Here is a 267,347-nt window from a genome sequence, read left to right on the forward strand (position 1 = left end):
TGTCAGGCGAGGTGAAAGGATGTGTTTTCCTTGTTCATTTGAAGTGCTTAATTTTATTTGACCGATGCCTCATCATGTTACACCCTCTCTCTATAATACAACTCTTTAAGAGCATTCAGGTGCATGATGGTCCACAATCATTGGGACTGCCATTGGAGTGTGTGCAGTTGCACTTCTGGTCAAGCAACAGTGAGCAAGAAACAAAAAAAAAAAAAAAATGAAACAATATTTACTTTTATTTAATACTTTTGTCTCTCTCCTTTCAAACATCAATTCCTCTAAAATATGCATTGCAATATTAAAGTTATAATCAAAAAAGTGGTTAGTCTAATGAAAAATAAAGAAAAGTTTAGAGCTAAATAACCATGTGCACTCTAAAAAAATGCTGGGTTAAAAACAACCCAAGTTGGGTTGAAAATGGACAAACCCAGCAATTGGGTTGTTTTAACCCAGTGGTTGGGTTAAATGTTTGCCCAACGTGCTGGGCAGTTTTATTTAACTCAACTGTTGTATACAAATTACTGTATTGCTTGCTTAAAATGAACCCAAAATATGCTGGAAAGAAATTAACATTTATTAATATGTTTAATAAATGAGCATTTATTAATAAGATAATGAATAATAAACAATAAACATTTATTAAATTGCTTATTAATAAATGTTCGCCTCTAGTAATTATGTGTCTGATTTTTAATTTCTCACCTATTTTGGATTCATTTTAATCCAGCCATATAGTCATTTTTAATCAGTAGTTGGCTTAAATAAAACTACCCAGCAGGTTGGACAAACATTTAACCCAACCACTGGGTTAAAACAACCCAATTGCTGGGTCTGTCCATTTTCAACCCAACTTGGGTTGTTTTTAACCAACATTTTTTATTAGAGTGTGCATATTTAAATGTCTTCAACGAAGCAACAATTTTAAAAATGACATTATCTCAAAAAAATGATCCCATAATCAACACATAATGAATAAAAATGTAATATCTTTGAATATATTTACAATATAATGACACTTTAGTCAACTTATGTATTGAACCTCTCAAAATGTTTACATACTCTTTACATTTAATGTGTCCTAAGTTCTCAATAATACACCAGTTTAAGAGCGTTCAGGTGCACGCGGTCCACAAGTATTATAAACCAAGGACTGTATGGAAACAAAGGACCAATAGTGTAGCTAAGTACTAAGAAATAGAAAGTTATGACTAAAAACTGTTTATCGAGACTTGTTACAGCACTGTGTCTGTGGTTTCTAGATACTTGTTCGAGCTTGTCTTTTACGATACGGTATTTTCATTCCCACGCGTTAATAAGTTTGTATGTATGCACCATAATGATGGACGTAGGTGGCTGACATCGTCCAAAGTGGTGGGCGCCTGCCAGGAACCAGAGAGACGGGACTTCCCAAGCCTTGATTCCTAGCACCCACCCACCCACCCGACTCAACCACCTACAAACACACACATGAAAACAGCCTGCTATTACATCCACCACAATGGTTTGGGATTTGGCGTGTTCCAACCTAAACAGCCGTTCTGACTCTCTCCACACATAGTTCAGGTCATCGAGTCGCTCGCACAGTTCTATATCTCACGGGTGTGTGACCTTGTTGTCATTTTCATCTATTTATTCTTGCCGTTCATTGAATATTTTAATGTGTTTTCTTGTATTTTTGTGTTCAGTACGCCCTCTGTCACGTTGTGACCTCGTGATGCTCTTCACCCTCTTTGGTTTGACCACAGGAAGTGAAACAGCCCCTTGACACCACCCTGACCCATCCAACTATTCATATTCTTTCTGCTTCCCATAGGTAAGAGGAAACTCATAGGAATTTTTTGTTTTGTTTTAAAGTTGCAGAATATATTTTTTAATTTAACAAATAAAAGTGAATGGTTCCTAATAGTAGTAAATATTCTTTAAGTCCTGCCAAAATCTTATATACAGGTAAAAATTAAAAAAATTATAATTAATCGCATCCAACATAATAAAGTTTGTATATATATTAATTTACATTTATTTATTTAAATTGAACTGTGTGCAAAAGTTTGAGGTCAATAAGATTTTATTTTTTAAAGAAATAAATTTAGCTTTTATTTAGCAAGGACACATTAAGTTGATCATAAAAGACATTTCTAATGTTACAAAGGATTTATATTTAAAATATGAGGACATAAATTACATTTTTAAATATATTAACATAAACAGGTATTTTAATTTGTAATAATATTTCACAATATTACTGTTTTTACTGTATTTTTATTTTTAAATATAATAATATATAATATATATATAGGCCTATAATTTAATTTTTTTATTTACTTTTTTTTTTTTTTACTGTATTGGACCCATGTTGATCAAAATAGACTTCTTTCAAAAACATTACAAATCTTACTGACCCCAAATGTTTGAATAGTATTTATACTTCCAACAACTATTTTTTTCCTGTCCAAAATATAACATCACTATCAGAGTGTCATTAGCCACAAGTAAACATGAGAACACGTTTTCAATTACACGGAAAAACCTCCCGAGCTACTTATGATGAGAGCATTCATGTCTTTGGTTTGTGGTCCATTGGGAAAATTCATCCTGCTGCTGGGAAAAGTGGAAAATATGTGTATGAGTAATCAAGAGTAACGTAATTTCATCCAATGCAAAATATATATATATATATATATATACTCTAACAGCTCTAAATAAATAGAATTCACTTAAATCTCAAAATATACATATAAAAAAACGCAAATTAATATATAAATTCAACTGCAACAGTGCATTCTTGCAATATATATATATCTTTTCACTAAACTGGCTCATATGCATGCATGCAAATAGTCAGGTTCAAAGCATGTGTTGCATTAAATGAAGGATTTTATTGTTTAAACCTGGAAATAAGCAAAGAGATTTAAGACAAAGAAAAGCTTGTCAGCAGCAGAAGGAATATGAAAGAATCCACACTATTTGTTCCAAAAGTTTTTTTTTTTTTGCAGTGCTGCCATATTTTGGGTTCCCCAAAGAACCTTTCAGTCAACAGCTCTTAAAATAACCTATTTTCTTCTTCTTCTTTTCATTTTAATAATCTAAAGACCTTCTCCCTCTATAAAGAACCTTTTGTGTAATAGAAAAAGATTCCATGGATGTTAAAGATTCTTCATGGAACCATCAATGCCAATAAAGAACCTTTATTTTCAAGAGTGTAGGTCAGTTATGCACACCAAAATGAGCAAATTTATGACATTCACCACGTGAACTGTGTACAAAAGGTCAGATTTCAACGCTTTCACTGAAGAACGAGATGCATTTGCGAACCCCACTGTATACGCTGTATTGTGCAACAGAGGAGGCCGGGTGAATTAAAGAATACAACGATCGTGTAAGCAGCTCTCCTCCACCCCCGTCTCATGCCAGAAACCACAACAGTTAGCATGAGCACCTAGACAAGCCTTTATCAGCACTCAGCAGAGCTTCCGCCACCCAACATCCCCTTTCCCCCTGTCTCCTCTCCTTCTGCAACCACAACTCTCACCACACCCATGCCCTCACTGGGAACCGGGTGGGATACAGAGCCACATCCATGACAGACACTCATCACAGGTCAGAAGGATGATGATGATGATGATCATCTTATACGGTGCCTTCTTAAATGGTGTGACAAAGATGAGCGGCCACATGCTCTGCCGTGACCGCACAGATAAAGATCTTATTGTGAAAGACGTTTGATTATCTGAGAGTTTTATCTCAAGCACTATTGAGACACAGTTACAATGCGCAATGTGCAGGTTCCTCATTTGGAGTTCATCAGGTGTAACGATTGTTTGGTGACAAATATTCTTCTAAACTAAATTCTAAGAAGATCACCTCTATTGCAAATATTTCCACTGTACATTTGAATAGATGAACCATAAAAGCAGTGCCATTTGAGGAGTCAAAGACTCTGTGTAGGGATACTCATAATACATAACTAGTAATGATTTAGAAATTAGTTTATAATAATCAACTGCTGAACATTGTAGGCCTTATGAATGTATGAATTACAACAAGTACAACAAGCTCAAAATGGCTGCAACTATAAACACACAGATGTACTATAAACACACCCACTTTAAATACTTTACATACAGCAATGCATAAAAAATAAAAATGTAAAATATGAAAACATTAATTATTGTTCTGGGAACAGCACTGTGGAGCTATGATCAAAAATCGAATAAGGTTTTAAAAGTGTAAAAAAAAACATAATGGAGATGTAATTCATTTTGAAGTTTTATTAAGTGTTAACAATGAGATTATGTGGATTTTATAATCAATTAACACTGATCTTGTCATTTTTTACCAGATGGACAAAATTTGTCACCAAAAAAGTCATTCAGTTTAACCAAAATTTCAGTTTCAAACAATGCTAACAGGCTGATATCTAGCTAGTAAAAGGACAATCACACATTTTATATTTAGTACAAGTTTTTAAAATATTACAACATTTTCCATGTTTTATAGCGGTTGTACCGAATGACGATGATGTTTCGGGACATGCATATGAGGAAGTGAAAACATGAATTTTTCAAATAGTTAAAAGAGAATTAGTTACTTTGCTCCATGATCATGTGGTCTTTTGCAGGTGTCTGAATGATGCCACATCCTGTCACATGATATTGACCACATGACTCGATCCAAAATGGTCCCTTTATATTGGTTACTCCGAATGACATCAATGAAATTCATTGTTCCGGACATTCTTTCTCATAACAAATCAACGACTTCTACACATAATTTTAATACCATTTTGCAATCTGTTGATATATGATGATATAAAATCATGCCAGAATAAAAAATATATACATTTATTACATTTTAATATATTTTAATCACAAATGAAATGGCTGTACTGGCCTTTGGACGGTTAAACCGAATGACCTTTTGACACTTCAAAATCTTTAAAATACCTTTATATGTAGCAAAATATCACGTCATTGACCCATTTATATATTAAAAACAGTACTATTGCAAAATACTATTACAATTTAAAATAGTTTCTCTATGGTAATATATTTGAAAATGTAATTTATTCCTGTGATCAAAGCTGAATTTTCAGCATCATTACTCCAGTGTCACATGATCCTTCAGAAATCATTCTAATATGATGATTTGGTGCTCAAGAAACATTTTTTATTATTATCAATGTTGAAAACAGTCATGCTGCTTAATCTAATTTTTATTTTGTGGAAACCGTAATACTTTTTTTCCTTTGGTGAATAAAGAATTGTCTTCACTTGTCTTTACTGTTACTTTGGACCAATTTAATGCACCCTTGCTGAATAAAAGTATTAATTTCTTTCAAAAATAAATAAATAAATATACTGACCCCAAGCTTTTGAATGACTGTATATTAAACATGACAAATAAGGAACATAATAATACAAAGTATATTGATAAAAACTGAAAAAGTAATTCTTGTGAACAGCTATGACTCTCATACTCTGGGTGACATTAAAACAATACCTAAAAAAAAATTACACCAAGGAAACACATACTGTATCCTCTCTGATATAACAAAGGGTAATTTCGAAATGTTCTTCGTGGTAAAATTGTGAAAACCCAGTGTTTCATTGCGAAACTCGCTGGTGAGCCACCTTACTAAAAAAGCATATAAAGAACATCTTTATTCAGAATAGAAACTACCTTTTTTCCTTTGTGCTTCAAGACTCATTTTAGAGGCGAAATTAAATGTAGCCAACATGCTCAGAATATTCTCGTGAGTTTTACTTACAAGTCATCCCACCACTGATCTCTACATTAAACCGTTTTCTAACTCTTGAGAACAAAACTAGTGACCTCTGATGTCAGCGTAGTCACTGTAGTAAAAAGCCGTGAGCCGTACGCAGGGAAATCCCCTGTTAGGATTAGTTTTCACAGTGGTGCTTCCCAGAAAAAGTGACCAGTGTAATTATGATCCCCAGTTGCAGGAGGATCTCTTAAATTATCGCTGAAAAAACAGGACAGGCTGGAAGCATATGCAATTTTGAGGAGGACTTGTGTCATTGAGGCCAGTGTGTCATTCACGGAGGGCAAACAGATTCCAAACCCAATCAGTTCAGAATCAGGATCCGAATCACTCATTATCTTTGACTAAGCGTCTGTTCATGAGAGACAGAGGTTTACTTCAGGTTAGAACTACTGCTTAGCTTTTTTCCACCGCTGAAGGCATGAAGTCATTATACCTAGGTAGTGTGAATCACCTCTAGTAATATTCCTTTGAAACACTATGTAAATAGAAGTGAGTTCTGTTTTGAAATTCTAAAATAAAAATATTTTTTGAGGTTGTTACTGTATATTATTCCAAAACACTCACACACATACACTACTTAACAGAACACATAATGAAGTATACGAAAAGTTTGTAACATACACATGGGAATTTTACTTCAATTTATAGATCTACCAATTGTTTTTTTTTTTTTTTGTTTGTTTGTTTTCGATATCTATACCTTTTTATCAGCCTAATAAGTAGCTATTAATTAGTTAATTCAGTTGGTAAATTGGCCAAAAATGTAGGTAGAAAATTTTCAATTCAGACAAAATTGGATCTCAGGAACAGAGTCGATTGTACAGGAAAAACACTAAAATGAATGACGCTTAAATGAGTTCCTGGGTTGCCGAGAGAGTTTTCTGTGATCATGATTTGTCCCCAGCTAACATATATAAAAATATGTTCTAAGACCGTTTTGCTAACATTCCCTGTTGCTAACATTCTGACTGTTCTTGGAACGCTCAAAATGCCCAGTTTTTAAAAACGTTTCGTTATGCGAATGTTAAAGGTGCAAGTGATCCTGGGTGGAGTAACTTCCTGTTGACGTTCGAAGCATTGGCAAACAAAACAGAGGCTAGCTAGACCCTCCCTCCTTCTCCTCCTCCCCCTCCCCTCCATGCTTCCTGAAACAGTCATGAACGCGCATTTAAAATCATTCTTGTCGGTTATTGGCTGGAGCATGTTTATTATGTTTCTTGGTCCAGGCTGCACCAGTTTGTTTTTGTTGCCGTTTTCAGAACTTGTGGCGACTACAGAGACCGTGTTTTTTTACAGTGTGTTCAGGGGACAGGCAGCTAGCAGATAGTGAGGAGATGTTTGCTGTATGTGACAAAAAATGTTTTGGCCAAAAAACGTGTGACATCACTTAGAGCACCTTTAAGGAAATATTCCATTAAATCATTTTATTTTTCAAACATAATGGGAATGTTAGGCCCCGTTTACACTAGTGCCATTTTGGTTTAAAATGACGTTTTAAAATGAAAACGATGTTCGTCTACACTGGCGTTTCAGAAACAATCTCCATCTACACTTGGATGAAAACGCATGTCACATGACCGTTCATGCACACTTGGCATGTGTGTACAAGTGTAAACAATTGCCTTTTGCATGTTGGCAGCTGCAGTAATAAAAAAAATGCAGTTTAACTGCACAATGGCTGCTAAAAATGACAACAAAGCCAGCAAGGATTTCAGTTCAGTCTCCATGTTATTGTTTACACTGTGGTCAAGGATATACAGAGCGAACATGGGCAGCCACGCCATCATTTTCAAAAGTCTCTGTTTTGGTCCATTTATACTGAAACACAACACCAGCGTTTTCAAACTAAAACGGGGTCTGCAGCGTTTTTGAAAGTCTCAGTTTTCGAGGTTTGAAAACACTGGCGTAGTGTAAACAAAAAATGTATGCGTTTTAAAACGAAAACGCACTAGTGTAAACGTGGCCTAAAATGCTTTAGTTGGATGTGTTTCCAACATTTTTACTTGTTTTAGGCCCTGTTTACACTAGTGCGTTTTCGTTTTAAAACGCATAATTTTTGGTATGGTTACGGCTGTCGTTTACACAACACCAGCGTTTTCAAACCTCGAAATGGAGACTTTCGAAAATGCGGATCGTTTTCATTTTACACCATTTTAAAACAAAAATGCACTACTGTAAACGGGGCTATAGAAGAAAAAAATGCTCCATGAACGATGTATAAATAACGTTTTTGCGCTAATGTTTTGAGAACATTATTAAAGACCAGCCAACTTAACATGCTACTAACATGGAAGAACATTTGTTGAGAACTTTGAAAGAACCTTGACAGAATGTTAAAGAATGTAACATATAGTTACATTTAAAGGGTTAGTTCACCCAAAAATGAAAATTCTGTCATTAATCACCCTCATATCATTCCACACCGGTAAGACCTTCGTTCATCTTCAGAACACAAATTAAGATATGTTTGATAAAATCTGATGGCTTAGTGAAGCCTGCATTGACAGCAAGATAATTAACACTTTCAGATGCCCAGACAGCTACTAAAGACATATTTAAAACAGTTCATGTGACTACAGTGCACCTTAATGTCAAAAAACTAAATAATGACTTTATTCAACAATATCTAGTGATTAGTGATTTCAAAACACTGCTTCATGAAGCTTCGAAGCTTTACGAATCTTTTATTTCAAATCAGTGGTTTGGAGCGCTTATCAAACTGCCAAAGTCACGCCCCCCCAGTGGTGAACCATTGAAATTTCTAAACACTTATGACACAACAAAGCCTCGTTTACTGAATCATGTGACTTTGGCAGTTTGATACATATGATGCTTGTTCGAAATGCATCGGCGCTGCGCAGACTGATCGGAGTATGACATCAAAGTACCGCGAGAGCGTTTGGAGAGCATACGACTCATTATGCTTTTGAATCGCTCTCGCGGTACTTTGATGTCATACTCCGGTCAGTCTGCGCAGTGCCGATGCATCTCGAACAAGCCTGACGGTTTGATTCACGCTCTGAACCACTGATTCAAAACAAAAGATTCGTAAAGCTTTGAAGCTTCATGAAGCAGTGTTTTGAAATCGCCCATCACTAGATATTGTTGAATAAAGTCGTTATTTTATTTTTTGGTGCACAAAAAGTATTCTCGTCGATTTATAATGTTAAGGTTGAACTAATGTAGTCACATGAACTGTTTTTACTACCTTTCTGGGCATTAAAAGTGTTAATTATCTTGCTGGCAATGCAGGCCTCACTGAGCCATCAGATTTCATCAAAAATATCCTAATTTGGTGTTCAGAAGATGAACGAAGGTCTTGCAGGAATGATGTGGGTGCATAATAAATGACAAAATTTTCCCTTTTGGGTGAACTAACACTTTAACTAAATTGGCTAGTATATTTTTAACTAGTTTATTTTTATATTTACTTTAGCCTGTACTAGCCTATATGTCACATTGCATGTTTTTACCCCAAACCTGCCATTGTTTAATAAATAAAAGCTGTTATGGTTCACCAAACTGTGACACATAGGCTAAAGTTAAACTATCTAGCATCAACATCAATATTGCTTCAATAAAAAGCTTTTAATAGATATAGATATTTCAGATTGCGTATATATATATATATATATATATATATATATATATATATATATATATATATATATATATATATATATATATATATATATATATATATATAATTTCATGGTATTTGTGAGAAACATTTGGCACCATAGCTGTAGGATACACATTTTACACAACTGGAAGCTTTCGATTTATGTGCTTCTATTCTATCCTCTTGTACACATTGTACACTACTATTACTACTACTAATAATAACTGCGTTGTGTATATAAGTCAATTCAAAACATTCTTATTTATTTATTTCCCACAGTATTTTTCCGCAATTATCAATGACCTTACAAAGTACTTCCGCTTAGTTTTGCCCTTTTACCTCATGTCGTAAGCGGAAGTACACATACGCAGGAATTCAATACACGGAGCTGGAGTGAGTAACTTCTGCACAGTACAAGATGGATACGCTAATACTGGTAATATGATTTTATCTCTGTATCCCCATATTTGTTATTAAAGTGTAAAACATCAGCTAGCAGTTAAATCTGTTCTGTTTCCTGTTCAAATAGCCCTCCCGCTACATCCGCTAAACAATGAATCAATCAGACGTGTTTAACAACAACAACAACAACAACAACAACGTGTATATGATATGTATTGTATTTAAAGGTTATAATAGATTATAGGGAAAAATATATTATAATATTGACTTTACAAGCTCAGCAGTTGCTGATGGGCATCTTGAGCTACAGTTACAAGTCTGCGTAACCTTTGCCCTGATCAGCTGATGAATGTGACTGTATTTCATTGGTCATGTTTGTGTCTGTGCTGTGACAGGAGCCCTCTCTCTACACTGTAAAAGCTGTTCTGATCATGGACAATGACGGAGAGAGACTTTATGCCAAGGTGAGATTACCAGATGAACATCTGGATCATGAATAAATATTGCATGAGCTTTTTGTTTGCATAAGGTGTATGGAAGAGTGTTTATTAGCAATATATTTGACTTCTATTTCAGTAATATAGAAGTGGCTCTGTATTATAAGCTTCATATATTAGTTTGACTGTGTTTGTTTCAGTATTATGATGACACATACCCCACAGTGAAAGAGCAGAAAGCCTTTGAGAAGAACATCTTCAACAAGACACACAGGACAGACAGTGAGTGATTATGTTACTGTCAGTCTTGTGTTCGCCAACATAAAGTCATATTTTGAAATCATTCTTCCTCTCTTCGACACAGGTGAAATAGCATTGCTGGAGGGTCTAACGGTTGTGTATAAGAGCAATATTGATTTGTATTTCTATGTAATCGGCAGCTCCCATGAAAATGAGGTAATGCTTTATACTTCATCCAGTATTGTCTCTTTCCATCATAACCGTGTGAATCTCATAATTGTCTTTGTTCACACAGCTCATGCTTATGTCAGTGTTGAATTGCCTCTTTGATTCCTTGAGCCAAATGTTGAGGTAATGTAGAAAAGATTTTCTCATTGTGAGTTATATGGTCTCTGTCAGTAACCCCCCAACCAAAACAATAAAAACTGTTTGACTTCTTCGTCTTATTAGGAAAAATGTAGAAAAGAGAGCCCTGCTTGAAAATATGGAGGGTCTTTTCCTGGCCGTTGATGAGATTGTTGATGGAGGGTAAGGCGTAATTAATGTATTCAAACTTATTCAATTAAAAGAAAAAAGGAGGAAACCAGAAGGAAACAATTTTGTTCCATAGAGATCTTGCTGGACGTACACTACTATTCAAAAGTTTGGGGTCGGTAAGATTTTTTAATGTTTTTGAAATGCCAACACTGCATTTATTTGATGAAGAATAAAGTAAAAACAGTAAAATTGTAAATTAGAGTTTAAACATATATTTTAAAATGTGATGGCAAAACTGAATTTTCAGCATCATTACTCTTCAATGTTACATGATCCATCAGAAAATTAGTAATTTGCTGCTCAAGAAACATTTCTTATGACCAATAGCTATGTTTCCATCTAAAGTTGCAAATTTAACTTATGCGCAAAATTGTAATATCACATAAAACATTCACCGTTTCCATCCTATTGTTGTTCAAGAGAACAAAATCATCACTTCCTGGGAAATTGGCACAAAGTATCTGTACTAGAAATGGAAGTTGCTGCGATCGGGGAAGCAGCTGTAGCTCTTTTTTCGTACATCATAAATGACTTGTGTCTCATAGTGCGCAGACGAAATGTAAAAAACGCCGCCATGTTATCTTGCGTACGGATGCTTGGTGTTTGTGAATGCAATTGTGTGAGACGCTTCTTGGAGGGAATTATACCAAATCATTTTGAGAGACTTTAGCGCAGGCATTTTTATCAAACCAACATTGAGATGTTGTGCAATGAAATTGGTCCACTGGTTAGTCCAGTTATCCATTCACATCCACTGTTGAGGCAAAGTTATGTGAGGTTTTTTTGTGCGCATTGAGGGATATACGGTAAACTTGTTTCCATCGTAGTTTATGCGCATGTCTTCATATCTGATTAAAAAAATGTGGTTACACTTTAGTTTAGGGTCCAATTCTCACTATTAACTAGTTGCTTATTAGCATGCATATAACTATGATATTGGCTGTTTATTAGTACTTATTAAGCACATATGAATGCCTTATTCTGCATGACCATATTCTATATCCTTAATCTACCCAATACCTAAACTTAACAACTCTACCTTACTAACTATTATTTAAGCAGTAATTAGGAGTTTATTAAGGCAAAAGCCATAGTTAATAGTCAGAATTGGACCCTAATCTAAAGTGTGACCAAAAATGTATCCCCTCAATTGAGTGCATGTTATTTATGTGCGTTTTTAGAATTTATGCCCATCTTGGCATTTCCATCCAACGCTTTTTTTATGCGATATCCCAAAATGCGCAAAAAAAAAAAAAAAAAAATAGATGGCTGGAAACATAGCTAATGTTGAAAGTATTTGTGCTGCATAACAGTTTTATGGAAACCATGATCATTTTTTTCAAGATTCTTTGATGGATAGAAAGTTGAATAGAGCAGCATTTATTTAAAATAATAATAAAAAACTTCTGTAACATTATACATCACTTTTGATCAATTTGATGCATCCTTTCTGAATAAAGGTATTAAGTTCTTTGAAAAAAATCTTCTTGACCCCAAACCTCTGAATGTGTACGTTATATATTTTACATTCATGTATTTGTCAGATGCTCTTATCTAAAGAAGTTTAATCAGCATGTGTATTCTCTGGGAGTCAAACCTACTGTGCTCTACTAGTTGACCTTCAGAATTTTATATGGATTGTATTATAGTATTTTTATTTTTTATTACAATTAATATTTTAAAGGGTTAGTTCACCCAAAAATGAAATTTCTGTCATTAATTGTTCACCCTCATGTCGTTCTACACCTGTAAGACCTTCATTCATCTTCGGAACACAAATTAAGATATTTTTGATGAAATCTGAGAAGTATATGACTCGTCCATAGATATATAATCAACACTTTCAAGGTCTAGAAAGTTAGTAAAGACATTGTTAAAACAGTCGACGTGACTACAGTGGTTCAACCTTAATGGTATGAAGCGACGAGAATACTTTTTGTGGGCAAAAACTAATTAATGACAGAATTTTCATTTTTGGGTGAACTAACCCTTTAAGTAGGGTGAATTCAGGTTAATTGGCCACTTTTTTTCCCATTGAGAAAGTGTCCCAATCAACCTGAATACACCCTATTATACTAAATTTTTTTGTGCATTTTTCATTCATTTATATAATCATATTTATACTGCATTTAAAAAGATAATTGGGCATCAGCAGGCCCACACAGAATCAACAGCTAAAGAATTCCACAGACATGCAAATCATTCATAAAATACTATAAATCAACATCTCCTTTCATCATTTATTGGATATTCTAGCTGTTTTGATTATATTATGCTTTCAGCTAACAATAAGACTGTTGTACTCCTTTCAGCTCTGTTTAACACTTTTATCATGTATAAATATGCCAATCCTGCAGCTCAAACAGTAGAACATGGTGCAAATCCCAGATTTTAGGCAAGTTTCCCAGGGGATGCATGAACTAATGAAATGGATACCTTGAATGCAATGCAATGAAAGAACAAATGCATTACCAAAAAAATAATTGCAGAAACAGTCTATAGATTCCTTTTGGGTCTAGACATCGGCCACTGAAAACTCCTCTGTGACCACTAGCGCTCATGCGGGCGACATAAGATTGATTCTGGCGAGTGTTGTTTCCTGATCCTGTCCACATCCTTTCCTGTTTTCTCTATATTCTCTAAAAAGGAGGCATGCATTTTGGAAAACATTCGGAATAGTCTAAAAATCACATTGTTTTGTTTGCAGCACTGATCAGTCATTGTGTGTTTTGCAGTGTGATCCTGGAGAGTGACCCACAGCAGGTGGTTCACCGTGTTGCTTTGAGGGTAACTACTTCTTGCTCTCCTCTATTGACTCCCATTACACTGTTGTGAATGTTAATCTGATTAGTATTTGTTGCCTCTGCTTCATCTCGTGCTCTGACGCCAGTGATGAGCATTATGGTACTGCTAGGCAGCTATTAAGTTTGATTTCCAATAATCTTGCATGTACGAGACAGGAAGCAAGCACGCCAGCAGTCCTAAAGTCATCAGCATCTCCCTCTCTCATCTCATTCCAGGGTGATGACGTGCCTCTGACAGAACAGACAGTCACTCAGGTGAGAGAAGGTGTCCTTCAGCAGCACCTGTCGCGATCACAGCTCTTATGTTTACTGGCGGCTCTGCGATTTACCCATGATTCATTTAAAAAATGAGTCCGTGGTGGTCTGGTTTCACAGCTCCCACATTAAGAACGTTCCCCCGCGCCGCCGCTAACCTGGGTTCCCGCGTGTGTCTGCCGCATGTAAACATGATGGCTAATTATTGGCGGCTGTCTGCCAGAGATGGCTCCCCGTGGCTGCCGTAGTCGTGAGTGCGGACTGATTAATGTTCTCATTTAAGAGGCCCTGCGACAGGCTGCCTGTATCCCTTTCGTGTCCGTGATTAATGGCTGTCTCCTCGTCTTCCCTGCTATACGGTTATGCTTTGCCTTGCCTCGTGCAAATTAAGATGATGAATTAATTCCTGGATGTTTTGCTGCGCCTGCATTACTCGATTACAGGTTACCCCTCAATGTTCGCACCTTTAGATATAAAAGTTTAGCTTTTTCACTTCTGCAGTTTTTCATTTTAGATACACTACCGTTCAAAAGTTTGGGGTCAGTAAGATTTTGTTTTTCGAAAGAAAGAATTAAGGATTTTGTTCAGCAAGGATGCATTACATTTATCAAAAGTGACAGTGAAGATATTTATTCTAATAAATGCTGTTCTTTTGAACTTTATATTCATCTAAAAATCCTGAAAAAAAAGTATCATGGTTTCCACACACATATTAAGCAGCACAACAGTTTTCAACATTAAGAAATGTTTCTTGAGCAGCAAATCATCATATTAGAATGATTTCTGAAGGATCATGTGACACTGGAGTAATGATGCTGAAAATTCAGCTTTGATCACAGGAATAAATTACATTTAACAATATATATTAAAATGCAATAATATTTCACAATGTTACTGTTTTAGTATTTTTAATCAAATAAATGCAGCCTTGGTGAGCAATTTCTTATTGTCCTCAAACTTTTGAATTTTTTTTTTTTGTTTTAGGATTTTGAAAAAATAAATGAGAAATTTTATAATTTAGGCTTTTGGACCTCATTGTATCTTAAAGAGGAGGTGCTAATATTTTGCCTTGAATTCTTCTAAGTATTGAAAACCATAAAGCATTGCCCTCCGCCCTGATGGATGTGTGTATCTTAAGAAAAATGATGGCATTAATGAGTCAAGAACACAAACACGTTAAAATTCAATTACCTTTTGTAGCTTTGGAGACAAGTGAGGTTTTTTGGGAGTGGTTTGGCCTATCTGTCCTCACTGAGTGATTGGATTTACTGAAGAGGAACACAAAACATTTCAAATAAATGATTCCGAAGATGGTAATTCATTCTAATTAAATGTGACTAATTATTTTGCATTGCCTAATTTAAAACATCAGGTTATAATAAATTGGCAGAACCCCTTTCATATATTCTTTCCTAAGATCCTATTGACACCTCAAATTAATTATAACAACCATTATAAATGGATTTAAATGAGCACCAAGTAATGTTTCTTCCATTTAAAGTTTGACATCTAAAAAAACTTCTCACTTTAATTCACTTTATCTTGGTAACCCTTATATTATCAGATTGATTGTGGATTACATTTATTATATTATATTAAATTAATACATTTTATTTTTTATAATAATTTTAGCACTTTTCATTTAATAATAATTGGTGAATGTAAAAATGTTCACTATTGGTGAATTTAAAAAAAATGTGTATATAATAATATAATATAATATATATATATATATATATATAATATATATATATATATACACACACAATTTGGTTTGACTGTGTGTGTATTTGACACCTTGAACATTTCATTCATTAATATAGTTTATTCACTATAGTTATAAAAAAAAAAAAAAAAAAAAAAAAAACAAAAAAATTTATAATTTTTGGTTTGTCTGTGCACATATATATATATATATATATATATATATACATATATATATATATATATATATATATATATATATATATATATATATATATATAAATTTTAAAAAATATGATGCTAATATTGTACATAATATTGTAAGTAAATGTCTTGGTTCTAACTTTATTGGATGTTTTTGTTATTTCTAGGTGCTACAGTCAGCTAAGGAACAGATCAAATGGTCTCTACTCCGATAGGACACTTTTGGTCCCGTTCCTGAACTGAGATGAGGGGAATGAATGAGACTCGACCACTTTTCATCACTACTTTCCTATCTGCCCTTTTCCTCGAGTGTTTTCTTGATTGTTAAAGTGCACATCCACTGAAAACGACTTCTAGTATTTCTATCTCTCTAATAGAAGACCAAGAACATGACTGTTTCAAAAGAATATTGTCTTGGCTAGACTTTCTTTTTAGGGAAAAGTACCGGGGCATGTTTTTTTATCCCATTCCAGTAAGCGCTTGAATATATGACTGGTTTTGTGAATGATATCACTGTTGTACTGTGAGATTTTCATTACGATTCATCTACATTCCAGTGGTTGATCTTGTTCTCTGTTCTTCCCTCTGACCTGTGTTTTGATTGAAGTAAAGAAACCGTTTAATCCTAGTTCTTCTGCAGTGTGTGTTTTCCTCTTTTTGGGTACTATTGGGTTTGCAGGGGCGGTTGTGACTTTTTCCCTTGCCAATATGTTGAGGTCACTTTGTTTACTGTGTTGTGAGTTTTAAGTCAATCATCACTTACTACTGCTCATACGTAGGATTAGGGACTCTTTCGATGAGCTAGTATTTATGTTACCTCCCTAGCAACCAAATAGAAATGTTTAAAATAGCATTTGAGTTGCTAAGCAGATTTATAAAATATTAGGTACTGTTAGCGCTTAGAGAACATTAAAGATGCTCCAATATTTATGAGATAACAACATTTATGAAATCTTGTGAATACAAAACTATTGAAAATTACACCTAGTTTAGATCTCTTTTTAAAATTGTGTGTATATGTATGTATATATATATATATATATGATAGATAAAATATAATATAAATTCCAATTGAATTGCCTCTCCCTCACTACTCTATCAAGGACTCAAAGTCAATGCAAGAGCGCCCTCTCCTGGTTGTAAATGAGAAACAATCCTAAGGCTGAACTGCACTTAACATTTACTACAGTTTTTAACTTTGTTTTTTGTTGCTCTTTTATGCTTGCTAGGCAGTACATCATGCATGTAAAATTACAAGTGTTTTAATGCATCCACAATACAATACATCAATTTTTTCTTTGTCTAAATTTATGGTCGATTTTGAATTGGTTGTAAATTACATGCAGCAAATGGCACAATTTTAAGAGGTCCTAAAACAGGCTGTTATTTAAAAGCCCCAAATAGCTGTTTTGGCCACAAGCCCTCTCACACTGCATCAGGAAAGTGTTTGTTCCACTAAATATTTTGGCGTTAAACTGGTTGTTGCTAAAAACTGTGCTGTGTGTGTGTGCAGGGCGGGGCAGGTGGGGGGTTGAGGTTCAGGTAAATCCTACGTTATGGGGACAAAATGTCCTCACAAAGATGGCAAATATCTGGAATCCTTGACCTTGGGACATTTTTAGGTCTCCATGAGAAAGTTTCCTGTGAGGGTTGTGTTTAGGGGTGGGGGATAGATAGAATATACAGTTTGTACAACATAAAAATCATTACATCTAAGGAATGTCACCATAAAGCATGAAAACCCAATGTGTGTGTGGTCTGGCATATGTGGTTTATGAGGACACAAATATGTATAATGACATGGTTATTACAATGTAAATGTCTTAAAAACATACTAAACTGTGATTGTTTGAAATTCAAAAAATGCTTTTCTGTGATGGGTGGGTTAGTGTACAGGAGGATGAAATATACAGTTTGCATGGTATAATAACTCTGTGTGTGTGTGTGTGTGTGTGTGTGTAGCAAAATGCTGCAAGGAGGTTTGACAGCTTTGCATGCCTGCTTTTTCTCTGGTGGATTCCTCCCGTCTCTCATTTTAATGCAAATGAAAGGTTCCCCCTGGAGAAACGGTTGTAAAAATAGTAGTATATCATGTACATGCCTCAGAATCATACCTAGGACACAGTTATCGCACTGGGGGTGGAGACCAGACATGTGCAACCTCAGGGGTCACAGTGACCAATGCTTTGAAAGAGTTCACTAAGATTTTATCAGGGTTCATGCAAAGAGCCGATGCTACGGCTGTGTCTGAAACAGAAGGGGAGCTGCCCACAGTCAATGACTTATAAAGCATATTTGTATTTTGTTCCAGTCACTGTATTCGGCAAACATAATGTGACTCGTCTAATGATCTACAGCAAATTAAAGAGAGCTTTAGACATAACCAAGCAAATATTTTCAATGAATGACTTCTTTCTGCTCCATCAGACACCATTTTTATTCTTTCCAACAACCACTGAACCATCTAGAGCAAATTTAATATTACAAAATAAATATTTAATGACTTCAATGCCTGTTTCCCTGTAGAAATGGAATCATAAGTTGGAAGAAGACATAAGTAATGAATGACTTCTTTAAACCAGTGTTATTTTTATAGTATCATTGGTATACTAATTTTGTTAATATTTTGAATTAAATCATTTTGAAAGTTTTTGTGATTTTGTTGTGTTTGTCCTTTATATTAGTTTTCATTTTTAATGTCTGTATCGTTTTTATTACGTTTTAGATTTTATTTAGATTTGTTTTTTAGTACTTCAACGTAAAATAAACGAAAATGAGAAATAATTTTTTGGCTACTAGCTGAAGTAAAATAAGTTTAAGTTTTTTATATTTTATTTTGTTTCAGTTAATGTTTATTTTATTTCAAATAGTGAAAATGTTTTTTTTTTTTTATGGTTTTAGATTTAGTTAACAATAATAACCCTGCTTTAAACTTCATTACACACCAAATAAAATTTTTTCCACCAACCAACAAACCACATGCACAGGTTTATGGGATATGATGAACAAATTCGAATGAGGTTTATGATTATCAAGTAAATACTTAAGTAATATTTTACTATATAAATGGCAAAAAAAAAAAAAAAAAATCAATGAATGAGTGCATAAATTTACTCTCAAGCACCATATCATACTTTAGTTTCTAAATCAGATCTAAATTAACACTTTTTTTAATCAGAATTTTGTTTTTTGGAAAGTTATATTATTTTAATTTTTTTTTATTGTATGTCTATTCCTCACACCCTCCTTTCCATTCACAAAAAATTAAATATGGCTCCTATCCTGACTATCATCCATTCTCCTGATTTGTACCGCAGAAGCTGTAATGGAAACCGATCTTCAGCGGCTTTGACCGCAGGTTACAAAAGTTCACCGCCATGTGGGATATGCAGTAGTAATGAAAGACAGGTTTAGGACAGGGCTTGTTTAGGCCAGTTTGGGTCTATAACACACAGCTGCAGACGGAGAACTTCCTTGGCATTGGTTCAGCACACCTCCACAACCTTCTATTCCTCTCGATCTTCCTCTTTAATAATGCATTGGCATCCATATGAAAGTAGTTGGGAAAGTTTCCTTTGTCTCGGCTGATGTCCTAAAGCGTGCTGTTTTGAGGAATGAAACACGACGTTGGCCCCTGAGCACTCCACCCTCCCAGAGGGAGTTCCCTAACCCCGTCTCCCAGAGCCGCGCGAGCGGTGGCGTCTTATCTCCAAAGCATGAGAGCCTTCAGCTCGAAATTTATTTGACCAATTGAGCTAAGTAGCTCTTTCATTATGAGGTCATTCATTATGATTCATTAGTGGATGGGTAAGAGTCACAGATAAAACCTCAAGACGTCTCGCTCATCTGTGTGTTATGAAGTGTACAACATGCTCCCACTGAATAAAGCAAAGTGCTGTGGGACTGTGGAACAAGGCTTTTTTTTTTTTTTCAAGATATTATCATCTGTAATAAAGGAAAAAGGGGAAAGGCTAATCAAAACGCCTGAGAGGATGTACAAGGTATTTGTGTTAATAGTAATTTAACTTTTAAAGGTAAAGTGTGCCTTTTTTGAGGTAAATATGCAGAGACAACTATAAGAAAGCCATTGTTGATTCTCCTGAAAAGAGGAAATGCTGCAACTCTGTGGTGCTATAAAAACATTCCTCTGTTTGTTTGAGTTGAAGAATGTCTGTTAGCATTCCCATGCATTTCAACGGCAGTTGCAATTCAGTTTTGCAGATAAGTTCAATAATAAATACATTTAAAACAATTCTTGCTAAAGGTGTGTTTACAAAGAAACTTTTTTCAGTCTTTTCATAGATCACACATACTGAAAAAGACAATGTGTATCTTTAACAACACATCATATGAAAAACTAGTCAGTAACTACACTGATTTAAGTCTCACAGTTAGTTAGCTGCGTGTGTTTGGTTCACAAAAAATATCCGGCTCATAAAGAGTCATTGGTTCTGAAATTTGCGCTATACGTTTCTGAATCATTAAAGCAAACGGCTCATAAGAATCATTCATTTGGGAATCGGAATGGATGCATTGTACGTTTTTGATTCACAAAAAGCCCAGCATACTCATTCTTTCGGGACTCGGACTACACTGGTTGCACTGTATGTTTTTGATTCATTAAAAGAACCGGCTCTAAAGAGTCAATTGACCAGCAATCAGACTACATTGGTCGTTCTGTATGTTTTTGATTCACTAAATAGAATCGGGACATAAGATTCATTCGTTCAGGAGTCGGACCACATTGGTTGTGATGCTGAATGGGTAGTAAATTAAACTACGTCAGTGTTTTTCTATGTACCAGATATGTTCGGTTCTTGAACGAATCGTTCTTTTGAGCCGGTTGAAACCAGTTCATAGGAAGTAACCAGTTGTGCCGGTTCACTAATCGAACTGAATTGAACTTTAGTTATGGGTTGATGACGCAAGACACACACAAGCCGAAGTAGCTCGTCCAACTCAAAAAGAACCGATTGAGCCATTTCAACCAACTGTCGAAGTTTGCCGAGTATTACCGAGGAGTCTGACGAGTGACGATACCGAATATGTGTGTTGTGGTTGCGAATCTTATCAAAGATGTAGGCTAATCAATATAAGTCAGTTGTGACGACATAAAGGATCCACGATCCAGTGAAACTATGACCACAAACCATTAAGTGAATGAAAGGCAATATTCAGCATTAGGCAATTTCAATTTGCATTGACACAAATGATTTTATTTAAACGTTTCATTGATATAACATGACATTGAGTTGTTAGAAAAGAAATGCATAGTGACATCATAGCATTATGAACCTATGAATCGGCTTTTTGAACCGGTTCATTGAGCGGAACTGTCCGAAAAGAACCGGTTCGTAGAAATGAATCGGACTTTGCATCACTAGTACCGGTATCTGCAGACAATTAAAGCATGAGAACCGCTGATGGAGCCACCCCTACAGAGGCCCTTAAGGGACATGTTGAAGAAAGAAATATGAGATGGGATGAAAAAATTATTTGGCAATACTTTTGCGTTCCCCTGAGAAACTTCACGTTTGCACACAAAATGTTTGCATTCCCCCGAGAAACTTTGCGTTCACTTGCAAAGAACACAAAAGTTTTGCGAGCGAAAGCAAAGTTTCTCGGGGGAATGCAAAATGTTTGCGAGAGAATGCAAAAGCATTGCCAAATAATTTTTCCTTACATCACATATTTTTTTTCCACTACCATGTCCCCTTAAGAGTTTCATACGCCCCCTTTTTCAGAGGCGTTGGCTCCGGAAGTATTTTTTCCATTCATTTCTCTAAAAAAGTCTTTGTTAAAGCGTTATAAGCCATGAACTAAGCCAATCAGCTACAAGGTGAATCATAACATTACAAACTTTGATTTGAAGCAAAAAAGTATTTGAAAATCAGACAAAAATATAAAAGGTACAAGACTGTGTACTCAATCCCATGAAGCATTGCAAACAGCATAATTGAGTTAAAAATGATGGAGAAGTATAAAACTACTCATTTAAAAATGTTAATTATATATAGGCCTATAAAAACAATATATTTAAGTTTATTGCAAAATATGCATATATATACAAATATGTAAGTATTTTGAGAGGCTGATTCAATTGTATCATTTGCAGTGCTTCATGAGAGGGGGCGGAGCTAAAGAGCTTTTTTGGCACGATGACTCTCTAATTGGTAGAATTTTCTGCACAGCATCATGGGTAATGTAAAACAAATTCTGTTGTGAAACATGATTATTTTCAAAATTATTTGAAATAATGCTGGCTGACGGCTTCAGCAGAAGCAAATACCATCGATAAACAACCTCGTAGCTCACAGTAGGTCTGTCTTTAAAGGTTTACAAGTTATCGTTAAAAATCAATTCCCCTATGGAGAAAATGGAGTTTTTATTTCCAGGACACGATTGTTTCACTCTGTTTATGTGTAAAAAATACACAGCAATGTTTCAATGGCTGTCAATGAAGCACATTTTTTTGTTTATTTACCAGCATTAGGCAAGCAAACCAGACAAAACTTGAACACCTAAGCCACACTTAAAAATACATTGATGCCTTTGCATTAAATAACAGAATATTAAATCAAGTGGCATTTAAAACAAAAAAAAGCAAATATAGCAAAGATAAAGCACTTTTCAATGATAAAAATAAAAAAGTCTGTGAACTGTAAAATATAAACTAAATGAACACTGTAAAAAAAAAAACAAAAAAAAAACAGATAATGTACTGACGGAAAATTACCAGGACATTATCCAGTAATTTTACAGACATTTCCATTAACCCTAAAACACAACGCAATGAAGTTCAAAATTCAAAATACAGGTAAAACACCTGTAAAAAATCAAATTCGGAAAATTCTGTCAAATTAATACAGTAAATTGTGCCCTATGTTTACGTATTTATTTTTTAGAGTTTAATTTAAATAACTACACATCCATCACATTAACCCTGCTAGCACATGTGTTTGAACAGGGAAACTGACCACATCCACTAAAACATTACTTTTCATTAGTTTGCTACTTTTCTATGACATTCAGGCCATTTGAAATTCAGACATACAATTGAGTCTGTTTTAAGTTTCAAAAGTGTCCAAATACTCTTTGAGGCCACTGATTATCTGGGCAACGAGAGACCTGTTTGAAAAAGTCACGTACCTTGACCTTAATCTAATAAACCTGAAAAAGTGTATTGCCCTCAGGAACAATATGTTCCACTGAATGGTCGTGTTTATGACCTGAAGCAATCACTATATTGATGCATCTGATTTGAATAGCATGTTCTTAACCTTTTATGTAGTATGAGAGGAATGGGGCGGTATCAAGGTTACGGATACATGTATGTATCTGTATAGATAGCAAAAGGGCAGGTGTTGAGATCAGCCTTCTGTATGACTCCAGAAGGGCAGAAATGAGGTTATATTTGACCCCCATTTTTCGTCTACAGCCCGCTAACATAGCTGATGCTCCTGCGGCCTTTCATCTGGATATTTCAGCAGCGCTTACGGGCATGCAGCCGATGAATGCCTTTCATCGACTAATTACAGTGGCACGGCTGTAAAAAGGCAAAAAGGTAATTTATATTAATTATAGAGGAATGAGTATAATAGACTGAAACAGCGCGGCTTGACACGCTGTACAAAACACGCAGTAAAATTGTCAGAGGCGTGTGGACTAGAGGCCTGTAATTGATAGATGCTGCTTGTGTGTGTGTGTGTGTGTGTGTGTGTAGTGGTGAATGTGTGCAGCAGTCAATAAATTATCATCTTCTGCAAGCTTACAGTCTGTATGTCACCAAATGAGTATTCCAGACTCACATGCACACATCGACTGCCCTTTTTCACAAAAATCTGCACACTTATTGCAATCAGAGACATTTTCTATTCTCAGGTGAGGGGGAGGGTGACACAGAAGCGTCAGTGTTTCATATTAATCATGCATGCAGCTCAGGGCGAAGCTGAGCAAACAGCGCGCCTGCGATAAATGTGGGTAAATTACGGCATGCTCTCGGAACAGGCAAATTTGGACAGGCCAAATTCATCAAAAGACCATAGAAAATGACTCAGAATAGAGGAAGGGTAACACATGAATGGATTTGGTCACCGTCAGGCCGAGATAAGAGCACTGCTCGCCATCACCGCGGTCCCCAGGTTCGAGTGGTCACTGAGGGAAACGCCTCTGTAAGGCCTGATGTGTTTTATGGCGCCTCTCACCCTCACTGGGCCTGTTTATGGATTCCCGTCGAATAGAAAATCATTTCACCTTGGAGGCAGAGGCGGCCAAAATCAACAGCAATGCCACAGCTTTTGCTGATCCAGTAGTATTTCAACATGCTATTCTATCCGGTGTAAAAATAACATCTTCTTTGCAGTATTTTACTTCGGTTATTTGTCTCTTGAAATCATCAGAAGCATTCGATAGCTTGTTTTTAATCACGTAGTTTTTAAAAAACAAATTAATAAATTATATTAATTTATAAAAAAAAAAATTTAAATTCTTAAAAAATAAGAATGGATGAGATGGACAAAATTCAGTACTGTGCTGGTTTAGAAACAGAAAATCACAACAGATGCTGACACTGTTTTCACGGTAACCAGATCAACATTGTGAACGAAATTCTACAAAACTGAAGTGAAAACACCAAATTATTATGCAATGGGATAAAATATCTTCTCTTCTCTGCAAATGATACCATGAAGAATGTGAATATTTAACCAAGTCAAAACAATTAATTTCAGTATCAACAAATGCAAAATGCTATTAAAGGGTTAGTTCACCCAAAAATGAAAAATCTGTCATTAATTACTCACCCTCATGCCGTTCCACACCCGTAAGACCTTCATTCATCTTTGGAACACAAATTAAGATATTTGTGATAAAATCCAATGGCTCAGTGAGACCTCCAATGACAGCAAGATGATTAACACTTTCAGAAAGCTACTAAAACATATTAAAAACATTTCATGTGACTACAGTGGTCCAACCTATAATTTTGTGCACCAAAAAAACAAAATAATGACTTTATTCAACAATATCTAATGATGGGCGATTTCAAAACACTGCTTCATGAAGCTTTGAAGCTTTACGAATCTTTTGTTTCGAATCAGTGGTTCAGAGCGTGTATCGAACTGCCAAAGTCACCCCCCCCAGTAGTGAACCACTGAAATTTCGAAACACTTATGACGTAACGAAGCATCATTTACTGAAATCACGTGACTTTGTCAGTTTGATACGTGCTCCGAACCACTGATTCAAAACAAAAGATTCGTAAAGCTTCATGAAGCAGTGTTGTGAAATCGCCCATCATTAGATATTGTGGAATAAAGTCGGTATTTTGTTTTTTTGGTGCACTAAAAGTATTCTCGTCGCGTCATCACATTAAGGTTGAACCACTGTAGTCACATGAACTGTTTTAAATACGTCTTTAGTAGCTTTCTGGGCATCTGAAAGTGTTAATTATCTTGCTGTCAATGCAGGCCTCACTGAGTCATTGGATTTCATCAAAAATATCTTAATTTGTGTTCTGAAGGTGAATGAAGGTCTTACAGGTGTGGAATGACATGAGGGTGAGTAATTAATGACAGAATTTTCATTTTAGGTGAACTAACCCTTTAAAGGTGACAAAAAACGGTAAACAATAAAAGCTCCTTGTGGTTTCTCGATTTGAGCAACCATAAATGACACAAAACATAGGTATTTTGAGTTTCTGATAGCGATTCCCATATAAAAAAAAAATCACTTCCTGCCCTCCAACTGCATTTCGCGCCACAGCAATGACGCCATGCGCAAACTACAAATTTTCATTTTGCAGGTCTACAATCTGCACAGATAAATCTGATATAATGATCCCAGCTTCTTAGTTAGCTCCCATATAAGTATCGCATTAAATTCATAATCGCACAATATTTATTCAAGAGCACATTAAGCGTTTCAAACGTGCCATTCAGAAAGCCTAAGATGTTATTCCTCTGGCTGGATCGGCGGGTAAGAGTACACCTTATTTTCATATCACATGACGGAGAGTTTAAAAACACATAAATTCAAGGAAGGCACGCTACATTTATCAGCCAGGCAGTTGGATATGTCCACAAGCCTGTTTAGACATTTCTATTTTCGATTCGCCTGCGCCATTAGTCACCGAATTTGGCCGTGGTCCGCCGATGAAAACGGGGGCCGTCGATCTGAGCTGGAGATGTTTGCGGAGTATAAGCTGCAGCCTGTTGACATTTTAAGAGAGGAGGCCCTTCTTTCCCTTCCCCGTGATTTAGAACGAGACCCAAATCCCCGAAGAGTCCGTCCCGCTGCGTTACATCTGCACACGCAACGCATTCGCACACAAACAGGCTCTTTTAGCCGTGCACATCTGGTCTGCACCCCTGCAGCAACGTGAAAAGGCCCACAGGTCATTGTTTCACACTCTCCCGACATGTTTCAGTCTCCGTTTTTATGTCATATCATATAAAGAAGTGTTTGAGGTTTGCGTTTGACAAGCTATCACGCATTTCAAATGGGCCGAATGTGTATAATGAGTGTCGTGAACTGAAATAATCGTGACAGAGTCGGTGATTAAGATAGTGATGTAATTGTAGAGTGAGACGAGGCCGTATTTCACTTTTGTTGTAGACACTCAATGTCACACAGCAGTGGTAGCAATTAAGCTTTATGACGTTTTTCTTTCGGATGCGTGTTCGCTCACTCATGTGGTCGTGTTTGGTCTTGTTCCACTCGAGTTTCACGGCTTAGCGCTTGCAAAACACTTTGATTTTCGGCCATTATGGGTTTCAGAAATGAATCTTTGGGTAACCAAAGTAAGATTTTTGCACGCTTTAGCTCTAAGTGCTCAGCTTTTCCCCTCCCTCCTTCCATCTTTCCATCTCTCTCTCTCTCTTTCTCTCATATATACTTTCATTCCTCCTCACCCTAGTGGATTCCCCATCTGCACCACAGCGCCCGTTAACAGACGCTCGCTTGACAGATTTACCGCCGCCGTCCCACCATTGGCTGCCAGCATGACAGAGTTGATTTAATGCTCGTTTCTGATTGGCCCAGGAACGACAAGCAAATTTATGGCCGTGCTGTGATTCGACGCTGGCTGTCTTTGATGTGAGTTACCGCTCTGTTGCTTATGGGACACAGAAACGGTGTCAGGTTTCAATCGTAAAACCCTCTCCCCAAGGGAAGGAGCAGGGAGTGCTCGACATTCCTGACGTCATGAAAGCAAGAGGAGGAGGAGAGAAAGAGAGGGAATGATTTGTAGCTGCAGTCATTTCACTCACACAGGCCTGCTGCAGTTTCTTTGTGGAATGCGTTCACATCCAACTCTCCAACTCCAAAATAATATCCTGTTTCAACACCCGACGCTCAAAGAAAACAATCTAATATGCGACGCAAAAATGTGGACGATCCGACCAGCCGATTCATCTCAATCAACGCACATCAGCAGAGTAAACACGACTGTCATCGCCGTATCCCATTACCGGGGTTGATGTTTGCTTATGATAAATTTGTGGCCTGCCACTGTCTGATAACCACCACATATAGCTAGTGTTATAATTCCCATGGTTAAATCCTCAGAGTGATTTGCTGATTAATGAGGGATTTAGACAAAAGTTGCATTCTCATTTTCCCCCAATTTGCATGAATTAAAGGGTTAGTTCACCCAAAAATGAAAATTCTGTTGTTAATTAGTCACCCTCATGTCGTTCCACACCCGTAAGAGCTTCATTCATCTTTGGAACACAAATTAAGATATTTTTGATAAAATCCGATGGCTTAGTGAGGCCTGCATTGCTTGCAAGATATTTAACACTGTCAGATGTCCAAAAAGCTACTAAAGATTTAAAAGTCATGTGACTACAGTGGTTCAACCTTAATGTTATGAAGCGACAAGAATACTTTTTGTGCGCCAAAAAAACAAAATAATGACTTTATTCAACAATATCTAGTGAGGGGCGATTTCAAAACACTGCTTCACGAAGCTTCGAAGCTTTATGAATCTTTCGTTTCAAATCAGTGGTTCGGAGTGGGAAAGTCACGTGATTTCAGTAAACGAGGCTTTGTTATGTCATAAGTGTTTCGAAATTTTAATAGTTCATGTGACTTTGGCAGTTCGAAATAGCTCCGAACCACTGATTCAAAACAAAAGATTCGTAAAGCTTCATGAAGCAGTGAAATCGCCCATCACTAGATATTGTGGAATAAAGTCATTATTTTGCTTTTTTGGCGCACAAAAAGTATTCTCGTCGCTTCATAACATTAAGGTTGAACCACTGTAGTCACATGAACTGTTTTAAATATGTCTTTAGTAGCTTTCTAGGTACTGAAAAAGGAAATTATCTTGCTGGCAATGCAGGCCTCACTGAACCATCGGATTTGATCAAAAATATCTTAATTTGTGTTCTGAAGATGAACGAAGGTCTTATGGGTGTGGAACGACATGAGGGTAATTAATGACAGAATTTTCATTTTTAGGTGAACGAACCCTTTATCTATAATGACAGAACTTGATTTTGGACATTATAGTGTTTAAAGTGATAGTTGACCCAACAGTGAACATTTAGTCATTATTTTCTTTATTCTGTGGAACACAAAAGAAGATATTTTTTAAAAATGTCAGTGTTTTATAGTCTATATGGAAGTCATGTTGTTTCGGACCCCATTGACTTTCAATGGATGGGCAAAAATCTCGATCACCCCCAGGTGGTTGGTCCCAGTATAGGTCATAAACCCCTCCCTCTCCATGTAATGTAATGGGACGTGAGACAAATTAAACATTTAAATTACATTTCAAATAATTTTTTTCCAAAAATGGTTTCTTTTCTGTGTTCCTTTTTTTTTTTTTTTTTTTTTTTTAAATAAGTTATTTGATGCTATAAAATGGGGTGTGATGTCTTGATTGACAGCTGTGATTGACAGCTTCTCTGAGTGAAGTAGTCACTGAGGCACCAATGGACTTTTTTGGGGATTTTCGGGAGGAGATTGGAGGTCTAACTTCTGCATTTCCATAACTGTGTATTTATTTCAAACCACAGTAAACTGTACTAAATAATTCTGCAAGTGTGGGTGGGACCTTGATAGGCCGTGGCTCCACTTCATGCTCACTACTGCGCAGATTCAGGTCCCGAATCATCCATATTTCTTTTACACTCTATGGTGGTTACTAGGTAATTTTCCTACTGTTTTATCTTTCACCAGGCAAAAATGAGTGGTTTGGGCCATTAGAAACATGATTTGAGGTAACACAAATAATGCCTTCCTGTAGCTCAAACATAGAGCATGGCGTTAGCAATGCCAAGGTCATGGGTTCAATTCCCAGGAAACGCCTGAGATCCTGAAAGAAGCTTAACTTACCTTGGATAAAAGTGTCTGCCAAATGCATAAATGTAAAATTGCACTGAAGTACAATATGCAAGTATGAGTATGGTGATGCTTGCTTTATCAAACACCAATAATGCAATTATACAGTGTAATACTATGCTATGCTGAAACAACACTGCAGAAAAAAGCAGTACACACTACACAGTATACGTGTTTAAATTGGCTTTTGCATTGCAACATATTGCTTCCATGCAGAAAGATTCTTTTACAACTGACACTGGCAATGAAAGACCTCTCAACATGTTTCAACTTCCTCTGCCTCCTCTGAAACAACATTCACAGTGATACCAGATAATTCACTCAAGTGCATCATAAAAAGTGAACATGTGCATTTGACAGCAGGGATAGTTCACTGGTTCTGTTTTCTTTTTCTTTTCAGATTCATGCAATGGAAGTCAATGGACACCAATGTTGTTTGGACCCTATGCAATGTTCTTCAAAATGTCTTATTTTGTGTTCCACATACAGGTCATACAGGTTTGGAGCAGCATAAAGCCTGAGTAAATGATGACAGAATTTTCATTTTAGGGTGAACTCTTCTTTTAAAATGTGATTTCTTTCTCATCTAACACTGACTTTGTTAGTGATTTCTAATGTTTATCATATTTTTGCAATGAATAACATGTGTCCTTTAAATTAGTTTTATTGCAATTATTAACCGCATGCAAAATACTTTACGATTACATTCGAGCCGATTGGAATTTCAGCCTTTTGTACTTCAGCTTATAATTTCATAAAACAGTGTGCAGAAAGTATATTTCTTCTGATATAATTGTTAAAAACCATGAGAAAGGATCGGGTGTCACTTCCTAAAGACAAATGGCAGCATGCAATTAGCTCAGTGTCACATAAATCTTCACTCGATCTCTTTATCTGTGTGCGCGTCTACGTGTGTGTATTTGTGCGAGGGCGTGTCGTCTTGTGATTGCCTCGCCCGCGAACCCGTATTCCTTTGAAAGATGAGAACATATAGTGTTATCCCTTAAAATTTCCCTGAAATTATCAAAAGCTTCTCTTTGGCCATTTATTTCCCTGTACACCTAGATATTTGCATCGCATGACCGTGCGGGTTTAGCCTTAAGACATCATAAGGATGTCTTCTCGTATCAGAAACACTTTTTAACCATAGTTCCCTCCTGCAGCCCCTGAGATTAGCAAGGATGTATATGACTCATATCTCTTCAAAGCACTTGAAACTGTCTGGTATAAATCAATGAATCATAAAGCTGATCAATAGCAGCGCACTGCCAAAGTCACTTTGGCCTACTGTCTATCTGTACTCTCATCTCCCTAAACGCTTTCCCCTCATCCATCTATCCCCTTTATCTGTGCATCAGTCGCACGGCTAATGCCGAGGAGATCAGCGTTGGCGTGCGTGAACCTCCTGTAACAGCCGTGACCCATGAAAATTTCTAAGGGTAAATAGCAAGGCCGGTGCTGTCTGTCAAAAGCTCAAGGATTCATAAGACGTGCACCTCCACCTCACCTCTCGCCTCACCTTGTCTGTTCAGGTGGAAAATTGCAGTGGGACGAAATGAAGGAGCACAAAGGCCTTCCCATGCTCGCATGTAATTGCATAACATCTAAAGAGACGCATTAGGGCTTTTTAACATGCACGCCTGCATGCGAGTCGCAGTGTGAGCTCGTCAGGTCTCTGCTGGAGGCATATTGCATACTTGCGCACTACGCGTTATGTTTCTCTCTGAGCAAACAGGACTCATAAACATCTCAGTGGCGGAAACAATGACACAAGCTGTTTATGGAAGGTCAGGGAGGTGCGAATGTTCAAACCTTTATTAGTTTAATCAATTTTTCTATAGAGTCCATAAAAAAAAAATCACAACTGGGAGAAGAAATCACACCCATGCAAAAATAAAAATTGGAATCAGCAGTCAATAGGGCAAACGTTTAACATCATTTAATCCTCATGAAAATGGCAAAGTATTGCCTTGATCTAAAAAAACAGCTTCTTCTGCCAAGTTTATTATTCAATATCGAAGCAAAACTGCTAAAGCTCATAAAGACACTTGATCTACTGCAAAAGATCATGGTGATAAGTTAAAGAATTCCCATTAAGCACAACTTCACGCAGGGAAAAAGTAGCCGTCTAAGATATATCATGTTCAGAGAGGCCAGTTATGTATTAATCTAATATTTGGAGAAAACATATAGCAGCTTTAGCAGTAGTCTTGTAGGATCTTGGCCACATAAAGTGCACCGAAACACTAAATAACACAGCTAATAAACTCAAACTCGATGTCTACACTCTTAAAAATAAAGGTTCCAAAAGGAGGTTTTCACAGCAATGTCATAGAACTTTTTTAGGTTCCCCAAAGAACTTTTAAGTGAACAATTCTTAAAAAGTCTTTTTTTTCTTAGTGTAAAGAACATTAATAATCTGAAGAACGTTTTTTCCACTCTAAAGAACCTTTTGAGCAATGGAAAGGTCCATGGATGTTAAATGTTTCTCATGGAACCATTGATTCCAATAAATAACTTTTTTCCACACCAAAGCACCTTTTGAGCAATGGAAGGTTGCATGGATGTTAAATGTTTCTCATGGAACCATTAATTCCAATAAAGAACCTTTATTTTAAAGAGTGTATGCTTTGTAGTTGAAGTTTAAGTTTAAGTTCTCATAACCTGCATTGAGGCCTCTGAAAGGTTCCAGTGACCTAGACCATATCATGTACAGACCCTTGACTCAAAGAAGGCCACCACTGCCCAAGTCAAGCCCATTGGGCTTTTACAGGGAGGCCCAAAGCAGCGATGGTGGGACCCAACAAGCTACAGATTGATGGGGTGGCGCGGGGCCACTGTATGTTAATGTATCTGTCGAGGCGAAATGTGCTTCAGCGTGAGAGTGATTTTAACGCTCTCGGCAGGACGCCGAGGCATTCGTCCTGTCATCAGGAATGTGGATGACTCTCGAGCGAGATAAATCTTGACAATGAGGCGCTGGTCAACTGAGCCGGTCCCGGCACTTTGGGTTTCCCTCGTAAAACAGAGTTTAAGGGGTTTGACAAAGGAATCTTCAAACATAACAGCAAGGGCGAGAGGAAATCAAAGCAGATTTGTGGTGCTGCAATTGCTTTTTTGCTGTTGTTTTTAAATATGTAAAATTGAATTGTTTTAATTAGCTTCATGGATATGATGATCATGCATTTTCATAATAAGCATTGTATGTTGTCACAATCAATTATTTAGTTAGTTATTAGGAAAAAAAATATTATTTTCAAATTAGCATTTCATTGCAAAATACCATGCAACAAGATATTAGATAATCATGTGTATCATTAAAAATACAAATACCGCTCAAAAGTCAGCTCACCAAGGCTGCATTTGATCATAAATACTGTAAACTGTAATATTGTGATTTATTATTACATTTTAAAATAACATTTTACATATATAATTTATTCCTGTGATCAAAGCTGAATTTTCAGCATCATTACTCCAGTCTTCAGTGTCACATGATCCTTCAGAAATCATTCTAATATGCTGATTTGGAATAATTTCTTATGATTAATATTGTTGAAAACAGTTGTGCTGGTTAATATTTTTGTGGAAACTGTGATACATTTCTTACAGGATTCTTTTAATAGAAAGAACAGCATTTATTTAAAAAATCTTTTGTAACATATGTCACTTTGGATCAATTTAACGCATCCTTACTGAATAAATAAAATTCTAAAATATTTTTTTAGTGTATGCAAACTGTGGTGTGACCTGGTTAAAACATAGTGCCAATAGGTTGCCCTCATGGCAGCTTTTTATTAATTAAAGCTGGGTTAATCAAATGCTGATCCTGATGTTGATACAGCAGAAAACAATGTGATTCTTTACCTTCATTAAACCCAACAGCAGTAGGAGAATAACGTGAGGGTGTCATTTATCATTTCCTGTTTGCTGTGTGTGAGGGCTGCAAGAGTGCTGAAAGGAAACTAATTGTGCCATTGCACATAAAAGCGAAATTTTCACATGAATATGCATGAATTATTTGGACAGAAAAGTAGGTCAAAGAATGTGTTCTGAATTCCCCGGTTTGCCATCAGCAGTGACAGTGATTCTTTTGAGAACACATGGCAAAAAAAAAAAAAAAAAAAGCAGCTGGTTAATTAATCTTCATCAGCTCCAAGGCCATATTTTGTTCACTCACTTGTATCTTCTGTTTAAAAAAACTACTAAATCTGCAATATATATATATATATAAATGTTATAATTTCTACAAGCCATAAGATCACAAGCATTCAATCAACCTTGGTTAAAAGCATGCATAAATGTAAAGGGCTTTATTGTTTTTGCACTCCTTCAGTATACAAATCTTCACTAGAACCTAGAAACCTCTGTCATGAGGGCCATGATTGTGAGTCGAAAAATGTGTGACTTCATATAAAATATTAAGTAAATTAATAATTTTATTAATTAACACATTTAATTAAATTGACAATAAAACCTTTATAATGTTACAAAATATTTATTTGTCAAACAAATGCTGTTCTTTTGAACTTTCTAATCAAAGAATTCTGAAACAAAGTTTCACGACTTCCACAGAAAGACTGAAGACTGGAGTAATGATGCTGAAAATTCAGCTTTGCATCACAGGAATAAATTACATTTTAAAATACATTATATATATATATATATATATATATATATATATATATATATATATATATATATATATATATATATATATATATATTATATATATATAAAATATCCAAATATTCCATATTGGAGTAATTTGGTTATTTGGGTGAATGAAAAACCCATATTGATCATCCATTACCTAAAAACTGGAAAGAAACCCTATGGCATTTATGGCCTTACACACTCAGATCCTGAAACATCTTAAAGGAAGAATGATAATAGTTCACTTCTAGGACCGTTTAAACCTACAAACTTACGGTTAACAACCCATATGTTTAACCACAACGCTACGCCACACCTAAAGAAGGAGCAACACTTTAATATTTCACTTCCATCATTTTGGGGCCACTGTATTAATCCGTACCTCATGTATAGCTCTATCTGGGAAGACTGAAATTTTAATGAAGATGACTACCTAGCTGACGGGCACTGCACACCTCTGCTTGGTTAAATATCATAGTTAATTAACATGTAAAGGCACGCTGTCAGCAGAATGACAGATGGCTGTAGTGGCGTAAGAGAAGGTTGATTAATCTATGAATTAAACTTTAAATAGTGCTGTACACACCATTTGATGTGAAATAGGCCCTACGTTATGGATTCTGAGGAGAGTTGCATGTGAAATAAGGTCATTTGGACTTATTTAAATAATAATGTGTGGCTGGTAGTTGCACATGCAACATCTGTGTGCTGCAAAGCCATTTTAGGACCTTCAACAACGTTTTGAGGGTCTGTTCGAATTGTATGAATGTAGCATGGCCATGTCTAAGATTCGCTTCTCGTCCGCCTTGGCTTTGAGAGCGAGTGTGTTAAGTGCTCTCAGCCCACGGGTGTTATAAATCAGGATCAGCAGTCAGGCTAGAGAGAACAGGGCTATGGCCTCTCTGAAGCAACACAAAGCCAGACTCTTTGTCTAACTCTGTCTCCTTTGCTGGCAGTGTGGCTTGAGCTGCCTTGAACGTTTCACTCCATTACATTTCTGCTGGAAATATCGGTTCGTTTTGCCAGCATTAAGCTATTTTTTCCAATACAAGTGATTCCATTTATTAATAACATTTCCATACTGCAAAGAAAGTTGCTTCTATAGTGGGTTAGTAAATACGTACACATTATAAAGTCATATTTCATAGAGTTAGTGTCTGCAATCGAAATACAGCTAAACAAGTACAACACTAGTTGTGACAATAGTAATATACATGCCAAGGAACACAGCGCCCTCTACGGGATCATATGGAAACAGCTGTGTAATTTAAACAGCGTGTAGTAGACAATATATGTTCATGGAGGCACATGTAATGTAGATAGTGAATGATGACAGCGGAAATAAAATCCCCAAAAACTTTGCTAAATCATTTTAAGGACTTTTAAAGGATAAATCTGTTTTATATGCCTTAAGTTGGCACACATTGAAAGTTGGTGGATTACACCACCTGCTGGTAAGCATGTACACTAGCTTTCAATTGCTTGTGGATAGAAAGATTTTTTTTTTTTAATATATCCTTTTATTCAGCAAGGATGCGTTAAATTGATCAAAAGAGGCAGTAGAGACATTTATGAATGTCACTAAAGAATTCTATTTTAAACAAATGCCACATTGGAACTTTATATACATCAAAGAATCCTGAAAAAAAGAACACTGATAATAGATTCCTGAAGGATCATGTGACACTTAAGACTTAAGACTTTGCCATCACAGGAATAAATTACTTTAAATTAAATAAATTAAATATATTACTATAAATTAAATTTTAAAATGCAGGTTACTGTTTCTGTAACTTTAACATTCTAGTAACTACTATTAACTTAGAAACTCTCATTAACGAATTAGTAAGTAATAGTGCCCAGTTGAATATGGTAGTTCACTATTAGCTAATCAATCAAGAACTACTACAGGTTCATAATTAATGTGAATGATGCATAAAGTCAAGATTATGGTAACCCACTAGTAATGACTCAAATCCTTCAGAAGAAATTACTAATGTGAGGTTGTGAAACTTTTGAGGTTTTCTAAGGTTTTGGATAGTAAAGACTCAAAGGAACTTCTGATTATAAGTGAAGATCATGGTAACCCACTAGTGTTGACTCAAGTGTTACCAAATTCGTCGGAAGGAATTACTATCCAAAATCTTACAAAAACCTCAAAAGCTTACAACGATTTCAGTCAATACTAAGGAGTTATCATGCTTTTCACTTTAGAATACTGATATTAGTTCCTTCTGAAGAATGTAGTAACACTTGAGTCATTACTATCCAATACTTTACAAAAACCTCAAAAGCCTACAATGATTTCAGTCATTATTAGAGAGTTATCATATTTTTCACTTTACTGATCCAAATAATTGCTTATGAATGATTTGATAATACTTGTGTCATTACTAGTGGGTTGATCTTTACTTTAGAATTAACTATACATCCTTCATGTTAATTATGAACCTGTATACAGTAGTTCTTAGTAGTTCTCTAGGAGGTATGAAAAAAAAATAGTTATTGATTAGCTAATAGTGAACTACAACATTCAACTGAGCGCTATTAATTATGAATTTGTTAATCAGAGTTTCTTGTTAGTTAAAGTGTTAGTTCACCCAAAAATGAAAATTCTGGCATTAATTACTCACCCTCATGTTGTTCCACACCTGTAAGTCTTTCATTCATCTTCAGAACACACATTAAGATATTTTTGATGAAATCTGAGAGGTTTATGACTCATCCACAGACAGCACTTTTAAGGTCCAGAAAGGAACTAAAGACATTGTTAAAACAGTCAACGTGACTGCAGTGGTTCAACCTGTGAAGCGACGAGAATACTTTTTGTGCGCAAAAACAAAACAAAAATAACTACTTTATTCTAAAATATTTTTTTTCTTCCCTGTCAGTCTGTGACGCAGTTGTCGCTGTGAATACATTGCACTGAACACCGACTCATTATTGGCCGGCTCCTGCGTCAGCATCACACACATGCGTCGTGCTGCTCACGTGAACAGCATCGGCCAATACTGAGCTGGGGTTCGGACGTAAACACGGAAGCTCTGCAATGCGTTCACTATGGCAACTGCGTATGACAACATTTTTGTTTTGTTTTTGCGCACAACTTGCAGTTACTATCTGTGATGTCTTATTTAAATCAAAAGTCACGGAAAACAGTCTTTGTGCTGACCATGCTCCACCAGCTCATAAAAAAACAACAACAACAGTCCAAACAGATACAAATAAGCTTGTGTGGAGTAAAACAGATGCTGCATTTTTTTTAAGAAAAGAAAATTTATTGTCAGTTTTAGAGCTTAACTCACTAAAAGGTGTCTAACAGGATAAGAATAAACTTTGTGTTTGAGATTGGTAAAAAATACCAAACAAATGAATCAAAATGATGTTCTTACAAAAACAAGTGTTTTTCATTCTTTTAAACAATCACAATACAAGAACCTTTTACGGTGTGCACTTAATGAAAGGATCATGCAAATGTACAGGTAAAAAAATACAGTGAAACTGCTGTCTAATACTACTACGGTTTCTAATTAAATTATTTAAAATGCTGAAAAAATATATTAACTCAAGCTCAACTGCGTCAGAAGTCCGTGTTCAGGGCCGAGATTGACGTAATATGAAACGCATAACGAGACCTCTGCGAAAAACTAGCGGTTTTTATATAAACATCTGTCTCTCTATGAACTATACAACCTGTTAAAAAGGTTCTTTGTTATTCTTGGCTCGGCTTAGTCAATCCAGTGACTTCAGAAGAGAAACTGAGATGCTAGCAGACTTACCGCATGAGTCACATCGTACTGTGACAAAATCTGTCATTCATTCTCTAATACCCAAAGAAAAGTCAGTGTTCATGTTGACCGAAAGGCCAACTTCAAACGCTTGACACCATAATGTAGCCCACAAAAAACGAGCTCTCCTGTGGATGCAGGATGGATGATGCTCCAGATGTTTCTGCTAAAACCGTAAAAAGCCTGTGTGAAACGGTCACGAGCCGTTATCACAGTATTTAAAGTGAACAGGAAATGATTAATTGATGTGCACACTGAGAAAACGTATCTTATCAGAATGTGTCTACGGTCACTACGGCTAACTTCTCTGATTGAAAAAGCCACGTGCTATGGCTCAAGTTGCTCACGGGTTAATACTGTAACACTGGGAATCCCAACAATCTACAGTCCTCCGAGGGAACTACAAAAGGAAGTGATTCTAAACTACCAGAAGTCATTATTGCCTGGACTGAATGCACAACTAACCCGCCTGCTGATCATAGTACCATCTAAAATACAAAATATGCTATTTCCCAGAGTCTAACCAGTATTAAAGAGTCCACTGGGGTTGAGCCGCTTGGATCAGAGCTGGACGCATTATAGTCTTTAAACAGTTTACAGGTTCAAACCCCGTTCAGGTCGTGCTGGCCGCAGCGAGTCCATTGTGTTTGCTGGAAAGAGGTTTGTACGAGCGATCGGAAGGCTGTCACACTGCCAGCCTGCTGTTGTTTGTCTGCAGTGGGCTCCAGGACGCCGTGTGCTGGGAGGGGTCCTGAGAATATGGCCGTCCCTCACAGCACGGCTGGTTCTCCTCTTTAGGGATGCCCACGGCACACAAACGTCGATGCCGTAGTAACCGGTCGGTTCTGGAAAAGTTCTGTGTGATAGAAGGGGTTCGGAGTTAGTCCCATACACAGGCGGTTTAAAATGAACTGATTCTTTTGGACATCGTTTTAATGAACTGATTCACTGATTCTCCTGCATGCCATTTAGAGTGTTCTTTTGTTGTAAATACTGTAATTATTTGGTTCCTTACGTCTGTAATCACTGTTTTCAATTATGTGAATTACTTTTATTTAATATAAATGCACACTACTGTTCAAAAGTTTGGGGTCAGTAATATTTTTTAATGTTTATGTTTATTAATACTTATGCTTAGCAAAGCCCAATTTATTTGATCAAATACAGTAAAAAAAGAGTGATATTGTAAAAATTTTGTTACTATATTTTTAAATGTAATTTATTCCTGTGATCAAAGCTGAATTTTCAGCATCATGACTCCAGTCTTCAGTGTCACATGATCCTTCAAAATCATTCTAATATGCTGATTTGCAGCTTAAGAAACATTTATTATTATTATCAATGTTGAAAAGTTGCTGCTTATTATTTTTGTGGACACCGTGACACATTTTTTCATATCAAAAAATAAAACCATCTCGAGATTAAAGTTGTTACATTTTGAGAAAAAAGTTTAAATAAAATGTTGAGAATAAACTCTTTAAATTACGAGAAAAAACTCGTTAAATTTCAAGAAAAAAGTCGAGATAAAATTTTGAGAATAAAATAATTAAATTACGAGAAAAGTCGTTAAATTACAAGAACAAATTTGTAAAATTATGGGAAAAATGTCGTTAAATATCGAGAAAAAAGTCGAGATAAAATGTTGAGAATAAACTCGTTAAATTACGAGAAAAATTCATAAAATTTCGAGAAAAAAAGTCGAGATAAAATGTTGACAATAAACTCATTAAATTACGAGTAAAATCGTTAAATTACAAGAACAAATTTGTTAAATTATGAGAAAAATGTTGATAAATTTCGAAAAAAAAGTTGAGATAAAATGTTGAGAATAAACTAATTAAATTATGACTTTATTCTCAACATTTTATTTCGACTTTTTTCTCAAAATTTAACAACTTTAATCTCGAGATGGTTTTAATTTTTTATTATTGCTTGGCCCTAATCCTCTTCGGTATTTTCAGGATTCTTTGATGAATAGATAGTTCAAAAGAACAGAATTTATTTGAAATAGAAATCTTTAGTAACATCATAAATGTATTTACTGTCAATTTTGGTAAATTGAATGCATCCTTATTGAAAGAAAGTATTAAATTTCTTATTGATCCCAAACTTATGAACAATAGTGTATGTGTCCAGTTTTGAGACATAACTTTTGCCAGATAAATTGTCTTATCAGCTTGAAAAAAACATTGTGTCAAATGTCGAGTTGTTTATGGCTGCAAAAGAACATTTGGGTGTCAGAAAATGACAGTTCTGCAGTAGCTTCTATGGAAGCCCCAGATTTCAAGTTTATATCTCACAATTCTGACTTTTTTTCTTGTGATTCCGAGTTTAAATCTCACAATTCTGAGAAGAAAAGTCAGAATTGGGAGATCAGTTCTTCATAGCCAAGTCTTATTATTGTCTTTTTTCCTCAGAATTGTGTTTATGTCCCAAAAATGACTTTTTTTTAAATCAGAATTGTGATATAAACTTGCAAGAAAAAGAAAATATTGCAAGAAAAAGGTCAGATTTGTGAGATAAAAATGTTATAGGTACATCATGTCCCCTATGAACTGCATATGTGAATATTATGTAGATCTATTGTTTACATCAAATTCGTACTTTAATAGTAGACCGATCATCGCAGGTTTCATCAGTCAGCCTGTCCGTTTAATGGTTTGCAACCATAAACGTCTGTATAATCTTAAACTTAACCTTTATTCTGAAACAGTACAAATGAATAAATAAAAATAACTTTCACAGTTCATTCATAATTGGGCTGAATAAACCAGGCATAGTCGCTAATAAAAGTTCATGCATTAAGATAGCTTTGCTAATAATCTGCTGTCACAATGACAGCAGCCGTAAGATAAGGGCAAAATTAACAAGAAATGTCAATATGAAATCAAAACTGACAATATTTACTTAGTTCATGTTTCTGATCTTATTGTGCACAATTTATCCAGTGCACGTCATTCCAAATAAAAATGTATTATATCATGCTTTAAACAACTTTTCCTTTTTAAGTTAGCACTTTTCAAATCAATTCCTGATGTATAAAAATACGTTTTTGCTCCTTGAAAATAAATTTAAAAAATATGTCAAATTACGAATGTAAAATGTGTTGTGAATGTCATTTGCTGCAGCCTGCATTACACTAGGCTCCCATTATGAATCCAGGCGCTGTACTACTATCATAAAGACACACATTTATGCATGTAATAAGCAAATAGCAAGCTCTCTGTGAATACAACTGCCTTTGTTTGTCATGTCTCACCTGTTGGCAGCGGTCACACTGATAAGGCTTCTCACCGCTGTGAACACGCTTATGTCTCTCCAGGTGGTAGCGCTGAATAAACCTCATGTCACACATATCACAGCCGAATGGCTTTTCCCCTAGAACACACACAGATGTGCACACATTAACTGTGCATCTCTTTATATGAAATGTTAGACGATGTGAGAGCGGAAAGGCTCATGGCGTACCCGTATGGGTGAGAATGTGCCGTTTGAGATGGTAACTACTGCGGAAAGCACTGTAGCAGTGCTCACATATGAAATTCTTCTGCACTTGAGAGCTGAGCGAGTTATCGTCATTAACCTCAGGAATCTCCACCTTCACGTCACATACAGAAGAAAGAGCATTCAGTCAGGATACGAATAAAAGCGGAAGTGTGTAAATGTGATAAACAGGCAAACTCGCAGGGCAATACTGCAAACAGACTAAACGCATGCCTGGGGCTTTTCTCTCATTTTGGTGGGAAGTCCAGACTTCCTGTTCTTCTTCTTTGGCTGCACGTTCTGTCTGGCCTGCATGTTTTTTTCATCCAGGAGCCTGGATGAGTGAAACTCTCCGTCCTTGCGGATGAGCTGCCCAAAAACAGAGAATATACGTCAGCGGTTTGTAAAGTATGAAGCTATTCGATGTTAACATTCACAATCGCCGATATGTGTTCATTTTTAATGTTATCGTTATCGGCCAGATAAGACAATTTGGTCAATATATTAAAGTCGATAAATAATGGATTATTTCCTTCAGCTGAGAGGCTTCAGATGCGCACTGTCCGCCATTATGATTCTGAATTGCTTGAAATATGATTGAAATCACTTTTAAAAAGGAAAATACAGCTCAAAGTACAGCTCAAGTCTGTCATATAGGCTACATAATATTATGATGAAAACATTATAACTGTGTACTTGGGATAAGGATTTATTATCGGCCAACATATCGGATATTGGCTTCCAAATATAAAGAATTATCAGTTATCGGTAACAAAATGCAAAAAAAATTGTACTTTTGTAACATTAAAAGTGTCTTCACTGTCACTTTTGATCAATTTAATGCATCCTCACTGAATAAAAGTATTTAAAAGTAAAAAAAAATAAAAATCTTAATGTTGCGATTCTGAACCTTTTGTACAGTAGTGTACATTTATGCATTTGGCAAATGCTTTTATCCAAAGTAATTCTCTGGGAATTGAGACCATGACCTTTCAACATTTAAATGAATAGTTCACCAAAAAATTAAAAACCCATTCCAAACTCATATGACTTTCTTTAACAGTGTTATCCATGTCTTTTTCTCTTACAAGTGGTGGGCAGTTGACTCCTGAGGGCAGCACCATGTGTCCGTGTTGGCTGTGGGAGTCCTGGTTGTGGTTCTGGCTGTGATTGTGGCTGTGATTGTTTTCTCTCTGTCCCTGGCCCAGATGAGAGCCCATCTTCTTATGGCTGGACATGGAGCCGGCCTGCATGAGTGCCATGCTGGACAGCACCGCTTCACAGCCCAGCAACCCAGCCTGTGTAGAAACACAACCACAAACACACACGTCTTTTAAAAATATTTCTCAAAGTCAATAACCTGATGGGTTGAAATCTGGCACAAATGTGACCCAGTTTAAGACATAATTAACATTTTTCAGTCAAGAAACGTCAAATTAATTCCGAGGCCACAGTGCAATTGTCAAATAAAAAACATTCTCAGTGCTGTTCTTTTTAATATAATTTACATTATTCACAAAGGTGATTCTCATTATTGTAATACATTAACTTTTCAGTGTACTCTCATAAAAAAAAAAACTAATAATGTAAAAAATATATATTAAAATAATACAATGATGTATAAATACATTTCACTGAAGAAATGTGCTTAATTGTCATGAAAATGATTTTAAAAAATCTTAAATGGTCCTAAAAAAGGCTTAATTTTCCTCGTGCAAAATATAATTTTGGGGAGAAACATAACCCAGACACGTCCTTGAAAGTTTTTGTGAGATCAACCCCATTACTCCTAAACACTCTGTGTGTCGCAGACGTCAGACTGTGAAAGTGAATCACAAAATGTTAAAACACAGAAAAGTCAAGCAAAGGAAAATGAAGGCCTTCTTTTTCACACAAATGTGGACAAATGCAGAAAATGTAAATGAAGAAGAGAAAAAACACTGACCCACTTCATGTGATCTCGCACTGAGCTGTTGGAAAGGTGTGACATCGCTGTGGTGAGAGTGTGTGTGTGTGTGTTGGGGTACAGAGAGCTTCGCTCTGGGCAGGGAGAATGTTTAGAGACCACACAAGCCCCAATCATCAGGGGCCCAAGCCTAGAAACAGAAGGGGGGATATAAAGCCATGGTAATATCCATCTCTGTCTATGATGTTGCCACACATCCAGCCCGCCACTAACAGAAGTTGTCAACCGTGGACAAATCACGGCTTTTATTCCCTAAAATCAGACATTTTCCATGTCTGCATTGCCAAGCTTTTGTTTATGTAGGCTTATAGGGCTGTGTTTTTAAAGCCATAAGAGTTTGGCCACATTTCCAGGCGTCAAGAGTCCCTAAATGACATCTGGAAACAAACCAGTTTAAAACTGAAACCGAGTGGAGTGGATTCTCATTGGGTCTGCCAAACTGAAATGGTAGGAATACATCCGTGCATCTATGCCCTGTTGATTTTGGATTTGCTTGGTCGGATTCTGGGATTCATTGGAATTAAAAACAGATTTATTTCAACTACCCTCTTCCCTTCCACTGCTTCTTCCCGTGCATTAGTCTGACTACCTCTCCCTCAAAGATCCAGATGAACATAATCATAAATGAATGAACAAAATGAGGCATGGAAGCCATGCACTGGACAAACACAGTAATTGCACTAAACAAAATAAACGTAGTATGATTGCAATAAATCATAAGACATATAGATCAAGGTGAGTGAGTGAATATTGTATATTGTGATGTCCAATGGCATTATTTGGCTCGTGAGTGGATTCAGCAACCAAAAGGGTCCTGGAAATTAAATTAATTTTAGGAGAAAGAAAATAAAATTGCATCAGTCTTATCACAAGGCAAAATCTAAAGCAAACCAAGCCAAAGAAAACTTTACAAGAACATCTCAAGTGCATCTATGTGTGATACACAGCATCATAACTCATTTAGCCTGTAATTATAGGTTATAAAACAAACCGCCTTGCAGTTTGGTGTGTTTATTATAAACCATAATATATGCATGCATATTAAAGCTAACCCATTCAGACCCAGTGAGTATTAGGTTATTACACTTTTGTTTTCATTTGGTGCCATCTTGGTCAATATATTAATGTCAAGGCACAAGATGTGTCATAATTACCCATGTTCAATATAAAAGAAAACTATTAAGTTTTTTGCCTGTAACCAAAACAGAAGACTGGCCTTGTTAGAAACAAGTCAAAGTTGTGATTTGGCAACATTGCAGGTCTGAACCACAAAGACTTTTAATGTGTTTACAAACATATTAATTTACCTGTAGCCATTTCTACAGTACCCAACAGTGAAATTCATAATCAATAATATAGGTTTAGCTACTGTTTGATTAAAATTTAATATTATGTATATATTTCTCTGTAACACTTTAAGGTTTAATTTGTTAACAAAGGCATAGTTCACTCAAAAATGAAAATTCTGCAACTTGTTCCAAAACTGTATGAATTTATTTCTTCTCCAAAAACACAAGAGAAGATATTTTGAGGAATATGGGTATCCAAACAGGTGATGGCCCTCATTGACTTTCATATGGGGAAAAAAACTATTGGAAGTCAATGGGCCCTTCAGCTGTTTGGTTACTGACATCCTTCAAAATATCTTCTTTTGTGTTCAGAAGAAAAAAAATAATTCATACAGTTTTGGAACAACTTGTGGATGAGTAAATGATGACAAAATGTTCATATTTCCTTTATCTATCCCTTTAACAGCATTATAAACTAACTATGAAAATACTTCTAAAGCATTTATTAACCTTACAATACATGATTAAAACCTGTCTGTTAATATTATTTAAAAGATTTGAGCTAACATGGACTAACAATGAACCGCTGTATTTTTATTAACTAACATTAACAAAGATTAATAAATACTGTAAAAACATATTACTCACTGTTAATGTAACTTAATGCATTAGCTAAAGGGACCTTTTTGCCAAAAATGTTACCCATTTCTCTTTAGAAAACATTTGATTTAAAACTTGAAAGTACAATAATTTAGCATTAACTTTATTAATTTTTTCAAATCTATTTAAAGTGTAACTTATCAAACCATGTGTACAGTTAACCATTGCCCATTGTATATGGACACCAGAAATAACTATTAAGAATCATATATAATAACGTATAATCCTATAAGTCATAACATGTCTGAATTTAGAGTATAAATAATGCATTGTTATATATTCTTCTGTCTGTGGAACAGAATTCAGGTCTGAACGGGTTAAAGGCAACAAAGGGCGTGAATTCAGATCCTCATAATCTCAATATCCGAGTGCAATTCCTTCTTCTTCTTCTTCAGTCTGAACTGTAAACACATTATCACTGATGTGAACTCCTCCATTCATCCTACAGCACAACAGGGCGTGAGTTCACCGTCTATTTAACTTCACATTTCAGAGCAATTTAGTCTTTTCTTAAATGCTGTTATAGGATTAATAAACGCAGGACCGCAGCCTGCACGTGTTTGTTTTACCTTACTCTTCTTCTTTTACAGTAGCCCAATATTTTCTTGTCGGACAATTTTTTCAGTTTACAAACACAGGAAACGTTACCGGAAGTGCTCTCTAGGGAGAGCGTCTGTCACGTGATCACCACACAGGCAAGCTACTTCCGGTGTAAATAAAGTCCACGAGTGTTATGAAGGGATTTGTTTTATTAATATGTAAAATGGTGAGCTTTTTGCGCAATTACACTTTGAAAACGGGAAAATATATTTTATATTCTTTATAACACAAAGGTTTTTGTGACAAATATCGGTGTTTTAATTTACAAATCTCTAAACAAAGCAAAATAAAACTAAAGGAAAATATTCAGCTGACCTATAAATGACATATATACCCATATATTGTGTTAAACAAAACGGCAGTCACTAATTATTTAACAAATTCTCAATTTAACAAAGTCATTATATCATAAAATATCCTTATTAAATTATTGGCACCAAAAAAATCAAATACATTTGCTAAAATAAAAATCTTTTGCATACCTAAATGTAAAGCGCACATAGATATCACTGAAATGAGTGTCATAACAGATCACACCTGTCTCTGGGACAGCCCTAGGCTCTGAAAAGAGGATCGGCCCATGCTTTAGCCAATCAGAAATGCTTTCTGCCAGTCAATCATTTTATCCATTCAGGTTTACAGACTCAGTTTCTGCAGTGGTTCTCAATCCTGATCCTTGAGGCCCCTGTGCTGCACATTTTGGATGTTTTCCTTATTTATTATACATTATATATTATACATATATCTGTTTTATATATAGTCAGCTCATTAGTGGAGACCCTAAGACCTGAATTAGGTGTCAAATTATATAAATACTTACACTGCCAATCAAAAGTTTAAAATAATTAAGATTTTTTTTCATGCTTTTGAAAGATGTGCTTTATGTATGCATCAGGGCTGAATTTATTTGTCCAAAAATACAGTAATATTGTGAAATATTATTACAATTTAAAATAACTATTTTCTACTTTAATATACTTTAAAAATGTAATTTGTTCCTGTAATGGCAAAGCTGAATTTTCAGCATCATTACTCCAGTCTTCAGTGTCACATGATCCTTCAGAAATCATTTCTAATATGCTGATTTGCTGCTTAAGAAACATTTATTATTAATATCAATGTTGAAAACAGTTGTGCTGCTTCATATTTTTGTGGAAACCATAATACATTTTCTTTTTTAGGATTCTTTGATGAATAGAAAGTTCAAAAGAACAGCATTTATTTGAAATAGAAATATTTGTAACATTATAAATGTCACTTTTGATCAATTCAATAAATTTTTTTAATGGAAATGTATGACATTTCACAAAAATATTAAGAAGTAAAAGCTGTTTCAGCATTGATGATATGATATTCTTGAGCAGCAAATCAGCATACTACAATGATTTCTGAAGGATCATGTGACAATGAAGACTGGATGCTGAACAATCAAATAAGTTCTATTTTAAAATATATATTAAAATAAGGGGGAAAAAAGTCATTTTAAATTGTAATAATATTTCACAATATTACTGTTTTTACTTTATTTTGATCAAATATATGGAGCCATGGTGAGCATAACGACTTCTTTAGAAAACATTAAAAATCGTAATTATTCCAAACTTAGTGTAGCGTTACACGGTAGTGTACTTGGGCCAGAATCTATGAGATTCATTCACTCTATGACCTCTGTAGATGCAACTTGTTTTTGCATGTTTTTTCAATGAAGTCAGTATTGTGTACTATTCATAAGTCAAAATGAGTTTTAGCAACCTTTAGATAATCACAAATTTAAAAGTGTCGGGATGAGAGGGGATAATGTGACATTGGTTGAACATTGATATTCCAACTAATTACAGGTCCTTCCCTAGTTTCTCCATCTCATCCAGGAAGAAATCCATGTCCTTGGTGGTCAGCTGAGGTGAAACAACAACCATACGGAAGAAGTTGACGTGTTCGTCCATGGGCTGGTATCCCACCATCATTGTTCCACGCTTCATCATTCTCTCTTTGATGACTGGCGCCACCTGATGGTGTACATTGAAAATGACATGCAATAATTCAATGTACTATAATGAAATTCTCTGCTACATCTACGTTTAACTGTAGCTGACCTTTGATAGTCTTTCCTGGTAGTCCGCACTGTTTTCCTTCCCTCTCAGACTGGGTGGAATGAACCAAAAGCAAACGTTCACAAAATTCCCCTATTGGAAAACACACACCATATAGAAATATATAAACATGTATTATATTTAATAAACATAAGCATGCTGTTTTAGGTTTGTATGCAGTGCAACACTGTACCTTACAGACCAGCTGGAAATTATCCCTTTTCTCCATTTCTTCAACTAAATACCTGGTGCCAAAAGTTTGGGGTCAGTTAGTTGTTGTTTTTTTAAGAAATTAATGCTTTTATTCAAATTAAATTTTTGAAAAAGTGACAGTAAATACATTTATAGTGTTACAAAAGTTTCTAATTTAAATAAATGCTGTTCTTTTGAACTTTATATTCATCAAATAATACTGAAAATAAATTGTTTTCAGAAAACAACTGTTTTCAACATTGATAATAAGAAATGTTTCTTGAGCAGCAGATCATGTGACACTGAAGACTGTAGTAATGATGCTGATTTCAGCTTTGATCACAGGAATAAATTAAATTATAACAAAATCCATAAAAAAAAAATCATACCAACCCTAACCTTTGTTAACCCTCTGGTATTGTTCATTTGGGGGTCACACTTGTGTTGTACATGGTCAAAAGTGACCGAACACCTGAAATGTAACTTTTTACATTTTCAGTAAAATCAATATAATATATTTTTGTTCAATTTTATATATTTTTTTTGTTTGTTTTGAGAGAGAGAGAATTTCATGGTACTAATTAATTAATTTTTCCCATTTCATTTTTTTATTACTTTTTAATGAAAGCTGTATTTAATGTTAAAATAGTTTTTCATGTTTAAAATCCAATTTTTAAAGGCAGATTAGTACCATGTGGTGGGAGTAAAAAATACAGGAATGCTTTATCAGAGCTTTATCAACCTTTTTTCAACCTATTATTTGAGATATCTGGCTCAATTTGGCCATATTGTTACAGCCACACCAGTTCAGTTGTGTGTGTGTGAATGTGTGCAAGTAAGTGTTTGTTTGAATGGGTGTCTGTTTTGTACTCCCGATGTTTTAGAGTGTAACATTTGCAAAAACTTGCTTTGTGTTACAGTCACACCAGTTCATATATGTCTGTCTGTGGGTGGAGTGTCTATTTTGCCCTCTTGATATTTTAGAGCATCACCCCTTCATTGCTGTCCACTTACTTCTGGATCGTGGCTGATTTGTAGATTGAACACAAAAAATTCTCAGTATTTTCGTATTTTTGCCTATTTCCTACGGAAGAGGATTAGGGCCAAGCAATAATAAAAAAATAAAACCATCTCGAGATTAAAGTTGTTAAATTTCGAGAAAAAACTCGTTAAATTTCGAGAAAAAAGTCTAAATAAAATGTTAAGAATAAACTCATTAAATTACGAGAAAAAAATCGTTAAATTTCAAGAAAAAAGTCGAGATAAAATTGAGAATAAACTTGTTAAATTTCGAGAAAAAAGTCAAAAATAAAATTGAGAATAAACTCATTAAATTACAAGAATAAAGTCGTTAAATTATGAGAACAAATTCGTAATTTAACGAATTTGTTCTCGTAATTTAATGAGTTTATTCTCAACATTTTATCTCGACTTTTTTTCTCGAAATTTAACGACTGTTCTCATAATTTAACGAGTTTATTCTCAACATTTTATCTCGACTTTTTTTCCTCGAAATTTAACGACTTTTCTCATAATTTAACGAGTTTATTCTCAACATTTTATCTCGACTTTTTTTCTCGAAATTTAACGACTTTTTCTCATAATTTAATGAGCTTATTCTCAACATTTTATCTCGACTTTTTTTCTCGAAATTTAACGACTTTTTCTCATAATTTAATGAGCTTATTCTCAACATTTTATCTCGACTTTTTTTTTTCGAAATCTACTTTTTCACATAATTTAATGAGTTTATTCTCAACATTTTATCTCGACATTTTTTCTCGAAATTTAACTACATTTTTCTCATAATTTAACGAATTTGTTCTCGTAATTTTATCTTGACTTTTTTCTTGAAATTTAACAACTTTTTTCTCGTAATTTAACGAGTTTATTCTCAACATTTTATCTCGACTTTTTTTCTAGAAATCGACTTTTTTCTCATAATTTAATGAGTTTATTCTCAACATTTTATCTCAACTTTTTTTCTCGAAATTTAACGACTTTTTTCTCATAATTTAATGAGCTTATTCTCAACATTTTATCTCGACTTTTTTTCTCGAAATCAACTTTTTTCTCACAATTTAATGAGTTTATTCTCAACATTTTATCTCGACATTTTTTCTCGAAATTTAACTACATTTTTCTCATAATTTAACGAATTTGTTCTCGTAATTTTATCTTGACTTTTTTCTTGAAATTTAACTCTTTTTTTTCTCGTAATTTAACAAGTTTATTCTCAACATTTTATCTTGACTTTTTTCTCGAAATTTAACACGTTTTTTCTCGAAATTTAACAACTTTAATCTCAAGATGGTTTTATTTTTTTATTATTGCTTGGCCCTAATCCTCTTCCGTAATTTCCCATTCATATCCTATGGTGGTCATTTTTGACTGCGAACAAGACAAGTGTGGCTATTTTTTAATGACCATTTAGCTTTTTCGAATCAAGTCCACAATTGCTTTAAAAGTCACAGAGTTTCGTACCATTGCAATGAAGTAGCAATTTTTAAAATTTCCAAACTTTTCTTTCTAAAATGACCGAGCAACACCAGATGGTTAATAATATATTACAATGCATTTAATAAGTCAATAGTGTCTCACATGCAACGTTAAAAAGATTGATTGATATATTATATATTATTCAACAACAACATCTAAAAGATGCACCAAATACCTCGCGAGGGCAAAGGCGTTATCCACGCGCTCTGAAAGACCATGAGTTCCTATTGCCTTCCACATCAACCAGAGCTTCAAGCAATCCACCTTACGGCCACACTGGATGGATTTGTCTCCAGTGTCTAGACTTGTATCGTAGAACTTGTCTTGCTGGAACAAGTAGGTTGCTTTTGCACTATGACAGTGCATTAGCAAATTCTACAGGTTGAGGCACAGTGGATAAAATTAGTGCACTTTTAAATATGCATTTGTGGGCAAGTCAATATGCTACTTTCATTTGATTTGACTAATACGCAAAAACATCACATGACTTGACTTGCTCAGAAGTAAAAAAAGATACATTGCACAAGCTTTCATACCGTGGTATCTCTGAACAAAATCACAGAGCACTGCAGGCCCGCTAGAAGCATTTTGTGAGGGTTCCAAGTCACAGAGTTTGCTCTGAGTATTAAAAAAAGAGAAATATTAAATGATACAGTCAGGCTATTTCTCTATTCAAAGCACATTTTATCCAGGGCTCATTCAGAGTGCGCAAACCTTTCTATTCCTGCAACCAGATGTCTGTGTTTTTTGGAAAACAGCACGCTTCCTCCCCAAGCAGCCTGTAAAGGAAAGAGTTCCAGATTGTAACAGTTAGGAAAGGGGGAAATTCTATGTGAATATTTTAAGTACAAACAACTGGGCGCTTTTAAAGTGGGGGCCACAAGCATACAGAGGTGTTGCACAATGATGTTACATAAGGTAACCATGCTGCACTTACATCAACGTGCATCCACATGCCATTTCTTTCACTTATGTCAGCTATGCGGTTCAGAGGATCAAAGGCACCCTGCACTGTGGTACCAGCTGTGGCATTAACGAAAAATGGGACAGCATCCTGAAAAAGACACACCAGTCAAACACCATTAATCTTCGACTCTCGGATATTTAAAGGGATAGTTCAAGCAAAAATTGTAAAAAATTCTGTCAGCATTTACTCACCCTCATGTCATTCCAAACCTGTATGACTTTTTATCTTTCACAGAACATAAAAAGAGATGTTTTGCATAATGTTCACGCTGCTCTTGTCAAGAAAAGCAGACATAAATTTCGAGATCTTCCTCAAATGTCTTCCCTTTATGGTCACAGTCTGCTTTCACTTTATGCAGAAGAACAGCTTGGACGTTCAGCAAAACACGGAAGGAAGAAAGTCATACGTGTTTGGAATGAAATAATAAATCATTACAGAGTTTTCATTTTAAAGTGAACTATGTTCTCACTTATACACAACACTTTAATTTATCATATCAATTCATTTTAATATTATATACACTACAGTTTAAATGTTTGAGGTCAGTAACATTTTTTAAAAGAAATTAATACTTTTATTTTCAACATTGGTAATAATAAGAAATGCACCAAATCAGCATATTAGAATGATTTCTTAAGGATCATGTGACACTGAAGACTGAAGTAATGCTGAAAATTCAGCTTTAATCACAGGAATTTATTACATTTTAAAATATAATAAAACAGGAAGCGATTCTTTTAAATTGTAATAATATTTTATAATATTACTGTATTTTTTTAATCATATAAATGCAGCCTTGGTGAGCATAATAGACTTCTTACTGATCCCAAACATTTGAACGGTTCTGTATATTATATTTTACCATACAATTTAAATATTTACTTGTGATTTTGCCTGCACAATTTTAGCCTCCAGGTCCTCTGGTATCATGCTGCCACTGTGGCGGAACAAAAAAACATTTTTAGCAATTTAAAGTGAACCACTGGTTTTCCAAAATATGCCAGAGATAAGAATCTGTACCTCTCATCCACTTGTACAATGAAAACATTTTCTGTTCCAATACCAAGAAAAGCAACTGCTTTTTTCATTGAGTAATGACTCTAAAAGAAAATAAAAAAAATTAATGCTACAATTTTGACACAATACTACATCATATGACCTATTAAATCTAAGATTAGAATCAGTAATTCTTGTCTTTGTACCTGTTGTGATGTAAATATAGCCATCCGTGGTGTGGCCCACAAGCCTTGTGTCTTCACTTGAGGGAAGGCCCAGTACCGTGCAACGTTCATGGCGTACATGTTGGACATGGAACCTCCGGGACAAAATATCCCATCTCCATCTGACCAGCCAATCAGAGAGCGGAGCTTAGAGAGCACTTCCTCTTCCATCAGGACAAACACTGGAGCCACTTCATAGGTGTATCTGTAACAACTTCACACTGAGTATGTTGTGTATTTATCAGTCATGATATGCACATGCATTTGTATCAGTATTATTTTAGTATCATTAATATACTATTATAGTATTTAGTAAGAATTTAATTTAGTTTTTATTTTTATATTGTTTTGTTTTACTACAGTTTTACAGAAAATCATGATGTTAATGTTTATAATATATTCATGCCTTATAGTCTCATTTAGCAGAGTATGAAAAATATTGTCTATTTAGATCTTCTTCAGTTTTATTTCAGTTTTTCTTTCATTTTAGTACTTCAACTTAAACTAAATGAAAATTAGAAATGTTGACCTGGCATTTTTATTTGGCATTTTTGCCTCAACATTTTTATATTTTATTTTATTTCAGGTAACAATAATTTCTCTCATGACAACTCTGGGAGTGTTTGGCATGGTTATGGATATGACAATGTTGATATGTTTGGTCTTGGCGGAATAGATCTGCTACGCTTGCTGCTGCTGTTATTGCTGTTGCTATCTTGAAGGACAAAACGTGCAAGTAGCATAAACTTTTGATGATCACAGAGCTTATTTTTGGGTTTATTGAGTTTTTGTCGAGGGAACTAGTATGATGTCAACTTCCGTGTAAACTTCTAATCACTTTAAAGTTTTGCTTTACCCCGAGAAACTGCTGCTATTGCTGCTGCTGTTGGTTACTGCTGCTGCTCTTGTTATTACTGTTGCTGTTATTGCTGCTGCTGTTATTGCTGCTGCTGCTGTTGCTGTTATTGCTGTTACTGCTGTTGGTTATTGCGGCTTCTTTTGGTTATTGCTGCTGCTGTTGCTGTTGTTATTGTTGCTGCTGTTATTGCTGTTGCTGCTATTAATGCTGTTGGTTATTGCTGCTGCTGTTGCTGCTGTTATTGCTGCTGCTGCTGTTATTGCTGCATCTGTTGGTTATTTCAGCTGCTGCTGCTGCTGCTGCTCTTATTGCTGCTGGTTGGTTATTTCTGCTGCTGCTGTTATTGCTGCTGTTGGTTATTTCTGCTGCTGCTGCTGCTGGTTATTTCTGCTGCTGCTGCTGGTTATTTCTGCTGCTGCTGTTATTGCTGCTGTTGGTTATTTCTGCTGCTGCTGCTGTTGGTTATTTCTGCTGCTGCTGCTGGTTATTTCTGCTGCTGCTGTTATTGCTGCTGTTGGTTATTTCTGCTGCTGCTGCTGTTGGTTATTTCTGCTGCTGCTGCTGGTTATTTCTGCTGCTGCTGCTGTTGGTTATTTCTGCTGCTGCTGCTGGTTATTTCTGCTGCTGCTGTTATTGCTGCTGCTGGTTATTTCTGCTGCTGCTGCTGGTTATTTCTGCTGCTGCTGCTGTTGTTTTTTTCTGCTGCTGCTGCCGTTATTGCTGCTGCCATTGGTTATTTCTGCTGCTGCTGCTGCTGTTATTGCTGCTGCTGTTGGTTATTTCTGCTGCTGCTGTTATCGCTGCTGTTGGTTATTGCTGCTGCTGGTTATTGCTGCTGCTGCTGCTGTTGGTTATTTCTGCTGCTGCTGTTATTGCTGCTGCTGTTGGTTATTTCTGCTGTTGCTGTTATTGCTGCTGCTGTTGGTTATTTCTGCTGTTGCTGTTATTGCTGCTGCTGTTGGTTATTGCTGCTGCTGGTTATTTCTGCTGCTGCTGTTATTGCTGTTGCCGTTATTGCTGCTGCCATTGGTTATTTCTGCTGCTGCTGCTGCTGCTGTTATTGCTTCTGCTGTTGGTTATTTCTGCTGCTGCTGCTATCGCTGCTGTTGGTTATTGCTGCTGCTGTTATTGCTGTTGCTGCTGGTTATTTTTGCTGCTGCTGCTGTTGGTTATTTCTGCTGCTGCTGTTATTGCTGCTGCTGCTGTTATTGCTGCTGCTGTTGGTTATTTCTGCTGTTGCTGTTATTGCTGCTGCTGTTGGTTATTGCTGCTGCTGCTGTTGGTTATTTCTGCTGCTGCTGTTATTGCTGTTGCTGTTATTTCTGCTGCTGCTGTTATTGCTGCTGTTGGTTATTGCTGCTGCTGCTGGTTATTTCTGCTGCTGTTATTGCTGTTGCTGTTATTGCTGCTGCTGTTGGTTATTTCTGCTGCTGCTGTTATTGCTGCTGCTGTTGGTTATTGCTGCTGCTGCTGTTGGTTATTTCTGCTGCTGCTGTTATTGCTGTTGCTGTTATTGCTGCTGCTGTTGGTTATTTCTGCTGCTGCTGTTATTGCTGCTGTTGGTTATTGCTGCTGCTGTTGGTTATTTCTGCTGCTGTTATTGCTGCTGTTGGTTATTGCTGCTGCTGCTGGTTATTTCTGCTGCTGTTATTGCTGTTGCTGTTATTGCTGCTGCTGTTGGTTATTTCTGCTGCTGCTTTTATTGCTGCTGCTGTTGGTTATTTCTGCTGTTGCTGTTATTGCTGTTGCTGTTATTGCTGCTGCTGCTGTTATTGCTGCTGCTGTTGGTTATTTCTGCTGCTGCTGTTATTGCTGCTGCTGTTGCTGTTATTGCTGCTGCTATTGGTTATTTCTGCTGCTGCTGCGGTTATTGATGCTGCTGTTGGTTATTTCTGCTGCTGCTGTTATTGCTGCTGCTGTTGCTGTTATTGCTGCTGCTATTGGTTATTTCTGCAGCTGCTGCGGTTATTGCTGCTGCTGTTGGTTATTTCTGCTGCTGCTGTTATTGCTGTTGCTGTTATTGCTGCTGCTATTAGTTATTTCTGCTGCTGCTGCGGTTATTGCTGCTGCTGCTGTTGGTTATTTCTGCTGCTGCTGCTGTTGCTGTTATTGCTGCTGCTGCTGGTTATTTCTGCTGCTATTGCTGTTGGTTATTTCTGCTGTTGCTGTTGTTTTTTTCTGCTGCTGCTGCTGCTGTCGCTGTTATTGCTGCTGCTGCTGGTTATTTCTGCTGCTGCTGCTGTTGGTTATTTCTGCTGCTGCTGTTATTGCTGCTGCTGTTGGTTATTTCTGCTGCTGCTGCTGGTTATTTCTGCTGCTGCTGTTATTGCTGCTGCTGTTGCTGTTATTGCTGCTGCTGTTGCTGTTATTGCTGCTGCTATTGGTTATTTCTGCTGCTGCTGCGGTTATTGATGCTGCTGTTGGTTATTTCTGCTGCTGCTGTTATTGCTGCTGCTGTTGCTGTTATTGCTGCTGCTATTGGTTATTTCTGCAGCTGCTGCGGTTATTGCTGCTGCTGTTGGTTATTTCTGCTGCTGCTGTTATTGCTGTTGCTGTTATTGCTGCTGCTATTAGTTATTTCTGCTGCTGCTGCGGTTATTGCTGCTGCTGCTGTTGGTTATTTCTGCTGCTGCTGCTGTTGCTGTTATTGCTGCTGCTGCTGGTTATTTCTGCTGCTATTGCTGTTGGTTATTTCTGCTGTTGCTGCTGCTGGTTATTTCTGCTGGTGGTTATTTCTGCTGCTGCTGTTATTGCTGTTGCTGTTATTGCTGCTGCTATTGGTTATTTCTGCTGCTGCTGCAGTTATTAATGCTGCTGTTGGTTATTTCTGCTGCTGCTGTTATTGCTGCTGCTGTAGCTGTTATTGCTGCTGCTATTGGTTATTTCTGCTGCTGATGCAGTTATTAATGCTGCTGTTGGTTATTTCTGCTGCTGCTGTTATTGCTGCTGCTGTTGGTTATTTCTGCTGCTGCTGCAGTTATTAATGCTGCTGTTGGTTATTTCTGCTGCTGCTGTTATTGCTGCTGCTGTAGCTGTTATTGCTGCTGCTATTGGTTATTTCTGCTGCTGCTGCAGTTATTAATGCTGCTGTTGGTTATTTCTGCTGCTGCTGTTATTGCTGCTGCTGTTGCTGTTATTGCTGCTGCTGTTGGTTATTTCTGCTGCTGTTGCTGTTAATGCTGCTGTTGCTGTTAATGCTGCTGTTGGTGGTTATTTCTGCTGCTGCTGTTGGTTATTTCTGCTGCTGCTGTTGGTTATTTCTGCTGCTGCTGTTATTGCTGTTGCTGTTATTGCTGCTGCTATTGGTTATTTCTGCTGCTGCTGCAGTTATTAATGCTGCTGTTGGTTATTTCTGCTGCTGCTGTTATTGCTGCTGCTGTTGCTGTTATTGCTGCTGCTGTTGGTTATTTCTGCTGCTGTTGCTGTTAATGCTGCTGTTGGTGGTTATTTCTGCTGCTGCTGTTGGTTATTTCTGCTGCTGCTGTTATTGCTGCTGCTATTGGTTATTTCTGCTGCTATTGGTTATTTCTGCTGCTGTTGGTTATTTCTGCTGCTGTTGCTGTTATTGCTGCTGCTGCTGGTTATTTCTGCTGCTGCTGCTGTTGGTTATTTCTGCTGCTGCTGTTATTGCTGTTGCTGTTATTGCTGCTGCTGCTGGTTATTTCTGCTGCTGCTGCTGTTGGTTATTTCTGCTGCTGCTGTTGGTTATTTCTGCTGCTGCTGTTATTGCTGCTGCTGTTGGTTATTTCTGCTGCTGCTGTTATTGCTGCTGCTGTTACTATTGGATTTTGCTGCTGCTGTTGGTTATTTCTGCTTCTGCTGCTATTGCTGCTGCGGCAGAGCAAGTACGGGACTTGCTACTGGAAATACATACACGACACGCTGCTGTGAGCAAGTAAGACATGCTGCTGCTGGGTTTTTGGTTGAATGCCTGAAATATGGTCTGTGGTGGACACAAGCTCAAGACACTTTCACATTTTATTCATTTTATGGGACTACAGAGGCTGTCAGGGACATTAAACCTCATCATGCTGAACAGGTAAGCTCAGTCTGCTTCAACTTCGTTGTGCTTATAATCATACGATAACAAACTATGAAAGAGTTTAGTGGTGGTGATGTTGAAGTCGTGCGACTGTGGTGTAGTTCGTTTATAGCCCACTTTTAACTTTTTACTTCTGGTGATTATATTTAGGCTTAAAATTTATAAAAGTTGTGTTTTATTTTTGAAAATTATCTTGATGGACAAAACGTGCAAGTAGCATAAACTTTTGATGATCAAAGAGCTTATTTTTGCAAAAATTCTATTGTGTTTTTGTCGAGGGAACTAGTATGATGCTAACTCACGTGTAAACTTCTAATCACTTTAAAGTTTTGCTTTACCCCGAGAAACTTTGCGTTCCCTTGCAAAACTTTTAAGTTCACTTTTAAGTTTCTCGCAAAGTTTCTCAGGGGAACGCAAAACATTTGCAAAGAAAGCAAAAGCATTGACATATAATTTATTCATCACCATATTCTCTCTTTTGTCTCTTTAATTTTTTCCATAGCTGTGTATATATATATACACACACACACATATAGTTTTAGTTAATGAGAACAACACTGCTTGTATTATCTCAAAATTCCAGACCCTAATTTCATCAATCTCTAATCACGTTTTAGATTAATCTATATGTGGCTCCATGCTGTTGTCAAATTGTGTCATCTGATAACTTCAAGTGCTCTGATAAGTTACTTATTACTATGACAACAGGGTTTAATGGAACACTTCAGCAACAGTGTAACAGTTTACTCAAAGTTTAACACTGATGCACTCCTCAGTTAATAAAACACCATATAGACTCTTTTATAACTCTCTAACATACAATGGCACTTTCACTTTAACATATGAACACGAACACGTACTGGCTGGTGTTGAGGGTTTCAGTGAGGAGCCGTCCTGTCAATGCATGGTAGTCCACCCCAGCAAATAGCTGATTGAAGAACCGAGGATGACCTGTGAACAGGAAAAGGCTTTTGGACCAGGATTTAACCACATATTCAAGATTTATGAGGAACAAATGTAATCATTTCAGAATAAACCACTGAGAAACCCATGTAGGACGACCACTAATATGAATACATAGGGGGAATGCGGCCCCAACATATGCAACTTACAAGTTTTAACGCTGTATCTCGCCACATCTCGGACCCTCTGCAATAACTGCTCGTGAGGTTCTCCATGTTCTCGGAGTTCGAGGTCCAGAAGAGCACTCAGTTGATCTGGATCTTTCCACTCACACACCTGTGGATAAAGGGATAGTTCACCCAAAAATGAAAATTCTGTCATTTTCTCACCCTCAAATTGTTCCAAACCTGTGTGAATTTGTTTCTTCTGCTGAACACAAAAGATGATATTTTGAAGAATGATGGTAACCAAACATGGGCTCCATTGATGTCCATAGTATATATATATATACATTATTATTCTATGGAAGTCAGTGGGGTCCCATCAACTCTTTGGTTACTGACATTCTACAAAATATCTTCTTCTGTGTTTAGCATTCATACAGGTTTGGAAGTGACAACTTGAGTAAATGATGACAGAATTTTCACCATCCCTTTAAGACTATTAATATCTCAGAAGATACAAGATAAGATAGGAACATTCAGAAGTTCTTAAATGAGATGATAAATACTTAAAAGACACAACCTTCTCCTTCAAGTCAGTTCCTTTGTGAAGTATCTCCTCCATAATCACTTTGAAAGCCTCAGTAAGGAACAGCTTCCCTTCCGACTCGTACCTGTCTGAATCTTCCAGGTGGACATGGCCATTCATATATTCTGTGATATATATATGGGGTAGTTACATCCATCACAAAAAATGCTTTAATAAAATAGCAGCAAAAAAAAAAAAACAGTGTTCAAAAAATAATTACATTAATTAATAATAATCATCATAAGAAACAATTCTTACACCTCAGGATAGGATGAAAAAACAGTTAGTTTTGCTTTTTTACTTTCAGTCTTTGGGTGTTTTGCCGACCCTTCTAAACATATTTAAGTATATTATACATCTATTTCATGTAATTTCTGTGATGTAATGAATCTAATGTATTTTGAATTTAGTTTTTTTGAGGCACAGCAATTTCACAATTAAAGCAAATATGTTTTTTGTAAAGCAAAAGCAAATAATTTTTGTAAAGCAATATTCTTCTATAAAAAGTGGCAAAATATGTTTAAATACTATGAAAAATATTTTATAGAATTGTTTTTAAAAAAGGTTCTTCATATAATTGTATTACATTTTATTATATTTTATATTTTTTTATGTTATATCATATTATTATTTTTTCATATTATATTTTGTCATTTTTATACAAGGAAATTGCCTTTTTAAAAATGTTTTTGTAGTATTTTAACTTTTTGTCACTGTTAATTGAAGAACATTGCTTGTTTTTCATAGTATTTAAACATAGTATGCTCATTTTTATAGAAGAAAATTGCTTTTTTTTTTAAATGAACCATTGCAGCTGGTTTGTTACTGCTCTAACTAGTGTGTTTGAGGTCTACCAGAACTAACAAACCAGCTCGCACAGCTGGTGTTCCAGCTGATCCATCATGTAGACCAGATTGAACCAGCCTGTGTCCATAATTAGTCTAGCTTACATGGTCTAAACAGTGAAACAGGATGATGAACTCTATCAGCCGACGTGCGCATCATCCAATCAGAACTCAGAGTCAGTTTTACATTAAGGGTGCGTTCACACTTGTCATGTTTGGTTCGATTAAAACGAACCCTGGTGCGACTGCTCGGATAGTGCAGTTCATTTGAACATGTGTGAACGCTGCCATCCGAACCCTGGTGCGCACCAAACAAGCGGACCGAGACCGCTGAAAAGAGGGGTCTCGGTCCGCTTCCAAACGAACTCTGGTGCGGTTCGATTGATATATGAACGCAACACGGACCAAAGACATGTAACCGAACCAAAACAGGAAGACGAGACCCTAAAAAGGACAGAATCCTCACGCATGTCGGTTTTTCTTGTCATAGTCGCGAGTTTGCCCATCACAGGCATCAGACGCGCGTCTCCATGCAGCAGATCATTTGTGTCTGTGACGGATTCCCGCCGGTGTTTTGACTACTTTACACATTTTATAAGCTCTTCACGAGTTCCCAGCTGGCCAAAATACCATCACATGCAGGCTACGCACACACAACGAGCGCATTTACCTCAGAAAACAGCATTGTTTTGGATGTTCGGTAAGTTCCGTCTGAAAATAGGCGATACGTCATAAAATCCGACCAATCACGTTGTGAATGTATCCCTATGCCTGAAGGTTCGGTATCTTTTGGTTCGGTGATAAAATTGCCAATGTGAACGCTAACCGGACCAGGACTAAATGTTTTTTTTTTCTTCTTTGGTCCGGACCAAATGGACCAAACGAACCGAACTACAAGTGTGAACGCACCCTTAAGTGTTATAAATTCCACTGCAGCAATCGCGATATTTTATGAAGAAAACGTCATCAAAGACCGAATTCTTTTTTCTTTTCTTTTTGGAAATATGACACCAAAGAGCAAAATGGCTGTCAGAAAGATTGAAAGACAGAAAGATTTAACTGTAATATGCATCTTAAACTTAGTCAAGAATTAAACTAGCAGAATAAAATATGTTTGCAGCCTTTTCATGTTTAGCAAGTTTTTTAGTATCCAAATGTGGTCGATGAAAGACCTCAGAGGGGCGTCACGTTATTCATGCAACTTATAAATAACTTTCTATAGAATCCATCGACTGCTCACTATACACGACAAATTTCCACACGCAGTTCCATATAGGCTAGTTTTCCTTTCCTTTTTTCCCTTCCTTTCCTAGTTTTACTTTTTTCCTGCTTCTAATTATGGTGAAACAGTTCTCGTACAGTTACAGTAACAGTATATTACATCATCAGACTGAAACGCAAAACTAAAAAATGAGCACATGTAAGAGAAACTTTATGCATGCATCCAAAACAGAACAATCAAACTTCTCACCTTTTGATGAACTCATTGTGATGTTTAACGTCCTTTCTTCACTCAGCACCTGAAATTCTACTGTATCTGATGTCGTAAGGATGCCTCGAGACCCTCAGTGCTTTAATGCAGATCCAGCCTTCATATACGTGGATGCATACGCCCGATTCGTCATTCAGGTGACATCCTATAATTGGATTAGAGTGATATGGGTGTCAACAAAAAAAATCAATCTTTAACTTAAAAAAAAAAAAAGCTTTCTAAAGGCTATCAATTGCATGCAATTAAGAATATATTTCAGTAACATAATTACAGTTTTATTTCTTAAAATGCCGAACATATCTCCAGTATTCTTACCTTCTGCAAAACCATTGGATGGTTTTATTGGCAGGGTCCTGCATCTTTTTTGATAAGGGGGGCCAGATATATTTACTGTGTTAAAACTGTGACTCGCACACATAAAAATTAACAATACAACAAATTTGCATGTTATATAATGACACACACATTCATTTAGGTAAATGCATGCTGCAAAACGGGTACAATGTTCAACATCTTCCAAACTCCGAGTGTTGTTCTAAGTTCACATTAGACTGAGTTTGCTGATGAAAGAAAGATATATCCCTTCATGTATGTTTGTCAGATTGCACAATGATCCCCCACACACTCACTCACAAGAGTGGAATGAAGTGTCACAGGGTTCAAAAAAAAAAAAAAGCATTCTGTTATCGTATAGAAAAAGTGTTTCCTATGGAAAAAGGAAACTTGTAAATATTTGTATGCACATTTCATATTAAGGCATTTTGGTGTCTTCAATTAAATACTCATTTTGAAAAAATAAAAAGGAATTGGAAATTCAATTAATTTTAAAAGCTGATATCAGTCTCATGATAAAGTTTTCAATTTCATTACAATTCCATGTAGTTTTTAATGTTTTGTCTGTATATATAAAAAAAAAAACCTACATATAGTTTGGGTAAGTAAAACCTGTATGAAACATCAAAGCTGAATCAAAATGAAATTAAAGAGGTAAATGCTATACAAAGATTACGAGGAACAGATGAGATAGAAATTTTCCATTCTACAAACATCAAAAAAAAAATATACTCTTCAGGAGTCAGATTTTATAGCCTATAAAACAATAAACAAGATACTGTAAATCTGACAAATATCTAAATTACACAATAAAACAGGCAGTAAAACAACAAAAAATAACCTCAAACTCTTTCATCATGATGAATCATTTAGTTCTCTTTATTTATATTTACTTTACTTTTTTTTTTCCCCTTAAACATAACCCAACACCAGAAGCATGATAATTTATTTAAAAAATGGGAATGAGATTTAGGACAAAAATATAAAATAACAATCACAGGAACCAATTAATGCAAGCATGATATTCACTTTGAAATGAATGTTCCCACATTAGGGTGCAATCTATCAAATCAAAAAGATTTAACAATCCCAAAAGCAAAAGATTCCATGAAGTCTGTAAGGACTAGATGCTGTTTAATGACTGGCCTGTGCAATGGAATTGTACAAAGCTCCACCTCCAATCCTATCGCCTGCTTGGCATGTAAAACAAGGGTGAACAAGGGTGAAACACCAGGGTGAAAATTCATCAGGGTGAAACAACGTGATACTTGCCGAGAGAGCGAAGGTCGCCGTTATGTTGCCAGATAGCGGCCTCTATTGGAACATAAATCTTTGTAAATTTCCATCATAAACACGAGTCTTGCTTATCTGTTCATGGAATCGGTTCAAGTTTTAAGACTTAGATAAAAGCTTTCACATTCATTTACTTAAAAAGGGAAATGCATTATTCTGTAGAATGTATTGAAATGGAATGCTACGGCTCAGCTGATGTGGTTATATTTCAGAAAGCATACACACACACACACACACACACACACACACACACACACACACACACACAGTGAAGTGCAATTTAAAGACTAGGAATGGAACTTGATCTCATGAAAATAAGCTTAACAGAAAAACAATTAAGTAATAATGCCATAAAAAAACAACAATAAAACAAACAAAACTCTCTAACAGTTAATTCAGTCCTGCCCCTTTAAAAAAATAATTTATGCATTACATTCTTTTTTAAAAAATGTAAGCATATTTTCAAGAGTTTTAGAAAAATATTTGAAATACCCGCATTTAGCTTGTTGCGTTTAAACGTTTCCGTATTATTTCAAGCTTTTAGCTCACTTTATACATGGCCTTTTCTAATCAAACAAACACAAAATGAGAAGTAAACATTTTTCCAATTTAACTGAATGGCAGTTATTGCTCCCTCTAGTGGTATGCCTGCATGTTTTACACATGCAAAGTGCTACATAAATACAGTCCTCTCTGTCGGCTCAGTTGTTTTCCATCAGGAAGTTGATATTGTGGGGGTCTACGTCATAGTCTTCTTGGGTTAGGAGGGAATAGAGTCGAGTTGCTGTGGCTTGGTCCCTCTCACGGATGCTCCATTTTCGCAGCATGGCGAAAACCCGCTCTTTGTGTAGTTTGTTATCCTCCTCTATCTGCTGAAGGGTGGTGGTGTTCATACCTAGTGCCATTATTCCCACCTGCCTCCAGTTGTTCCCAATGCAGCCAGCCACCTTCATCATCTCCCTCTCACTCACCATCCTGGAGTCTGAGAAAAAGTTACATAATGAAGTAAGTGCAAACATGAAGCTATTACACAAGATGCAAAGCAGAGGTGTGAATGTGACTCACTCATTATAGACAGCTGCTCCTGCAGAACGTCGTTTTCCGACACCTCCTGCCTTCGTTTGGCTGTCGTCTCTGATAAACCAACATCAATTTCAAATTACAAATAGATTATGCATGTACTAGAAAGTTTGAAGGCTATATATATATATATATATATATAGCAAAGAAAAGCCTTAAGGCTCGTTCACACCAAGAACAATAACTATGTGATAACTATATTAGCATCCACAAAACAATCTGTTTATTCCAAGTGCACACTGCAGTTTTGTCATCTGCCACTTTAAATGCTCGAGCTCTTTAAAGCAGGATGGATTCTGATTGGCTGTCAGTGTTTTCATCAGCTGGAGAAAATCATTCTGAAAGTGATTCACACAATATAATTTCTCGGTGACATTACCGTTATAGTTGTGATGTGGACTTACTCTGCTATTCTTTTACATCTATAATGATAGCCTAGTGGTTAGTGCGCCGACATATGGCGCAAATACGTTCACGGCGACCTCTCTCCGCCCAATGCTTTCCTGTCTGCTCTCTACTGCCCTCTCCAAATAAAGGCACAAAAAGTGTAAATATAAATAAATAAGCTATATCTTTATTGTTATATAGTTATCGTCCTTGGTGTGAATGGGACTTATTATTGTGACATTATTTTCAAGACAATTAAGCTAATTTTATCCCCCAGTTTTCAATTTATGTTATGTAAAGTTTAATTCTCATTATTGTAACATCTATAAAAAAAAATATATTATCTTACTCTTCAAGTATTTATACATTACGGTGGCATTTATTTAAATTTATTGGATTTTAATTTTCAAAATTCATTGCAAGACAGTATTTTATCTATAATACAGTAAAAATGACTATTACAATGAGAAACAACATTAAAAATGAAAAAGAAAATAACCTGAACATTGATTGTTTTCCTCTCTCTATTTATTTATTTATTTATAGTATAGTAAATACTATATTGTTTTTGAACCATACTATAGTAAAATACTTTAATTTGTTGTAGAAATTCTATAGTTGCTGTGGTAATATAACAGCTATGGTAATATAAACAAATTACTTTATCTAATACTGTACTAAGTTTTCTACAACTATAGGATATATTATACTACAATACACTACAGTTTACTGTAGTAAAAACTACATTTTAAAATTACAGTTTATCAGTTCACTATAGTTAATAATACCACAGTATGCTGTAGCATTCATTAACAAAGTGTTGTAAATATTATAATATATACACAGTATACTACAATTTATTATAGTATGGTTCAAAAACACTTTACTATAGTATTTTTTCATGTGGGTACATTTTTGTTATAATGTAAGTTTGCATTTTTAAAAAAAGTGTATTTAGTTACAAATGATCTTCTGCTGAAATTCTAAATAAAACATTTAAAAACTAAAATGACCTGACACATTACAATAATGAAAATTCTATGCATAAAAGTATTAATGTCAAAATTCTAGGGGTCTTCGTAGTAGACGGTTTATAAGATCATACCTGTATTTTTTGTTGTCTTGCGTTTGTTGATTTGCAGTTTTTGAAGGAATTGCAGTTTAGGAAATGTCTCTTGCATGTCTTGTGTTTTCAGCAATTTGAGGAAACCCAGAGCATGCTTGTTGTCTTTGTGAATCACATAATCCAAGATGTCCCGTACCTGCTTTGAACGCGTGTTAATGTCTTTGATGTTGTTGTACTCATTATTGGACAGTATGCCACGGGCATGGCAATGCTGAAGCAGGAACTCTGCATCTCCCATCAGGGCCTCCAGTAGCTCTGGCTTGTGTTTCTGAATGAGCTTGGTGCCATCTACTGGTCCATCCATTGCCTCTTGTGCTTGGTCAGTGATGTGAGAACCTTGATTTGACACTGGTTTTGAAAACGACGATTAAGGCTGTGACAAAATCAGAAGAAATACAAAAAGTTAAAAATGTTTGGGAAACTGAAAGAATGGAGCAAATGATTCTTCTGTAATCCATCTTAAATGTTTTCAATCAAGAATTTAACATTTTTGTTATTATAAAAATGAGTAACCACAACACTGTTACTACAACAAATTGTTTCATATCCTTTTTCCAACTGGTTTATCAATATTCTGTAAGAAATGCAAATAAATGAAAAAAAAGATTTTTTTTGTTTTTTCTTTGAACAACTAATTTATGATATCTGTTCCAGTGTTGGGTAGGGCTGGGACAATACATTGATGCATTGCGAATCGAGAAATTACTTTTTTTGATATTTTCTGTATATACCGTGATTCTCTCTCGAATCGATACTGAGGTTAGTTTTTAACAGCAGATGGCACTACGTGCTTTAGAAACAGCTGTATTCTGCTTCCTTCCAAGTCCTTATTCACACCACTTGAACCTTCTTTAAAACAATCATTCATATAGTTCGAAAAGGTTGAAGCGAATTACAAGTGTGTTTTCAGTGGGCTGTTTACATTAATCTCACATCATAAAAGCATTCTGAGGTGTAAATACATTCTCAGACCAAGCCGAATGCACAAGAGCTCTTCTTCATGAACATTTGAGTGCAGTTAAAAAATAGCCAAGAGCACCATCTACTGTTAAAAACTAAGCTCAGAATCAATTTGCGATGTATTTGGAAAATATCAGAAACGATCCACGAATTGCAATGCATCGAAATACTGTCCCAGCCTTAGCACTCGGGAAAGTTACTTTTAAAAGTAATGCGTTACAATATTGTGTTATGTTTTGGGGGCCTGAGAAAACAAACTTTTGAAAACGTGTTTCAAAGTGCAAGTGTTTGAAAATGATACTGTTTTTGTCTCTGTCTAAACTACAAAAATGTGAATTTGTGAAAGCTGTGACGTCATGCGCATGTGTATTATGTGTTCAGTTTATAGGCGCGTAGTGTTTCTTTACAAAGTGACATCGCCAACTACTGGCCTGGAAGCAGAATACAGCGTTTTTAGTCGTTTTTGCGGATCCATGTAAACGAGGATCATTTTGACAACACTATCCTCTGTATGCAAAAAACTCAAAGGAGAACGTTTCCATTTTTAGTACATTGTTGTCATGTAAACGTACCCTTATTGCGTTACTTTGTTACTTTTTATGGAAGGTAATGCATTACGTTACTTTTGCGTTACTTTTTATCACCTGGGCTGGGCTTGTTTGTCTTTTAAGGAAAAAAAGTTATATTTTTGGCAAATGTAAAGGCTCTTTCTCACCATAAGTGAAATGAATAAGCCTCAGGCTGAAGGAAATGCAAATTCACACCTGTACAGTAGAGGGCGCAACTCAAACAAACCGTTCAGCCGTGCTGCCATTCTGGATCGCAGAAGAATAGGACAGGAGAAGAAAGTTTAACACTCTTACTTTAGCAATAAAAACAAAGAAAATGAAACACAATGTGATACGATATGACCTCAAATCAAATTCTCACTTAATTGAACATTTTACCTCGATTACAATTAATGAATTTTTAAAAAAAAAAAAAAAAAAGTGAAGTGATCTCACACCAGGGCTCTGTGTGTGTTGTTGTCTCTGTGTTTGAGTTCGCCTCCATGTTGCTTCCATGCCGCTGACTGGACGAGGTGGAGTCACGTGACTACACATGCGGTAGTATGTTTATAAAGGGAAGGTATTAAAAGGATTAAAAACCAAAATATCCGACATGGGAAAATGATCTTGGTTAGAGGTTCTGAATTTTGGTTTTGATTACTTTTCGATTAATCGTCCAGCCCTAATCTAAAGTAATTTTTAATTATTAGAATGGTTGAATTGTATCATTGAAGGTTAGCAGCTTTGATAAGTAAAAGCATGATCACATTAAGATCACATTTAGTAATCTGATTCCATAACTTTTAATGCACCACCCCCCAACACTGATTTGTTTGATATATTTATTTATTCTCCATGGTTCTTAGCCCATTTTTACCTATATATGAAGCACTGACAATTTCTAAACTAAAGGGCTTGACTTATCCAGATAGGATATTTGAATATTTTACACTATTTTACTGATCCTCTTGGGAAAAAATAAGGCATTACACTAATAGACATATCAAAAATTAGAATAACTAATAATAAAATACATAACAATAATATGTGATGTTATAATATGTAAGAAAATACTAGTATTGGGGCAAGCAGCTGCCATATAAAAACAGATCAACAGATGACCTCAAATGAAGCTGTAGCTGAAGGAAGTGTGTGTTGTCTCCATGATGAGTCACTCACATTGACATGTTGTTTTTAAAAACAGCACACTCTCTATCACTTCCAGATTATCAAATACATATAGCGGTTAGGTTTAAATGTTAATGCACATGCTCATTACACACATGCTGCATGTTTCTTTTATTGTTGGTGTATAATTGTGAATGGCGCATCTCTCTTTGCATTATCTGTAGGGGACTTCCAGTTTAGTGCCCCACTACCAGAGCGGCGTCATCTTTGTTTACTTTCAACAAACGACTATGGCGCACATTTTATTAAATTAGTAGAGCTTTTGTTTGCTCAGGAATGATAGAATACTCTCTGCCTCGTTTAATTTTAGTGCATATCGATTACAAACAAATTGCAATCACTCGCATCATTAGAGAGACAAGAAGGCGCGCGAAACAGAAAAGAACAAAGAGAAAGACTCATTTCATCAAATGATGCAGCACGCGCGTTCATTTCCGATCTACTTCCGTTTAAAGATAATATTGTGTTATTGTTACGGATACAAATTTGCGCGCGCTCACGTTGTTTTCGGTTTATCTTTTATTGTAGCATTATAGAAACTGAAAGTTTGAAATTCAGCGGGGTTTTTTCATCTACACAGATACCGAAAGCACCGAAAGCAGGTTCTCTACACACTGAATTAAATAACATTTCATTAAGCAAGAAATTCAGTTTTGTTTACCTCAGTTTGACGGAGGAAAACCTCTGATGCCTCATCCACACTGCATCCGCATGTAATATGATATTGATACAAAACAACTTCTGCAGAGGCCGCCTTGTGGACATGGTGTGTTATTAATTTACCTACAACTAACACTTTCACTATTAACAACTCCTTTCCAAATGCCCCTTCTTTTTTATTCTAATTAATTAAATTCTACAGATTTGACATACTGACCTTAAAACTTCCCTGAACTTGTGATTCATCTACTCTAAAATGAGTCATGAATGGGAGTGTGATGAAACATCTGCAATTCTATTCTAGCCTAAGGGAAGTGATCACTGTAAACTGCTGAGACAGAAATAATGAACTGGTAAACTACGAAGAATTTTGTTGTGCACTGGTGGCCAACGAGTTTGAAGTTCAAGAAAGTGCATCCATCCATTATAAATGTACATGACTCAGGGGGAAGTGTTGCCAAGTCTGTGGTTTTCCCGCGGAATTGGGCAACTTTTGCACTGTTGACGTGGATTGTTTTTCGAGGGTTAGTTCACCCAAAAATGAAAATTCTGTCATTTATTACTCAACCTCAAGTTGTTCCACACCCGTAAGACCTTTGTTCATCTTCGGAACACAAATCAAGATATTTTTGTTGAAATCCGATGGATCAGTGAGGCCTGCATAGCCAGAAATGACATGTCCTCTCTCACGATCCATTAAAGCAGAACTAATTAACTTTTTTTCCTTCATAAATAGTTTTATAAGTCTTTACAATGCTTAATTGACTTGTAGTGTTGTGTTTGAGGTGTGCACTAGCCCCCTCTGGCACGTCTATGCCAGAATACAGCACTTGCAAGTTGAGCTGCGCCGACCCGAAACAATCTCGCCTCATGTTCACATTCACGCTAGGGCTGGGCGATATATCGAATGCTTTTGTCACGCGGATTTCGTCAGTAAAGCCGGTTCCCTGATTGCCGCTAAATCTCCATCACCTGCTTTCAAATGGAGCGGCATTTAATAGACAGAGCCGTAGTTCACTGATAAGCCACACAATATCGCGTTCAATAGCGATATGAATCGCCGTCGATATTGAACGCGATATTGCGTGGCTTATCAGTGAACTACGGCTCTGTCTATTAAATGTCTATACGAAATGCGCGTGACAAAAGCATTCGATATATCGCCCAGCCCTAATTCACGCGAGAGTGACAAAATGCTTTATGGTAATTCAAAAACAATATATATATTATGACTTTATGGCCAATTTCAAAACATTGCTTCATGAAGCTTTGGAGCATAAATGAATCAGCGTGTCAAATCAGTGGTTCGGAGCACCAAAGTCTTGTGATTTCAGAAGTTTGGTGGTTTGTGTCGAATCATGATTTGGATTGCGTGTCAAACCGCCAAACTGCTGAAATCACGTGACTTTGGTGCTCCGAACCACTGATTTGACACGCTGATTCATTTATGCTCCGAAGCTTCATGAAGCAGTGTTTTTAAATCGGCCATCACTATAAAAGTCATTATTTCATTTTTTTTGACACAGCAAAAATATTCTTGTCGCTTTATAATATTAATATTGAACCACTGTACTCACATGAACTGATTTAAATATGTTTTTGGTACATTAATTGATCTTGAGAGAGGAAATGTCATTGCTCCCTATGGAGGCCTCACTGAGCCATCGGATTTCAACAAAAATATCTTAATTTGCGTTCCGAAGATTAACAAAGTTAACGGGTGTGGAATGGCATGAGGGTGAGTAATAAATGACAGAATTTTTCATTTTTTGGGTGAACTAACCCTTTCATGTCCGCGGGTTGAATCGACCCCAAATAATGTGATATTTAGCCCATGAAATTCGAATATTACCAGGGGAGCCCTGCCAAAAACACAGATTTTACCCCTTGGAACAAGATTTTTACTGTGGAACCCCCTGTGAAAACCTGGCAACCCTGTCTGGGGGGTTAATAAATGCCTTCTAAAATGAAGCGGTCCATTTGTGTAAGAAAAATATCCATATTTAACAAGAAAATATCTAGCTTCCGCCAGACTGCCTTCCGTATTCAACTTATGAAGAAAGTGTAACTGACGTCACACGTTGAATATGGAAGGCGTAGGATGTAACGTAAGCATTTTGAACTGCCAGAGGTACTACACTTTCTTCGTAACTTGAATACGGAAGCCGGTCTGGCGGAATTAAGCTAGATATTTTACTTCATAACTTGTTAAATATGGATATTTTTCTTACACAAATGCATCACATCACTTCAGAAGGCCTTTATTAACCCCCCAGAGTTGTGTGGAGTACGTTTATGATGGATGTATGCACTTTCTTAAGCTTCAAACTCGTTGGTCCCGTTCACTGCCATTATAAAGCTTGGATGCGTCAGGATATTTATTAATATAACTCCGATTGTGTTCATCACAAAGAAGAAAGTCATATACACCTAGGATGGCTTGAGGGTGAGTAAAGCTTGGGCTAATTTTCATTTTAAAGTGAACTAATCCTTTGACTAATGTTAACAAAGATTAGCAAAAACAGTAACAAATGTATTGATCATGGTTAGTTAATGTTATCACATTAACTAATTTTAACAAATGAACCTTATTGTAAAGTGCTACTACATTACACACACACACACACACACACACACATATATATATATATGTTCAAATAATATTTAGTAATGTGCTGGAAGGCGTAATCTAACACTGTGGAATGTTGTGCCTATTCTCAAGCAAGACTTCCATGTGACTGGGATTAATGAAACTGATCCAGAGAGCATTGAAGACTCCTGGAGAGGCTCCTCTGTGAGACACCACTGCTTTGTTCCCACGGCTTTTGGTACATTATTAGAGATATTAATCTAATGAGAAGAAAAAAATAAATTAAATTAAATTAAAAATGTGAATTACTAAAAAAAAAAATGTTGCACGCAATTTACAGTCTTTATTGTCCTAATGGATTTTTCTTTTCTTTTGATTTTGGGGTGAAATATGAGCTGGACATGGAGGCGGGGACTTTTGCTCACTTCCAAGAATCCTGTGGGATTCCCAGACTGAGTAGAAGCCTTGTTGACTCACATTGTCTGTTCAAGTGAGAGTCTGATGATGAATTGCTGAGTCCTGGAGTGGGAGGGGCATTACCTGCTAGGTGCAAAGCAGCTCTCCTCCCATTGGCTGAGAGGAGTCAGTATATTTCCTCCCTCACAAACAATGTGAGAGAGTGAGCAGAGTGTTCAGAGCATTGAGAGGACTGAGAGGCTAACAAGAAAACTCTTTAGCACATCCACTGAAAGATTCAGAGAGAAGGCTTGATAGACTGCAAACTTAAGAGTATGTATGTTTTGATTGTGTTTCATGTGCCTTTGTTTTTACTGATATCTTCATAGGAGACACAAGCTTGTTTTGCATTTTGAAGGCATGCTCTATGGTTTTGTTTGATTGAGTTTTTTCAATGGTCTAACCAGCCATATGTTTCTGGGTTTGATTTCTCTAACTTGCTAAGTACATTTGAAAGGGGTAGCTTTCTTTTGACTTAAAATGAAAGTTTCTCATTCTGTATTACACCAAGATAATGATTTTAGAAAGTGTTTTTTTTTGTGTGTGTGTGTTACAAAAAGTTTGAGAGCTTTAATATGTAGCAGAATGCCGAATATGTTGATTTGAGAGTAAAATGCTATAGTGAAAAGTGTTTCGACTAGGTAGAAATTGCTTTTTTTTGAGTTCAGGATAACTTCTGGGAATGAATTGGAGACTTGTCTAAGCATGCTGAAGTGTTGATGTGAACTGAGTGTGATGTTTCTGCTTCATTGACCCTCTGAATGTTCTCCTGTCATTTAAACTGAAGTACGTAGCATGTGTTGAATGGTTGAGTGTCTCCTTGAAGCAAATCAGTAATTGCGGAAAGCCCTCAGCTTTAATTTGTTGACTTGTAGGAAGTCCTGATTTATGAGAGAGTTTCATCTGCTGAGTCGCATCCTAATGTCTCAATACAACAGCCTCTTGAGATCTCTCAGATTAACAAAGCTTAATAAATCTCACTTTGACATGATTAAGACTATTTAAGAGATCACAGGCTAGTTTTAAGGCATTCATAGTTCTGTTTATGGTTTTGTGTAACTGTAAAGCATGATGCATGAGTAATCTGAGGTAATGTTGACTCAGTTGCTGTGTCAGCAGCTTCAATGATATGGACACTGATGTTTCAGCTGATGCTTTTCCCTTGCATCACCCTAAACAAATCCTTCCGCTCGGCTGTAAAGGATTGGCGAACATGCTTGAATGGATAAAATGCTGGTTAAAGGGTTAGTTCACCCAACCCTTTAATTGGAAGCAGTTTTATTACTGAAATCTAATCAGAACATTTCTGTCCATTGTATTAAAGAAAGACATGGGTAAGGAGAGGTTTGTGGTTGCCAACAGATTAGCCATTTCCTGTGAAATTTGTGAGAACCTTTAACAGGCGTGAGATCATGTGAGATAAGAATATTGCTCCACGGTTTCCTGCCATATCAGACATAAGTCACAGCATGTCTGAATGATCAGGTGAGCTGCTACAGGTGTTGTGCACTGGCGCCGAATGACTCATTGCAAGAGTAATATGGGAAAAAGTCGTTTCTTCCTCTTTCTGATGTTCCACAGGTGTTTTGGGGATTTCATGAATTGTGCAATCACATGGTTGCTTCAGTATTATTGAATGATTGTTAAATATTTGGCGCAATCCATTGTTTTACAGGTCTGGTTCAATGTTTATAGGAATAAACATTAAGTTAACATTTTCCATTTTTTCCAGTGGGTTTCACTGGATCTTGTAAAGGTTGAAAAGGTAGAGCAAGTTGTTTTGTCTTCATTTTCATATTTTAAATCCCTCTGGCCTAACAGAAATCCTACTGAAGACATCAAGATACCAAGATGGCAGTCAGTTCGTTTCATCGTGGGCAATGGGCTTCACAGTCCTTGCGAGTTACGGCGAAGGAGCTCTCCATTGTTGGCGTGCGAGGCAAAAACACAGCAATTGCCGAGCGATTTTCCAAGTAAGCAAATGACAAGATTTGCATAACTAAAATTGATCTCGCTTGCCATTTAATCTCATTTGCTTTCACTTTAGCACTTTTAGTGCTCTTTAGACAGTGCTTCACAAGCTTTTTTTTTTACAAGTCACCTCTGTTTTAAAAGCTGCCATTTTGTTCTAAATTGGTTTATGATGTTCAAACCTTTGCTCAAACATTATTGGGAGGTTTTCTCTTTCTCTTCAATCTTTTGTTCACCATGAAAGTAGTGTTAAATCTTTAAATGATGCCATCAACAGCCAGACACCGAGGTACAGTGGGGTCCAAAAGGCCACTAATAAAAATATATAATTTTTAATGCAATTTAAGTACAAATTATATTATCAGCAACTTTACTGCATTTAAAAAGTGACTTTTTCATTTCTGGTTTTAAAAATGTCAGAATCCTAAAACTTTCCAAATGCAAATTCCATATTGAATTCTTTCAGACATTGAAGCGCACTGTACATGTTTGATTTACAGCTGAACGTCTGCTGCCCGACTCATTATAAGCATCTTTATTGGCTCTCAGTCAGTGTGTTTCCTGTGCAAAGGAATTTCTCCAAGCATCTGGAGTTTTTCCAGTGCATCTCCTGTCAAATTTCCTGATGTCTTTTCCAGCATTCTGCCTCTAGCTTCCTCTCTACACGTACATCAATGACTTCCACATCCTCAAAACTGTAGATTTGCCATCTGAACTATAGTGAGCATCAAAAAGGAAGGATTAAATAGTTTATAATCTGATTGCTGACTTGTGATAGGTGTGGGAAAATGGCTGTTTTAAACGGTTTAACTGTTGTATTTGTTCAGACATGCAGGACTATGACTATCTTCATAGTCTTTTATCTCAGTTTCATTCCAACTAACCTACATTCAGAGCCATGAATTGGTATGCCATGGATTTCCTTGGAAAATCAGATTGAACTTCCTGTTTTAAAGGGTTGGGAATTTTTTTAAAGTCCCCCAACAGATGGTTAGTGTATCTGAAAGCCCTTCAGGCTAGCTTTCAACTTTCCTTTTTAACATGTCTTAAAAATAAAACTAGAAGCAAAATCAAGACCGTCCAGTTCAGTTGTTTGCACTGCTACATATGACCACTAGAGGCCGCCAATGATCAAAAGTGATGGTTTAGTTTTTAGGCCGATAAAAGGAGATTCAGCCTTTAAACTAGGAACAGACTAGCATAAGCCAAGCAATAAAAACACCATCTGTTGATTGGCCAGATTTGTAATATAGTGTTTTAAATACACAGAAAATAGATACTCTTCATCAGTTTGAGGACTAGAAAACAGTTGAGTGAACAACTTTTGCGCTTTATTTCCTCTCAGGTACCTGAAAGCAGCAGAAGAAACGAGTTCAGACAAGAAAAAAGTGAGTTTTCACCATCTAGTTACTCATTCCATTGCTATAATGACTCATCACTTCTGTCTATCTGTCTATCTATCTATCTATCTATCTATCTATCTAGTGCTACTGCTGCTGTTTAGACACATGCATTCAGTGTCCAGTCATCTTAATCCCTATTTAGAAGTCTTAATCTGCAGGTAATTCCCATGCGCTTTACATAACTGGTCCAGTCAATCTGCCCTCCTGAATGATAGAGTGTGTAAGGAAACTTCAGCAATCTGTTAGTTTGTCAGGGTGAAGGAGTTGCAGAAATGACGATGTACAGGATGAAACTCCTGTGGATGTAGGTATGAGCTATCTGACTGTATTTGAAAGAGACTGCAGCTGGTTCACGTCATGTATAGTTTTTGCATTGAAGCTTTTGTTAAAATTGTTCAAAGAAAGGTTTTGATTTCTGCTCCATTGTGAGGGCCTTGTGTTAAGTTTTGGCAGACAGTTCAGAGTGTTTGTGTCAGGCCTCATACACTTAGTAGTTGGCTCCAGAAGACATCTTAACATCAACCAGAAGTATCTGAGCTGTTGTTGCATGCATTAAAGGGTCAAAACTAGGGTCAAGCATGCTTTAGTTGCTTTTGTATGTGAACACACAAGAGAAATCTAGATTATATTTAGTGTTTGTTGACAGATTTTTGACGAAATGGATTTATATTCAAAATTCTAGCTCATCGTTGTTGTTTTTCTAGAATTGAAAATTCCTATAGTTTTGTATTTTGTGTTGACATTTATGTATGAACTGCAAAATACAAATCGACTAACATAATACGATGACAATTGTCGTAAATGTCTCTATTGAATATAATAGTGTACAAAATGTCATTTTGTGGCAATATGACACATAGCACTATATTTATACAAAATCAATAAATAAAAAAAATTAAGGAAAATCAAATACTCATTTCCAGTCAGTAGTATTCTGAAATGAAGCTATTCATGACTTGTTTTGAAGTTATTTATGCCCGTGTTCATAAACTAATTTTATAGTCTGCTTTTGTCTGTTTATATTTCATTGACAATTAACTTAAATTTTAAAACTTTTAAATTTTTTGGTCATTAAATCTTAAATGTTAATTGTTTCACACAACCTGGACATGTGAGTAAGCATGTAATGTCTTTCACAAACTTTCATTTTCCCGGTTTCCTGTCTCTACTTCCCCTTTTCATGTTCTTCCTGGTTTGTCTGTCCTGTTGTAAGGGGGTTGGCCTAGTTCCCTCATGCAGATAGTTTCAAAAGACTAGCATCTGGTGCTGCATTTTTTTTCCCCCCTCATTTCCACCAGCACAGACTGACGGAGCCACTCCTTCCATTCGCCAGGTTTCTGAAGCTTTTTTTGTCAACCTTTTCTAACAAACAACTACTAATCCAACTATATTGACAATATATTCAATCATTTAATTCTGTTTACTGCTTTTCCTTGTGTAAAGGCTTATCAGTGAGTAAATGTACTTTTAATTAGAATTTTAATCAGAATTTCAGTTTAAAGCTTATTCAGAACTCAATGCAATAGCTAAATCTCTATATCTTGTTTTAGTTTATTAATGTTTTAACTTCAATTTAGATGATCGGAATAGATCAATACAGTTAGAGTCCACTATCTGGACTGTCTTGTCTCAAGATTAGAGTGTAAAAGGTGAGCAACCCAAGGAGTGAACATTCTCTTTGTTCTGATACAGTCTCCGGAGAAGTCGACTCCTTCCCTGCGCAACAACAATCTGAGTGTCCTAAAGCAGCTCTGGGAACAACCAGCCGAAACATCTCCAGAACCCAAAGCGCACTCAAGACAGAGGGAGAACCATCAGCAGCAGTCTTTAGATCCCAGTGTTGACACTCCACTGGAATCAACAGACATCCAGCTGTTGAGCGACAGCGACCAGCCAATGGAGAAGTGGACGCAAAGAGATGTGGAGACCCCCGGGGCTCTGCCCATCGAAAAGCCCACTGTGCCTCTCAACAGCCTGAAGATGATGTTTGAGAAAGGAGAGACCATTCACAACAACGTAAGTACAACGAATTATCTAAACAGGTACATATTATCTTAATAAGGTTCTTGTCAGTTTAGTAGATAACACCTTTTTGGTAGGTATGAAGAATTTAAATTCTGTGTGCAATTGTAAAAAGGCCGTATATTTTACATTTTTGCATAATTGTTCCTACTTTTCATCAGTTTTTTTCCACTATCAAAACAGTTTTTCATGATCATTTTCACCTCTGACCCTCAGAATTAAAAACCTGTTCTGCCTACTGTCGTTTTAGAACTTCAATATGTAAATGATCTCTGTTATGGTTGGCTAACCTTTGCAAACACTGAGGTATTGATATGTAAATTAGGGTGGTCCTATGTTAATGAACTGGTTTTGTACACACACTACGGTCACTTTTATTAAGCAGGGACGCGTTAAATCAATCGAAAGTGACAGTAAAGACATTTATAATGTTAAAGATTTATATTTCAAATAATGCTGTTCGAGGAATTCTAAAAAAAATAAGCAGCACAACTGTTCTCAACATTGATAATGTTTCTTGAGCAGCAAATCAGCATATTAGAATGATTTCTGAAGATCATGTGACACTGAAGACTGGAGTAATGATGCTGAAAATTCAGCTTTGCATCACAGGAATAAATTACATTTTAAAATGTATTAAAATAGAAAGCAGTTATTTAAAATTGTAATAATATTTCACAATATTACTGTTTTTACTGTATTTTTTTTATTTAATAAATGCAGTTTTGGTGAGCAGAAACATCTTTCAAAAAATGTTAAAAATCTTAAACTTCTGAACAGTACAAACTAAGCATTCCTCCCCAGTCCACCTAGAATATTTATGAATGTGAGCTAAGCAAAATCAGGCCATTTTTGCTTAGTTCACATTCATGAATATTGTAGATGTACTAGGGAGGATGATTTGCACTGTGAGGGTTGTAGTTTGTACATATTAGATCAATCTTTTAGTATAAAACAAAATGGAAGTTCTGTTTTCCATGTATATGTCCCCTTAAAGTATAGTATGTATGTAAGAGTTTGATTGATTGCTGTCATCTGTCTGTTCTGCTTGCTGGATATCTGCTTGTATTCAAAACGTTCAAAAGACTGGTCATGCTGTGAGTCACATGGTCTGTGACTCATCCTGAAGACACCAGTCAGTGTGCTCTAGGTTCTCTCTAGGTTTCAGTAGGTTCACTGCTCTGCCAAACAGCTTGCAGGTCAACTATTGTCAGTTTGTGGTCTCTAATTTTGTATAAAATGTTACTTTGAGTTAGTGCTTTGTTTAAACGGCTATCCCTGAGAATTTAACATTGACATGCAAGTTGTACTCTTACAGTACTTGTGAGTGATTAGACTTCTTTAAAAAGCTTCTTTTGAAACCAGATCCATTGTACTCCACTGATTTGAATCTCTGATCTATTGTTCTCTGCTAGTCTGTGCTGTTAAAGATGAAATGAACATTCTTGTGGTGTCTTTTTAGTCACGCCTCGTCTTCATCTGACATTTTGTTTCTTTAATCAAATTTTTTTGTGTTTAAAATAAACCGGGACTTCACCGTACACAATGGTGTCCCTTGTTTGTTTCGCCGACTGCAAAGCGAATCGTGTCCAACATTTTATCTGGAAAAAAGTAAGCTAAAGGAGTGTGGGTGGAGGAGAGGGAAAGACTGAAACTGAATGCATTTTACTGTTAACACCACATTGCCAGTGGTTCAAAGCGTCCCAGCATGCAATGAACATTGTTTTGATCCACACCATAGTTATGCTTCTTCCAAAGGCGAACCTCATTATTGCTTATACTAGGGTTTAGGTGCTTTTCCATAATGCAAAGCCTTATACTTTCAGCTTCTGTGAATCAATGATTCTGTGAATCGTTTAGTCCGAAAAGCCAGTTTATGGAAAAGAAATGACTCAAAAGAACACTGTTCACTGACTCAGTGATCTGGCAGCAGTTCTCAAATTAATTGACTTAATTTTTTTCCACCCTCACGCAAAGCCACAAAGTTTTATTTTTGGGTTAAACCCGAACTCCGCCTCTCAAAAGACATTTTCATCATTCGACAGGGATGAGGTTGCTTTCATTGAGAGACTTTGCTGTTCTCACTGGGGGGTTGATGTCATGAGATAAACGTCCACATGATCGCTGCAGGGTTCGAGCTCTCTGCTCTCATCAAAGCCAAACTTTCTCTCCTTTAACCTGAGGGATGGTCATGAGGGAGAGAGACTGACTGAAATTAAGTGAATTCATCATCCACCTCCTCCAGCATTTTTAAAAAAATCTCCTGCAGAGATTTGTTTTATGAATGTCACTGGATATTGAATTTGGGGTGCTTGGAGAGTTGAACTGACTAATGAACAGCTAATAAAGAGAACTTTTAGATATGATTGGACGTGAGATGTGCAGTGTCTGTAGGGTGGACACGTTGTTTAGAAACTAGACTTTTGCCATATGTCATTAGTTGTTGAAAGAAGTTGCAGTATGAATAATCAGATATTATAATATTGTCTGTTTTATACATTTATTAGCATGTTTGTGTCATAATAGTAATAATAATAATCCTACTAATTAATTATCAAAGGGTTAGTGCACCCACAAAATGAAATGTCATTAATTTACTCACCCTCATGTCGTTCCACACCCGTAAGACCTTCGTACATCTTCAGAACACAAATAAAGATATTTTTGATGAAATCCGTGTTTTTTTTATTTTTTGTTTTTTTATCCTCAATTGAAAGCAATGAAATTGCCACATTCAATGTCCAGAAAAGTAGTAAAAATAAAACATTTTGCGCACAAAAAGTATTCTTTTTGTGCTTCATAACATTAAGGTTGAACCACTGTAGTCACATGGACTATTTTAACAAAGTTTTTACTATTTTTCTGGACATTGAATATAGTAATTTCATTGCTTTCAATGCAGGATAAAAAAACCTCTCAGATTTCATCAAAAATATCTTAATTTGTGTTCTGAAGATGAACGATGGTCTTACGGGTGTGGAACGACATGAGGGTGAGTAATTAATGACAGAATTTTCATTTTTTGGTGCACTAACCCTTTTAATAATAATAATTTTTTTATAATTGCCACATAATTTCAAGGATAAAATAAAATGAAAGCAACTGTCACATGGTCTGAAATCATAGTCATTAAATTGGCACCTCTGAGTCCAGACCTTAAAATTAATTCAAAGTCTTTGGGATGTGCTGGAGTAGACTTTACAGAGTGCTCGACTGTTGCATTGTCAATACTTATAAAAGATCTTTACCAAAAATTGATGCACCTCTTGATGGAAATAAATGTTGTGATGTCTTTGACAATGCAAGAGTCGAGCACTCTGTAAAGTCTACTCCAGCACATCCCAAAGACTTAATTAATTTTAAGGTCTGGACTCAGAGGTGCCAATTCATGTGTGAATATGATTCTTGCTCCCTCCCAACACTCCCCTCTTGTACACTTTGAGCCTGATGATTCTTGACATTGTCATCCTGGAATATGGCCATGATGTGTCTTCCTACATACAATAAAAAGCTACACACTCCATCAATTAGGGTTAGAAGAACTGTTCCCAAACATATAACATGCTAGAAACATAATAATCACAGCAATAATGATCCAGTCATAGACTCTTAAGTATTTGCCTATTTAAATCCAAATAGTGAAAATTTATTTTATTTTTTTTGGCAGGGTGGTGCAGATGTAATAAATATAGTATATTTCATTTTTTTGGTCACAGATTTTATTCTCCGATAACATAAGGACGCTCCTCATTTTTGGCAGGCCGTGGCTCAGATGTTCCTATCTTTTGTGTGTTTTGGATTAATAAAGGGTCTTTTGTCTGGGCTGATGCCCCCTGTGGCTGTTCTGCCTTTGCCTTTTGTACTGTGTTTATTTCCCGCTCCCCTGGTGTCAGCACACCAGCCTGGAGACGCAGCACTGATGCCTGGCCGGCTGGATCCCCTTACAGCCCTGCTGATGGCTAATCCACGATTTGGGGGTGGGCCGGTTTCAGCCCCCTCGTTGGATTTAGAGGTTCAGCCAGCTGCCTACCCCACCCCACCCTCTCGGCCCTCCCCCTCTCCATCTCTCCCGCTGCTGCCAGCAAAACACTGGCATGCTCACCGTCTCTAATCTGCTCTCAGAGCACTGCCGGGCTTTTAGTCAGACAGACTCAGTTCTGTAAATCTCCAGGAATCACTGCGGACCGCCCGTTGTTGTCTGTCTGATTTTAAATAGGTAAGACATGCAGCTTTCAGATCGATACTGATATTGTTACATGTGGAAACTCTCTGTTCGGTGGGATGATGTCAGTTTTAGTTCCTGTCGTGCTGCTTTCCTGAGAACAATGACAATGGATACATCAGACTTTTTGGAGGATGTGTTTGTGCTGGGATTGATTGGAGTGTTGTTAGGCACTTCTTGAAAAGTAAATGTTTTGTGTTTGTAATGTCTTTGTCTAATTGTCTGTCATTTTCTGAAACAAAAGCTGAGAAGTACTACCACTACAAAAAATGCTGCAAAGCGAGTAGAAACGGATGCCGAACTTTATATATAGACCAATATGTTTCCAGTTAATCATCTTACGTAAAAGTTTATCGTCCAAACATTTGTGACAAAAGTGACGTTAAAAATGGTGCAACAGCACCAAATTGCTGGGTTAATGTCAGTTTAGTAACAGTGATGTTGTCCACTGGTTTGTTCTGGTCTCCATGAGTCTCAGTCAACCGGGTGTAGAATTGCATGCTGTGTGTGCTGGAGTTGTTGTGGCAGTAAAGCCAGACGCTGGTGTCTGTCCATGGCTCTCTTAGAGCTCATTAGAGGATTATTGATGCCAGTGGAGGAGACATGTTTAAACACTGCTGTCATGGCTTTAAATGTCTCTTATCACCTTACTAATTAGTGCTGTTTGCTAAAGTAAGCATCATTATTATTTAGCTCATACTTAGGGTTAGGGGATTTGAACAAACCCCTTACCCAGAGTATTAACCTTTGGAGCGTAACTCATCCCGCACAGAATAAGGCTTAAGAAGATATGTTTTTTGTATGGCGGCCAATAAAATAATGAAAAGTCCCATTGACTTTTATTGAAGGAGGGACTCATAGAGTTGAGTGTGTTTCTAGAAACCACCTAGCAACACCTTAGCAGCCACTTAGTGACATCCTAGCAATCATCTGGAAGACCCTAGCAACCATAGCAACATGCTAAAAATCACTTGGAACACCTTAACAACCACATGTTAAGAAATGCCTTATAGCAACTATCCAGAACACCCTGGTAGCCACTTAGACCACATCCACACGAAGCCAGAGCTTTCCCTATTCAATCTTTTCTAAAAAAAAAAAAAAAAAATTCTGTAAACATGGCGTCTTAAGAAATATCTGCGTACACACGAAACCGACTCAAAACCATGTAGTATACATGCCAGACCAGTATGTGGCACTGTAATTTTGCCACAGAGACTAAAAACAGAGAAGACGACTTCGATCATGCACATAAACTTTGCGCGTAGTTTGTTGTCTATGTTGTTGTCTATGTTGTTGTTGTTGTTGTTGTTGTCTTGTTGTTGTTGTTGTTGTTGTGACACAGCAGTGTCTGACTAGGGTCGAGACGTTTCACAAAATGTACGGATTGGCTGTACACACGAAAATGCAAGGGTGTCGTTTTCAGATTTATCCACTCTGGGACCCGGTTTAAAAAAAAATGGGGGTTTCAGGCTCCCAAAATGCAGGATCCGTCTGGATAAAATGCCAATACAATAAATGTTTTTTTAAATGTATACAGCTAATAATGCTTAGTGAAGTGCTAAAAACCACTCAGAACACTGTCACGGCTGCATACCATGGCAATCACCCAGAATACACTAGCAACAGTCTAGCAATGCCTTAGCAACTATCCAGAATGCCATAGCTGCCACTTGGAGGCGCCCTAGTCGCCATCAGAAAGAACCTAGCAACTGCATAGCAACATGCTACTATTTAGAACACTTAAGCAACTGCATAGCAACACCATGGAAACCACACAAAATACACTAGCAACAATCTAGCAACGCCTTAGCAACTACTCACAATGCCCTAGCAATCATGACTTTTGTAAATGACATTTGTTTATATACGTTGAAGATGGGTGCATGAGCCAGTTTGCTATGAATCATAATTTTAAATATTTATTAAACTTTACATTTTAACAAAAAAATCCATTATTAGACTTTACAGTATAGAGAAACAGGAAATGGGATCAGATCTGCATTGGCTCCGACTTTAAAGTCTAAATGAGATCAAAGTTAAGTTCCTCATTGAATATCCTGTTTCATTCGGAAATGCATCACAATAAAGTAGTTAGAAATGTGGCAAGTGGCAGTTCACATTAACATTAAGGTCTTTTTAATGCTCTCTTTGTCTTTGTTCTGTTCATTAACACACGTTTCTTTGTCTGTTTAGGTGTCCAGAGAATCTGGGAAAACAGAAGACAGTGGATCTGAGAATATGGAACCAGGAGATAGAGGTACAGAATCAAACACAACATTAAACGTCTGATAGCTCGTACAATATGTTTTCTGTTACATGATCTCACATCTTGAACTTCCTGTTTCCTTTTTGCAACGCTGTAAGAATCAGCTTTCTGGAAAGTGCTGATGGCAGTTCTGTGGAAATTCCTGTTTCCCATTCCCACTTTAACCTTGTGGCTCTCATTTTCTCTGGCATATCGGAGACCTCACTGACTGTTTTTCTTCCTTAATTCACAGAAAGTCTTGACTCTGGAGTCAAAATGATGGAATCAACCCCTCTCAGGGACAGAATGGCCATGTACCAGGCAGCTGTGACTAAGCACGATTTCCCTTCCTCCCCCACTGTGAGTGCAACCCCCACCCCTTTCACAATAAATCTCTCCCTCAATTAGTCACTTCTTATGATTTCATCAGATGCAATAAGTCTGCTGTCTGCTGACATGAAACTCTTTGTATCTTGTTTAAATGCAAAGTTCGCCCAAAACATGAAAGGGATGTCATTTACTCGCTCTGGTTTAGTTCCAAACCAATATGACTTTCTTTGTTCAGTGGAAAACAATTTCCTATGCTTTTTCATGCTATTAAAATGAACAGGGACTGAAGCTTTTCACACAAATCGTATAGACTACTTTTAAGTCGCTAAAAATCTCAGCTCAAAAAGAACTAGGGATTTTTACAGTGTCGTAGTGTTGTCCAATTTGTGAATGGAAAAAAATTCAACTTAAAAGAATGAATCAAATAATCTTCACAAAACCCATCTGAATAATTTATTAATGAATAGGACAGATCTGGGGAGAATTATCATAGAGAATAATGATGTAAAGTTCGGGCCGTTTTTCCATATACATCTGTCATATGACTTGAAATATAATCGTATGGACCATTTCATGATATTTTAATAATACTTTCTCATACTTTCTGAAGTTTGAGGTCCCCCATTAATTAAAGAAGTTTTTCTTTTTAGTTTGGAATGACTTCAGGGTGTGTAAATTGAGACAGAATGTTCATTCTTGGGTGAACTGTTCCTTTAAGGGAGCACATGCTCACTGATAACCTTTTCCCTTTTTGTGTTCCTGGTTCTGGTAGAGTGAACCAACAGACAATGAAGTCCGCAGTCACAGTGGGAAGCAGAAGGAAAATGTGCCACCAGTGTGCGCTGATGTGGTAAGAACTCTTGGCAACCTGAAATCCTGTGAATGAATTAATCCTATTTGCATTTTAAAGTGCCCCTGTTATGTTTTTATATAATATAATATAATATAATATAATATAATATAATATAATATAATATAATATAATATAATATAATATAATATAATATAATATAATATAATTAATATAATATAATAGTCACTCCCGGATAACCGTAAATGGGCATAGAGGTGGGACTGAAGTGCCTGGTTGCTGAAACCACGCCCGCCTCGCTCGACATGATCAAGTTAGTTCAGGCTAAGGAGCTAATGCCATATGCTACTTCACAGACTACTTTACATGCAAACAATACAACTTAAATTACTACAGTGTCCAAAAGGTCATACTAAATGTATTTTAGGTTAAAAAAGGTGGACATCACAGTCCTCATTCTGTCTATTCTTGAGTAATTACAGGCCTATTTCTTACACATTTAAAAAAAAAAAAAAGCACAAACATGACAGAGATGCCAAGTTCAGTGGCTGGAATTAGCTGAGGTGACGTGACTGCTAACAGACAGCAGACAAACGGCGTCACTCAAGTAGCCACGCCTTTACAGCAGAAAAAAAAAGTTGTCTTAAAGTTCTGCATAATTAAAGTTGGGCATTTTAACATGGGGGCTCTATGGGATTGACTCCCTTTTGAGCCTGTTTCTAACGGCTAGTTGATAAATTGCAGTTTGTCACTTCCATGTTGGATTAAAGAGAGAGACCTGAAGGTTGCCGCTTGGGTAAAACAAACACCATTATTACTATACGTGTCACTGTATCAAGTGCTGATGAAGATCTGGAGCTGAAATTCAGAGATGGTAATGGATATTTAATTTCCGACGCACTCTGTAATTGGTAGACCAATCACAACAATTAGGAATGTTTAAAAAAGCATGAAAGGCGGTTTTTTTTTTTTTTTTTTTTCACTGTAGTAAATGTTTCTGGCATTTGCCTCATTACTTCTCTTTGTATCTGCAGGGCTCTGAACCCAACACTATGAAAAGTCCCACTGCAGACAGGAATGGTGAGTTTCTGATTGTGATCTCTCAAAACCATATTAATAACATACAAATCATGAGTGAAAATGTTCTACTTTTATTATTTGAACCTATTAATCTAGGTTCAACTCTGTTTTCAGTATTTTGACACAGTTAGAGCTGATCATTCTCTATTATATGAGTCATCTTGCATGATCATGCTTTATTATACAAGTCTTTTGTCATGCACATCCTGTTAGTAACTTTGTATCTCAGCGCCCTCTAGAGGTTATTTTGTTGCAGTTTCAAAAATCACTATTCTCTCCATTTACAGGCTCTGTTATAAGTCCTGAACAAAACCAGTCTAAAGCTGTTAGGGTGAGTATTCAGTTAATAAATAAAAAAAATATTTTTATTTAAAATATAGTTTTATCTGTTAGCATTTTGTGTAGTGTCATTGAAAAATACAGACATGGCTTGTCACTTTGGCTGAAATATTTGTACATTTGTGCACTTGTAGAAGTTCCGTTTGCCTGTCCGTGAAACCTGTGTGATGTGCCTTAAGACTGTGTACCCCCTAGAGAAACTTGTAGCGAATCAGCAGATTTACCACAACACCTGCTTCCGCTGTGCCTACTGCAACACTAAACTCAGGTGAGGGCTAGAGACCATGCTCTGATCCAGCTGCCACTTGATGTGGACTAGCAGTAGTACACAAGACTGTTGGGTCTCCCATATGCCAATTTTATTATGCTCATGGGTAGGGCTGCACGATTAATCGCATGCTATTCTCACGCGCATTTCGTCAGTAAAGCCGGTTCCCTGATTACCGCTAAATCACAATCACCTGCTTTCAAATGGAGCGCCATTTAATAGACTGAGCCGTAGATCACTGAAAAGCCACGCAATATCGCGTTCATTATCGCAGGCGATTCATCTGCGATATGAACGCGATATTGCGTGGCTTTTCAGTGATCTACGGCTCAGTCTATTAAATGCCGCTTCATTTGAAAGCAGGTGATTGTGATTTAGCGGTAATCAGGGAACCGGCTTTACTGACGAAATGCGCGTGAGAATAGCATGCGATTAATCGTGCAGCCCTACTCATGGGTGTCCCCTATTTGCTTGCCCAACATCCAGTGTTAATGTTTTACTGTTTTTTGTTTTTCATAGTTTTGTCGATTGGCAAAAGTATCTTTTAAATTTAGTCAGTTTTGTCATTGTAATTTATTTTAGTCATTTTTTACTTATGTGGTCCTTAAGATAAGGGAAAATGAGGCAGTAGTACAGTGAAAGTATTTAAAGTAATTTCAGGATGTTTTCTATAATTTTTAAATGATCAGAATACATCTATGACAAAGGGTTCTAAAAATATGGCTTCTTGTAAAAAATAAAATAAATAAATAAAAAAAATAATAAAAAATAAAATAAAAAGTGTTCCTCTGGCTCAGTTTACCCCAGGTTAGGGGTAAGTTGATCCGAGTCAGTAGGTGGGTGTAAACTGACCATCTAACTGAATCTAAATCAAACCCATGTGAAATTTTGAAGATAATGTATATGATAATAATGTATTTTAAAAACTAATTTAATAATCAAATTTCCTTTTACAAATATATTTTAAAGCTAACTAAAACAACATAAAACCAACCAAATGAAGTTGAAATTTCAATATATTTAATTGTTTGCATTTCTGAAACAATACGTTGAACACAAAAGTTGTAACCTTCCCATTAACAGACTAAACATTTAGTTTTTATTTAATTTTACTCCACAAACTCTCTAAGAATGAATAAATGTCACTGAAACTAATAAACATTTTAGTCAGATTCTTGACATGGTAGTTTTTCTGCAATGTCGACCAAGTTAGGCCACTAGAGACTACAGGTGGAAAGATATATTTAATTAAACATCCTCTGGTTCGTATCAGAGAAGGATTGGTGTACTTGTCTTGTACACTATTCCTATCAAATAAACTCGAAAATATAGAAAAAACTAAACCAGTTGCGTAATATTGAAATGACACCAGTTTATACTTAAGATTTAACTTAAATTCAATGCCTTATGGTGGGGTAAGTTAAAACGCTGGCTCAAGTTACCCCACAGCATTTGGCTCACTTTGCCCCATAGCTGCCATTTTAGGAAAAGCTAGCTAGCTTACCAATTCAGGCTAATATTTAGCTAAATGACTTGCATGGTTTTATACATTGCTAAATCACCAATATGCATCATAAATAGTTTTAGACCTGGACAAATTTGCTTTGATGAAACAGCCATTACATCTGTTATGTTAAAATTTTACTTCGACAAGCCAAAAACAGTTTTTAAAGTAAATAAGCGATACAGGGAGTGGGTCAACTTACCCACTGGCTCATCATACCCCACTCTCCCCTATAAATATAAATATATGATACACACACTGTCCTCCAAAAGTTTGGAAACACCCCTGGCAAAGTGGTTTTGGATGATATCAGCATAAATCCTTATCATTTTTTGGTGCAAATACATTACAGTAACTTGACATTATCATTGAAGACCAGCAATAATAATTTTCATTTTGATTACATAATAATGGCAATATATACATGTCAAAGTCAGACATGCCCCTTTGCCAGCTATGATGACTGCTTACTGGTTTAAACTTGGCCCAGGTTTGTAAAAGATTTTTGGGGTCAGCACACCTTAATAGCTTCAACAATTGATTGCCAATTACGTTTAGAATACAATGAACCAATCAGAACCCAGTTTAGGTCAGATAGCTGCTAATGGTGGATATTTCGATTAATCGAAAATGTAAGTTTTTTTTCTATGTATAAACTGTTTATATGTTTATATTATAAAATACGTTTTCGTAGTTTGTGTTGTCCCTTATCAGTGCAAAATTATCACAAATTAAAAAAGATTCATGCCAATATTGTCCCAAACCCCACTTTTCTAGGGTGTTTCCGAACTTTGAGGGTAGTGTATATATTAGTGTTTTACCGGTGTTTGTTCACCGCTTTAAGTTATTTTTAATAGGCTAAATTATTTGAAGCAATCATAATGGTTACGTTTATAAAATACGGTTATCGGTTATGTATTTTAGTGCTATACATTGACATGCAGTTATTGACACAATTATTTACGAAAGAGACAACCGTATTCTGTAACCAAACTCACAGCCGTAAATTTTCAGGACTCACTACCTCATTTTTGGCGAACTACTGCTGTGTGAACAAACGTAATGGACAACTAGTTCTGTGACTAGAGAGAGTCACGTCTAGTAGCCATTTGTATTTCATGTGTGATTGCGGTAACTTACAGAGATGGAGATATGAGCTATTAATCATTTGAAGGCTTCATATCCAGTCATTGTCGTCGTCCACAGAGATTAGCCAGCTAGCAAAGCGCTTCACTTTTACCACAAACTGTTCCCGCCAGTTTTGTTGTCTACGCGCGACTCAAACGCTCGCTTTCCACTCAGGAAAAGAAAACTCAAACGGTTCATTTAATTTTGACAGAGGAATTCGCGCCTATACTGAACTCGTGACGAGTTAGCTGTAATAAGGCTATTCAATGCTACAGACATCAGAATCTTTAGATATTTACTTCATTAGTCACAACCGTTAAAACAACTAGTTGTCTTGATCACAGGTGATATTCACGGTTAGCGCGAGAAGGGTTCACAACTTGACGTCGGATACTCGTGCATACAGTAGAAGCTCAAATACTGTATTGAAGTTGTAATGAACATGACAGTTTGAGATTCACAACTGTTATTAAAATATATGATTTTTAACCCTAAACACTTTGTAAATTTAGCATTTAGGTTTTTTCCCTTCTAAATAAATGTTGGAAATTTCAGTGAATATCTCGCAGTATTTTTTTCTTGTCATATTTTGGTCAAAAGAATATAGTGCTGCAGGGATGATGTATTTTTGTAGGCTAACCCAGAAGTTAGCATGACCCTGGTTCCCTAGGATTTTCTATGGGCTTTTGGATTATTGGAGAAAATATGCTCTGTGACCAACAAAACTATGATTCTTACTAGTTGACACAACTTTTTTTTTTAAAAACCTGAAGCCAAAATAGAATCACCAGAAATAAAAAGCTAAACGTAGGCTATGCTATAAATGAACATACATGACTTCAGCCTCACAAACATTCAGAGTTCTGACAACTCTTTCAGTCTTTATGTAAAAAACATATTCCCTGTTTGAGTTAAAATAGTTTGCAAGGATGTGATTATAGACACAATGAGGCTGTAAAAGCAGACTAGTCAGTAGAGCGTTTACCTGTTCAGTGCAATGATGTTTAATGTCCCTATAACCTCTGTAGTCCTATTTAGCCAGTTGTTATCAGCCACATTTTTTAAGACTAGCTTAAAAAAAAATCACAAGAGGGGTATACTTGTATTTTATGTCATAGAATAAAAGTGAAAATATCTTGAACTTGTGGCATTTAACCAAATCCCATTGACTTCAGGACAATGGAACTGGAAGTGCTAAAACACATTTCCAGGTTTTGGCATACAATCATCCCTGCAGCACTAAAATGGTTTAATTTAGGACATTTACGGCATTTAGGACAGGACCTATACAAGTATTTAACTGTTCAGTTTGGTTTGTTTCTAATCTCTCCTTCTGTTTGCCGCCCTCTTTTGGACAGTCTGGTGAACTACGCTTCTTTGCACAACAACGTCTACTGCAAGCCACACTTCTGCCAGCTGTTTAAAGCCAAGGGCAACTATGACGAGGGTTTCGGCCACCGACCCCATAAGGAGCTTTGGGAGACTCGAGGAGAAGGAGCTGAGGAGCAAGTGAAGCTGTCACCTCATGAAACCACCTCCAGCCCAACAGTAGAGGAGTCTCCACTGGTAAAGGTTAACGTGCTTGCGGCCACTTTAGAGACCCGAACCCAGGCCGCCTCTGAGAGGGTGGAGAAGCCACTGGAGATGGGACGACTCAAGATATCCTGGCCTCCACAGTCAGAGGGGGATGAAGGTGCAACCCATGTGTGTGCAGCTACTGATGGCAGTGGCATCAAACCCATCCGCCCGAAATGGCCTCCAGAGGGCGACTCTGTATCAGGCAACCCAGACCAATCTGATCTTCCAAAGATTCGCAGGAGCGTCTCCCTCAAGGAGAGAAGCAAACCATTTTCCATCTTCAGCTCTGCCCCAGTCACTCAGCCCAACAAGAGATGCCAAAGATCTCCTTCAAATGAAAAGCCAGACTCAGAGGAGGAAATGTCACCCGTCTCTTCCACCACGGACACGCTGATCTCTTCCGAGGACATGACTGAAAACAACCAATCAGAAGAGGAGGAACAGGATGAAACCAAGGAGGAAGACAATGAGGAAAGGATGGAACAGGAGGAGAAAGTGGAAGCACAGGAAGAGGAACTTTCCTCTCTGAAATGCAGCTCACCGGATAACAGTCCTCCATTGTCGCCCGAGAGTGAGTCTGGGCTGGATCCAGAGGAGAACCAGGCCTCACAAGATGTGGGCTTCTGGGATGGAGAGGAAGCTGAGGAAGATAGAGCTGATGTCTCCGTGGAGGACCTCATTAAGAGGAACCGTCATTACGACAATGACGATGAGGACGAGGACGATGTGGTCTGAGTGATAGATTAGATGTCCGTGGACTTTCATTTCTCAGAAGCACCAGCGTATTTTCATGTAGTCTCCGTTGTAGGTCTCGGTCTGTCTTTTGTGCAATTTTTTCATGTCTTCAGCTTTTACATGTGCCTATAAATGTAACTAAAAACCAAGTAGTTGTCAGGAAGGTTTCTCTAGTCTAGACAATACACTAGACCTCTTACAGTCTCTTCAAGCCTAGTTTTATGAAATTTTAATTTGTTTGGTACTTTTTCTATATTTTCTATATTAAGATTAGATTAGAATATTTTATTCTGCTGCTGTTCAATTAAACTGTATGCATTTCCAAACAACTGAAAAGAAAAAACGTTTTTGATATTGTTTTAAGAGTTTAAATTTGATTAGGCCAATCTTCGTATGTTTAGTTCAAGCACACATCTTTTGTTTTCACACAAGTGGTCTATCACTACTGTAATGCACTTGAATGTACTTTATATGTCAAAACACGCCCCAGCTGTACCACATTTGATTAGATTGACTACCTTTTCAATGTTTTATTTCAAAATTGTATTTAACTATTTTAAATGTCACTTTTTTTATCATGGGACCAAATATCCTGTAATACTTTTTGTTTCAAATAAATATACTACTACAAAATCTTGAGCAAGAGAGCTTTGTTTTTCTTAGTGACCCAATCCAATATTTTTCCCAGCAAAGTGAGCATATGTATTTTACTCCCTGGATAGTCTAATTAAACAATGCCTTAAAAAATGATAAAGTTATAAAGATTTATTTTTGGTCACAGTTGTAACTAGGAAAACTACAGTAAAAGTCAGTCATAAAGTAAGACTCATAAAATTGCATTCATACATAGCATGATGGTAAAAGTGTGTGTATATATACACTCCAATCAGTCATAACATCATGACCACCTTCCTAATATTGTGTTGGTCCCCCTTTTGCTGCCAAAACAGCCCTGACCCGTCGAGGCATGGACTCCTCTAGACCCCTGAAGGTGTGCTGTGGTATCTGACACCAAGATGTTAGCAGCAGATCCTTTAAGTCCTGTAAGTTATGAGGTGGAGCCTCCATGGATCGGACTTGTTTGTTCAACACATCCCACAGATGCTCCATTGGATTGAGATCTGGGGAATTTGGAGGCCAAGTCAACACCTCAAACCATTCCTGAACCATTTTTGCTTTGTGGCAGGAGCATTATCCTGCTGGCCAAAGCCACAAGGGAATACAGTTTCCATGAAAGGGTGTACATGGTCTGCAACAACGCCTAGGTAGGTGGTACGTTTCAAAGTAACATCCACATGGATGGCAGGACCCAAGGTTTCCCAGCAGAACACTGCCCAAAACATCACACTGCCTCCGCCGGCTTGCCTTCTTCCCATAATGCATCCCCAGGTAAGTGACACACACGCACCTGGCCATCCACGTGATGTAAAAGAAAAACGTGATTCTCCGTCTCCAGTCAGTGGTCATAATGTTATGCCTGATTGGTAGATTTTATATATATGTCTCTATTTTTATTTATAATTGACATTTCTGTGTACATTCAAATGGGCTCATTTATTTAAAATGTTGTGTTTGTATGAAAATGAATTTGACTGCAACCTGAGTCCAGTTTGTGTGGAAATAACTATTTCTTTATTATATACACATTAGCAAAAGAGTGCATGCTACAACTAGAGCAACATATCAACATCTTTAACACAAGTCTCCGTTTAGTAAGACTGTGAACCCAGAACGATTATTACCCATTTATGCGCCAAGCAACCACATTCCAGTCAAGGAATTCAGATGATCTTGGAGAGGACAAGCGCTTGGCTTTTTGAATAAGCTTAACCGATAGAGGTATTTGGTTTTGGCTTCCCTGTGCTGTCAATTTATGTCTGGAACACAAGCAATTCTTTATGTTAAATGATATGATCTGGAATATTCATTTCACCACCAAATGGAAGAGCTTTAGTTGATTGATTTCCATTCCTCTCTTTAGAGTGACAATTTTTCTAATCAACCTCATGATTCACACTGAATATTTAAAATAAAAATGAAAAAGTAGCAGAATCTTTGATAAACATGCAGGGTGTTATAAACCATGGATAAACTTTTAAATTAATAAATCAAAGCTCCTTTTTTCAATGATGAATGTCCTTTGAAAGTCCATGTGTCAAATATGACTATGGCTATATTCAGAATAGCATACTACTCTTCCTATTTCTGCAGTATATTGTATACTGTGCATAGCATTAACATTTATGCATAGAATACTCCTAAAAATGGCAAAATGTGCACACTGCACTGGGTACTGTGTCCCACAATGCAATGCACTCATCATGACCTTCCATTTCCAGCAGCCAATGAACACCAAATCACTTATTTATAGACAGAGCAATAAGCAAACAATGTCCTGACATTGGGCTAGTATACTGTAGGATGCAACTTAAGAAACCGAAGCACCTAAATTAGGGCAATACAGAGAAAAGTTTAATATCACTGAAAGATTCCATTTATATAAAACGAAGGAAAAACCATACTGAAAAGGGACAAAATTAGATATTAAATTTGGCAAAGTATGTAATATGAAAGCGTTTTGTTCCATAAGTGATATGTAACAGAACAGAAGAGGAAGTGCATTATTGCAACAGCGAGGTGTGCAAAATGGCATCAGTTCAGAAGTCTGGAGGTAAGCATCATGGCCACTCACCAATTGGACTATCAGCTTAAGTTGAGGCATCTCTAAAGTGCTTGTGGCATTTGTGAACCGGTCGAGTTCACATTACAGTGGACAATGCCTGAATAAACAGCTCCATGTTTTTAGACTTGACTCCAAAGTGACGTCTGCCCTGAAATATTTGATAAAACGTCCACGAACTGAAGTAAAATTCTACATTTACAGAATGAAGGCTAAATGAACTTAAACTGGTTTGTAATGATGCATTCATAGACATACATAAACATGAAGTGGCCGATTCAGTGTTGTTTTCCAGTCTAGTTCTCTCTGGTCTGGAGCTGCTGAATGGCGTTTCCTGATGACAGTGAAAGATATACAACGAGAGACAACACAACTCGCCTTCACTGACATCGCAATTAGCAATTACTTCATGCCATTTACTGGCAAGCACATTCCCCTCAACCGCTCATTTTCAGACAGAAATAATAGCGAAAAATGGCACTTGATTAAATATGACATTCAGAATGAATCACAATAAGAAAAACGACCATAATATGCTATCATCACCTTCACAAGTCATGTGTGAGAGGGAGTGCTTGAGGAAACCTGAAGTTAATTTGAACAATAACATAATATTAATATTATTATTAATAATTATCAACACCCTCATACCGTATCTTTAACTTTCTCTAGGGTGTTTATTAATATTCATGATTGATTTAGCTAAATAAATGTTTGTATAGCAGCCAATACATAAATTTACATATATACATGTACATTAAAAAATATATAATTCAATATATTTTAATAAACTAAATGCATCTTCGTACAATATTATTTCGGTGACCATTTAAACAGTTCTTTTGAGGCCGGATATTAAACATTTCCATGCCATGAATCCCTCTTTGTGGATTCACAGTAAACCATTTTAAGCTGAGGTGAAAGCTGTGGATATGTTCTACCGTGAGACATGCACTGGAGTGAATGTGTTAAACTTTTTTTGAAGTGCTTTCTGACATAAAAAAAATAACAGCGTAAGTTTTTAGCTCTTTTCCATCCTTTTGTGGGCGAGTCTGGCTGACAGCAGTGCGAAGGTCCTCGTTTATTATCCGCTGAGTGGATGGAGGTCCACCTTCACCTTTTCCCCGCTGCTGAGCATCCCGATAGTGGGGTAGAACCCTCCGGCCGGGACCACCACCTCCCTTCTCCCGATAATCTTGCCGTTCCGGGTGAAGAACACCTAGATGAGCACAGAGGGGCGACAGTGAGTCAGCATTTCCACAGCTGGAGAGGGAAGACAGTGAGTCAGCATTTCCATAGTAACAGGGTATCCGACAGTCCTGGTACACACTAATGCCAAAACTCTGGCTACTTCAGGACAAGTGATCAGCACAAGAAAACACTTTGCAAACATCTGTTTTTTGAGCACCGAGGGTATTCTGTGTTCCAATAAGCCCTTCCAGGCAAGTGGCTGAAAAATCTGTAAGCAAACTCATCTGAACTACATCTGGGATATCCTGTACCCTCAAAAGACAGCTCTTATGAGAGAGTTTGACAGTGAGCTGGTGTGTTGAATCAAGCACCTTAACTCTCACCCAGTGGGAAAAAAATCAGAAACTGGGTGATTACAGAGTCAAAAACAGAGTCAAATATTTGGCACAGTGCAGTCTTGATAGTATAACATCCCACTGGGAGACCTTAATGCATTAATCTTCTGTGAAGTTAAAACACTTCACTTGAATGAATGTTATATTACCTCCAATCGGTTTTAAAAAATAATGGCTATTCATTTGTTTAGCAGTCCAAACTTAGACTTTGAGCTCTTCGGTAATAAATAACAATTTGGGTTTGTGGCTCAGGTCATTCAATTAGGAGACAAGAAATGCAAAGTGGCATTTCGCCACTATACAGAGAATAAGTTGCAATTATTTTGCTAGTCCTGAAACGGGAAATGTTACATTAACCTGTTAACTGCTGACGCCTTTCTGTGTTTTTATGTGGTCTCAAAAATGTTCCATAAATCTCGGAATTTTTATTCATTCTGACAATATGACAACAAGCTGCAACATGTTTTCTTTCAAATGAGTCTACAATGTTTGAATTTCAAAGGCTTCATGAATTCTAATTTGGATATGGGTTCCAAATGGGGACACAAGTTAACAGGTTAAGGTATTAGTTGTGTTGTTAAAGCTTATTTATAATACTCTTGAACTTGACAATATTTTCTCTCTCCTGGTTATTTCTTTGGTAGTGTCAAAGAACCCAGAGAAAGCCAGAGTCTTAATTGTTATAATTGTTGTATGCAATGGTGTAATTCATTGGCTAAAACAGCCCAGCACGAGCTGCAGAGTCACACAGAGTTCACTGATCACATGACGGGAGTAAAGGCAAGATGACTGACAAGACCATGCCGGAGGATTCGTTGCTCAACACAGCCTAAGCATCAGACAAATTTCTTATCTTGTAGAATGCGATCTTAGCATCACCGCTCCCTATACACAGAGTACATGCGATCGCAAATTCGAAAGCAAAACTAAAATGTGTGCGCTCATTCAAAAGTGATTTCAATACCCCCCATTTTGAGAGCATCTCCCTGATGGGCGCAAATTAGGCTACATACAATATCTTCTAATATCAAACCTATCTTAGCCTGGGCTGTGTAGTTGTAACTATCTCTTAGCTCTGTATCTGTGTGTGTATGTATATATATAAAACTGATAATAACTGAGCACCAAATCAGAATATAAGAATAATATAAATATTATATATATATATATATATATATATATAATAAAACCACTCACCATAACCTTCCGGCCCTCATGTTCTTGTTCTGGGTCATCTCCCTCTTCCTCATCTTCATCATTCAAATACAGTAAGTTTTCGACACGTCCCTGCTTTTGTCGTACATCAGCAGCATCCCAGTCATCAATTTCATCTAACAGAGAAACCCGTTGAGCTGGAGTGATTAAAAACTTGGACTACAGTCCTGACAAGCATGCTAAATGGATCAAAGTATTCATTGGCAGTAAAATGGGAAGTTTCTTCTCATCTCGTTTAATGAGCACAACATTCGTGTTCTCACCTTCATAGTCCAGCACGTAGTCACGAGGAAACATAATTCCGCAGCCCATGATGTCCCCTTCGAAACAGCGAGGGCCAAACTGGTCACCTACTCCACTTCCATGGAAAATCTTCCCATCATCTATGGAGCAGATAAAATGGACAGTTCAAATGCAGCTCCTTTCATTAGTAAACCATGACCTTACATCAAATCTGATGTGCAAATCAACTCTAAATATCCTGGGCATTAACACTATAAATATTTGGAGAAAAAAAACTCTAAAGTAAAGAAACTGGACTATATATTTATATTACATTGTGCATATTTATTATTTTTTTTTAAAGAAAGAAATACCTGTATTCAGCAAAGATGTATTAAATTGATCGAAAGAGACAGACATCTATAATGTTACAAAATATTTTGTAAATATTAAACATCATTCTTCTTTTGAACTTTTTATTCAAAGAATCCTGAAAAAATGTATCACCGTTTCCACAAAAAAACTACACAGCACAACTGTTTTTAACATTAATAATAAGCTTATTAGAATGATTTCTGAAGGATCATGTGACTCTGAAGACTGGAGTAATGATGCTGAAAATTTAGCTTTGCCTCACAGGAATAAATTATGTTATAAAATATCTTATTATACAAAGCATTTATTTGAAATTCTAAGTTTAAGAGACTAAATCTTACCAACCTCAAACTTTTGAAAGGCAGTACGAACGGTAATATGCATATTTATATATACATATAAATATATATCTTTTCGGACCATTAAATCAACAAATCCCTATTTGTGCCCTATTAATTTGAGTGCCACCTCCACCTGAAATATCATCTGCTGGTGTCGCTGTTGGACAGTATCACTGTAGGTTAAAATGAGTTCTTTACTCTGTGCTTGAGCTCATATTTCATAATATTTGTTTATGTATCTCATCTGATTATCTTTTTAAAGCCTGCTTTTTGGGTGACCCATTTATAGTCAATGATGGAGGTAAAAACTCATCATCTGAATTAATTGTAGGACATAAAGAAGCAATGCTAAAGTTAGTGCTTCGCATCAGAGCACTGTCAAGACCTGACGTGAACCTGAATAAGCAAGCACTAATGCAGCATTCCTCACACATTTGCTCTTAATGATCCAGAGAAGTCTTATACTCTTCATCCAGAAACTGACAGGATGAAAGGAGATGTGCTTTCATGCCTCTGTACATTTCTTTCTACCAAGTCGAAGTTCTCCTTATATAAGAAGATAACAAAACAAAGAGACAACAACAATCAAGAGCAAGTGAAAGAAAAACACGGAAAGGTAGCCTGCAGACAAAAAACCTTATTGCAGTGTGTGGCTGGTAAATATTTGTCGAGTTGTCATGGGACCCGTTCCCAGCTCAGGATACTGTTTAAACAATCCCTATCTGAACACGCGGAGGGAGATGAAGACACTGTATCATTATGATTCCCATGTGGGCCTCCGTCCCAACACCACACTCTGCAAACACCACGACCACTGTGGGAGAGGAAGGCAACTAAAAATAGATGGGGGCTTGGGCACGCGCTCTCACCAAGCCTGCTAGAGAGCTTTCAGGCCCTCTGGCACCCGAGCTGGCAGGAAACGCTACACCGGAGCGCAGAGAGGGCTTTCCTCGAATGTCAGAGCTGTTCTCTGGAAAAGACTGGGAACGTAGACTTGCTTCCGCAAACAAGAAGGCCGCTTTATGAGCCTGGGGGCTAAGAAAGGAAAAACTATTTGCTTGTTCATGTCGTCAACATTTTAAAGTAGCCTAAACAGGGAAGGGTCACGTACCCCTATTGCATTACCAAACCTGTACTGAACAAACCTGAAAATAGTGATTTGCGTAAAGCAACTGTGCCAACTATTCTGACCCACTTGGCACAGTCAGCAGATGAATTAAAACCGGAACGGGGATCATATACGGCATACAATCGGTGTTTCAAACTCTAAAAAAAACAACAAAAAAACGTATCACATGACTTCCAACTTCATTTCCCATCAAAATGAGATACAAATAGCCCCTCTGTCCTTGGCTATGATGCGCAGTGAGGACACTGACCCTCAGAGCGACAAATCATGGCCGTAACGTGTCTCTACGTGATGACTAACAGGATTATGAGTCATAGATGTGGGCCTCTTATAGATCAGGGCAGGACAATGAGTCATGCCCCCTAATCTGACCCGCTTCTGTGGCAATGCCAGACCTCCATCAGCGGGTGCCGCAATGAGGCGCAGAAAAGATATGCCCCATAAATGCAGCTCCGCAAAAGCTGACAAGAGAGCTTGACAAACTACATCACCCTGATGCGAGCGATGATATGGCTGAATTCTTCACAGTCGAGAAGAACACAAGGCCTGGGTGAATTCACTAGCAAATAAACAAACTTCCATCACTTCTAGGGAGGCACTGATATGAAAATTTGCATCGATACAATAGATAGATAGAGAATACTAAATACTGCTTAAAAAAAATAGTATTTTATATATATATATATATATATATATATATACACACATACACACACACACACACAGTCAAACCACAATTTATTAAGCAGAGACCTTGAACATTTCATTCATTAATATAGTTTATTCAGTATAGTAAAAAAAAAAAAGGTAATAAAATATGACAAGATCTCAGAGTTAAACTGTCAGAAAAAAATAATCTTAATTATGTCAGATAACACTTAAGCAAAGGTCAAAGTGTCTGAATAATTATTGGTTTTTAGAGAATTTTAAAGAAAACGTTTTGGGTATAATATGTTATTTTGCTATCGTCACTTACATAAATTAACTAATAAATTACTTACATAAATGAAAATATCAAAAATTAAAAAAAACAAAATTTCTGAGCATTTTTTGGTTTGACTGTAATATATATATATATATATATATATATATATATATATATATATATACAGATATACACACACACACACACACATACATATACATATATATATATAATGTATATATGTGTGTATGTATATATATATATATATATATATATATATATATATATATATATATATGATAGATAGATAGATAGATAGAGGAGAGATAGAGAGAGGGGGAGAGAGTTATTTTGATATAAAATATTTATCTATAACAAACATATATATTTATATTTTACGATATATGAATTCATAATAAATTAATACTTATTTTTTAAAATTCAATACAAATTTGTCTAAAAAAAAAAAAAAAAAATCACATACCTATAAATGTATGCACATGTGCTTTTTATATTTAGGGTACAACGGGGCTAAAGGCGTACCGGGGTAAAAGACGTATTTGATTTAATTCTCCTCTAAACCACTAGATGGCACAAAAACTTGACGCAGCACTTTTCTAAACATCCACTTTTCAAGATGCATGTGGAAATTTGCCTGATCCTTAATGCGATCGCAGGCAGCAGCAGAAAGCTGATTCTGTGCTAATTTAAATGTAATACTTCATGTTTTTTTTTAAACGTTTTAGATTTAAGTAGCAAATGACTGAGTACTAGGAAACCAGATATTTATTTTGAAATTTGCTAAATATTATATTTAGCAATGGTTTTAAATTATTAAAACTATTAAATATCAAGTGAGCATTAGATTATGTGCCCCGAAGCCTAATTCTGAATTCGGAAAGGTACAGAAAATGAATGACACATTCTATGAAGCCCCTAATGCAACCGTCTCCATTGACTCTATTGCGTGAGGCTATCATTTCTGACCTATTACAAAAAACAGAACAATGTCTAAAAGCTGCTATGTGACAAGGTGTACACCAAACAAGCTAAAAAACCCAGAAGTTTTTATAAGCTGTTGACCCAAAAAACGAACGTTTAGAACTAAAAAGTCAGAAATGACAAGGAGGCAGCCTCACGCAATACAAAGTCAATGGAGACGGTTGGATTGTTCCCCCCCAACTTAGTATATTAAGCGGTATGTTGATGTCAAATTTATGTTCGCTTTGAGTCGTGAAGTACTTTACGCCAGACCGCCTTCTGTATTCAAGTTATGAATAAAATGTAAACTGGCATCACTTTCTTCATACGCTGAATATGGAAGGCGGTCTAGTGGAAGCTAGATATTTCACCTCATAACTTGTTAAATATTGATATTTTTTTTTTTTTTTTACACAAACACATCAATTCACATCAGAAGGCCTTTATTAACCCCCTGAAGCCGTGTGGAGTACATGTTTATAATGGATGGATGCAGTTTCTTCAGCTCATTCTCGTGACTCTCGTTCACTGCAATTATAAAGCTTGGATGTGTCAGGATATTTATTAATATTTCTCCGATTATGTTCATCAGAAAGAAGAAAGTCATATACACCTAGGATGGCTTTAGGGTGAGTAAAGCTTGGGTTAAAATCGGAAAATCCATCAGAAGTATCATGGAAAACAGATCTATCCATGTCCAGTCTATCAAATAAGATTAATAAGTGCATTTTTATAGCATCTCTATTGTTAAAGCTAGAACCAAAATAACCCACTAAAGTTAGTAACGTTGCCACATTAGTCAACATCCATATATATCAAAAAATCAGAACCGTCACTGTTTATCTGGCTTACATGCAAAATCCCTCACCCTTAAACAATAGGCTCTGAGCCACCAAAGATGCACAGTTTCACTCAGGATGATACTCAGTGACTAATCTGTTATGTGAAGTGGTATGAAGGCATGAAGGGGTTGAGTATAAAGATTGCCATCTTTACATTGAGCAGCAATCTTATCCGATATCAACTTCCTTTGAGCTGCTTTGAAAGATGGGACCTGTGGAGTGAGATAGGGCTATTTATCCTCCTGCCATTTTCAAGAGGATTGGCTTCTAATCAACACACTGATCTCATCTCTACAATCCTCTTATCATCATCCAGGACCTCCACACACTGTAGAGATGGTGCCCATAGATGTGTAGGCTTGAAAAGAGAAGAGGAGCCAAATAATAAAGCTTAAAAAAAAGTCACCACCTGCAGGAATTCTGGGTAATCCATGCATGACCTGTGATAGGAATACAACCAGAGATGACAAAACGGAGAAAACAAAACAAACTTTATGTAAACAGGATCTGAATGTGTGGAGTCATGTGTATAAAAAGAACTATGTTGGGAAAAGAGTGAGTACTTCTACATTACATTAAAGTTTAATTTCAGATTTTGGAATAAAAGGGATATACATTTTCTTTATATGTCCTACAATTGGCCTGGGCTTATGATGCGTTCAAGTCATGACAGATAGATTGTATTTACAGGAACATTCTTTAAATGGCAAAATGGGCTTTCAATAAAACTTGGCTGCCTATGTAGTATAAAGGTGAAGATATTTTTTAAATCAGTGTTATCTGACTAGATAAAACAGAGAAAAAAGGCTGTCTTCCCCTTCGCCAAACTTCAACACTCATAATGCACTGGTCAGAGTCAAATACCACCTTGCTTTAGTAGGAAATACTTCATAACAAACTTTGTCATAATGTCAAATTGTATTGTTCACGGGTGCAAGAATTGAAAGAGCAAACGTTTAGTCAGTGAAGGATCCAGAACATTATAGACAGTGGCAAAAAGCTGCGAAGAATCGTAAATATGGAGAGATCATCGATATGAAAAATCTGAAAAAACTGTGTTTTTTGTCAACATTTCATCCTGGATGACTATGAACAGTGTTTTAGGCCAAATGCAGGTGAAAAAAAAACTGAAAGAAACTGCCATTTCCCCATCTTCCCCAATAGATGCAGCTAAATTAGCTAAGTTGCAAGTAAAAATGTGATAGTACTGTACAATTATGACAGAATATGTAATGATTAAATTTACCTTCATAAATTGAATAAAAACATTAAAAATATTATTGCTGATTTTTTTGTAAAAAAGGTACATCACCATCTTACTCCAAGGTATCGCAATTACGACTTCCCTAACCCTAACTTATAAATACGAAATTTCAAGGAGGTCTTGAACACACCAATAGTGCATATGTGGCGAAAGAGGTGACAAACTGTGCATTCAATCCTTCAAACTATTTGATTACGCACTGTGTTATGTATATTTAGACAGATGAAGACTAGACTGACTAGGTAAAAAATTAATTTAGCTCGAAAATAACTTTACATATGAACATACTGACTGCTGTAATGACAAGACTGAACTTAACAACTCACCTGCGTGATATGCAACAGAACCTCGACTCCAGCCTGGATGCCTGTTCTTTGGGTAATCCTGACGAAAGAGAGGAAGAATAAGACACATATTCTAATAATTAGACAACAGTCTGGTTTTATAGATTCCAATGACGGATTTACTGCAAACACAAACTTGTGACGCTTTCACTTTCCACAATCTCACTCAACACTTTCATATTAATGTGGTGGAGAAAGGATTGAGATCTATAGCCAGAAAACAATTACAGCATCACAGCTCATTGTTTTAGGTTTAAGAGTTGCTGTCAAATAACAGCAAAGGTTATGTTTTTTTTATATACAGATACACCTTGCCAGCAAAAACACGAGGAGCAGCCAATATTTTGATAAGATCTGAGAAGGAATTAACATGGAAAGATATTTTTGTATTTCTCTGTTTTCATTTGAAGAGACTATTAAAGTCTATTTACATCAAAAATTGTAGCAACAATTCATTATATCCCTTATAATACATATATGATACATTCATAATACACCTTATAATCTTTAAAAGTTTTAAATTGTTAGTCACCATGAAATTTAAATTGACAATTTTTTTTATGTAATATCGCAGTATTTATTATAAATGATTTATCTTTTTTTTCTAATTCATGTGCCCTCTTTAATCAAACTGTTTACTGGTGCGAGGGCATGACAGCCTGTCACTCACATGAGATGACTGATGAGATGGTAAATCACAACCATCCAACCATCAATTCCCAAAGGACAAAATCAAGCCCTGCCCTACATTTTTTTCTTGTTCAAGAAGCCGTTTCACTGGGATATACCTCACAATAGGGAAGAAAATAAACTTTCATTTCATGCTGACTGGTATCATCAATAAATATTTTACAGAATTATTCCACCTATGCTAATTTTAATTCATGTTTAATCATAATAAATTGAAATTAATTTATATAACTTAAAAGACTAAAAATGCTAGTTCATACCTAATACATTAAGTAATGTTAATGAATTGAACCTTATATATGCTGTATAACCTGTTATAAAATCAAAACATCACTTCTTAACTGAATTCAGAGTAAATATTATGTACAATAAAATATTAGATAGATAATTAATTAATTGTTAAATTAAATCAAAAACCCATATGCACAATTCAAAAGTCAGATTTGAACTGTGCAGATTGTTTTTGATTTGCTGCATTTATTTATGATTTAGTGCCCAAAAAACATTTCTCATTATAAATCTTGAAAACAGTTGGGCTGCTTAATATTTTTGTGGGAATATGATCGATTTTTTTCAGCATTAGAACATTCAAAAGAACACCGTTTATTTGAAATATTTTGTAACATTATAAATGTCTTTACTGTGTTGGCATTTCTGTAATCTGGTCTAGGGGATTACATGGGGATCTGTTTTGGTTAAGGCTGATAGAGGGTTGTGTTATGGTTCAAGTCGAGATCTTTTAATCTGTTTATCTAATAAGGAAGAGGAGGAAACATAGACCGGGGGACTTAAAACTGATTTTTTCACGATACAAGCTCGGACCTAAAACGGACAGATGATTTAAGCGCGAGCCACAATATCCCGTTCTAAGAAAGTAAGATGACACTTTAACATCCCTTAGTCCGTTTTCCACCCCGCTAGAATTGTGAAGCGCTACATCGGCTCCAGCGCAATGAAGTTGTGCAACAGAGTGCGCGGGGATGATGATGATACCTTAGGTGAATCTGACAAACAGCTCGAAACATGTAGAGACAATGGAGTGGCGCTCTCTGGAACAACACATGAGAAAGTACACTGTTTGCAAACATTACTTAATTTCGAATGAGTTTACATCTGCGCCCTGACAAGGTGAAAAATGATAGCGCATTCCATGTATTCGTACGATTACATCTGTGCTCTATATCATGTACCATGTATAAACATACAAGCAAACAGACACTTCAAACATGCCACGCAAAGCACACAAGCCATCAATCACCCCGCTCGCCACAGCGACCCACATAACAGTTTTTTCAATCTGTCAAATGAAATTATATACCACATACTCCTGTTTGAGAAGAGGAGCTGTTCATGCATATAGCGTTCTGGCCCCCTGAGGAGACTGCAAAATCCATTAGAGAGAAGCATCGAGCTTCCAAGAAACACAAACAGTAGCATATGTGTCCGTGGCAGAGCCCTATCAGATCCACCCGGGGCTTTTATGTGCGATACTCGAGCTGCCTGCATTTCCACACTGTGGCAAAGACAACAAGTAGCAGAGAGGCTGCCGGTGGAGGCAGATGCACATCTGCACATGACATACAGCGCAGAGATTAGGCCAAGAGGGTACCTGCCCCCAACAACCACAATACGGGTGCTGGGAATGGCATTTGTGCAAGCTCCTGTCATCACGAAACAATGAACTATGAGCACTTTTAGAAAACTCTTAAAACACTTTTAATTTGACCTCTGTCAGTGTATGTGGGTCATTGACGAATAAGGTTTTTAAAAGAGATTATGTGGTTTTATAATCATTTAACACTGCTTTTGTCATTTTTTACAAGATGGACAAAATTTGTCACCAAAAAAAGTTCGGTTTTACCGAATTACACTTTTGGTTATACCAAATGACGATATTTTCAAACAATGCCAACAGGCTGATATTTAGCTAGCTGAAAAAATAAAATAAATATTAATAATAATAATAATAATAATAATTGCTAGCTAGCTGGCAAAAGGAAAAAAAAAAAAAAAATTTAAGATTTATTTTTGCCGTTTTTGACTATTATGATAGGACAGTGATCAGACAGGAAGCGAAGTGGGGGAGAGAGAGGGGGACTGGATCGGGAAGGACCACGAGCCGGGACTCGAACTCAGGTCGCCCGAAGCGCATTAGCACTACATGTCGGCGCGCTGCCCATGAGTCCCTTGCCGCTGACAACATTTCATATTTAGTACAAGTTTTTTAAATATTACAATATTTTCCATGTATTATAGCGGTTGTACTGAATGACTTGATGTTTCGGGAAATGCGTATGAGCAAGTCAAAACATGAATTTTTCGAATAGTTAAAGCCAAGTTTACACTACAGGACTTTAAACATCGGCAGATCACTGTGCTGTTCAGACAACATGTAGTCTTGAAGTCGTTGTGGTGTTCACACTATGTGACACTACATAAATGATCTGCAACAGGAGGTTACACACTACACGAGCTGACGACAACGACTTTATTTGAAAATGGATGTTGGGAGGAAATTAGATTACATTTTGAATTAAATTTAATTAAAATTAAATAGTGAGGTGTCGGTGATGCCTTTTTGAGTAGTTCACACATAAAGATTGGCAAGCGCCGATCACCCACTGATTTTCCCCCGATCACAGTCCGACCTGTCGGCGAGCTCCTTAACTTGCAAATCGGGCTTAAAATCCTGTACTGTAAACTTGGCATAAGAGAGAGTTATTTACTTTGCTTCACAACCATGTGATGTAGGTGTCTGATTGATCCTGTCACATGATATTCACCGCATGACTCTATCCAAAATGGTCCCTTTATATTGGTTACTTTGAATGACATCAATGAAATTCATTGTTCTTGACATTTTTTCTCATAACAAAGCAACAACTTCTACACATAATTTTAATACCATTTTGCACTATGTTGATATATGATGTTCTAAAATCATGCCAGAGTAAAAATATATACATTTATTACATTTTAAGATATTTTAATCACAAATGAAATGGCTGTATTGGCCTTTGGACGGTTAAACCGAATGACCTTTCAAAATCTTTAAAATACCTTTATATGTTGGAAAATATAATTAAAACCTTTCAGATTTAATAAAAGTGATCTAGTTGTACGACCTTACATACTTTGGATGTCATATCTTTGTTTTTATTATTATTAAGGCCTTTGGACAATGTTATATATATAAGACAATATTAGCTCATATAATGTTATATATAAGACAATATTATATGATATTATCTATAAGACAATGTCTTATAGATAATAGTAATAGATAATAGTAATTATTATTAAATCATAATAATACTACTACTAACAACAACATACAACGAGCTGTGGATTAATGAGCTGCTGGGTTCATTAATATTAATCACGTTGTCAGTTTGCTGAAATCAAAACAGGGATGGTAATAGATGAGTGCCAGCCAATGAGATTGCCGTTTACACATTAGTTCCGCCCACTATGGGAGAAACCGGCATATCTTTATTTTGCTCTTAAAAGCTGAAACAAAAATGTTTTGGTCCCGAGACTTCCACAGACGATATATATATATTTATATATATATTTTAATATTTAGACCACTTATATTATTGATTGTTACAGGATGTGAAGAGAGCTTCAACCAGTGTTTTCAACAAAAAGTGTTTATGAAAAAATTGCCTACCCTACCTTTAATAATGTATTTAAGTGCTTTGAAGTTGAAGAAACACCCAAACATACAGTAAAATGGAGCACTTGAATAGGTCAGATGGATTGGTGACAGACTATTGTGTTTCTTGCTGAACACTTCGAGAGTTGATCTCCACTTGTGAATGTTTCCAAAATAAACGAGGACACCAGGGTCAGGAACACACACTCCCTCGATCGCTCCATGGGAAGTGCTAGAGAGCTAGCTGAAACCGAAGCCCGCGGAGCCGGATGAGAGCAGAGGAAAGGGTTGGTGCGAGAAGGGAAGGTCAGGAGGTGATAAGGGTCGGACGCTGGCCGCTGAGGCTCCGGTACGCACCTCCGCCCCTTGTTAGAACCCAGAAAATCTTTGTCTTGCATCCTAGCAACCCAGTGTATATTCCGGATGCATGCGCACGAGCTCGTACGGCCAGCTCCAGTCCCCGTTCACAGGGGGTGAAAGTTCACTGATTGCAGATAAGAGCTTGGCTCTTCCTCTCCACATCCGCCATCATACTCAGACCGAGACTGGGACTATCCGAGAGCAGACTAGCTTATAATTCGGCCCATCTGGTGTTCCCACCGCAGTCGAGATCCTGTCATTACTAAGAATGATTGCCATTTCGTGGTTGTTCCTCAAACGGCAGAGGTGACACGCGCACTTGATGTTCTGACAATTAACAACCACATTGTGTGTAAACGTCTCTCCATACACAGGATGCAGCGAACAGGGTACACGTCCAATGAGAGTAAACAGTAATTAGGCAGCTATGCTTTACCTGATATTTGATATGTAATGAAAAACAGATGCAACGTTCCAGAAAAAGTCAAAAGTAGAAAAAAACAAAAATTTCTCTCTGTTTCTCTGAGCAACCAATAGCCTTGCACGACTCGACACGACAGACTTGTTTACTGTCTGAGGTTCCCAACCTGAGACTAATTACTCTCCACTTTCCTCGTACAGAACATCAGGAAGAGAGAGGAACACAGTGGTCACGTTCCTGTCCCAAACCCTGCATGATGACTACACCTTGCCATCATTTACTCACCCTCATGAACAAGGGTTTTTAACTATTAAAACGTTTCACACAAATAAAATATAAATATTAGATGAAAAACTTTAACAGGAAATAAAAACTAAAACTGAAATACAAATAATTTAAACCTAAATAATGATATAAAAAAAACTAATAAAAATTACAAAAGCAAATAAAATCCCCCAAAAAACTTCTAAAATTTAAAACTAAAAATATGAAAATAAAAGCTATAATAGTAAATAAATAATCCTAAAATAATACTCTCATGAAACCTGTATGAATATCTTTCCTTAATGGAACACAAAAGGAGAACTTTAGCACAAAGTTCATGCCAGAGGGGAGGATTTTTAGTAAATAATGACTTGTGATAATGACTAGTAAATTTAGAATTCTAAAATTGTTCCTAGTTCCAGCAGTGCGAACACATCAAAAATTAAGTTCCGTATCGATTATAAAGTATTGCTAATGACCTATAAGGCTCTAAATGGTTTAGCTCCTGTGTACTTAACTGATCTTCTATCACCCTACAATCCTTCACGCTCTTTAAGATCACAAAACTCTGGACTTCTGGTTGTACCTAGGATAGTTAAGTCCACTAAAGGAGGGAGAGCGTTTTCACATTTGACTCCGAAAATCTGGAACAGCCTTCCTAATAATGTTTGGGGCTCAGACTCGCTCACCCAGTTAATGCTAACAGTGTTTGTAAATTAACTGCACAAATTATTACATTATTTGCTAACTGCATTCTTCTAATATTGTAATTTTGACATGCATTCTCTGTAAAGCTGCTTTGAAACGATATGTATTGTGAAAAGCGCTATATATATATAAATGTGAATTGAATTGAATTGAATTGAAAAAGCAGGTACTTCCGCCAATAGTTACAGGAACTATGAAAATTATACTCTGTTGCAAAAGCCCCTCATATGACAGAAGAAACAAAGTCATATGGGAAAAACTAGAGGATGAGTAAAATGATGACAGATGAATGAGCTATTCATTTGAGCTTGACAGTAAGGTGATTCTCTCAAACCGCTGTTCTATTTGCATACTTCGCCTCAGGGCATGTTATAATGTCAAATTGTAACTGTTATGAGATCACAGTGTTGTGGAGCCGCATTTGCAATCTTGGTGTATATCCAGAGTTTACTGTACACATCCCTTCTTGTTCAGGCCAAAACAATTGGGAATTTGATCAAGACTATACCATTGCCAAAAATACAAAAAAAAAAAAAAAAAAAAAAAAAAAAAATTAAAGCATTTACCGTGCTTCAAACGCTTAAGGCCTTTAAGCACATAAAAAGGTATTATATTTTATTTAGCAAGCATGTAAACACTTAGATCATAGATGGAAAAGACCATTTACAGCCAATAGAGGCAATTAAGTAAGGAAAAATATGGTTTTTAAAGGTTTTTTGACAGTTACAGCGCCACCTATTGCCTGATCTCCACCAAATTTTTTGGGTGTCCTCAGAGTGTGCCCATACAAATGTGTGTTAATTTTGGTGAAAATATCTCATTTCGTTTTGAAGTTATAGATACTTATATATATGAGAGCATTAAAAATTACCCAAGAACGTCTTTGATTGGATTTTTTTGCCACTTCCTAACAAAATTTAGACATTTGGGCTTAACCTTTCAGTTAATCAACTTAGGTTCCGTGTTTCCTACACTGGTTTTGTCTCGATCGGACTAACGGTTTCGAAGATATTCGCAAAAGTTTTTTTTAAGCGCTAAATCACAACGTTGCACAAACCATAAGCCGAAACCTGGCAAGTCTGGTATCGTTGGACTAGGCAAGGTTTCAGGAGTCTAAGCATGTGATTCCCGTGAAAATAAGTTGACCACACCCAAAGTTGTACACATTTTCTTCCAAAACCATTAAAAACATATGTTTTTTAACATTTTTTAATAATTATAGCGCCACCTATGGTCGGACCTCCATAAAAATTGGCATGCTTCTTTAGAGTCATATGCTGCATGTGCTCACCTTTTTTTGTGAAGTTTGTGAGTATTCCTTTAGGCTTTTGGGTATATTTAGCCACGCCCACTTATTAATGACCCTGTTATAGCGACCCAAAGGGTAAATTTCATTATTGATCTAGATAGTCCAGAGAATTGTCCTGCACTGGTTTTGTTCCGATCAGGCGAAAAACCAAGGACTAGTTCACAAAAGTAGGTTTTTCACATATTTGCAAATAATTAATGAACGATTTGATTGACAGCATTTGTTCTTTAGGCAAAGTTCTTCAGAATGAGGAGATCTATCAAATGATATGCATATTGTGTGGATCTGTGAAACACCATGTGATTACTGAGGTGTAAAACTCGTTAGCGCCAACTAGTGGCCGATTTCTTTCAAAATTCTTAAAGACCTCTAGGACCATGAGTTGAACATGCCCACTGAGTTTCGTTCCATTCGGCCTCCGTTAACCTTGTCTAATAGGTTCTCAAATTTCATTGGCCAATGGCGGTTGGTTGGCCCAATTTTTTTTAGCGTGACCAAAGATTGAGCCCCTACACACGTGTACCGAGTTTGGTTAAAATATCCCATTTCGTTAACGAGTTATAGCCATTTTAGTAAAGTGGCTCCACCCATTTGAAACGTTTTGTGGCCCCATAGCTACAGTGAAACGAAATTTCAACTTTTTTTGATAACTTTTGATATTCAGACTCCAGAGAATCTTTCTGCATTGGTTTGGTTCAGATCGGGCAAAAAGCTTAGGACAAGGTCCTTTTGGATAAAATTCAAAATGTCGGCCTTGGCCTTACGGTTTGGGCTGCCCGATCAGTTTTAAGGCATAAGACAAATAATAAAAATCCTTACAATTACAATAGGGTTTCAGCACTACGTGCTTAAACTCCTAAAAAAACAAAAAAAAACAACAACAACTAAATGGCATTTGCAATACACAATGAAATGTGAAAAGTAATACTGAGTATTCAGGAGAATATAACAAAGCATGGGAAGTCTTGTGCATGTGTGCATGCATTTCCCTACATTAAATCGAATTAGCGTACACTTTTAACCCTTTAAGACCTGAAGGCTTTTTTAGAGTTTTTTTTTTTCTGGGCGACATACACAAAAGACTCATAACTCCAAAACTGTAGCAAGGAGAGTCAAAAGATAGGTATCACTTGATAGAACACTTTTTTAAATATTTAGAAAATATAAAATTACATTACATTTGGACATTTTCATGCTCAGAAACTGCTGATAAAAGACTAAAAAATATAAATAATTTTTTTTTATATATAATTTTTCTTTTTTTTTATTTGACATGGAATAACTCAGAAAGGCAATAAGATCTGAGAAAAATTCTTTTTTGGTGAGCTGCATCTGGTTCAAATTGTGGTGATAGCATAAAGTATAGTTGAAAAAGTGTTATTCATTTTTCCACAGCCAGATGGAGCCAATGGGCGGTAAACTCCGGTTTAGAGGCACTTCTCGGGAGTTTTTCAAAATGGTCAGATGCAATAAAAAGATGAGATTCTAAGCTTTAAGATGATACCTATTTTGTGTTATTCCACGTTGGAAAACGAACATGGATGGGTCCAGGAACATTGGATACACACTGCATCCCAAAAAGATGAGAGATATGTTTTTAGCTAAGTATGTTAAATGACTCCGTAAATAATATCTTGTGATCAATGTGATTAATAGTGAGAATCTGCTTTAAATGATGTGATGTATATCTATGATCTGTGCATTTTTCATGAAGTTATGAGCAAGTGAAATCTACATATTTGTATTCAGTTTGCGACTGTGCTGTTTTTGTTGTAAACGCATATTACTCAGACTCATTAGAGGGTGAAAACAACGCAACAGAAGCATGTTGGAGGCTTGATCTGAATGTGTAAAGTCTCTGGTTTTGTATGCAAAAAGAATTTTTGTGCTACCTATACGGGTTGAGTTTTTATCGGCTCTTAAAGAGAGCAAATGGGAGCGCAGACGCTCCATCCGGTCTTAAAGGGTTATTCACAAGTAACTTTTAAATGAGGAATAATAACACTATTGACTTACTCTTCTTGCCAGGCCCAGGGCGATGTAGCACTTCTCTCCAGAATCCACAATCTCCACTTCAAAGTAGTGACTTCGTGTTGTGAGGGGCTGCCGGGCCTGGGCCAGACCCACGTCCATGATGCTCTTCCCTTTCCCAACATATTCCAGAAGCTGTGGTAGAACACATCATAGACTTAATTTAGATACATTAAAGAGTAGTAGACATCATTACAAATGTTGTAATCTCAAGATTTCAACTTTTTGCTCATGTAGAAGTAAACAGGATCTTGTCAGGTGGATTATCTGGAGAGTTTAAGGGTAACTTGGCATAAACCAGACATACCTTCAAAAATAGTTAGCCTGGCTGTGTAGGTTTGGGAAATGAGATATGGTGTAGTGCAAACACACCTGGCTCAACAGGCTTTCATGGAAAGGAAGACCTTGGTTTTTGCCAAGTTATCTTCAAACTGGTTTCAAGTTTTATGTTCAGATAAACTACCATTCAAAAGTTTGAGGTCATTCAAGTTCTTTGCACATGGAGTCCGAAATTTTCGTATGCATTTTTTCGTATTCATCATCCAATGTGTATTAATCCATTGCGAAAAAATTTGTAAAACAATTCAAAATGGAGTCTTCAAGCAGTGAGGATGATTTTGTTGTCCTCTCTCTTCTTAAAAAGAGAAAAAAAAAAGAGGAAATATTGGGTCCATCCAATCCTGAGATTGCATAGAGAGGAGGGAGAGTTCCACCTCCTTTTTAAAGAGCTGTGGGATTATCCTGAGCGATTCAAAGTTTACTTCAGGATGTCAGTTTGATGCTTTGTTAGCGAAACTGGAATTACTTATTAAAAAGAGGACCACCAATATATATGTATTTCACACTTTTTTGTCATACAGTGCTTTGTGCTGCGAGACAAAATGGTTCAACTTGTCAGACGCCATTCTGGATTTTGGCGTTTGCTTGTATGGTGGCTCTGAATTGTCAAAAGACCTCTCAAAACGCTTGCTACTGATGCAAAAAATGCAGAAAATGTAACCTGTTCTGAATTTTTTTATGACGGACGAAAGTTTCGGAGGCAGTCAGTAAACGTGACTGACAAAATATGAGGTCGTATTTATTTTTTAATGTGTGAAAATTTGGGACTCAGTGTGCAAAGACCTTAAGATTTTAGAAATTAATACATTTAGCAAGGATGAATTAAATTGATTAAAAGTGACTGTAAATATGTTTACATTATTAAAAAAGACTTCTATTAAATAAAAATGCTGTTCTTTTGAACTTTCAATTTAATCAAAGAATCCTGAAAAAAATGATCATGGTTTCCACAAAAATATTAACTGTTTTCAACATTGATAATAAGTTTCTTGAGCACTGGAGAAATGATGCTGAAAATTCAGCTTTGCCACCAGAGGAAAAAATTACATTTTAAAATGAAATTTTAAAACATTATTTTAAATTGTAATAATATTTCACAATATTACCATTTTACTGTATTTGTAATCAAATAAATTGTGAGAATAATTTCTTTAAAAAATAATAATAATAATTAAAAAGTCTAACCGAACAAACTTTTGAACAGTAGTGTATATAAAGAAAAAATAAACCCTGAGTGATGTTTTGAGCTCACGCTACTTAGTGAAGAATATTTAGAAGAATAATCTACAAGAAATCAGATCAAGTATGGGCAAACTCAAACACACAGGAGTGATGACACATTCTGACTGATTTTTTCCATCAGGTGTGTTAGCATAGAAAGATGTAATAAGATTATTAGAGAAGACAAAAAGGTTGACATGTATTAAATAAGTTAATGGAATGGCGAGGGTGGGGCAAGGTCTTTCAGTTACAGACATGTGAGTGGTATCAACAGCCCTACCTACGAAAAGAAAAAAAAAAAATCACCAATGGAATGATTTTGATGTGGCAAGAGGTCAAATTTCATATACGTGATATTATGACAATATGAAATACAAATGGAAAACATTTAATCATTTGTATGCATGAAGGTCTTTTAAACTGTTATGACTGGATGTGGCAGATTAAGAGGTTTAATTACATTTTAATGTGGTGAAACTATTGTTCATGAAAGTGTGAGCTATCTCCTATAGACCATCTCAACCTAGCCTAGCCTAAAGGTGATGATACACATGGCAACTTTTTGAGCAATATTGCTGGGCAATGTTGCCGTCAACGGGCAACCTGATGAGACACAGGGCAACTAATTAGGGCAACAGACAGTTCAGAGGGGAGCAAATCTATTGCCAACCCAATAAATACCTTACTATAAACACTTATAGGCACTTTATTTCAACTTTTCAAATATTTTCTATATTTTTATTAAAAATAAATGCCGGTGAGAGGCCGCCATCTTGTTTGAATTTTTTCTGAAATCTCCGAACCTGTCACGTGATCGGCTGCTAACATTCTGATTGGAGGATCTCAAAAAATTGCCCACGACTGATCTAACGTATCCAGATATAAATTTGTTGCTCATTCTCAATGGGAAAGTGCCAAAGCAACGTTGCTCAGCTACATTGCCCGGCAACAATGCTCAAAAAGTTGCCCCGTGTATCATCACCTTAACACTTGCTCAAACATTCAATTGAAAGGCAAAATCTTCAACACTTCAGGTTAAACCTTGAGAGCTGTATACTAGATGGTATTTTTGGCATCATATGTCTGTTCAAATGATCCAAGAGACAAAAATGTTGCCAAACCTAACAAATCGCCTACCCATATGGCTTCTTGGACATCATATGCATTTTTGGAACATTCAATTTAAAGCCCAAAACTAATTATATTAACTTTTGGGTGTTCGATTTAAACTTTTAACAGCTCATATTACAACATAAACAGTCATTCTGGGCATGAAATAATTGTTTTAATGGTCAAAAGGGACACTTCAAATTAAAACCTAGTGAGCTGCCTACTTGGACATCAATAAACTTCAGATTAAAACCTACACAAAATTTTGGCCATCATATGCACAAGTGTTCAATTTAAACTTTGACAACTCGGGTTACAACCTAAACATTTTTTGAGATGATATGAGTGCTCAAACTTCTAAAGTTCAAATTAGAAGCTAGTGAGCCGACTATCTAGAGAGCATTTTTGGGCATCATGTGCACATTCAAAGGTTTAATTTAAATTTTAACTTCAGATTAAAACCTAGACAACATTTTTGCCCATCATATTACTTCTGAACAATCAAAACAGACAAAAACTTAAACCTAATAAGTTGCCAACCTAAACACCACTTTTGGGAATCACATGCCTATGATGCCTAAAAATGCTACGGTCTTCCTCTCATGTTCTGTTCCACAGCTCTGTGAGCACAGCTTCTAAACTCACAACACAGCATCATGATTACTTTCAGATTGCAACTGGTTGTCATTAATTACTCTGAAATTTCCGTTTGCAACGACAGAATCAGCATTTTATTGGTGCAATGGAAAGATTTCTCTGATGCCATCTACAACAACCTTTGGTATCCTTGTTTATGCCAGTAAATAACTGCAGGTCAGACGGAGACTCTGACAAAGGGCCCTCGTGCAGCCACATGCTGGTTATGACCACACGTTTTGAATGTGCATGTAAAAGACAAATGCAGCTATTAAACGGAGAGTAACAGATTGCTGTCAGTTGTCAAGAATATCCCAAACTGACATCAAAAACACTGATGAACTACAGAAAATAAGACGCACAATCCTGCAAACAATTAGGCATCACTTTGATCAAAGCAAACTAAACTGATCAGTGTTTAATATGGAAGAATGTGTGTTTCTCAAACAAAAGAAATCTCCTGATGCTCACTGGAGAATGCACCCACCGAAGGGCAGATATCTAGGGCTGCCCTCGACTAAAGATTCTTCTAGTTAACTAGTAGTCGTTTATTTAAGCAATTAGTTGACTAATCACACGTGTATATTTACAAGCAATATAATGAGCCTTTAATTTCCTATATATAATACAAGGCCTAATCAACGCTCAAGCGCACACATAAAGCTACCGGCAAAAGTAATGATTATGAATATGTCGAGAAAAACATCAAGGAGACTGTATAAACATTTTAATAATTTATTACTTTACTTTTTCTGTGTTTTCGGCTGCTGAGATCAAGTCGACGATGCTGACTCGTAATCTCCTCAATAGTGGACCCGCCTATATCCATGTTTCATACGGATTACATAATCTGAGAATATTTGTTTTCCACTTGAGTTGGTTGACAATTGCTTGACATTTTAAGCTTCCTGCAGATACAAACACTTGGATATGCGCCTAATAATAGTGCAAATTTATTTAGGTTAACGTTAGTGTGAGCAGCCATGTAAAAAGTTGCAACTACTTACATGTTTCAAATGATATGCCATATTTGAGGTCACTGGATGACAGGTGAACATTTGGATTTCCTGCCCGACATACTGTAATTAGGACCCAACATTAAAGGGTTTGTTCACCCAAAAATGAAAATTGTCATTAATTACTCACCCTCATGTCGTTCCACACCCGTAAGACCTTCGTTCATCTTCAGAACACAAATTTAAGATTTTTTTGATCAAATCCAATGGCTCAGTGAGGCCTCCATTGCCAGCAAACAATTAACACGTTCAATACCCAGAAAACTACTAAAGACATATTAAAAACAGTTCATGTGACTACAGTGGTTCAACCTTAATGTTATGAAGCGATGAGAATATTTTGTGCGACAAAAAAAAAAAAAAAAAAAAAAACAGCGACTTTATTCAACAATATCTAGTGATGGGCGATTTCAAAACACTGCTTCATGAAGCTTCGAAGCTTTACAAATTTTTTGTTTCGAATCAGTGGATCGGAGCATGTATCAAACTGCCAAAGTCACGTGATTTCGGTAAATGAGGCTTTATGTCATGTCATAAGTGTTTCGAAATTTCAATTTCGAACCACTGATTCGAAACAAAAGATTCGTAAAGCTTCGAAGCTTCATGAAGCAGTGTGTTGAAATCACCCTTCATTATATATTGTTGAATAAAGTCATTATTTTGTTTTATTTTGGCACACAAAAAGTATTCTCGTTGCTTTGTAACATTAAGGTTGAACCACTGTAGTCACATGAACTGTTTTAAATATGTCTTTAGTAGCTTTCTAGGCATTGAAAGTGTTAATCATCTTACTGGCAATGGAGGCCTCACTGAGCCATCGCATTTTATGAAAAATATCTTAATTTGTGTTCCTAAGATGAATGAAGGACTTATGGGTGTGGAACGGGTGTGCCTCATACGTCCTGAAAAGTGAAGCTGCGGGCTCTTTGATCGCCCCTGGTGGTTGGATGCAGTACAGGTCACATAAAACATAAAAATAAATTATGCTTCAAATAAAGTTTTCCGAAAGATGGTTTTGTTCATTTGAGGTAGTTGTTATCATGCTGATATATATTCAATTGTTTGTTTTTGTGATAAGTTCGATTTTAGCTAGCTGGCGTGCCGTCATGATTCACAGTTGATTGACAGCTTGTCTGAGGACTGTCGGGGCTTCGAGAGGAGATTGAAGATGTATAACTATTAATTTTCGATTTCTGTGTTATTTCACATCGACAAAAGAAGTTGTTCAGCAGTAAACTGTACGGATCACTGAGCTTTTCTCTGTAATGTTAAGATAACACACCTAATGTTAACCATGTCGGGAAAAAGCAGATGATCGTTATCTGGCAGTTACTAATTATTTTTAAGGGTATAAAATAGTAATTAGCAGGATAAAACTAATGATAGCCTACTCTAATTACAGCAATCGATCTCCTGTATCGTTAATTTAACTTTATTTAAAATGGCAAGACCGTTTCTGACATTTTAGAGTTGTTTCTAGTGGCATATTATATTGAGTTTATCTACTGAATTTGCTGTTTCAAAAATATTATTGCTCTAAAAAACAGAATAGCCTATTATTTTATAGGTAGAATTTTAATTTGTGTATAACTTATACAGCCTATTTAAAATACATCAATGATGACGCAGTTGTCTGGACGGAAGTTTGATACCGCGACTCCGCCTCCGGGCTCCACTGACGATTCCTTCTGTGCATGCCCAGGCTCCAAACTTTTTTTTTTTACGTTTTTGCGTAACGTGTCAGCGCCCATCATCGTCCGTTTTGGATTCAGTTCAGTTCAGTTTTCATTTTTGGGTAAACTAATGCCTGGCTCACACTACAGGAGTTTTAAAATCCTGTCCAATTGTAAAATCTGGTTGCAGCACACACTTCAGGAGAATCTTTGCAGATTTTCTTCCCTCAAATCTTAAACATGCTCACACTACAAGATTTGAAATTCGCGGAGCATCACACACTACAAAATGTTATTAAGATTATCTGCCAGAGGAAGCGCGTCACGTGATCTACGCAGCAGCTCAAAAGCGGATGTAAACAAAATGGATACGGAAACACGGAAACTTGCTGTAGCAATAATAATCGTTTGTTGTGAGAAAACACAAAAGCGGAAAAATAAACGAGTGTGGATGAAAAAATTGTTGAGGAGACGGGCTCAACATGGATTGTCAGTTCTTCAGCGAGAAATGGAGGTAAAATTGACCTTTTATTACTATCGTAGTGTGCTAGAATGTTTTCCGTTATAATATTGCCTGCCTACTGTAGTACAAAAGCGCTAGTGTCACCTTTTACATTGTAGATGCCTTGATCTTGGTTTCGCGGTCGCCATTTCGAAATGTCTGTCACTTCCGTTGCGTCGTATACTTGTTTCCTATTGGCTATTATGACAGTACTGATGTTATTACGATCTTGCTCATCCCGATAAATATCAAACATGTTTGATATGATCGGGGTGAGCCCGATTTGTGTGAGGTCAGATCGGGAGGTGCAAGATTTTATCTGTGAACGTCTCACATTACCAGATAATCTGCGCCGAACATCGGAACCGATCGAGGTCGTGGACAAGACTTTTTCTCAGATTCTCGGGAGGGGAAAATCGGGCATAAATCGGCCTCAAACTCCTGTAGTGTGAGCCAGGCATAACCCTTTAACAATCTGTCCTCAGGTTCTTACGTTTTTTTTTTTTTTCTGCGACTAACCAACTAATACAATTTTTGGTCGACAAAGCTTCTTCTAGTCAACTAACAATTGGTCGAATATTCCCTACTGAAATCCATTAATCAGTATTAATTGTGTGTTGCTTTTTATAGACGTAAAGTGACCTTCACTCGACTCTTCTTTTCAACATCAACTCTTTCAAGTTTTCATGCCAGGACATTTGCCTGTTCATTTGAGGATGGAGGCAAAATTGCACCTAGTCACACATTCCTGCCTCGTTGATGCTGAGTAATGGGGAGGTTGTCTACCTTTATACCACTCCTAACGACTCTCAACAGCTCCCAGCATGCTTGAATGACAGCGCTGACAGATCCAACATGCTCTTGAACATCACCATCCCCAGACCTGCGTGGGGGCGGCAGCTTGTTTTGTTGACCCGCTCCCCCGGCAACAGGTGCAACATTGCGAGCAAGCACCACAACTTCCTGTCACGGTGCAGAGAATGTGGAAAAGGCGGAGGACACAAAGAGGGAGACGCCCACAATTGGAGCCACTGAGATGTTTGTCTCGTTCGTCACTTGTCTTCAGCCTTTAAAATAGGATCTATGTTTTGACAGCCTCAGATGATGTCGTTGCAAGTTGTCTGTCGGCTAGCAGTTACTAGCAGTCAGTCTAAACACAATTTATCCTTAATCCATCTTTTTCTTCAGAGTGTTAAGATGAACTTGGCATTCAGCTGCTTGTCTAATTGACACAACAATATATTAAAAACCTAAACATGCAGACTTTGTTTTATGGAGTGCTGGGAATTCCTGTCACTTTTCAAGACGGTCCTAAAAAAGCAAAACAAAATGATTTCAAATGATCTATGATAGAAAAGTACTTTTTTATGTTTACAGCATGTTATGTTTATGTTTACAGTATCCCAATACAATTCTTAAATGTTTTTAGGACAAGATGTGGCAGGAATATCCCCATCCATTATTATTATTATTATTTTTTAAGCGTAAAGGGGTCTTGAGATAAAGAATCAAAATTTCCTTTAGATTTTACTAGTACTATCCACCTTTTTCCCTACAGCCCATTACGCTTTGCATTAATTATGGGTGTTAAACTGTAAACAATCAGTGAAATTTTCGCTCTATGAACGCTCTTTTTTTAAAAACTGGGCATAATGAGATGACATAATTCTATTCATCATTCAACTATCGAACATTAAAAGAAAATTTAAAGGCACAATATGTACGATTTTTGAATGAAATCTAATATAGGTTATATATTTGGTTTACTTGTGTACTTACATTATCCCAAATGTTTCCAAGAATGTTTAAATCCAGAGAAATAAGCAATTTATCCTGGTCGCCTATCAATGACATCATACCCTTGTTTTGTTTTTTTATTAGATCAAATAACCATGATCAGACGGTCATTTAATTATCGCGAAAGGCCTAGTTAATAAATCTTTAATGCATTAGCTCATCCATAAATATGATTTCTGCCCAAGTCCGGTCAGATTCTTTTCTACCGGCTGTGATTCCGCAAAATCAAGGCATCATAAAGCTACGCCTTTGTTTTGAATAAGCAACCTCTAGTGGCGAAAATTACATATTGTGCCTTTAAAAGTTTAAAAGCCTCAACAAAGTACATTCAACAGACCATGAATAATGTAACCCCAAAAGCACAATACTTTCCGCAGCAAAAAACTAGAGATTCTTCATGCATTCCAGTGAATTATTAATGGGATATATCATAAATTAAATCGAGAGAACAGACCACAAATGCAGAGGTGTCATCTATTTTTCATACTGTTATAGCAGAATACAAAGAAAAAAAGAAGAAAATAATCAAGAGGAAAAGACCTCTTGCCATAGATATTCTTGTGATACCATGTCACATAAAATATCAATCAGATAACGAATAATGCAAGCTTATAGTTTGAAATGATTTGTTTCAATCTTTTTGAATAGAAGTTACCCAAACCAGAAGTGTCGCCCATAATTCAAAAGCTCGTCAGGAAAAAGGTGGATAGAAACACCGTAATGGTGCAGTCAAATTTACTGTTGTTCTGCAAAATTTCACAGGGTGAAATCCAGTCATGTCAATAAGAATCAACACAATTGTAAATTTCTTGTGAGGGCAAAATATTTCCTCATGCAGATTTCACATTGTGTTCAACAGAAAGCTGCTTGGTTTGAAAGTGACCTCTGTGTCAACACTATTGGCAATGGACCTTTTTGCCCACAAAACTTGGTCTAAATGTGACCGCACCTTTATTTTCACATTTACATTTACATTTACATTTATGCATTTGGCAGACGCTTTTATCCAAAGCGACTTACATTGCATTATACTATACATTTGTATCCGAGTATGTGCAATCCCTGGGATCGAACCCATGACCTTGGCATTGCTAGTGCCATGCTCTAACCACTGAGCTACAGGAGATTTTCAAAACTCAAAACTATATAAGGCTATAAGAACAAGCTGTTCTCTTCCACACATTATGACTGAACACATCAGCACATAATTGCTTCCATAGAAACACATCAATGTCTACTTTCACATCATCATCTCCATGATCTGCTCACTGGTGCCCAGCAGGCCAAATAATAAAGGAGCAGCAGAACAGCCACTGTTCATACACACAAAAAGGTCTAATTAGAAGTGGTTCAGATAGGACAAATTCATTCATCTGTCTATGCCTTGCTTTCAAGTTAAAAGAAGTTCAGCATGTCACTTCCACTCTGCTGTGTCTAGCTGTGAGAAAGCAAAAACATGTCAGTCTGAACTGTTTTTAATTGTTTTCCTATGTAAATATGCACTTGACGGATGTCTTTGACCATTACAGTGGGCCTCGCTAGCACGTTTTTAAAGATGAGTTAAAAAGATTAAGACAATTGTGCCACTCATGGCTGTGGAAACCAGCATTAGGAAAAAGAATCTTTAAGGGATACCAAAAAATCATCATCATTTGCTCCACCAAACTTGCATGACTTTCTTTCTTCCATGGAACAAAAAAGAAAAAAAGTCAAAATGTTTTGTTTTTTTTGTCTACAATGAAAGTGAATTGAGTTCAGTGTTGTTTGGACTCTTCAAAATATATTTTATCATGTTCTGAAGAAGTAAGATATTCAGGTTTAGAATGAGGGTGAGAAAATTATGAAATTTTGGGTAAATTTATTTGACATTTCAGCTGAGATTATTTGTGAATCAGTGTAGGTATTGCAAAGAAGCTGTTACTGAAAGATTAAAATCTCTTCTTTAACCGGCAACAAATACTTTAGATATAACAGTGCACTCATATTATGTACGAATGGGGAAAAAGTGCAACGTACAATATGGCAAAGTAAGTCCCACCTTCTAAATAAAAGCTTTTAGATTTCAGGATTAACCCCAATCAAGTAGATAGGACTTGGTCTTGGATGCCAGAAATAGCTACCCGGAGGCGTTGCAAATATGGCTGCTGAGTGAACAGACTTTCCTTCAAAAGGGACTTTACCAGCAAGCCAAGCCATAAGTAATGTAAAGCATCTGCTGATGGTTATTTAATATTTATGGCTTAGGGTGCAGTATAAGCTACCTGGGCTAGAGTAAACAGCTAGATACAGATTTATAAACCTTTCACCGTTAGTCTAGATAATTTTCACTGTTGTCAGCATTCATACTTGTTTCCTATGCAAAGATATTAGCCAGTCATAACAGTGGGTGTTTGAGCAGCAACAAAACCACACATTTATATCAATATAGATGGAGACAGAGTGAAAAATATATTAATTACCAGCGTTGAGGTTAAAGCTTTAAAAGTAATGAGAGTTATGTAATTAGATAACTTTTTTTCATGTAACAAGCAATGCATTACTTTTAAAATTACAACAAAATATCGGTTACTTTTTTAAATAAGTACAAGTTACTTTTACAACTCTCCTGTCCCCAGGTTCAGAGAAATCGGGAGTAAGTGTAGAGGTGTTGTGTGTGTGCTGTGTAAAGTAAACTTGATGGTTATTGTAGTTCGAAAGTAAATGTGATAATGCTTTTAATCAGCATGATTCAGTATTCCTCAAAATGAATAAAAAAAGTGAAACTCATATTACGTAACCAAAACCAAGCCCCATGCATTTCTTCAAAATAAAACTACAAGTGTTTAGATGGAAATCTCAACGGTGGCCTGGTCTGTGGAGTCTTTCACCACCTTTTAATAGATCCAACTATCACTACCAGTTATTGCAGCAGGGAATATGTTGCCCAACCATAATCATTCACTCATGCCAAAGGACTGCTGCAACTGATGCTGTTGGACATAGTGTGATAAAAGACATTTACATACTTGGATGGCTCTGCACGACCCCCCCCACCCGCCAACAAAAAAAAGAGTGGCTGTTGCGTTGAAGAATATCAACCACAACATTTTTCGGTTTCCTTTTGATTAGTTAATGCTGACATGACGGAGGGGTTAAAAATAAATTGCTACATAGTTGACCTTTCTGTCAATACCTAAAAACTGCAATGGCATGTTATTCACTGTTAAACAGATGGTTAGAAACAGTCAACTAAAGACTAAAAACTAAACAGGGGTCATCGATGAGGAAAACTTTTCTTAATGACATTTTAGTTGGTCAAACTTTATTTTAAGATTATATTAGTAAACATGAAAGAACAATGAACAGTGCTTATGAACCATTTATTAATTTTTATTGTCTGTCACTAATGATTATTTTGATAATCGAGTAATCGGTCGATTATTTTGACGATTAATCGAGTAATCAGTTTTTTGGGGGGTGGTAATAAAGACCTAAAGCAAACAATAGCCTTTAAAATTACTTTAAAAAACATATAATAACAATGAGGCAATAATAATTGGTTCAAATAATCATTTGATTTTATTGAACATTACTAAAATACATCATGTAATATACATAATATTAACAATATCTCCATTATGTATTATAACAAATGCCTGCAGAAGGCACTAACAGCATGGTAATTATATTGTCACACTATACGATCAAATCCTTGTTTAATACTGGCTAAACAACATTTCATTCAATTGTCCACTTAATATTTAATATTGGGCCACTTCTTTCCAATAGAAATGCTACAGCCACTGCAATTTCTTGAACAAGAATATGTGGACATGAAAACATGCAAATTCTAAGCGAGAGTTTAAACTATTTAGAAACATGATGATGTATTGTTCTGTGTTGGCATAGTTTATAAATGATTTACCTTACACATCTGATGAATTGGGGCATGTTGCATATGCAGATGAACGTTATAAGCAACCCAAACTCACAGCATATACACAGACTGAGTTTGAGACGCGCTCCACGCATGTAAATGATCACAGTGCAACACGAAACTCTGTGACTTTATATGCTTTACCAAATGCATGTTATTGGAAACTTAAACAAACCCAATACTATAGAGACTGAGTGTGTGAATGGAGCCTCTCTGAGACGCATGTAACCTGCACTCATGTAATTCATTCAAGTGCATACATAGGCTATTGAACATGCAGCGCATATTTGTTTAATTTAAAGGATTAGTTTACTTTCAAATGAAAATTAGCCCAAGCTTTACTCACCCTCAAGCCATCCTAGGTGTATAAGACCCTAGGCATTGCGTCAGTTACACTTTTTCCGTAAGTTGAATAGGGAAGGTGCAGGACATAGCGTAAGGGGTTTTTTTAACTGCAAGAGTTTTACAATTTCTTCGTACGTTGAATACGGAAGGCGGTCTCGTGGAAGCTAGATATTTTACTTCATAACTTGTTAAATATGGATATTTTTTTTTTTTACACAAACACAAACACATCGCTTCACTTCAGAAGGCCTTTACTAACCCCCGGAGCCATGTGTAGTACACATTTATGATGGATGGATGTGAATGGAAGAACTTTAGTTCATACTCGTGAACCATTCATTGCCATTATAAAGCTTGGATGCATCAGGATATTTATTAGTATTTCTCAGATTGTGTTCATCAGAAAGAAGAAAGTCATATACACTTAGGATGGCTTGAGGGCGAGTAAAGCTTGGGCTAATTTTCATTTGAAAGTGAACTAATCCTTTAATAGCAGCATTTGTGAATTCAAAATAGCACTACGATATATTATGATTTTTAAATGGTTTTAATATAATGTGCAGCCTTTGAAAACGGTCTAATAATGCGGTTCATGGATTCTTGTCCATGAAATGCGCCACTTCCGGTATTTTGCAGGGTAATCGAAACTTGCAATCAAGGATTTTTTTAAAAACCGAGTACTCGAAATTAATCGAAGAATCATGACAGCCTTAAAATATTTATTGCTCATTGTTAGTTCATGTTGGTATGAGAATCGGACCTTGTTGTAAAGTTAAGTTAGTAACAAAATAACCCTGAAAGCAGTCATAGCATATTAGCAGTCATAAATATATCCTTTCCCAAAAATCTGCCGCAATGAGGATCACTGTTGTGTTTCCAACAATGTCTGGAATTTATTTTCGCAACTTTCATGTGATTTCACAACAGAATGGTGCTGAGAACTTCGGGTTAACCCAGGGTTAAATGCCTTGCTCAAAAACACAATGGTGATGGATCTTTTGGGTATTGAACCAGAAGTCTGGTTACTAGCACCGAATGCTAAACATTTCTGAAGTTGGTTACAACTGCCAACAGCAGCAGGCTAACAGTTAAATTTCCACCTGCTAAGCTTCAAGAACAATCAGAACCAAATCAAGGGTCTCTATAAAGTTTGAACTTTAAGCTGCAGACTTGACCTGCATGCAAAACACAGCACCAGGGATAACAGTGCAGCTTGACACCTCACTCCACAAACTTCACTTCAACTGACACAAATCAAGCAGAATGTGTATATGCTGAAGTCTACTCCAGCTCTTATCTACTCCAAAATATCCAAAACTGTTATGCTTCAATAACATGACATCAATAAAATGACAACAATGGAACCATTAATTGTGTTTCTTTGGCTCAAATCATGCTAGAACTTTTTTTGATGCCATATTGAGCAGGAGGCCTTTTCCTTTTTGCCTTGCATGTAATTTGACAGCCATATCTTGTGTTTTTATCAAAAAGGATGCAAACCCAACGGAAATTACATGTTAAAGCAGGTTAACAGCCTCTCCCTGCTACAGATAAGTCATCATTTCCTTTTTTCTCACACTCCAAAGTTCCGTTTGACGGGTGAAGTGATGTTCCAGTGTTCTCATACACTGGATTTCAATTGAAACTGTTCTGTTGTGGGAAAAAGATGAACTCAGGCTAATCAAAAAGACCGTCCATTGATATGGACACTCAAGGTTCATCAGATGAACTCCAAACCGAATGGAAATACAGAAAACTGTATCCAACTGTGCTGTAGGGATGTTATTCCAAAAAAAAAAAAAAAGGAGAACAAGAACAGATGTCCCTGATAGCTTATTCAAGATGAAACTATGAAACACGTCTGACAGTGGTTAGTGTTACAGTAATACAGTTAAACCGGCCATAACGATAATGAATGATGAATTCCCGTCCAGACTTAATTGTAAGAGTGTGGCTCCAATAGCCTAACCAGAATTAAACAGGCCACAGTCGCATCTACAGCGCCAGAAGGCTTGAGGACCGTCATTCATGCTCTTGTGTACAACATTAAGATTAAATCATTTCTCTGACTGGGACGGGAGAATGTACAGTAATGGGCCGAACCCTTTGAGTCACCCCTTCAGTTTCAAACACTCAGCAACATTGTCAGGCCTGATGAAACCACAAACACTCTGAGCTGAAGTGTTTTAAAAAAAACCCTGTTTCTCATAGACAAAGGGCCAAAGAGGCTATGACCATAAATCTTTGCTCTGAAGCTAGCATTTTCAGACGTTATCACTCCCAACCAGCTCATAAGCGTGCGTGTGAGTCAGTGTATGTGCATGCATGAGCATAAAACAGAATGTAAGGCCGTGGAAGTGTGTGTGTGTGTGTGTGTAGCATTGATGTGGATGTGGATGTGTGTGTGTATGCCGGGTAAAGCGAGCAGCAGTCCAGGTTGCTGTCTGGCGGCCACAGAGCCGTAGGGAGATTAGTTGGTGGGCAGAGGCTCTGCTGTAGTAAAAGCTAAACTGATCTCTGCCATGCGTTCGCATAGAACCGCACGTACACAGCGGCACCAGCCAAACGCCTCCTCATAACACAAACACACATACAAAGGCAGAGGTGACCTATGTGTGACAATTCATTGCTCAATGTGAGATTGCATGTTGTAGATGTCAGCTACATATATCAGGGCTAATCTAAAGATTTATGGGTCTAAGTAAATCATACTAATCCACCATATTTGATTGCAATTATCTCTTTCTGATGATGTGATTGTTTTCATGTATTAATTTTAACCAGAAACAGCGGCAGACATAGTACTGTTTAAAGTTGCCAGATCCAGTAAAACTAATGCTAAATTTAACCCAGAATTTCCAGAATAACCCAGAAAGACCACTTAAATGAGCTGGGAATGGGCTAATTAGTGGCTTTACACAGGCTAACTGGAAATGAAGGAGTCAGCAAGTCTTCAGTTTCCCCAGAGTTCATCTGTGAAAGGGATCTTCCACTAAAAACAATAATCTCATCTGGACAGCAGTGATCTGCGTGATATCCCGGATAGTGCAAAGAAAAAAAAAGTTTTTGAAAGAATTGCACACAAAGCCTGCATTTATTTGATCAAAAATAGTAAACTTTCAGCATCATTACTCCAGTCTTCAGTGTCAAGTGATCCTTCAGAAACCATTTGCAATACACTGACTTTCTGCTCAAGAAAACTTTCTTATTATTATCAATGTCTGAAAACAGTTGTGCTGCTTAAAGGTGCCCTAGAACTTATTTTTAAAAGATGTAATATAAGTCTAAGGTGTCCCCTGAATGTTTTTGTGAAGTTTCAGCTCAAAATACCCCATAGATTTTTTTTAATTCATTTTTTTAACTGCCTATTTTGGGGCGTCATTAAATATGCACCGATATATAGGTTGCGGCCCCTTTAATTCTCGTACTCCCCCTCCCCCGGAGCTCGCGCTTGCCTTGAACAGCATAAACACAGTTTACACAGCTAATATAACCCTCAAAATGGATCTTTACAAGATGTTCGTCATGCATGCTGCATGCATACATCGGATCATGTGAGTATAGTATTTATTTGGATGTTTACATTTGATTCTGAATGAGTTTGAGGCTATGCTGCGTGGCTAAAGATAACATTACACACTGTCAGAGAGATTTATAAAGAATGAAGTTGTGTTTATGAATTATACAGACTGCAAATGTTTAAAAATGAAAATAGTGACGGCTCTCTTGTCTCCGTGAATACAGTAATAAACGATGGTAACTTTAACCACATATAACAGTACATTAGCAACATGCTAACGAAACATTTAGAAAGACAATTTACAAATATCACAAAAAATATCATGTTGTCATGGATCATGTCAGTTATTATTGCTCCATCTGCCATTTTTCGCTATTGTTCTTGCTTGCTTACCTAGTCTGATGATTCAGCTGTGCAGATCCAGACGTCCTGCCCTTGTCTAATGTCTCGATCATGGGCTGGCATATGCAAATATTGGGGGCGTACATATTAATGATCCCGACAGTTACGTAACAGTCTGTGTTATGTTGAGATTCGCTTGTTCTACTGAGGTCTTTTAAACAAATAAGATTTATATAAGAAGGAGGAAACAATGGAGTTTGAGACTCACTGTATGTCTTTTCCATGTACTGAACTCTTGTTATTCAACTATGCCAATATTAATTCAATATTTAATTCTAGGGCACCTTTAATATTTCTGTGGAAACTGTGATATATTTTTTCAGCATTTTTTGATGACATGAATTTTGAGAACAGCCGCATCTCAGGGGGTAAGTGCATTGCATTAAGTTTATCAGCTTACAGGTTATAAAGTTTACTGTTGCTATGCAGGTGCTCAGGAGAATGATGATCTGTTTTAAGTGTTGTATTAAATACATCTCTCACGCAATCTATTATAACAGTGAATCACATCAAAATATTTCCCTGTTATCACATGCATGAAGACGGATGACAAACCGTGTAGTCAATAAAAAAATAAATAAAAATCAGGGAGTGTTTGTGATTGCTATGATGGCGGTTAGCAGCGTGTAAGAATGTGATACTTTCTTATCTAAACGGAGATGACTCTGTGATCGCAATGAATGTAAACATGTACAGAAGTAGAACTGCTGTACAGGGCAAATTAGTGCTACTGTTATCAGATCTGCCAGCACTTCTGCAAGAGCAAGGAACATTTAGGGATAATTCCCCATAAATGAAAACTCTGTCATCATTTACTCATCCCTGTGTTATTCCAAACCTGTATGGCTTTCTTCTTCTTTTTTTAAGAGATGTCCTAAAATGCTAATTTCCAGTTTTCCATGTCGCAATTACCAATAGGACCAATAGGGTTTGGTGCCATTGACGTCAATCCCAGGATGACACACCAAGTTTAAATGAGCAATAGTGCTAATGTCTCCTTTTGTATTCCAAAGAGATGAAATGATGACAGAGCTTCCATCATTGGGTGATTTTTTTCCTTTACCTGCCCCACGTTGTTTAAAGGGTTAGTTCACTTAAAAATGAAATTTGTCATTAATTACTCACCCTCATGTCGTTCCACACCCATAAGACCTTCGTTCATCTTCAGAACACAAATTAAGATATTTTTGATCAAATCTGTTTGCTCAGTGAAGTTAATTTAGACTTTCAATGCCCAGAAAGCTACTAAAGACATATTTAAAACAGTTCATGTGACTACAGTGGTTCAACCTTAATGTTATGAGGTGACGAGAATATTTTTTGTGGGCCAAAAAAAAACGAAATAACGACTTTATTCAACAATATCTAGTGATGGGTGATTTCAGAACACTGCTTCATGAAGCTTCGAAGCTTTACAAATCTTTTGTTTCTAATCAGTGGTTCGGAGCGTGTATCAAACTGCCATAGTCATGTGATTTCAGTAAACAATGTTTCGTTATATCATTAGTGTTTCGAAATTTCAATGGTTCACGTGACTTTGGCAATTTGATACAAGCTCCAAACCACTGATTCAAAACAAAAGATTCGTAAAGCTTGGAAGTGCATGAGGGTGAGTAATTAATGACAGAAAAACACTTTAAGGTTTGTCCCCGTTATAAATTCACTGCATGGTTCTATGGTGACATCGCGTAAAAAGTGGCATAAAACTCTGCTGGCACTGTTTGATAAATAAACAAAGATGACAAATATACTGATGTTGATATCTATATTGATACTGTAATACACTTGTTTTTCCAAATGCTTATTGAAAGACAGACATTTCCATTTCATTTTACCACAGAATGAAAATGTGTTCCTACTAGAAACTGTCACCGAAAGACAAGAGCTGCTCCATATATGGAGGGAACGACTAGAGGAGTTCTGAAAGCCGCAGACAGTATGTTGGGTCTTTCGGAGACAGACCACAAAATGGACTCTTGTGACAGACTGCTATACAACACTGTAAGCCTTGGTTTACATTAGATCGTGCCTGAAGACTAGGAGATAAGCATCGACAAAAGCTGCCTGACGAACCACAGCTATCAAACCTGCTAACAAATTATTTTATTATTAGCATACCGCTGACGGCAACGAGTGCTTTGCACAGAATCCATCTTGTAGAGAGATCGCCAACTTTCAAAGGAACGTACCTGATGGTGACTAATGTAGAGACTAAACCATGGGCCATTCGCACTTGGTTCCATCTTGTCAAAACATGCCCTTATCAGCAGACTTTATAAGTCTTGGGACACCTTCTCGCCAGGCCAACAGGACTCACAGAGAAGGCACACAGCTGAGAAAACCTTCAACCACATTTTAAAAAGGCAAAAAGATTCCTTGGCACCCCGTAAGTCCTCTTATTGAGTTTTTACAAGCTGGTCTAGTGCCAGTTCTGGCCTGCGCTGCCCAGTTCATGCCATGAGCCCAGTAAAGCATAACGACAGTGCGGCACTTTACGCTGTATGCTTTCATGACCTCAGTATAGCATTAATAGACCACAGAAGGTCCAGGGCATCAGATGGGAAGGTGAGCATGATGGGCGCACATTCTTTTCCCAGAAGAACATCTGTACCCTGCACTTTTTGGTCTTTTGGATCTGGAGTCTCACTCTGTTGGGAGGACTTTGCTCCATAACCAACCCAAACACAAGACTGCTTGTTCTTTTCAACTTTATATAAACACTACTCTGAGGAATTATGTGTGAAAAAACATTGCCTCCAGCAAGCAATTTCCTCCACTCAGTCACAACGACACACGCGCTTGGGTTCAGCAGGCTCCTCTATCACTGCGTTCCTCTGGGGTTTTTTTCCTTAAGAATGATAATGTCAACTTGGTAAATGGTTGATTGGATGTAAAGTAATGTGTGGTTTTTGGATTCACATCATTCATGTCATAATTTATTGGGGCAGTTAAAGCAGCTCTTAGTCTGGGACTAGGCCTTGTCTGTGAAACCAGGGGTAAAAATCTTCCTGACCATAAACTTTTTAGAAGAATCTGAACGAAAATAGCAGGACTTGATTTTACAAGTAAAAGCAAATGTGGGTGGTAATCAGAATTCTACAGTAATGGCTATCATCCTCTCTTACCAGGAAAACAGGTCACGGTGCTCTGGTTGACTGCATTGCCATGAAAATATGCGGTGGAGTGCAATGCCATGTATTGCCGCCAAGAAATAAGCTATTCTGGGACATTTTATTAGGAACAGTGAATATAGTGCAATACCATGATATTGTAAATGTGACTGGTACTTCCCTGTGCAAAACTTGCCTCCACAAGTCTCTAGATATGGCTCATGTTCCTCTTTCAGTGCAAATCCATGAGCCAGTTATATCATCCACCAGGCAGAAACTGTACATTCAACTGCTTAGAAACTAGCCACAAAATGTCATCATTCATGTCCATGCACATGGTGCAGCATTAGTTCCACATCAAGGTTGAGGTTTGAGGCCCGTTACAATCCCTAACCCTAAATATGCCAACAGGAATAGTGATTCTTGCCTTAGCAAGCACCACTAATTCATAACACATATGACTTCCCATTAAAACAAGTAAAATATTTGGTTTACTTCAGAGTCTTTCATCATGTCAACTCGTCACATTTTCCAAGGGCCTGTCGATTAAAAAAATTATCCTGAAACTAATTGGCTTCACATTTGGTCTGGTTTTCGATAGCATCCCCCCCACACTCACCGTGCCACTGACTCTGACATCATACAGGCGTGCCCATTCGTCCTCATGGCTGTCCACCATCATGACGCTGTCCTCCTCCTCTGAACCCCATTCCGCCTGCAGGTCCAACCGTACCTCCTCGCCGAGGGAGTGCATGCCAATGGCAGGGAAAAGCCCATCTGGAACCACCGGCACTACCACTGACCCCACCTTCCATTCACACATACACATAAAGAGAGCTCTGTTAAAGCATTCCATAAAGTTAACCACTATTTTACAGCACATTATAACTGAGAATAAAGACTGCTCTTTGAAATGATGTCTGTATCACTCCTGGTCCTACTATCTGGCCTGCAGGAAAACCAGTCATCAGAAACAACCCTCAATTAGAAGACTAGACTTTTGTGTGTTCAAAGACTTTATCTCGACAGATTCTTGTAAACACTATAATGGAGTAATAAACAAAACCATTACACACAATGGTCCATAGAATTCATACTTTGATGTACATGTTATGTGATTAGCTAAAGAATGCTTAAATATATGGTGTCTGATTATTTTTACATAGCTCTGTCAAAGTTTACACTTGCAACTAATTAAATGTTTAACACTGTTAATGCATTTATTCAATTTGTCATAATAATAGTTTATGATATATAGCTTATACAAATACACACATACATATACACATGTATATGGTGATACGTCAGTATGATTTTTTAAATGTATTTATTTGATCAAAAATACAGTAAAAACAGTAATTTTGTGAAATATTATTAGAATTTAGAATAACTGTTTTCTAAAATATTACAAGATGAAATTTATTCTTGTGATGGCATGAGTGTTCAGCATCATTACTCCAGTCTTCAGTGTCACATGATCTTTCAGCAGTCATTCTAATATGCTGATTTGCTGCTCAAGAAACATTTCTTATTAGTTTTATTTTTTTGCCCTCACAGCACCTTTGAGCTTTTCTTTCTTTTCTTGTGCATTATTCAGGTTCGGTTGAGCTTCTGTTTATTTTAGCTGATCAATGTTTTATCCAAGTAAAAGCCTAAATTAAATCTGTTCATCGTATAAAGCGATCAAGTCTCTCCAGAAAATTTGGACTAAACCGCTCGATTCATATGGATTAGTTTTCCGATCTTTTTATGAACTTTTTGAAGCATCAAAGTGGAAGTTGCAAAGGCAGTCTATGGAACAAAATCTGACAGCATTCTGTCATCAAAAAGATCTTCATTTGTGTTCCAAAGACGAGTGAAAGTCTTGCAGGTTTGGAACGAGTTATTAATGACAGAATTTTCATTTTTGGGTGAACTAGCCCTTTAAGACCAAATGCACTGTTTTCTTTCGCAAATGTTTACCAATTCTGTTTACGTGAATACTCGCCAACATGTGCATTTTACATTATTTTGTGTGTATTTGAACATTTAAGCGCAATAAGCCAAACTGTTTGAGAGCTCAGCTTTATGCATGCTTGCGAAACCTGTGGGAATTAGTAAAATTATGAGCAATATCCACAAACCTGTGTCGAAATTTATGCCCTGTAATACCAACGCTATTCAACTTGAGCGAATGAAACGAGTGAGTGAGAGGAGGCGAGTGTGTGTGCCAAATTGCTGTAGAGAGGAGAACGAGAAAGCGCAGCTAGTATCGGTGTATTGAACCTGCTGGAAATGAGTATGGGAACAGTTTTGAATGTTTCAGCATCGATATGTAGCGAAAAATCTATATTTTTGAAAACACTACTGTGCTGTGACTTTAATACTCACCTCCTTGCCATTCTTTGTGAAGAACACAGTGACGAGTCCGGCATCGAATGAGTCTGCATAGATACCGCAACCGATACGGTCACCCCGGTTACATTTAGGACCAAACTGCTGACCGACAGAGTTGCCATTGTACAGCCTGTGAAAAGGAGAGATACAGTCATCAATGACTTATAACTGGAAAGGTTCATGGAAAGAGGAAGAGATCTTTAATCAAAAATTCCACAAGGTAACCATCAAAACAAAGTTTACAAACTAACGAAGAACAATTGAATAAATAATAAATACTGAAATCAAATAAAATATAAATTAAATATAACAAAAGAAGTATTTAAACCCCCCAAAAATTGGGTTTTGGGTTTAGACAATAAACAGCAAAAGTAGGTATTTTATAAATAAATAAAAAGTAAGTGACAATTCTCAAAAGTGAACTTACTTCCCATCATCAGCATGGTAAGCAATTGAGTTCGGAAGCCAGCCGGGCTGATGGTCAAGTTTGTAATAGTGAGGAACCAGCCCGACAGCAATTGTCCCTCTCACTCCAGTATCCATAATGGTGACCTTGAAATATCATAAAAATCATTAAAAACGCATGAGCGTCAATAAATGTGCAGCACAGCTGAGCAATTCTGTTTTTTTATGACAGTTTATTTTTAAATGACTAAAGGGCAAAAGATGTCTTTCAGGGACTTCTAAGCAAATGCCAATGGTTATGTGCGTCACGAGCGGCACTGATTCCAAAATAACAGAAGGTGTAGGAATCAAGAGTTAACAAGGAGCGTTTGGCTGAGTCACAGGATGGAAATGTCAGGTAACCTGCTATTAAGAATTTTAACGTCTCGGCTACTACTTATCTCTCCCTTGTATGCAAAGCATCTCAGAACAACTTCCACACCCTCTCCTCAACTACCTCCTCAAAGCTAGTAAATTTCCAACATGCAACTTTGTAACCCAAAGCCCATTTGTTAGTTTTCTCATGCTCATTAATCAAGTTCTCAGACAGACAGAACGATTAGTTTAATTGAAAATTCAACATAGGATGCTGATTTTGAGGGACTATCATGCAAAAAAGATGGATTACACATGACTCAACTGTTGTAGCCGTACCCTTGGAAGGGGCAAGCTTAGACAAATTTATCCAGTTATTGCTCCACAAACTAAACTTAACTCTGCGCTCTCATCCAAAACCACAAACGGACTTAGAAAGGGACCCCACCACTTCCCAGAGTTTTAAGTCCAAGTTTCCTAATCTTCCTTGTCGTTTCTTTCGAGGATTTGCTTTCCAAGCTTTATAACGCTACCGTAAATCCTGATAGCCTATATAAGAATGCTTGAGGTTGGTTCCAAGCCCTTTCTGCTGTAAATTCAATGCACAATGATTAATTTAAGGGCACTCAATTATATTACCGCAACTTCAACAAAGAACCGTGCCATGAACCTTGTGGCTAGAAAATTCCACATTGAAGCTCCAGGCAAAATAATCAATTATATTAATAGAGATATTTCCACTTGACTAAGGACAAAATTGATTTGCACATGCACACGTGAGCACCCTGAGAAAACAGAGAAGAGGTTAATCACTGTATGGCACTTCAATGTTGAAACAGGCAGTGAAGGTGCAGCAACACAGTCCAATTGTGATGGAGTGTTGGCTTCCTTGCCCACAGGGGCTAAAATGAAACCCCTGTGAAAGCGTAATGAGGAAACATGAGGACAATGCTGACGCATATCCCGACTGGCAGATGACCTTTATGGAGAAGAAGAAAAAAGTTCCCAGACTTTGCAAATCTGAAGGATTCTGCGTCACAATCAGGTGATGTAGAGCGTATAAAGCAAGAGCGAGTTCTTTATTGATTACTCATAGCTCACTGCTATAGATGTCACATTCATTCCCACTGGCTGCAGACATTCCCAGGGTGCACACTCACGCACAGAGTGACGCTATTGGTCAATAAGATTGCAATACAGTTTGAGACATCTGCTTTAAGAAATAGCCTTTTTTTACAAGCCACAGTTGATTATTAAAGTAGAATAAATGTTACAGTCTAAGTAATTCCTTCAAAGATGGGCAGAACCAAAATAAATCAGATTTGACAGAACACTCCTAGATGTAGGAGACAACAGTTCTTTGATTATCTTCGATAATGAAGATGAGGGGAACAAATGCATTGTGAGAAAATTAATTTTACTTAAAAGTGTAACAAAATTAATTTTACATCTGCACAATGAGTCAAAATACACAACTCTCATTGTGAATGAGTCACTGCATAATAAATATAGTGGAATATCCTAAATGGTCTTGGCTAAAACACAGAAAATGAATAACCATCCAGTATTTTCTAAAAAGCAGCTAATTCTTGTTTATGTTGATAAAAGTATGTTTAGTACAAGTTTCACAGTAATTTATTATTTTCATCAATTAGAATTATATGCATTTTAAATGGACTAAAAAGGACAAAAATGACTGAATATGACAACAAAATATTTACAAAATTTAAAAGGACATTTTCATCAAACTATGACACACAAAAAATGCTGTAAAAACACTGGCTGTACGTAGGACTCATCAGGGTAACGTACAGGGTGTTACTTTCCCGCTCCAATCCCCCAGAGAGGAAGTTCATCACACCAGCTCAATCTGCCAGCAGCAGAAAACCCATCAGAGCTGTCTCCTGCCTCAGATACACATCCAGACAGCTTCTTCTGTGCTCCATAAATTAAATCACGCATGCCCTCTCCCAAAGACTAATTTATAGCCCAATCCCTGCAAGTTTTCCGGTACTAAATCACCTGGGAGCTTCTTTTTCAAACTGTATTTCATGGCAAAGTTGCTAGAGAGGTAACAGTGATATCCGAGCACATCAACTCAAAGGGCAGTGTCTGTTTTGACGTGAAGGGACACAGGAAACATTACACATTTTAAAAACAGTCTAGTGGGTGAGCTGTCTAAACGACTAGTAACTCCTGAAATTTGTTGACAACCATGAATTTGTTAGTGATTTTCACAACCTTCCTTCACTCCCAGCTTATAAATCCTGTCCAAATCAGATCATGAAATCATCCTATGTTAATAATTATAACTCAAATGTTGTTTAGAAAACTAATCCTGTCTGAAGTGATTTACAATAGATAGCAACAAAAATACAGAGACAAAAAGACATAAAAGTGTCATATTAGATCTTCTTCGTTACTAAGATTTCCAAACAGCATTGACTTTTGAAATCTAATTTTCTTTCAAAATAAGAGATGAAAAATAGCAGTTTTCATTAATTGGCATGCTTTGAAAATCAAAGACCTGACACAAGACAAACATTTGGAAAATTAAAACAAATATATAAAAATAACTGGAAGTGACAACGGCATGTAAGACATCTACAAAATCATAATGAAACTGGTTTAACATAGTTGAAATAAAGTTATTAGTACTTAGGTGACTGTATTTCCTAACAAAGGCAACAGAATGGGTGTTGAAATGATTCTAATGTTATTAGCAACCCGACAACATAGGTGTGCTTCTTACCTCGAAGTAACAGTTTCCTTTTGATAAGGGGCGTGGAGCCACGTAGCAGCCAACTTTATCAGAGTTCCCTTGGTAACTACAGCAGGGAAGTAATAAAAAGCTTAATCTTTAATAACCAGAGCACTGTTGCTATAGGTACATTATTAAAATGGCCAGTGATGAGTGGACTAGCTACTGAAATCAGGTTCAGTTTTGTTTCTACATGTTTCACACTAATATGGAAGAGAGCTTCTTTTGGAGTTGGTTATAGCCTGGTTATAACCTAATTATATATATATATATATATATATATATATATATATATATATATATATATATATATATATATATATATATATATATATATATATATATATATATATACACACACACACACATTACATTCTACTGTTTGGATTTAAATAGGCAAATACTTAAAGGATTAGTTCACTTTCAAATGTAAATTAGCCCATACTTTACTCGCCCTCAAGCCATCCTAGGTGTATAAGACATTCTTCTTTCTGATGAACACAATCAGAGATATTTTAATAAATATCCTGACGCATCCAAGCTTCATAATGGCAGTGAAAAGGGGTCACATATCAGATCACATATCTCTGATTGTGTTCATCAGAAAGAAGAAAGTCATATACACCTAGGATGGCTATTGAGTGTGAGTAAAGCTTGGGCTATAGTTCACCCAAAAATGAAAATTATCCCATAATTATCCCATAGCCATCCTAGGTGTATATGACCATCTTCTTTCAGCCAAACACAACCGAAGTTATATTAAAAAAACATATCCTGGCTCTTCCAAGCTGTATAATGGGAGTGAATAGTCCCATTTTTTGAAGCCCAAAAAAGTGCATCCATCCATCCACCATATAACTAATCCATTTTGCTCCAGGGGGTTAATAAAGGCCTTCTGTAATGAAGCAATGTGTTTTTTGTAAGAAAAATATCCTTATTTATAACTTTATAAACTGTAATCACTAGCTTCTGTTAACGGCCGTACACGAGTCAAGAAGAGTCGAGAACTCTGACCTGATGTATTGATGAACACAGTGGCTGGTGTTTTGTTTCGCTCTATCGTCTGCGCTTCTAATTAAACGTCTTAAATAAGAATTTTTTAAGAGAAATGTTGGAGGATTTTCAAAAAAAATAAATAAATAGTACCACTCACTCCCATTATACAGCTTGGAAGAGCCAGGATATTTTTTCAAATAACTTCAATTGTGTTCAGCTGAAGCATAAAGTCATATACACCCAGGATGGCTTGAGGTTGAGTAAATAATGGGATAATTTTCATTTTTGGGTGAACTAACCCTTTAAGAGTCAATGACTGGATCATTATTGCTGTGATTATGATGTTTCTAGCATGTTATATGTTTGGCAACAGTTCTTTTAACCCTAATTGATGGAGTGTGTAGCTTTTTATTTCTTAAACAACCATGTTGGAAGACACATCATGGCCGTATTCCAGGATGACAAAGCCAAGATTCATCAGGCTCAAAACTGTGTTAGAATGGTTGGGAGGGTGCATGAAGAATCATTTTCACACATGATTTGACACCTCTGAGTCCAGACCATAAATTCATTGAAAGTCTTTGGGATGTGCTGGAGGAGACTTTACAGAGTGCTTGACTTAAATGTCGTGATGTTATTTCCATCAAGACATGCATCAATTTTTGGTCAAGATCTTGTATTAATAATGCAAGAGTCGACCACAGCAATTATGATCCAATCTTAGACTCTTAAGTATTTGCCTATTTAAATCCAAAAAGCAACTTTTTTGGCAGGGCAGTGTATATATATACTGTTTATGTTATGAGTATATATACACAGTTTGATTCCTCAAACAGTGATTCGGATTAATCCTGAAGAAGCTGGAGAATTCCAATATAAAAAAAGGAATTACAACGTCACATGTGCAAGGTCTATTTACTTTTCCGACAGATTGAGTTTGTTTTTCATCTTTTTTTTGACCAAATAAAAACAAGTAGCCACTGCCTTTCTCTGAAATTATAATTGTTTCAATCAGTGAGGTCAAGTGAGTCAAGGCTGATTACGTCTTCAGTACAGACTTATGACTCAAATACACGCACTCACAATGTTTTACTCTCGCAAGCCTCGCTCACTGATATCGATGGGGGTGGATGGTTGTGCAATTCAAAATATACAAATAAATAAGGATAAATGAAAAGCAGTGCAGAATTTTTCCATACAAACTAGGGAATGAATTCCAGGCCAGGAGCTAATTTCCAAACAAAGTGAAAAATGAACAGAGCGAGGGTCACTCGGTGGGCAAACCTACCTTAGCGTGTCTCCATTTTTCAATATTCGTTTGCATCGCTCTTGATAATGAACAGCACGGACTTCCCTGATTTCTCTGATCCTGCGCCGCCAGTTCAGGAATCTGTAGTGTAAATTGATGTCATCCATCTCAGAGGGCTGTGGAGTGGAAAACAGATGCCGTAAGGTTTAAAGGTTTTGGATTGAGTATATGAGAAATGTAACTCATCCAAGACACGATAAGACGTAGTAATAATGGACTTGCTGTTCACAAATTTCGATAATGCCTGTCAGTGCGCACACTTTATATGATTTGACTCCTTTTCCAACCACTCCACAAGGTTGTTTTCAGTTTAATGTCTCAGTTATTTTTTTATTGTTAGTTTTTTAACCTTTAGAGCAAGATTCCCAAACAGGGGTTTGTAAGAAAACCACAGGTTATTAAATATAAACATTTTAAACTAATTAATTCGAATGTATAATTAAAATGAGCAAATGGGGCTGCACAATTAACCGGAAAAAGACTGAAATCGAGATCATCAAATCAGTTCACAGTAAATGCAGGTTCAGTTTATTTACACAGTCACAGGCTATTTATCACAAATATCTTTATTTCTGATAATTAGTTAATTTTAACTAATTAATTAATAGTTTGGTCACACTTTAGTTTAGGGTCCAATTCTCACTATTAACTATTAACTATGACTTTTGCTTCAATAAACTGCTAATTACTGCTAATTAACAGTTAGTAAGGTAGTTGTTAAGTTTAGATATTGGGTAGATTAAGGAAGTAGAACATCGTTATGCAGAATAAGGCATTGTTATGTACTTTAAGTACTAATAAACAGTAATATGCATGCTAATAAGCAACTAGTTAAAGGGTTAGTTCACCCAAAAATTAAAATAATGTCATTTATTTTTTATTACTTAATTACTCATGTCATTCTACACCCGTAAGACCTTTGTTCATCTTCAGAACACAAATTAAGATATTATTGAAGAAATCTGATGGCTCAGTGAGGCCTCTATCAAGAGCAAAGCCATTGAAACTCTCATGATTCATAAAGGTACTAAAAACATATTTGAAACATATTTGTGTGCCAAAAAACAAAATAAAGACCTTTCAACAATATCTATATCTATATTTCAAAACACTGCTTCAGAGCTTTACGAATCGAATCAGTGATTTGGAGCGCCAAAGTCACGTGATTTCAGCAGTTTAGCTGTTGTTGAAAAGTCATTATTTTGTTTTTTTGACGCACAAAAAGTATTCTTGTCACTTTATAATATTAAAATAGAACCGCTGAACTCACATGAACTGTTTCAAATATGTTTTTAGTACCTTTATGGACCTTGAGAGGTGCATTGCTGTCTAAACAGGCCTCACTGAACCATCGGATTTCATCAGCAATATCTTAATTTGTGTTCTGAAGGTCTTACAGGTGTGGAACGACATGAGGGTGAGTAATAAATGACATTATTATTTTCATTTTTGGGTGAACTTACACTTTAAGGCATTATTATGTACTTCAAATACTAATAAACAGTAATATGCATGCTAATAAGCAACTAGTTAAAATTGAGAATTGGATCCTAAACTAAAGTGTTACCGATAGTTTTAACTAAGCCTGAAGGACTTGAGCTCGTTTAATTAGCGTTGAGGCTAAACTCTACAGGACTGTGGCTTTTTTGGAGTTTTTTGGACTGTGGAGTTTTCCACCCCTGGACTGACAAAACCAAAAGTTTGGGATCCCTTGCTCTAGATTATGCAATGTTTTGGAAATGGGATGCATATTCCCCCCCTACATAACTCAGCACAAATCAATCATCTTGAGTCAACTAATGAGTCAATTAATGTTATATCAGTCACACATAAAAAAATTTTTTATTATAGGGCCTCTCTGTAAAATTTGGGCTATAGAAGCATGCAATAATTCATTCTTTGAGGAGTTATCTAAGAGTCTCAAACGCCTCAATAGATAACATAACGTGGCAGCTGTCATTCATACATCCAGGACATGACAGAGGAAAATTCTAGATTGTCATTAATTGGCGTGTCAATCACATGGTGACACTTACTACAGTATTTAACAACATATCACAGATATTATTAGATTCTCATAATCAGCTTACAGTCAAGTTAGATAGAAAACTACAGGGAAAATACCAAATACAATGTATTTAAACCATGTAAAGACTGACATGTATAGTGTCAACAATAAACTGTTATATAAACTCACATACTATTAAAATAAGATTCGTGTTTTAAGAAAATTCAGAAACGAAATAATAATTAAGTAGTAAGCTCATACTCGCTGTAGCAAGATAGTTTCAATCACTGCTAATCACCTTGCTCAGCTAACAAATTATTAGCAGCTTTGAGGCCTCCTCGAAATAAAATACAATAATTACACAACCGCAACATGCCTACAGTCACTAAAGAGTAACGTATATATATGATGACGTCACGTACGTACCTTATGTATATCAACGGGTAAGACGTTATAACATTCTAAGGCCACTTGTGTTTACTTTTAGCTATCGACTCCATTAGCTAAGCTACCTGACAAACTTCGCAGAAGTGAGAGATGTTCTTCCTGGATGGCGTCAGAGGAGGAATGAACGCAGCGCACCAATGAAAGACGTCACAGAGTTGATTGACAGGCGCTTAGCCAATGAGAAACTTCGCAGCGTGTTGGGAGTGTTTTTTAAGTTGGGCTTCAAGAACTGCGGAGAAATGACCACAGCACAACTTTATATATGTGTGTACATATATACATAGTACAGTATCATCACAGAATCATCCTCTTTTTAATAATAAAAAAAAAAACCCTGCTTTAGTGGCAATATTTAAAGGGTTAGTTCACCCGAAAATGAAAATAATGTCATTTATTACTCACCCTCGTGTCGTTCTACACCCGTAAGACCTTCATTCATCTTCAGAACACAAATGAAGATATTTTGATTAAATCCGATGCCTCAGTGAGGCCTGTATTCACAGCAAATTACATTTCCTCTCTCAAGATCCATAAAGGTACTAAAAAAATATTTAAATCAGTTCATGCGAGTTCAGTGGTTCTACTTTAATATTATAAAGTGACGAGAATACACCTGATTCGATTTGTAAAGCTCTGAAGCAGTGTTTTGAAATCGGCCCATCACTATATTGTTGAAAAGTAAACTTATGTAAATTTGATTTTTGCAAAAGACCTCTGAAGAACGCTATTTTCATTAATAAACACTTGCAGTCTGTATAATTCAACACATCTTCATTCTTTATTAATCTTTATAAATCCAACAGTGTAGCATTAGCCGTTAGCCACGGAGCATTATAAAACTCATTCAGAATCAAATGTAAACATCCAAATAAATACCATACTTACATGATCTGATGCATGCATGACAAACATTTTGTAAAGATACATTTTTTAGGGTTATATTAGCTGTGTGAACTTTGTTTACGCAATGTATACAGAGTTGCGAGCTTGGGGGCGGGGAGCGCAAGCATTTAAAGGGGACGCGCGCTGAATCGGCGCATATTTAATTATGCCCCAAAATAGGCAGTTGAAAAAATTGAATAATAAAAAATCTATGGGGTATTTTGAGCTGAAACTTCACAGACACATTCAGGGGACACCTTAGACTTATATTACATCTTGTGAAAAAGGGTTCTAGGGCACCTTTAATAAAAAATATCTTAATTTATGTTCCGAAGATGAATGAAGGTTTTACGGGTGTAGAACGACATGAGGGTGAGTAATTAATTACATTATTTTAAATGAACTAACCCTTTAAGGAACAATATACAGTCAGCTGGTCGTTATCACAAAATAATCAGGGTTTAATCTACATTATCTCTTGAATACTGCCACAATCACATTTTTTATATTTAAAACCAGGCTGTACATAATTCCACAGACAAATAAATAGACATGAAATGCTGCTTTGAGCTGAATTTCATTATTTTACTTAGGCCTATAGAGACCACAGAGAGACATCCATCCTGCAGTAGTGGTCAGTTATACAGTGTTTCCCTCAACAGCTGTCATTATTCTTTAAATATTTGACCACTAAATACAGTGATTGACCAATCAGAATCAAGTATTCCAGAGAGCACTGTAATGAAGTGACATAAATTGTAGCAAGTGTTGACACAACTATTTCCATTTTCTATTCACTATGAAGACGTGTTTCCAGTCCACTAAAACAGTCTGGCATTCCATCCCCTAAAATAGTTGAAAAGTGGGTTACAGAACATTTGGCACAATCTAAGAGCCCCTTATAATCATGACTCATGTGACTGCAGGATGGAGTATGGAGCGTAACACCAGCAAGACGGGATGCATGCATCTTATTTTTGCTATAAGTTACACTGAGAAAATGCTGACAAATGGACGCAGAAAGGTTTAAAAAGAAACATCTACTCTGTAACTCTGACTTGTAGGCAGAGATGAGGAGGAAAACCGTGTAATCTGGTGAATTTGGAAACAGAGAGACCCCATCGGTTTGGCAAGCTTCTTGGAACATTCTCCAGCCAGAACATGTGGAAACAAAGAACGGGGCCGTGCTGTGGCGCAGATGGGAATGTCAGACGGCAGGTGATTTTTGCGTTCTTTGCCAAGACTAATCAACTCTAATAAGAGAACATCAACCAGTCGACATCTATCCAAACAAGGAATGCTCCAACCTTTTGTGGTTTCCAGAAGTTGAATAACTATAGTAGGCCTATCATGTCAGGATCGTTCAATGCTACTCGTAACCGATAAAGAGAACTATTCCACAGCAAAAACAGAGACTGTGAAGGCAAACATGTTTGTTTTAAGAAGAACTATGACCACACATGTCAATACCATAAGATAATCATCTAAATCCTGTTTGCATTCTGCTCTCATACCAGCCCATCTTTGACATCTTAACTTCCATCCTGCTTCATGACAACAGCAAAATAAACAGCTCTGTCCTTATGGGACCCCTCCAGCTGGGTGTGACCTAAAAGCAGCCTTTTGCATGTAAGAGACCCCATCAGACACATCTGTTTGGTGCATCCTGATGATATAAATAGTTGGTATAAATCTTGGCCATGGTATGCGAAAGCACTCTGTGACATCTCTGCACTAAATGACAACTTATAAACTCTCGATTAATGGTATCTGGGCCAATGGACAACTAGAACTTTATGAAGTAGAGATCAGATTTATCTGGTTGAGTAGGCTGATGGATTGCATTATTACCTGTCTTTTATACATTCCAGTGAAAACACTGCCCCAATTATCCAGATGGTCCCTTCTCCAAAATAAACCATTAAAGGTGCCCTAGAATCAAAAATTGAATTTACCTTGGCATAGTTGAATAACAAGAGTTCAGTACATGGAAATGACATACAGTGAGTCTCAAACACCGTTGTTTCCTCCTTCTTGTGTAAATCTCATTTGTTTAAAAGACCTCAGAAAAACAGGCGAATCTCAACATAACACCGACTGTTATGTAACAGTCGGGATCATTAATATTTGCATATGCCAGCTCATGTTCAAGGCTTACACAAGGGCAGCCAGTATTAACGTCTGGATCTGCACAGCTGAATCATCAGACTAGGTAAGCAAGCAAGAACAATAGCAAAAAATGGCAGATGGAGCAATAATAACTGACATGATCCATGATATCATGATATTTGACAGGGGCAGGGAGCGCACGATTTAAAGGGGCTGCAGCCTGAATCGGTGCATAGTTAATGATGCCCCAAAATAGGCATTTAAAAAAAGTAATTAAAAATTTTTTAAAAATCTATGGGGTATTTTGAGCTGAAACTTCACAGACACATTCAGGGGACACCTTAGACTTATATTACATCTTGTAAAAACTGGTTCTAGGGCACCTTTAAGTGGCAGAATCTCCCTTGGTTTCAATCACTCCATCATAATGCAACATGATGCAGGTGCCTTTTTGAGTTCACATACACTTAGAGTCGGCAAAAATTAAGTCTATATATTATCATATCACACTTTATATTTGAACAATTAAAGGGTTAGTTCGCCCAAAAATGAAATTTCTGTCATTAATTACTGACCTTCATATAATTCCACACCAAGACATTCATTCATCTTCAGAACACAAATTAAGTTTTTTTTTTTTAATTTCCCATAGAAAGCATTCAAAAGTCATTCAATGTCCAGAGAGGTAGTAAAGACATAATTAAAAGTCAACGTGACTACAGTGGTTCAACCTTAATGTTATGAAGCAATGAGAATACTTTTTGTGCGCAAAACCAAAAAAAAAAAAATAACGACTTTATTCAACAATTTCTTCTCTCCCCTGTCATTCTCCTACATTGTTTACATTTAGTGCTTCCAGGTTCCTCGTCCGAACGCCGGCTCAGTATTGGGCGGCTCCTGCGTAAGCGTCACATGCATGCGTCGTGCTGCTCATGTGTACAGCGTTGGCCAATAATAAGTCGGCGTCCTGATGTAGAACTTGGAAGCGCTGCAACGAAAATAGCGTAGGAGAATGACAGGGATGAGATGAATTTGTTGAATAAAGTCGTTATTTTTGTTTTGTTTTTGCGCACAAAAAAGTATTCTCGTCGCTTCATTATTAAGGTTGAACCACTGCAGTCACGTCGACTGTTTTAACTATCTTCACTACTTTTCTGGACCTTGAGTGTGGTAATTATGTTGCTTTCTATGGGGGATAAAAAAAACCCTTGGATTTCAAGAAAAATATCTTGTGTTCTGAAGATGAACGAAGGTCTTACGGGTGTGGAACGACATGAGGGTGAGTCATTAATGACAGAATTTTCATTTTGGGGTGAACTAACCCTTTAATTTCAGATGAAACAGTCTGGACATCTGGCATTTCGGTACAGAGATAATGGTGTGGATCATAATTTATCAGTAAGTTACACAGTGAGTGTACATTAGCTCTGTTTGTTCTTTGCTTTTGGCACCTGATAGAGTGTTTGGACTCAGAAACTGTGATGTGTGATGTCAGACTTAACAAGTAGATTTTGAATGTTTGATCCATGAATATGGCGTCATAATGTTTAATCAAAATTGAACCTTCCGACAGACTTCGCTCTGGTGACGTATGCCGGACTTCTCCAAACATTTCGTCATGGTTAAACCCCGCCCCAACAAGTTCACATTAATCTGCTCCCATTTTTGAATGCAACCCCCACAAGCCAACATCCAATCAACAACCCATGCACAGAACCAAATCCTCTCCCTACATTTCAATAATATGTCACAATCCGGAAGACCTGTCGCTAATTCAGTTCAGTTTCATTACGACTTTACTAAGTAGTTTTTATGCATTCAAAAGATCATAAAAACATTCAAAAAATGACTAATACTACAATGCTACATTAAAAAGCTTGAATTCTACGACGTGGCCGAGCTTTTTAGCATTCCTAGAAGCAACAGGGTTAATGGAGCGACTCTCCCACAAGCAAATTACTGTATTCGCGTGTAATCACCAGAAAACTGGAATCCCTCGCCTTCATTGTTACCATGGAAAAGATTACTAGAATGCTCTAACATTTTCATAGATGATGCAGAAAAAGTATCCATCATAGCCAGAGTAAGTATCCTGGGCAAAGGAATGTTTCCAGATAAAATAATGGGTGAGGGAAAGCTGGATCAGTGCTTGATGATTTCTAAAAGGAAAAATAATCTCTCTCTCTCTCTTTCCACCCCCCCTTACACATTCTCTCTCTCTCTCTCTCTCTCTCTCTCTCAGTCCCAGCCCCTGAAGGTGTCATAACTGTGCTCTCTCCCTCTCGCTCTCTATCACCGCCTTTCAGATCTTTAAAAGCCGCTGCTTGCCGTTTCTCACTCGTTCTTGGTTTGTATCCTCTGGCACTGCAGGGGACTCCCAGCTCGCAGCCTCACCAAGCAAAGCTGAAGAGCGAGCAAAGAAACAGAGAGGGGAAAAGAAACAGACTTCCAGAAATAGCATCAGCCACGTACGACAGAACCGATCATGGAGAACCTGAGACCCAGACGCAAGATGTCTTTCCTTTCCAACTTGACACCCGTTGTCCTGTTGCTGATCGTCCACTGTGGATCCTGGTCTCTGGCGGGTCGTTTGGGCCCCCACAAAAACTGCCTGACCTGCAAAGACGGGCAATCCTCGGGCGCGGGCCGGGCCTCCAGGGACCCGGCCGGGGCGGCCAGCACGACCATGTTGGCGTTGGGGGAGCCCTGTGGTGTGTACACCCTGAGCTGTGCCAAGGGGCTTCGCTGCGTGCCCCCTCCGCGTGAACACAGCCCCCTTCAGGCTCTGCTGCAGGGCAGAGGCTTCTGCGCCAAACAGAGCAGGACGAGTCCCACCGAGAAGCCCCGCCCCACAGGTAAGAGTTTCAGCCAGCGGATGCCTTTGCGGTCCCTTCCTCCTTGTTGCCGGCGTGCTCTTTTTCAACGCCGTCGCACCGTGCCGCATGCGGTGAGAAAATGCGAGGGGTAATCTGCTTTAAGTGCCACAGCAAGATAGCTCGAGGATGCATTTCAGGTTCCACGGATGTGCTGGCAAGCCGCTGTGCTGCAGTGTCCATATCAGAGGCTTGGTAGGATGACAAAACTGTAACTGAACCAAGGACATGTGCATAAAGTGCCAGGAATAGCTGCTGGTTTGCATGTGATGGCTGTAAATTCCTGTAAGGTGTAAAAGCATTTCTGTGATTTGAGGCTTTCACACGTCATAAATGAGCATGATGAAGATGACTTGTAATAATGGCCATGTGTATGAATGTCCGAGGGTAATATATAAGTGCAGATGTGTGTCTGTGCGTGCGTTCTTGTGTGGCAGTATGTGCAGGTATGTCATGCATATGGGCATCCGAACTATTCAGAAGAGAAACAGAGGAAATAAAGAGCGAGAGTAGTGTGTGTGTGTGATCTTGAGTAAATGTGAGTGTCACCCACATTCTGACAGTGTCATTTCATGTCTCCATCTACTGTTTACTTTAGGTCATTACAATTTAAGAGAGCCTATATTGTCTATTTATGCACGATTTGAGGATCAGTTGCCTAAAAATGTGGGGGTTTTACAGTTCAAGTAACCCAAATAAAGCAACTTATACTCTTAAAGTACAGCCAAATATATTCATTCAATCAAATCATTGTTTGCAATGTCTTTCTCTCAAATATGTAGTCATATTTCAGTATTGATATCCCCCCCTTTTTTTTTAACAGGGGCACATCCTTCACACAGTGGTGAAATAGAAAAGGTGAGTCTATCCTTTGGTTTTTGACTTCTAAAATGAATGCTTACTATCTCAATTGAGCATGAAAAAGACAAACAAAAGCAAAAAAAAAAAAAAAAAAAAAAAAAAAAAAAAAACGGAATAGGGTTTATTATGTTTTATTTTTAGTTATGTTTTATATGAATTATGCCTGAAACATACTGCTAAAAACATTTTATTTCAAAGAATTGCGCTGTTGCATCTAATTTTGTTTTATAAATGTTCCAGACAGGTCAGATTGTGGCTGTATAATTTAAATGGAACTTTCTTTAAACATTCTGTAATCCTGAAAATCTGAATCTTATTTTATGATTTTATTACATATTACACCCATCTTCTTTGTGTAACTCTGGGTTAAAAGAAAATTGGCAAAATATAGAATGGAATGATAAAAAGGATTATACATATGATATGGTATGCAGTATTCCAAAAAATTTTCAACATTTCCTCACCAGGCTCCATGTCGTAAGCTGCTCAACACGGTCTTGCGAGGTCTCGAGCTCACCATTTTCCAGTCTGATCGTGACATCTACATCCCGAACTGTGACACACGTGGGTTCTACAGGAAAAAGCAGGTATTGGTTGACTAAATTAAGCAGGTATTTGTTGACCTTGTGGAAGTTCAGAATCTGATTTTGCTGCTTTAGTTTTAATAAATAAACAGAGGAGGAAGTTTTGATATCTGAAGTGTATCAAAGAGACTAAATGGATTTATTATATGGATTGTGTACATCCTAAGAGACTCATTGAAGAATTAAGACTGTCATGTTTCCTACATGTTTGCTGATATGAATTATTTAGTATAACATTTGTATTCCTAGTTAATTACATTTATTTTCATTCACTAGTGGTCATATATAATTTTGTTTCAAGTTTAACCTTAACTATTTTTTATTTCCTACTAGACATCTATCTAATCTATCTATCTATCTATCTATCTATCTATCTATCTATCTATCTATCTATCTATCTATCTATCTATCTATATATATATATATCAAAATTTATTCAGACACATTGAACATTTCATTCATTAATATAGTTTATTCACTATAGTTTAAAAAAAAGGTAATAAAATTATGATAAGATCTCAGAGTTAAACTGTGTCAGAAAAAAATAATCTTAATTATGTCAGATAACACAAACATGACAAAACAAAACATGGTCAGGTCAAAGTGTCTGAATAATTTTTGGTCCCAAATTTATATCAATTTTACTGGTAGTCCACTGTATGAAGAATTTTTGGGTATAATATGTCACAGTTTACTTTATTTTGCTAATATATATATATATATATATATATATATATATATATATATATATATATATATATATATATATATATATATGTACACACACACACAATAACATTATATTTTTTATAATACATATATATATTTTTTTGTTATATATTTATTTTTTTAATATATATATATATATACACGCACAAAAAAATTATTTTTTATAATACATATATATTATTTTTTGTTATATTTATTTTTTAAATAAATGTGTGTATATATATATATATATATATATATATATATATATACACACACACATATATATATATATATATAGAACCATAACTATTTATTTTCACTAGTAGTCATATATATTTTTATATAAAGTTGAACAATAACAATTTTTTATCCACTAGCGCTCATATTTAATTTTGTTTAAAGTTTAACCATAACTATTTTTTTTTCAATCACTATAAAAAATAATTATCATTATTATTATTACTTTTTTCCTTCTTGGTTTTGATCATGTGATTTTTGTATATCTGAAGGTCACTATTATGAGCCGCAGTGTATTGCGAATGTCGCTCAATTGACGGTGCATAAAAAGGTAGTAAAGCACAGAAAAATGACATAACAGAACAATCTCCTGTTGTCTTGCAGTGTCGGTCCTCTAAGGGCATGCAGCGCGGCCACTGCTGGTGCGTCGACGAGATGGGCACCACCGTGCCGCCACGTGCCGGGGAGGATGGTATTTTACCATGTGATGGAGAGTGAGGGGAGCGATGGCCCCACAGATCTGAGCCTGGAGGAAGAGGAGGGGTACAGGGAGAGGGGATGACTTCAGCTCGGTGCAAGACACTGCCTGACCAGGACACACCAGGGATAAACCACTTCACATGGGATCGGGCCCTCACTCAGAACGTCCAGAGCACGTTTACTGCCATAAACTCGACCATCATGAACAGACAGCATCAGAACACAGAAATAATGACCACTACACCACATGAGCTTAAGTCGAGATAGGTCAGCTGTTAGAGATATCTTTAATTCCTTGCCCTATAATGCAACTTCTTGTATGTGTGTCTGTGTGTGTGTGTGTGTGTGTGTGCGCGCGAGAGATAGCTATACTGTTAAATCCGTCCCCTCTCCCCTTCTCCAATGAAACACTGACTAAACTATACTTAAGAAAACGGAATTTACTTTCTCGTCTAATTTATTCTGGAGCATTACTAAATTTCCTTGAATACTTTCCTCGAGGACTTGTACACATTGTCATGTAATCGACATCTAAACTCTATCATAATGTGCACATTCGGAAAGTACTCCTTTTTCGTTCATACGACACCCTGACTACAAACACGCGTCGTGGATTATTTGTACATAAGTGAGGTTATTGTGGTTGGTTGTGTCATGAGGTGGAATATTCTTGAATGCTGATGGCTGTTACCTTTTCTGAGAAGTTGTTAGGCATATTTTTATATATTTCAATTTGCTATTTTATATATATATATAAATATATGAATATAAATATATATAAATTGTTGATTTATTTAATGAACTACAATGCCATGTATTTTTATATTGTCAGCAGTTTTTCATTGTCAAAACAGAGCTTATTTTATTCACTAAGTGAGTGAGTGCCATACGTTGGTGAACCCATGCAAAGGGATTAAAAACAAAAACACAATTTAAACACCCTTTAGAGAGCATTTACTGCTGTACATGTGTTTTTTTATTTTATTATTATTATTATTATTTCATGTCACATTTGTTCCATTATTTATGTTGATCCTTCAGTATTGGAAAGTGTTACTATATCGCTTAATTTTCAATATTTCAGATTGTATGCTGGGTATTTTGTTCAGAACTCTGTTTTCTCATTCCCACAATGCATTGAGAAAAAAAAAAAGAGCACAAAATAATGTCTGAGCAATGTACCTCACAATGATTTTGTTGTATCAATATATGTGCCAGTAGTTGTGGGCCCTTGAAAAGGAACCCATTGCAAAAAAAAAAATATAAGGTGTGCAAGAACTGAGACAAAAAAAAAAAAAAAAACAGATACAGAGAAAAATAAATGCATATGTTAATATAAAGACTGACTCTTTGCAGAATCTCATTTAGAAACTCACATGCATGAAATTAAATGTGAAAAATACTACCAAACCATAAACAGCTGATATAAATAAACAAGTGATGAATTAGCAAAGGCAAGAAGAGAGAGCAGATGCTGCTGCTGGCTGCAAAAATACAGCCATATGGTCATACAAATGTCTATTACAAATGAGCTATGGTGACTGTGCATTTCTGTGAGCCTAGAGCAGATTTTGCTTACTAAGAATAACTGTATGCATCATCATCATGGTATAATATCTTGTTATATCAGCCAGGAAGTTACATATGTTATTTATAGAGTCTAATTCTCATAATAAAAAGGAAAGAGTAAATATTTGCTGTGCGCTGGAGTGCTGGAGCTTTTGTGCCAAGACAGATTCATGCACATGTATACTCACACAACAATCCATATGCTTGTTTCCAAGGTAACAACATAGCCTATAGCAGAATTTAGCATATGTCTGTGCTTTCATCATGTCCTACTTTGCATCACTTTGACTTGGAGAGTTTAATCGCACTGTCACGTAAGCAACTGTTTTGTATGCATGTATTATTCAGGCCAAAATAAAGATTCTGCAAAGGGTGATATTGGCAAATAATATGGCCCTAAATGACATTTCTACCCAGATACACGAATGACATTTGATATATACATATACAGTTACTTAAAAAAAAACAAGAGTTATTTAAATTCTTAAAACTGAAGATCTTAGCAGCGGCATCAAACGGGATTTTAAAAAAGACTAGGCCTACTGCAAAGACTAGGTCTGCTATTGCTAGGGAAATACAGTCTGAGTATTTTGGCATCTTATAAATAATAAATAGACTAATTATATCTGCTTTCGACAGCTTTTAGGAAAATGCGAGTAGATTTTACCTGTGCAAAAGTTGCCTTAACGATGGCGTGGGTGGTTGTCAGGGCGTTGCTATGTCATCATACATACAGTCCTCTGAGTGATATTTCGCGCGCTGTTATACAGGTTTTAGGTGGTTGCTTACTGGCCCGAGCCAAAAGAGTCCCCCAAATCTCTATTGATGTATTATGGTTCGAGTTCCTCCTTCAATCATAGCAAATCGCCCTACGATTCGAGGTTTCATTCCAGTGACGGGAAGTCATTGGCTACATCCGAAAACCTAACTTAGGCAGCTGACTTGATGCCTTGCTGCCTTATCAGGCAATCAGGGTGCGGGAAGATGTGTGTTTTATTAAGTATATAAAACGCGAGAAACAACAAGCATATTGCTGAGAAAAAAAGAAGAAAAAAATCGCTGACAACACTGCAGCGCGCAGTCTCGAGTCTTTGATAGCGTTCGCGAACACAAGTGCTCGACACATGCGCACTAGGGAGATTCAAGCTTGTCTAGTCCTTTTCGCTCAATACAATGGCTATTGTGTTTGTTGTTACTCTTGTTCTGTCTTCTCCTTTTTTTTCTAGAGTTAATTCACCCAAAAATGAAAATTCTGTCATTTATTACTTACCCTCATGCCGTTCCACACCCTTCGTTCATCTTTGAAACACAAATTAAGATATTTTTGATGAAATCCGATGGCTCTGTTAGGCCTCCATAGGGAGCAATGACACTTCCTCTCTCAAGATCCATAAAGGTACTAAAAACATATTTAAATCAGTTCATGTGAGCACATATTGGTTCAATATTAATATTATAAAGTGACAAGAATATTTTTGGTGCACCAAAAACAAAACAAAATAACGACTTATTTAGTGATGGCCGATTTCAAAACACTGCTTCAGGAAGCATCGGATCATAAATGCTTGTCAAACTGTCAATGGCTGAAATCATGTGACTTTGGTGCTCTGAACCGCTGATTCGACACGCTGATTCATTTATGATCCGATGCTTCCTGAATCAGTGTTTTGAAATCGGCCATCTCTAAATAAGTAGTTATTTTGGGGTTTTTTGGCGCACCAAAAATATCCTTGTCACTTTATAATATTAATATTGAGCCACTGTACTCACATGAACTGATTTAAATATGTTTTTAGTACCTTTATGCATCTTGAGAGAGGAAATGTCATTGCTCTATGGAGGCCTCAAGGAGCCATCGGATTTCAACTAAAATATCTTAATTTGTGACGAAGATTAACGAAGGTCTTACGGGTGTGAAACGGCATGAGGGTGAGGAATAAATGACAGAATTTTCATTTTTGGGTGAACACTTTCGGACTGAAACAACAGCCCGTTTAAGTGCTGACACCTTGTGGACAAACTAAATTAGTGCAAAAATGATTCAATGTGCACGTGCAAAGCGGCTTCAGTCTACGTTGTTCTTTGCGGTTAGAAAAATTGTGCTGCGCGTGTACACACTATGCGCGTTCTGTGCTTGGAGTGTTCTGAACTTCCGTCTGTCTTCATCATCCTGCCTGAACACGACTGTGACAACTGCACTATTATTTCACTCTGCACTACCTTGTGTCTGTATATATCTCTGTATCTTATCTTTCATTCTATATTTATGCCCTTGTCATTTTGTACGTATGTTTTTGTCTGTTTATACTGTTTATTTGTTTGGATATATTTATCTATACTCATTTACATTTTATATTACACTCATATACAATAAAATGTTAAATATAAAAATAAATCAATCTTCTACAACAATTGGGTTAAAAAAAACTATATTCTATAAATGTGAGGGCAATTTATTTACATGTACTGAATTTTTAAAGACATTCCAATATCTAATTTTATTTGATGCAATACCAGCAGGTTGTAACATGTATTCCTTGTTTTGGTTTAATTCTAGTTCCTGTTTCCTTTGTTCTCATTTTGTTTGATTGGTTGTCAGTTATTTGGTTATGGTGGTTAATCAGTTCCCCACACCTGTTCTGTTTCTACATTGATTGTCCTGTTTGTTCATAAGCCGTGAGTTCACCTTAGTTCTTTGTCCAGTATCATTTGAAGTGTTTGTTTTCCTTTATATTAAAGTTTTTCTTTGCATTCTCCTTCGAGATTATGCTACAGATTTTTTTTTTTTTTTGTTAAACAGTGTTAATATTATAGCAAATGCAATCATACATTTTGATTCATTGCCCTGCAACATTTTGTAATAAATACTTTTGGAATTAGTATTTTAGGAGTATTAATTGGAAATTGATTTGGACTTGTAATAACAAATACTGTATCAATAATAAATTTAATCAAATATACTTTAAAATTGTAGGCCTACATATAATTTATCCAAAAAAAAAAAAACAGTTCCTAAAAAGACAGAAAAAATGGTATTTCTGAATCTTGTGTATTTTGTAAAATGGATACAGATTTTACATCTTTTTTTTTTAAAGAATGTTAAATGCTTGTGGGTTGATGTGGATTATTTATTATAAATAGAGAAAAGAGATGTTTTTTTTTATTATGACAAAAAATATATAGACAAGGGTCACATTTTATTATGTTAAATCTTATAATATGACTGGTAAGTTTTACATACAAAAATGTAAATGGTCTGAAAATATGCCCAATTTCGAGATTGATATAAATATTTACTTTGAAACCTTACAAGGACTTTCAAGCCTAAATCAATCAGAACTATGGACACTTACATAGAATTAGCCTAAATTCCTTTTTATTTTGATTATACACACATACCCTTTTCTGTTATCTTTTTTTTTCTTATTTTTCTTCAATGTCTTTGTTTTGAATGTTATCCTTGAAGGTGCAATATGTAAGAATTTTGCAGTACAATATCCAAAAACCACTAGGCCAGTGTTATATATTTTGTTCACTTGAGTACTTACAATATCCCAAATGTTTCCAACCATTTGTAAATCGTGAGAAAATTGCAATTTTAAGCAAGGCTCCGGGACGTGTGAGGAGTCGCCTGTCAATTGCGTCATACCCGCATTACCCTCGGTTTCTGGTTTTATTTTGTAGAAACCATGGAAACACCAAAGATGCTTTAATATTTACATGTTTTAATAGACAAGGGAACAACTGTTTTGATATATTTATAGACAGAAAATGAATTGTTGTTATATAGCTCAACACATTTAGTCTTATTGTTTAAATCTAATTTTCTTGATATTTTTTTTTTTTGTGAGTACCATGCTTTACCATGCCTCAGAGAAAAACACTATTTTGTGAAGTAGCTAACATAGCATAATCAGATGCAGCTTTATTTTTAGTAACAGTAATACAGCATTTTCTCCATCATACAATACATGTTAAAATTAATTGCATGCCATTTATCAACACAAGCATCCAGCATTTAATATGATATTCTAATATCGATCTATCTTACTGCAGTGTGTAACAGTGTCTCACAGCAGCCGCCGAACGAACGCACAGAGTAACGCTATAACATCATTTACAACACACTCAAATTTATCTAATATGATAAACAGAGCTGTGTTACCTCATACTCATGATCGGAAAAGCATAATAAAAGTCCTGCTGTGTTGCGCAATCGCTTCAGCTCCCACAACACTTGATCCTGCTCTGCTTCATACTACAGTAACGTTAATAATCACATCCATGACCATGTTTTCTTCCCAAGTCCTATCCCTATTCTTTTGGACCATCCGTTGAGGTGGAGACCACATGTCCCAAGATTCCGCGCTCAAACTTGGCGTCATCAAGCTATGCCTTTGTTTTGAATAGGCCTCTAGCGACCTCTAGTGGACAAAAAATATTACATATTGCACCTTTAACGTTCATCATATACAATACCTGATGGTAAAAATTCTATTGTTTTATGATGCTATGGAATATTTTACAACATTATATGTGAAACATTTGTATTTTTCAAAATGTTATGTTTTATTGGAAATAAATAATTTAAAAAACTTTCACTGATTGATTCTCGGCTCTTTAAAGGGTTAGTTCACCCAAAAATGAAAATAATGTCATTAATTACTCACCCTCATGTTGTTCCACAGCCGTAAGACCTTTGTTCATCTTCAGAACACAAATTAAGATATTTTTGTTGAAATCCGATGGCTCAGTGAAGCCTAGCCAGCAATGACATGTCCTCTCTCAAGATCCATTAATGTACTAAAAACATATTAAAACAGTTCATGTGAGTACAGTGGTTCAACATTAATATTACAAAGCGATGAGAATATTTTGGTGCACCAAAAAAACTAAATAACGACTTATCTTGAATCTTTTGTGTTGAATCATGATTCGGATCACGTGCCAAACTGCTGAAAACACGTGACTTTGGCGCCCCAAACCTCTGATTCGACACAAAAGATTCATAACGCTCCGAAGCTTCATGAAGCAGTGTTTTGAAATCGGCCATCACTATATAAGTCATTATTTATTTATTTTATTTTTTTGGTGCACAAAAAACTATTCTCTTCGCTTTATAATATTAATATTAAACCACTGTACTCACATGAACAGATTTAAATGTGTTTTAATGGATCTTGAAAGAGGAAATGTCATTGCTGGCTATGGAGACCTAACTGAACCATGATCGGACTTCAAGAAAAATATCTTAATTTACGTTCCGAAGATGAACGAAGGTCTTACGGGTGTGGAGCGACATGAGGGTGAGTAATTAATGACAGAATTTTCATTTATAGGTGAACTAACCCTTTAAGAATCGGGCAAGTTCGAAAGAGTTTATTGATTGAGTTGCTGACTCTAGAACCGCTCGGACCGATTCAGTCCAATTCGTGAACCGGTTCAACCGAATCATTGAAAAGATCCACTCCAAAATGAACGATTTGTTCGAACGTGTCATTCATGTCACTAGAGTAAAACGGCGAAGTTTAATAGTTATGGTCAGGTTAACACTGATATTTTTTCACTGTCTCATCTCACCTGTGAAACCACATGACGTACACTCAGGTGAGATCCTGCCTGACACACATTCTCGCTGTCACAATATATCAAGAGATCTGTTCCTCTGAACTTGTGGGAGGAGCATCAGGATCACTGCCACACTTCAGCAACCTAGTGTTGTTCACTTCCATGAGGAATCGGTCCATCTGGGCCTGCAAACACAGCGGAAAACCGCCCTTGTGTTATTCGACCGCAGATTGTCAGTTAGAGGATCCGGAGCAGGAACAGAGGGAGGCGGATCCGAGAGGAAAACAAACCGCTGCGTTACAGGGGAGTGACCGTGATGATGGCGTCTCTCGGTAACACCGGCAGCGCCTCCAGCCCGATGGTCATGCTTGCCCCCAAAACCAAGACCAAAAAGAAACATTTCGTGCAGCAGAAGGTGAAAGTGTTCCGAGCGAGCGACCCGATGCTTAGCGTGTTCATGTGGGGCGTTAATCATTCGGTAAGGTGGTTTATGATTTACTTAACTTCCTACATCACACAACTGCCATTTTATAAGCTAACAGTTAGCTGCACGCACGTATATTGGATCCGAGATGTTTAAAAGCGTTGTCTATATAGAAATATTAATAAAATGCATTATTACTGTGTACTGTTATTGTTATGATTGACACATGAGGTCACGCGCAAGCCGGACACATTGTTTCATTGCACGCGGCGGATTTGCAACTGTTGCTAGCGATGTCTGATTTGTGAACAAATCGAGTCGAATCTTTTTGAATGAATCAGTTCACCGATTCGGTCCAACCAGAACTTATTCTAATTGGCTGTTTAGGACATGTCTGACTCACTTTATGTTAATTTTAGTATTGTTTAATTGAAATGTAAATCATAATTCGATTCTAAACGGTTTACATTTTGTAATCTGAATTGCGGCTGTATCAAAATTGAAATGAAGCGCAATAATCACCCGTATCTCTAAAACGTATTAAACATATGTGCTTATATGACTTTATTGTAACTTTTTATAGCATGTAATATGCCACTATGATATAACAGGGACCACGTGATGATGTAATAATAACGTTATGAGGTAAAAGAATCAACTTTGAACGGTTCATTGACACTGTTCGAAAGAACCGTCTGATAAATGACTCCGATTTCCCATCACTAACTATTTAAAATCTTATTTTTTTTCCCCATATATTTTATTTATGTGTTCCTTGCAAAATCTATTTAGTCCAAATACACAACTAACTATGCAGTCAATCCAAATGATTTAAATGCTCTACAAATTATGATTGAAATTCCAATAGGAATCCTCTACACATTCCTTTAAGATTTTTGTGGTATTCTGAGGAAATTAGGGGCAAGTTTATGTTTTATGAAGCATTTGGTTGTTGCATAATTAGAAGGCTGGGAAATGTTCATGTAATGACGTGTCAGAAGAGGGCATATTGAAGTCATTGATCAGTGTTGGGATATGGAAAATCTGTTTGTGCAAAGTTTATTTCAGATACAAAAAGTAGTTTTTTTACCCACTCTTTTTCCAGATAAATGATTTAAATCAAGTTCCAGTGCCCGTCATGCTGCTCCCTGACGACTTCAAAGCCAACACCAAAATTAAAGTGAACAACCATCTCTTCAACAAGTATTTATCCAAAGCACATCATTATTTATATATAATCATTATGTTTACCTTCATTTAGATGTAATGACAGTCAAAGAGTGGCAGCTTTTTCTGCAAAACAGCCACATCAATGCAGCATTTTGTCTACAGGTGATGGGAAATGCAGTATTCTGAAGGAGTTCATCATGCAAATGTAAAATGACCCTTCTGTGCCTTACAGGGAGAATCTTCCAGGCCATTTTAAATTTAAGGAGTACTGTCCGCAAGTTTTCAGGAACCTCAGGGAGCGATTTGGAATTGAAGATCTTGACTACCAGGTGACCTTTTTTCCTTTATTTAAAGTGCCCCATTTATGCTATTTTTAGTTTTGATGGTCTCCTACAATGGGTTTACATGCATCCAAGATTAAAAAAACACCTTAATTTTCTCATAATATCCATTGCAGCATCGCCTCTTTTCTCACAATGTTTGATAAAGGATCCAGTCTCTCTAAACCCCTCCTTTCCGAGAGTCTACCCTCCTGATTGGTCAGATGGCGCAGTCTGTTGTGATTGGTCTATCGCTTACAGTGCGTGTCGGAAACAAAATGCCCATTACCATATTTGAATTTCAGCTCTGGATGCTTCCTCAGCACTTTTTACACATTGATAGGAACAGTAACGTTCATGTCGATTTTACCACACTTCTTGACATGACAACAGCACGAACAAAACTCTTCCAGGCCTCAGCTACAACCACAGTGTTCGAGGTTGGGTCAGAGTAGACATTCATGAGCAGCCAATGACGACCATAGGCTAGCATTATGAAAATATTTTACAAACCTACATAGGTTCACATAGAAATTAAGACTGGAATTACTGACGACTCATTTCACGCAGTTCAGAATCGGCTCTTTCTTTTAGGAGACAATAACTCCATTTATCATGAACTTTGATCTTTGAAGCTTTGCAGACCTTTTACATTTACAAACAGCTAGATTACACACTACATGAAAGATAATAATATTCATGCACTGGATGCAATGCAGCCATTAAAGGGTTAGTTCACCCAAAAATGAAAATAATGTAATTTATTACTCACCCTCATGTCGTTCCACACCCGTAAGACCTTCATTCATCTTCAGAACACAAATTAAGATATTTTTGATTAAATCCGATGGCTCAGTGAGGCCTGCATAGCCAGCAATGCACCTCTCAAGGTCCATAAAGGTACTAAAAACATATTTAAAACAGTTCATGTGAGTTCAGTGGTTCAACCTTAATATTATAAAGCGATGAGAATACCTTTTATGCACCAAAAAACAAAATAGTGACTTTTCAACAGTATAGTGATGGGCCGATTTCAAAACACTGCTTCGGAGCTTTACGAACCGAATCAGTGATTCGGATCTCCTATCAAACGGCTAAACTGCTGAAATCACATGACTTTGGTGCTCCGAGTCACTGATTCGATTCGTAAAGCTCCGAAACAGTGTTTTGAAATCGGCCATCACGAGATATTGTTGAAAAGTCGCTATTTTGTTTTTTTGGTGCATAAAAAGTATTCTCATCACTTTATAATATTAAAGTAGAACTACTGAACTCACATGAACAATTTTAAATATGTTTTTACTACCTTTATGGATCTTGAGCTGTCTATAGAGGTCTCACTGAGCCTTCGGATTTTATCAAAAATATCTGAATTTGTGTTCTGAAGCTGAATGAAGGTCTTACGGGTGTAGAACGACATGAGGGTGAGTGATAAATGACATTATTTTCATTTTTGGGTGAACTAACCCTTTAAGAAATCAGTTTGTATTTGGACATTCAGACTTCTCACATATACTGTATGTGAGCAGTTTCTTTTGTTCTTGCATGTGATATAATATTACTGCTACATTTGATCTGAAGTTTTCATGCGTGCATGGATGTTTTCCGTCAGGTGTCCCTGGCCCGCAGTGCACCCATGAGAGGCGATGGACAGGGAGAAGGTCTTCTCTTCACGTCCTATGACCGTACGCTGATCGTGAAGCACATCTCCAGTGAAGAAGTAGCCGACATGCATAACATTCTGTCTGAGTATCACCAGGTATCTCACAATGTACTGGTTCATGCTTAAATCAAAAGTGCCTTCGAATGAATCGTTATTTCAACATATACAGATAAGTAATATCTGCTCAACTGCTGTATCTTTTATGAAAGTGTGATAGTTGAGTGTCTTAAACACATAGGTATTTATGTAGGAAGTGGTGTCAGACTGCTTCAGTCCAATCATCTGTTCAAATGAAATTCATAACTTTTCCACCAAAAATTGTTAGGAGACGCTTAAGCTTTAGCTTCAATAATTAAAAGCTGGTTGCGAAGAATACAGACACATTTGTGTTTTTGCTTTCCACTTTCTTACACTTATTTGTATGTCATTATAGTTCACGTATTACACAGGTTTGTGTTGGAGAAATAATCCGTCAAAAGAATTCCAGCTATTTTTATGTTTTGTTTTTACTCAGTTGGGATCCACACGCCCTGTCGTTCATTTCCTCTTTACACTCATCCAAACTTGTTCTGTCACTGAAATCATTTTCATGTTCCATCACACTTCCTTGAAATAGGTAAATTCCTCTTTTTATGATTGACAATGATCTTTGTTGTTCTGGGTGCTTATTTAATGGTCATGTTTATGTTTATGGTCGATACCGCGGTGGCCTTAGATTATATAGTGATACATATTGGCATGCATACAGCATCTTGATGAAGCTCTGGTTTAGCATTGTATAATTATATTCTCAGGTGTGTTTGTCATGAATAGTTAATTTAGTGCACAACTAAAATTGTGCAAAAATAAGGGGAACTGCTGAGAGTAATGGTCATGTGATCTCAACATGGCTGAGTTCTGACCGATCTAATATAGAATAATGGGTACACTACTGTTCAAAAGTTTAGGGTCAATCTTTTTTCTTTACTTTTTAGTAAGAGGTCAATACTTTTACTCGGTAAGCATGCATTAAATTGATCAAAAGTGACAGTAAAGACATTCATTATGCTGTAATGTTCTTTTGAACTTTCTATTCATGGAAAAAAGTATCACAAACATATTAAACAGTGCAACGTTTATTTTTGATAATTGATAATGTTTCTTAAGCAACAAATCATATTATAATGATTTCTGTAGGATCATGTGACTCTGAAGACTGGAGTAATGCTGAAAAATTCGCCTTTGGTCACAGAAATAAATTACATTTTACGATATATTCAAGAAATAGAAAAGCTATTTTAAATTGTAATAATATTTCCCAATTTTAACTGTATTTTTAATCAAATAAATGAAGCCTTGGTGAGCATAAGAGACCTTTTTTTAAATTAAAAAGTTGTACTGACTCTAATCTTTTGAATGGTAGTGTATTTTAAATATATTTGTCCCAAGTATTATTTTTTTTGATGTAAAATGTTTTAAGAGCTCTTTAAGACATCAGTCAGCCTCATTGTGGTCGTGACTCGTGCTTATGTAAATGTTGGGTTAGTTCAGCGTTTGTGTGCCACTGGCTTGTTTACAGTGCCGTGACGGCCATGAGAAAAGTATGTGTGAGCTGGTCTAACAGTTTCCATTGTAGCTGAATGAGCAGATTTTAATCGTGACTGTGCCTTTGCATTTGCGCTGCTTTTATACTCACGACATGTCCTGAGGGTACACACTTATCCAGGAACCTGCCTCAACAAAATTATTATTAAATATTAAATAACAAGCTGATATTTGCTTTTAACTGCTATTAACATGTTTTTCCCTTTAGTTCAGCACTGCGCTGGTATCAAGTTAGTTTAGTCGTGCAGTGATGCAGACAGAGAAATTCATTAGGCCTGTGGGCTTGTTTTGGTACTGGATACCATATGCCACCAAAAGTTCATTGTTTATGAACTATGTGCCATTGCATGAACATTTTAACCATGAACATTATGGGTAAAGCTCATGAAATATAATCCATTGTTTTGTGTTGTGTCTCGCAGCATATAGTGAAGTGTCATGGCAGTACACTTCTTCCTCAGTTTTTGGGCATGTACCGTGTTACGGTGGAGAGTGAGGACACGTACCTGATCGTCATGAGGAACATGTTCAGCCACAGACTCGTTGTCCACAGGAAATACGACCTGAAGGTAGGAGCAGTTCCTCGCAGCTGAGATGAGTTGCTGTTTCATCAGGATGTTTTTGACAATGCTGTGTGTCTTAACTTTTCATAGTGTTTTCATGTCTTTGCACACATCATTAACTTCTCGAGCAATAAGCAAACAGAACTTAAATCATGCATCCCACTCCCTTTGACCTGGCTTAAGAGATTTAGGTGGATATGATTGATGAGTAGTTCATGTGTCTCGGATGTACCTGTTCTTGAGGAACTGAGTGCTGAGTTTCGCTGTCAAAGCTGTAAATTGAAACGGTGAATTTGTGTGGATGAAATTCAACCGAGGACAAAGCATCCAGTAGATTGGGATGTGTGTATATATATATACATATACACACGCGCACACACACACACACACACACAGTGGGTACGGAAAGTATTCAGACCCCCTTAAATTTCTCACTCTTTGTTATATTGCAGTCATTTGCTAAAATCATTTAAGTTCGCTTTTTTCCTCATTAATGTACACACAGCACCCCATATTGACAGAAAAACACAGAATGGTTGACATTTTTGCAGATTTATTAAAAAAGAAAAACTGAAATATCACATGGTCCTAAGTATTCAGACCCTTTGCTCAGTATTTAGTAGAAGCACTCTTTTGATCTAATACAGCCATGAGTCCTTTTGGGAAAGATGCAAGAAGTTTTTCACACCAGGATTTGGGGATCCTCTGTCATTCCTCCTTGCAGATCCTCTCCAGTTCTGTCAGGTTGGATGGTAAACGTTGGTGGACAGCCATTTTTAGGTCTTTCCAGAGATGCTCAATTGGGTTTAAGTCAGGGCTCTGGCTGGGCCATTCAAGAACAGTCACGGAGTTGTTGTGAAGCCACTCCTTCCTTATTTTAGCTGTGTGCTTAGGGCCATTGTCTTGTTGGAAGGTAAACCTTCGGCCCAGTCTGAGGTCCTGAGCACTCTGGAGAAGGTTTTCGTCCAGGATATCCCTGTACTTGGCCGCATTCATCTTTCCCTCGATTGCAACCAGTCGTCCTGTCCCTGCAGCTGAAAAACACCCCCACAGCATGATGCTGCCACCACCATGCTTCACTGTTGGGACTGTATTGGACAGGTGATGAGCAGTGCCTGGTTTTCTCCACACATACCGCTTAGAATTAAGGCCAAAAAGTTCTATCTTGGTCTCATCAGACCAGAGAATCTTATTTCTCACCATCTTGGAGTCCTTCAGGTGTTTTTTAGCAAACTCCATGCAGGCTTTCATGTGTCTTGCACTGAGGAGAGGCTTCTGTCGGGCCACTCTGCCATAAAGCTCTGACTGGTGGAGGGCTGCAGTGATGGTTGACTTTCTACAACTTTCTCCCATCTCCCGGATCTGTGCCTTGCCACAATTCTGTCTCTGAGCTCTTCAGGCAGTTCCTTTGACCTCATGATTCTCATTTGCTCTGACATGCACTGTGAGCTGTAAGGTCTTATATAGACAGGTGTGTGGCTTTCCTAATCAAGTCCAATCAGTATAATCAAACACAGCTGGACTCAAATGAAGGTGTAGAACCATCTCAACGATGATCAGAAGAAATGGACAGCACCTGAGTTAAATATATGAGTGTCACAGCAAAGGGTCCGAATAAAAAGTTGATGTAAACAATAGATCTACATAATATTCAAATATGCAGTTCATAGGGGACATGATGTATTACAGCATGAAATAATATTTAAACCCTATAACATTTTTATTTCACAATATGACTTTTTTCTCTCAATTTCGAGTTGATATCGCCCATTTCGGATTTTATAAACTCGCTATTCTGAGGATAAAAGGCAGAACATCGAGTTTATATGTCACAATTTTGACTTTTATTCTCAGAATTGTGAGATATGAACTCGAAATTAAATTTTTTACTCTTCTATTCCGGGGTTACAGCAGAACTGTCATTTTCTGACACCTGATAGGCTGCGCCCACAAAACATGTCATCGCTGTTTACAAACACCCAAATGGTCTATTTATATTTACAAGTAAACTGATTTTTTTTTTTTTTTTCATTTCCATGAATATATTTGAACATGTATTTAACATTTTTATCAACATGGAAATAATGGCTGTTTTGTCAAAATTATGGTGCATGTGATCACTGATATTTATGTATTTGCTTTGTATTATATTTATGCTAAAGTTCAAAAGGTAAGATTTTTAAAATTGTTTTTGAAAAAAGTCTCTCATGCTTACCAAAGCTGAATTTTCAGCATCATTACTCCACTCTTCAGTGTCACATTAGTTGTGCTGATTAATGTTTTTGTGGAAACGTAGATTTTTTTTGAAATAGAAAACTTTATTAACATTATAAATGTCTTTACTGTCACTCTGTTCCCATTTTACTGAATAAAAGTAATATTAATTTTATGAGAAAAATCTTACTGACCCCAAACTTTTGAACTCATAATAATAATAATAAAGCTATGTCTGTTATCAAGTATGTGAATGGCAGGAGTATCTTTTGGATTTTCTTGGTATGAACAGACCTAAACACCCACTATCTTATTTATTGCTATTTTGAATCTGTGCCACAAGGGGGCGTGAATGCACATGTGATGTACAACAAACCTCCACAACAACGGTCTGTTACAGCATCCAATGCTGATATATTTAATGAAGGACACACTCAAGACTGTCTAACTTTGTGTTTTCTTCAGGGTTCCCTGGTGGATCGTGAGGCCAGTGACAAAGAGAAGGTAGGACATCAGTCCAGATCATTTTTAAGTTACCTGATAGACACAAACTCCCTAGTCATGACATTCTCTCTTCTTCTAATGCAGGTGAAAGAGCTGCCCACTTTTAAAGATGTGGATTTCAGAAATAACATGCAGAAGGTTTATGTGACGGAGGAACAGAAAGAGAAGATTATGGAGAAGCTAAACCGAGACGTAGAGGTAAAGACATGCTCAATGAACATTTGGACTTTTAAAAATGTATATTTCAAACTAGTTACATACTGCAGGATGAACTGCAAAAGGTAATAAAATGATGATTATGATATTAATATTGCCTTTAATCTTTCTATGATGATAGTTCCTGGTGAAGCTGAAGATAATGGACTACAGCCTGTTGCTGGGCATCCACGACGTGGCACGTGGCGAGCGGGAGGAAGAGGAGGCTGAGGAGCCCTGCTGTGAAGATGACACTGATCCTGAGAACGGCCTTGCTCCGGCGGCACAGGTTGGCTCTTACGGCACGTCTCCGGAAGGCATCGCCGGTTACATGAACAACTTCAAACCCCTGGGCCCTGGAGAATTTGACCCTTACGTTGATGTATACGCTGTCAAAAGCGCCCCAGGTAAGACAGAGGGGAAGTCAAGGATGTTGGGGAAACCCACCTTGTGTCTAGCATGAATGGAAGAGGGAAATGGGAAAGGATGTGACATGTGTCTGCTTGTGCTGGATTTCAGGAGCGCCGCAGAGGGAGGTGTATTTCATGGGCCTCATTGATGTGTTGACGCAGTACGACACTAAGAAGAAAGCTGCCCACGCAGCAAAGACCGTTAAACATGGCGTGAGTGGAAAAACACTTTTAATGCGTACTTGTCCGATATTATTTGAGATATAGGAGGTTATAATAACATGACTCATCCTTTTCCTTCCTTTTCAGGCTGGTGCTGAAATATCTACAGTTCATCCAGAGCAGTATGCCAAACGATTCCGCGAATTCATCTCCAACATTTTTGCGTAACCACTTCTGGGTGTCCTTGTCAACATTTCAAGGTCACTTTTTACCCCAAAATCAAAATAAAAGAATTAAATTATATTTTGCATTGCAGACATTAGACGTATTTTTAGGGCCATTTAGTTATGTTTCATTGTGACTATTTTTAGGACAGTAAAACACATTTGCCCCCTTTCCAAATTGTCATTACTGTAATGTGTCCAGATGTTGTTGTTTTTTTTTTTGTTTTTTTTGTTTTTTGATATTCTCATTGCAATAATAGTCATTATATATAATCAGTGTTGTCAAATTGATTAATTGTGATTAACATAAGTTACTTATATATATATATATATTAGGGATGGGCATTCGATTAAATTTTCTTAGTCGATCGTCGGAAGAATTAATGATCGACTATCGATTAATCATTAATATTTTTATAATACAATTAATTATTTAACTTTTATAATTCAAAAATGCAATGAATACAAAAACACGGCGTGTTTTTCCTCGTTGAGACCTTTATTACAAGATCAACTTGTGGCAGACAGTTAAACTATATTCAGTTAGGCAAACCGAACATATATGCGCGTGCATATGCGGTGCTCTAAAGCAGTGGAACCTGCAGCTGCGAGCCGGCGTTTCTAAACAGAGACCTCATTTGTTCCAAAATAATAATAATAATAAAAAAGAATCATGTTAAACAATAACTTAAAAAACATAATAATACTTGATCTGACAGGTCAGATCTGACAGGTTTTGTCAAAATGTAACTCAAAACTATCCAAGCCAGAAGAAAGAGCCAGATATTAGCCTTCCTAACAATTAGGCTAACTTAACAAATTAGGCTACTTAAAGCCTCGTGAAAAATAACTAACTTTAGTAACTCGCATACAACTTCTGCACCAGTCTACTGATTTTTGTTGAGAAATATAAGCATGTTGACATGATCTGGGGTCAGACGCGACCGCAACCTGGTGACCGTCAGTCCAGCCGCGGAAAACACCCGATCTGAGGGGACTGACGTTGCCGGGATGCACAGGTACCTGCGCGCTAACTTGGCCAGCCCGGGGAACCTATTTCCGTTCACTTTCCAGTCTGTAGGTGTGCAATTCAGGGGTGGGGGATTCTCCCTCAGAATCAAAACGGAAGATCACAGATAACCGAGTATGGTGTCAAATATTGCACCCTGGTGGTAAAATGTTTAATTGCTGTCACACAGTGAAATTCATTTAATTGCTTCAAGACTCACACTACGCAATGCAAAAAATGCATTAATCGATAACAAATTAACGTGATCGACGAAATTCTTAACGATCAATTATCGATCGTCGATTAATCATGCCCATCCCTAATATATATATAATATACTGCATGTATATATAATATACAGTCAAACCAAAATGTATTCAGACACCTTGAACATTTCATTCATTAATACAGTTTATTCACTATAGTTTAAAAAAATGGTAATAAAATATGACAAGATCTCAGAGTTAAACTGTGTCAGAAAATTTTTTATCTTAATTATGTCAGATAACACTTAAGCAAAACATGGTCAGGTTAAATTGTCTGAATAATTTTTTTGGTTCCAAATTTTTAGAGCATTTTAGAGAAACATTTTTGGGTATAATATGTAAACACAGTTTACTTGATTTTGCTATCCTCACTTTCATAAATGAACTATAGTGTCCTGCACCCACTAGTAAAAAATATATATAAAAAATATCTGAATAATTTTTGGTTTGACTGTAATTAAAAAAAAAAATAAAAAAATAAAAAGTTTGGAACCACTACGATTTTTAATGTTTTTAAAAGAAGTTTCGTCTGCTCACCAAGGCTACATTTATTGAATTAAAAATACAATATAAAACAGTAATATTGTGAAATATTATTACAATTTAAAATAACTGTGTACTATATAAATATATTTGACAAAGTAATTTATTCCTGTGATGCAAAGCTGAATTTTCAGCATCGTTACTCCAGTCTTCAGTGTCACATGATCCTTCAGAAATCATTCTAATATGATGATTTGATGCTCAAGAAACATTCATTATTATTATCAATGTTGAAAACAGTTGTGTACTTTTTTTTCAGGATTCCTTGATGAATAGAAAGTTCAAAAGAACAGCATTTATCTGAAATACAAAGCTTCTGTAGCATTATACACTACCGTTCAAAAGTTTGGGGTCAGTAAGAATTTATTTTTATTTTTTTGAAAAGAAATTAAAGAAATTAATACTTTTATTCAGCAAGGATGTATTAAATCAATCAAAAGTGGAACTTTCTATAACTTTATACTTTTCTATATTGTACACAAATATTTTGTACAATTGTACACATTAAATGTTTCTTGAGCAGCAGATCAGCATATTAGAATGATTTCTGAAGGATCATGTGACACTGAAGACTGGAGTAATGATGCTGAAAATTCAGCTTTGCATCACAGGAATAAATTACTTTTTGAAATATATTCAAATAGAAAACAGTTATTTTAAATTGTAATAATATTTCACAATATTACTGTTTTTTACTGTATTTTTAATTCAATAAATGTAGCCTTGGTGAGCAGAAGAAACTTCTTTTAAAAACATTAAAAATCTTAGTGGTTCCAAACTTTTGGACTGTACTGTGTATATATGTGTGTGTATATATAATAAATATATAATATATATATATATATTAATATATATATATATATATATATATATATATATATATATATATATATATATATATATATATATATATATATATATATATATATATATATATATAAAATCAATGCTGTCTAATCGCAATTAACATGAAAGTTTGTTCAATATATATATATATATATATATATATATATATATATATAATTTATATATTAATTTAATTTATTTATACATTACATATATAATGTGTGTTAGATGCAATTAATCATGATTAATCGATTTTACAGCACTATACACACTCATGCTCATTACAATAATACTATTATTTGTTTTCTTTTGCATATAATGAGAATTTGGAGGGGAAATGTGCTTAATTGTAATGAAAATATTTTGCGAATACAAAAAAAAAAGACTTAATAGGCTTAATTTTTAAGCAAAATATAACATCTTATTTCTTTCTTTTGAATTTTAGGATGAAATATTCACCGGACATGTCCTTCACAGGTTTTGTCAGATTCACTCGACACGTCTTTGCAGTTTCTATCTACTGTCGTCATATTGATTAGTTGATATTTTTTAGCGCCTGTTGGCTGTGCTTCACATTTTCATAGAGTTTCATAACACAATATTTAGGCATGACATGTTGACGGGAACTTAACATTCTCATCTACACTACAGCTACATTCATTAAGTGCATCTTCACAATTTAATAGAACTAGATTCACGTGAATCATCTCGTGGCACAACCCACAAACATGGGAACATTGCCTAATCTTTTAAGGAGATATGACTCCAAACCTGTAGCAGTGACATAACTTGTTCTTGGTGTGCTCTCTCTCTCTCTCCCTCTCTTTCTTTGGACTTTGGATTGGCAGAGAGAGAATCCACCGCCTTAACCATTTGCTGAACCGATTCTGGAGGAATAGCAGAAACTCATGTTGTCTGATGCTTTAAGTGCATGCTAGCTTCACTTGATATATGCAGCACTAGAATGTTGTGAGGAGGGAAACGAGATACTTTGTAAAAAAGAAAATTACCAGCCGGGGACCCTAAGTGTACAGTAAGGGTTTAGATTAAAGTAATATTATGAATTGAATGCTGACTGTTTATATGGATGGATGGAGCACACACTATTATTTCCTCCTATTTGAGCTATTTTATGCAGTTAGCCTTAATGCCGAAAAGAGGAATTTTGTAGTTTGTAGTAGAAATACTCTAGCAACACTGAGCTGATTTAGTATGAAATGCCTTATTGTTGCATTTTATTTATTTTATCAGTGTTTGGACCAAATATATTTTTCAGAGATTTCCACAAACATGGTTTCTGTTATTTATTCCTTTTAGGTTTGTAAGGCACAATTATATCCATAACAGTTGTAATTTACACGGTATTTTTAGAGCTGTTTTAACACCTTAAGATGTTGTTACATTAAGACAAGTTGTTACATTGTGTTCACATAATGCATGTAACGACTGTAATTACAATAATGTGCATTATTAAGTACAATAAAACATTTTTGTTATATATTGAGTGAAACCTAATAAACTTTGTCTACAATTTAGGAATAAGCCTTCAGATCATAGTCAAGTCTTCAAGTCTTTATGGTCATAATAACATACAATAATGTCTACGATAAGTATATATCTGTAATGTTTTTGACAACTTCAGGTTTGGTTCCCTGTGAATGCTTGTGATTAACTGCTTCTTTGATTGTAACTCTGATAAACTTTGAAAGAATTAAGGTCGTTGGGGCCTCCCTGATGTCTGGACCCGCACATGAAGAAGGGGTCAAGGACAGGATCCACCTAGCCCTTTCCAGGAGCTGTGATTTTGCTGACAAACTCTTTCCTGTTTCACTGACAAAAAGATATACTCTTAACAATGGGAAGCGTGCAGGGGGGGAAAGTCAATCGTCTAACAAACTGCTGACGAATTCTTGTGGTTGTAGGAGTAGCTGGAACACGAAGTTCAGAGCGTCACATTATTCTTATTAAGGCTTTTCATACTGTTCTGGGTTACAGACACTCTTTAACCCTTGATTAATAATCATAAAGTAAATATACAAATAAAATTGACTGTTAATATTTAAGTGTGAAACGCACATAACAGGCCTCATTTGGAGCCAGTTTAAAGTTTGACTGAATAGATACATTTCATTTACTGATTTATTTAGCAGATTTTGGCTTTTCGAAATAGTATACAATTAAAGGAAGGGTAGGCAATTTCAGAGAGGCTAGTAATAGCAAGCTAGCTTTGAACGCGCCTTTACTGTAATGGCTGTATCAATTTGCGGGTCCCAAACAGACCCGCCGCGGAGGTAAGGTTTTAATCGCGGATTCAGCGCGGAGCCACGGTGGGTCTGCAATCCGCCTTTGTTGCGGATCCATCACTGTGTGCAAGTGGACGCTGATACGTGTCCATTCGCGGATACGTTTCGGAAGCCGCGATACCTCCTTTTGCTGTGTGGGTTTCCTCCCTTCAGTGTGTTCTCCAAGACCACGCCTGCCACAACACATGAACGCGCACAGCCAGAGTTTGCAAAGCATCATGAGAGACGGCGTTAAATTACCTCATGTCTCAAAGCGCATAACATTACAATAATAATTAATGTAAACAACTTACAAAGCTCTGACTTGTACCACCTGACTGCTGCAGATTCATTTCAGCACTGATAGTTTTGATGTAGAAATGCATAAATCCGAGTCTGGGGACGCGAACGGCTCTGGGTTGAACGTCACAGGTTACTATCTCATGATTAGGGTTATAACATGGCATGAACGCAGCATAAGCTCGTTATTTTGGTTCAGGAGGAACTGTAAAAGGCGGCTGCTGTTTGTTTACGGCCCTCGGCAACTGTCTACAACTCTGAATAGCCTTGTTACGTAACGCGCAGATGACGTGTAATGACGGCGCAAACGGGTTCGCAGAGATAATAGTACATTTAAAAAAAAACAGAAAAAATATGCGACCCGTGCTGTCAGAATGAGCACGGACTAATTTCGAGTTACAGGCAAAACAATTGAAAAATGTCAGTTTTGTTTGAATTTGAGGTTTTCACAAAAATGTGTTCGTTAAGCCCTTGTCTAGTGATCCCAATGCTCCAAATAGCAATTAAACATCTAAAAGTATCTTTATTTGTCGGTTTTCTGAAAGGAGTACCTTTCCTTGTCCATGAAAAATGCAGTTTTTCTCTGCTCGCTTCCAGACGACTGGCAACAAGTTTGGTATTGTAAAAAGCAGCATTCCAGCTTTTTGAATATTCATAGTGAATTCTCGATGGCATGAGTCCGAACCAATGAAAAGTGATTTTCACACTCATGCTGATGTAAACAAAACAATCTTACTCACGCTGACTGACAGGTCCGAAGCTGGCGCACAAAGACGCCACTATCCCGATATACACACATACACAGAATTACAGTACTTAAAAAAAATAAATAAATAAATCTGTCTTGGTATTCACACAAATATTATCTGTTATATCATTTTAAGGTATGGTTGCTTGGTGATTTTGTTTTAGAACCTTCAGAAAACTCGATTTTTCTCAAAATTGACATTGACTCTTGTCGTCTTCAAAAAAGTGTAGCTCAGTCATTTTTTGTTGTATTCCAACAAATCATACATCACTTTGAAGGTGTTTTTAATAGAGAATGTGAAACTAACAATAACTTGATAATTTGCCCATTGCGACTCATTTTGCTAGCACAGGTCACATATGTTGACAGGCAGGTAGGACATCTTATCATTGCATTTGGGCCATTTTTTGGTCCCTAGACTTCCACAGAGGATATATGTACGTTTTAATATTTAGACCACTTCTATTATTGATTGCTATTGGGATGTTTAGAGAGTTTCAACCTGTATAACAAAAAGTTTTTATAAAAAAATTGCCTACCCTACCTTTAATATTACTACTCGTAATATTACACATGCAGTTTTGAAACGGAATTAATGAAAACTAACTAAACAATAAATGCAACCTACGGTAGCAGGGTCACCTATATGACGATATTGCAGCAGACAACTGTTTGAAATGTTATGTGTTGTATCACATACATTTTAAAAAAAAAATAGTAGACTGTATGAAGTGTATTAGGGCTGCACGATATATCGCATGAGATTGTCACGCGCATTTCGTCAGTAAAGCCGGTTCCCTGATTACCGTTAAATCTCCATCACCTGCTTTCAAATGGAGCGGCATTTAATAGACAGAGCCGTAGATCACTGAAAAGCCACGCAATATCGCGTTCATTATCGAAGGCGATTCATCTGCGATATGAACGCGATATTGCGTGGCTTTTCATTGAACTACGGCTCTGTCTATTAAATGCCGCTGCATTTGAAAGCAGGTGATGGAGATTTAGCGGTAATCAGGGAACCGGCTTTATTGATGAATTGCGCGTGACAATCTCATGCGATATATCGTGCAGCCCTAAAGTGTATATTATTCAGTAAGCTAGTAATCCATTCTGAACAGCCATACACACAGGAGTCCATACGTGCATAAATTGCACATTGAAGTGATGTTTTATAATTAAGACAATAATTTGTACTGCTCATATTTCATGAATTAGGCCCTTTGTGGCTGATTGACTTGCTATAAATGATCATTTTCAAACTCAGGTCATGCGGTACTGTTTAAACAGAAATGTCTAAATGCTAAAGTCAACCCTAACAGTCATCCCAGCTACAAAATGTCAAACATTTGTTCTTTTGAAGCCAAAAGCCGTTAGGCAGAAATGGATGTCTTTAAGTCAGATTAGCGATCGGTTTGTAGTGTCCTCAACCTCAGTAGCAGTTGCTGAAGTGGTCAGTGGGGGATGCTGAGAGTTTGATGTACGGCTGGCTTCCTACCTCTCTCTTGCTCTGCCTGCCTCACTGCCCCTCGACCACGAAAGCATTTCCTGCTATTGTTCTGCTGGGGGCTTTGTTTTTTCAGCATGTCAAGCACAAACCAGCTAAATATTTTTTTTTCCCTTTTAGACTTTCAGAAGTGTGAAAAGATTGTCTAGAAAAAACTGGAGAAAAAAAACAAAACAAAAAAAAAACATCCAGAAGCCCCAGGGCCCCAAAAGATTTAACTAACGTTCAAATAAGAGCAAAGTAGTCAATCCACACACACGTAAAAAGTTTACAGTTGATTGTGCAGCAATTTGGAAATTAAAAAAATAAAAAAGTTTCTTATTTATTTGTGAAAAGACACCCTTCTGCAAGCAACTAAATATTTCATAATCATAAATAAAAGGGAACTTTTTGTTCATAAAATTAGACTGAGCTCATTTAGACATGTGAACAACCATTTTCTGCTTTAACAAAGGCATTAATCATTTAAAACTTTTTTTTAAAAAACCCACTTGCTTCAAAATTGTGTATTCTAATATTGCTTCTTAATTATAAACTTGGTTTTGCCTAATTTGCATGTAGATCTAAATAATATGCTAATGAATACATGCAAATGCTATTTCTATATACATACAGTAACTACTTTGTTTAAAAATACTACTTAATAATATGTTAAATTTTGGTTATTGAGAAAAAAAATGCAAGAGATGTACTGATGTAATTGTTAAAAACAGTGATTCTCGCTCCAAACACATTTGCAGGCCTCATTCAAAACTTGCTAAAGTTGCATGTTTGTTTATTACACATCATTGAGGCAGAATTCATAATGTGTTTAGCTACCAATAAGAGAATCATGTGCCTGCTCATTAGTACAGATTTGCTGTGCTTTGGGTAATGTGTAACATATACACCCTGGGGCTTGTGCATAATCCTTATTTTGTTGTTGCGCCACACCCTCCTGCAACCACTTTAATTCCATCTTGGCTCCACACTTTGTTTAGACCAATACTCACAGAAAAACAAACATTCTCTCCGGTTATATGTATCATATCTGCAATCAAGAGATTCTTGGAGTCCTTCCTGTCAGATTTGACCCCCTCCTGTCCTGTGAGGATGTCCTGTCAGTGTGACGGTGGAGCAAACAAGCGCGTGAGAGGGAGAGGGAAGAGCTTATTTTGCCCCACAAGCCAATGTATGGCTAGATTCCACACAACATTCCAGTCAAGCAAAGCCTCCGGTGAAATTTCTCCAGGACTGCTTCTACAGACGGGTTGACCCTGAGAGCCTCATCTGCAATAACTACATAGCAAGGTAGGTCTCCTATCCCTCTGTCTTTTAGGTATTTGATTAGCATTGATCCCTGATGTAGTTGCTTGGGATATTTTGGCTTTAATTTTCTAATTGGGGATCAAAAACTTTGATATATTTGGTGCCAAAAAGACTTAGAACTGGGATCGGTAACTCTGGGACTTGAGGTCCACTGTCAAGACTTGCTGAACTGGGAAAGGGCAAAAGGGACGGATTTTAGGAAATAATATCTGACCTACAATCCTCTAAAAGCAGAGACAGGCAACTTTAGCCCTCAAGGTCCAATTTAGGGTTGAGCTTAAAAATATAGGTTGAATTCAGGGTGATTGGGATACTTTTTGCCATTGAGATGACGGGGGAAAAGTGTACCAATCAACCTTAATTCACCCTACTTGAAAAAACTTGCCAAAGTCTTTAGGATTGCTTGAGAATCACAGACAGTTATGTTCAATAAAGGTTGGAGCTAAACTCTGCAGGACAGCATGTATTGTGGGCCACAGTTTTAGACGATTGTGTGTCAGACATTTATTTTTTCCTAAAATCCGTCCCTCTTGCCCTTTCCCAACGCAGCAATTTTTACTTGTACAATAGGTCAAGTGAACAACCTTTAAACACTCTTTCCATGTTGTTTCTTTCTGCAGAACATGACGTACGATCTCCACAACTCGTCGTACGACTTCTACAACGGCACGCCGTGGTTCGTCTACGACTGCAACATCCACCTAGATGAGAGCGGCCGACGTATCGCTCTTTTCCTGCTTTACCTGGTGCTGTTCATGGTAGGGTTGGCCGAGAACACAGTGGTGGTTTGGGTGAACTGGCGAAGGCGGCATTCGGCGAATGGCGTTCTGTTCTGCATCATCAACGTCAGCTTGTCTGACTTGATGGTGATCTTCACCATGCCCTTCTTCATGCTGGAGGTGACTATGGACAAGGTTTGGCTGTGGGGCCGCTTCCTTTGCAAGGTCACGCACCTCGTGTACATCGTCAACTTCTACAGCAGCTCCCTCTTCCTGGCCTTTATGACTCTGGAGCGATACTTGTCCCTGAAACGTCCCAATGCACCCGCCTGCTTCCCTCCACAGCACAAACGCCGCTGGTTGCTCTGCGGCGGGATCTGGCTCTTGTCGCTTGTGCTGGCCTTGCTGGAGAACGTCCATGTTGACCTGTTGGAGTGGGATGAACCGGGCTGCTATATGGTTCCTGAACAGTACTACACGGAGTGGTTCGTCTCAGTTTCCTTCCTTTGCCTGATATTCCAATTCCTGGGGCCGGCATCCGTCATCATCACCTGTAACATCTTGATCGCCCGAGCCGTCCGCTCAGCTCCTGACATCCAGAATCGCCGGGACGTGTGGTTGGTGCACCTGTACTCGCTGGTCTTTGTGGCCTGCTGGCTACCCTACCATTTGGTGTTGTTCTTGTTGACGGTGGACGACTTGGATCCGCACCTGTTCTCCTGCAACGCGCTCAGTGTGCTGTACTTCTCATTTAGCCTTGTGCAATGCTTGTCGCTCTTTCACTGCATCGCCAACCCAATCCTTTACAATTTTCTCAGTAAGAGCTTCCGCAACAATCTAATAAATGCAGTGATCAGCCACATCTCTTCACCACTGGCCAGCACGCCGGCTAACGCAGTAGCCGACAACACAGGGAATAAAGCGGTGAAAGAGCGGAAGCTCAGTAACGCAAGCACGAGTAACTCCGACATTGGCGCATGAAAAGGAAAACTCCTAAATGACGATCTGGTGAAGCAAAATATGTGCTACGAATGAAATGGCCTTGTTGAGGCAGTTGTTTTTGGTCAGTTGCCCTGTAACTAACCATAATGTCTCCTGTTTTTCTCACCTCAGCATTGTTAACAGTGCAAGGAAGGAAATATTGTCAACCTTTCGTAACCTTTACTTCCACTGGTTCCTATTGTCACATCTAGGAACTCCTAGATAAGTAATAAAAAGCCTACCCACATGCCAGTGTTTGTACAAAGACTGTTTTGATTGTTCTGCTCGACAAGAACTCTCACTTAGCTGTCCATATGCTCAATCACAACACCTAGTAATGTTTAAATGGCTTTTGAGCTCAGCAACTTGTATGTACATATTGTTATGGATGTGATGTCACAAAAATTGAATAAAATTTATTTTAAAAGTCTTTTGAACATGTTTGAGTGAAAGGGGGAGCAAATCATTAAATCATTTTGTAAATCATTTTGTTTTGAGCATGTCATTCTCCATTGTCTGAAAAATTATTTTCTACCATAGAAATGTTTGTTGAATATAAATCACCTGTAGTCAATAATTGTATCACTTAAAGGGTTAGTTAAACCAAAAATGAAAATAATTTCATTTATTACTCACCCTCATGCCGTTCCACACCTATAAGACCTTTGTTAACCTTCAGAGCGCAAATTAAGATATTTTTGTTGAAATCCAATGGCTCAGTGATGGCCCAGCAATGACATTTCCTCTCTCAAGATCCATAAATGTACTAAAAACATATTTAAATCAGTTCATGTGAGGGGTTCAATATTAATATTATAAAGCTAAAAGAATATTTTTTGTGCATCAAAAAAAAACAAAATAACGACTTATTTAGTGATGGCAGATTTCAAAACACTGCTTCATGAAGCCTCTGAGCGTTATGAATCTTTTGTGTCGAATCAGCGGTTTGACACGATCCGAATCATGATTCGACACAAAAGATTCATAACGCTCAGAAGCTTCATGAAGCAGTGTTTTGAAATTGGCCATCACTATATAAGTTATTTTGGGGGTTTTTTGGCGCACCAAAAATATTCTCGACACTTTATGATATTAATATTGAACCACTGTACTCACATGAACTGATTTAAATATGTTTTTAGTACATTAATGGATCTTGAGAGAGGAAATGTCATTGCTGGCTATGCAGGCCTCACTGAGCCATTGGATTTCAACAAAAATATCTTAATTTGTCTAAAATATCTTAAACGATGGTCTTGCGGCTGTGGAACAGCATGAGGGTGAGTAATAAATGACATTATTTTCATTTTTCGGTGAAATAACCCTTTAAAACTCATCTTTGATCACCAAAATAAACGTTTTTTTCAAACAGCTAATAATGTGATGCTGACACAAACCATGTTCAAATTCACGAGTCAGACAGCTGCCTTAGAAACGCTGTGAACAACTCAGAACGTCAGTGCAGACATATAGTTCATCATAACATCGTAATATGTAAAAATTTTTCATATCAACAGAAAAACATACCGGGATAACCTTCTTTTGAGACTTCCTTGCGCGGTCAGTTAATGATATGCTAAAGCCCGCCGGCACGTTGAAAAAACAGTGATTTCAAACCGCGGGTTTGAGACTCTTTGATTTACTGCAGTTTTAAAGAGAAAATACTCAGCAATGGTGTTGTTGACTTATGAATTTGCACATGGTTTGTCTTAAAGCACATTAAAACACCACATAATAGACATATAAACAACACTAAAAACTTGATTTTCACCACAGGGGGTCTTTAACATTGATGGTCTTATTTTCAAATTCTGTGAACATGATGAAAATTTCACTATTGAAAAGACAAGACTTTATGACTGGTTTTGTAAGTACCGTTTTTATTCAGAAGACAAGTACAGCTGTAGTAAAAGAGAACAGATTTATGATCATGACATTTGACATATATAAATTATATAAATAACACTGAAGTGATATAAGGCAACTGTTTCATGTTGAAAATAAAATGTGAAAATGACATTCCCTATCACATGTTCAGCATCAATGATTTCTGTGGTTTATAATCACAACATCGGTTGATAATATGCATTTTCTTCCTAAAAATAAAACTGATTGATTAAAGAAGTAGTTGATAAAACTAGGCAATTTATAAGGCCATTCTCTTGAGCCAGTATTTTTCTGTGGTACATTGCAAATAAAGCTATAACAACCACAATGTCCCAGCAGTTTTGTGGTTTGACCAATGACATCTATTAAACCGGTGTGCCAAATCGATTTTGATGTGAACAAAAACATTATTTAAATGAACAATGTAAAAGTGTGCCACATAAAGAAATGTGCTGAATAAAAAGTCATATAACTGCTGGGAAAATGGTACAGAAGAACATCACAGCTTTCAGAAAAGAACTGTTTTTAGTCATGACAATACCATTTGCACAAAATACTCTTATGTGCTGAGTGAAGATGAACCCTGCCGTATGAACTGGCTGATATACTAGCACCTCAGTCTGAATCGCTTCTCTTTTCATAATTTTCCTAACGATTGAACGACGTTTGAAGTGTTTTGCTTTATGCACAACATACAAACTATATGATACTGCATCTCATAACTATTTCTAATTTAGTCTACATCAAGTGATACACTACACGACTATAAAAATAACAACTATTCTGTAAAAGAAAAGTACCTTTATTTTAAAAAAAGGACCATTTTATTTATATCCTTGACCTAGAGCACTGCTTTATTTATCAGAAAACATAGAAACAAAGTCTTGGTTTATTCTCAACTTGCACTTGTGTCGTGTAAGAACAAAGGTTACTTTGTGCTTCTTTAGAATAACCAGACCTTTAGCTTATTGTGATAGAGTTGCCGGAAGAGAGTATGGAGGTAATCGCACATCAGCAGTTGGAACAACGTCCCGTTAAAAATGACTTGGTTATTAAAACACTACAACACAAATGTTTGGACATATTTGGCTGAATTTGATTGTTGTGATCTTAAAAACCTTCTGATCTAAATGCTTATACTTAAATGGCTGAAAAAGACAAAAATAACTGAATGAATTTCTTCAAAATTTGTCATTTTAAATGAACGAGTTGGACCAGATAGTGAATAAAAAGTGTTTAAACACTGCACCTTTATGATGTTCTTGGCAAATATTTGAAGAAGCTACAATATAAGATAGTTATGATATTTTTATTTTTTATTCCATAGCTTTAATGACTATTACTATTCTAAACTGTTTTAAAAAAAATGATAAAAAATGAGGAGGTGTGTCCAAACATTTGATCGGCAGTGTAACTTTGCTCAGTCTCTCTTGCCATCAAGTGGTCAAGTATCAGCACTACATTTTTAAAACAAAGTTTTAGTCTTTAAAAAACAAGAATCGATCTCATTCTGTAGACACCAACACAAAGACGATCACATTAAACACTTCATAACATTCTAAGTCTACTTGTCCTCAACAACTTAAACGTGGGCACACAGTGTGACGGAGCATTCGGAGGGCGACGTTTTTCAGGTGTCCAGGTTGGGGACGGGCTCTTTAGAGTGGTCGTTATACATGAAGGTCTCCTCGATGTTGAAATCGGGCGGCAGCTGGTCTTTGTGGAGCTCCATGTGCGAGGAAACCATTTTAAGTGTGGAGAAAAACAGTCCGCAGACGGTGCAGCGGTACATGAGGGCGCCTGAATGCGTCTTTAGGTGGCAGATCATGGTGGATCGGCCACGGAAAAAGCGCAGGCATACTTTGCACTGGTAGGGCTTCTCGCCTGTGTGGATGCGGAGGTGGTAGGTGAACTCGCCCGAGTGTGCGAAATGCTTGCCGCAGTACCGGCAGCGATACAATTTTTCCCTAAGCCCCGTGCCAGCACTGGAGTTGCCATTCAGTACGAGTCCAGCTGGAAACGGGACGCCCCCGTGAGCCATTTTGTCCTGCAGGTTGAATCCCACACTCAAGTTGAATCCAGCTTTACCCGAGCCGCTCGCCTCCAAAGGTGAGGAGGAGGATGAGGAGTACTCGATGAGCTGGTCCGCCTTGCGCTTGGCCGGCCATACCTGGCTGCCCTGGAGCTCGTTCGAATGCACGCTGAGATGGTAATGAAACGCGGTTTCTGAGGGGAAGGTTTGCGGACACAGGAAGCAGCGCAGCTCGGCCTGGCCTTCTCCGCTGGTTTCCGGACTGCCGTCGCCCTGTTTCGCTGATGCTCCTTCCTCGGAGTGTACAGACAGGTGTCTCTCCAGCAGTGCACTCTCTAGGAAGGGGTTGGCGCATTGTGGACAAGTGTAAATAGGAAAAAGGTGTGTCAGTGTGTGCCACAGGAGGGCGCATCGAGAGGGCTGAGACAGCTGGCATACTCCACAGCGTAATGTCCTCAGGCATGCGTGGCTCTGAACATGGTCCCTGACCGCCTGAAGAAGAAAAAAATCCATCATTAATATAAACAAATCAATGATAGTAAAACCTATTTCTAAAGTAAAAGAAATAATAATGGATTTAAAATATATATCACCTATATATATAATCACAGTCATAACAAAAATATTACAATATTACATAATAATCACACTTTAGATTAGGGTCCAATTCTCACTATTAACTACGACTTTTGCTTCAAACTCCTAATTACAGCTTATTAATATAGTTAGTAAGGTAGTTGTTAAGTTTAGGTATTGGGTAAGATTAAGGGATATAGAATATGGTCATGCACAATAAGGCATTCATATGTGCTTAATAAGTACTAATAAACAGTAATATGCATGCTAATAAGCAACTAGTTAGTAGTGAGAATTGGACCCTAAACTAAAGTGTTACCAGGTAATCTTATGAAAATTTGATAAAGAAAAAAAAGTATTTTTTTTTCCTTAACCATACAAGTTAGCAGTACGTAAACAATAAAGTGGCAGCTCATATGCTATATGAAAAAACTTTTTTTTTTTTTTTAAATAAAATAAAAAATTAAATAGTTTGGTTGCTGTAATATTTACTTAAATATTTAAGACATCTGTTTTATGTTTACTAGAGTAGCTGAAAAACCGTGAAGCAATGTTTACTTAGAATATTTAGAAATTTTAATATATTTAAATATTTAAAATTCATATTGATTAATTCTATCTATCTCTCTTTATATATATATATATATATATATATATATATATATATTTTTTTTTTTTTTCTTAATTTTAAAATGTAGCTTTTTAAAACATGTTACTTTAGTATTATTTATATATTAGTATAGTATTTATCAATATTTTGAATTAGTTTTTATTTTATATTTTCATTTTAGTTTGTTTTAATAATTTTCCTATGTGCTTTTGTCATTTTTTATATATTTCTATTTAGCTTTAATTAATTCAATTTAGCTTTAGTTCATATATATATATATATATATATATATATATATATTTTTTTTTTTTTTTTTTTTTTTTTTTAATTTAATAATCATATATTATTATACACTGTCTAGCCAACAAATTTTTGCTGTTTGGCCGAATCAGTGGTTCAGAGCGTGTATCAAACTGCCAAAGTCACGTGAACCATTGAAATTTTGAAATACTAATGATGTATCAAAGCCTCGTTTACTGAAATCACGTGACTTTCACAGTTTGATACACGCTCCGAACCACTGATTTGAAACAGAAGATTTGTAAGGCTTTGAAGCTTCATGAAGCAGTGTTTTGAAATCGCCCATCATTAGATATTGTTCAATAAAGTCATTATTTTGTTTTTTAGCGCACAAAAAGTATTCTAGTCGCTTCATAACATTATGGTTGAACCACTGTAGTCACATGAACTGTTTTAAATATGTCTTTAGTAGCTTTCTGGGCATCTGAAAGTGTTAATTGTCTTGCTGTCAATGCAGGCCTCACTGAGCTATTGGATTTTATCAAAAATATCTTAATTTGTGTTCTGAAGATGAATGAAGGTCTTACAGTTGTGGAACGACATGAGGGTGAGTAATTAATGACAGATTTTCATTTTTGGGTGAACTAACACTTTCAGTATTTGCCTATTTAAATCCAAACAGCAACTTTTTTTTTTTGGCCGGGCAGTGTATTTCTGTTTTATTTTAATTTATGAATAGGGCACAAGCACAATGATTCAAAGATGTAACATAGCACCTGATCAGTTCACGGTATAAGGCTTATAAACAAAAACTGCTTATGCTCCACTAACTTTAAAATCATTTGTCATGGATTTAGCACAAATGGTGCACTGCAGTTCCCCTCCTTGCCGTTGGGAGTCTCCGTTCAGTTGGTCAGGATTTTGAGGGACGCATTTGGCTGCTGACTGACGTCTATGGTGAATCAATGCAGACTCAGTCCGGAACTGGTGCTCACAAACGTCGCAGGAGAAGAGCAAGATGCCCACGTGTGTGAGGGCGTGTGCGACACCAGCAGCACGGTCCGAGAAAGAGGCTCCACAAACTAGACATGAACCCGTTTCCGAGAGGTGCGTCTCAGCATGAGTTCGTATGATGCCGTTTTCCACCGGAAGCAGCATCCCGCATGATTTGCATGGCTGCGACGATGCCAATTGGCCAAGAGATGCCCCGTTTTCACCATTCTCAATGCACATCAATTCCTCGTCATCCTCTTCCTCCACAATGAAGTGCTCCTCCTCGTCGCTCAGTTCGATTATGTCCTCTGAAAGCGCTCGCCACTGGTCGCCACTTTCCGTATGCTCCTCCTGTAGGCGGTGCCTCTTTCTAGCATGATCTTCCTCAAAAAAATCGGAATCTTTGATTGGTCCTGTAACAGCCCCAAGCTGCAAACTGTCCAAAGGGTCACTGGAGGACGACGAAGGGGCGCAGGTTTCTCCTCCAAGCTGGGCTGAAGAATCAGGGATGGAACACGGTTCCTGAGTCCCAAATGTTGATTTGCTACCATTAACAACAAGCTGGTCCACTGAGTTACTTCCTCCATTTTCTCCTTCATCCTCCTGCTCAGTCTTGAGCTGCAAAACAAGGCCAGGAAGAGCATCTGTAGAATGGTTACTGTCTGAAGGACTCAACTTGTTGGTCACCTGCTGGTTGTAACCCAAATGTACCTGGATGTCTTCATTTTTCGGCGACTGGGTGGCCAAGTGGGAGCGATTCAACCTGCCGTTCCTGCCTTGAGAAACCGGAGATGGAGTTACAGGTGTGGGAGCGGCTGAAGAAGACAGCGAGGAGCAGGATGCTGCGGAGGATGAGCAAACGGACGCAGCCACTGCGTTGGCGGACGCCATATCACTTTCCGTATCCCCATCGGCCACCGGGTCTCTAGAGCTGGAGCTCTGCAGGTCAGGAAAGGTGGCATGGCAAGCGCTCACCAACTCCTTCACGCCGAGCCTTTCCGCCAACTCATAAAGCACTCCCACATTGATCAAGTCTGTGAAAATCTCACCCGTGTAGATAAAAGTCAACACCTTCTCGAGATTGGCGGCGGAGACAAAGTCCAAAGAGAAGGTGGTGGGAACGCCATCCTGGTTGCGGGAACCTCTGGAGAAGAGGCTGTTAAAGTGCGTGCAAGAGCATGCCAATACTACACGGTGAGCCGGGAAGGAGCGTCCCCCGACCTGGAGGATGACGTCACACAGGAGGCGAGACAGACGGCAGCGGTTGAGCTCGGAGAGGAGACGGGCCGCATGGCCAGAGCCCTGCAGCCTGATCCGCATGCCTGGCAATTCTGACAAAAGCCAGGATTTTGGTCTGAAAAAGAGAGAAGTGAATCAAAAAGGGTTATAAGATTCAGATGAAATTATAATAGCAAGATGCACTTATATTCAATACTTTAAGAGGTACTTAAAACAGTATGTAATTGTATGCCATGTCGTAATTACCGTAAATAAGAGACGACAAAATGTGACACTGTACTTGGAGCTGTACAGGTCCTCGGATTCGGACTTACACGTTTCTCTTGCACTATTAACTCCAAAACAAAACTGCAGTGGTTGCATGGTACAGCAGTCATATGATACAAGTCGTATCTCTCTAAAGTCTAAAGTTGTAACTACAATCACGTGAATGCTTTTTACAAGCCAGAATAGTTACGGTAATTACGACATGGCATGAACGCACCTATAGTAAAGTATAGGTAGTATCTATGGGTAGTACACTACATTGTTATCACATGAACTCTGCCCGATTAATGTTAGAAACATTTAGTGTGGGATAATGCCTACTATTTAATTGGTACACTCCATGTCAAATCAAATAAATTTCAAAAACTATATTTTTTCTGTAGAAAGACACATAAAAAGTGATGAAAGCCAACATATTAAATGTCACAGATGTATATTTACTGAGTAAAGCACTATTTTGTAAGATTCGGAGCCACATTTACAGGGGTGTAAAAATGACTTTAGAAAGATGGCAGCATCATTATTTTATTTTTACACAAAGGTTGGTATAAATTCAATCTTTGTTTCATTATATGCCAACGTTGACAGTTCAAAAATGGCAAAAAGCACTTGCTTGTAACTCAAGAAGTATTAAAGGGTAGCACAATTGGAGCACAATGAATCAGCGTATCGAATCATGATTCGGATCGCGTGTCAAACTGCCAACGGCTGAAATCACGTGACTTTGGCGATTCGATACACTGATTCATTTGTGCTCCAAAGCTTACTGAAGCAGTGTTTTGAATCACTTAATAAGCCGTTTAGTTTTTTTTTTGGTGCACCAAAAATATTCTTGTCGCTTTATAATAATAATATTGAACCACTGAACTCACATGAACTGATTTAAATATGTTTTTAGTACATTAATGGATCTTGAGAGAGGAAATGTCATTGCTGTCTATGGAGGCCTCACTGAGCCATCGGATTTCAACTAAAATATCTTAATTTGTGTTCCGAAGATTAATGAAGGACTTACGGGTGTAAAATGGCATGAGGGTGAGTAATAAATGACAGAATTTTCATTTTTGGGTGAACTAACCCTTTAATCAATCAATATTTTGGCTTTCGTCACTATTTATGTTTGTCTTTCTACAGAAAAATTAACAAAATCAAAAAATTGAGCCGGGAACCTCTGGTTGAGTTAACACGGAATGACCTAATTCATTTTTTAAACAGTATCTGGTATACAGTATATAATGCAAATCATTCAGATAGGTAGTAAAGTAGTATTGTATTAAGAACATAGCCAATATGACACAGGTGCTTAACTAATAAGAGGGCTTCAGAAAGTCGTTTCAGAGTCAGTTATTACATTTTAAGGAAAGATTATGAAGACAAACATTCTTTGAAATAAAGTGCACGTATAAAACATGCTCAATATCGCCCTCACACAAACACAAATAAAATAATATTTCCACAACACATTAAATTACACTTACCATAACTTAAGTTTACATTTATCGCCAGTTAGTTTCAACACAGAAAGTCAAGGTAGCCTCAGATATGTTTGATGTATATTAAATAAAAATAAAAAAAAACACAATACACAATTCATAAGTACATAAATGTAAATATAAATACAAATCGTCAACAACTGGTGTCCTAACAAAGACAATCCACACACAGAGAATTTGTATTTTGGGATATTAATACAACATATAACGTTACCACCCTTATGTAACAAAAATATATATTTAAATATGTGCAACACACAATCTAGGGTGCAATAAAACTGCTCAATGCATCTTTATTTAGTACATCATTCGTTTAGCCGTAGCTAACCGGTTGCCGTTGGACTCCATTAGCATGTGTGGCTAAGTAGCACGTTAGCATCATCTCTCGCAGTGTAAATAAAACAGACCGCTGTGTCACTAACTAGTACTCAGAAACCACATAACACCTCAAATGTTTGCTTACCCAGAGAGTGCTGCTCGGTTGCGAGGGATAAATAATCCCACTCGGATCCTGTTAGCCCAGACAGCCGTCCCTGCATAGACATCGGCGGTGTTTCAAAACCTAATAAGCTGCCTACCTAGATCACTCGGTTCATTCAGAGCGTGTCTGTGATGCCCAAAACTACTAAAGAGCTCACTATATTTTTTAATACACGGCCATTGTGCCATAGGACTTCAACACCGAGCACTGAGAAGGAGCGCCTCCCATGGAAATCCATGTAATCCTATTACTACTGTGAAAAATGTCCATATTACCTCAGGAAACATGTTTGTTTGTGTTTACAATACAACATAGTGTTAAGCAGTTATTAAAAATAGTCTCTTTTTTGTAATATCATGAAGGTATTTAACTATAACATCGAAGATCACAAAGATGGCAATATCCAAAATCCATGTCCTTGTGGGAACATTGGGTCCCCATGAGGAAAACAGCTCATAAATCATACTAAGTGTTTTGTTTTTTTTTGTTTTTTGATATTGGACATGTAAAAATGCAGAAAGTTTTCTGTGATGGCTAGGTTTAGGGTTAATATAAAAATCATGTTGGAATTGAAATTGATGTGCTATATTGCATTTTAAGGCTCATATGTGATATTTTATCCTCATAATTTAGTGAATACTGTACCACACACGCAATTAAATTTCACATTTTTTCCTGCGCAAATTTGTTCAGATGTGATCAAAGGTATCCAGTCTTCTGTTGTCATCCAGGTTTCTTAATTGAAGTCACAGCCACATTTTATTGTGGTCTTTTAAAGAAGGAGTAGTTAGAGAAAACATGTTTGGAAGAGTGGATGCAGCTAAGCAGACTGTTCATGATGTGTTCATGAATGCAAATATGAGATAATAAGGCCAAGAAACATTCTATGATCTTGAATTTATATGCATACACTGCAAAAACTGACTTGTTTCAAGTCAAAATATCTTAAAATATCATATAAAGCATTTTCTTGACAAGTACAAATTATTTTCTTGTTTTCAGGAAAAATAAGTCAAAATTAAGTGAGTTTTTCCTTAAAACAAGCAAAATAATCTGCCAATGGGGTAAGAAAAATAATCTTATTTCAAACCAAAAATAAGATAATCTTGTTTTCAGTTTGGATTAAGATTATTTTGCTTGTTTAACTCACTTAATTTTGACTTATTAATCCCAAAAAACAAGAAAATAATTTTTACTTGTCAAGAAAATGCTTCTTGATCTAAACACTTTTTAGATATTTGGACTGGAAATGACAAAAAGTCTAAGTAAGAACAGCATTTTTTTGCACTGTCACTTGGTATTTGAAATGACACATAGCAGAATTTCTATTTTAACCAGCTGAATTCTCTGAAATCAAACAGGCCTTCAATGATAGTGAAGTTTTGAGGCGTTATAATGTAGAAACATTGGATTTTTGATTAAAAAAAAAAAAAAAAAAGATGTAAACTTAACAAGCAAGAGGTTGAAGATCGGAGTTTATTGTCTATAGTATTTAGAAATGATGCACAATGACAAATACTATTTCTTCTGGATATAAACATGTTCTTACATTACATTACCCTCAGCCATGATGACTATTTTAAAGAACAATGGTAATGACAGTCATAATGGTAAATACATTCCCTCAGATTGCTTTGGGAAACTCTCAAGCTACATTTTACCATGTAATGCATCTATATTACAGTATATTAATCAGCATATTATAAATAATATTGCTTTTTAGTTGGTAAAACAGCTTTCATTTTCATTAAAAAGGCATGTTGAAATTTTGTGGCTGTCATTCTAAGCCTTCTAATATGGACAATTAGGAGTTTCTTCTTTTCTTTTTACTTTTCCCCTTTTCTGAGGAATCCACAAGGATGTACAGTATTATAAATACAGTGTTGTTGGCGATATCCTGGGACAAAAAAATAAAATAAAAATCACAGACGCACAAAACACATAACTCTGTATGAAGAAATAAAAATGGCCCTGGGGAAAATGTTTATATGGATCATGAACGTTCATGGGTTACGAGACCCTCCTCCTGGAATTGACACGTCCGACACTCGTGATGCTACTTTTGCGGGAGAGAACAGGAGTCGGGGAGGTGGGTGACGTCTCGCTGGGGCAGCCGTGCTGGAGGAGAATCTCGCCACACTCTTTGCTCCCGGCTTGGCGTGCCAACGTCAGTGCGGTTCTCCCTTGCGGATCCTTTGACTTCACATCACTGCCGTACTGTTGGGCACGATTAAGCAAAAAAAAGTAGCCGTTAGAAAAGTGCAAACAATGCAATACTGAAAGTGCAAAAGGAATGGTTTACCCAAAAAGGAAAATTCTACAAAAACTTTGGGGTGAATTTGTCATTTAACACTATAAGTCTAATGTATCATATTTTATACACACATTTCTAAGGCCTCTAAATTATCAACATGATTAAACCTTTGCTAAAAAAAACAAACAAACGCTGCACACAATTGATTGATAGTTTATATTTTTAGCAAGTAAAAGGCCTTTTAATATAATTTTTTACAAATGTCCAATTTCAAGTCATGGTACATGTGTCTTTCTGCTGTGAAATCTAATGATTTTTATAAAGTAAATGTCAGAATAACTATTATATTGTTACTAATATTTCAAAATGAATATTTACTGGACTGAAGCAACTTAGGTTTGCTTCATTATCCATACATCATTTTTTAGAAAAGTTTTAAATATGATAAATCAGGATTTTGAGGAACTTTTATTTCTCTCGTATTGCATTGCATTATATGTTTTGCCCTCCACAATAAAAACTACAAAACTTTGATAATAAAAACTAATAATTTAAATATCATCTTTAATAAGACATATTATTCTGAGATATAGAATGAAAACTGATATTTATATGTATTTTATGCAAGTAGTCTGTTATACTGTTATAAAAATATCATTGATTTACATTACAAGCAATTTCATCCTACTTTTTGGCCATTTAAATATCAGCATCCGCACCAAATTGCACATTTTTGCTGAGTTTGGGTGTCTGAATAAAATTGAGATGTATGAGATGCATGAGATGTATGTTTTCCTATATCAAACTATCTAAGCCATAAAAGCGTAATGTATCAAATATGATAATCCAAAAAAAAAAAAAAAAAAATAATCATTTTTTGAAATTGAGATTTATACATCATCTGAAAGCTGAATAAATAAGCTTTCCGTTGATGTACGCTTTGTTCGGATAGCACAACATTTGGAAAAGATAAAAGTATTTTAATATCTGGAATCTGAGAGTGCAAAAAAATTTAAATATTGAGAAAATTGCCTTTAAAGTTGTCCAAATAAAGTCCCTAGCAATGCATATCCACTCTCAAAAATATTTTTTGATACATTTACAGTAGGAAATTTACAAAATATCTTCATGGAACATGATCTTTACATAATATCCTAATGATTTTTGGCATAAAAGAAAAATCCATACTATGTTGGCTATTGCTACAAATATACCCAGGTGACTTGTGGTCCAGGGGTCACATTTAAAGATTTTTTAAAATATTTTCTCAATAAACTGTTTCAAAAAAAAAATTCTAATTCAAAAATGTTGTCAGGCTTTCCAGGGTTAACTCAAAGAAACAGGCTCAGTAACTCACCCAGACCAGCAGCTGTGTCATGACCACGTCTCCCAGCTGGCAGGCCGCATGTAACGCGCTATGATGCTGCTGCGCTGCTCCTTCAGGCGGGATGTTGATCAGGTCCTTGGTGCTGTGCGCGAGAAGCAGCAGAAGTCTGGGAAGGTCCCTGTCGATTACTGCTTTAAGCAACCAAGTCGACATTGTGTCCTCTGAACACTGAGCGGGCAAGGGCGACACAAATGCCCGCTGTTCATATTTGGCACGGATCCACGACTCCCTCTGCTCTCTGAGACAAACACAAAGCAAAGGCCAAATTATTACCATAGTGACTAACCGTGTTAGCCAAGGTCTCTTCACACGTGTGTCATGATGAGGACTGAAGCATTGCAACCTTTTTGGTTAATGCTACAAAAAAATTATTACTTTTTTTCTTTAAATATCTTAACATACTTCAAATATGTACATTTAGAAGCACAATTTTAAGTGACAGTAAAGACATTTATAATCTTTTGAATTTTCTATTCTCCAAAGAATACTGAAAAACATGTATCATGGTTTCCACAAAAATATTAAGCAGATAATAAGATAAGAATCAGAAATGTTTCTTGAGCAGCAAATCATCATATTAGAACGACTTCTGAAGGATCACGTGACACGTAATGATGCTGAAAATTCAGCTTTGTTGTCACAGGAATAAATGAAATTTATTTTATGCAAGTCTCTGTAAAACAAAACTTACTGAACCACTGTCCACAATGACATTCACAGTCAAAGCCAGCTCACCTCGTTGCCTCAGGTGTCAACTTTTGGCACCCTTGTGTACAGGTCTCCCAAATGCTGTTGGCCATGTGATTGCCTATAGCCGAAAGCACTTTCGTGAGTTCACTGGGCCAGTCGTCCAGGTCTAGCGAGCGCACGCGGGACAGGTGCGTCCCCAGGTTCCGGTGTATACCCGAACACTCGATGCAGATTAGAGCACCGAGATTAAGACTCGCCCATGTTGGATCTGCAAAGAGACCATAATGTTCTCATATACTGAACAATGATCTCAACCTCTACTTTTTATTGTTTACATTTTGATTATATCAGGACAACACTTACTTGGTGCTGCACAGTCAACACAGAGGTCGTTCCCTTTGGCGTTTCGAATGGCCTGCAGGGCAACAGCTTCACTTTGGCTGTTCCTTCGAGCCTGAGAGTTAAATTATAAATTAATTATTATAATTAAGTCCATTATTTTGTAATATTACAAGGAAAAGTGTTAATATGTATAGTATTTTGCTGTTTAACATGATTTAAGTATGTAGGATGAATCAGTGTCATTTTTTAATTCTATTAACCAATTACTGCTCTTAGATTTTAGGGATAGGGAAGAAAGTGCCCCTATTATGCTATTTTAAATGTTCCTAATTTAGTTTTGGAGGGCTTCTACAATAGGTTTACATGCATCCATTGAATTGAATTTTCTCATAATATCCATTGCAGCAGCACCTCTTTTTTCACAGTGTCTGAAACGGCTTGTTAAAGGATTCAGTCTCTCTAAACTCCTTTCTGAGAGTCTTCTCTGCTCTGATTGGTCAGATGGCCCAGTCTGTTGTGACTGGTCTACCGCATATAGCGTGTATTGGAAACAAAACGCAGAATTTCAGCTCCGGATCTTCCTCAGCACTTGATACACAGTGATATGAAGAGTAACTATGGCATTAGTTTTACCGTATCAATTCCAGCGCGAGTCCTTATCCTTTGAAAGTGCACCAAAAGTGGATTTGCTTTCACAGAGCAGAAAACAGCATCTTCTTGACATGTTGATAACACAAACCAAACTCTTCCAGGCCTCTGCTACACTTACAGTGTTTGAGGGTCAAAGTAGACGTTGGTCACAGGCAGCCAATGAAGACCACAAGGTGGCATTATGCAAATTTGTTACAAACCTACATAGGTACGATCAGTAAGTAAGACTGGAGTTACTGATGACTCGTTTTAAGGCAGACTAGAATCGGTTCTTTATTTTGGGAGACAAAACAGGAGGCCAACATTCCAGGATTTTTCTCCATATAGTGGACTTCAATGGGGACCAACAGGTTGAAGGTCCAAATGTTAGTTTCAGTGCAGCTTCAAAAGGCTCTACATGATCCCAGACAAGGAATAAGTGTCTTATCAAGAGAAATGATTGGTCATTTTCTAAAAAAAATTAAAAATTATATACGTTTTAACCACAAATGTTCGTCTTGCACTAGCATCCACAACTTCATGCATTACGAAATCATGTTGGAAAGGTCTTGTGTGGTGTTGGTGGAAGTACTCAAAAAGCTCCTCCAACTTCAAAATCGTCCAACATTGTTGGTTTATCTTTTTTTTTGTAAAGGCCGTTTGACAGTCTTTGCACATTCGCTTTTTAAACACTTGCTCGGTACTTCCGCCTATGTCACACTTGACATTTCCAACGTTATTATGTAATGCGTAGCGGATTGCAGAGCAGTGCTTTTGTGATAAAAAAATATTTTTAATTACATTTTTTTTTTTTTTAGAAAATTGACCAATCTTTTCGCTACTTATTCTTTGTCTGGGATCGTGTAAAGTCCTATGAAGCTGCACTGAAACTGCAATTTGGACCTTCAACCTGTTGGTCCCCATTGAATTCCACTATATGGAGAAAAATCCTGGAATGTTTTCCTCAAAAACCTTAATTTCTTTTTGACTGAAGAAAGAAAGACATGAACATCTTGGATGACATGGGGGTGAGTAAAAGATCAGGAAATTTTAACTCAACGCTTGATGGAGGGCGTGTCTGAAGCTTGGGCTGACGACCGTTATAGATATAACAACCAATAACTTTACTTTCTGGTGTTGCATGAATGCAATTGGCTAGGTCTGCGCTTGGGAATTTGCATAAGGTGATCCGATTGGCTGACGCCTGCGTTGGCTCCTGAAAAGTTGAGAAATCTTCAACTTCTGCCGCGAGCAACACGAGTGAAGTGACGCGACGGAACCCACAATTCAGTTCGGCGGCGCATGACGTCACCCATTTAAAGGTGCCATCGAACGTTTTTTTACAAGATGTAATATAAGTCTAAGGTTTCCCCTGAATGTGTCTGTGAAGTTTTTTTAACTGCCTATTTTGGGGCATCATTAAATATGAGCCGATTTATGCTGCTGGCCCTTTAATTCTCCTGCTCCACGCCCACGGAGCTCGCGCTTGCCTTAAACAGTGCAAAAAACTAAGTTCACACAGCTAATATAACCCTCAAATGGATCTTTACAAAGTGTTCGTCATGCATGCGGCATGCATGCGTCGGATTATGTGAGTATACTGTATACTGTTATATTGTTTACATTCGATTCTGAATGAGTTTGATAGTGCTCCGTGGCTAACAGCTAATGCTACACTGTTGGAGAGATTTATAAAGAATGAAGTTGTGTTTATGAATTATACAGACTGCAAGTGTTTAAAAATGAAAGTAACGACAGTCTTGTCTCTGTGAATACAGTAAGAAACAATGGTAACTTTAACCACATTTAACAGTACATTAGCAACATGCTAACAAAACATTTAGAAAGACAATTTACAAATATCACTAAAAATATCATGTTATCATGGATCATGTCAGTTATTATTGATCCATCTGCCATTTCTCGCTATTGTTCTTGCTTGCTTACCTAGTCTGATGATTCAGCTGTGCTGCTCCAGACGTTAATACTGGCTGCCCTTGTCTAATGCCTTTCATAATGTTGGGAACATGGGCTGGCATATGCAAATATTGGGGGCGTACACCCCGACTGTTACGTAACAGATGTGTTATGCTGAGATTCGCCTGTTCTTTGGAGGTCTTTTAAACAAATGAGATTTATATAAGAAGGAGGAAACAATGGAGTTTGAGACTCACTGTCTGTCATTTCCATGTACTGAACTCTTGTTATTCAACTATGCCAAGATAAATTCAGGTGCCCAAAACTTGCATTTTATTCACATTTTTTGTTTTTCTTCTTTTGAGATACATTTTTTTAGGCCTGTAATGCAGTTCTATGGATGTTTCCAGGTCTCCGTGCAAGTTACGTGACTGAAAACTGTAACTCCATCTATCGTGAACTTTGATCTTTGAAACTTTGCAGACATTTTACATTCACAAACAGATCTGGAAAAGCATAATAGGGGCACTTTAAAACCTACTAGCCACAAAAAAATGTAATAGATTTATTTTTTTGATGCACATTGAACATAAATAGTGAAATCGTTTTCTCAAAAGTATATAAGGTTCGTGCTGCAAATCTTTCAAATGTTCCTGATAATGACAGACTGAAGATCAGATTAGAGCCTGTTAGATCATTATTTAATGCCCTCTTTACCTTATTTCTGCTCTCACAGCTCTGTAGACTTGCAAGGATCTGGCTTTCGATGGCCTGAACCCAGGCGTCCCTGTCCTCTTGACTTTGGGCTTCAAAATGCCAGCTCTGTCCTGTGCTCGATATGATGATGAAGTCTGCGCTCTCCTCTTCTGTTTGGGCAAGAGCAACAGTTATTTACATGAGAGGAAGGGATCAATAAAAACACCCATTGTGTCCTCGGTCTAATGCATCGTCTCAGTATAATTATGTGTTTGAGGAGACAGGAACACACTCAGATCCATTTGCTGAAATCTAATGATGTGACAAGAGATGGACATACTGCAGAAAAGACAGCGAGACAGAGTCAGCTCAGCCACTCACACATTTCATCCATTCGGGTTACCTGTTTTGTTAATGTTTCTCAAGCTACCAAAGCTCTTTAATTTCCACATTTTGCGCTTGGCTTGCGGTGCAAGAAATTAGTCCAGGGCAGCAGAGGATAAGAGGAATGAAAGGAAGAAAGGAAAGAAGAAAGAAAGAAGTAAAAGAGATTGTAAGAGGACCTTACAGAAAGCAATTCATCAGATCCACACTGGAATCATAAAGGAAAAGAGAGGACGGAAAATGTGCAAACTCTTCGCAATAACACATCTGATTGCTTTATCAGTAAAACTGGATCAATGTGGCATGTGTTTATCGTTCACAAATCTGATCTCTTACCCTCAGCCTGTCCAGCCGCTGCGTCTCCTTTCAAGTTTATACTTCTGTTTCGTTTTTTCTTCTTCCTGTCAGTCATTGGAGAAGACGGGATGTGGTCTTTTCCTAAAGGAGGACTTGTAGCCCCCTCAATGCTCGAGTCTATTAAGATAATAATAATGATAATAATAAAAAAAGAGGACAGAATTTTGTCAAAACATTTCCTGCACAAGATTGTAACTATTCCGATGATAAACCCAAAATATTACAAATAATTATATTTGTATTAATTATATTAGGTATATTTAAACATATTATAGTAAAATTCATATAGTACTATTTTATAATGTAATTGTATTATACATATATATTCAATAATATATATAAATAATATTACTATATTAAATAATAGTAATACTATATTACTATACTAATATATATACTATATTAAATAATAAATAATATTACTATATATTATACTGTAATAATATACTATATAATACAGAATTTTTAATAATATAATATCATTACATTGAGTATTTTCCTGGGACAAAAAAAGAATACATATCTCTTAACACTAAATGTAACTAATAAAACTAAAAATAATGAATCAAATAGAAAAATACTGCCTCGAAAACACAGTCATGGACAGTGTTGGGGGTAATGCATTACAATTAACTTGAGTTACGTAATCAGATTACCCAATAAAGTAACACATCACTTTTAAACTTACAACAAAATATTACTTTTTCAAATAAGTAATGCAAGTTACTTATTTCCAATTTATAAATGACTAACAGCTCTCCTGTCCCCATTTTGAGAGAAATCGTGAGAAAGCGCAGAGGCATTTTGTGACGGTTATTGTAGTTCTAGTCTAATGTGAACATGCATTTACTCATCTCACTTGCACAAAAACATTCAGTATTCCTCAAAATGAATAAAAACAGTGAAATGCAATCTCAGAACCTGCAATAATTTAATGTATTAAATTAAACAAATGTACTTTATGTATTTAATCTCACTTTATTAAACATTGTCTTTGCTGCTGACCTTCGTTGATCCAATTCAACTATATTAATAAGCAGAAATTACTTTAGATAAACATCACATTTGTGATTAGCCTGAAGCTTATTCATTTCACTTTTGGTGTGAAAGGGCCTTTACATTGGCCAAAAATAGAACTTTTTTGTTGTTATTAAAAAACAATCAAACAAGCAAGTCCAGTCCAGGTGAGAAAAAGTAACACAAAAGTAACGTAACACATTACTTTCCACAAAAAGTAACTAAGTAATGCAATTAGTTACTTTTTTAGGTAGTGACGCAATATTGTAATGCAGTTCCCCAACACTGGTCATGGACTGGTGTATTTAACTAAATATTTCAGTACAAAAAAGAATAAGTATTTTTTTTAAACACCACTAAGTGATATGACTCTTTAAAATGAACTGTCAAAATGAAAATATGAACTGAAATGAGTCATTACACATTGCAGTTGGAAAAAAATGCTGAGCTGCTGTCATTTTCAGGTTAGTAGCGCTGCTACATTTAATGAATTATTCTCCAACACTGTTATAGAAGGAATGAATGGAAGGTGTAAACAAAATATTTACGTACCCACACTGAACCCTTTATTAGACACAGATGACGGGCAACGTTTCACCTTTTGATCATTATGAAATGACAAGCCAGTTCTGGATGCCTCTTCTACAGTCAGAAGATTTGCTGGAAAGAGAGAAACCATGACAGTGAAAAATCATTCAAATTATTTTAGTTAATTTGTGAGCACATTTTTTAAATTTCACTTACATGTAGCGCCCCCTTCAGATGACTGCTTGTCTTTACTAAGTCCATTTACACCGGGCACAGGGACAAGAGCAGGGCCAGGGGACGGCCCACCGGGAGTGACAGCGCGATGAAGACGTTTTCCTGGCACCTTTACTGTTACTCGCAACAAGTCCATCTCCTTCCCTTGAGCGTTCTGCATAAACTCCTAAAATCAAATATACATACATACATACATGCATATATACATATATACACAAATTCGGAACACAAATTAAGATATTTTTGATGAAATCCGATGGCTCAGTGAGGCTTGCATCACCAGCAATAACACTCCCTTTTTCAATTCCCAGAAAGATACTATATTTAAAATAGTTTATGTGACTTTAATATTATAAAGCGACGAGAATACTTTTTGTGCACCAAAAAATAACAAAATAACGACTTTATTCAACAATATCTAGTGATGGGCGATTTCAAAACACTGCTTCATGAAGCTTCGAAGCTTTATGAATCATTTGTTTCGATTCAGAGCACCAAAATCACATGATTTCAGTAAACGAGGCTTCGTTACATCATAAGTGTTTTGAAACTTCAATAGTTCATGTGACTTTGTCAGTTTGATACACGCTCCGAACCACTGATTCGAAACAAAAGATTCGTGAGGCTTCATGAAGCAGTGTTTTGAAATCGCCCATCACTAGATATTGTGGAATAAAGTCACTATTTTGTTATTTTTGGCGCACAAAAAGTATTCTCGTCGCTTCATAACATTATGGTTGAACCACTGTAGTCACATGAACTGTTTTAAATATGTCTTTAGTAGCTTTCTGGGCATTGAAAGAGAAGGAGCTGGTGATGCAGGCCTCACTGAGTCATCGGATTTCATCAAAAATATCTTAATTTGTGTTCTGAAGAGTAATAAATTACATAATTTTAATTTTGGGGTGAACTAACCCTTTAAGTCTTGATTTTGGAAAAAAATCTTGAAAATTAAATGAGTTTATGCTTTAAAAAATCTGCCAGTGGGGTCAGAAAAATAAATTTAATTCAAAGGGTAAACAAGATTATTTTTCTTACCTCACTAACAGATATTTTTCTTGTGTTGAGCATAAAATCACTTAATTTTTATCAATTTTTCTGTAAACAAGACTTAATATCTTAAGTCATTTTGCATCTCAAGTAAATATATCTTGATTTAAGAATGTTTAGATATTTGTACTGGAAAACAAGATGAAAATACTGAGCAAGAAATTCATTTTTTGCAGTGTATTAGTTATTTTCGTAGATGAAAACAGTATGGATTACAAGAAAGCATTACTCACGTTTATACTTGAATGATACATCAGCATGCCGTTGTTCGACAGCGTCACATACTTCTTCTTCCACTCCTTATTTAAAGAGCGTTCACTGCGTTTCCACAAAGTTCCCTAAAAAAAGAAAAAGGTTTGATTTATTTAATTTTTTAAAAATTATTTATTTATTAATTTATTTTTATTTATTTTTTACATCTAGGCAATGAGATTCAGACATTTTTTCAGTGCCTTCTAGATGTCCAAATCCAACCAAATACTTTTTTTTGGGCCACTGCATTTCATCACGTCACATGTCACTCAAGTCAATGCCGAGATCTTACATGTACCTGTTTGATAGGAACCGACCGACTGCTCATGTCACTTCTGCTGTCTGAAGCTCTTTTCTCAGAGTCACTCCCACGACGGTTCTAAAATATCAGACATGTTAGATAAAGTACAGATGAGAGGAAGGTGAAACACATAAAGGAAGGAAGACAGATGTGACTCATGAAATGAGGTGGAAGTTAGAGTGACAGAGAGTTCACAAACACAATCTCAGACAAAAGATACTGTCATACTTCTGTCGTACTGTAACAGCATTTGAAGGTGACGTGTGTATTTTCACTAGTATCACCAAAAACAATAACTGTTTTCAGACAGGTTTCCCCATCTGCCAGTGGTCAGGCAAACAGAATAATGTTTTCATACTGCCACACAATTAATAGTTATCTTCTCATATTAAATTGGTATAGAAGAAATTACACACTCTCACCTCAGATTACTCTAATCATTCAGATATAAGGCCAACTATATTTTAAAATATAAATAATACAATACAAAATGTTCCACAACCAGTTTCACTGGTGTTGCACATAATCTAACAGGCAAGATCTGACACTCTTTGTAATGAGCTCAAAGAACTAACCGCAAATAAAGAGGTCCGTCGTCGGGGCAGATTTCGTTGCGAGCCCCCTTCTCCACTTGCCCCACCCCGTATGTCTTTGTGACTTATCACAGGGGTAGAAGGCAAAGAGGAGGGGTAATCACTACTTTGACCCCCATTACTGGCCTAAGAGAGGATGATGGGACATTAAGAAGAACGAGACAGAGGTTGGTGGAATGACAAATGGTGCAGACAGATTGATGAAGACAAAGTTTTTCACAGTCAAATACTCAACAATAAGGGTATAAAAATATGTAATGCATCAGTCTGAAATGAAAATGTATGTATTGATTTGGAAATTATTTATAATTCATCTACAGTATAATAAAGCCATGTAATTTCTCCTTTTATTAATTTTATTTTAATGATTATATTTGTAAAATTACCATAATAATGAAAACTAAACCAAAATGGGACCAGATATCTGATTTTGAGGTGCATAGCACATAAGTAAGCAAAGAATATGAAACTAATCAGAGCAGAAAATTTTGTCAAAGAAATATTTTACACCCCAACAATACTCAAGAATATTGAAAAGAACAACACTGGGATGGTATTTAATTCATTAAAATATTTCACAAGAATTATAATGATAACGGGGTCAATCTCACAAAGAAATGTCTGGGTCAAATAGATAAAATAAAATCTGGATAAAATAAAATCTGGATAAAATAAAATAAAATAAAATCTGGATAAAATAAAATAAAATAAAATCTGGATAAAATCAAATCAAATCAAATCAAATCAAATCAAATCAAATCAAATAAAATAAAATAAAATAAAATAAAATAAAATAAAATAAAATAAAGATATACAGTCAAACCAAAAATTATTCAGACGTTTTTTGATATTTTTTTGATATTTTTGATATATTTTTACTAGTGGGTGCAGGACAATATAGTTCATTTATGAAAGTGAGGATAGCAAAATAAAGTAAACTCTGACATATTATACCCAAAAATTCTTCATACAGTGGAATACCAGTAAAATCGCTAAAAATGTGGAACCAAAAATTATTCAGACACTTTGACCTGACCATGTTTCGCTTAAGTGTTATCTGACATAATTAAGATTATTTTTTTCTGATACAGTTTAACTCTGAGATCTTGTTTTATTACCATTTTTTTAAACTATAGTGAATAAACTGTAATACTGAATAAAATGTTCAAGGTGTCTGAATACATTTTGCTTATAGTAATGAAAATTAGATTTAAGAATTGACCCAGACATTTCTTGACAGCTTTCATGAGATTCATCAGAGAGACTCAAAAGCATTGAGATACCTGTCCGGGCCCTGACACTGGAGTCGAGGCCCCTGAGTGACTCGGAGAGTTTGGAAGAGATTTACAGGAGGCCAGAAGGGCGGCTTGCTTCTTGGCAGCGACAATCTTGTGAGTCACTAAGAGGGAAACAAGTTTGTCCAATTAACACTGTCATCCTGATTGAAAGAAACATGCTATTTTTAGCCCCTATTTTGAGATGAAACTCACTTTCGTTAAATACTCTGTCCACATTAAGTCCATAGGTGGCACAGGTCTCATAGTAAGTGCAGCGACGCACATCTATACACAGCTGCTGGACTCTCTTGTCCTCAATCACACGGGCATTAGTGCTACTAATCTTATCTGCAGGATAAAAAAAAAAACGGTCATAGAGTTGGTACGCAACCCCATATTGATCAATAAAACATCCCTGAATCCAAGACGAGTGTAGCTCTTACCTTGTGTTCCAACCGCTATAATGGGGATTTCTGCTATGTTACGATGTGCGCTTAGCTCACTGTAGTTCTTGTACACATCCTGGAAACTTGCTTCATTTTCCAGGCTAAAAACAAGGATGACACCATCGAGCCAGTTGCAGATCTACAATCACAAATTTAGGAATGAAAAACAGGAAAGCCGGAAGCGTATAATGCAGAATACACTATTGTTTAAAGTTTTAAAGGTTTAAAGACTGCTTTCAAACACACAAAAATTTTACTGACCCCAAATTTTTGAATGTTAGTATACATACAAACGTGAGCTCAATTTCATGCATCATTCCAAAATGCGTAAGAAGCAATTCATAATACAACATAAGAATGCTGCATTCTCAATCTTTCCACAAGGGGCACTATAGAATAATTGCATAAACTGACGTCTTCTTGAGTTTCTAGTTAAAAATTAGTTAACCACACCTGTGGCTGCGTTTAAGGCTGCGTTCCACTCCAATTTTAGACATGCACTTGCGAACTTCCCTAAGTACTTCCCCTTGGGGGAATCCCTGCTGCCATTTTGAAGTGCGTTCGACTTTGTGAAGTGGACAAGGAAAGTTTATATGGACAGACCCTCGTCCCCTCGATTTTTACCGAGGGAGTGAGTCTACTCTGATGCACACTTAAAGCAGCTCTATATCCCACAATTCAACTTGTTTGTTACGTCACAGCAGATCGCGCTTAACTGAACTGTATGAAATTTTGATTATTTTGGGAATTAATCTCATAATATTGTATAATATATTATGTTGAGATTTCATCGCATAATAATTGTAGCTACCTTATATTCACAGATTGATATTTTGTTTAATTTGTGTAATTTTATTTTTCTTCAACAGCTCATATACCTATAGGATTTTAAATATTTTCTCCAACAACTTATAAGCATATAGAATGTCGCATAAAACACATTCATAAGTACAAAAGGGGTTTAAATAGCTCCAATCAGCTCCATAGTGAATTCCAAGTGATCAAGGGCTTAATGCGTTTCATTTAAACCTTATGCACGAGTTCCACCAGTAGTGGGCACTTGTGCAATGTAAGCGATGAGTCCACAAGATGGAGGGAAGTTAACGAGTGAAGGGCATACAAATTTGTAGTAGAACGCAGCCTATTAGTCAGTTTATTATGCCCTTTCTTTGTTATTTTTCGCATATCTTGTTCACTCGATATACATCATTGCTTACGTTGAAAGAGTGCCCACTACTGGCGGAACCTTTGCAATGGGTTTAAATGAAACATTGAATCCGCTATGAAGCTGATTTATTATTCACAGTTTTTTTCCTTATGAATTTGTTTTACGCACCATTCTATAGGCCTGAATGTATGAAAAATGACACAAATAAAAATGATAACAATGCAATAAACTATACCTGTGTGAAAAAACAATCAGCTTAAGGTAGCTACAAGTATTATGCGGTTACATGTCAAAATAACTCCGATATCATATTTTAGAGTGACTCGCTCCCTTGTAAAGATTGACGGGTTGAGGGTTTGTCTAAACAAACTTCCCTTGACCACTTGACGAAGTTGAACGTACTTTAAAATGGCGACAGGGATTCCCCCGAAGGGTGGTGCTTAGGGAAGTTCATCTAAAACCAGAGTTAAACGCAGCCTGGTTTAATGGCACGGATAGCTTGCTGTAGGTTTGTTACCTCCACACTAGGAGATGCACACTTTCATTGCACACTAAATATTTTTATTTATATTTTTGTTGTGCAGACAGTAAGTTCCTGACTCAAGTGTTAATACAGGAACATTAACACACCTGTGCACTTGGTGGACCAGATTCCTCTCGGATCAGCAATAACTGACTCTGTCCCTCCACCAACACCTCTTTTTTATATCTTCCCCCTTCCAGAGAAGAAAAAGAGGAGAAAGGCGAAAGATAAAATAACAATAATGACTCTAAATGGTTAAAATGACAGTCTTCGAAAAGCAGATGAGAAAGAACAAAGTTCTCACCCTCGTGCGATTCAAGTGGAAGGTAACTTCCTGTGATGAATCTGTTTACCAGAGCAGATTTTCCACTGCGAATGCTACCCAGAACCCCCTGTATGCGGCAGAAAGAATATTTTTAATCATCACTTCAAAAAACAGAATATATAATTTGACTTTGTTGAGATCTCATCTGAAACTCCTGAGGAGACACATTTGAAAACTAATCGAAATTTAAGCAAAAGTCTTTATTTATGCTCTTCTTGCTAATTTTAGTAATAATTTTGTTGGTGTTTAAAAACTACTTACAGGCAAATATGTATCACTACTTATCAGTATGACAAAAATTCACTTAACCAACTGAAATAGCCTATTGTTTCCATAGATGTATGTCTAAAACAATCTGAAATTTTTGTATATATGCTTAAGGAATTAAAAAATTGTTCTCACCAATCGCAGTTCTGGAATAGCACGAGTTAGGGTCCATTCCTGGCTATTGGCACATGATGCTGAAAAAAGAAAAGTCAAAGTTAAGTTTTAACTTAAATACAATGAAGAAAATTTGTGTGCAATTAAACAAGTCATCCCATGGCCTTGTCAGTTTCCGGGGCGTTGCTATGCAGTAGCGTTTAGTGGCTATTAATGGGTTGTTAGTTATCCAGTTGCAAGGGTGTTTGGATGGCTTTTAATGTGTTGCTGTGCAGTTGCTAGGGTCTTTTAGGTGATTGCCCTAGCCCGTTCCCAAGTTCGATATTCTATATCCAAAAGTCGAAACTTTTTAACTGGTGTGTTTTACCTACAGTAACCAAATTTGGTACATATAATGATCAACAAACTGGACAACTTTCTAAATACATTCATTAGCTCCACCCAACAGAAAGCCAGCTATTTTAGATTTAATGTGTGTGTTTTTTGTTTTTTTTTGAATGGCAGGCTCTGAATTTTTTAGGCCAAGACATTATCCTCCGGGTTCACAGACAAGGCTTAAGCCTAGTCCCAGACTCAAATGCATGTTTGAGCTGTTTTAACTGAAAGTAACTTGCACTGACATATCTTAAAATATGTCACTGCCATTAGTTTTGTCTCAAGATGCACACCAGTAATGCTTTTTTTCTAAGGCATGTCTATAAAAGCTACTTAAATGTCCTAATTAAACTAAGGCCTAATCCTGGCTTAATCTAAGCCCTGTCTGTGAAGTAAGGCCGAAAGATGCTGAATTTGACCGTTCGCAAAGACCCGCCCCCTTTAGTCACCGTTGCACTGTTGGTCCACACATCATGTTGAGGACACTGGCATCGCATCGACAGACAAGACAGAGCAGGCTACTTTTGATATGAAACAAAGTCTTACATTTCAAATTATGTGTTTTTTTAAAGACATTTAAACAATAAATGCCGTTTTGTGGCTCTTTAATGTGTCGTGACAGATCACTGTAGCGCCTCGTGAACCGTTCATCTCTTCCAACGAGTTCATTTATAACATCAAATAAACATGAATGAACATCAGAAGGAATGTTGTTTGCGAAAGATGTCAGTACACACCATTTTTTTTAAGTTCAAGTCCACTGACATCAATCTACTAAGTAGTGCAAAATGGCAGATTCGGTGTTATGATTGGTTAGATCGCCTGTCAATCAAACTCTCAGCAAAAGGTTGATAAATCAAACAATGTTGTCATGGCATGGGATTAAATTAATGGGGAAAAAAGGAAAACAGAGTATTGTATCTTCATAAGCGCATTATCTAATTTAGACCCACATGAAAAAAATACTACAGTAATTTATAGTAAATACTATAGTGTTTTTGAACCATACTATAGTAAACTGTAGTGTATATAGTATAGTATTTCTTAATGAATGCTACAGCATACTGTATTATTAACTATAGTGAACTGATAAACTGTAATAAATACTGTAGTATACTTTAGTTTTTACTACAGTAACTGTAGTGTATTGTAGTATAATATACCCTATAGTTGTAGAAAACTTAGTACAGTATTGGATAAAGTAATGTTGTTACATTACCACAGCAACTATAGAATTACCACAACAAATTAATTCAAGTACTTTACTATAGCATGGTACAAAAACACTGTAGTATTTACTGTAAATTACTATAGTATTTTTTTATGTGGGGATCAAATTAAGTTCTGTATTTTTCTCATATTCTGATCTGTATTAGGCTATAGGTGCTTAGCAAGCACCACTAATAAAAGTACAACAGAAAAATAGATGAATAACAAAATAAGAGAAGGGATATGTGCTGATTTATGAATATTATATCTCAGCAGGTCAGCTACTGTATTTCTGTTTTCTAAAAAAGGTCTCTCATATTGATCTACGGCTTAAATCCCCTCGTTCTGACCCTTGATGTCAGTGACGTGGAAACTTCAGATGACTCACTTACAGGAAGAGCAAGTTTGACACGATCTAATGATTATACAGTGATCAAAACATTCAAAACCTCCAAGCATTGAGCAGCAGAATTAATAACATCATCAACTCCCTTCACATCAAGCCACATTATCTTACATGACCGTCAAAGTCAGTTTAGCCTTAAGGATGCCGTCTGTTTCTTAGACCAAAGCTGTGACCATTTAAACACAGATCAGGCGTTGCCCTTCTGTTGCACATTTCTATGCTGCATCGAAGTGCAATTTGATTGCACCTAAGCCTCGTATGACAGTTCATCTGGAGGTGTTATAAATCTCTAGTAATTCACAAGGCGTGAAGGACTGCAGGTGTATCCGTGCAGCAGTGAGCATGGAGCACCCACACCCCTCTCCGCTTTATATTGGAAGTCTTAGCGCACTCTTGCTATTTTTCACCGGTGGTTCAGACCCGGCACCCAGTGATAGACGGTCATGTCACCTCATTTTTTGTGTAACTGCACAGCTGTGTTGCCCTGTGGGTGCATCAAGCAGCAAAAGATGCTTTTGTTAAGGGGGAGGATCAGTGCGATACACCCTTGTGACCGGCATGCACTGATTAAAGCAGCTCACGACGCACAGATGCAGGAGTTCGCTGCTTAGATCGGCATACGATCTGACTTGGCATGCATGCCATTTGCAGTTTCCTCTCTCACACGCCACCCACGACACAACGGAAGAGGTTTAACCCCCTCCGAATTCAGCGCAATTCTATGAGGTCATTGTACGGCGGGGCACATCAGGAGTCGAGCCAGTGCGGTTAGACAGTGTGATCCTTATGTGCCATATACAACACGCCACCCCCTCCATCTAAACGGATACTCTATGTGACACATTCTGGTCTCTCTCTTTTTCAAAAGGACCCCTCCTCACATACCCTCACTCCCATTCATTTCATGTGTGGCTCGCTCCCTGGCATAACACAGCCACACAACAGGCAACTCTCTCAGCCCTCCCTGTTGCCATGACAACCCCACCTCCAGCCGCTGCTTCTGTTCACTCGGAGAACACATACGTAAATATTTTGTGTGCGCATGCGTTGTGTGTACAGACACATCAGACCTTTTGCTCGTAGCATATAGACCACACACCTATACTGAGGTTCACTTGTGCAATTATCAATTACATCCTACAAAAGAGGAAACCTAATTGTCAAATATATATTGTTGAGAAATGCTGATGTTTGAAAAGAAGCTTTTGTTCAACAAGATCTGCATGTAAATTAGTTGGAGGCATATCTGCAATGTTATAGGAGACTTACTTTGCATGGGTGGATTTAAAATGCAATTGCCTGTTGAATCAGATACTGCTTTATGTTGTTTAATATGTCGCTTCACTACAGAAATCAGTGCTTTACCTTCAGTTTAGAGTGCTAAAATTCTCATGGCTGGATATGGCTTGAAATTAAGAGACTGGTGATGAAAGGATTGAAGCTTCAGTGAAAGAATGAGATCAGAATACAGGAAGTGGGCGGAACATCAAAGATGGGATTAGGATGTTGGGCAAAATTATGCTGCCTGTGGCATGGGTATTATCAAATTTATTTCCCATTCCAATTTTTCCAGTGCAGAAAAAGAAACAGTAGGGGGTGGTTTTAAATAAAAGACCAGTATGCTTTCAACACCAACTCTACAACCCTAGGCATTGGAATTAATAAAACCAGAATTCCCTAAATGTGTGTACAGACTTCAACATGTTGATTTTTCAAATTAATGCAAACTAAAACATTAAGACACTTCACTTTAAAGGGATAGTTCTTCAAAAGAAGAAAGAAAGTCATTCAGGTTTGGAATGACATGAAGGGTGAGTAAATAAAGACACAATTTTTTTGATGAACAATCCCCTTAATATTAGCATAACATTTAGAGAACTTGTAGACGGATTGCAGGTGCTTTTACTCAAAGAATCCCTCATTTTCAAAATGTGCAAACTACTTAGTGTGCCCCCTCCCATTTTCAGAAACAATCCTGCTTCTGCTTATCTGAGAGTTTGAGTTGTATGACTGTGTGAGTAAGCCATATTCCCCTACCTTCCTCTTCACTGGACTCCCTCTGAATGGTGCTATAGACTGGGGTCACAATGGTTGCACTGGTTGCAACTGGAGTGCTCTTGGTAAAAATGCCACTAATAAATCTTAGCATCTTGCGGTCACGTGCTGAAGCCCCCTGGGACTGAGCTGTTCTAAAGTCAGATACCATTTGACCACCTTTACACTTAAGGAGGTCCTCGGACAGACAGTTCAAGTCGCTGTTGTCCAGGGTGCGACTCTTTCCTTTGCGTTGAGGCTTGGTAATCAAGGCGACAGGGGTCGGAAGGGATGTAGATCCTGCCTTCAATCTCTCGGCTCGAGGGCTTTGGGTTCGCATGGCTATGATGTCCCCTTCAGTGGGCCTCTTCATCCCAACACCTTTGAGGTCTTCATCGCACGTTTTCACCTCGCTTACAGCCCATGATGCCCGAAAAGATCCAGGAGTCGGGCTGGTTGGGGACTGAATCCTGGTCCGACTGTCCTTACGGTCAAGGCTCTTTGAGGAGGCATGGATGCTCTCCCTAGACTCCTTCAATTCACGGCCACTGCCGTGAGCTTTGAGGAGAGACACGGGACGCTGGGTCGCACGAACCGGGATGTCACCCAGATGTCTGGCTATGTCCCGGGGATAAGAGGTTTGGGGCATTCCAGTTGATTCTCTGGCTCTTCCATTCTCTGTGGTTGATGAGATCATTGATTTTTGTCTATCACCAGGGTGAGCACCATCTGCAAAAAGTGCCTTGTCCTCCCTTGGGCTTTGGAGTATTTCCTGTTCCACTGAGAATTTGACAGATTCTCCAGCTTCCAGCTCCAAAGCCTCACCCATTTTCTGGCATTCCTGGCCCTCATTATTGGATCCAGCGTGCTTGAGATGTTTCGCTCCATCAGCATCATACACCGCTCCCTCCACAGCTGGCCTGGACTTCTCCAACTCATTTTCCTCAGTGGTTTCTACCTTCACCAAGGTGAGGGAGATAAGGTAAGTGGTTTTTGACTGTGACGTCCCGGTTCGGTTCATGGGGTCCAGAATTTCTCAGCAGATCAAGGACAGAAAATTAATTCAAAGAATCAAATTCACTTGTTCAATGGCTTCCACAACAGAAAGAAATCACAGAATTCATAGAAAAAAAGACAATTCAGCCAAATGTCTCAAAAAGAAGTGAACCGCAACCTCATTCTCTAGAGTGGGAAAAAATTTAGCTAATGTCCTTTGTGCTCTTTCACACCTTCATGTTTCTTCCCAGACTTAATTCTCTTCGTATTGCTGTTCTCTGGTCCTCTCACACCTATTTTAAGCATGCAGACATGTGCCCACTTCTCCACACCTGCATGAAAAGCATGCTCCCGATTCCATTGACTACATTCAACAAGAGGCAGATTCAAAGGCAAAAATGACAATGCACAAGATGGAAACAGGATCGAAAATTCCTTCAAGGACGAAAAAGAGTAAAATTACATCTGGGAGACATGCAGAGCTGTTAACCTCAGATCAAGGCACATCGTTTCACCAACCTGCCCCACAGCGTGTGGAGGAGATGCTGACAGACTGAAGAGTCGAACTGAGGAGTCAGTCTACATGCCACATGGATCGGTGGAAACGTTTACGGCAAGTCCACAGAGAGAGATCCTAGTGTCCCCACACAGAGTCTATCCATCACGCCTCCGGTGATCAGTGCGTCAAGCAGTCGGGGATGTCAATAATGCAGACATACGAGACGATCATGCTTCATTCTAGAGAAGAAGGTGCGTCTCACGCTAAAGGTTTAAACGAGTCACGCATCATGATCAAGGGTCTCTCAGATCTCTCCAGTGGAAGGTCTTCTTCAAACCCACGCAGAACGGCACCGTGCAGGAATACCCTGCTTCTCTCTCCATCTCCTGCTTCTCTCTCTCTCTCTCTCTCTCTCTGCCCTTGTCACCAGCCAGACAGCTCCCAGCCCCTGCTTTCCACAGCCTGCTACCCCCTCCTCTCGTTCTCCCTCCCTCCCTCGCTTTCTCCCTCTCTTTTCTCTCGCTCGCACACTCTCCTGCTTAAAAAGCGAGAATCAGTGATGTGTTGAGGAATAAAGACAGACTGTAAAGCCTGCAAGGTTCTGACAAGGAAAAGAGGTCAAGAAAAACACAAATACGAGTGGTTGCGTGCAAAAGCTAATCAAGACTGACACATCAATAAGGCAAATTTTGCACTCGATCCAGTGCTGTATCAGCCGGCAATGTGCCACATATCATAGTCACAGTCAGTACAGTGATTCAAGAGCCGCCGTGTCCCCCCACCTTTTCTGTCCTAGACACTGAGCTTGCTTGTTACCAAGGTATTCCGAGGCTAAACTCCTCCTCCTTCATGCACTGATTCCATCTAGTCTCCCGTTCGCTATCTCCATATCTAACCCCCTGCTCTGTGCACCCACTGTCCTTGCCAAGGTGTCTATGAATGAGTAAGTGACTGAGTGAGGGCATGCAATATTATTGACAATTTATTGATTGAACTGTTGGTCAAATGTGCTTGATTGGAGTCAATACTACACTCGAATTCATTCACCCTAACTGGGATGAGAGTAAAAAAAAAAAATCAATACATCCTACAGACTATTTATATGTCTTAAAACTGATAAAATATACAGCATATATATATAGTACACACACACACACATATAAATTTATGAATATAAATATCAATATGTCCTACACAAGGCTGTTTATGTCTTAAACCTGATAATATATACGGCATATATATATATATATATATATATATATATATATATATATATATATATATATATATATATATATATATATATATATATATATGTATGTTGAGGAAGGTGTTGCCTTTAAAATGTTAATTAGCAGTCATATAGAGTTCACAAATCAATAATATATGATATTGATTGCTATTAATCATGACGACAGGTGTCATTCAGAACACAATTCAACAACATTTAGGAAGAGGGCATGCAGTTACTTGTATATGAATGTCTCCCATTTGTTCTTTTTATCGATTTTCTTCTTTATAGCTAATGAAGAATAATTTTGTGACTATTACTATTGCTCATGATTAAGTTGAAGCGACAGTTCACTCAAAAATTAAATTTCTATCATCATTTACTCACCTTCATGTCGTTCCAAACCTGTATGTATTACTTTCTTCTGTGGAATACAAGAGAATATATTCTGAAGAATATTTGGAACCAAACAAAATAGAACCCCTGTGACTTTCAGGATATGCTTTTTAATCTTATTTTGTATTCCACAGAAGAATGCAGTAAATGATGACAGAAATTACCCTAGAAACCAACCAGAAGACCCTAGTAACCACATAGCAACATCCTGGCAACCACAGGCAAGCGCCACTCATGTTTTCCCCAGAAAATCCAAAGCTTTAGTTTATTTATATAGTATATAAATTCTATATTCTGTGCTAAAATTTCATGGTAGACATCTCCGTCTTGGAGAACTCACACTCGCATAAATATATTTTCCCCTTTCTCTCTCTCCCTCTCCCCAAAATCGCTGTCACTCTGCCCGTCTCCCACTCTCTTGGCTCCCTGCAGTAATCAACATTTAAATGTGTCAGTCCTATTCTCAAATCCCTATGCTCAGAAGCCAACAGCAATGATTTTCCCTTTACAGTTTCCTTCACTTTTATTTTATTCCCATCAAGCATCCTTTGAATCATCATATGACTATGTGGGCTAAATAAACCACATTCAAAGATGATCCTTTTGTTTTTTGCTATTTCATCTTGTTTGTTCTGCAACTTAAGTTCCCAGAACATCCTTAGTATGCTGGTTATAATGCAAGTGAACGACTTTCTCCTGGAAAATGATAATGGGTAAAAAAATCTGAACATCATCTAGGGACTAGTACAATATCATACAAACAAGAAACCAGAATATCCTAGCATCACAGTGGCAAGTTTTGCATGGGTAAGTACCATAAAAATCTTGTTTAATTTTGGTGTTGGATTGAAGAAACAAAATGTCAGTGAGATTACGCTGACGGATAGCGTCTTCATATTGAACTGCAATCTAGAGTGACGGATGCATTAATGCTCACAAGAGGAAGTGTGAGGAGGAAGTAATTTATAAGGAGCATCGACAAACACTATATTAAAGAGGCATTATTTACTGTCACCTAAGTTCCAATGTGAAAATATGCACTGCGTGGATGCTTACTGCCAACACGATTTATAAACGTTGCATCTTAAAATAATTGAACTTTACACCCAGCTCATTGGCTGGAGCATCAATGGATGCCAGATTATTTAAAGTCAAACAAAAAAAATCCCTGCAGAAAAAAAAAAGCGTAATCTTGTGGAAAACTAAAAATAATAGGGTCAGATAGGGAGAGTAAGAGTAGCACTGTAGACAGGTGGTGACTGAGATGAAGAGGATGTGGCTTTCGTGGGCAGCATGTCAGCGTCAGACAGGAAATGGACCAGCACTTCGTGTTCAAAAGCTTGCCATCATGACGACGTCTCTAAGATGGTGCTAGTGTTTCAACCTGGGCCTCTGTAAATTAACATCCACGATTCTGATTCTACATCCGGACTGTAGTAACAGTTCAACATCACAGTCTAATGGAGGAGCATGTGCATTTAGAGACGTCTGCTGGTTATATAACTCAATTTGACATGAGTTAAAACATTTATGTTCCCTTTTATCTGTCTGCCTTCTCTAAAATATACATTTGGGACATTTAATAATTTGATATGATTATAAAACTCAAGATAAAGAACACTGCAAAAGTGGAACAATCAATAGCAATCAAAAAAGCCTAATTCCTTGCATTTTTATCTCACACAAGGAGCTCAGATAAACTCGTTTCCAGTATGATTAGTGAACTTGTTCTCTTCTGAGAATAATCTAGATATCACAGAGCTCATCTCAAACAGCATGCTGTTTATGTGCATGTCTCCTCGGTAAGCAACAGACCCCCTTAAGTAAACATCACACCTTGCAAAATGATACAGGAATCTATCAGTAAGTGTTTTAGGGGATAAAATAAACAATCTCATGATATTCAGGAGACTTTTCCAATGAATTCAGGCTCACCTTGTATGCTGTGAAGAAAAACCTTTAGTCCTGTCCTGAGCTGCTGGTCCTCAACCCTCTCCAGCTGTTTGAGAAATTTGTTTATGGTTTTTTGTAAGCTTTCATGTCTTCTCACCTCAGCTCTAATTGCAGTCGAGTTTGTAACTTTAGTTGTGCTATTCATATTTAGACCAATGCGACTGCTTAAAATGCATGGAGTTTCTCCTGTAACCCATCAGCATTTCCTGCCCGTTCTTTCATGTCAGTGTCACGTACAGCAGTAAAAAGTTGTTCAAACTCTAAAGCATGCAGCTCAGAGCAGAAGTAGTTTTGCTTGCATGAATTTCCTCTCTCTTTCTCTCTCTCTCTCTCTCTCTGAATTCACTTCCTGATTTTAAAAGAGTGTCACCATCTCATAGGCTGCTCTCTCGCAAACAGGATTTTGTGGTAAATTCAAGACAACCGTTAAAAAAAAATATGGTTTCAAAAATGCAGCCTCAAATTGATCAGATTTAGAGCTGGAATGGCAAAACCTCAGCAGTGATATGAGAACAAAAATATATTATGATACAAATAGAGGAAACTGGGGCTAGTCATCACATGCTGTTTGATAGACAATGGTATTTTGTTTATAAATGTCAATTTGAGCAGTTTGTCACATTAATACTGGGGCAACAAGTGTTTACAGGTGCTTTTTTCATTGCATCTAATTTATTAATTATAACATGTGTTGTTATGCTAAATAATGCTTGATTTATATATATATATATATATATATATATATATATATATATATATATGCTTTTTAAACTCATCCCATATAGTGTCAACACGTTAAATAGCTTTATTTTCTAACAAATGCTTTAATATATGTACCTAGAACTGATATTTAAAAATAAACCTATCCTGAGAGACATATTGACTGAACTGAGTAACAATTAGCCTCAGCGTCCTCTATACAATTCCATTAGATATTAAAATATTTGGCATTTACAGTTGCGTGAGATGAAAATACATACTTAAACATAAATATCGCAGTGTCTTCAGGCCTTCACAGTGTCTGATTTAGAACATGGGCCAGTCTTTATCATCATCAGTCCTCAATGCAGCATCCTGTGTCTCTCACACGCCCGTGACGACAGAGGGCGGGCTGAAGTGTGACGTTGTTTGTTGCTACTCTGCTCAGCCAATGATGTTCAAGCAGCACACACGCCTCACTTCAGCGCTGGTTTAAATAGCAGTCCACAAGGTTCAGTATTTACTATAATCATTTAAATCACCTCTAATTATTATCTCAGAATCATATTAATATTTGGTCTATTAGATATTATATCTATTAGATTATAGATTAGATTGTCTATGGTGAAGCACGCATGTTTGCCAAAGACTATAGAATAACACAAGACGTGTTTACTCGTATTGTTTTGAATGGGAAAAAGTGCTTCTAAATAAGAAAAAGTGCTTCTAAATAAATGTAGCGCTTTGGGTTTGAGAAAAGCGCATTGTAAATAAAAATTATTATTATCATTATTATTATTATTATAAGAGCCAGTTTACTGATTGGTAAAGTCATCACGTCACTGCAGCGGCCGTTAGAGGCTCCGGTTCCTATGGAAACAGTCAGACGCGCGCCTGAAGTGAGACACGAGAGACGGGCATTTAGGACTGCGCATGCGCATTAGCTTGATCCAGCCTGAAAAAAAATAATTTTTGTCATGACTTGAGCGTTTAGAAACAAATTTATGAGACTGTTGTTGTCAGATTTCATTGGTGATTTCAAATATGAAATTTAATCAAAAGCTTGGCAAACAGTTTTGGAGAATTTGCACTGAAGAGATCAGTGCCCAAGGAAGTCGACCGGAAGTTGAAGTCGGCCGCGTGCCGCCATCTTGTAGCAGAACTTCACTTGCGTTAGCATCCCCATTGACTCCCATTCATTTTGGCGTCACTTTGACAGCGAATAACTTTACATCTGAGGCGTTTAAAGACTCCATTTGTCCATTATTTATTTCTAAACATACACAACTATGTATAAAGGGCTCCATTACCTTCTATGTTACATTATGGCCCCGTAGAAACAGTTTTTGTAAAAATAGGCTAACGATTGCGTCATAACCACTCGACTCTCTGTCGCACAGTAGAGAAATTACCGTACAGACAGGAAGAGAAGCTCGCAGGCAATAGTATGCATTAACTTAATATGGCGTACTGGCGTTACATTTTAAAATACTATACAAACTAATTAATCAGAATACTTACTCCTGCTCACTCACGCCAAAGAACTCCGCGCTCAAGCTCGCCGTCTCTGCAAGATTAACGATGGCAGTTTTCACGCACAGCTACTAGAAGATTTACATCTGTCAGACAGGTTACTGACGTCATCAAGCTTAGTGTGAGTCTGTACGTCAGAAAAGGAAGTGCTAAAAATCGCTAAAAATGGGCTTCACTTGACTCACTTGAGTTCCAATGGGGTCGCTGTGTCCATTTCTTTTACTGTCTATGGAATAGATGCACTTGAATGCCCCAGAGGCGTTTCAAAGATGGCCGCTGAGTGAAATGACTTAGTTAGTTAAAGGAATAGTTCACCCAAAAATGAAATGAAAATAATGTAATTTATTACTCACCCTCATGTCGTTCTACACCCATAAGATCTTTGTTAATCTTCGGAACACAAATTAAGATATTTTTGTTGAAATCCGATGGCTCTGTGAGGCCTGCATAGATGACATTTCCTAACTCAAGATCCATAAAGGTACTAAAACATATTTAAATCGGTTCATGTGAGTACAGTGGTTCAATATTAGTATTATAAAGCCAAGAGAACATTTTTGGAGTGCCAAAAAAACAAAATAACGACTTATGTAGTGATGGCTGATTTCAAAACACTGTTTCATGAAGCTTCAGAGCGTTATTAATCTTTTGTGTCGAATCATGATTTGGATAGCGTTTAAAACCGCCAAATGGCTGAAATCATGTGACTTTGGCGCTCCGATCCGCTGATTCGACACAAAAGATTCATAACGCTCCAAAGCTTCATGAAGCAGTGTTTTGAAATCGGCCATCACTAAATAAGTCGTTATTTTGTTTTTTTTGGCGCACCAAAAATATTCTCGTCGCTTTATAATATTAATATTGAACCACTGAATTCACATGAACTGATTTAAATATGTTTTAGTATATTAATGGATCTTGAGAGAGGAAATGTCATTGCTGGCTAGGCTTCACTGAGCCATCGGATTTCAACAAAAATATCTTAATTTGTGTTCTGAAGATGAACGAAGGTCTTACGGGTGTAGAACGAAATGAGGGTGAGTAATAAATGACATTATTTTCATTTTTGGGTGAACTAACCCTTTAAAGGTACTTTGATGTTTGCAGACAGGAGGTCAAATGTAGCGTACTGTGAAACTGTTCCTGATCATGTGTTTATCTCTTAACATCCTTAAGGTTTTTAATTAAATGTCTTTAACTGAGTATGTTGGTCGTTTTAGGCTAATTAATTGGATACTACATTATGAAAATACGCGCATGCTTTTTGGTGGCAGAAGTGTTTGCTATCGCGAGATTAAGGTCAGGGAGTGATAATTTAGATTTGAAAATAAAATGTAATACATTTTCTTATATGTTTAGCCTATTAGTGAACTGGCTTAATTGTGTGATATGAAACACTTACATAAAAATGACATAAAAGGAAATCATATTTTAGACACTAGCCTTCATTTAAAAAGATAAGATAAGAAAGGGAAGATTTTTTATTCTTTTGTATGATGGCTATGATTAGGAAGTTTTCTCTCCTGGCGTCCGTCGCATGCATTTCAAACAAAGCACGTGAGTAAAAGTTCTGCCGCTAGAGGGTCTGCGGCTCCGGTTGACGTCACCGTCACCGGTTCAGCCCTTGATGGGAACCGATTTCCGCGAATCGGTTCTTTCGAAAAGTTAATTTCAAAGAATCAATTCAAAACGATTCAGCGATTCATTTATTTCATGACCCAATTGTGTCGTCATCACATAACACATAACCGGCTTTTTTGAAAACAATTTTTTTTTAATATCACATCACATAACCGGTTAAAATCGTTTTTGTATGTAGAAACACATTTCTGTTTGTTTTTTTTTTTTTACGTTTTATTTAAGTTTCATTAACAAGGCTGTTTATTGTAAATTCATGCGTGTTAGTTCAGTTTTTTGCAGCCGTGATTCGGCTCATAAAAACATAGCCTGCATCTCAATGTGCATACTATCCATCCTAAATAGTATGTGACATTAGTCATTTTCAATACTATTTAGGGCGGATAGTATGCACATTGGGATGCAGGGATAGTTATTATTTTCATTACCGTTTGTGACCGTGAGCAAGGAATGATTCAGTTCAGTCGGTTTTGTGAACCGAAAAGATTCGTCTGAAATAAACGATTCGCTCATGAATCGGACATCGCTGCTGCTCACCCACAAGAGAAGAAGAGCAGTTTATAGCATACTCACATCAGCGAAAACAACATCAGTAGCACATCATTTCTTCTCACCGGTAAATGCCTGAGGATTCAACATGGTTTGCGGAGGATTTACGTGCTCGAAAAACGCCCTCTGTTCTCTAAATGTAGTTTATATGGTGAGTCGCACATACATAAATATATAGCTCGGCTAGCCTGTTAGCAGCGGCTAATCCTCTATAAACACTTAAAACATTTAGTTTACCTTATCTCAACATTTCTACTGGATAAAAGGCGTGTTATGAACATTTTGCTTTATTTATATTCACTCTCTAGGTCTCTATTGCTAGTTCGTAGGTGAGGTCTTTGTTTTATAGCTAACAGTACATGAATCAGCTAGCTGCTTATCTTTATAGGTTGTCCTAGTTAAACAAAACCTTCTTGTTTTACTATTATTAGTGAAAGAAAACATCGGTTTGATGTGGTAATGTTAAGATTTTTTTTGTAGTTTGTTTTTGTCGAATCTCCTGAATGATGTTTCGACATCCAGTGTTGCATAACCGTCCATATGTTTGTATAATCTGTTTATTATTTACTCTTGTTGTTTTCTTTGTGGATGAAGTGTATTCCTAAATTATTAAATACATATGTATTTATGTCTATTTCACGACTGATTAGCCTGATTGCTCTGGTTCTGGCAGCTTCATGCATGTAGGCTATCTGTCAAAACTCAAATGTCATTTCAGATGTTGTAGAGATAGTATTAATGCTTGCTTAATATGATACACTCACAGGACTGAGTCACTGATCATGCTTCTGTAATGCCTCTGACTCACATGTGTGATACTGGATGAAGAAGATCATGGTGTCAGACAAAAATAAAGGACTTTGCAGTTTGCACTCAGCCAGAGCTATAAATGAGAAGACTTTGGGTGGTGTACGTTAGTGGTTAAAGATCTGTGCTAGTGACACAAAGGTTAAAATCTTTCAAGCTAAAGACATTTAACCTCATGTTACCCCACAGGGGCTGTTTTTATTATAAGTGAAGTAAATCAAGGGTTTTCAGTCTTTTAATGTCACAGACCCACAAATATGATCATTCTTGTGCTTAGGGAGCCCATCCTAAAATTTAGAAGACAGATGTGTATTTTCATGTATAAAGAAGCAATTTATACTGTGAAAAATTAATGTTATAAATGTGTAAAATATTACTTTGTATTTTGTTTTTACCTAGCAGACCCAATTTATACTGTGAAAAATTAATATTATAAATGTGTAAAATATTATTTTGACAATATTTCAGTTCTATTACATTATATTTTCTCTATCCACTATAGTACTGTTTATTTACCTTTCTTTTTTTCTTTATATTTATTTATTTTGTTTAATTTAATTTTATTCCTTTTTTGTACATTTTTTCCTTTTTTTCTAGAATTTCTTTGTAGATCCAATTTATACTGTGAAAAATTAATATTATAAATAAGTGTAAAATATTATTTTGACAATATTTCAGTTCTATTACATTATTTTTCTCTACTCACTTTAGTACTATACTGTTTATTTACCTTTCTTTAAATGTATTTATTTTGTTTGTATTACAATTTTATTTATTTTGTTTAATCTTATTTTTATTTATTCTTTTTTTCTAGAATTTCCTAGTAGACCCTATTTATACTGTGAAAAATTAATAATATAAATGTGTAAAATATTATTTGGAAAATATTTAGTGTACTGTCAGATTTTATTTATTTAAATGTATTTATTTATAGTTACTTATTTATATTAATAATTCATTAACTTAATCTTATTTTTATTGATTTGTTTTACAGTTTTACTCTAAGTTTTTCCACAGACTTTCTTACAATTCCCAACCCCTGCTGTAAATCACTTCATATTTGAGTAAATACTTTTTTTAAATATGGAGTTTGCACGGAAAAGTCAGGTCTGGATCAGTTTGTGGTGTATTTGGCTTGGTTTTGGTTCACAATGTTCTCCTAATGTCATAATCGTACCCCTCATGCTGGCATTTAAGGAGGGACTGTGTGTACATTGTTCAGCTTTGGGTTTGGCCCGTGATATGCTGCCCATGTGCTACCGTTTGGTAAATATGTTGCTCTCTGGACCTTTATCCTGCTTTATCTTTGCTTTGGGTTATATAGATTCCAGACAAACCCTTGAACTGTAGATTGACCCTAGTCACAGTTTAGCTTATAGAAATGTAGTATAGAAATGCACATTTTAGAAGTGTAACAACATGTGACTTGTGTTTAATGTAGCTGTCACAGTAGTTGTAATGCATCTAAACTCAAGATAAAGCAATCATCTTGAGGCATAGGTCTGTAGATGTCACTTAAAGTCAACATGAAATCAATTTTGACCTTGATTACTTTAATACATATTCCTGGTCTTATTGTGAATGACTTATCAGAGCATATTATTATTATTACAGACTAAAATGTTTGTCGTCTTATTTTTTTTAAAAATCCTCCTCTCCAACTACCTGTCATATGGAGACCACGCCTAGCTAGCATTTGGTTAACATGATATGGTTAGCCGCAGCTGGTAGTCATAAGTTAACTACACTAACTATAGACAAAAAGTCTTTTTCCATTGATGACCATTCATAAGTTGCCATCAGTTCTGGCAAAATAATTTTTGCAAACAACAAATGAATTGTAACTTATTTTACTTAAGGTGTCTTGCCAGGGTACAATTTTTATTTGATTAGACTTTTTTTTATTTTTTTATTTATTACTTAATAAATTAAATAAATAAATTAAAAAAAAATTAAAGTTACTTGTAACACGTTTTGTTTGAGATGTTTTGTCAGTGTACTCTTTTTACTTGATTATAATTTGTTTTGATTTATTTGGTTTAATTTTGTATTTTATTTTTACAATTGTAAGTTAAATGAAAGGTTAAAAAAAAAATGAAAGAAATTAGTTTATTTTAGATATTTTATTTTTATTGTATTTTATTTTTTTATTTTAATTTATTATTTACTTTTTAAATCATCTCTACAGATTTTTTTTCCCCCTCATGAATTATTCTGTTCAACTTGATAATATGTCACATTATGGATGTAAAATGGGTTGTGAATGCCATTTCATGTTGAATTTAAGCACAAAGTAGTGTAATTTCATACAGTTTAATCTATTGTAAATGGTTTGTACAGTTGTGGCACGTTTCTGATTGCTCTCTTGTTTCATCCTCAGCTGGTGGGTCTCCTGTTGATTGTCGTAGCAGCGTGGGGGAAAGGCTTCGGCATTGTCTCCAGCATACACATCATCGGTGGCGTGATTGCCGTGGGCTTCTTTCTGCTACTGATCTCCATTGTGGGGCTCATTGGTGCCGTCCATCATCACCAAGTCATGCTTTTCTTTGTATCCTTTAGCAGCCTTGTATTGCGTGCTTTTTGGAGTTCTATGCCTATCTATGTTGTTATAAATTGTAAATATTTAATAGTTCTCCCATCTGAATGTTGTAAAGTCCTTGACCACAAATGCTTTTCTACAGTACATGGTCATTCTCTTCATTGTGTTCCTCTTCCAGTTTGGAGTTTCCTGTTCTTGCCTGGCCATGAACCAGGGTCAGCAGGTAGGCCTAATTCATTTTAAAGGGCACATGTTGTTGTTGCACAATTGTTTGTTGAGAAACTGAGTGTGATTCTTGTTTTTTTTTTTCATGTCACATTACCAAAAACAGGAGAAGCTGCTGAACTCGTCCTGGAATATAATGAGTAACGACACGAGAATCAGCCTTGAGAAGAAAATGGACTGCTGTGGCCTGTTCAACAATACTAAGACAGATTTTGTGTCTGACTTACACCTCTGTGAAGCTGTAAGAATACCCCCCCTTTTTTTGTTGCTTAATCTGTTTATTAACATTTACAATAATAACAGGATAAAGATAAAGGAGAATAGTGAAAAAAATATTGTTCCCTCCCCCAACCCCATCCTTTTTTGTTTTAATTTGGCGTTCTACAACTTTATTGGATCGATGAAGTGGAGAGAGGACAGGATTTTGAGAAAAGGGAGATACAATGAGCATGAGTCTCAAAAAAAAATGTCTTATTCTGGTGAAGAACTGGTTAGTTCACCCAAAAACAAAAAGTCTGTCATTAATTACTCACCCTCATGTCGTTCCACACCCATAAGACCTTTGTTCATCTTTGGAGCACAAATTAAGATATTTTTTATAAAATCCGATGGCTCAGTGAGGCCTCCATTGCCAGCAAGATAATTAACACTTTCAGATGCCCAGAAAAGACATATTTAAAACAGTTCATGTGACTACAGTGGTTCAACCTTAATGTTATGAAGCGACGAGAATACTATTTGTGCGCCAAAAAAAACAAAATAACGACTTTATTCAACAATATCTAGTGATGGGTGATTTCAAAACACTGCTTCATGAAGCTTTACAAATCTTTTGTTTCGAATCAGTGGTTCGGACTAGGGCTGCACGATTAATCGCATGCTATTCTCACGTGCATTTCGTCAGTAAAGCCGGTTCCCTGATTACCGCTAAATCGCCATCACCTGTTTTTAAACGGAGCGCCTTTTAATAGACAGAGCCGTAGTTCACAGACAAGCCACGCAATATCGCGTTCATTATCGCAGGCGATTCATCTGCGATATGAACGCGATATTGCGTGGCTTTTCAGTGATCTACGGCTCTGTCTATTAAATGCCGCTTCATTTGAAAGCAGGTGATGGCGATTTAGCGGTAATCAGGGAACCGGCTTTACTGACGAAATGCGCGTGAGAATAGCATGCGATTAATCGTGCAGCCCTAGTTCGAACACGAATCATAATGGCGCATGGTAAATCAAGACCTGTCAATCAAACCAATCCAAGCACGCTCTAGTTGTAAAACTGTCTGATTGGTCTCTACACATCGTCTCCATTGATCCAGTTTCCATTGGTTGAACTTTCAAATGATGCTGGAGAACACTGTCATGATCGCAACACGATCGATCCCAGAAGTCCAAGCAGCATGTCATGTCACTCCGTAATCCAATCAATCTACTATGGTTTAGTAATGTTTCACGAAGTTACAAACCAAAACGTTACAAACCAAAACTATTTCATACAAATACTTGGTATAGTTTGGTCTTTAACTGAAACAAATATGCTTGTTGTATTCTGCTAGTTGAAGCCTTTTCAGCGATATATGACACAAGTCAATACATAGTATTCATGTAAAGCAGTTATTCTTTCATGCTATTAAAATAGAGCACTTCTAATATGTCAGCAAATTTAAAAGCACTTGTTATGATGGTCATATTCCCTATATTCACTGTAAAGCCAAGCTTCTAAGCTTTAAAAACTACACCTATTGTTTTTTACATCAAGTTGTTGTTGAGCAACATTACTTTGAATTGTCTGGCCCAACAGGTAAAGGGTCAAACTAACAGTGTATTTTGATCTAAGATGATCAGTCAATGTACCAATTTGATCTGATGTTAATCAAATGTGAAAAATGAGAGATTTAACACCCTGCTTTCTTTTCTTGCAGCCATGCGTAAAAAAGAAATCCTGCCTCACCTGCGGTGAAAAGATGCTCCAACATTCATCTGAAGCTCTGAAGATTCTGGGAGGAGTTGGCCTCTTTTTCAGCTTTACAGAGGTTAGTTCAGAATCAGATCACAACTTTTGGAAACTTGATTTTCTTTCTGAGGTCTGGGCATGTTAGTTAGAGACTCATGGTTTAAATAAATTACTATTGATCATAAATAAGTTGTCGTCATAAATTATACACACTTGAGACTGTACATTAGTTTAATTTTTTTATTAATTTATATATTGAAGATATTGAATACTGAATTATATTAATTGAGTCAAGTTCCTCAGATATTAAATATTAGTAGTAGTAGTATCGTATTAATGTATATGTATGTTTTATTATTTATTTACTATTATTGGAGCTCTTATTATTTAGAATTAGCTTTTGTTTTTTTTAGTTATAGTTTTAATTGAATTTTGACTCATTTTGTTATGTGCTTTTGCTATTTTAATTAGTTTTTTATATGTCGATTTAGCTTTATTTTTATTTCAGTTTTAGTAATTTTTGTACCTTTTAATTTGGTTATTTTATTTCAGTTTGTTGCCTCACTTGCGGGCTCCCATTCTTGCTCCACTTCTTTTTTCTCTATAGATGCTCCCTTTGGGATCTATTTGTAAGAAACATAACGTAATTTCTTTTCACTGTTCTGCGGATGACACACAGATTTATCTGTCATTGCAAAAGAATAACAAGAATGCCCTAACTCCTCTTCTAGAGTGTCTAAATGATATAAAATAAATGGATGTCTTTAAATTTTTTTAAAACTCAATGAAAACAAAATTACATTTGGACTGACTGATACTTTTAATCTTGGTCTACTGGCTTTGTGTAATAAAACATTGGTGAAGAATCTGGGTATTTTATTTGACAAAGCTTTTAAATTTTATAAGCAAATAAATGCTGTTGTCAAGTCCAGCTTTTTCCACCTGAGACTTCTGGCTAAAGTCAAGACATTTCTTTCTTTTAAGGACCTTGGGAAAGTCATTCATGCCTTTTTTTTTCAAGGCTGGATTTTTGTAATTCTCTGTATATAGGAGTTAGTCAGACAGTGTTGTCACATTTGCAGGTAGTCCAGAATGCAGCTGCTAGGATGCTGACGGGGATGCAAAAATGCATATTACCCCCATTTTATCCCCCTTCATTGGTTGCCAGTACGTTTCCAAATAGAATTTAAGCTTTAGCTGTTTGTTTTTAAATCTTGAAATGGTTTGGCGGTACATTACTTTGCAGACCTTTTAAAATCTACTAGATCTCTTAGGTCCTCTGATCAGTGGCTTTTGATTGTTCCCGGGTCTAGATTAAACCTTGGGTGACCGGGCCTTCTCGGTAGCGGCACCTAGACTGACCTAGACTTCTACCCTTGCATGTTAGAGCGGCTCCTACTATATCTAGTTTTAAAACTCCGTTAAAAACCCATTTATTATCTCAGGCTTTTAATTCTACTGGCTATTGAGGCATGTTCTATATTGAATTTCTGTGCCTAATTTGAATTTACTTTTGTATTTTCTGTTTTTATTTATTTTTTATCTTTGTACAGCACATTGGGCAACTGCTATTGTATAAATTGTGCTTTATAAATAAATGAAAAAAGGTTTTGTTTGTTTTTAAGTTAATAATGCTATTCATCTAATATTTGTTTTATTTTATTTCAGCTTTTTTTATTAATATTTTATTTTATCTTCATATTTATTTGTATAACATATATTATATTTATTTAGCAGAATATTAGAAAACAATGCTAGAATATATATATATATATATATATATATATATATATATATATATATATATATATATATATATATATATATATATATATATATATACTGAATATATTTATTGAACATTGAGCACGGATCTCTTTTATAATATTTCTGATATATAAATAAGTCACTTTCAGCCATGCATTACAGTGCTAATTTGCCCATAATGGTAAAATCACTATCACATGGTCTTTTTGTCATTATACATTTTACTCCAGGATTGTATTTTTAATCATTTTGACCCTTTTTTGTTTCAGATCTTAGGAGTTTGGCTGGCCATGCGATACAGGAACCAAAAGGACCCGAGAGCGAACCCCAGTGCTTTCTTATAGTCTCTCAGACCGTCTGTCCTAAACTACATTAGTGTAGTCCAGCTATTCCAGTTCCCTTTTGCACAGGTAGAGTGGAGTGCACCAAGAGACATTTAAAGCATTAAACACAACCACAGATCCCAGACACCGCGTTCAGAACACACAAACTAATGCACCACACTGCACATACAAACACATCCATTTTGATGATAGATCTGACCCATTTTCTACACAAGGTCTGCAGAGGGCTAATTTAAACCAGCAGGAGGAGGTATCATGTATGATAGGATGCTCGTTCTGGCACTTCCCCCCATCCTTGATGTGAGAAGCTCTTCCTGTTCTGCGTATGCAAACCGAAAATCTGCAATGTAAAAGCCATCGATGTCTGCATGTTCATAGCCTCAGAATTGTTTCATTGTGACATGGTCAGCTCACTTATGTACACATAACCAGGTGTGTAGTGCTGAAATAGTTTCAGTGTAACAGAAAGTTATCCCACGTAAACTATATTAATTAGTATCAGTTAATGAAGTAGTCACGGTGAAATTCTGTCACGTATCTCCCAGGAAAACCGCATCCATGTGTGTCTTGAATGAGTACAGACCTGATAAACACCGGTGTTTTGTGCAATGCTTTATGGAATCCGTCTCAATGAGGTGACCAGTCCAGCCTATGGGATATTAGTTTAGGAATTAGACGTAGAACGTGAATATTTAAAAAGATAAATACTTGTGTAACTGAGCCATGTGAATTGGAGGATTTCCCCTGCCGAAGGACTGCAGCCCTCCTGTTGTACATAGTCTTTACCGTGACAGGGTCGACGTTCACCGCTTCTTTTCCATCCTTATTTAAACCACAGAGACCCCTCCACCTCAGCCGGGTCTCGCTATTCTCACTGGACTTTTGAAGTTCTCGATTTCCTTTGAAGCTTAGTATTACTCAAGGATATGGTGTTTTTAAAATCTTATGCATTGTTTTGTGGATGTTTGTGTTGGAATAACCTTGGTGTGCCATTTATTTGCAATCATGTATCGCTTCTTTCAGCTATTTTAAAAAAGTACTAACAGCATCAGGTCCATAATTTTAGCACTGAATAATGTGCCATTTCAGTTAAATCCTTCTTATTTTGTGTTTTGCCAAATCTTTTTTTTTTTGTGCTTCTTTTTTCTTGTTTTGTGCTAAAAGTGTTAAGTTGCCATTCAAGTGTGCGTTTTTTGCAATGTTGAACATTGTTATTGTAGTAGATAGATCATTTGTAATACCTTATGTGCACGTGCATATGTTGATTCCATATGTCCAATATGTTCTTGTGTTAATTTGCTTACTCTTATTAATAGAGGAACATATTGGCTAATATTCACAGTCTTAACCACTTTAGTTTCCGCCCCACATGATTGAGAAAATGAGAACTCTGAACCATCACTCAGTACAGCTAAAATGTGTTCTGCTTCACTTGGTCATGGTATTATGAGTGTTTCACTGATGGATTTTGAAGAGGTGAAATCAATGTCTGTGCTATAATAGTTATTTATTGCCATTGTGAGAAGGCCGCAATACCCGACTTGGTGAGCTGTAAGCACCATTTTCCCTGGATTTGCCTTGTATTTTTGAAACTGACTTTTCCAATTAAATATTCTTAGATCAATACCTGTGCAATTCTTTTTTTTTTTATCATGATGAGTTGTTTCTCTACTGGTTTTGCTTCCAAACCCAAGATTTTACACTGACATCAAGTGGCAACCTAACACAGTACCAATTCTGTATTTCTTTTGGTCTTTTAAAAAGTCTTCAATTCAGTTTAATCAAATTTAAAGGAGCTATATGTAAGAATTTTCATGTATTAATCACTTTTTGTTGGCCATGTGTGACCAGCTTGTAATGAAACCTACCTGATTTTTATGTGAAGTACTCAGGACATTTTTGCCATTCAATGACGTGAAACGAATGGTTATACAGTGTTCAGGATAATCCAGAAAGAGCCATCCTGTACTGTAATGTCAATGTGTCATGCAAAGAAAAGGGATTAATTCCAACTATAGTTTCACATAGCCAGATCTACATAGTCTATATAGTCTCAAATATACTGTGTAGTATAATCAAACTATCATAAGTGTAATTTTGATTACCTAATTCATTGACATGATGCTGGTGAATTGCAGAGCTGGTTTATTTTGTTATTGAGAGGAAAGCTTGCAGCACATATTTACATATTTATCAAAAGGTATAAAAGGTATGCAAAGGTATTTTCAACTTCTTTTACTTCTAAGCAAAGAATGAAAAAAGAATTTTGCCTAGATTTCACATTGAATCATGTTCGGCCTCTTATACATTACGAATGCGAGCGTAAGCAATAAGTTGCTCACTGCAGTTCACTTAATGGCCACCGGTGTCGCTATATAACAAGGGTTTCTGAATTCTACGTGCATAAAGCATTAAACATCTTAAGTGGTATAAGAAAAGTCTTAATTATTAATTAAAGAGGTCTTAAATTTGGAGAAAGAAAAACAGGAATCATGATATGGCTTAATGTGATTATTAAACTTAAATTAATTTGTGAGCAATGCATGTTGCAAAGTCAAAAACAGTTGTGCATTCTGCTTGCTCGCCATTTCAGAGCAGGTCACAACAATCAATGAATACTGCACATTTGTGCCAAGCAAATGCTTATGATATACTGTGGATGAATTATGACTATTTATCTTATAGTGTTTATATTGTACTTTCAAACACGTCACATTTCAAAAAAGCGTGGCTTCATTGTATACTGCGTTACCAGGGTAACCACTATATTTCTGCTTTTCCATAAGGTTCTACTGACAGTGAAATTGCACATATGTATGTATGTACAGTATAAAATCATTTATAATTTTGACTTATCCATTTTCTGAAATGTCAGGTTTGTCATTTTATAAAACTATTTTTGTTTTTGTTAAACCTGTATTATTTGAATTGTAAAGTTAAAATCATCATTTTATGGTTTGGGTGTTACCATATATCTTGCTCTGCCCATCCATACAGTAATTTATTTGTGCAGGGCTTAAAAAAGGTTTTAAAAATCCCTAAATCTGGTTTTAAAAACCCTGCAGATACCCTGCAAGGTAAAAGAATGTATTTAAAGTATAAATAGACCTGAGTATATTCTTTTACCTTACATAATTTTATTCATGGTTTCAAGAATCGGGGTATTTCGTGCAACCTGTTCGCTTCTATCAAACTTGTTCTACTTCTACAAAGTGAATTTTTGATGGGACACAGCCTTTGATGTCAACAGCAAAAAATATGGGAAGTGTTTCTAATCCTTTATTTGAAATGTACAAGGTTAATGTGCTTTGTGACATATTATTATTTGTATTTAGCATTGTTTACCCCCAAAAAATGGGTTGCAACCTATCAGTTGACAACCACTGGATTAGAATATAACAGCAAACTGCCATTTGTTGTCATTTCTTTTACTGGAAATCACCGAAAACAGCAGGTGTTTACACTTCATATCGAGTTTATATGCATTTTATTTCCACAACTAATAATCCATTATGACATGAGGATAATCCTAAAAAATCAGTCAGTCAGTGTGAGATCACTTACTTGCTTTGTTTTCAGCTAAGGTGCTTATTTTCTTGTAAACGACAAGCTTTTATATATAGATTATGCAACTTGTGTAGGATGAGTTTGTAAAATGATTCATACTGGGTCTGAAAAATTATTCCACTGTAAACAATGTTATCTTACCAAATGTTCCCTTGGTGAGAGACAAAACACTGTTAGTTTGCAGTAAAGGTAAATGTTCTTGTTGTCATGTCTCTTGGAGACAAATGATTTCTTTGTGTAATATTCCACTTCAACTCTCAGCATCAACAACAAGCTTCCTGCTCTCTGACTGCTGATTTCTATTGTGCCCATGCTCAGTGATTTTACACCATGGGTGAAGTCAGTATAAGGCAAGGTCTTTGTATCTCAAAATACACTGCCCCCATGTGGTGCCCACTGGAACAAAAAGCAAAAGCAACAAAACTAAATAGCAGGGGTGTCCAATCTGTCACTGTTCTGCAGAGTTCAGCTCCAACCCCAATTAAACACACCTGAACCAGCTAATCAACCTCTTACTAGGGAAGTTGGAGCTAAACTCTGCAGGACAGTGGCCCTCTGGGACAGAGTGTGGACACCCCTGCTATATAGGATCAAAAAAGCAAAGCCTGGTCTAATATGTAAAAGCTAGTAATAGTAAAAGTTTTTACTGCTTGTTCTGTGCATTTGGAGTGTGTGTGTTATATACAATACAAGCTTTTGGTCCATACCAGTGTAATTGCTAACTAAAACTAGGCCTATTAAAAAGTGGTTTTGATAGTTGAAATATTGCTGAAATAAAAATAAAAAATTACATAATGTAAACTTTAAAAAAAGAAGAAAAAACTAAGTACAAAAATGATTAAAACTGAAATGAAATTAAAGCTGCATAGAAATTGCAAAAAAGTAAAAATGGCAAAACACCTACAATTAGGCTACTGAAACAAACTAGATTTAAAATGAAAGCTGAAAATATAAAAATAAACAATAGTCAAAATTATGAATAAATGCTAGTGAATAAATAATACTAAATTAGCACTGATTCATGTATTTTATCTATTTCTCCACCATTGATGCAATCCATGTTTTCACTGTTATACTGTAGGGGGCGCTATTATGCATCTTCTGAAAGATTACAGAATTTCCTCAAAACACAGGCAGAAGAGAAGAAGAAACAAGCGATAGAAACATTGCTTAAAGGCACAATATGTAAGATTTTTGGATTGAAATATCCAAAATCCACTAGAATAATGTTATATACTTTGCTGACTTGTGTACTTAAATTATCCCAAATGTTTCCAACAATGTTTAAATCCAGAGAAATAAGCAATTTTAACCAGGAAACAGACCGCGTCTCTGCATCGCCTATCAATTACATCATACTCGCAAATTGTAGAAACCATGGAAAGACCAAAGACGCTTTAATATGTTTTTATTAGACAGGTGAGCAACTGTCTGGATACATTCATCGACAGAAATCGAATCATGTTATATAGCTAAACCGGGTGTGTCTCATACGTTCTGAAAAGTAAAGCCACGGGATCTTTGATCGCCCCCTGGAGGCTGGATGCAGTACAGGTCATAAACCCCGCCCTCTCAATGCAGTCGAATGAGACTTCAGTGAAAACTTCAAAATAAATTCTGCTTCAAATAAAACTTTCTGAAAGAAGGTTTTGGTCATTTAAGGTAGTTGTTATCACACTGATATATATTCAATTGTTTGTTTTTGTGATGATTTAGATTTTAGCTAGCAATTTGATGCTATAAAAACGGGGCGTGTCGTCATGATTCGAAGTTGATTGACAGCTTGTCTGAGGACTGTCGGAGCTTTGAGGGGAGATTGAAGATGTATTAACTAACTGTTAATTTTCGATTTCTTTGTCATTAACACCAACAAAATTAGTTGTTCAGCAGTAAACTGTACTAACCGACCTACAGGATCTGACGGATCACTGAACTTTTTTTCTGTAACATCAAATTTGGGCGTTATAAGCTAATTAATAAATGTTATTAGTTAAGATAACACACCTAATGTTAACCATGTCGGGAAAAAGCAGGTGATCGTTATCTGACAGTTACTTATTATTTTTATGGGTATAAAATAATAATTAGCAGGATAAAACTAATGATAGCCTACTCTAATTACAGCAATCGATCTCCTGTAACGTTAGTTGAACTTGATTTAAAATGGCAGGACCGTTTCTGCCGGTTTAGAGTTGTTTCTAGTGGCATATTATATTGATTTTATCTACTGAATTTGCTGTTTCAAAAATATTATTGCTCTAGAAACAGAATAGCCTATTATTTCATAGGTAGACTTTTAAATTGTGTATAATTTTTATAGCCTATTTAAAATACATGAATGATGACGCAGTCGTCTGGGCGGAAGTTTGATATCGCGACTCCGCCTCCGGCTCAACTGACGATTCTTTCTGCGCATGCCCAGGCTCCAAACTTTTTTTTTTTTGACGTATTGCGTAACGTGTCAGCGCCCATTCATCAGCCCATTTTGGCTTCAGTTCAATACAATGGAAGGAAGCGGCGTCGCGTCGTCCATCTTTTTTTACAGTCTATGAGCTAAACACAGTAAGTTTTATTGATTATTAAAACTCGTTTTCTTGATGTAATATAATTACCATGTTTTACCATGCCTAATATCGATCTTACTGCAGTGTGCAACAAGAGTCTCATAGCAGCCACCGAGCAAAACGCACAGAGTAGCATTATAACAACTTTCAACACACAAATGTGTCTAATATGATAAAAAAACACTGCTTAACTCTACATATGCATGACCGGAAAACGCAGCAGTTCTCATCTGCGGCATAATAAAAGCTCTGCTGCTCTCGAGACGTGTGTGTCTCTCATTATCAATCGCTCCAGCGGCCTCGTTCCACTCCAAAGGCTTTCAGCCACACCCTGCTTCATACTACAGATACATTTTTAATTCATTAGCATCCATTAACATTATTTCTGAGTCTTGTTGGATTCTTTTCCACCCGCTGTAGACGTGAAGACAACAACTCCCAAGATTCTGCAAAATCAAGGCGTCATCAAGCTACGCCTTTGTTTTGAATAAGCAACCTCTAGTGGTGAAAATTACATATTGTGCCTTTATGCACATAAAATAATCATCAAACATTCAACAGCAGAGGCTATACATCAAAACTGCCTAATGTTACCGGATGAAATGTCAAACCAGGACAAGGTATAGGACTGTGAAGCTTCGGGGGTGTTGATGGACTCAATCTATGCTTTGATCATCGTTCTGAAACTGATCAGAGCGTCGTTGTGGCGACCAGGGCGGGCGAGAGCCGTGAGGGAACGGCGCGAGGCCGGTGGCGCGAGTGTTAGCTTCGCCTTGAGTCCCTCACGGAGGTAGCCTGGTAATACCAGACTCTGCTACTTCACTTTGCTTCGTAGACAGAGTCTGGAATGGCATAATAGAGTGTTTTCTCTCTCGCCAGGGGGCGCTTGTCTGAAGTTTAAAATCATTGGTTACCCGTAAGCCAATCAGATACGTTTAGTTATGACGTATGTTATGTGCCTGTACAGCCGCATCGAAGCACAGACATCATGCATCGAACTCAAATCTATGATTGAACTTCCACTGTAAACCTGTTGTAAACACATGATAAAACAAATGTTTATCAAACACTCTTCTTGTTCTGGCTTCAGTTTGAAAAAGAGTTGAATGTTCTCCATAACAGAGCGAATTGCATCCCGTGTCTCGTTTCCCATTTCCGCGGTCGTTTCGGTTTTCGATTTCTCTAACCTACAATGTAAAACTCGGCGCTTAGCATCTACGTCACGGCTCTCAGCCCGCCCTCTGTTCGTTGATTGGCCCGGCTGTTTCCAGACCGGTGGTAAACAGAAAGCTCTGACGCTGTCTCAGACTGAGTACAGAAGCGAAATGAAATTGAGCGGAAGTAGGAAGTCTGACGTAGTCAGGCTATCACGGAGGAGCTCCGGGAACATAAAAGGAGGAGCAACTACCGTGAAGGACGAGAGAGGAGCAGGCCTGGACTTTATTTTATGTTTTGTTATGTTTGTGTGGCCGGCAGACGTCCGCGAGGGTCTGCCGGCATTACTTTCGCTTTGTTCTTTGTTTATTTTATATTAAAGTTTTGTGGAATCTTCGCCGGTTCCCGCCTCCTTCTTCCCATATTTACGAACTGTGTTACAGTCGTCTTCTCAGCTTTTTGTTCAAAATGTTGCTTTTTTATGAAACTCGCCCACATTTATGTGTAAAGAAAAGAATGCTCTGTTCTTTCTTTTGATATATTGTATGTTCAGATATGCATACAACAAAATATTCTGGAGGCAATGAAAGTTTTGTGAAAAGTTGCTAGCAACTTTTTCTTTTCTTTTTTTTAAAGGAAATGCTAGCAGTAAAGAAAGAAAAAGGTCAAATATATGTCTGCAGTATCATCTGTGTAATGCCATCCTGTACTTGTTGATTCTTATCATTTGCAAGTTATCAGCACATTCGCACTGATGAGCTTCAGCGCATCAATAATTGTTGCCAGTGGCCACAACAAATAGATCGAACGGTTCACAGCTGAAACCATCTTCATGGATAAACACATCAGCTGAATTTAAAATGGAAGAATGATGCATTGCATTTTAATGTTATTGGACAAGTTTCACGTTTAAATTAGATGCAAAATGTACATGCAGCTGGCCTAATATTTTAAATGGTACTGTAACATTGCCTGTTTTTTGTCTTTCTGTGCTGCTGGGCGCTTATGTAAGGAAAATGTGCAATGTGAGGTGTCTTGTTTCCTTGAATTTCCGGTCAACAGGACTTAGGTCATGCTCAGCAAAGCGAACCCCCATCCTGTCAGCACACTCAGGCTTCACATGTGCCAGTTCTCCCTCCTTTCCATGAGTGTCCATATGCACAAACCAGTCTGACCACCTGTCAAGAGACGGATATAGCAAAAGGTCTATGAGATGTTTGAGAAGCGAGGACCTAAATATATGGAGTGTTATGATCAGGAATGGGAAAGCATCTCTGCATCCTGACCTGCAAGGCTATGACCAATGCCATATTTGTTGGCTGAGTCTGATGAGGACAGATGATGGAGCTGATTGCGATTCCTCACGCATGCAGATCCAGTCAGACAAACAGGAAGAGTAATCTCTCCCATCAGAACTGGGAGACAAGCAGGTCAATAGCAGCATAAATAATGGAACGGACTAGATGCATGTTGTTAGAACAAATGAAGACGGACCAGCTCAGCTGTTTGTGACAAACAAGCATTGAGTGTATACTGTCCAACTATTTGGAGAGGACGGTCCTGCTAAAGTGTTTGGAGCAACTAGCCAAACTCACTAAGCTTAAATTGCAGGTCTATACAAGTTAAGCTCAATCGACTGCATTTGTGGCATAATATTGATTAAAGAAAAAAAATTGATTCATCCCTCCTTTTAGAAAAAAAAAGATGTTGACATGGCAACAGAGTTGTAATATTGGATATTTTGCACTAAGGGTTAGTGTTTTTTTCCAAACTGAAATCATCTTCGTGCACATATTGCTTATATCTTGTGGCTATACTGTAAGTGCTCAACTGTAATCCAGATTTTTGCTGTTTTTTTTTTTTTTTTTAAGAATCATTGTAAAAAGAGTCGTAATCAACATTATTCCACAATTGTTTGATCTTATCTGGTTTTGAACCTCTGAATAGGGTGTTTTCACGACGCGTCATCAATCCGGAAGTCGGCCATGCTGGCGGTACTGAACGTAAACAATGCCACTGAACTGAACGGAGCTCGCAAGTTTCGCTGATTATTGCTGCTGAAAATGGTCAATTATTGTCGTGTTTTGGGCTGTACTAATCGGTCGGACCGGGAAAAACATCTTGAGTACTACAGACTGCCAAAAATTTTAACAAATCAAGGAGAAGAGTGCAAAAAACTATCTGAGGAAAGAAGGCGTTTGTGGTTGGCCAAACTGAATCAGGATTTCCAGGGCAAGAATCTTGACAACATTCGTGTTTGTTCAAATCATTTCTTGTCAGGTAGGTGAAATATTAAGCTAAAAACTAATTTTGCTGTGTAATAGTAGACACTCATATTGACATTACGTTGCTGTTTGTTAAATTCTTGGCTAAAAATTTGATTCAAATCTCATTTAATAACCTACTCCAATTTTACAAGACTTATTTTCTGAAGACATAATTTACAAGACATATTTTCTGTAAAATGTTACTGAAATTTAGTTAATGGTGCTATATTTACCATCATTGTATTCTAGGTAAAAGGTCTGACCTGTACAAGAAGGATGATCCAGATTGGGTGCCAAGCGTTAATATGAGAGGAAAGCAAGAACCACAGCCACCTAAGGACTCACTGACATCACGCTACACACGCCGTGTGAATCGAGCCCAGCAGAAACTCAAGGATGCTGCTGCCCATTCTTTGCTTCTCATGGACACACCAGATGATGATTCTGCTACAAGTGACTATGTCGGCGATAACATCTGCAGTGTAGGAACTCAAACAGAAATGTCTGGTGATTTTATTGATTCTATGACCAGTGAACTTCAAAATCTGAGAACAGAAAACATTCAGTTGCGTTCTTGTGTTGAAAATGTGTCCTCTTCCTATGACCAAAGTGCATTTGAGGGTAAAGATGAAAAGGTTTTATTTTTCACTGGTCTACCTACATATCAGATTTTGTTAGCACTATTTACATACATTAGTCCCCACCTCCCTGTGAAGAAGTCACTTAATGCATTCAAGGTGCTAATGCTGACATTAATGAGATTAAGGCTTAATGTTTCTACAACATTTCTGTCTTATGCATTCAACGTGTCAATCGCCACTGCATCTAGGGTATTCACTGATGTTATTGATGTCATGTTTATTCGGATGAAACCTCTTGTTATATGGCCAGAAAGAGAACAGTTAGTGAAAACCATGCCAATGCAATTCAGAAAACAATTTGGGAAAAAATGTGTCGCTATTATCGACTGCTTTGAGGTCTTTATAGATCGTCCATCTAACCTTATAGCCAGAGCAGAAACATGGTCATCCTACAAGCACCATAACACAGTCAAGTTCTTAATTGGTATTACACCACAGGGCACAGTCTCTTACATTTCAAATGCATGGGGAGGAAGAGTAAGTGACAAGTACATCACGGAAAACTGTGGCTTTCTGGACAACATTTTACCTGGTGATTTAGTTCTTGCTGACCGTGGCTTTGATATTCAGGACACTTTAGGTTGCATTATGGCTCAGGTAAAAATGCCAGCCTTTACCCGTGGGAAGTCGCAGCTAGCTCCAGTTGATGTAGAAACCACAAGGAAAATCGCTCATGTTAGGATTCACGTTGAACGCGTGATTGGTAGTGTGCGCCAGAAATATTGTATATTGGGGGGACATTGCCAATTGATTTCTTGATGAGAAAAGATGATAATTTTTGTACAGTAGACAAGATCGGACTTGTCTGTTGTGCTCTGGTGAACCTTTGTCCATCAGTTGTTGATTTTGACTGAAGTTGCTTGTTTTAGGCAATGTTGGTAAAAAAATTATCTTTGTGATTTCATTGTAAATATTTTAAATAAATTGTAAATAAATAGTATTGTTTAGTACAAACACATAGTATACCAATGTCCTTAAAACAACACAAATGTATTAAAAGAGCAACAGAACAGTTGGGTATGCAACAACTTTTTACTTTTTTGTATGATGTACAAATGATATGAAAATGTACTCAGTTCTAAAATAAAACGGTAAGAAAAAAGTTATCAGTGTGAATTGCCTAAATAACACACATTAAATTTTCAAAAGGAAATAAATAAAATAAATATTAAAATAAAACTTTGAGCTTAATTTAAACAAAGTGCTTAAGGAAAAAAATGCACTATGCTTGACTAAACTTAGGCTGTACATCACAGATGTAAATGAAAACGTGAAGCTACAGCAGGGTTTACTGCATATAACAATTTTTTTTTTTACTTGATACCTTTCTTTAACCTTTTTGGAAGAAACTGAGGTAGCTTACGGCAGTTTGAACAGTACCATTTTCCTTTTGGAGCAATCTCAACATTAACGCATGAATAGTGAAACCAATGAATATGACATTTTGCATTGTCACACAAAATCATCTGACCAAACTCAACCTGGCCACAGTGACACCAGTTTTTTTCTTGCCCACTGCCACTTGCATCATTGTCAGAACCATCCAAATCAGGGACAGATACACCAGGTTGTTCTGACACATTAACCATGGTCGATGAAAGCCTAGTGTAGAACTTACCAACTAGTTCGGGCATAATGGCTGTGTCAAAAATGTGTTTGCTTTTCTTACATATCATGTCCCAGAACTCTTCATTAAACAAAATGTGTTCAACATGCAAGTCTTTCTCTGTCCAAACAACAAAATAGGCAGACTCCAGTTTGCACACTCCAAGCTGCGTTTGGACCTGGTAGAAATACTGGTGGTTTCTGTTTAGTGTCAGTTTCCCATCACCATCCTTCTCCAAGTAAAATCCCGTAACAATGTCTAACTTATCAGATTTTACACAGAATGGGCATTTAATTTCAATGACACTGACACCACAACAATCACAAGAAACAAGGCCATCTGGGGAAGCACCTAAGTATGGCACACATGGATTAATGAAAAACCTGTCTCGTGCACTTTCACATTTTCATGAGACTTCTTATGTTCATCTGTAAACATGTCACGTGCAAATTTCTCATGAGAACATCCCCAGGTAGTAGCTTTTGATGTAAATTTGTATGACTGGGGATAGCATACACTTTTGATCAAGCTCTGAGCTGGTTGATTGGGATCAGTGCAACATGCAGTTTTCATTTTAGATGCTGTGATTCGACCAGCACGAAACTGAAACCACAGTTTAGAAGAAGCTTGATCCCTTGTAGCCATTTCAACTGCCTTTGCTTGCTCCTCTGATACTGAAATGTTTATATCATTACAAATGGACAATACATCACTGTAATCCATGTGAAGTGCCTCCTCATTTCGCAGTTCAGTCAACACCAGAGGAAACTTTGCACTAATTGGTTTGGGAATAAAATCATCTGAATGAGGCTCAATCAGGGATAAAATAGCAGACTTTGAGCCAGTTGTGCTGAGAGTGTTGAATAATGATGAAAATTCATCACTGGTAGGATGCGGTGTTCTGCTTCCTTTAACAGTAGAACTGGCACATTCTTTATCAAATGACTGTACATGACCAGCACAGTCACTCTTAGCAGCTATTTTACTTTATATGTCTTTGCTGCAGTAAAGTCAATCTCTCGACATTCCTTGTACTCTACCTTTGACATTCCAGTAGGTAACATCCAATATGCCTTTTCCTGAGTCACTGTCTTTGAGTCCCTCAGTTTCACTGTAGCTTCAATCAGAAACAACAAAGCAGCAACATGTGTGCACGTCTCCCCCAGGCCAGCCATACAAGTACAGTGGGCTCCAAGAATCCTTCCAGACTTTTCAGCAATTACCCAGGGTTCCAGGGGTTTTTCTCGTATTCGCTGGGAATGAAGTACCTACATAATAGATAAGACAACTAAATATAAGCTTGTAGGAATAACAAACTAGCCTCTTATTCATTTATTTCTTTAATAAACTAACTGAACAGGTAACAGGTGCAACAAAGCAGTGGATCACCAACCTTGGCTTTCACAAGACACATGTCATTGATGAGCTGATGCTGTGCCTCTCTCACCCATCCACACACCATCTGGTTATAGGCGTCCAAACCTTTGTAACATTTAAGGTCCTCAGCTGTGTATGGGCTTGGCGAAAAAACTAAGTAGTTCACTATGTCGGGATAAGAAATGTTAGGAAGAATTGTCGGGTCGTCAGTCCACGACAAAGGAGCCAGCTCGTACGGATCTTTACCACCTATTAACTTTAGTTTGTCAAAATATCGCGCCCTTTCCTGCTTACCAAGTCCTTCTCTATATGATTTAGCAGCTTCCACACGTTTTTTCTGTGGTTTAGACATACAAATTTAGCAAAACAACGTCTTATATAGTACATTACCCGTGCAATCTATGCTGTTGTTTACATCCGAGTATCTCCAATATGGCCGCGCATCCGGGCAACTGACCAAACCGTGACGTAGGTGCAAACACTCTATATTCCATTTAAATCTGTTTTGCCCCTGGTTAAGACAACTTTTAAACTTGGATAAAGTTTTACACATCATTTTTAAAAGGATTATATATATTTATATATGTATATCTATCTATGTGTGTATGTATGTACCGGGTGTGTCTCATACGTTCTGAAAAGTGAAGCCACGGGCTCTTTGATCGCCCCCTGGAGGCTGGATGCAGTACAGGTCATAAACACCGCCCTCTCAATGCAGTCGAATGAGACTTCAGTGAAAACTTAAAAATAAATTCTGCTTCAAATAAAACTTTATGAAAAATGGTTTTGGTCATTTAAGGTAGTTGTTATCACACTGATATATATTCAATTGTTCGTTTTTGTGATGATTTAGATTTTAGCTAGCAATTTGATGCTATAAAAACGGGGCGTGTCGTCATGATTCGAACTTGATTGATAGCTCAGCTTGTCTGAGGACTGTCGGAGCTTCGAGGGGAGATTGAAGATGTATTAACTAACTGTTAATTTTCGATTTCTTTGTTATTTAACACCAACAAAATGAGTTGTTCAGCAGTAAACTGTACTAACCGACCTACAGGATCTGACGGATCACTGAACCTTTTTCTGTAACATTAAATATGGGTGTTATAAGCTAATTAATAAATGTTATTAGTTAAGATAACACACCTAATGTTAACAATGTCGGGAAAAAGCAGGTGATCGTTATCTGGCAGTTACTTATTATTTTTATGGGTATAAAATAATAATTAGCAGGACAAAACTAATGATAGCTTACTCTAATTACAGCAATCGATCTCCTGTAACATTAGTTGAACTTGATTTAAAATGGCAGGACCGTTTCTGACGATTTAGAGTTGTTTCTAGTGGCATATTATATTGATTTTATCTACTGAATTTGCTGTTTTAAAAGTATTATTGCTCTAGAAATAGAATAGCCTATTATTTTATAGGTAGAATTTTAAATTGTATATAATTTTTATAGTCTATTTAAAATACATGAATGATGACGCAGTCGTCTGGGCGGAAGTTTGATATCGCGACTCCGCCTCCGGCTCCACTGACGGTTCCTTCTGCGCATGCCCAGGCTCCAAACTTACGTATTGCGTAACATGTCAGCGCCCATTCGGTCGGCCATTTTGGCTTCAGTTCATTACAATGGAAGGAAGCGACGTCGCGTCGTCCATCTTTTTTTACAGTCTATGGTATGTACAGTGCCTAGAAAGACATTATACCCTGTGAAAATCTTTACCTTTTGTCACATTACACCCTGGAAAATAAAATGCATGAAATATGACTTTTTTGAGCTGTATGTACACATTATAACCCTCATGAAAATAACATTTTAAAACATTCTGGAGGATTGTGAAAAATTTAAAAACTACAATAACAAGGTTGGAAAAATCATCGGTACCCTGATTGAATACTTTGTAGAGCCACCTTTTGCTTTAATTACTGCCATTGATCTTTTTGGATATGTCTACTAGCTTTGCACACCTAGATTGGGGAATATTTGCCCATTCCTTGCAGGATTGCTCAAGTTCTGTGGTGAGCAGCAATGGACTACTCTCTTCAAGTCTATTGAATTTAAGTCAGGGCTCTGACTTGGCCACTAAAGGACATTCACCTTCCTATCCTCAAGCCATTTGTTATTCTTCTGGCGGTATGTTTAGGATCATTGTCGTGTTGGAAGATGAATGACCTGCCCTTCTTCAGCTGTCTAGCAGAGGGATGCAGGTTTTCCTCAAGAATATAGATGTACTTGGCAGCATCCGTTTTCCCTTCAATCCTGACCAATCAGCCAATCCTCATTGAAGAGAAACATCCCCAGAACATAATGCTGCCACCACCATGCTTCACAGTATCACTGTTAAAAAAAATCTGTAGTTTTTACGAAATAATTTTGGCAGCTTTGCCAGAATAATTTTGTAAAAACATACAAAAAAACTGTAAAAACATTTACAGAACAAACTGTAAATTTTACAGTATACAACTGTAATTTAAAAACAAGAAAATCTGAATGTAAACCAGTGAATTCAACAATGCACACTACTACTCAAATCTGTTTTGTACCTTTAACATATACTGACAAGCACCGTAATAATGCAGGTGGTAAAAGAGAAAACCACATGAAGAATGAATTCATCACAAATAGCTTTTCTACAAGCTGAAGTATATACTAATATAAAGAAGTCATTCACGCACACACAAAACACTTAAATAATGCAAGAAACATTCATTAAACAACAGAGGATGTAACATAAAACCCTAATAACTGAACTGAACAAAAGCTAATAAGAAACATGATTATTTAAACAAAATACTTTCATGGAGTGTCACACAGGGAATTGTGGGAATATCAGTTTACAGTTTTTGACTGTAAATTATACATTGATTTGTTCTTTTTTCTAAAAATTGTTAAAAAAAATATGGCATTTTACTGTAAAATTACATAAAATGTCTGGTTAGAGCTTTTACAGTTTTTCCCTGTATAGTACAGGAACTTACTGTTAACCTATTAACCCTTTGACGCGTACGATCACACCGGTGTGATCAGTCTTGGCTGGCCCCAGGAGCGTACGATCACACCGGTGTGATTAGAACGTTCAGTGCATTACGTGATCAACTGCCAAATTCAAATGTGCGTGCGCGCTTTAACTGGCGCTAAACCAGAGACGGACACACGCAGCGCTTTTCATATATCACATATATGCAGTGTTTTCAACCAAATAATGTTCATTTCAGGTTTCAGACATTTAAATACACATGAGTACTAACAAAACAATATATTTAGAGTTTGTAAAATACACAATGATGTCTATAGAAGCGGAAATAACAACCCTTTCCATTATAACTTGACAACACGTTTAATTCATATCAGACACACATTGTGAAAGTAACTTAAAAGCTTACTCTATTCTTCCCCAGTTCACCGGCACACTTACTTTCATGTATTTCGGGAGAAGTGGATAAATTCACGGGTTGTAAATCCAACAGATCCGATTCTCTGCGCGGTGCAAACTAACATGGCTGCGCGCGCCCATCGCTCATATGGCTCAACTAACGCGATCGTTATAAAGGTGTTTAAACAGCAAAACACATCCACTTGCACATATTTGGCAATCTGAATATTAGATATTTCATGCTATAGTTAACAAATTTGTGAATATTTTGAATAAAAAAGGAAAAATCAAATGAAAGCAGATCATCATTCATACAGTGCTGCGGTGTGCCACATAACAAGCAATGACGCGTCACCATGGAAACCATAAAGTGATACGTTCTAAATAACGGTCGCTTCAAAAAACTCACGCTGGGGGGTCAGACAGAATATTTGAAACTTACGTGCGAAAGGGTTAACATTCTTTTTCCGTAGCGTTTTTACAATATTTGACAGTTCAAATCACATTCATTTTTACAGTGTAGGTTTTGTGTGTTTTGGGTGGTGTGCTGTGTTTGCTTTTCTCCAAACATAGCACTTGGAGTTCAGTCCAAAAAGGTCCATTTTGGTCTCATCAGACCATGGCAACTTTTACCAGATGGCATCGGAGTCTTCCAGGTGTGTTTTTGCATAGCACAAACGAGAATGAGTGAGGCACTTTTTCAAGAAAGGCTTCTTTCTTTCACACCTTTGGCGTAAAGCAAACACAGCACACCACCCAAAACACACCATACCTACTGTGAAGCATGGTGGATGAAATATATATACACCGATCAGGCATAACATCATGACCACCTTCCTAATATTGTGTTGGTCACCCTTTTGCTGCCAAAACAGTCCTGACCCGTCGAGGCATGGACTCCACTAGACCCCTGAAGGTGTGCTGTGGTATCTGACACCAAGATGTTAGCAGCAGATCCTTTAAGTCCTGCAAGTTGCGAGGTGGAGCCTCCATGGATCAGACTTGTTTGTTCAGCACATTCCACAGATGCTCAATTGGATTGAGTCAACATCTCAAACTCATTGTTGTGCTTCTCAAACCATTCCTGAACCATGTTTGTTTTGTGTCAGGAGCATTATCCTGCTGAAAGAGGTCACAGCCACCAGGGAATACTGTTTCCATGAAAGGGTGTACATGGTCTTCAACAATGATTAGGTAGGTGGTACGTGTCAAAGTAACATCCACATGGATGACAGGACCCAAGGTTTCCCAGCAGAACATTGCCCAAAGCATCACACTGCCTCCGCCGACTTGCCTTCTTCCCATAATGCATCATGGTGCCATGTGTTCCCCAGGTAAGCGACACGCACCCGGCCATCCACGTGATGTAAAAGAAAACGTGATTCATCAGACCAGGCCACCTTCTTCCATTGCTCCAGTTCTGATGCTCACATGCCCACTGTTGGCTCTTTCGGTGGTGGACAGGGGTCAGCATGGACACCCTGACTGGTCTGCAGCTATGCAGCTCCACACTGTAAAAAAAAATCCTGTTGTTTCTATGGAAAAATACCGGCAGCTGTGGTTACCAGAACAATACTTTAAAAATGACATCAAAACGTAAACATACTTACGGAGTTACATGTGAATTTTACATTTTAAATATGTATATTTAACATTGGATTTCAATACACTGTAAAAAAAAACCCCAGTAAAATTTACGGTAAAATAACATATTTCATTAACTGATATAATGTTAATTTACCAACCTAATGAAGTACTAATATCTGTTTTGTATCTTTATAACACACTGACAGTCACCAAACACAGTGGTGATAAGAGTCACATGATGAATCAAAGTTCATCACAAGCAGATTTTCCACAAGCTGAGAAGGATAATACTAATATATAGAAGGAGCACACAGTGTCATTCACACACACACTAAACACCATCATGGTAACATGCATGAAATTTTAAAAATGCAATAAACATTAATTTAACAACATTAGATGTAACATAAAACCCTAATGTACATAACTGATTAGAAAAAAATGAGAAAAACTAAGAAGAAACAGAGTTATTTCAACGAAAATATATCAAATGTGAAGTGTCACACAGGGAATTGTGGGAATGTCAATTTACGGTTTTTCACTGTAAATTTTACAATGAATTGTTATTTTTCACTTTCAAAAACATATTTTACCGTTAAATTACATTAAATGTACCGTTAGATCTATTACAGTTATTCACCGTATATAGTACAGAAACTTTCTGTAAACCAATTAACAGTTTTTCACTGCAGCATTTTTACAGTCTTTTACTGTTAAAATCACGATAATGTTTTACAGTGCATACGCAACAAACTGTGATGCACTGTTTATTCTGACACCTTTCTAAACTTGTTTGCTTTTGATTAATGTAATTCTCTTAAATATATAAAATATTTCCCATGACGTGTCTGTCTGTATCAAAATGTATTTGTGAGCGTACACTCACTTTGTAAAAGTTCAATTATTGATGTGCAGAATGGACACACTATATGTCTTTCTGCAGCATAGTCATGCCATAACAATAAATCAACAATATGTCAAAATGATTTGTTTGAGATTGATCTGTACTGCCAGAGAGGACAGCTTTGACAGCTCAGTCTGACTCACTGTCCATTAGAACTGTATATAGAGGATTAATCAAAGTGTGTTTATGTACAGTATAACCATATGGGTTTGGAACGACATGAAGGTGAGTAAATGATGACAGAATTGTAATTTTTCCTTTAAAAGATTAGTTCACTTTAAATTGAAAATTAGCCCAAGTTTTACTCACCCTCAAGCCAGGTGTATATGACTTTCTTCTTTCTGATGAACTCAATCTGAGATATATTAATAAATATCCTGATGCATCCAAGCTTTATAATGGCAGTGAACGAGACCAACAAGTATATGAAGCTCCAAAAAGTGCATCCATCCATCATAAACGTCCTCTTCACGGCTCCAGGGGTTAATAAAGGCCTATAGTAAAATATCTTCCACCAGACTGCCTTCCATATTCAACTTATGAAAGTCAAAATAATTTGAATAGGGAAGGCGTAGGATGTAGCTTAAGCGTTTTGAACTGCGAGAGGTGTTACACTTTCTTCGTAACTTGAATACAGAAGGCGGTCAGGCGTAAGCTAGATATTTTACTTCATAACTTGTTAAATATGGATTTTTTTTTACACAAATGTATCACTTCAGAAGGCCTTTATTAATATACCTCAGATTGTGGAAGACAGTCATACACCTAGGATGGCTTGAGGGTGAGTAAAGGCTAATTTTCATTTTCAAGTGCTTGAATGTCACTTATTAGATAACAAAATGACATCTTAGTGAACTAACTTTACTTACTTTTTATTTTTGCTTGTAATCAACTGTAGTGGCAGTGATTTTTAGTGGATGAAGTCTTTGTAAGTTTATCACATTACGAGCATCTTCCATGGTTGAACATGTTATTTTAATCTTAAGAGAAGATATAACAACACATTTCAAAGGTTTTGTTTGAAGTGTTTCATGTGCTTTAAAATAATGTCTTTAAAATAAATGCAACTTGTTTTGATATTTAGCGAATATTCAAAGCATTTTGACAGTTGTAAATGTACCTTTTGGAATCACAGTAGTTGTGAATCTGTATCATCAGTAGTATATCAAGTAGGCAGTAGTGAAAGAAACAACTGTCGCTTCATTCTTCCAGGTCCTATAGCTACTTAACTCAATATGCAATAAATGCAATGGCTGAGTGTGAAAGATCAATTTTTAGAGCTGCCCTGGTAAGGCAAAAATTGACAAGAATCTCAGTCAATAAACTGCATTAGAGTGCTGACCCATCAGCTAAAGCCTGTCGTTATATCACGGGTCAATCCTGTTCCGCAGAACATTTTCATATTTTTAAAAATGAATTGTGTTAAATCTAATAATTTTTAGAATGGACATCATATTTGTTAGTTTTCTTTTATCCAAATAGCCACATTACGTCGCCTGGGCTTGATTAGAGCACATATGGGTATATTTGTAGCAATAGCTAACATTACATTGTATGGGTCAAAATTATTGATTTTTCTTTTATGCCAAAAATCATTAGGATATTAAGTAAAGATCATGTTCCATTAAGATATTTTTGTACATTTCCAACTGTAAATGTATCAAAAAATATTTTTTGTGAGTGGATATGCATTGCTAAGAACTTTAAAGGCAATTTATTTTCTCAATATTTCGATTTTTTTGCACCCTCAGATTCCAGATTTTCAAATATTGTCCCTATCCTAACAAACCATACATCAATGGAAAGCTTATTTATTCAGCTTTCACGTGCTGTGTAAATCCCTTATGACGGGTTTTGTGGTCCAGGGTCACATTTAATCATTATTAATCTTTGTGTTGCAGAGTTCAGTGGGTGCTGAATGACCCATATAGCTCATTTATATTTCCCGCGTCTCATTGACACGTAGGGGAAACGTCACGGCGAGAGATCAGCACCTTGGACAGCGGCGCCCGTCAAAAATCAGCATACTTGGAATCTCCCACGGGAGAATCGAGCAGGAGCGCGCACGGCAGCGAGACGTTTGTAAATGAATCATTTTGATTGGGCGAGAGCGCGCCTTGGAAACAAGGGCCGTGTGTTGATGCGCACGGCAGAACGTCCATTTCGAGGATGAATCAGAGGGGAGCAGCATCAGCATCCCCATCAAACTACGATCCACAGCATCAGCCGCTCCGACTGCCTATCACACCCTGCGAAGAAGGAAAATAGGCGAATCTGCGCACGGTGCCTTTTATTTTTTCCTTTCTGGAAGCTCCATCTTCCTTTGAACGTGAACGTGGCGAGGAACCATATCGGCCCGGGAGGGGGATGGTGGTGAACTTCAAATGGAGACAAGATGCTGGCATTTCCCCCCTGCTCCTCAGCCAAAACTGCCATTATTATTGTTGTTTTTAAGACACCAACCTAATGGATTCTTCTGAGCTCCGTGTTTGTGTTTGGGATGGGAGGTGGCGTTGGAATATGTCGATGGGGAGATGCACAAGGAAATGATGTGAAAGCTTCGTCATGATGCCTCTGATGAACAATAAACAAAACTATAGGATTGCACCTGAATCTAACTTCCAGCTCTTTTGGATTATGTTTTTATGCTGAAGGATCCGCGACTATGACTGTATGTGGCAGCGATGCTCTGAAATGCCATTTTGCATCTTCCTCGTCTCTCATCCGTGCGTCCAGGTTTTGGATGGCTGGGAGTTTATGAAAATTGCATCTCTTTAGAGCTGGAACAATGCATTGCTGGCTATTTATTGCAATACCTTAGGGTTATTATTGTCATCCTCGCGACCTATGATGATTGTAACAGCATCTGGAGAAACAACATCGGCCTTAACAGGCACATACATGCCATCAGACGGAAAATAACAAGCCCAGAGATTTTTCTGACCAATTACCTTTGGTTTGGACACTTTCCTCTGAGGCTTTAGGGTAGCAACTGCATTTCTGCCGAATAAAATATTAATAATAGGCCTAAACGAATCAATAACAACAATAATTATAACAATACTACTAATAAAAACAACAATAATAATGCATAATAACAATATATAAAAAATAACAACAATAATATAATCATTATATATAACAATAAACATATATATATTAATTTTCGTAAACAATTAACAAATTTCGTTTCAGCCATACAACACACACATGTAGTCAAACATGTTCAAGAACCGGATCCGCATGTTTTTTAACGAACTGAAGGTGCTGGTTTTCATGCGATCCGGTTCTAGACGGTCCGACAGTGACGCAGAGCCGAACAGACGGTCCGACAGAATGAGGGGGCTCGGGATGGGCGGCTGCGGATGGCCGCCCTTCGTTGACTGCTCCAGCCGCGATGATGAGGAAGAATACTACGGGAGCGACCCCAGGCCCAGGAGCCTGGCGTTTGAGGAGAAAGACCCGAAACTGCAGGCGGGCCTGGACGCGGTCAGCCTCTCCAGCAGCACGGCCAGCGGCATGAGAACACCCCAGTGTCGAATCTGCTTCCAAGGGCCCGAGCAGGTACCCTAATACGCTGTTTTATCCCACATGTGTGAACACAATAACAAGGCCTGTGCGTATTTGATTTAGTCTATTGCCATTTTAAGTGTAAATGTCGGTGGTACAGTATAATGCAGTGGCCATGTTGCACATGCTGCTTGTTATTGTTACTGTGGTGAATTACTACAGCTCCACTACCTACATGTTGTTCATCAGCATTACTCATTTTTCGTCAATATGTTGAACTAAGTACATACACTTACACTTTAATATGATTTATTAAAAAACTGTTATAAGCAGAAAATAATTAGGTTTCAAGTATATGTTTATTAATGTAAATAAACTTAAAAATGATCACTGCATAACTGTGCACAAATATGCATTTAGTTCCACAAAATATGCATACTATATTGTGTTTATACCACAGGGCTGTTGAATGCTTGAATCTGATTGGTTGATGAACGTTCTAAGGTGTGTAAGCAAGTAGTTCCAGGCTGGACTTGACCGCATTACGTGTCCGTATCACTTCGCCAAGTGATTTAAGTTATTTCAAAGGTCCTACAACAGCAAAAGAACCGAAATCCACAATGACACCGACCAAGCAAATAAATGTAGTTAAAGGGATAGTTCACCCAAAAATGAAAATTTGATGTTTATCTGCTTTCCCCCAGTGCATCCAAGATGTAGGTGACTTTTTTTCTTCAGTCGAACGCAAATTATGATTTTTAACTGCAACTGCTGCCGTCTGTCAGTCAAATAATAGCAGTGATTGGGAACTTGAACAATAAGAGTCGAAAAAACTTCCTTAGACAAATCCAAATTAAACCCTGCGGCTCGTGACGACACATTAATGTCCTAAGACACGAAACGATCGGTTTGTGTGAGAAACCGAACAGCATTTATATCATTTTTTACCTCTTATACACCACTATGTCCAACTTCGTTCAACTTCCGGCTAGTGAGGTCTGATCGCGCTCTGACAACGGAAGTATATGGGCTCATTGAAGTATATGGGTGAGACATCACTTCCGTCAACAGAACTTTATTTAATTTTTTACCTCTAATACACCACTATGTCCAACTTCGTTCAGCTTCCTGTTAGTGAGGTCAAAAAACGCGTTCTGTTGACGGAAGTGATGTCCCGCCCATATACTTCAATGAACCCATATACTTCCGTTGTCAGAGCGCGATCAGACCTCACTAGCCGGAAGTTGAACGAAGTTGGACATAGTGGTGTATAAGAGGTAAAAAATTAAATAAATACTGTTCGGTTTCTCGCACAAACCAATCGTTTCGTGTCTTAGGACATTAATGTGTCGTCACGAGCCGCAGGTTTTAATTTTGATTTGTCTAAGCAAGTTTTATTTACTGTTATAGTTGAAGTTCCCATCTACTGCTATTATTTGACTGACAGACGGCAACGGTTGCAGTTAAAAATCATAATTTGCGTTCGACTGAAGAAAAAAAGTCACTTACATCTTGGATGCACTGGGGGTAAGCAGATAAACATCAAATTTTCATTTTTGGGTGAACTATCCCTTTAAACAATAGGATAAAAATGACAAATTATTTCCATGGAAAGCACATGCTCTCTCTCTCACCCAAACGCACACACATACAGTACGGACACACACTCACACAGAAATGTGTTGTCAATGCTGCTCTGATGATTTTATCAGTAAAATAGTTTAGCAACTTAAAAGCTACATGACATTTCTCACTGGTGAGGCAGTAACGGCGCTGTTCTTGAAGCAGATAAACTTACAATTTCGCTATTAGTAGAGACGCCGCTGCCGAACACTGTTGAGAGACGCACAGACTCAGGTAATTCACACACGCTCAATCTTTCTCTCGCTCATAACTGCATTAATAACTGCATTAGTCTGCTATCAATGGCTGGAGCCTCTGTTACTAGCTCTAAAATGATGTTTTGGAATTAGCAATGAAAACGTGGGATGAGATGCGTAAGAAATTAGTCCTACACACAAAATCGTTTTAAGGACAAAAACCTGATAGATGTCTTAAAAAACAACATCTGAACAATGTCTTGAGGTGTGGTAACCGTAAATTATTAGAAAATAATGCACACCCGAGGTGTAAATGGCCTGTCGTCAATTATTAAATAATATTGCTTGCTTACATTAAATATAAAACATGTAAAGTGTCTTAAAGTTGCGAGAAATTGTATTGGTAACATGTTTAGCTCACACCACCTGAAACAAAGACCATCGGCAACATGTAACCTAATAATGCATTTCTCTTTTGATGGGATACAGGATCCCATTGGAGCGTGTCGATTTACAGGTTCAATATGTCCACACAATTAACCTCTCGATTGCTTTTTTATGAGCAATAGACGTCTCAATGACGCTCTGTATGGAAATGTATAGATCCTAGTGTGCATGTTAAAGCCCAGGGCAGCCTGAAGCTGATTCATTTGCAGTGCAAAAAAGACCGTTGTGTTCATACAGACTATGAGTCTGAAAGACTGAAACGGTAATAATTGTATCTTGCATGAATTTTTTTAATTGTCAAGATGTTAAGGAGCAAAATAGATGTACATCTATATATGAGCAATGCTTTCTATCGCTTGATGGATGACCTGCCTTATTAGTCATGCAATAAACCAAACGCCTGTATTAGTATAATCAGATTCTCATGGACAAATCAGCGTGTGTTTGTATTTGTATGGTATAGGCGGAACACGGGATGGATGTTTGGTCAGCAGCCAAGCTGCGAAACAACAGATGTGCAAAACCTGTAAAGCTCGTCTGCTGCAAGTTAGCCGTAGACATCAGCTAATATGGAAAGATGTTAGTGATGTACCAACACAATCCATCTGGCAGTCCATCTGATTATGTCAGCCTCGGTGTCTTTTTTCAATGTGAGATGCATTTCAGTGTAAGCCTGCCTCTCAGGTAGATTGTTTAATGAGCTGTTGAAAGTGCCGGACGGGCGGAAGTAAAACAGGCACTTGAATAAAGACATTTTAAGGATTTTAAGGTCTGTTTAAGACATCTTTGTTATTGTTTAGATGACTATATAGCTTTATTAACATATAATATAATACCCCTTTAGCCTCTGCTGATGGATGTCATATCTGCACCATTTGGCAGGATTAAAGGGATAGTTCAACCAAAAATGGCAATTCTGTCATTTACTTACACTCATGTCGTTCCAAACCTACATGACTTTATGCAAAAAATAAAAGAAAATATTTTGAGGAACACTGTACTCTAATATAACATTGGACCCCATTAACTTTCATTGCAAAAAATGAAAAAAAAAAAAAATTAATTAAAATTAAAACAATTAAAAGCATATTTCTGTATTGGTGTCCATTCAAAATTAGCTGTGTATTTTTTATTTATTTAAAAAAAATATATATTTCATTGTGCTAAAATACTATTATATCATTGTAGATATTTTGCCAATGCTTGATTCTGTTTTGGAGGTTCTTAAAAACATTAAATGAACTATTATATAATTTATAAACAATATTTTATATTTAAAATGTAATATTTTTGAATATTTTCTAAACAATATTTCATATTTAGATTATAATATTTTAGAGTATTTTTTTCCCCTGTTTGCTGTCTTTGATGTCACAGCTGAAGATAATTTTGTAGAAAATTGCACATGTTATTTAGGGCTACAAGATTTGTGGAAAAATGTAATTGCAGTTTTTCAGATAAAAACTGCGTTTGTGAAAAAGCTCCAGGTTTGCTGTGCTTGTTTGTGGAGCTGCACAGTTTGGCCAAAAATTTGTGATTAATGTCAGTATGACAATAATAATAATGTTTTTTTTCTTAAATACTCAATTAAAAATGTTTCATTATATTATTGTAGATATATGACCAGTGCCTGATTCTGTTTTGAAGGTTCTTATAACCATTAAATGAACTATTAATAGATTAAAATATTTCCCCCCCCGTTTCCTACCTTTGACGTCACATTTCTATTTAGTGATTAGACACCATTTACGGCATTTACCCGACTCCATAATGATGTCGCGTTTCAAATGGCATAAGCTGAAAGACTGCTGTATAGATGAATGACAATGCAAACATATAGCTCCAGGAATCATAGACCTCCTTGCTTTAAATATGAGTGCCGTGCTGAAGGGGGATGTGTGATATCAGTCCTCATTAGTCAGCCTTCTGATCTGTCAGAGCTTCTGGAACATGTAAAACTGATTTGTTTTGATGTGTTTGTGCTTGATACGAGCTCTAATCAGATTAAGCTGAGAGTTTTTTTTTTTTTTTATATTTCGCTTTAGCGCCAAAGCGTGATCTGCCATGATGGCGCCGTTTCTTTTCACACACAAAACAAAGCTTTTTGTCAATGATTACTATGTGGAGAGAATGATTTGAGCGCTAATTACAGATGTAGAGATGTTAGGCTGGTTGTTCTGAGAGCTTCTGCAGCTTATATGCTTGGAAATCTGGCCTTGGATCTCCAATAACAGCTAGATACACTGAAACAACAAGAGGAGGACAGGCTGTACTTTAAAGCACAGTATGACTCATCTAGGTCCACTTATCGTAACGCTCACATTGATCAGACTGGACAGACTCGTGATGTCAACTGTACTGGAGAACTTGATGGGAAATGTGCTGGGGAGGTGCTGTTGGGTTCAGAGGTGGAAATGCTTCTGTTTTTGCATTCTTTAATTTGATGCAAAACTGTTATTATTCTGTATAAGAATATAAGTGAAAGGTTGAATAGAAAAATTGTATTAATTACCATTTAATTTTTAGCAAAAAGTTCATCATCACGATCATCCTCTCCAGCATGATTACGCCTTAATGGAAGCAAGAAAATTAATTATTTAAGTAGTAACTAGTGACCTGGAAATAGTGTAGAGTCTTAAATATTTCTTATTAATTTCATGTGACTAACCTTTCTTAGTATTTAACTTAATACTTATTTCTATAATATAATTAATTATATTTATTTTAAGCAAAACTTATTTTTTCATTTATTAATTTAAGTTTAATTTAATTTTAAAGGGCACCTATTATGCCCCTTTTTAGAAGAGTAAAATAAGGCCCTGTTTACACTAATGAATTTTCATTTTAAAAGTTTTGCTTTAATTTGTAAAAATTTAAATTTTTAAAAATGAATTTTTTTTTTTAAAAGTTACGCCTGTCGTTTACACAACACCTGCGTTTTCAAACCTCGAAAATGGAGAAAATGTCGGGGTTGTGTTTCAGTGTAAACAGACCAAAACTGAGACTTTTGAAAACGATGGCGTCGCTGCCCACGTTCCCTCTGCGTATCCTTGACAACTGTGTAAACAATAACATGGAAATTGAACTGCAATCTTTGCTTTCCTGTAGCTCAGTGATTAGAGCATGGCACTAGCAATGCCAAGGTCATGGATTCAATCCCAGGGATTGCACATTATCGGATACAAATGTATAGTATAATGCAACGTAAGTCGCTTTGGATAGAAGCGTCTGCCAAATGCATAAATGTAAATGTTGTTGGCTTTGTTGTCATTTTTAGCAGCCATTGTGCAGTTAAACTGCATTTTTTAATACTGCAACTGCCTACATGTGCAAGAAGCAACTGTTTACACTTGTACACGCATGTCCAGTGTGCATGAACGGTCATGTGATATGCCTTTTTGGCCTTGTAGTATAGAGAGAGATTGTTTTTGAAATGCTGTGGAAATGTAGACGAGGATTGTTTTCATTTTGTTTTCAAGTCTCTGATGTCCCCAGAGTATATATATTTAATTTTAGCTCACAATACCACACAGATAATTTTTTATAGTATGTTAAATTTGCCACTTTTGGGGGTTGAGCAAAAATACGTTGTTTTAGTGTGTGTCCCTTTAAATGCAAATGAACTGCTGCGCTCAGCCTAAGAGGGCGGAGCTTCAAGAGCTCATTCTCTGGTGTCAGGAGTCAGGACGCACTAATAATGTCAGAAACTGTCAGTAACAGTGTCTGAACCGGATTCGGACAATAACGCCTACAGAGCCAGAGTATATATGCTGCGTGGAGACAGAACAGGTATAGTTTAGTTTAATTACGGTTATAACTTATGTAGTCATCTTGATTTTTTTGTTTTATGACGTTTATTGTACTTCACACAAAAGATGAAGCGTCTGTTTTCCCTCCAGAAAATCACTGTAAGAGCTTAAAGGTGCTTTATGTAAGAATGACAGCTAGTGGTTGAAATGGGTACTGCAGTCCAAATTCAAAATATTGTTTTCTCCGCCCCCTCCTCCTCACTCGATGCTCACGCGGGTTGCCAGTTTCAAGACACGCAACAGGAGCAAGCTCAATTAACATTGAGAGGTGAGGAGACTTACACACTGTAAGATAATTAGTTGATTTATTGATTTATGATGAGTTGATATCGCGTTTTAATATGCTCCCGTTCATAGAGATTTTTAGATGGATGCTGAGGCTTTTTAGGTCGGGTAGAATCTGCGATCTCTGACCCAGTTTGTTTGCTGGCTTCAGATGGCTGCAATTAGCTGCATGTGTTTTCCACCAACTGGCAACCCGGGGTGGTGAAATACTATTGGGTGAATTGGCAACGTGCGGTCTTGCACAGACCGAAACAAAAACAGAAATTCTGACACGGAATGCAAATTTCAAAAGTAAAATAACTGGCTGTTGCAATGGTTTTCAGAGAAACGAGTATGTTAACTCAGCATGTTTAATAAATATCTGCAAACATATTATGGTATTTTTATGCTTTAGTACAGTCAAAAACTTACATAGAGTACCTTTAATAAGACACAGTACAAGAAGTGCGCATTAAAACATTATCCATAAACTCTCTCTCTCCCCCTTGCATTATCATCAACATACATAGCGAAGTACACAGAAACACTCGTTACAATTAACATATACAGACCCTTTTCGGGGGTGCTTTATAAATTGGTAAACTTTATATCTGTAATTCAACTCCGATGAACTGTAATAAAGTGCTCTCACCTTTATTACTGCTGTATCCAGTATCACTCTGCAGACTGTAAGCTGGATCACGAACAGTTCCATCCTTGACTGACAACTTTTTAGCAAAACCTGTGATTTGTATTGTCCCTTTGTATTGACATTGATTCACAAAGCAGTCTGTTGTGGGGGTGCATTCCCTTTGAAAATAAAACTAATCCACTGAGTCTTCAGCGGCTCTGATGTCAGGAGTACATGGAGTTACATTCACTCTTACATCCAACAACAAAACACCTCAATCGCTTAAGAGACATTCTTGTCGCTACAAATGGCGGACTGTGTACAACTCGCTCAGGGTGGGGTCTATGCTAATACGGCAAAGTCTGTCAACAGTCGTGGGCGGGGCCTGTGCAAAAGTGACGTCACTTTGTACATAATCTGCAAATGTCTTGTTCTGAGACACTGCTTATGATTTATGGGGATTAAAAAAAAGAGGATCACCATAGGGTGGTTATGTACACACACATTTCTGTTTAGTTTATTACATTCATAATAATAATTATAATAATATTAATAATAATAATAATAATTAACTTTTAATTAATTACAGAAAAATTTCCAGATTTTTAATGTGGATATCACAGTAGATCCTACAGTTTGTATTTCACATACTGGACTCACTACTCAATAGTGCAGAGTAAAAGATGTGGTCTCTTTACTAGCCTCTTTCTGTGTTTATCAGACAAATTGAGAGGAACGCATTATAAATCTGTTTCTTCTCAGAATCAATAGTGATTATTAAGCTTAAAGTGGTTCTCATTCTAGTCACACCTCAAAATTGCATTTAGACACGCCAGTACCACAGTTAACGAATCGATGCAATTAATGACCGCAGATTGCTTTCCCCTTTTTTCTTCTTTTATGCCGCAGTACCTGAGTACTTCAGAAGCCATTCAGTGTTTCTTTTGTTTGCAGTCTTTCTCTAAAGATTATATCAATCTTAGAGTCCTGTATCTCTGCCCCACAGTTGCACATCCTGTTCTTTATCCTCGACTTGTTATTCACATTGTATCTATTGAAAGTTCTCTCTAAATGCTGCCGTTACATCTGTAATGTTAGCTGATTCATGGTTTCTTGTTAAATATACCTGGCACAGTCATTGTCAGTTGTTTTGGTGGATGCTGTATTATTAGTGGTACTTGCTTCTGAACAAATCCCTACCCTTACATATTATTTAACTAGAAAAGTTAGTTAGGGCTGCAAACTTTGGGGGAAAAATGTGATTTAAAAAGGAAGCGCCAGGTTTGCTGTGATTGTTTGTAGGGCTACACAATTTGGCCAAAAATGTGTGAATATATATCAATATGACAATATAATAATATAATAATTTATTATTATTATTTAATCATTATTTTCTTAAATGCACAATATTTTTTTAAATACTCCATTTTATTTTACAGTGAAATATTAAAATTGTAATATTGATTATTTTGTTTAATTTTTTTATAGCAATACAACTTAATAATAGTAATAATAATAATTATTATTATTGTCATGATTATATTTATTAAATACTCAATATTTTATTTTACAGTGAAATATTACCATAATATTTATTTTGTTTACTAGTTTTATATCAATATGACAACATGTTATATTATATAGCCTGATATATAATATAATAATAATTATTATTCTTAAATTCTCAATATTTTTATTATTATTTTAAATACTCAATTTTATTTTACAGTGAAATATAGTAATATTTATTATTTTGTTTAATATTTTAATATCAATATGACAACTTAATAGTAATAATAATAATATAATTATAATAATTATTATTGTTATTATCATGATTGTATTTCTTAAATACTCAATATTTTTATTTTACAGTGAAATATTACTATAGTAATATTTATTTTGTTTACTAGTTTTATATCAATATGACTATATATATATAATAATTATTATTATACTCAATATTTTTATTATTTTAAATACTCAATTTGTATTTTACTGTGAAATATTATAGTAATATTTATTATGTTGTTTAATATTTATATATAAAAATGACAATATAATAATACTAATAAAAATAATGATAGCAATAACAATAATATAATAATAATAATAATGATTGTTATTATTTTTCTTAAATACTTGATAATTTTTTTCAAAGTGGAATATTACAATAATAATATTTATTATTTTGTTTCATATTTGTTTTTATTAATAATAATAATAATAATACATAATGGCAGAGAATTGCAGGGAAAGCTTCTTAAAGCTTCTCTTTTATTGACAACAGCCTAGCAACCACATAGCAACCACAGAATGCACCATAGTGACAGTTTGCAAGAGCCACTGCTTTCCCAATGAAATTTCTCAAAAGCGTTTTCCCGACAATTCACCCAGAGATGAGTGCTGTACCTGCAAAGCGCGTCTCCCACTGCAGGACTTTCAGAGGTGTGTATTGATCGAGTGTCTGGAGCAGTAGAGGCGAGAATAACTCACCCGTCTTTTAACTGCACACTCTTCAGATCCTCGAGCCCTTCTACACACGCTCATAAGTCTGGAGTCCAAAGCTCACGTCAGCAGCCGCATGCACGCTGTGTCCGTGATCGATTTATCATTTGTAACGGCGGACAGGTTCATGAGTAATATCTCATTTACGTAAATCAGCTTCACCACAACATTGTCCTGGGGGTCAGCGTCCAGTCATGAGGAGCGTTCTGCGGCTGTAATGCAGCTTTAAAAGCCAACAGATGTCACAGGATTGTAATGCCCATCGAGGCTTTCAGCAGATGTGTTCCCACTGGATGTTCACTTGATGTTTACGTGATTATCTGAGACTCTACTAACTTCTTTCTGCTTTGTTAGGTAGCACTGGATGAAATTGAAAATAAAACTAAATGATTGAAATGGAAAACAGGAAATATCTGTACTAGATTTATTACACAAATCTTTTGGTTACTTGATTGAGCAGTTAAATTGTTTTCAACATTGATAATAATAAGAAATGTTTCATTAGCAGCATATTAGAATGATTTCTGAAGGATCATGTGACACTGAAGACTGCAGTAATGATGCTGAAAATTCAGCTTTGACATCACAGGAATAAATAACATTTTAAAATATATTAAAATAGAAAACAGTTCTTTTGAATTGTACTACTACTGTATTTACTACTACTACTACTGTATTTGTGTTCAAATAAATGCAATTTAGGTGAGCATAACATTAAAAAATATACCTACCTCAAACTTTTGAGTGTACGGATTTCTGAAAAATACAAGCATTTCCAGCTCAGTTCACTGCCATATTTCCAAGTAAAACTGAATATGCAGCTGGAAATAATGTAGATCTGACTTAATTGTGCTGATCAGGATTTGATTGGATCATAATAGTTAGGATATGATATTATTGGCTAATCTTATTTCTTCCTACTCACATCCTTGGTGACGCTACAGAAAAGAAGGTATTTCAGAGGCAGAGAAAGTTATTATCTTTGATGAAACATTATATTTTCCTGGCACAATAGACCTTATGTAGCCACGCCCCTTTTCAGCACTGCTCTCGTTGTTTTGTCTTCTGGTTTGTTCGGAGCCCCGGACATGATATGCATGACATACTAAAACGTGTGCACGATTTACTCATTCGTTCCCTCGATTTACTAAAACGTGCACACGATTTACTATTTCGTTCCCTCGATTTATAAATCATGCACATGATTTAGTAAATCGAGGGGAATGCATTAGTAAATCGTGTACACAAATTAGTAAATTGTGTGCGCAATTACATTTTTTTCTTGCATGTCATGCGGGTCCACAGTATGAAGGTAAGATCTTACAGATTTATGAATGAACCACTGCTGTCTGCTGACATTTTTTATGACATCTGCTTCAAACATGACAATGCTCATAACTTTAGTTAACTCTACAATAAGTAAATCCACTTCACCAGCTTATGTCCCCCTGTAGTCAAAAATTTTATTCCTTAAAACTCATCTTTGATCGCCAAAAGACATATTTAAACGTTTAAAAAAAAGTGAAAAGTCATGCTTTAAAATAGCTTGAATGTAACTACACCCTTGCTTCATTTATTATACGCAGAACCATGAATATGCAAATTAGCCCCACCTCAGAGTTCCACTCGGTCAACTTACTGATGTAAACGCTGCACAATGGTATCGCTCTTTACAACATCGGACACATAATGGTAGTTAATATGATTTATTTATGATCTTCAATGAGAATGTCAGTGGAGAAAGGCATATAGTTCATCATAACTTCGTAATATACCATATATACCCGCCATATTGATAAATCTACAAAGAAAAATATACCAGGATAGCCTGGCTTCTCTCAAGACTCCCCTGCTAGTTCACTGTTAATGATATTCTAAACCCTGCCCACACGTTCATGTGATTGGTTAGAAGGTAGTTTGTGACATCAGAAACACCCGCGATTTCAAACATTCTTTTTTTCACTGCAGTTTTTAGAAGACAATACTGGTGTTGACTTGTGAAATTGCACATGGTTTGTCTTAAAGGTGCCCTAGAATTGAAAATTGAATTTACCTTGGCATAGTTGAATAACAAGAGTTCAGTACATGGAAATGACATACAGTGAGTCTCAAACTCCATTGTTTCCTCCTTCTTATATAAATCTCATTTGTTTAAAAGACCTTAGAAAAACAGGCGAATCTCAACATAACACTGACTGTTACGTAACAGTCGGGATCATTAATATGTACGCCCCCATTATTTGCATATGCCAGTTCATGTTCCAGGCATTACACAAGGGCAGCCAGTATTAACGTCTGGATCTGTGCACAGCTGAATCATCAGACTAGGTAAGCAAGCAAGAACAATAGTGAAAAATGGCAGATGGAGCAATAATAACTGACATGATCCATGATTACATGATATTTTTAGTGATATTTGTAAATTGTCTTTTTAAATTTTTCGTTAGCATGTTGCTTATGTACTGTTATATGTGGTTAAAGTTACCATCGTTTCTTACTGTATTCACGGAGACAAGAGCCGTCGCTATTTTGATTATTAAACACTTGCAGTCTGTATAATTCATAAACACAACTTCATTCTTTATAAATCTCTCCAACAGTGTGTAATGTTAGCTTTAGCCACGGAGCACTATCAAACTCATTCAGAATCAAATGTAAACATCAAAATACCATACTCACATAATCCGATGTATGCATGCAGTATGCATGACGAACACTTTGTAAAGATCCATTTTGAGGGTTATATTAGCTGTGTGAACTTTGTTTATGCTGTTAAAGGCAAGCGTGAGCTCTGGGGGCGGAGAGCGTGAGCAATTAAAGGGGCCGCAGCCTGAATCGGCGCATTTCTAATTATGCCCCAAAATAGGCAGTTAAAAAAATCAAAAAAAAAAAATCTATGGGGTATTTTGAGCTGAAACTTCACAGACACATTCAGGGGACACCTTAGACTTATATTACATCTTGTAAAAAAACGTTCGATGGCATCTTTAAAGCATATTAAAAACACGACATAGACATTATTAAAAACTTGATTTTCTCCACAGGGGGACTTTAAATACCAGGTAATATACAGTGCTGCTGCAAAAGCATGCTGCACCTGCATGCTTGTTTCTCTGGCGCATAAGGTCTATAAGTCTAGGGACATTTATTACGAGAGTAAACAGGATCAGGTTTTGATTGTGGATCTGTTGGTCATCAGATTGCGTTCTCTCTTGCCCGCAGGGGGAGCTGTTGAGCCCATGCCGCTGCGACGGCTCCGTGCGCTGCACCCACCAGCCCTGCCTGATCCGCTGGATCAGTGAGCGAGGCTCCTGGAGCTGTGAGCTCTGCTACTTCAAGTACCAAGTCCTGGCCATCAGCACCAAGAACCCGCTGCAGGTAAAGCGTCAGCTCGCTCCTCAAACTGTGAAGTAACTGGGTCAGGGCTAAGCACTGGCTAGCATCTCTATTTATATGCTTCTACAAGCAAAGCAAAAAAATGCTGTCTTATAGTGTTTTTTTTTTAATGCTATGTGTTTCAGTGGCAGGCCATTTCTCTGACGGTGATTGAGAAGGTGCAGATCGCCGCCATTATCCTGGGCTCGCTCTTCCTCATTGCCAGTATTTCGTGGCTGGTGTGGTCTTCTCTCAGCCCGTCTGCCAAGTGGCAGCGCCAGGACCTGCTCTTCCAGATCTGCTACGGCATGTACGGCTTCATGGACATCGTGTGCATAGGTGAGAAGTAGAACAACAGCGCAAACACACATTCATTTTTATAGCTTTTTTTGACTTACTATAGACTAATATAACACACATTTGCATATAGGTATGATTGGATATGTATAAATGTAAATTTAATATGGGGAAATTATGGGAACACTTCACAATAAGGTTTGTTAACAGTGGATAATGCATTAGATATCTCAAACTATCAATGAATAATACATGTTTAGATGGTTGTTCATTTCTCCGTATGTTAATACATTTTAATGTTACAATGAAAAAAGTTGTATTTTGTGAACAATAAATACACTAATAAAAACATAAATAAATAGTAATAAATATAAATATTGTTAATAACCTTCATGTTTGTTCATAATACATGAACTGATGGTACTGATGTTAATTTATGTAATATATTTTATTGTAAAAAACAATTATAAAATTGTTTATTTAAATGTACAACTTATTCTAAATAACACACTTATGTATGTATAATTTGTAATATTGTTATATTAAAGCATTAGGTATCTTGAACTAACAATAAACTATACTTTTTAGGCATCATTAATCTGGGTTTAATGTTAATTTCTACATATACTAATACATTTTAACATTACAAATCATAAGTTTAAGTATTGTGAATGAACTTTAAGTTATTACAAAATAATTAAATTAAATTATGTTATGTAAATGATATATATATAACATAAATTTATATATAATATATAAAATAATATATATTTTAATTTATATAAACAATATTTCAAAAAGTAATACATTTTAGTTATGTAACATATTATGTAAAATACAATGCATATTTAAATATTGCATATATAAATTTAATATTTATTTTTTAATATTAATTTATGTAATGTTAAGCAATGAATAAGTAATGTTTTTATAAATAAAAATGTATAAACTATAATTTTGAAATGTGTATTTTTAATATACTACAATAATATTAATATACTATTAATAACTACTAATAACATAAACTCATGTTAATTTATGTGACATATATAATATTATGAAATAATATTAACCTAGATGAATAAATGCAGTTAGAAACATTGTTGTTAGTTCATGATACCTTGTGCATTTTCTCATGTAAACAGTTGAACCTTTTTGTAAAGTGTTACCACATCAATTAGTAGCCTAACATCGCCTAATCTATAATTCCTCACAGGCCTTATAATCCACGAGGGCTCATCCGTGTATAGAATCTTCAAGCGATGGCAGGCTGTAAACCAGCAGTGGAAAGTATTGAACTATGAGAAGTCGAAGGACTTGGGTGACCCGGTGAGCTCCAGCAGTAAGGCAGGCGGCCGCGGCTCACGCAGCAACCCGCACGGCCTGGCCAGCGGCAGCAGGGGGGGCCAGCGAGTGCGCAGGTTAAGGACTATCCTCAACCACCACTGCGGCTACACCATCCTCCACATCCTCAGCCAGCTGCGGCCCAGCGACCCGCGGCTCGGGACCGCCACCAACCGCGAGGTGGTCATGCGGGTCACGACCGTATGAGGTCGGACCGGAGAGGGGAAAAAAGACGCCACCGAATTTCAGGCTGCAAGCGGCTTTGCCTGCGAAAGACAGTCTCGCGATGCCAGGATGATTGCGATTTTTCCTTGCGTAACGACTTTTTAAACGGACAGGAATGCACACGGGAGCGCGACGAACAATGCGTAAGACATTGGCGCCATTCATTCCTGGAGTTTCTATTGGCGAGACTCTCATGACTCTCTAGCACACTATTGCATTTTTAGTTCAATTTCCTCGCTGGTGTTGTTTTTTTATCGATGCGGTTTTTAAAACTTTTTGATTTTCTAAGGGAGAATGGTACATGAAGTGACACCGACGTGTGATGTATATGGTGACTCATATGGACCTATTGTAAATGATGTTTACGGATGCTTCTGACGCAGCAAGAAAGCCAACCATAACCAAACGATCACGACACAATAACCAGGGAAACGAGATCCGAATTGTTACATACTAAAATATATGAAAGGGGAGGGTGCAATAAGACATCATAAGATTATACAGAGAATAAAAAGACGTAAACATTTAAAAGAATTTGATCTTCTCTGCAATAAAGATACCTGTACATTTTACAGTGACCTTTGCATGAGGGTAGAGTTTTATGCCTCCTCGACACATGGACATGATGAATTTGTTTTATTCAGAATGGTGCTCGTTTGAATAAACACTACTATTCATCTGCTGTTTGTGAAATGCATCATCACACGAAGGCTTTTGTTTGTTTAAGTGGGTTCCTCTTACAGATACACACTTTTTTTGATTGCAGGTTTGGAAGGTAACCTTTAAGCAATGGCTCATTACATACAGAGTGAATTACAATCATTTTTACCATAATGCACAAGTAACATTACTAAATGCACCTTGATTTGAAAGGACGTTTCAAACGTTTCCACCCCGATACAATCTAAATGAGACATTTCCTGTTTCCCTTTTTTGTCCTTAATTTAATCCCTTGCCATGGCAACACTGTTCGAAATATCCTATCCCAGACAGCAACATAGTGTCGGCCCAGATCCGGCCCACATCTGGTACATGTGGATTACACTCGGACCAGATGTGGGCCGGGTCTAGGCCGACACTATGCTGCTGTTGGGGATAATCGTTCGCAATTTAGCATCTTCAGTGTCTTTGTTTCATGTTGATCAAGTTTGGTGGTGATTGCGTGTACTCCTATGAGGAGTACTTATTATTCAAAAAATCCACATTGAAACCAAAATATCTGACTTCCTGTTGGTTGGAGCTAATGACTGTAAATTAGAAAGTTGTCTGGCTTGATGAGAACAATACCTGCACCAAGTTTGATGACTGTAGGTAAGACTAGACTTTGTCAAAAGGTGGTGCTAGAGAGCCCCTTCTCCCCACCCATTTCTAAGGCTTTGCCCATGTCTATTGGCCGAAGCATGCTAAGAGCCTCAAAAACACCCAGGAATATTATTAAAGTTTGACGTGTTGTAATGGCAACAGTATTTAAGATATTAAGAATCCTTTCACAGGCCCACATCTGCCGTGTTTTGACATTATACTGATGGAGTCTGAAGTAAACCAGTTAAAAATAAAAGGGTGATTTCAAAGCATTTTGAACAAACAGGAAGTGTTGACAGTTGGTGCCGCTATGACTTTGACTCACAATAGTCACATCCATGTGATCTGCCTCCTACAACGAACACACAGCTGAAGTTTCATCAAAATCAGTCTATATCTGCGTGTTAGTTATATAACACACTTCCAGTTTCCCTTTTTTCACCATAAATTTGTTGTCGCCATGGCCAAACCATTTGAGATATCCAAAGGGGTGCCCTACAGAGCTCCTCAAATACAACCATATAAAAGGGTGTGCCACAGAGCCCCCCCACGACCCCCCCCCCCGATGACAACCTTTCAATACTGTTGAAACAATGAGTATTTAATGTTTACAAACTGGCCCTATTTACTTCCATTGTTGATTACCACAAAAATTTATTTCCACATGCCCCTCCTTTTCAAAATTTACAATAACTTGCTTTTTCATGGAATATTCCAATATGTATTAGAAATTAATCGTTTTATTTTTAAAAAATGAATATGCCCTCATAATCTTTAAAAGGACTTCTCCCTCATTTTCATCTCTGATGACGTGTTTACTGGCACAAGGGCGGGACAACCTGTCTCTCACATGAGATCCACCAATAGCAAACCATCTATCAATTCATTATTACTTACCCTCATGCCGTTCCACACCCGTAAAACCTTTGTTAATCTTCGGAACATAAATTAAGATATGTTAGTTGAAATCCTATGGCTCCTTGAGGCCTCCACTAAAAACATATTAAAATCGGTTCATGTAAGTACAGTGGTTCAATATTAATATTATAAAGCAACGAGAATATTTTTGGAGCGCCAAAAAAAAACTAAATAACAACTTATTTAGTGATGGCCGATTTCAAAACACTGCTTCAGGAAGCATCGGAGCACAGATGAATCAGTGTGTCGAATCATGATTCAGATCGCGTGTCAAACCGCCAACGGCTGAAATCACGTGACTTTGGCGCTCCGAACAGTAGATTCGATACACTGATTGATTTGTGCTCCGAAGCTTCATGAAGCAGTGTTTTGAAATCAGTCATCACTTAATAAGTCGTTATTTTGTTTTTTTGGTGCTCCAAAAATATTCTCGTCGCTTTATAATATTAATATTGAACCACTGTACTCACATGAACTGATTTAAATATGTTTTTAGTACATTAATGGATCTTGAGAGAGGAAGTGTTATTGCTGGCTATGCAGGCCTCACGGAGCCATCGGATTTCAACTAAAATATCTTAATTTGTGTTCCGAAGATTAATGAAGGACTTACGGGTGTAAAACGGCATGAGGGCAAGTAATAAATGACAGAATTTTCATTTTTGGGTGAACTAACCCTTTAAAGGAAAATTCCAGGTTCAACATGATACGTTTAATTGACAAAATGAGACACTTTCTTCAGCTCATACTCATTTGGTAACGCTTACTGCCATTATAAAGCTTGTATGCGTCAGGATATTTATTAATATTTCTCTTAGATTGTG

General features: G+C 36.8%; 13 protein-coding genes across 21 annotated transcripts; 8 read left to right on the top strand and 5 right to left on the bottom strand.

Moving 5' to 3' along the window:
* Nucleotides 1-9,721: 9,721 nt before the first annotated feature.
* On the top strand, nucleotides 9,722-16,963 carry copz1 (COPI coat complex subunit zeta 1). 4 transcript variants are annotated; one of them, XM_067371304.1, is made up of 9 exons: nucleotides 9,722-9,843; nucleotides 10,205-10,273; nucleotides 10,447-10,528; nucleotides 10,611-10,702; nucleotides 10,782-10,837; nucleotides 10,937-11,014; nucleotides 13,759-13,810; nucleotides 13,984-14,082; nucleotides 16,158-16,963. In XM_067371304.1, exons 1-9 carry the CDS (start codon nucleotides 9,826-9,828, stop codon nucleotides 16,203-16,205), a joined length of 594 nt encoding a protein of 197 aa, XP_067227405.1. In that variant the 5' UTR covers nucleotides 9,722-9,825; the 3' UTR covers nucleotides 16,206-16,963. The 4 variants fall into 4 exon arrangements, with proteins under 4 accessions (XP_067227405.1, XP_067227406.1, XP_067227408.1 ...); XM_067371305.1 differs by having other exon boundaries at nucleotides 14,044-14,082; nucleotides 16,158-16,935; XM_067371307.1 differs by lacking the exon at nucleotides 13,984-14,082 and having other exon boundaries at nucleotides 16,158-16,960.
* Nucleotides 16,964-37,281: 20,318 nt separating this feature from the next.
* znf740b (zinc finger protein 740b) lies at nucleotides 37,282-45,855 on the bottom strand. The gene is made up of 7 exons (XM_067370371.1): nucleotides 45,749-45,855; nucleotides 43,210-43,360; nucleotides 42,353-42,562; nucleotides 41,499-41,633; nucleotides 41,250-41,379; nucleotides 41,041-41,159; nucleotides 37,282-38,637 (listed from the first exon to the last, which is right to left on the bottom strand). The coding sequence occupies exons 2-7, from the start codon at nucleotides 43,345-43,347 to the stop codon at nucleotides 38,467-38,469; spliced, it is 903 nt and encodes a 300-aa protein (XP_067226472.1). The 5' UTR covers nucleotides 43,348-43,360; nucleotides 45,749-45,855; the 3' UTR covers nucleotides 37,282-38,466.
* A 67-nt stretch (nucleotides 45,856-45,922) lies between these two features.
* csad (cysteine sulfinic acid decarboxylase) lies at nucleotides 45,923-63,965 on the bottom strand. The gene is made up of 15 exons (XM_067370369.1): nucleotides 61,954-63,965; nucleotides 61,618-61,783; nucleotides 59,296-59,426; nucleotides 58,761-58,887; nucleotides 58,509-58,599; nucleotides 52,730-52,952; nucleotides 52,548-52,627; nucleotides 52,410-52,464; nucleotides 51,498-51,614; nucleotides 51,275-51,339; nucleotides 51,097-51,178; nucleotides 50,736-50,935; nucleotides 48,063-48,114; nucleotides 47,873-47,962; nucleotides 45,923-47,785 (listed from the first exon to the last, which is right to left on the bottom strand). Exons 2-15 carry the CDS (start codon nucleotides 61,631-61,633, stop codon nucleotides 47,612-47,614), a joined length of 1,503 nt encoding a protein of 500 aa, XP_067226470.1. The 5' UTR covers nucleotides 61,634-61,783; nucleotides 61,954-63,965; the 3' UTR covers nucleotides 45,923-47,611.
* An 8,407-nt stretch (nucleotides 63,966-72,372) lies between these two features.
* lima1a (LIM domain and actin binding 1a) lies at nucleotides 72,373-92,535 on the top strand. Of its 2 annotated transcripts, XM_067370658.1 has the most exons (11): nucleotides 72,373-72,532; nucleotides 74,081-74,232; nucleotides 75,576-75,618; nucleotides 77,326-77,649; nucleotides 84,074-84,137; nucleotides 84,379-84,485; nucleotides 85,228-85,305; nucleotides 86,301-86,346; nucleotides 86,634-86,677; nucleotides 86,820-86,953; nucleotides 90,944-92,535. In XM_067370658.1, exons 2-11 carry the CDS (start codon nucleotides 74,111-74,113, stop codon nucleotides 91,896-91,898), a joined length of 1,917 nt encoding a protein of 638 aa, XP_067226759.1. In that variant the 5' UTR covers nucleotides 72,373-72,532; nucleotides 74,081-74,110; the 3' UTR covers nucleotides 91,899-92,535. The 2 variants fall into 2 exon arrangements, with proteins under 2 accessions (XP_067226759.1, XP_067226760.1); XM_067370659.1 differs by lacking the exons at nucleotides 72,373-72,532; nucleotides 74,081-74,232; nucleotides 75,576-75,618 and adding an exon at nucleotides 75,642-76,966.
* A 948-nt stretch (nucleotides 92,536-93,483) lies between these two features.
* spryd3 (SPRY domain containing 3) lies at nucleotides 93,484-143,614 on the bottom strand. Its single transcript, XM_067370943.1, has 11 exons — nucleotides 143,466-143,614; nucleotides 141,011-141,147; nucleotides 138,718-138,793; nucleotides 135,634-135,758; nucleotides 135,201-135,336; nucleotides 133,450-133,638; nucleotides 113,229-113,378; nucleotides 103,785-103,842; nucleotides 97,643-97,762; nucleotides 97,362-97,495; nucleotides 93,484-95,797 (listed from the first exon to the last, which is right to left on the bottom strand). The coding sequence occupies exons 2-11, from the start codon at nucleotides 141,136-141,138 to the stop codon at nucleotides 95,663-95,665; spliced, it is 1,251 nt and encodes a 416-aa protein (XP_067227044.1). The 5' UTR covers nucleotides 141,139-141,147; nucleotides 143,466-143,614; the 3' UTR covers nucleotides 93,484-95,662.
* Nucleotides 143,615-148,782: 5,168 nt separating this feature from the next.
* igfbp6b (insulin-like growth factor binding protein 6b) lies at nucleotides 148,783-155,071 on the top strand. Its single transcript, XM_067370852.1, has 4 exons — nucleotides 148,783-149,332; nucleotides 150,174-150,208; nucleotides 150,679-150,798; nucleotides 152,128-155,071. Exons 1-4 carry the CDS (start codon nucleotides 148,963-148,965, stop codon nucleotides 152,239-152,241), a joined length of 639 nt encoding a protein of 212 aa, XP_067226953.1. The 5' UTR covers nucleotides 148,783-148,962; the 3' UTR covers nucleotides 152,242-155,071.
* A 4,267-nt stretch (nucleotides 155,072-159,338) lies between these two features.
* Nucleotides 159,339-172,998, top strand: pip4k2ca (phosphatidylinositol-5-phosphate 4-kinase, type II, gamma a). Of its 2 annotated transcripts, XM_067371675.1 has the most exons (11): nucleotides 159,362-159,838; nucleotides 160,890-160,987; nucleotides 161,187-161,283; nucleotides 162,887-163,033; nucleotides 164,944-165,090; nucleotides 167,764-167,802; nucleotides 167,887-168,000; nucleotides 168,140-168,404; nucleotides 168,517-168,620; nucleotides 168,717-168,829; nucleotides 171,903-172,998. In XM_067371675.1, exons 1-10 carry the CDS (start codon nucleotides 159,677-159,679, stop codon nucleotides 168,795-168,797), a joined length of 1,254 nt encoding a protein of 417 aa, XP_067227776.1. In that variant the 5' UTR covers nucleotides 159,362-159,676; the 3' UTR covers nucleotides 168,798-168,829; nucleotides 171,903-172,998. The 2 variants fall into 2 exon arrangements, with proteins under 2 accessions (XP_067227775.1, XP_067227776.1); XM_067371674.1 differs by having other exon boundaries at nucleotides 159,339-159,838; nucleotides 167,764-168,000.
* Nucleotides 172,999-177,397: 4,399 nt separating this feature from the next.
* On the top strand, nucleotides 177,398-179,732 carry gpr182 (G protein-coupled receptor 182). The gene is made up of 2 exons (XM_067371262.1): nucleotides 177,398-177,584; nucleotides 178,223-179,732. Exon 2 carries the CDS (start codon nucleotides 178,226-178,228, stop codon nucleotides 179,300-179,302), a length of 1,077 nt encoding a protein of 358 aa, XP_067227363.1. The 5' UTR covers nucleotides 177,398-177,584; nucleotides 178,223-178,225; the 3' UTR covers nucleotides 179,303-179,732.
* A 590-nt stretch (nucleotides 179,733-180,322) lies between these two features.
* On the bottom strand, nucleotides 180,323-189,337 carry LOC137009161 (zinc finger and BTB domain-containing protein 39). Its single transcript, XM_067371132.1, has 3 exons — nucleotides 189,103-189,337; nucleotides 185,479-186,994; nucleotides 180,323-183,713 (listed from the first exon to the last, which is right to left on the bottom strand). The coding sequence occupies exons 2-3, from the start codon at nucleotides 186,958-186,960 to the stop codon at nucleotides 182,820-182,822; spliced, it is 2,376 nt and encodes a 791-aa protein (XP_067227233.1). The 5' UTR covers nucleotides 186,961-186,994; nucleotides 189,103-189,337; the 3' UTR covers nucleotides 180,323-182,819.
* Nucleotides 189,338-190,586: 1,249 nt separating this feature from the next.
* Nucleotides 190,587-215,290, bottom strand: agap2 (ArfGAP with GTPase domain, ankyrin repeat and PH domain 2). 3 transcript variants are annotated; one of them, XM_067371649.1, is made up of 18 exons: nucleotides 214,954-215,290; nucleotides 205,894-205,952; nucleotides 205,471-205,558; nucleotides 205,274-205,359; nucleotides 203,473-203,614; nucleotides 203,243-203,377; nucleotides 203,036-203,151; nucleotides 201,735-201,878; nucleotides 201,157-201,237; nucleotides 200,840-200,944; nucleotides 199,539-199,722; nucleotides 199,347-199,454; nucleotides 197,757-197,894; nucleotides 197,058-197,206; nucleotides 193,815-193,905; nucleotides 193,497-193,719; nucleotides 192,732-192,999; nucleotides 190,587-191,337 (listed from the first exon to the last, which is right to left on the bottom strand). In XM_067371649.1, exons 1-18 carry the CDS (start codon nucleotides 215,114-215,116, stop codon nucleotides 191,131-191,133), a joined length of 2,487 nt encoding a protein of 828 aa, XP_067227750.1. In that variant the 5' UTR covers nucleotides 215,117-215,290; the 3' UTR covers nucleotides 190,587-191,130. The 3 variants fall into 3 exon arrangements, with proteins under 3 accessions (XP_067227750.1, XP_067227749.1, XP_067227748.1); XM_067371648.1 differs by lacking the exon at nucleotides 214,954-215,290 and adding an exon at nucleotides 209,900-210,944; XM_067371647.1 differs by lacking the exon at nucleotides 214,954-215,290 and adding an exon at nucleotides 209,900-210,917 and having other exon boundaries at nucleotides 199,539-199,710.
* Nucleotides 215,291-219,368: 4,078 nt separating this feature from the next.
* Nucleotides 219,369-228,662, top strand: tspan31 (tetraspanin 31). 2 transcript variants are annotated; one of them, XR_010892931.1, is made up of 7 exons: nucleotides 219,369-219,541; nucleotides 222,578-222,745; nucleotides 222,879-222,959; nucleotides 223,068-223,202; nucleotides 224,883-224,993; nucleotides 226,951-227,091; nucleotides 227,241-228,662. XR_010892931.1 is itself a non-coding variant. In XM_067371910.1 (6 exons), the coding sequence occupies exons 1-6, from the start codon at nucleotides 219,479-219,481 to the stop codon at nucleotides 227,023-227,025; spliced, it is 633 nt and encodes a 210-aa protein (XP_067228011.1). In that variant the 5' UTR covers nucleotides 219,464-219,478; the 3' UTR covers nucleotides 227,026-228,662. The 2 variants fall into 2 exon arrangements, 1 of the variants encoding a protein (XP_067228011.1); XM_067371910.1 differs by having other exon boundaries at nucleotides 219,464-219,541; nucleotides 226,951-228,662.
* A 7,520-nt stretch (nucleotides 228,663-236,182) lies between these two features.
* Nucleotides 236,183-237,978, top strand: LOC137008801 (uncharacterized). The gene is made up of 2 exons (XM_067370517.1): nucleotides 236,183-236,591; nucleotides 236,828-237,978. Exons 1-2 carry the CDS (start codon nucleotides 236,375-236,377, stop codon nucleotides 237,976-237,978), a joined length of 1,368 nt encoding a protein of 455 aa, XP_067226618.1. The 5' UTR covers nucleotides 236,183-236,374.
* Nucleotides 237,979-249,295: 11,317 nt separating this feature from the next.
* Nucleotides 249,296-264,408, top strand: marchf9 (membrane-associated ring finger (C3HC4) 9). Its single transcript, XM_067371951.1, has 4 exons — nucleotides 249,296-249,637; nucleotides 262,285-262,440; nucleotides 262,584-262,776; nucleotides 263,951-264,408. The coding sequence occupies exons 1-4, from the start codon at nucleotides 249,296-249,298 to the stop codon at nucleotides 264,283-264,285; spliced, it is 1,026 nt and encodes a 341-aa protein (XP_067228052.1). The 3' UTR covers nucleotides 264,286-264,408.
* The last annotated feature ends 2,939 nt before the right edge of the window (nucleotides 264,409-267,347 follow it).

Source organism: Chanodichthys erythropterus, chromosome 20 (genome assembly GCF_024489055.1).
Source record: "Chanodichthys erythropterus isolate Z2021 chromosome 20, ASM2448905v1, whole genome shotgun sequence".
NCBI lineage: Eukaryota > Metazoa > Chordata > Actinopteri > Cypriniformes > Xenocyprididae > Chanodichthys > Chanodichthys erythropterus.

Bases quoted from the DNA above. Each gene is read 5' to 3' on its own strand.
- copz1 (XM_067371304.1), top strand. The intron at 11,015-13,758 runs GTAAGGCGTAAT...TGTGTTTTGCAG, and splicing joins GATGAGATTGTTGATGGAGG to TGTGATCCTGGAGAGTGACC. The intron at 14,083-16,157 runs GTGAGAGAAGGT...TGTTATTTCTAG, and splicing joins CAGAACAGACAGTCACTCAG to GTGCTACAGTCAGCTAAGGA.
- znf740b (XM_067370371.1), bottom strand. From the start codon at position 43,347: ATGATTGGGGCTTGTGTGGTCTCTAAACATTCTCCCTGCCCAGAGCGA. The intron at 42,563-43,209 runs GTCAGTGTTTTT...GTTTCTACACAG, and splicing joins TGCGAGATCACATGAAGTGG to GCTGGGTTGCTGGGCTGTGA. The intron at 41,380-41,498 runs GCATGCGTTTAG...TGTGACGTGAAG, and splicing joins AAATGAGAGAAAAGCCCCAG to GTGGAGATTCCTGAGGTTAA.
- csad (XM_067370369.1), bottom strand. The intron at 48,115-50,735 runs GTATTTGGTGCA...TTTTGGCACCAG, and splicing joins AACGCCTTTGCCCTCGCGAG to GTATTTAGTTGAAGAAATGG. The intron at 47,963-48,062 runs GTACAGTGTTGC...GTTTTCCAATAG, and splicing joins ATTTCCAGCTGGTCTGTAAG to GGGAATTTTGTGAACGTTTG.
- lima1a (XM_067370658.1), top strand. From the start codon at position 74,111: ATGGCAGTCAGTTCGTTTCATCGTGGGCAATGGGCTTCACAGTCCTTG. The intron at 84,486-85,227 runs GTGAGTGCAACC...TGGTTCTGGTAG, and splicing joins ATTTCCCTTCCTCCCCCACT to AGTGAACCAACAGACAATGA. The intron at 86,954-90,943 runs GTGAGGGCTAGA...TCTTTTGGACAG, and splicing joins TACTGCAACACTAAACTCAG to TCTGGTGAACTACGCTTCTT.
- spryd3 (XM_067370943.1), bottom strand. From the start codon at position 141,138: ATGGATGACATCAATTTACACTACAGATTCCTGAACTGGCGGCGCAGG. The intron at 113,379-133,449 runs GTGAGTGTGGGG...GTTCTACCACAG, and splicing joins ATGTCAGAGTCAGTGGCACG to CTTCTGGAATATGTTGGGAA. The intron at 103,843-113,228 runs GTAAGTCAATAG...CTCTTTCGTCAG, and splicing joins CCCTGGGCCTGGCAAGAAGA to GATTACCCAAAGAACAGGCA.
- igfbp6b (XM_067370852.1), top strand. From the start codon at position 148,963: ATGGAGAACCTGAGACCCAGACGCAAGATGTCTTTCCTTTCCAACTTG. The intron at 150,209-150,678 runs GTGAGTCTATCC...TTTCCTCACCAG, and splicing joins ACAGTGGTGAAATAGAAAAG to GCTCCATGTCGTAAGCTGCT. The intron at 150,799-152,127 runs GTATTGGTTGAC...GTTGTCTTGCAG, and splicing joins GGTTCTACAGGAAAAAGCAG to TGTCGGTCCTCTAAGGGCAT.
- pip4k2ca (XM_067371674.1), top strand. From the start codon at position 159,677: ATGATGGCGTCTCTCGGTAACACCGGCAGCGCCTCCAGCCCGATGGTC. The intron at 159,839-160,889 runs GTAAGGTGGTTT...CTCTTTTTCCAG, and splicing joins TGTGGGGCGTTAATCATTCG to ATAAATGATTTAAATCAAGT. The intron at 161,284-162,886 runs GTGACCTTTTTT...GTTTTCCGTCAG, and splicing joins TTGAAGATCTTGACTACCAG to GTGTCCCTGGCCCGCAGTGC.
- gpr182 (XM_067371262.1), top strand. From the start codon at position 178,226: ATGACGTACGATCTCCACAACTCGTCGTACGACTTCTACAACGGCACG.
- LOC137009161 (XM_067371132.1), bottom strand. From the start codon at position 186,960: ATGCGGATCAGGCTGCAGGGCTCTGGCCATGCGGCCCGTCTCCTCTCC. The intron at 183,714-185,478 runs GTTAGTGGAGCA...TTTCTTCTTCAG, and splicing joins CCATGACAAATGATTTTAAA to GCGGTCAGGGACCATGTTCA.
- agap2 (XM_067371648.1), bottom strand. From the start codon at position 210,917: ATGAACCGAACCGGGACGTCACAGTCAAAAACCACTTACCTTATCTCC. The intron at 201,238-201,734 runs GTTAGTTCTTTG...CTGATATTTTAG, and splicing joins GACGGACCTCTTTATTTGCG to AACCGTCGTGGGAGTGACTC. The intron at 200,945-201,156 runs GTACATGTAAGA...TTCTTTTTTTAG, and splicing joins GGTCGGTTCCTATCAAACAG to GGAACTTTGTGGAAACGCAG.
- tspan31 (XM_067371910.1), top strand. From the start codon at position 219,479: ATGGTTTGCGGAGGATTTACGTGCTCGAAAAACGCCCTCTGTTCTCTA. The intron at 219,542-222,577 runs GTGAGTCGCACA...TTTCATCCTCAG, and splicing joins CTCTAAATGTAGTTTATATG to CTGGTGGGTCTCCTGTTGAT. The intron at 222,746-222,878 runs GTATCCTTTAGC...GCTTTTCTACAG, and splicing joins ACCAAGTCATGCTTTTCTTT to TACATGGTCATTCTCTTCAT.
- LOC137008801 (XM_067370517.1), top strand. From the start codon at position 236,375: ATGGTCAATTATTGTCGTGTTTTGGGCTGTACTAATCGGTCGGACCGG. The intron at 236,592-236,827 runs GTAGGTGAAATA...ATTGTATTCTAG, and splicing joins TTCAAATCATTTCTTGTCAG to GTAAAAGGTCTGACCTGTAC.
- marchf9 (XM_067371951.1), top strand. From the start codon at position 249,296: ATGTTCAAGAACCGGATCCGCATGTTTTTTAACGAACTGAAGGTGCTG. The intron at 262,441-262,583 runs GTAAAGCGTCAG...TATGTGTTTCAG, and splicing joins GCACCAAGAACCCGCTGCAG to TGGCAGGCCATTTCTCTGAC. The intron at 262,777-263,950 runs GTGAGAAGTAGA...AATTCCTCACAG, and splicing joins CATGGACATCGTGTGCATAG to GCCTTATAATCCACGAGGGC.